Raw genomic sequence first — 208,985 nt, 5'->3', positions numbered from 1 at the left:
CCAGCGCCGTGCCGAGGGAAAGGCACGCCGCTGCCCTCGCCAGGCCAGCCAGAACTCCCGGAAGGACGCCACGAAGCCCGCATCCTCCAGCAAGCTGTTGTTGAAGTGCCAGTAGGCCGGCCCCGGTCTCTCCGCACTGAGGGAGGCCGTCACGGTGACGAGGTGGTGGTCAGAAAAAGGGGCCGGCCGGACGCTGGAGGACAGGGCCCGTGAAAGGTGGAATCGCGACATGTAGATGCGGTCCAACCGGGAGTGGCACGACCGATGGGCTCCTACCCGGACATAGGTGAACGTGGTGACATCGTCCGGGTGGTGGTCGCGCCAGACGTCCACCAGGGAGTGATGGTTGACGATCTCCCGGAGGACGTCCGCGGCGGCCGGGCTCTGCTCGGTCCCCGAGCGGTCCCGCTCCTCCAGGATGATGTTGAAGTCCCCACCCAGGACCAGGCACTCACGAGGATCCAGGGAGCCGAGGAAGGCGGACGCCTGCTGATAGAACGGCAACCGCTCTGGGGCCGATGTCGGGGCATAGACGTTCACGAGGTTCACCACGAGCCCCTCCAAGCGGACCCGGAGGTGCAGCAGGCGGCCCGGCACAGCCTCGGCAACCCCCAGCACCTCCGGCCGTAGGTCGGGGGAGAACAGGGTAGCCACTCCAGCACTACGGGTGGAAAGGTGGCTGAAGTAGACCCCGTCCCCCCACTCCAGCCGCCAGCTGGCTTCGGCGGCCGGATCCGTGTGGGTCTCCTGCAGGAAAATCACAGAGTACCCCCCCTCCCGAAGGAAGGAGAGCACCTGGCTCCTGCGGAAACCCACCCTACAGCTCCGGGTGTTCAATGAGGCAAAGATGATGGGCGCCATGAGGAGGGCTGGGGGGGATCCTCGCCGGCAGGGACGCCCACGGCCCCCAGTGGGCCGCGCAGCAAACCGTGACCCACCCCGAAGGTGAGCAAGGAGTCACGGAAGCCGCGGACCCGCTGGTAAGTCGCGGCACCCTGCTTCCCGGTCCTCTTGCCCTCCCCCATGAGGGCCCTCGCGGCCCGGAGGATCTGATGGAAATCCCCCCAGCGCTGGAGAGCAAGCGCCACCTTGTTGCGGGAGCCCCTGACGTCTTCCAGGAACTCCCGCAGCTCCTCTCGCAGCGCGTGGGGGGGTGGGGTCCCTGGCCCCTGGTGACCCACTAGTGGGGCTTCTGGGACAACCCCGTGGCCCGTGGGGACGGGAAGGCAAGGGGCGGACCCCCGACGTGGCGCCCGATGGGCCGGCGCCACAAGGTCCGCCACAGAGCCCGGCTCGACGGGGGGCGGCGGAGGGAAGAGTGCAGCCCCTAGGGGATCGGGACAGTGAAATGTAAAGCCCGCCCTCTGGGGGTCACCCCCCGGAAAAGGGAAGGCGACAGCCCCAGGGGCGGCAACAACAGCAGGGGCAGTGGAGGGGACAGGGTCGGGGTCAAGGGCAAGGGCGGGCCCGAGGGCAGGGATAGGGACAGAGGTGGGATCCGGGACCGCAGGAGCTGAACCGTCGGGAGCATGCTCCCCACGGCCAGGCGCGGAGATCAGAGGGGCAGGGAGGGGGTCCCCAGCGGTGCCGGGCTCAGGCTCGGTGGTGGGCGCGCTAGCCACGGCATCGGGAGATGGAACACCGTCGGTGGGGCCCCCGCCCGGGAAGGGATGTGGGTGCTCCGCACCACCGAGGGATATCCCCGTGAGCCCGTCTCTCGGCCGTGGGGCACCGGCCGTCGCCTCAACGGGCTTGGCGGCCATCAGCGGGGCGCCAACCACGGCCAGGCAGGGCAGGGAGTCCAGGGGTCCCCCGGAGGCGGGAGCGGATGCAGCGGCTAGGAGGAGGGAACACGGGGAGAGGGGAGCTGGGGTGAGGACGGCTAGGTCGAGGCCCGCTGGCGGAGGGTCATCCTCCCCCTGGGTAACCGGGGTCAGACCCAGGGCCTCGATATCCTCAAATATGGAGGGGTGCTCACCTCCCACCACCCCGGGGTCCCCCCCGCTGGAGCCGGAGGCAATAAGCGCCCCGACCGGTGCAGGGGGCGCAGGCGGCAATGGAGCAGGGGGGACCAAATCCGAGGCCGCCACAGAGGGGGGTGGCAGAGGAGGGACGGTGGAACCCTCTGGTGCCGCCACGACTTCCCTGGCCGGAACTGGCGGACGGGCCGACCCCGAGGGCACGGCGGAAGGCTCGGCATCCGTGGCCCCCTTTCTGGTCTTACAGGGGGCTCCCGCATCAGGTGGTAAGAGCGGAGCTCGAGCCTTCCGCTTGCCCCGCCTACCCTGGACCAGGGTCCAGCCCTCCATGGCATCGCTCACGGGCTGGGTGTCAGGGGTCGGGTCAGAGGGCAGGGTGGGTGGGTCGCGGACCTGGAGGGGCACTGGTGGGACAGCGGGAGGAAGGGAAGATACCCCTTGGGGAGGGCCCTCTCCCACGCCCGGCAATACCCCCGCCACACCCTCCTCCACAGGCCCCGCCAGAGTGCAGGCAGCGGAGGCAGGGCCCTCCCGCTCGTCTGGGCATGCCGAGGGAGGTACCCCTGCAGCCCGAGCGGGAGCAGTGATGGATAGAGGAGGAGGAGGGGCGGCCCTGGGTACCGGGCGGTCAGGGGTGCCGGCGATGACGGGGCCGGCACCCTGCCGGGGCTCGGGGGTCCCGGGCGCTCCTCCGAGCCGAGCCAAGGGGCAGTCCCTCCGGACGTGCCCCGTCGCCCGGCAGAGGTAGCACCGGGCCTCCCCCGTGGAGTAGTGCACCCGGTAATGGGCCCCCTGATAGGGGACCAGGAAGGACCCCTCGAGCGCCTCTCCGCCACGTGCCGCCGGCGGCAGTTGAAGCTGCACCTGCCGGCGGAACGAGAGGACGTGACGGAGGGCGGGGTCCTTGCAGCCCAAGGGGAGAGGGCTCACCACTGAAATGGGCTTCCCCAGGGTAGAGAGGACAGGCAATAGGGCGGCATTGGGGAGGAAGGGGGGGACAGAGGTCAGGGTGATACGGACCCCCAGGTCCTCCAGCGGCTCCAGGGGGACGAACACACCCCCCACCGCCAGGCCCTTCTCCACCGCCTCCTGGGCGGCGGCCTCCGAGGCAAGGAAGAAGACGACCTTGCCATACATCTTGGAGGCCGCCACGATGGCCGTGGGCCCCACCACCCTCGCCAACGCCCGCACGTATGTCTCCACGTGGGGCGAGGCGGGCACCAGGAGGCAACGGACGCCGTGCTTCCTGGTCAAGGTGGGGAAGGGGCCCCGGCCGCTATAGATGGTAGCGGAGGCGGCAGCCTGGGGAGATGACGAAGCGGCAGGCGGGGGGGCCGCCGCCACCTGGGCGTATGCCCTGGGGGCCGGGGGAGGGGCACCCGCAGAGCTGGTGGAGGGAACAGCGGGGAGGGGCGCCGCGGCCGGTGGTGGGGCCGCGGCAGAGGTGACAGGCTCCGCCATGGAGGGCTTAGGTTTCCTAGCGGGGCCCTTTCCCTTCTTCTTGCCCTGGCCCTTCCTGCCAGCCGGAGGGGGTCCCCCAGAAGCAGAGGAGGCGAGGGACATGGCGGCAGCAGAGGTCACCCCTGCACCCGCCGCCGCCGGCGCCGCAGCGAGAGTGGTGGCAGGCGGTCCGGCAGCAGCGGCAGTGGTAGAGAGTAGGGGGGTCGTTGAGGGAGCAGGGTGGGCGGGGGGGACAGGGGTCGTCCCAGGGGTCCCAGCCGCTGCATCCCCCGCCATGGCAAGTGGGGAGGGAGGGGAAACACCGGAGAAAGGGAGAGGAGGGCAAGAAGGGCAACCACTCCTCTCCGCTAGGCTGCAGGCAGGAGAGGAGGGTGCCAAAATGGGGGGGGGCAGATAAGGGGCCAAGCAAGGACTCGGGGGCGGGGATCAGGCACCGGACACGGGAGGGAAAACCGGCTCCTCTAGCCGCACTAGGGGAGGGAAGGGATACTAAAGCAATTGGGGGGTGCAGTGCCGGAGGGAAAACTCAAATGGGGGGCACAAGCGCACGAGAAGGGTACAGGCGCACGAGGGGGGGCCGAACAGGGCAAAGGGGCAGTAGGGAAGGGGCTCAACAAGGCTGGGAGTGGGGCAGAGGGACCAAAGGGCCGGGTGCGGGGCTGAGGCAGGAGAAACAAGGCTACAAAGGGGGACGGGCGGGGCAGGCAAACAAACTGAAGCTGGGAGTGGATGGGCAAAAGGCTACAAGGGGCAATGGGGTAGGCAACAAGGGGAAAGGCTGGGGGGCCTGTCACGGAGGGGAAGGGGTCAGGTTGGGGACGGGGTGGGGGGGTGCGTGCACCCACGAGCACTTGTGCAGGGGCTAAAGGTGTGGCTGGCTGCTGCTGGAGGCCCAAACGGTGGAAAAAGGGCGTGGCTGGCCAGGCAAGCAGCTGAGTCCCAGAGGTGGGGACCGAGGCAGATGGTAAGCAGTCCGTGGGGGTGGTGGAGGGGGCAACGGTGGTGGTGGGGGTTGGGGGGGCACAGATGGACCAGGGGGCAGGCTCCACGCCACGCCCCTTGTGCCCCCGCAAACACAGTCTACACCCCCACCACTAGAGCACAGTCAAAAGGTCACTCAGTTTCTGAGGGCCCCCTCCACAGTGGTCTTCAGGGTCTACCTGTGCGCTCCCCCAGCAGCCGGTGGTCCTCTCAGGCCTCAGGCGCCTCCAGGCTCCAGCAGCTCCCCAGGCAGACACAGCTCCAGCAGCAGCGGCTCCTCCTCCAACAACCTAGGTGGCCAGGCAGGAAGGACCCCACGCAGGTGGTAGCAGCGGTGGTGGTGGCGGTGGTGGGGTCCTGGCTTCTCCCTCCGGAGGTGGAGGAGTGGGGGCTGGCCCACAGGGCCCCCCCACCCCTCGCTCAGCAGTAGTAGCAGCAGTCCAGGAGGGGAGCACTCCAGCTAGCAGCAACAGCAGCAGCAGCCCAGGAAGAGAGAAGGAGCTCCAGCCAGCAGGGCAGCCAGAGAAGGGAGGGGGGAACGCTCCAGCCAGCAAGGCAGCCCAAGCAGAGAGAGCGCTCCCAGTAGCAGAATGCTGACCCAGCTCCTGCCCTGAAACAGCCCAGGAGAGGGCTGTGGCAAGAAGCCTGGGCTGATTGGGGAAAGGAGGCTCAGCTGGGGCCATGCCCCAATCAGGCTCAGCTGGCCCCTATAAGAGGCAGAAGCTTCTGGCTGCAGGGAGCTAGACAAGGTACATGAGTGAAGCAGGGCTGGGGAAAAGCAGAGGAGATGGAGAGCTCCAGCCTGGAAAGATGCAGGCTGCAACCTAGCAATGGGCTAAAAGATACGGGGGGTTGCAGAGGGCACCCCAGGGGTAGGCCAAGGCAGCAGGTCCAAACTCTTCTTGCCAGTGATGAGTGGCTGATACTTCAGTCTGCCCCAGTGTGTGGGGCTAGATGATGACTGGCAGTAGCCTTATACTAAGGCAAGATGGGAATAGTGGGTGAGGGTTTCCTGGAGAAGGGAGACCCTGAGAGAAAGGGGCTACTGCTAGGGGTCAGCACCCTATGTAAAAGGGCAATGGGTCCAGGGAGGGACATGGGAGCCAAAGGACAGGTGGATCACTGGCCTGCAGAAGGCATCGTGCCAAAGCTGGAATGAGCTAATTTCCAGGAGTCATCAGCAGGAGGTGCCGCAGGGGTGAGTCCCCCACATCTACAAGCTCTAAAGTAATTGAATAGGAGTCTGTTTCTTGCAGATACAACCTGTTTTCTGTTCCCAGAGGATCAGAAAATTTCATGTTGCAGTGGACAAATGCATTAATTCTAGGAGGAGGTCCTGTTTCATAACAGACACTACAAACAAAAAAAGACATCCAACAAAGCAGTGTTATGTTTATCCAGTATGACCACAATGGGTAAGAGAACTAACAGCCTATAAATCTAATCCTATAAATTCTGTATTGGGTCCATAACTTGTGGTTGAACTAGAGCACAAATTTTAGAAAGATTTCCAATTCTGATGTAAAGACCAAGTGATGAGTTTACTCCATCCCTTGTGTTTCAATGGTTAATTATCCCCATTGTTAAAAATATGTATCTTATTTCCAGTTTGAATTTTTCTGACTTCAACTTCCAGCCAGTGGATATTGTTATGCCTTTATCTGCTAAATTAAATAGCCCTTTAATATCAGATCTTATATCTGTGTAGGAACTTGTGTAGAATGTGTTCAAGCCACCTAAGTCTCTTCTTTTGATAAACTAGATAGGAGTTCCTTAAGTCTCCTGTTGCAAGGCATGTTTTCTAGACCACAAATCATTATTGTAACTCTTCTCCAGTTTTTCAACAATCTTTTATAAAATGCTCACAACAGAATGGGATATATTATTATAGTCTCATATGGCCTCATCAATGTTGTATAGACAGGTAATATCTCCCTACTTCTTCTCAATATTCCTGTTTACACATCCAAGAATTGAGTTAGCCCTTTTCATCAGCCAGTATCCCTGGCACATCGTGTCCAGTGGGTTATTTACAATAACCCCTCTCTCCTTTTCAGAATCATTGCTTTCCAGGATACATTAAGTACCACCTATCACCTTTCTGCTAGATGTATGATCTACAAGCATTTCCTGACAGTCATGAACAATTTATCTAGAGATAAGGGAAAAGGATACATAGTATGTTCTCATGGACTAAACATAAGACTGGACAAAAACTATAGACAGAAGCAGCCATGGAAGTGAAGGATGCATACCATTTATGAATTCCTCCAGAACTGTTTCAAGCAGTGGAAATCATGGTGAATCTGGGCTGCTGATGCCTAAAAACTGATCTGAATATTTCTCTCTGTGAGGAGTTTCTATGTTTATGTATAAGTCCGATTATATTTGAACTGGACTGTCTGCCTCCACAGAAGCAGAAACACGTATGGAGGGGAGAAATGTCACATGTTAGGTTAGGAATCAATATTTTATTTCTTATGTCAAAATGTAACTGATTAAACTGAAAATTGTTAGCGACAGAACTTTAATGAACACAAAATAATGTGAGATTCACAATCAGACATAGTGATCTGTTGGTGAGACCTGGATGCTATGCACAAATCCAGAACTTCAACAATATCGGCAAAGGCATCTTCTGTTAAGCGCTATCTTTAAAGCCCAAGACAGCATTGTTTTTATTAATGGTGTCTTTCTCAGCAAAAATGGCCAATAACAGATTATCAAGTGCAGCCTCACCATGTGGCCCTGCTTCCCTACTTCTCCACTATAGATTAAGAATACTTGTAAAAATGCATTTCTGTCTCATTCTTGGAAGTCTGGACTAATTTTGCTGAAGGGCAATGCTAAGGCAACTCTATTACTATGTTCCATTAATGACCTGCCAGATTTCTGATTTTACTGTACTGCATGCTGAATCTTAATGTTGATATTCTCCTGCAAACACTATACCAGATAATAAATACATTCTATAGCTCAGTCTAATCGCATTTTTATTCCCAGTTTCTAGTAGGAAACCTTTTATCCATTGATCCCGCCTCTTACTACTTTGATCTTAGAGCTTCAGATCAAAGTATTATATATGCAATTAAAAAATCAACTCTTACCAACAATTACCACAAACCAATAGCCAAGCAGTTACATCCTATTCTACAGATAAGTATAGAGAAACACAGTGTCTTAATATAGTAGCTGCTGGCAAATACTGATTCTTTTCACTGTATGGCTTCAATCCCACTGTATTACTTAAAAAAATATTTATAGAAAAGCCTAGAAACAGTTGATTAGATAGATCTATAGAGAGAAAGAAAGTTGTCACTATAATATTTAGTTCCATATGCTCTCTCTAATATATAACCAATTACATAAGGTTAAAAAAAATCAGTTTGGCTATATAATGCTTTGGTAAAATAAAAATTATGCAAATTAACTGTGACAATGTGCACAAATATATTAATCCTCCTAAGCATTCACTTGGTTGGCAAATTTCGGTGTCCTGAGCACAGAAGCAAGTATGACATGCTGAATCCTCAATAAAGCATTATGCAAAGCTCAGTTCAACAAAAGGTTTAGTAGATATTATTACAGTACTACTGGACAGATAGACTAAATGCTGGTGACAGAAATTCACAACTGTACATTGGTTACTCTTTCTACTTATTTATTCCCTTTAAAGTTTTTGAAGTATTATTTTTCTATTCTGTACCCCTAGCTCTCTTCTGTGAATGCATCTCTTAGAATCTACCACCTTACAATAAACTGCACTTCATAGTTCTCAATCTTACAAGGCATTAGTGTGTGTGGTGTGTATACACACAAGTGGTACTTACCAAGAAGGCAATAAGCATAGTTTGAAATGATCTGAGATTTGACAGTGAGCCAAATCCTCCTTGTTTTATGCATGTGAATGGACTTGCTAAGTCAAAGGAACTATGTGTGAGAAAAGTGAGCAACATTTAGTTCAGTATCTGATATGTGAATATTGCAATAAACTGGAGGAGATGCAAATCTGTACTCACGTCGGCATATTTAAAAAATAGAAAAATAATTTTTGAATAATTCCTAAAATAGATAAGGTTTTCTACTACACTTACCAGAAGGCAAACAGCTTATAACATATGCTTTCTACTAATATCGCTGCTGAGTACAAATGCATACTCTTTACAGAGCTGTTCTTTAGCAGCTCAAAGGGAAGAATATCCTCAAAACAGTACATCTGAGGCAGCACATAAGATGTGCATTACCTGTCTAACACACTAGCCACCCTCAAGATATTAATGTAGTGAAGGTGGAAAACCTTAGTTAAACTTCCAGCTTTTAGTTAAACTTACAACTTGAAAACTGTTGCAGCCTCCACAACGAAAAAGCCCAACCCCATGGCTAGCAGGCAGATTCTGATGAAGGGAGAGTGATGTGCTCAGCAGTAGGATCGGATGTAGGAGAGGAAATTGGTAGAACATAAGAGAAAAAGGCAAAAGAACAGCTGGAAAAGAAGGAAAAAAGCAGCAGAGCAGAAGGTGAAGCAGAGAAGAGAGGCAGAGAAGCAGATGAGAAGAGAGGAGCAAAGTAACAAAATCTCAATAAGGAGCAATCATTTGTTCATTTTTCTCTCTCCCCCAAAACACACACACACCATATAAGGCTTTACGCTCAACCAAATAGCTCAATGATTATTTATTCAACATGCTTGCTCTGATGCCTGATACTGTGCTCTGATGATGGGAGCCTTAGAAATTTAGTATCACCAACCTCCTGTTTCAAAATCTCCAGGGTCAAATGTACGGTGGCAGGTGCGAGAGCATCAGGTCTGTGTAGAATGAAATTCAATGTTGGGCTGCAATGAGACACAGTTGAGAGGCACATTGTCCATACTGATCCCAAATTCCTCTGCACAGACAGAACTGACAGGAAAGAAGAGAGAACTTGTGAAAACATTGGCAATGAAGAAGCTGTCTGTCACAGAACAGGGTTAGCACAGACAGCAGTCATGTATGTTTCTGTACATAGCCCCACCCAGATGCCTTAAAGCTCATTTGGAGATAATCACCTTTAAGAGTGAAGAGTTGTTCAGAGTAAAGAATCATTCGTTCAGTGATCTTTCTACTGTCCATTAGGAACAGCACCAAGAGCACCAATTCATTTTACACAGGCCACCAAAGACCTGTCAGACTACGGTGCCCAGATAGCAAATATGAAAAATAAGGACAGTGTCAGGGGCGGGAGGGGGGGTAATAGGCACCTGTATGAGAAAGCGCCCCAAATATCAGGACTGTCCTTATAAAATCAGGAATTTGGTCACCCTATGTCAGACACTAACAACCTTTACTCACTACCTTCTTGGTCTCAATTCAGACCTTGCAATAAACTAAGCTGAACAGTAACTGGCACAGCATACATAGGCCAGCAGAGACCTGGGGCAGGCTGGATGCATTTTAATCCCAGCTCTGCTCTCTATATAAGGCTCTGTATTCTATTACTAATAATCCCCTGAGCCATCCAGTACCTATTGATATGTTTATTTATAACAAATGTCATTTTTTGACACTGGAGTTTAAAATAACTTTTCTGAGTCAAGGAAAAAAAGCAGATCAGAAAAGATTCTGCAGCAAAAAGACAAGGACAAGCCCAAATGCTCCCACCTCCCATGCTTATCCTAGTAAATGGTCTTTGGGCAGGACATCTTAATGGCCTGGAAGAGGTCCTGTGTTGAGCAGGGGGTTGGACTAGATGACCTCCTGAGGTCCCTTCCAACCCTGATAGTCTATGACTGCCAAAATTCACTGTGTGGATGCACAGTGGTTGTTGAGCCACTCCCTTGCCATTACAGCCAAAGAGAGGGGAGAAATTGCATATGAATTTTGGGGCTTGTGTGCCAGTTAGGAGAATGGGCCTGAGTGGATTAATGACTGTTTGATAAATCAGAGCGGCAGGACGATCCAGAGATTAGAACACTAACCCAGGACTTGTGAGACCTTGATTCAATTCCTGGTCCTGCCACTGACTCCCTGTAGTGACCTTGGGCAAATAACTTAGTAGCTCTGTCCCTCAATTTCCCATCTGTAAAAAGGGCATTAATAGGAGTTCACATGGCTACTGTGAGAATAAATACATTTAAGATTGTGCTACTGGGCTGATGGGAGCCAAATATGTGCCTAAGATACAGGGCTGGTGCAACCATTTAGGCAACCTAGGCGGTCACCTAGGGTGCTAGGATTTGGGGGGCTGTCCTAGTATAATTCCCAATTCTGAACCTTAGCGTCCAAAGTATGGGTACTAGCATGAATTCCCCTAAGCTTAATTACCAGCTTAGATCCTGTAGTGCTGCCACCAATCAGGACTTAGAGTAGAGTGCCTGATAAACTCTGGTCTCCCCCAAAACCTTCTCTGGGGACCCCCAAGACCCAAATTCCTTGAGTCTCACAACAAAGGGGAATAAACCATTTTCCTTCCCTCTCCTCCCTTCCTCCCAGCTCCTTTCCGCCCTGGGTACATTAGGAGATCACCGTGATTCAAACTCCTTGAATCACCACACAGCGAGGAATGATACCTTCCCCCCCACCTCCTCTTTTCGCTTCACCCAGAGGCAATACAGATTCAAACTCCGTGAATCTAAAACAAAGAGGAAATTTACCTTTCCCTTCTCCCCACCAGTTCCCTGGTGAGTACAGACTCAGTTCCCTTGAGCCTCAACAAGGGGAAAAAATCAGACAGGTCTTAAAGCAAAAACTTTTAATAAAAAGAAAGAAAAAAGGTAAAAGTTATTTCTGTAATTTAGATGGTAAAAGTTACAGGGTCTGTCAGCTTCTAGAAATTGGAGAAACAGCCTCCTCCAGCAGAAATACAATTTAAAATACTTTCAGCCAAATACATATTTGCAAATAAAGAAAAAACAAATAAAAAGACTATACTGCCTTTCTACCTTTGTACTTACAAAATTGGAATAGAAGATTTGAGAGCCTGTAGGTACGTGTGGTCACTCTCAGAGCCCAGAGAGAACAAAGCAAAACCCAAAAAACACAAACAAAGCCTTCCCTCCACCGAGATTTGAAAGTATCTTGTCTCCTGGTCAGGTGTTTGGTTCCCTGTTTGTTAACCCTTTACAGGTAAAAGAGACATTAACCCTTAACTATCTGTTTATGACAGGGGCACCATTTTCTTTGGCAGCGACCATGGCTACCGGATCTTCAGCCACCCTGGTCACCACCGGCATTTAGGCAGAGGTAGCTGGGGCAGGGGAGCATGGGGAGGGCCGCCTGCAGCAAGTAAGAGGGGGGGTGGCATGCAGGGAAACTCCCCGCCCCAGCTCACCCCTGTCCCGCCTCCTCCCCGAGCATGCTGTGGCTGCTTCACTTCTCCCCCCTCCCAGGCTTGTGGCGCCTAAGCTGATTGGCACCGCAAGCCTGGGAGGCAGGAGAAGAGAAGCAGCCATGGCGTGCTGGGGAAGGAGGCGGGGCAGGGGTGAGCTGCTTCACTTCTCCCAGCTCCTAGGCTTGCGGCACCAATCAGCTTAGGCGCCACAAGCCTGGGAGGAGGGAGAAGTGAAGCAGCAACGTCGTGCTCGGGGTGCTCGTGCACGGAGCAGGGATGAGCTGGGGCGGGAGGGTGCCTCAGGGTGGAGGATGGGGGGATAAGGAGCTGCCGCAGGGGGGTGCATCAAGGCGGAGGGGGGGGAGCTGCTGCGGGGGGAGCGCCTCAGGGCGGGGTCTCAGGGACGGGGAAGGGCTCAAGGTAGAAGTTTCGCCTAGGGCGCGAAACATCCTTGCACCAGCCCTGCTAAGATAGAAAGCGAGGCTCATGCATACACAGGCCAATACATAAAAGCCCAATGAGAATGAAGTAACAATCAATCTGCTTTTCCTCATTAAAGATGGGCCTGAGCTTTAGGGAAATTTTTATCTGAATCTAAACTTTGCACCTGGCCTCTATCACTCTAAAGCGCTGGACCACAACTCTGGAGCTGAATTTTGTAGCTCTGATCTATGTCTAATCTCCATGCATAAAGCAACTGTTCTCTAGCTTTTCTCTTTCCATAGCTGCCTAAGGAATACATTGGTGACAATAAGCTAATGAATACCAACAGATGGTGGCCACAGACACCGACATCCCCTGTGAGTAATGAATTGTACCAGCCTGCCAAACTATAAAGTTAAACGTCAACATGCGGCTCTTGGGACTACATTAAAGAAAGCACAGGTTTTTATAGGACCACCTTCTGGTTTCAGGATTTTGGGTTTGCAGCCAGAGCTGAGATTGAATTGCATCCAGCTTGCCCCAGGTCTCTGCTGGCCTACGTAGTCTGTACCAGTTACTGTTCAGCTTAGTTAAACTAAATGTTCTGTTTCTTTCAATCAAAGCAAAGAAAAGTAAGATACCAAAGCATGACAAGGAGGGATCCCTCACCCTCCTAGATAAACCTTCAGACTTGGACAAGAATGACAAGACAATGAAAAAAAGCTTAGTGACTCGAATATACTGTCCGTACACAAACAACTAGGAGTGATGGAAATTGGGACATTGCAACTCAAGATGTGAAAACCATGGCAGCTTCAGTGGGAAAGAGATTTGTAGTGGGATTTTCAAAGGCACCTAAGCAGGTTAGGCACCTGACTCCTGTTAGAATCATAGAATATCAGGGTTGGAAGGGACCTCAGGAGGTCATCTAGTCCAACCCCTGCTCAAAGCAGGACCAATCCCCATCTAAATCATCCTAGCCAGGGCTTTGTCAAGACGGGCCTTAAAAACCTCTAACGAAGGAGATTCCACCACCTCCCTAGATAACCCATTCCAGTGCTTCACCACCCTCCTATGCCTGGTCTACATGGGGGGTGGAGGGTGGTGTGGGGAATCGACCTAAGATACGCAACTTCAGCTACAAGAATAGAGTAGCTAAAGTCCACGTATCTTAGGTCAACTTACTTCGCATCCTCATGGTGCGGAGTCGACTGCCACCGCTCCAACGACAACTCCACTTCCACCTCTCGCTGCGATGGAGTACAAGAGTCGATGGCAGAGTGATCTGGCGGGTAGTGTAGATGTACCCCTAGTGAAAAAGTTTTCCTAATATCCAACCTAAACCTCCCCCACTGTAACTTGAGACCATTATTCCTTGTTCTGTCATCTGATACCACTGAGAACAGTCTAGATCAGGGGTCGGCAACCTTTCAGAAGTGCTGTGCCGAATCTTCATTTATTCACTCTAATTTAAGGTTTTGTGTGCCAGTAATACATTTTAATGTTTTTAGGTCTCTTTCTATGAATCTATAATATATAACTAAACTATTGTTATATGTAAAGCAAATATGGTTTTTAAAATGTTTAAGAAGCTTCATTTAAAATTAAATTAAAATGCAGAGCCCCCCGTACTGGTGGCCAGGACCTTGGCAGTGTGAGTGCCACTGAAAATCAGCTTGTGTGCTGCCTTCGGCACATGTGCCATAGGTTGCCTACCCCTGGTCTAGATCCATCCTTTTTGGAACACCGTTTCAGGTAGTTGAAAGCAGCTATCAAATCCCCTCCATTCTTCTCTTCTGCAGACTAAATAATCCCAGTTCCCTCAGCCTTTCCTCATAAGTCATGTGCTCCAGCCCCTTATTCATTTTTGTTGCTCTCCACTGGAGTCTTTCCAATTTTTCAACATCCTTGTAATGTGGGGCCAGATGAGGGTTCACCAATGCCGAATAGAGGGGAATGATCTGCTGGCAATATTCCTACTTATACAGCCCCAAATGCCATTAGCCTTCTTGGCAACAAAGGCACACTGTCGACTCATATCCAGCTTCTCATCCACTGTAACCTCTAGGTCCTTTTCTGCAGAACTAGCCATTCGGTCCCTAGTCTGTAGCAGTGCATGGGATTCTTCCGTCCTAAGTGCAGGACTCTGCACTTGTCCTTGTTTAACCTCGTCAGATTTCTTTTGGGCCAATCCTCTAATTTGTTTAGGTACCTCTGTATCCTCTCTCTACCCTCCAGCGTATCTACCACTTCTCCCAGTTTAGCATCATCTGCAAACTTGCTGAGGGTGCAGTCCACACCATCCTCCAGATCATTAATGAAGATATTGAACAAAACCGGCTCCAGGACCGACCCTTGGGGCACTCTGCTGCCAACTAGACATGGAGCCATTGATCACTACCCATTGAGCCCAATGATCTAGCCAGCTTTCTATCCACCTTCTTTAACTTGCTGGCAAGAATACTGTCAGAAACAGTATCAAAAACTTTGCTAAAGTCAAAAAATAACATGTCCACTGCTTTCTCCCCATCCACAGAGCCAGTTATCTCATCGTAGAAGGCAATTAGGTTAGTCAGACATGACTTGCCCTTGGTGAATCCATGCTGACTGTTCCTGATCACTTTCCTCTCCTCGAAGTGCTTCAATATTGATTCCTTGAGGACCTACTCCATGATTTTTCCAGGGACTGAGGTGAGGCTGACTGGCCTGTAGTTCCCTGGATCCTCCTTCTTCCCTTTTTTAAAAATGGGCACTACATTAGCCTTTTTCCAGTCATTTGGGACCTCTCCTGAACACCATGAGTTTTCAAAGATAATGGCCAGTGGCTCTGCAATCATGTCTGCCAACTCCTTTAGCACCCTTGAATGCAGTGTATCCGGCCCCATGGACTTGTGCTCGTCCAGCTTTTCTAAATAGTGCTGAACCACTTCTTTCTCCACAGATTGCTGGTCACCTCCTCCCCATACTGTGCTACCTGTGCAGTAGTCTGGGAGCTGGCCTTGTTTGCAAAGACCAAGGCAAAAAAAAATTGAATACATTAGCTATTTCCAAATCCTCTGTCACTAGGTTGCCTCCCCATTCAATATGGGGCCCATACTTTCCCTGACCACCTTCTTGTTGCTAACATACCTGAAGAAACCCTTCTTGTTACTCTGAACATCTCTTGCTAGCTGCAACTCCAAGTGTGATTTGGCCTTCCTGATTTCACTCCTGCATGCCTGAACAATATCTTTATACTCCTCCCTGGCCATTTGTCCAATCTTCCACTTCTTGTAAGCTTCTTTTTTGTGTTTAAGAAAACAAGGATTTCACTGTTAAGCCAAGCCTGCCACATTTATTATTCTTTCTACACATTGGGATGGTTTGTTCCTGCAACCTCAATAAGGATTCTTTAAAATACAGCCAGCTCTCCTGGACTCCTTTCCCCCTCTTGTTGTTATCCCAGGGATCTTGCCCATCAGTTCCCTGAGGGAGTCAAAGTCTGCTTTTCTGAAATCCAGGGTCCATTTTCTGCTGCTCTTTTGTTCCTTGTGTCAGGATCCTGAACTCGACCAGGTCACTGCCTCCTATCCACTTTTGCTTCCCCTACTCATATTTCCCTGTTTGTGAGCAGCAGGTCAAGAAGAACTCTGCCCCTAGTTGGTTACTCCAGCACTTGCACCAGGAAATTGTCCCCTACACTTTCCAAAACTTCCTGGATTGTCTATGCACTGCTGTATTGCTCTCCCAGCAGATGTCAGGGTGACTGAAGTCCTCCATGAGAACCAAGGCCTGTGATCTAGTAACTTCTGTTAGTTGCCTAAAGAAAGCCTGGTTCAACTCACACCCCTGATCTGGTGGTCTATAGCAGACTCCCACCACAACATCACCCTTGTTGCTCACACTTCTAGACTTAATACAGAGACTCCAGATTTTTGTTGAAGTCAATGAGAGTTATGTGCCCAACCTGCTTTGGTAAATCCCATTCTTGGTAAAACTTTAATAGTTTTCCATTCAGGTTTGCACTCAGAAACTCAGCCAAAAACACACATTTTTGCCTGATTAAGGGTCACAACCATGTGACCACACTACCTTTTGCATAGCTTTGCTTCCTCCTTGCAGCATCTGTGATGAGGGAGGTGGGATTACCAGAACTTGGCATAAATTCATGAGCTTTTTAAGACCCTGGGCCATAGGTGCCAATTCCATGGATGGCCCTGGGCTGGAGCACCCACAGGGACAAAATTAGTGGGTGCTCTGCACCCACTAGCAGCCAATCTCCCCACATCGCCCTGCCTCATCTTCTCCCCTGCCTCCTTCCCTGAGCGTGCCATGTCCCTGCTCCTCCACCTACCTCCCAGTACTTGCTGCCACCAAACAGCTGTAGCAAGCTCTGGGATGGAGGGGGGAGGAGTGAGAATATGGTGTGCTCAGGGGAGGAGGCAGGGAAGAGGTGGGACTGGGGAGGAGATTTGGAGGAGGAGTCGGAATAGGAGCAGGAAGGGGGTGGAGTTGGAGAGGGGACTTGGAAGGGGTTAGAATGGGGATGGGAGGGGGTGGGGGTGGAGTCAGGGTGGGGCCGGAGGCAGAGGGGAGGGGTCGAGCACCTACCAGTACCAGTCGGTGCCCATACCCTAGGCTAAATTTAAAGGTTATGATGTTTTTCCTGGTTGCACGTTTCATTACAAAATGTTGGCAAGCTTTATTTACTCTCTCTAAAAATTTCAGAAGACCCTACATCAATTAGGAGCCTAAGTCCTATTCCCAAAAGTGAGTTAGACATTCAGAAGTCAAAGTTCTGTTAACTTGCAATAAGATTTAGGTTCCTAAGTGCCAACATCACTTTTGAAATTGGAATTTAGGCTCCTAAATCAGGTAGGTGCTGCTGAAAATTTTACCCAATATCAATATTCCTAGTTTCTACGGTAATACAAATAAATAATAGTACATGCCAAATTCATCCTTGGTGCAACTCCCTGGAAATCAGTTGAATTACGTCAAGCATGAATTTGGCCCTTACTTGCTTGCCTTCTCTCAAAACAAAGCTATTTTTGTGTACACGCCCCTTCCCTGCCAATAATTTCTATGTTCAAATTCCCCATTCAGCAAAGACGTCAGTTAAAAAATGTGAAAGATCTGGAGAAGGATGATAAAACAACAGCCACAGAGCTAGTTCTAGATTGTTTGGAGGACTACTCAGGATTACCTAGTGGCTCTGGGAAGAGAAACCGGGAAGCACAGTAAGAAGGGAAGAGGCGGGGGAGCTGTTAGCCTGCATGCTTTCACACTAAAGTATTTATCCCCCAGTTCCCTGCCGCTGGGCTGCTCACATTCAGGAAGGAAGTGGCCTTAGTTCATCCTCCTTCACTCTTGAATGAGAGTAGCCACAGGGTGAGTTAACACACTTTAATTTATGAATATTGACTTCACACCTATAGTTGATTCACCTTAAAGTTTCCTGAGTGTCCCAGGATATGAGAGAGAAAAGGCGGTTGAGCTAATCTCTTTTGTGGGATCAATTTCTGTTGGTGAGAGTCCAGTTTACACAGAACTCTTCTTCAGGTTTGGGAAATTTACTCAAGAGTAAGTTTCCCAGACCTGAAGAAGAGCTCTGTGTAAACTCAGAAGATTGACTCTCTCACCAACAGAAATTAATCCCATAAAAGAGATTACTTGGCTCACATACCTTGTCTCTCTCATATCCTGGGACAAATACAACACTGGGGCCTGGTCTACACTACGCGTTTAAACCGATTTTAGCAGCGTTAAACCGATTTAACGCTGTACCGGTCCACACTACGAGGCACTTTATATAGATATAGAGGGCTCTTTATATCGGTTTCTGTACTCCTCCCCAATGAGAGGAGTAGCGCTAAAATCGGTATTACCATATTGGATTAGGGTTAGTGTGGCCGCAAAGCGACGGTATTGGCCTCCGGGCGGTATCCCACAGTGCACCACAGTGACCACTCTGGACAGCAATCTCAGCTCGGATGCAGTGGCCAGGTAAACAGGAAAAGCCCCGTGAAATTTTGATTTTCATTTCCTGTTTGCCCAGCGTGGAGCTCTGATCAGCACGGGTGGCAATGCAGTCCCAAATCAAAAAAGAGCTCCAGCATGGACCGTATGGGAGATACTGAATCTGATTGCTGTATGGGGAAACAAATCTGTTCTATCAGAGCTCCATTACAGAAGACGAAATGCCAAAGCGTTTGAAAAAAAAATCTACAGGCTACACAGTGCTGCATGACAAGCGTAACGGGAAGCCAGAGACTCAAACGGACGCTCATGGAGGGAGGGACGGGGTACTGAGGACTCCAGCTATCCCACAGTCCCCAGCAGTCTCCAAAAAGTATTTGCATTCTTGGGTGAGCTCCCAATGCCTATAGGGTCAAACACATGGTCCGGAGTGGTTCAGGGAACAGCTAGTCAATTTACTCCCTCCCCACCACACGTGAAAGAAAAGGGAAAGAAATCGTTTCTTGACTTTTTTCAATGTCACCCTATGTCTACTGAATGCTGCTGGTAGACGTGATGCTGCAGCAGTGAAGAGCAGTATCCGCTCCTCTCCCCTCTCTGGTGGCAGACGGTAAAATATGACTGATATCCGTCATCACCATCAGCCCATGAGTGCTCCTGGCTTGCCTCCGGTGAGGTCGGCTGGGGGTGCCTGTGTAAAAATAGGAATGATTCCTGGTCATTCCCAGTAGATGGGACAGAATGGCTGGTAACCGTCCTCATCATAGCAACTAGGGGCTGAGCTCCATCAGTCCCCTCTCTTTCCTGTGTAAAGAAAAGATTCTGTACTGCCTGGACTATCATAGCAGCAGGATGCTGGGCGCCTCTCCTCCGCACCGCTTAATGTCCTGCCTGGACTGTCATAGCAGCGGCAGGCTGCCTCCCCCTCATTTTATCTCACTAACAAGTCACTGTTTCTTATTCTTGCATTCTTTATAACTTCATGACACAAATTGGGGGGGACACTGCCACGGTAGCCCAGGAAGGTTGGGAGAGGAGGGAAGCAACGGGTGGGGTTGTTGCAGGGGCACCCCCCATGAATGGCATGTAGCTCATCATTTCTGCGGGATCTGACACAGACCAGCTGTACTCTCTGATACACTGCTTCTCTAGTACACTTGCCCCAAATTCTAGGCAGGACTGACTCTATTTTTAGAAACCATAAAGGAGGGATTGACTCAAGGAGTCGTTCCCAGTTTTGCTTTTGCGCCCCCGGCCGACCTCAGCCAGGGGCACCCATGATAGCAGCAGACAGCACAGAAGGACAGATAACCGTCATCTCATTGCCAAATTACACTGGCAGCAGATGGTACAGAACGACTGTTAACTATCTCTGCTATCATGCAAAAGCAAATGAATGCTGCTTGTAGCGCTGGAGTATCGCCTCCGTCCGCGGCATCCAATACACATACGGTGACTGTAAAAAAAAAAGGTGAACGGGCTCGATGGTTGCCGTGCTCTAGCATCTGCCAGGGCAATCCAGGGAAAAAAGGCGCGAAATGATTGTCTGCCGTTGCTTTCCCGGAGGAAAGAATGACTGACGACATTTACCCAGAACCACCCGCGACAATGATTTTTGCCCCATCAGCCACTGGGCTCTCAACCCAGAATTCTAAGGGGTGGGGGAGACTGCGGGAACTATGGGATAGCTATGGAATAGCTACCCACAGTGCAACGCTCCAGAAATCGACGCTAGCCTCAGACCATGGATGCACACCACCGAATTAATGTGCTTAGTGTGGCCACATGCACTCGACTTTATACAATCTGTTTTATAAAACCGGTTTATGTAAAATAGGAATAATCCCGTAGTGTAGACGTACCCTGGGACATGCAGAGTTGTGTTTGTCCCAGGATATGTAGACATGCCACCAGACAGCGGATCCTATGCTGCAACTATAGAGCAATCAGTGAGGACAATCTATCCTCAGTCTTCTAAGGTGTGCCTGCCTTGCAGTGAGTGCTGGAGGTGGGATTCTTCCCAGTTTACCTGGCTACCTAGTCATTTCCTGACCTCAGCTGCCTGACACGAGTCAGAGTTACAAAAGCTTATACTCCTCTCTCTTTAAGATGTTTGTGTCCTTTAGTAACTGAGTCATGGAAAATTCTCCCAGTTTCTGGATACACACAGCTTGTACTTATTATATGCCTTAAGGCCCTGTCTTTTTAGAGTACCCTCTAAATTCTGAAAGAATCTTCTTCAGATAATTTGCCTTCTCTTTAAGTGGAAAGAAACTTGTTCACTGTTATGACATCTTCTTTTATTTTGTCTGTTTCATCCCAGTTCTATGGTCTGCCCTACCACTAATTCTCTTTGAGATAAACTATTACACCAGAGACTTCCTAAATTATAAATCCACCACAGAGCTGCATTTGCTAGAGTGGACCAAACTTATCTTGAAACCAGTTCCATCACAGTGGACTGCATGATGAATAGTTAAGGACAGTAGCAAATAAATGAATTCTAAACATAAATGGGAAAATATAACAGCTAGATTCATGCAGTAGTTTTCATTAGTGATTAAATCAGACATCACGCATTGTTACTCCTTGTGACAAGAACCATTTAGTTGATGACTACAACACTGTCAGGTTCAGGTATTGGCCAAATTCCCCTGGGATACTTTCAGCTCACTTAATGCTTTCTGCATACTGCATTAGTATTCAGCATATGCTGTATAGGGTTATAACTGCATCCTTCCCATCTGACACTCCACTGCATTGTATGCTGTGGTCTGTGTTATAGTTTTGTGTTTGCAAGATTTCCTCTAGGCTTGCTTCTTTTCGTGATGTAAGAATTGGGATATATGGTACCACACGATTGCTTTTCAAGAGATTTCTCTTGTGTAAACTGAGTATCTTGTAAAAAAGGTTACAACTAACCATAAACTCCACTGAACAGAGGAAATAGCTGTCTACAACCTCATCTAAAACCTGGAAACTATCATCCTAAACTTGAGAGAGAACTTTACAATTTATTTTCACAGCCAGTTGGAAGGCTTCCCAACCATGAAAACAAAAACACTGAATAAAATCTATCCCATATCTACGCTTCACGACAAATTCACTTTCACATATTTCAGAAAGCGACTGGGAGAGAAAAGTTCTGTCTAGAATTATCACACACACTTTTTTATCAAAACACATATCCCCTGCAAGGTACATGCCCTGGACAGGTCACTGAAGTTCTCCAGGCCTCAATTTCTCCATCTGTAACCTGAGGATAACAACATAAGCTCTCTTTAGAAGAATATTTTGAGATCCTGGTTAAAAAGCACTGTACAAGTTCTAAATGCTGTTATTGACTCAGAATGTCGGGGCATCAAGATTTCTGAAGATGTTGTAATCAATAAGGAATTCATTTGTGAAGACCTCTATTCTTCCCTTTATGTTTTAACTGCAGGTTTCTAGTTACAACTTTACACCCAGGGCTGCTAGAGATGACTTCCTAAAATATATTCTTTATAATAAGTTCCTTTAAATACCTCTAAAGGATTTGATTTGAACCCATTATGGACCTGGACACCTAAAGGACTATCACGATTCTGTGGCTGAGTGGAATGAAGAATAAAGTGATTTTTATACATTGTTTAAAAAATAACTACTTTATTTAAAAAATTTAAATAAAACATTTGCTGATCTGTCTCTCCTGACACTTCTCCAATATAGCATACATTTTAAAAAAGGGCAAAATCTATAAGTAGCACTCATTTTATAGGCTCATACTTTAGTCCTGGCTTCTTAACCTAGCAGCATGTATATCCTCAGGTAATGACCTAGACAAGATTGCACAGAAGCTCTTTTAACAACTATTTTGATTTTATGTTCCTAAAATGCAAGCAATTCATTGAAATCTGATACCGTGTTCTTATACAGACAAGCTAAACTTGCCTCTTTCTCATCTGTAATACAGTATAATTTAGTTGAAGGATCCCTTGCAAGAGCCATGCAATGGAGTTTTTCTGAACTCTAGATAACAAATTGTACACATACTGGGGTCAACTGGGGGGCTGAATTAGACTCAAAAGCTTTGATTCTTCTCTCCTTTTAGCTTGTTTTTACATGTTTACACTTCCACTTCTTGGTGTTGCTCCGAACTTACACCTGTAAACGTGGAAGGAGAACCTGACTCAGTGTCTTATTGGATGGCTTAATAATCTTTCCTACTGGTCACACCTTGTCTGTCAATCTTAGATCTTTATATTTAGGAGGGAACCATCTCAAATTACAGAAATGAGACAACTGATTAAATGTAATGTATTTTTATTTGGACCTGGCATACATTTAAACAACACGGCAATCCCTTTTATAGACACATCAGTACATGAGTGTTTACTAATAGCTGTGCAACTCCTATGGATAGTAATGTGAGTCAAATGGTTAATTTCCAAAGCACTACTTTAATAATGCATTCTCTAGTCTCAGGATCATAGCTGAGTGTCATGATTCATTACTGACTCTGCCTCTAACACCAACGGTCAGTCAAATCAACATAAACAGCAGCCCTCTCAGATAATACTAATATTTTGGTTTCTATTTACAGTAAAGATTTTAAATGCTCCCACCTTGACGATATAGTCCAGATAAAAGCACTGAAGACACTCCTTAACGCATTTTGGTACAAAATTCCGTTTTAAAATTAATTTCTCTAACCCAGGTCTTTCCTTGAACTGCTGATTCAGTCCCCAGTGGTTAATGCTATTTCCATTAAGTTTGCCACAGATTAATGTCAATACCTTGGTGTTATTCTGTCACATTCCATAAATGTTCTTTCTTAAACACTCCCTGCTTATTCCAGTGATTTCAGTGACCTTGGGCAAACTGAAACAACTAATCGAGCTTTATGAAACAACTGTCTATGCTCAAAGTGCAGTTTTCTTGGGAATCTCTGCATAGAGATTCTAGTTCCACTCTTAGTATATGTCTCTACTTGATCTTTTCCCCATTAGCAATATTTTACTGCAACCAGCCATTTCTCCCTCCAGATAAAGATTGGCAAAAAATGATGCAGCCATTTTCTCTGCAATTTATCTACATATTTTACGACTGCTGTCTAAGTAAGTTGGCAGTTTTTTAAAGAGCCATCATTAAGAGCAATGACTTAAGAGTAAACTTATGAAGAAACATTAAATAAGCTATTAAAATATGAACAGCTTGCTGAAACACTACCCAAGGTGATGTATCAACAGTTTTGAAGAGTGTGAACATCATGGAAGGGGAGGAATACAAGTAGTATGATAGTAGTATGATAAAATTAAGAAACTGGGCTGAATATCAGGGAAAAAATCCCGATGATGAGATACATTAGCTTGTGAAAAAAACCTCCCAAGGCTCGGGATGGAAGCCCCATGAGTTAGACATTTACAGAGAGATTAAACTGAACACTTGTGAATGTTTAATAGAAAACACTTCCTGCACAAGCAAGCTGATGGGCTGGATGACTTATGTCTGTCGCTTCTCTGGTATGTGATTGATATTCCCAGGGAGAAAAGGGACTCCTCTATCTGAACTCCTAGAATTAAGGAACCTACTTTGATACACACACACACCCCAGGGCTCGGCAATCTCTGGCACGTCGCTTGCCAGGGTAAGCATCCTGGTGGGCCGGGCCAGTTTGTTTACCTGCTGCGTCAGCAGTTTCAGCTGATTGCGGCTCCCACTGGAAGCGGTTCGCCGTCCCAGGCTAATGGGGGTGACGGGAAGCCGCAGCCAGCACATCCCTTGCCCGCGCCGCTTCCTCACACCCTCATTGGCCTGGGACGGCGAACCATGGCCAGTGGGAGCCACGGTCCACCAGACCTACTGATGCAGCAGGTAAACAAAATGGCCTGGCCTGCCAGGATGCTTAGCCTGGCAAGCCGCGTGTCAGAGGTTGCCGACCCCTGATATATACACATAGACACACCCTGATGGTGTGGCTAATGTGATTAGGTCCTATGATGGCATCCCTTGACACCATCAGAGGCTCGTTCACCTGCACATCTACCAATGTGATATGCCATCATGTGCCAGCAATGCCCCTCTGCCATGTACACTGGCCAAACCGGACAGTTTCTATGCAAAAGAATAAATGGACACAAATCAGATATTAAGAATTATAACATTAATAAACCAGTCGGAGAACACTTCAACCTGCCTAGACACTCAATTACAGACCTAAAAGTCGCATTTCTTCAACAAAAACTCTTCAAAAACAGACTCCAATATGAAACTGCAGAACTGGAATAAATTTGCAAACTGGACACCATTAAATTAGGCTTGAATAAAGACTGGGAGTGGATGAGTCATTACACAAACTAAAAACTATTTCCCCATGCTAACTTTCCCCCTGCTGTTACTCACATTTTCTTGTCAACTGGTTGAAATGGGCAATCCTGATTATCACTACAAAAGTTTTTTTTTCTCTTGCTGATAATAGCCCACCTTAATTGATTAGTCTCCTTAGAGTTGGTATGGCAACCCTCATTTTTTCATGTTCGCTGTGTATATTTTCCAACTGTATTTTCCACTGCATGCATCTGATGAAGTGGGTTTTAGCTCATGAAAGCTTATGCCCAAATAAATGTGTTAGTCTCTAAGGTGCCACAAGTACTCCTGTTCTTTTTAGTGGATACAATGGTGATTTGTGTACACAATGGAAGGACTTCTTTCCACTTCATTACCATACATCAAAGCATAGGGGAAAAAAAGAAGTGCACAAGAATTTGGGAACTCATTATGAGCATCAGTGATGAGATTCTTGAGGATTAACTCACTATGCTTTACTCACCCCTCGCTCCCATATTAGCCTCACTTCTTAGGTTCCTCCTTTCCTGTCAGAATGACTGAACTACACGTCCTCTGAAACACCTAGCTAGTAGGAATTTCAAGTCCAGAAGATGGGTTTTTAATAGCAATGTCAAGATATTAGCAAAGAAATAGCTCCACTTTTATGCTAGGATGTTCTCTGTCTTCATTGGTATGTTGAGATCAAGAAGATTTTGTGGAAATAGTCATGGTATTGATACTATTATAAGTTATTATTACTATTAATATTATAGTAATGCTTGCAGGGTCCAACCAGGCACCAGGATCCCATTGTGCTAGGCACTAGACACACAGATAGTGAAAAGATGGTTCCTTTCCTGTGGTGCTTAGCTTGGGTGATTCAGTCATCTGGTTAAATAACGACTTCTGGCTGTGATCTTGTCAAATGTCACAAGCTAATCAGTATTGGGCTTAGTACATACTTAGCTAGGAGACCTCTAATGAAAGTACAAGTGAAGCAGGTAGTAGCGGTGTTGAATCGACAGCTTGTACTCCTTCATCTGAATTAACACTGATCCAATATGCACTGTGCCATTCAAGAGCCTGACCTTTGGGCTCCAGCCAATTTGTGGCCAGGGGCATGCTTATCTGGAGTACAGTGGACGATGAGTGAATCATCTGCATAGAGTTGATAGCTGAATATTGTTTGTGGATGAGTTCATCTGGAGATAAGATGTAGAGGGAGAAGAGAAGGAGACCGAGGACAGAGCCATACATTTATCCTGACCCTTAAATTAAGGATCACCTTTATAGGTTTGTGAGCCAATGCTCAAAATGTAGGTGTATTTCGGCAGCCAGTATATTGTATGTCAGCAGGTCTTCAAAAACACAGAAGTACTCCCTTAAGAAAGATATCACTGACTGAAAAAAAATTCACTAATCAGTGTACAAACCTAGGGCCAAATCCCTGCTAACCTTTTCTCACTTTGCTCCATGGACATCAAAGACCTACTCATGTGAGTAAATATTCAGATTCCCACCCTTATTTCATTCTGTAAATCAATATATATTTACTTTCCAACGTAGGGGTTGTTGTTGCTGCATATAACACCAAAGAGAATGTTACTTTTTTCCACTGAAAATCATGCTTTGACAGTCACAACTATATTTTTGTCATCTTGGAGTTTATTTTCTACTCTAAGGATCTTAATAGCGGTTCAACTTTTCAGAGTGGGAGCTCTTTTCTTGGAAAGAGTACAGAAAGTCCTACCCTACAGTTATCTTTTTGTTGTTCCCTGAAAGAAAGGCATTCAATGGTTTGTAGTGCTTGTTATGTGCTTTTGTGCCAAAGGGATCCCTATGCACACTGGTACATTTCATTTCTTGACAGAGAGCAAGCCACTTAAATACCACTTAAACCCCTATTTTGAGGATTTACCTGTAAGCAGCTCTTAAGTGATATATACCTTTCCCGGGTATAGATTTCACTCACTGAGATATTTTGCCATATTTTGAATTCTCTTAACTGATCTTAACAGATGTAAGTTCATTGAAGTCAATGGATTTACACAAGTGTAAAAGTAGTGTAAGATCAGAATCAGGTTCTGTTTTTGTTTTAAATTTGGTGCATACAGTGTCTTGATTAGCAGCAAAGAGTCCTGTGACACCTTACAGACTAACAGACGTTTTAGAGCATGAGCTTTCATGAGTGAATACCCACTTCGTTGGATGCATGTAGTGGAAATCTCCAGGGGCAGGTATATATATATGCAAGCAAGAAGCAGGCTAGAGATAACGAGGTTTGTCCAATCAGGGAGGATGAGGCCCTCTTCTAGCAGCTGAGGTGTGAAAACCAAGGGAGGAGAAACTGGTTTTGTAGTTGGCAAGCCATTCACAGTCTTTGTTTAATTCTGAGCTGATGGTGTCAAATTTGCAGATGAACTGAAGCTCAGCACTTTTGCTCTAAAGTTTGGTCCTGACGTTTTTTTGCTGCAGGATGGCCACCTTAAGATCTGCTGTGGTGTGGCCAGGGAGGTTGAAGTGTTCTCCTACAGGTTTTTGTATATTGCCATTCCTAATATCTGATTTGTGTCCATTTATCCTTTTCCATAGAGACTGTCCAGTTTGTCCGATATACATAGCAGAGGGGCATTGCTGGCATATGATGGTGTATATTACATTGGTGGACGTGCAGGTGAATGAACCGGTGATGGTGTGGTTGATCTGGTTAGGTCATGTGATGGTGTCGCTGGTGTAGATATGTGGGCAGAGTTGACATCGAGGTTTGAGCTTCAGTTCATCTGCAAATTTGACACTAATCCACGAAAACTCATGCTCCAAAATGTCTGTTAGTCTATAAGGTGCCACAGGATTCTTTGCTGCTTTTACAGATCCAGACTAACATGGCTGCTACCCTGATAGTGTCTTGATTCTCCATTTGATTTTGGTATTCGGACATGGCATGTTGTTTTCAAAAAAAAAATTTAAACCAACCCTTTCACTCTCCCACTTTTTTTCTTTCGCTTGAGCTTCCTGAAAACAAAATTATTAAGTCACTAGTCAGGGTCTCCCTCCCTAGAGTAATGTGACACACTCCAGATCTAGAAGATCTGCTGCTATTTATGACTGAGCCTCTGTGTCTCAAGATCCATACGATGGTTAATCACAAACTGGGTAACCCTATCGTTGATTGCTGCTCACCAGGTGATCCATTTGTTGCTGATGATTTCCAGTTGTCTGCATCAACATTGTACTGTTTCAAGTTATGCTTCAGTGTGTCCTTGAAGCATTTCTTCTGGACATCTCGTAAGTGGTTGCCCACATTCAGTTCGCCATACAGCAACTGGTTTGGTATTCCTGTAAGGTCCATCCTCTACGTATGACCAGCCCAGTGTGACTGATGAGATAAGCCTGGCCTCAGTTCCTAAGGAGTGACTATGTTCCAGAACCTCATTATTGGTAACCTTATCCTGCCATTTGTGGCAGAGTAAGGCATGCAGATCTATCTAGAATGGAATGGAAGTTATCTGGAAGCTTAATGTGATGCTTATAGCGGACCCAGGTCTCACACCCTACAACAGGTTGGACAGCACAACCACCTTATGGATGTTTAGCTTTATTTGAATGTTAGTACCATGTTGCTCCCAGATGCTACCTGATAGTCTGCCAAATGATGAACTGGCTTTGTTGACACAACTTGTCAGTTTCTTGTCTATAACAACATCATTTGACAATACATTGCCAAAATAGCAGAAAGTCCATAGCAGCATTCATCTGTGTGTTGCCAACGGTGACTTTTGGTTCCATATGTCGGGGGTAGTCGTGTTCGTCTGTATTCACAAAAACAACAAGGAGTCTGGTGGCACCTTAAAGACTAACAGATTTATTTGGGCACAAGTTTTCGTGGGTAAAAAACCTCACTTCTTCAGATGCATGGAGTGAAAGTTACAGATGCAGGCATTATATTACTGACACGTGAAGAGAGTTACCTCACGAGTGGAGAACCAGTGTTGACAGGCCAATTCGATCATGATGGATGTAGTCCACTCCCAATAACAGATGAGGTGGTGTTAATTCCAGGAGAGGCAAAGCTGCTTTTGTAATGAGCCAGCCACTTCCAGTCCCTATTCAAGCCCAAATTAATGGTGTTAAATTTGCAAATGAATTTTAGTTCTGCTGTTTCTCTTTTAAGTCTGTTTCCAAAAACTTTTTGTTCAAGAATAGTGACTTTTAAACCTGTTCTAGAATGTCCGGGGAGATTGAAGTGTTCACCTACTGGCTTTTGTATGTTACCATTCCTGATGTTTGATTTGTGTCCATTTATTCTTTTACGTAGGGACTGTCCGGTTTGGCCAATGTACATGGCAAAAGGGCATTGCTGGCACAGGATGGCATATATAACGTTAGTAGATGTGCAGGTGAAGGAGCCCTTGATGGTGTGGCTGGGTCCTCTGATGGTGTCACCAGAGCAGATATGGGGACAGAGTAGGCAAAGAGGTTTGCTACAGGGATTGGTTCCTGGGTTGGTGTTTCTGTGGTGCGCTGTGTAGTTGCTGGTATTTGCTTCAGGTTCGGGGGTTGTCTGTAAGTGAGGACTGGCCTGCCTCCCAAGGTCTGTGAGAATGAGGGATCATTTTCCAGGACAGGTCGTAGATCATTGATAATGCGCTGGAGAGGTTTTAGCTGGGGGGCTGTATGTGACGGCCAGTGGTGTCCTGTTATTTTCCTTGTTGGGTCTGTCCTGTAGTAGGTGATTTCTGGGTACCTGACAACATTGGTTCTCCACTTGTGAGGTACTCCCTTCTCTTCATGTGTCATCATATAATGCCTGCATCTGTAACTTTCACTCTGTGCATCTGAAGAAGTGACTTTTTTTTACCCACGAAAGCTTATGCCCAAATAAATGTTAGTCTTTAAGGTGCCACCGGACTCCTTGCTGTTTTTTTGGTTTCGTGTAGTGTTTCCCCAGTGCAGGTCAATATATGGCCTCTGTCTTTTTCAGATTGACTGTCAGCCGGTCCATTTCCGAAGATGCTGTGAATCCATCTGTAATCAATTCTCTCTCTTCTAGAGTATGTGCTTCTAAACAAGTCATCAGCCTACAGCAGCTCATGAACAATTGCCTCGAAGATCTTTGTGGAAGAGTACAGCCTACTCAGATTAAATTGTTTTCTAGAGGATCAGAAACACATCCTGATACCCACATTCAGGTCTCTTGTAACATCACTGAGCATTGTTACACAGAAGAGATTAAACAAGCGTGGGCCAGTTACACAGCCCTGCTTAATACCATTAGCAACGAGTTTTTTTAAGTCACTATGCAACTTTTCCCCCCTCATCTTTGGCATTTGTCATGATAGAAGCATAAGCACTGATACTGGCAGCAAACCATTTATGTTTCAATGGCAACCACAGAAGCATAAGATGTTCACTTATGCTTTTAGGTACACCTTCAAGCAGAATGCAATGGAGTCGCTAATGGCAAAGCCAGCACCCCATTGTTGTGACTCTGAGGACATGTACCCTGCACCGATCTCTGTGAATTGCCCTTCAACAGTGAGTCTGGCTTCTCTGAGTGAGGCACTATTGACTCTATACATGGCTAGATCCCTAGCCACAAGTGTTGTGCCTCTTTCAAGTCAGCTGGTACTAGGGTTGCTGCATAAAGTCCTAACATTCCACAAAGCTGTATAACTGGGGTCATGAGTCACCTACATGCAGATGTGCAACTATGACCGCAAGCATCTCCAACCCTGTTCCTACACCACTCACCTACCACCATAAGACCTTCCTTTGTCATCAGAACACGTGGTGGAGATGATGGCTTGTGTCACACCATCCATACTCTCTCACCTGTTCACCTGTGCTCCAGGGGCATACGTTCAAAAGACGACTGGCTGGGGTTAGGTTGCAGCCTACAACCGTTGATGTGGAATCATCTATTACAATAGAGGGTGCATGGAACAATGGCTATACCTGCGTCTGCTTGCTATGCCATTCTAGTGTGTAACACTCATGTCCACCATAGAAACATGACGTCTTCTCTACGAACCCAATAGGTGGGGGCATGAGTTAGTGAGTGTCAGGGCATGTTACTCATACTGGTGGGTCTGTTCACTTTACTTCTGAGGTCCCATGTTGCTCTGAGATCCCTTGCAGATTTTTCCTGGGCACACAAGGATCCAGTTATTGGCTGGTACCACTCAGAGGATACTTCAAGGCTCTTAGGCTCTACACAGGCTATGTACCAGCAAGGAGGACTTATACACTCAGCCTCCTTTTCACCTAAAAGAGGCTAGCTAGTGGCCAGCGATGGCAACAATAAAGGCACTATGTTGATCACCAGCCCTAGACATGTCACACAGGCCTATGCCCTAACTGTGCTGGGGCACTAACCAACCATATTTTCCTATTTAGAACTGTATGTAAGATCATTTCACAACCAGCTTTCAGGATGCTAAGCATATGAGCTGAAATTCAGATTGACTTTAATCACATGTTTAAATGCATCCGTATTCAGGGTAGCACACGCTGAAGTCCCATGGACTTCAGTGGGCATTAAGACATGGTTAAAGTGCTCTCCTGAACAGAGATGCTTTCCTGAAATGGAGTCCTATATACCAAAATACCAGTTTTAATTATTTTTCCTGTCAGCATATAGGGAGCCTGGCAGAGGCAAACTCTGAAAACAAAAAAAGAACAAAGACACACACACACACACACACAGAGTAACCTTTTTCCAGGAAAAGGTCTTTGCTGAAAATACACCTGTGTGTCCTGGCAGCGTTTAGGCTAGACAGTTTAGGAGTTGGGATTGAAAAGAGGTACTCATTATCATTATTATTATTTGTTAAGCACTGACTGTCTTAACACATATTAAAAGAAAATGGACAAAACATAAATGCTAAGAAAATGTGTAAAAATTTCAGCATGTTAAGAGCAAACACTGGAGATTTCTGCGTAAGGCCCTGATTCAGCATAGTACTAAAGCATGCGTTTAACTGTAAGTGTGTTCCTTGAATTCAGTGACTAATCACATGCTTAAAGTTAGCCACATGCATCAGTAACTTGCTAATCAGGACTAAAGTAATCAGCATTTATTAATTAGTCATTGGGAAAAATATTGAGAAAAAATAAACAAATAAACCTTATCTGCTCTTGTTATTTTGGTTCATCTACATCCAGATCAGTTTAGCTCCCTGTTAAGAAAATTATACAACAGTGCAACATACATTGATGTGAACAGAAACAAGGCTTGAGTCATATCTTTTTTTTTTCAGCCGAGGAATATGGGCATGGATCATCCCTACACTAAACTATTATTATTATTAGACAGACAGGGTGGGTGATGCAATATCTTTTATTGCACCAACTTCTATTGGTGAAAGTGACAAGCTTTCACCAACAGAAGCTGGTCCAATAAAAGATGTTACTTCACCCACTCTGTCTCGGTAATATTCTGGGACTAACATGGCTACAGCACTGCAAACAACAATGGCAGATTATATTAATGATTATTAATGGTGTTTAGAGGAAAAATGTTAAATTGATGTTATTACTGTCAAACTTAGCACCGATATTTTATATTTATTGTTGACGCATTTGACAGACTAACCATATTAAAGGTTTGCTAGGTTTTTCACTATAAATCCTTGTAAGTTTTACTAAGCACTGCGTTGAAATTTTGCACACAGATTGTGTGTGTGTGTGTGTGTGTGTGTGTGTGTGTGTGTGTGTGTGTGTGTGTGTGTGTGTGTGTGTGTGTGTGTGTGTGTGTGTGAGAGAGAGAGAGAGAGAGAGAGAGAAAATGGTATAAAATGGTTATGCTGATTTTTCAGTTGCTTAGCATTAAAAATATATGGCTTATCTGGGTTCAGAAAAAAATGTATCCCACTTAAGCTAACAGGCTCCCTGAATGCTTCAGTGGGGCCAAAATAACCAGAAATCTCACCATGTCATGGCATTCCATTTCTTGAGTGCCAGAAATACAGGACTCAATCCCACAGTCTGAACACAGGCAAAACTGCTGCATCAATCACCATGAAAAAGATGAGTATTCTTGCTACTTTGGCCCATAAAGAGATTCCAGAAGAATGGGACTGGACGTCAGTGAAAAACAAATACATACATATGGGGGTTTGTTCTGGGCCTGGCACAGCCCTGGTAGGTAATATCATTCCTTAGTACAGATTACACTCACTGTATGGATAATGCAAAAAACATTAATGTCATGGTCCTCTGCTAGTTTTAGAAACAACCATCACCTGAGGTTGCCACTTGGAACAGCAACCATTATCTTCCTAAAATACACACAAAAACTACTCAATACAGGGGGTGGGGGGGAGACAATTACTAGAAAGATACATAATATTCCATTTCCAAAGTTCTGCAATTCTTGTGAGCCCCGAAGCTTAGCTTAGTGCAGTAGAATGGCAGGCCCTGTGTGTGTTACGTGTATATTGGTGGTGTAAGACTCCAGATGCACTGGTGATCTAAGATAAAAGGAAACAGAGCTAAAAGAAACCTACTGCTGGCTAAGCCAAGAGTATCACTTCTCTGAAAGTGGTAATGTCCATCACATATACTATGCCCATATTAACTGGATTAAATCTTTGAAAACTCCGTCCAGGCTGAATTGAACAATTCTATTCATATCAGCAGAAATACTAGAGTAAGTTCATGTCAGTTTTCAGGGAAAAGCATTAAGTGTTCAACTAATATACAATGCAAGCTTCACCTTGTCTCCAGTTAATGTACTATTTGCTCCTATCTCATCAGTTTCCGTTTTGGAATCTGATGTGCTTCTGTGGCTCTCTCCTGTAGTGCTTCATAGAAGAATTTTCTGAGTTCTCTAAACTTCTCTGTGCGATTTCATCCATTTTACTGGCTTATTTTCAATTAATGGGAGGAAAAATGCATTAGTCTATTTATATGTTCTGTCCACCTATGCAGCCATCTGCCTTTCAGACTTCTAGCACTGACTTGGAAATTTCACAAGCTTGTGACCATAGATTCCCCCAGCCTCTCCAGTTCTGATGATGAAGAATAAAAAGCCTGATTCTCATTTCACTTACATCCCAGCCATGTAAATTAGGAAGTACCCCATTAAAGTCTATGTTAAGACTAATGTGAGAGGCAAATCAAGCCGTGTTGCAGCTTTTTGTTTCTATTAGCCACAAGGGGGCAGCATGCATCTACCTCAGATATATTTGAAGCCAGCTCTGCATGCTGTCAAGTGGATAATCAGTGCCTTTAACAAACAACCTTGAAAGGTATGAACGTGAAATGAAAACTCTATCTTATTACCTTTCTGTGCCTAGATTTCTCATTCTTCATATTTACTGACATGCCCCAGATCCTTGGCTCCTGGCGTCAGCTGGCGTACTCAGGTGTCTTCTGAAGCATGATAATTGTATAAAATGTGAAGACTAGATGAAGTAATTAAAATGTGAGATAGAGGGATTTTAGACTTGCTTTAAATGCCAATCTCAAAGAAATCTCAACTATGGACTTGCAGCAATGCCACTACAACATACAGGAATCATTTTACCTATTACAGAATGGCAGCCTCCTCTGAAGTGAAAAGCAACTGTTTAAAAGCTACACTACGCAACAGTTTATAAGAAGTTAAAAATACTGGATCCATTCAAAACTAAACAGGGCATCTGAGGAGGAGGAAGAATGTAATTACAAACAGGGATTTGGGCAGGACACTTACGCTGGAAACAAGAATTCCTAGATGAAATTCTGTGCCCTGTGTTATGTGGAGGTCAGACTAGGTTTAAGATGATCAGAATGGTCCCTTCTGGCCTTAATGTATGAAGCTAGGAAACCAGAGCTAGATTTCACTTTGTGAAAAGTGACTTTGGATCTTTAATTGGCCACTGATGGTCAGGACTTCAGTGTTATATCTCATCTGAAAGATGATACCTGCCGAAGCATGTTGCCTCATAACACTATACCGTGGCATTGGTTTGACCAGAGCCAGTGCTAGGCATAAGCAGACTACGGAGTTGCTCAGGGACCTAAGCAGCTCAAAGGGGCTTCTATTTGCTTTTTATTATGTGTTGTGGGAGGATGGGGGAATATTCCTGCTTAAGATTCCCAATGGGCTAGCACTGCCACTGGGGTCAATTGAGAAACAAGAATGCTCCCTCCTTGAATCAACATTACCTACCTAGGTTTCATAAAATTTACTTTTACACTTAATCCGGCAAATTTTTGCAGGACTAAGATGCTTAAATTTCTCAAAAAAGGAGCAGATTTGATTCCAGAGATGGATCAGCCAACTCTTGGCCAGGAGGAGCAAGGAGAGGTGAGGAAAGGAGAAGATAAGCTACTTCAGGAGAGCATGTTCGAGAGGTGGGTCCCAGCAGGTTCTGAAGAGGAGGAGTTCCTGTTTTGCAGAAGGCACGATAGATGCTGGAAGTAGGGGTGCTGTTGCATCCCCTGACTTAAAGTGGATTCCATTATATACAGAGTTTACAGTTTGGTTCAATGGCTCTCAGCACCACCACTATAAAAATTGTTCCAGCCCCCCAGGAAGGCACTGCATTCCCCAGGTGGCTGTTCATGCTGCCATTACAGCACTGAGCTTTTACTTAGAACCCCTCAGTATTGCTGTAGCCGCAGGGCAATTCCTCAGGGGCTAGCGACAGTGGGAGCACAAAGTGTAGACCAGCCACAGGTATTTTTATCATTGCGTTGGCTAGAACTGCTCAGACTGAAACTTGATGCTTTAAGGTCAAATGGAGAATCATCATTCTCCCCAAGCTTGAAAAGTGTTAGCGCATTTTCTCTTATCAACCTGACAGATGCAGGAACTGCTGTTGGGACAAGTTGAATGGAGGGGACTGAGAGTCTTTGAAATACACACAGCACAATCTAACAGAAAAAGAACAGGGACAGCAAAAACTGTGGACATTAAAACCAAACAAACAGGAGATCTCACAGTTTTAGGTTCTCTCCACAGATTTTGCTGCTTTCGCTAATAGTCAGTGTACTCTACACTTTCCTTTAGAATTCAAATATCAAAGGTTTCTATTTTTTCCATTGCAAAGATACAGTCAGCCTAATGACAGGTTTCAAAGTAGCAGCTGTGTTAGTCTGTACCAGCAAACTGAAAAAGGAGTACTTGTAGCACCTTAGAGACTAACAAATTTATTTGGGCACAAGCTTTCATGGACTAAAAAAACCCACTTCATTGGATGTATACAGTGGGAAATACAGTAGGAAGATATATATACACAGAGAATATGAAAAAATGGGTGCTGCCATACCAACTCTAACAAGACTAATCAATTAAGGTGGGTTACTATCAGCAGGAGAAAAAAACTTTTGTAGTGTTAAATCAGGATGGCCCATTTCCAACAGTTGACAAGAAGGTGTGAGTAACAGTAGGGGGCAAAATTAGCATGGGGAAATAGTTTTACTTTGTGTAATGACCCATCCACTCCCAGCCTTTATTCAAGCCTAATTTAATGGTGTACAGTTTGCAAATTAATTCCAATTCAGCAGTTTCTCTTCGGAGTCTGTTTTCAAAAAATTTTTGTTCAAGTATTGCAACTTTTAGGTCTGTAATTGAGTGACCAGGGAGGTTGAAGTGTTCTCCGATTGGCTTTTGAATGTTATAATTCTTGACATCTGATTTGTGTCCATTTATTCTTTTGCGTAGAGACTGTCCAGTTTGGCCAATGTACACAGCAAAGGGGCATTGTTGGCACATGATGGCATATATCACATTGGTAGATGTGCAGGTGAATGAGCCTCTGATGGTGTGGCTGATGTGATTAGGTCCTATGATAGTGTCCCTTGAATAGATATGTGGACAGAGTTGGCAATGGGCTTTGTTGCAAGGATAGGTTCCTGGGTTAGTGTTTTTGTGTGATGCGTGGTTGCTGGTGAATATTTGCTTCAAGTTGGGGGGCTGTCTGTAGGCAAGGACTGGCCTGTCTCCCAAGATCTGTGAGAGTGAGGGATTGTCTTTCAGGATAGGTTGTAGACCCTTGATGCATTGGAGAGGTTTTAGTTGGGGGCTGAAGGTGATGGCTAGTGGCGTTCTGTTACTTTCTTTGTTGTGCCTGTCCTGGAGTAGGTGACTTCTGGATATTCTTCTGGCTCTGTCAATCTGTTTCTTCACATCAGCAGGTGGGTACTGTAGTTTTAAGACTACTTGATAGAGATCTTATAGGTGTTTGTCTCCATCTGAGGGACTGGTGCAAATGTGGTTGTATCTTAGAGTTTGGCTGTAGACAATGGATTGTGTGATGTGGTCTGGATGAAAGCTGGAGACATCTAGGTAAGTATAGTGGTCAGTAGGTTTCCGGTATAGGAACAGACCTAAAAGTTGCAATACTCCAACAAAAAACTTCAAAAACAGACTCCAATGAGAAACTGCTGAAATTGAATTAATTTGCAAACTGGACACCATTAAATTAGGCTTGAATAAAAACTGGGAGTGGATGGGTCATTACACAAGTAAAATTATTTCCCCATGCTAATCTTTTCCCCTACTGTTACTCACACTTTCTTGTCAACTGTTGAAAATGGGTCATCCTTATTATCACTACAAAAGTTTTTCTTTCTCCTGTTGATAACAGCCCACCTTAAATGATTAGTCTCTTGGTATGGCAACCCCCATTTTTTCATGTTCTCTGTGTATATATATCTTCCTACTGTATTTTCCACTGCATGCATCCGATGAAGTGGGTTTTAGCCCATGAAAGCTTATGCCCAAATAAATTCGTTAGTCTCTAAGGTGTCACAAGTACTCCTGTTCTTTTAGCCAGCCTAATGTAACCTACTAGGCTGCTGCCTTTTTAACCCAGCCTTGAGAAAATGGTCCTTTGCCAAACAAAAGAAACTGCAAACTCCTCTTTATTCCAATCAGGGGTCAACTCCAAAGCTTATCTGGGGTCATTTCATTGATAACAGATGATCCCACTGATGACTCCAAGGTCCATATGGAGAGGGCCCTCCATTACTCTTGAGAGACTTCTGCAACAAAAAAATAAAAATTCTAGGCACATTTTAAAATTCTGCATATTTTGTCAAAACAACAATATAAATCACACCATTTTCAATTATTTGCTGACAAATATTTTGAAATAAATTACCAAAATAATTGAAAATGGTGTGATAATATTGTTATTGTGTTTCTGGATTATTTTGACAATTAAAATATGCAGCACTTCGCAGAATTTTAAAAATGTTAATGTTTTGGCACAGAATTCCCACAAGAGTACCAGGGCTCTGTGTGGCACAATCTGGGTGTGGGCAGCTTGTGGGGGGTCTGGGTGCAGGGGGGAATCTGGATGCACTGGGGCTCAGTGTGGGGTTCTGGGTGCAGGGAGAATGGGACTGTACAGGGGAGTCTATGTGAAGGTAGTTAGGGCTCAGTGGAGGTGGACTGTGGACGTGGGGCTGAGGGGCGTCAAGGTGCAGCTGGTTGGGGCTCAGTATGATAGGGCTCTGGGTCTGGTGGGCTCCTGATGCAGGGAGTGAAGCTCAGCGGGACAGGAGGCTCCCAATGCAGGGGGTTAAGCTTGGGGGGACAGGCGGATGGTGTGTGTGGAGGCTCAGTGGGGGTTTGTGGGTGTGGGAAGGTCTGGATGCAGGGGGTGAGGCTTGGGGGGGGTAGGGTGACCAGATGTCTTGATTTTATAGGGACAGTCTCAATTTTTGGGTCTTTTTCTTCTATAGGCTCTTATTATCCTCCATCCCAATTTTTCACACTTGCTGTCTGGTCACCCTAGGTGGGGTTATGAATTTGGGTATGGGTTTGGGTGGGGAGAAGGGTCACTGTATGGGGAGCTGCTCCCCGTCTGCCCAGCCCATGTGCATCCGGCCTCCCTACCCCGCTCCGCTAAGCCTCACCCCCCAGAGCCAGACCACCCTTCTGACAGCCCCCCTTTCGTCTCCCCCAATGGTGCAGAGCTTCCTGCAGCCAGGGGAAGCTTCTGGGAGTTTCTCTGACCCAGCCCCGGTTGCTCTGTGCAGGGAAGGGAAGGAGGAGGGGGAGAGGGAACTCCATCTCCATCCTCCTCCTTCCACCCCACCCAGCCAGGACTAACATCCCTGAGCAGCCTGGGCATCCCCAGACTTCCCTTCGCCCAGTGATTAACCTCTCTCCAGCTTCCAGAACAGACAGGTCTGAGCTGCTGGGGAGGAGTGAGTGAGCACTGGTGCAGCTTCTCTTTTCTGCCTCACAGAAACCATTTTATGTGGAAAATAAAAAATCTGTGGGGGGCATTTTCCTGGTGTGCCGCAGTGGTGTAGAATTCCCCCAGGAATACTCCATGCACAGATCTCTTCCACGTCAGCGTTGCCTCTCCTCCCAGACACTGCAACGTGCACTCTGTGGTATGGGTGTGCATGCAGGGGAAGCAGAACAACAGCATGTACTGGGTTTCCAGGAGTAAAGTGAGACAGTTCAAGGGAGGACTTTTATTACCTCCATTTGCCCTGTGGTGTTCAAGGCAAAAAGGTATCACAGCAGAGGCTGTATGACTTTCCCATGCGCACCCCCCGCCCCCGGTGAGTATCCATGGCCCTTTAAGGGGAGCCTCCCTGGGGCAAATGCAAGTAGGAGAGCCCCTGGCAGTGCTCACTATTGATACCACGCTTGTGAGGAGCAAAGCTAGAGCCACAGAAGGCAGGGGACCTCCATGTGGAAGATTCCCCCTTACCTGTGTGAATGCCTGGATCTATAGGGTTTTCATGGGCTGATCCAAGATCATATTATTCGAGGCTGGGGGAAAACCTTGCCCCTTCCAACAGTATGACTGTGGAGAAATCTCTCCTTCCTTCCCTTTAGTGCCCATTATCTTTAATGAATAATAGTAATAATTATTATTAATACTTAGCCCCTGTATAGCACTATTCAATTATGAAGTATTGCTTGCTGAGAAAATATGCTGACATTTTATAATGGATTATTTATAAAGTATATTTAAGTGATCCAGCAATACTCAGCTATTCAGTGTATTTAAAAATGCATCATCATTAATTTATGCAGAGTATTATCATCCTACAGGAATAATTTGACAACATGTCATATGGGATCAGAGCTTTGATACATCAAGTCTGGTGGCCTGCTGGTGGTCAATACCTGATGCCTCAGGGAAGGTGTAAACCACCCCAATGCACCTTGCCAGTTGTGCAAAACTGGACAAGGAGATGGGAAGCGGGGGGGGGGGCGACATTTACCTCCCTCTTTGATTATAGACGCGTAGGTACATTTAGTCACATTATCCAGTCCTTTCCAAATACAGCTTCACTATCTGACTCCATACAGTGGGGATCCCCAGTACTATAAATAATAATAAAACTTTGAGGCCAGATTGCACCTGGCCCATGTATGTATATGCAAGACAGAGAGAATGACATGAAGCCTCTCCCAGCCCCCGGCACCACTACAGGGAGCAGGGCACTGTTGCAGTCCTTGCATGCCCCTGAGGATTGGTCCTAACAGTGCTAACTGCCCCATAGTGGATGATGGAAAGGGAGGAGACAGAGCCATGCTCTGACCCACCCTCTGCACAGGAGAAGAGAAGTGGCTCAAAGGGGAGTGAACACTGAACCCTCTGAAAGGCGGAACAATGTGTTCTGAGGGGCATTGCTACATCTGCTGCTGGCTGCCTTCTCCCAGGCCCCACATACCCTGAAAAAAGTACCAAGAATTCCTGCATAACCTTTATGTTTGGTTTGGCCGTCCTTCAGCTCCATGGCCAGCCCAAGGTCAGAAAGACAGACATTGAATATAGACCGAACAGTAAACATCTTAAATAGCTGTGAGTACAACAAAGGAGTATGACGTGCAAAATACCTCTCTGGTGCCCTGACACACACAATACATGCCCTGGCCCAGCACCAGGAACCACAGGAGCAGCTGAGGTTGTAGAGCAGCAAATGGCTCAGAAATGGTTATGAGGAAGGAGCAACACTGACTGAGCAAGGCCAGGGAATCTGTGCAAGGCCTTTTATGCTGAAAATCACCTATGATAACTCTGCACAAGGAGGCAGGGAAAACTGGGACTCTGCTATGGAGCTGGGCACCACACTGGCCCCAAATACGCTAAAGCAAAATACCAGAATCAGGGAGATCTCAATGATCAGAAAAACTCTGCATAGAAAACGTAACCCAACAATCAATAACAAATAACCCTGCACATTTACCACCACCACCAGCAAGGGTACAAGCTTACTCGGTCTCGCAGTTCATCAATACATACCCTCCCCAAACACCCAAGTAAAGAAAGTGGCAAATTTCACCACAATTCAGCATACCCTCAGGCAAAATCTGTAACATAGATCCATTTTATTCAAATCTTCTCTCCAGCATTCTGGAAGAGAAAAAAAAAGACAACGATGAGGCAGTTCATTTACAGAAAACTGGAAAATCCCCAGATTCCCAATGGAAGTTTTATAAAACTCCTTAAACACTGACTCCATTAATAATGGATGTCTTCACTGCAGCTTTATCTTCTTGCATGCTCATAGAATCCTGTAATCTTCCTCCAATATTATTTTTAGAAGACCAAAGTATATAGTACATAGTTTTAGGACAAATGAATAAATATAGATTTGAAAATATTATCCGAAGAACTAGTTTGCATTTTGGAGATTATATTCTCCCGTGGACAAGATGTGTTTTATTGCCACTCACGCACAATCTGTACAGTCTTCAAATCTTGGACAGTATCTGCAAATGAAAGTAGTAAAAAAGTTTTATCAAAACAGCACTACACTTCAGGAAAGTTAATTCAAAACATATTTACACTCACCTGAACTCTCCCTTGAGAGTAGGGTGACCAGACGTTCTGATAAAATCGGGACCATCCTGATATTTAGGTGTTTGTCCCGCGTCCTGACTGATGTTAGGTCGGGACACAATTTGTCCCGTTATTTCGCTCCGCTAGCAGCACTCGCCTTTTTTTTTCTCCGCCAGCAGCACCCCCCCATGTGTTTTCTCCGTCTCATCTGGTCACCCTACTTTAGAGTTACCTGATTTCCCCATTCACTGAGTCACAATAAACATGGACACCTACAAGTCCATCTTTGCAGTGTCTTTTCAGTATACAACTGCATTTTAAAAATAAACACATTTAACTCAAACAATTATTCTTACTAGTGAGGTTTAAAGCGATGATAATTCCTGAGAAACCAAGAGAAGCCAGGGGTGAGTGGAATAGGGTTGAAAGGGGTTGGGAAGGCTGGCAGGAAAAGGCAGAGCACATTTCACTCTAAAGCAGTGGTTCCCAAACTTTAACAGACTGTGAACTCCTTTCACTAAAATGTCAAGTCTTGTGAACCCCCGCCTAAAAATGAATATTTCCAGGGATTTTCTCCTTTACCTGAGTATAAATTATAAAAGCAGTGATCTTGGAAATATAAAATTTGTTTTGACCTGCTTATTATACACTATTTACTATTATTATTTATCATTACAGTATTTTGATTACATTATGAAAACGGCAACACTCTTTCAAGATCTCACTTTTGTAGCTTCAATCACTTTGAATAAGCCTGTTATAAGACAAGGCTCCTATGTTTCATCAAGGAGTATCAGATGTGAAACAGCATGAAGGTATTTAAGAAGCCAGCTCAAAGAGTTCCTCCTACACAGGCATTCAGGTCTTGAGCAGTCCAGGCAAACAATGCATGTTACAACAAAGCTTAAACTTGTTCTTCATAATCATTTTAAAAACCAATACTAGGTGCCTATTTAATTTTAAAAACAACAAAAAATATCCACCTCTCTTTCCATTTCTTATAAGAAGTCTTGAAGTTTAAATCTCCTCAGTGTGATAGTTATGCTTGCTTTGATCTGCTTAGTTCTTGTAAGTCCAGGGGCTCCGGGCTGCTGCCCCCGTGCTGTCCGGGGTCCCTAGGAACAGCTCTGTTCACCATTAGGGAATTTTTTCCCAAGAACCCCTTGTAACATTTTGTTAACTCCAGTTTGGGAACCACTGCTCTATTGCATTCACAATAAATAGAGATAGGTTACACCGGAGCTGAGGGAAAAACCTGGATGAAAAGTCAAAATATTGAAATGTTTCAAAGGAGGAAAATTTCTGAAACATTTTGATTACATAAAAGTCAAAAAGTTTCATTTCAAGTCAGCTCAACAGTGCACTATGTCTGCATGAACTGCCACAATGTCTCGTGGGAGCTGTTGCTCAGAGGCTTCATATCTAGCGCTAATCACAAATTTTCGAACAATACAGGTTTATGTCAGAAAATGCTGATTTGACAAAACTAAATTGTTTTGCAGAAATGTATTGGTTGCAACAAACTTCCAACAACACACAGGGAAAATCTTAATGGAACCCTGCCTGGTTTCCTGCCAGCTCACTTGGTTAGCTGCTGGGGACTTGGGGTTCCAGGGTTTGCAGGCTAGAAGCCCTGGGAGCCTGGCCTCTAACAGGGGCTTGAATTCTGGCTAGATGGCAGGAAGCCTGGAAACTGTGAGAACCTTGGTTCAGCCTGGGGCTCTCGCAGGTTCCAGAGCTGGGAGCCCCACTGCCCAGCCTCTGAGGCTCCCAGCTCAGCCATGGCTCCCTGTCAGGTCACCCCTTTGGCTGAGCCACCGTGGTTCGTCGCAGGAGATGTAGCCTGGCAGGAAGCCCTGCTCATACAATGGAATGGGGACATGAGGCACCTGAATAGCAACTCAGACAGATGAGGATTAATATCAAAATGACCTGAAATGAAACACTTTAGTTTGGTTTGACAAATGGAAAATTTTTGATTTCGGTCAACCCAACCCAAAAGCAGAAGTTTCTTTTCAATTTTGCAAACCAAAAAAATTAACAAAAATCCACATTTTCCTATGGATATTAGGTTGTTATTATTATTATTATATCATCATCAATAGGAAATACCCCCGATTAATATCTAAGTAATCTGCCAGTCAGCATAAATTGGAATGAAGAAAGAATGGCACCTCATATGCATAAAAGTTTTTAAATAAATCTATTTATTCAGTGTGTTGAAGTTCAATGAATGTGTTACAGAACAGATGCCAGTGGCTCGAAGATGGTTACTAACTTTAAATAGTGCAATTCAGAGGTCTTGGAAAGACAGAAGTTGTACTCAACACATTTCAAGGTCTCTCACTCTATTTCTTTATCAGCCAAGAATGTGCCCACTAGAAGCTAGGTCATCTGGATAACACTGAAGAATGTGCAAAATGTACTTACCTCTAGAAATTTTCACCATGGTCTAGGAGTTAGTTAAAAATAAAGCGACAAAGTGGAGGAAGGTCACAGCAATATTCTGGTGTCTCTGTGTCATGCTTGTTTCAGTACAATATATTAGTTTATAAAGACTAGTTTATATAGTCTCCCTCACACCCTGCCTCGCTTGCCCCTTTCCCCACATCCCCTGCCTCCTTCTCCCCCCATGCCCGCCCTCCCTCCACCTCCCTACTTCTTCAATCTCTTTCCCCTTGTTGCCCCATCTTTCTTGCCTTGAAACCGCCCCCAACTTCTTTAGCCCAACCCCCCACCGTAACACCTTCTATAAGCTCAAACGCCAAGTACATAAACATGAAGTATAAAGTTAATATAAGAGAGACACTTAGAGTCATCGAAATGTAGGACAGGAAGGGACCTCAGTAGGTCATCTAGCCCAGTCCCCTGCACTGAGGCAGAGCTAAATATCTGCTTAATGTCTTCTAGATGCACCTGAATGTCTGATATTAGATATGGACAAAACTGAAATGTTTTTTAGACCTGCTAATTTCCTTTCCCTAGAAAGTGCTTTCTCCTATAAGTTCATTTCACCTTATCGCTGAAATTGGAATTTTGCAAGAACCTTGGCATTCATTTTAGGCTCTCGGTAGCTATTTGATTTTCCTCACAGTAAATCCATTCCCAGATCTCCTTGTCTTATTTTCCGTAACATTTCAAAAACCCATAATTCACCAATTATTCAGTTGAAGGTTTTGTAGTTAAACTATGTGATTATTGGAATGAGCTTCTTGTTTGTCTTCCCCCTCTTTCTATGGAAAATAAATAGAAACTTGTCAAAAGTCTGATTTTCTTGTTGTTCTATTTTGCCCTACTCATACTTGATCACTGTAAAACAAGTAATAAAATATTAGGTTATTAAAGTACTCTTCTGGCACATCAAATCCAATAGAAATGCACAACATTTCACAAGCTGTATCCAGGAACTCAGCATTATTTAGTTGAAAAATACTAACTGTTTTGTTACTCTAAAGATCAGTAGCAACTGTCTCAACTATGTGAATACTCAAAAGAAAATATCAGCTGTTCTTTTAAAAGTTTTTTCCTATACAATATCCTTTGAAATGAATGCAAATCAAGACATACCAGATACAGCTATGCATTAGGAGTGAAAAAGGACAGTTACCTGTTCTGTAACTGGCGTTCTTCGAGATGTGTTGCTCCTGTCTATTCCACAGTAAGTGTGCATGCTCACCACATGCATCAGTGCCGGAAGTTTTTCCCGTAGCAGTACCCATAGGAGGAGTGCTGCTGCAACCCCTAGAGTGGCGCCTCTATAGCACGCTATAAGGGGAGCCGCGTGCTCCCCCCACCCTCATTTCCTGGACCAACTCTGACAGAGGGGAAGGAGGCTGGGATGTGGAATAGACATGAGCAACACATCTCGAAGAATGCCAGTTATGGAACAGGTAACTGTCCTTTCTTCGAGTGCTTGCTCATGTGCATTCCACGGTAGGGGATTGCAAGCTATGCCTGATGGAGGTGGGTAGTTCACAGATTCCCTGGAGCACAGCTCTGCCGAAACCAGCGTCATCCCTGGCATGTGAGAAAATCGTGTAGTGCAAGGTGAACGTGTGCACTGAGGACCAGGTAGTGGCTCTACAGATGTCCTGGATAGGGACATGGGCCACAAAGGCAGCCGACAAGGCCTGAGTCCTTGTCAAGTGAGCCCTCACGATAGGTAGTGAGGGAACCCCTGCTAGGTCGTAGCATGTGTGGATGCACAATGTAATCCACCAGGAAAGCCTCTGGGTGAAGATTGGATGACCTCATGTGCTCAGCTGAAGCAACAAATCGTTGCGAAAACCTGTGGGACGGCTTAGTCTGGTCCAGATAAAAATCCAGTGCCCTGTGCACATTGAGCATTTGGAGGCAGCGTTCCTAGCTAGAGGCATAAGGTTTGGGGCAGAAAACAGGCAGGAAGATGTCCTGGCCCATGTGAAAAGCGGAGACCACCTTAGGGAGGAATGCAGGGTGTAAGCGGAGCTGTATCTTGTCCTCGTGAAAGACCGTGTGCGCGGGGTGGGGCGCAGGTCAGGGCCTCGAGCTCCGAAACCTGCTGGGCTGATGTGATAGCCATGAGGAAGACTACCTTCCATGAAAGGTGAGACCATGAGCCTGTGGCTAGGAGCTCAAACAGGGGCCCTGTGAGGTGGGATAATACCAAATTTAGATCCCACTGAGGAACAGGGGGTCTAACATATGGCAAAGACCAGTCTAGCCCTTTGAGGAAATGCCTGGTCTTAGTATGGGAGAAAACCAAGCAGCCCTGGACTGGTGGATGGAATGCTGATATAGCCGCCAGGTGCACCTGACAGAGGAAGGCACCAGGCCCTGAGTTCTAAGGTGAAGGAGGTACTCAAGGATACGTTGGAGTGAGGCAGACTTTGGGGAAGTAACCCGCTCACCCGCCCACCTGGAGAACCTGGACTACTTCGCCAGGTAGGCTCACCGTGTGGATGGCTTCCTACTTTGTAGGACACGCCTGACTCCCTCTGAACACCTTCTCTCCTCTGCATCTAGCCATTGAGCAGCCATGCTGTCAAATGGAGGGTGTCCAGGTTGGGGTAGAGGAGGCAGCCCTGGTCCTGGGACAGTAGGTCCAGGTAGAGCGGCAATGGCCAGGGAGGGGCCACCAGCAAGCCCAAGAGGGTCCCATACCAATGTTGCCGGGACCAAGCTGGGGCAATCAGGAAAACATGTGCCTTGTCCATTTTCATTTTCTCTAAGACTTTGCCGATGAGAGGGAACAGGGGAAAAGTGTAGAGGAACTGACCCGACCATGACAGGAGGAAGGCATCCGAGATCGCATTCCTCCCCGTCCACCCTCTGAAAGAGAACCGGTGGCAATGCCAGTTCTGTTGCGTCACAAATAGGTCTACCTGGGGAGTGCCCCACGCTTGGAAGAGCTGGTGAGTGACCTCCAAGTAGAGCGACCACTCATGTTGGGAGCAGAAAACCCTGCTCAAGCGATCGGCCTGTGTGTTGACGACGCCTGGCAGGTGAAAAGCCTTCAGGGAGATGTCGTGGGCTTCACAGATCTCCCAGAGGCTGAGGGCTTCCTGGCAGAGGGCCAAGGACCTCGTCCTGCCTTGCCTGTTGATGTAAAACATTGCAGCGGTGTTATTCGCGAGTACCCTGACCACCTTGCCACACAGTTGTGTGCTGAATGCCACACAGGCTAGTCATATTGCCCTGAGCTCCTTGACATTTATGTGAAGGGACAACTCCACGGTCGACCACATCCCCTGGGTCTGTGAGTTCCTTATGTGGGCCCCCCAGCTCAAGTCCGATGCATCAGACACAAGGTCTGGTGACTGGGTCAGGTCCCGGAAGGGAATGCCCTGGAGCATATTGGCTGGGCAGGCCCACCATTGGAGCGAGGCGATCACCGGTGCTGGTACTGTGAGGACTTTGTGCAGCCTGTCCCAGGCCTGGAGAACTCTGAGGCCAGCCAGAGTTGGAGGGGCCTCATCCAAAGTCTGGCGTGGCAGACCATACATGTGCATGCTGCCATGTGGCCCAGGAGATGCAGGCATACCCTGGCTGTGGTCACGGGGAACTCCATAACCAAGGCTATGAGTCCCTTCAGGGTCTGGAACCTGCCCAGAGGAAGGAATGCTGTGGCCATGGAGGCACCCACAAGAGCGTCCATGAAATCTATGTGCTGCACCAGAATTAGTGTCGACATAGCCTTGTTTACTAGGAGGCCTAGGTTGGCACATGTAGCCAAGAACAGCTCCACATGGTCCAGTACCTGAGACCGCGAGCTGCCCTTGAGCAGCCAGTCATTGAGGTAGGGAAATATCTGGACTCCCCGGCATCTGACGTAGGCCATCACTACCGCCATACGCTGTGTGAAAACTCTGGGCATGGTGGATAGGCCAAACAGGAAGACCGTAAACTGGTAGTCATCCTGTCCCACCAGGAAACAAAGGAAGTGACTGTGCCCCTCGAATATATGGATATAGAAGTATGCATCCTGAAGGCCCAGGGCCACATACCAATCGCCAGGGTCTAGAGCGAGTTATGATACATGCCAGAAAGACCAGGTGGAACTGGCATTTGGCCATGAACCGACTGAGGTCTCGTAAATCCAGGATAGGCCTGACGCCCCCCATTTCGCCTTCAGGATCAGGAAGTAACAGGAGTAAAACCCTTTTCCCCAGAACTCCCTAGGAACTCTTTCCACAGCTCCCAAGCTGAGGAGCCGACCCACTTCCTGCTCTAGCAGGGGTAAATGTGACAGGTCTCCCCTGCTGTCTGGGGGAATGGGGGCAGGGTGAGAAACTGTAGAGTGTAGCCCTGGGAAATGGTGTTGAGGACCCAACGGTCTGATGTTATTCGAGACCATTCCACAAGGAATGCACACAAGCGGTTGTTGAAGGCAAACTTTATTGGTAGGAGGGTCCTCCCAGGGGACACCCTCCTGTAACCAGTCAAAAGCGCCTCTTGCCCTGCTGCTTGCCCCTCGAGAGCCCAGGTTGTGGGGCAGAGTGAGACTGCCTTTGGAGGTCGCCTCCTTTGGGTCTTGGACTCTTGTAGGCGGGCTCATATTTCGACTGGGGAGCCGAGGTGAGAGTATGCGCCTTAGGCTTTTCCTTGGGCAGAACGTAAAGCCCGAGGGTTTGAAGGGTCATACGTGAGTATTTCATGCCATGAAGTTTCACATCTGTTTGTTTCGTGAACAGGTCCTTGCCATCAAAGGGAAGATCCTGCATCACAGACTATGCTTCCGTGGAAAGCCTGGACAGCAGTAGCCATGACGAGCTGCGCATGGACACCGCCGAGGCCATGGATCGAGCAGCTGTGTCAGCTTCATCTGATGCTGCCTGCAGAGCAGCTTTTGCAGCAGCGGCACCCTCCTCTATGAGTGTCTTAAATTCTTCCTTTCACAGTCCAGAAGGGAGAGTATGAATTTAGGCAGTGACCCCCACAGGTTAAACTCATAATGGCTGAGGAGAGTTTGGTGGTTGACCACCAGGAGCTGGAAACTGGACAATGGATAAAGTTTCCTACCAAACGCATCCAGCCTTCTAGAGTCCTTATTCTTGGGTGTGGGTCCTGGTTGGCCCTGTCTCTCCCTATGATTTACAGACTCCACCACTACGGAGCTGGGGACCGGGTGAGTATAGAGATAGTCGTGCCCTTTTGTGGGCACAAAATATTTGCCCTCTGCCTTGTTCGATATTGGCATAAGAGAGTCTGGCATTTGCCAGAGGGCTCTGGAAATGTTAGCCACCCCTTCATGCAGTGGCAGGGCCACTCTGCCCGGTGCCGAAGGTGAGAGGACATTGAAGAGCGAGTCTTAGGGTCCCTCCATCCCCTCAGCTTGGAGACTGAGGCTCAGTGCTACTCGCTTCAGTAGCTCTTGGTAAGCCTTGAAGTCCTCCTGTGGTGCGGATGGCGGTGAGGCCGCAAACTTGTCATCCAGCATGGGGGAGGAGACCAGTACAGTACTCTGCACGTCGGTCGGCACTGCAGGATCTATCCCTTGGTCGGACTCCGCGTGCGGTGCCGAGGATCCACGACCAGCCGATCTATCCCTTGGAGGCCTGGATAGTAAGGTGGAGGGAGCCTCCGAAGCCCCTGCTACCAAACGAGTCCCTGGCTGGGCCAACTGGAACCACTGGCCCTGCCATGGGGGCCCCTGCCATTGACTATGCTGCGGCACTGCCGCACCAGCGGGTCAGGTTGTCCGGGATGAGGTGTAGTGGGTCTCGTGTGGGTCAAGGTCGAGGTTACCAATGACCTGTCAGTACCATGGGAGTGGTACAATCGATGGTGCTGAGAACGCCTGCCACAAGACCAGGACTCCGATGTTGAGGAATGGTGCCGTCTTGAGCTACTACTTCTTAAGATGCTACAATGCTGAGATCCACGATGGCATGGAGATGGAGACCCCCTTCGGGAGTTGTGGGCACAGTGCCTCAAGGAGAGAGAGTTGGAGCGCGAATGGCGATGGCACCCACGTCGGGAGTGGCTACAGTAGCTCCGACAAGAAGGGGAGAGCCTAAGGCACCTATGCCTGTCTTGTCAATACTCTCTGCTCGGTGGGGAATGGTGCCAGAACTCCGACCCGATGGCACACGACCAGACAACCTGGCGGGTGAGAAAAGCAGAGGCCGGAGACTGTGTCCTGACAGGACACTGAGTGGCAAGCGGTCCCTAGAGTGGTCCCCTGACCGGAATCTGTGTCGAGTCAGAGTCGACTGTCTAGAGCCTAGTGATGGCTTGCCTCTAGAGTGGGACCCGGGTGCCAGTGCTGCCCCGGGTACCTGCAGAATCATAATGTCTTAGGCCACCTGCAGGACCTCCGGCATCAAAGGCATCCGGACATCCGGAGAGGCTTGAGTTGACACCACCAGGCTGCTCCGCTTGACATGAGTTGGAGCTCTGAAGCCCAGGGGGGAACTGGAGCTGCCCAATACAGGTCTAGCCTCTTCCCCTGCTTTCTCTCGATGCCACTGAGCGGATGGGGCCTCTCTCTCTTTCTTAGAGAGCAGTGCTGGCCACCGGAAGGTGCCAGAGGATCACTGCACACCGAAGACAAGGTGCCTGGTGCCGAATCTGCTCAGTGCACCGGAGTTGGGGTCAGTGCTGACTCCATGAGAAGGGCTCGAAGTCTAATGTCTCTTTCTTTTTTAGTTCTAGGTTTAAAGACCTGCAGATCTCAGAGTGGCCACTAATATGGGATTCACCCAAGCAGTGGAGACAGTCAGCATGAGGGTCACTTCTGGGCACTGAATGCCTGCAAGAGTTGCATGATTGAAACCTTGGGGCCCATAGCATGCCCTGGCCCAAATGTTAACTAACTGAACTGAAACTTGTTGAACTAGGTAACAGGTACCACTCACAACGAACAACGAGTTCTGGGACGAGCTGCAGTGAAGCGAAGCTGGAGCAGTAGTTCTGACGCACCCTCACTGGTGACAAGAAGGAACTGAGGGTGGGGGGGAGCACAAGCACTACCTACAGGTACTGCTAGGGGAAAAACTTCTGGCACCGGTGCATGTGGCTAGCACGCACACCTATTGTGGAATACACATGAGCAAGCACTTGAAGAAGAACTTGGTGTCACTGAATTCTCAGAAAATTTTGCTATTAACTTCAGTGGGACCCAAATTTAACCCTACATATTTCTGACAGTAGGTTAACACAGATAGTTTACATCAGTTAAAAAGGCTGAAGGATGGCAGTGTGATTACAAGCAGTGAGTGAAGAGCTCTAGGATCTTAATCTAAATTCTGAACCACTATTTCTTTGTGAGTTCGTAGAACTTATCATAACCCACTTTTTTAAAAATGGATTGAGTCCAAAGTGTACATCCTTTCTTTTTTTCTGAGAAAAACCTAGGCAAAAGCACATTATGGTGCTGATCCTACAGAGACTTACACAACTAATGATTTCAGCTGGACTACCCATGGTGCATAAAGAGAAGCAAATATCTTTGAGGGATCAGCGCCACAGGTTGTGAAGTGAAACAATCAAAAGACAGGAATGCTAAAGTTAAGGTTGCCCACACAATCTTACTTCTGTTTCATTGTACACATGCATTATAAAACTGTCCTTTATTACACAATACTTTTTCCTGTAGGACCCTTGCTTCATTTGTTATGGTGGTGCATAGTGAATGAAACAGGGATATGAAGTGAATGAGACTAGTGTTCTGCATGTGGCCAAAGTTAATATAATCAGAGAGTGCACTATAATAACTCTTCCAGTATAAAGCAGGGAGAAATTCCCCTTCTACTTGTGAAAGGTAGCAAACTGGATGAATAATTTACCAAACTTTGTGACAACTTATTCCCCATGCAATCCCATGGACCTGATTGAGCTTTCATCTGATGCAAGGATAGAATTTGATCCAATCTTTGTAGATTATTTAAAAAAGAAAAAATGCAGGGAAACAGTTCTCCTTAACTTTATCTGCTTTGATAACAGCTATCAAGCTGAATGTATCACAAGCTCTAAAGGTGCTGTACAAAATGTGTAACACTGGAGAGCTACTAAGGTATTAAAGAGAAAGTAGAAGGACATGTGATAGCAACTAATTTTTCTTTCTTTGCCAACCTGAACATTGTACTTTATCAGCAATGTTTATACAGGACAACATTTTGCCATTAGGTGGTTTCAGTGATATCGAGTGTAATCTCTTTGACCTTCAGGGAAGAAAAGTATAAAAGGCAGAGTATTCTTCTTGACCAGCTGTTTGGGCATCAGTTGAATTTCTTGGTTTCTCGTGTTCTTTGGGTTTCAGGGGGTTGTCTGTGTGTTTGGGATTTTTTTTTAATTTAAATTTTTTTTTGAGAAAATGGCAGCTTTAAATGAAAAGAAGACCTGCAGCCAACGGATGGAAAATTTCAACCGTTTCGTATGGAATCCAGATACAGGGCAGTTGATGGGAAGGACCTTGATTAATTGGGGTATGTGGTCTACATATGTCTTTCTAGTGTTGTTAGAAAGCCACATGACTTTTGTTTTTTTGTTTGTCCCTCATTAATTTGCTAGGATGAGGTGATAAATATTGCATGTTCATGGAGATCTCTTGTTTTCATAGCATGCTTGTGAGTCATCCCAGGGATTGATGAGATATTTTGTTAAAGCACAAGTTCATTTCCTGAAATGTTTCTGAGTGAGAAGTTATTGAATGAAGAGATTTGGAATCTCTTAATTGTTTCACATATTCAAGGATTTTTTTTTGCCATAACTAAAATTCCTGAACCACCTTTAGGAGGAATGTATCACTTTAAGCATGACTTAAAACAAGACAAAGAAAGAATCACTTGGAAAAATGGAGTAAGCACAGAAAAGAGCAACCAAAATGATTAAGGTGCTGGCAGGGTTGATTTATATGGAAAGATTAAAAGACTTAAGGTCTTTAATGCTGCTCCCACTGACTTCCATATCTAATGTACATGATATCATGATTTGTGAAACTGAGAAATAATTATTAAAATAAACTATGGCAATTCAGTATTTTTCAGAATTTCTACGAAAGCCAGACTGCAAACAGCTGAGCTGTCTTTAGCCAGGACTTTTAACATTTCTGACCAGTTTAGAGACACCATATCAAAGGCAATGAGACTACGGATAAATATTAACAATTGGCTATATAACCAGATAGGCCATTTTAATAAAAGAAAAATTGATCCAAGTATTTTCCTCAAGTATGAGAAAAGGTTTAAACCATGCTGGTTCAAATTATTGTCAAGGATGCAAATTAAGATAATCATTAATTATCAATACCTATGTGTTATAGTTATGACATGATTCTGACAGCAGGATTAACTATAGGGAACCTGACCTTGCAGTTCTTATGTATGCAAAACTCCTTTTAACTTTAATTGGTTGTTTTGGATGCTCAGAACTACAGGAACTGGACCTAATATCTATAAAAATGTCAGGATAACACAGGAAGCAGGGTCTGTTTTTTTCTCTTCAGACCCATCTGGGAAGCAAGTGAAGATAAAATTCAGATCCAAATAACTGGAAATACAGTTTGCCTTTCCAAAATGATTTTTCTGATTTCATTTCTGTTTAGTAAATCTGCCGTTTTATACCAGCACACTGATGCACATTTGAGCTCAACCCATCCATCCATCCATCCATAACCAACCCTGCCTTTGCAACAACATGTTTCCTGGTCTACGTTCAAAGAAGGCATGATCTGATTGATTTTAAAAGGTTTCTTGTCCCACAGATACTAATGGCAGTTGCAGGTTACTCTCTCCCTCCCTGCTCCTTTTCTGAGATAACAGATTGGCCTGTAAGATGTTTTTTTGAGCTGAAATTTGATATAATGGATCTTAGCAGCAATTTTTAAATTAAAAAGAAAATTTACTTAAAATTAACCTTTTCCTAATGTTGGTGGGTGCAGGGGTTATATGATAAAAAAATCGTGTTTTTTTAACTTATTCCATGTGGATTGTTGTATTAATTATTTATGTAGAACTAACAGTGTGCTAAGTATTTTACAGACGTATGAAGAAACAGAGCCTGGTTCTAATCTCACACCATTGTAAATCAGGTGGCAGTGAGAAGCGATTTATCAGAGAAGGATTCAATGATAAAGTGTGAAATAAGTCTAAATGGGATCTGTGACCAAATCATATTTTTAGCAAACTAGTGTTGTCAGTGAAATTCATCAGAACTGTTTTATATCCTTCATATAGAATGAGCAGATAAGTATGGTGAACATACAAACATGGTCATGCCAAAAAGCGGCACGGATTTTTCAATTTATAATCTGTGCTGATCACCAGTTACATAAAAAAACAAACAAACAAACAAACAAAAAAAAACTTTCATGTAATGGGTAGCCTTCAGTCCCTTCTTTCAAGCTATCCAAATTTACGTATGAGCTGAAAGAAACTATCAGTCAATAAATAATATCCAGTGGTATGTCACTCCACACCTTCACTATGTTCCTTATAAAATGGAACAATTTTACATTTTCCAGAAAAAAAGTTTTTTTTTAATTAACAGATAAGACTTAAAACACCAAATTTAGTGCATAATTCTGGAAGATGCTGAGTACCTTGAACTCCCACTGAAGTCAAGTTCAAACAAAGATTCTGTCCACTGGATTACTTTGCCTCTCCATTTTTCTACTCCTTTCAAGCTTTTTAGTCATGACAGCATCTACTAAAAACAAAAACATAGCAGGGAGGGACTTACTCAAACTATTCACTTTAACCTGATATTGTTAATCATACGTTTTCCCTACAGTGTGGATCAGTCTGTACTACGTTGCTTTCTACATAGTGATGACTGGGCTGTTTTCACTCGCCATATATTCCTTAATGAGGACAATCAATCCATATACACCGGACTATCAAGATCGATTAAAATCACCAGGTATAGTCACAAATTCTGTCCATTTCATACCATATGGCTAATGTATCAAAATCACTCTAATTTCTCACAACACGAGTTCCTGTGTAGAGGAATGGTCAGGGTGCTGAGGACACAAAGCAGGGGCACAGGATCAGGGTCCTGACATTCTCTGGCTCTCAGGGGATCTGATAGGTTTATGAGCAGGTCCTGTCACCTATTTAAACCTGCCCTCTCAGTGAATAAATCAGGGGAAATTGCAAGAGGAACTTCAGGGAAATCTCCTCCCTTTCTATGGGTTTTCCCACAGAAGAATTGTAAATGGGCTCTTATTTCCTAAACAAGACAGAACAAATCTCTCCACTCCTTGACAGCAGCACCTTCAAGTCTCTTCAGATACTGCACACTCAGAGAGGAAAAAAAGACTGTAGTAATGTGAGATTTATAGAAAGAGAACCATGGAAGTGAAGTGATATAGAAAGGGAGAGAACAAAGATGATGAAAGAAAAATGCCAAAAAGAAATAAATCAGGCGTAAAGTAAAGGTAAAAACAAGGTGGACAAAGAAACATGGAGTTAGCAGTAAAGATTAGGACTTGAAAATGTGAATAGATGGGAAAGGGGACAGTAAAAAATCTGTTAAGCCAATCACTAGACAATTTATGTAGGTATAGAACTGCTCTTAATTAGGATTTTTAAACTGGGGAAGAGAAAACAACACTTAAGTTTACTGGAAAAATAATTACTGTCAAACATTAAATTTGCACTTAAATTTGGAAAGTAATTTCACAGAGAAATATACTTGGCTTTTAGAATTCATATGATAATTATACCCATTACTTTTAACAAGTGCTGGGGAAAATACAGTATAAATGAAATAGGACATCAGTCGCACTTGCATTTTAGGGCATTCTGAAAATAAGGGAGACATACTTGAATCGAAGAGAAAAGAAAGCATTTCACAAGTAGCATAGATTTTTGCATATGCCCTCTGAAGATTTCCTATCATTCCTGTGCAGGATGATTAAATCACTTCCAACAGCGACTAGGGGCTCAGTGGAGTTCCACTGATAGTTTTTATTTCAGTGTCACATCTGCAGTTAGTTTAAATAAATTGATCAATACCTGAAACATTTCTCTTTTCTTCATTTTTTCTTTTTTAAATAAAGGAGTGACATTACGTCCGGATGTCTATGGTGAAGAAGGATTAGAAATTTATTATAACGTCTCTGACAAAAACTCCTGGGAGAAATATGTAATAACTCTTCACAAATTTCTTTCAGGTATGAAAAGAAATAAGATTTATTTCAATATAAACATAACATTATAGAAGGACAGATCACTGCTCCCTAGTAAACAGAGAGTTGAGTTTTGCACTTAAAGTAGAGATTCAGTCTCTTTGCTTTGTAAGGAAAATACAGCATATCTTCTCACAACTACAGTGAGTATAAAATAGTACATTTTTTCAGTATAGAATAAATATTCTGAAAATTTACAAGTAAATCTGTTAATGAGTTTACAAATCAAATTAATGCAAAATGGATGATTCAAGAAATGCAGCACCATGGTAGACCTATTTGCTGCTCCATCCACTCCCCCGAATAATCTTAATATTGTGATACCATGAGGAAAAAAAAAAGAAAAAAAAAAGTTTAAATCTCATATGTGACCACAAACACATATGCTTTAATTGTAATCATGTGATTATTGCCTGATGTCACTACAGAACATACTTAAAATTGTTTTGGTGCCCTAATACTTTCATATATGTTGGGATTTATTTTAAGTTAAACCCAACTTTAAATTTCCTGAATTTCTAATGATTGTTTTGAGGATAATTTTAACATCCCCATAATGGATTTTATTCTAGATTATTGATATGTACTGTCAACCTTCACTCCATTTTAACATAGTTACTGTCTGTGAATTATAGAAAGTACCATTTGCCCTTATTAATACTATTTGATTCTATTATCTCTAGAAATACAACTAGGTCTCCTACAAAAAAAACCTGGAGTATGGTATTAACAATTACAATTTGTGAGGGAAATAGCTCAGTGCCACAAACCAGGATATGGAGGAATTAATTTTTGTTTGTTTGTTTCACACTGATATAGCATATAATACAACTGCACAACATGCCAACATCAACTGCACAAGTGAGAAATACTTCTTTCAAAAATCATTCCTTGGTCCAAACAAAACAAAATACTCCTGCAAGTTCACATCAGATATGCTTGAAAACTGCTCTGGCCTGGCAAATTCCACTTTTGGATTTCCAGAAGGAAAACCATGTTTAATTATAAAAATGAACAGAGTAAGTACCAATCCTAAAGTACCAAAAAAGAAATGTTTGATAGAATAATCAGAATAATTTTCCATGCTAGGGGTTTCTAGATCACCCATTGCTGTTGAATCTAATTCAATTTTGCATTAGAAATTCAAGTATAGTCTTTTTCCTGGACAATCCTATGGATTACTGGATAATTAGTAATATTATAACATCACAAGTACTAAGTAAATGAAACCTGAGCAACATAGGGGAAAACTAATGTCTGCAAGAGCTAGTTCTGGGAGGAAAGCTTGTGTACTTGTTTTTTTTTCAGGTGAAGAACAGGCTCCTTTAAAAAAAAGCTGCCACTTTCTACAGTAGTGCCTTGTTTAGAGGGCTTACCAGCTCAAAATTCAGCAGAGAGGAAGGGGAGGTCCTGCCTCACACGCCTCAGTGGTGCTTCTTACTTCTGTCTTTGCTACTAGTGATGGGGATCCTGCCAGTTTGCACCTGACAAGGATGTGCCTGTTCACTCAACCCAAGCCAGTGCTGATGTGTCAGGTCATGGAGGGCAGCAAAACTTTTAAAAACTGTAATTTTACTAATGCATTAAATAATTTCTTCTTGCTGAACACTAGTCTCCAAAAGAATGTCTGCAATTAAATTAGTTAGCCTAAGGAAAAACAAAAGCCAGGAAGTGATGGTGTTCCACATTGCAAATACGATACTTTGTGTTAAGGTGTTTTTTATTATTGCATACAATAAAAATGATCTAAGCTTCACAATTTTTACCAAGATCCAGAAAAAGGCAGCCAAAGCAATATGCAAATTTAAACACATCATTTTTGCCAATGCTTTTACATTATAAATAATTCTGAAGTGACTAATGTGAACATTTATTATGTTTCAGATTATCAATTTTCTCCCTGGCAATGGCACTGCACCAAGGGTGAACTGTACAGCTCAAGTAAGTATGGAGCGCTCACATTTCAAAGGTTCCAAGCACTGCAACTATCATTGATTTCAACAAGATTTATGGATGCTCTTGCATTTTTGAAAATCAACATTTCCCTAAGCAAACACTTCTCAATTTACAATTCACTTTAATGTGCAATTGTTCCTTCTGTAGAAGTATTCTTACCTGCATATACCTTTCAGATCTAGAAAACTGTAAGAAAATGGAAAGTTAAATTTATTCTAACTCATCTGAAAACATAGTTCAGATATTGCTAACCAAATCAGACATTATCCTAACCAAACATACTTGTCACAAGAAGTTTGAATGTTATCAGTTCCCCACCAGTACCACTTTACCTCCACAGTTTATTACTCATCTATAATTTACTATGGGCAGTTAGTATACAAGACTTCAAGCTAAGAAAAAGGTTTATTTAATTATAATTTAAAGGGGGGGAAATCCCTTTTCTCATGTCATATCTATACTGGCTTCATTTGTTTGCTTGGTTTTTGTTTTTTAACTGGTGCAAATTACCTGGTAAGTGACCTGGGCAAGTCACACCAGCACCAGCTCTGGTTAACACTGATGCAGTGTGCTTCTACTCTAGGTTTGCACCAGTGTAACTATATAAAAGTAGTTACATTGCTGCAAATTTCTCTAACATTCAGTGATGCGGGGCTTGATCCACAACAGATTGATGACAATGAGCTTTGGGTCAGGCTTTATGGAAGAATGTATAAAAATAAAATGTGTCCAGAACAGAAAAAAAGTTATTTACAAAATTGGCATTCAGCTATCAGAGTAGTTAATTGCTTCACATAAAGGGTGGGAACTATGTATTTTGTAATATAGAATATACAACATGCTGAAAGAATCTATTGGACACGTCTCCCTCAGATATCACATAGCAGCATTTCCCAGACACTTGAAAGCTGAGGCTCCCTTCAGGAAAATGAAACCAATCACATATCCCTTTTAATCCTATTATGTGTGGTTTAAGGTCTTCCCATATTTTAGAATTTTAAATAGATGAAATTAAATTGGGTTTTTAAAATGGGCTTGTAATGCTTTTTATCCTTTAGACCAGGGATCAGCAACCTTTGGCACGTGGCCTGTCAGGGAAATCAATTGGTGGGCAGGGACAGTCTGACTACCTGCTGTGTCCACAGGTTCGGCCGATCGCAGCTCCCACTGGCTGTGGTTTGCCGTTATGGGTCAATGGGGGCTGCAGGAAGTGACATGGGCCGAGGGATGTGCTGGCTACCGCTTCCCGCAGCCCCCATTGGCCTGGAATGGCAAACCACAGCCAGTGGGAGCTGCGATCGGCTGAACCTGCAGACGCTGGCAGTATACAAATCGTCCCAGCCCGCCAGCAGATTTCCCTGACAGGCCACATGCCAAAGGTTGCCAATCCCTACTTTAGGCTAAGAAATGACTTATTTTCAATATTGGAGATCAAAGATATTTATAATATGATATTCCTCTCCTTTCTTCCATATTTTGAAAACAGTGAACTAATTAAACTAAGTATCCTGAGTATCTGAAATAGTTGACCTTTAAAGTATCATCAGTGGTTTCTGAAATGAAATGGGGAGTTCACAACTTGGAGCAATTGTTTCAAGTTCTCTGAAAATTCAGGCAGATACCGTTGAATTGGTTAGCTCTTGTCACACTTTGGAGGTTTCTCTTGACAACCATAACAGCTAGAGATTAACTTTTTTTCAAAAGAAAGCTGAGACTGTAGAATTCATTTCAGTGGACAAAGTTAGCCATGTTCTCAAGTGCTGCGCTGATAAAGTATGGATTGCTGAACTGGGGTCTGTGCATATTATTTAGGTTTTAATAGCTATAAAATACTTAGGTGACTGTATGATTCTAAGTGTAGGACTAAACGGGACCTTGAGAGGTCATCTAGTCCACCTCCCAGCCCTGAGACAGGACCAAGTATATCTAGACCATCCCTGACCACTGTTTATCTAATGTTCTTAAAAACCTCCAATTGTGGGGATTCTACAACCTCCCTTGAAGCCTATCCCAGTACTTAACTATCCGTACAGTTAGAAAGCTTTTTCTAATATCTAACCTAACTCTTCCTTGCTGCAGATTAAGCTCATCACTTCTTGTCTTACCTTCAGTGGATGCGGAAAACAATTGATCACTGTCTTCGTTCTAACAGCTCTTGACATACTTGAAGACTGTTAACAGGTCCCCCCTCAGCCTTCTTTGCTCACAGCTAAACATACCTAGTTTTTTTAACCTTTCAGGTCAGGTTTGCTAAATCTTATTTTTGTTGCTCTCCTCTCAGCTCTAATTTGCCCATGTCTTTCCTAATGGGTGGCATCTAGAACTGGACACTGTACTCCAGCTGATGCCTCACCAGTGCTGAATAGACAATTCTGTTAATACATCCCAGAATACTAGCCTTTTTTGCAACGTTGCCATATTGTTGGCTCATATTCAGTGTATGGTTCACTATAACTCCCAGATCCTTTTCACCCGTACTATTGTTTAGTCAGTTATTTACCATTTGTATTTGTGCATTTGGTTTTTCTTTTTTTAAAGTGCAGTATTCAGTACTTGTCTTTGCTGAATTTCATGTTATTGAAAACTGAGTGATGGTTAATAGTTTGAGTGCTAACATATCTGATTTCCTACCTTCAAAAATAGCATGATGATTTCAGCCCACTTGAACTACAATATTACCCAGTCAATGGCACCTTTAACCTTCACTACTTCCCATACTATGGAAAGAAAGCACAGGTATGTGTTTCTGAACTCAGATTTGTGGTTTTGTTCCCCTATGTTTTTATGAGATCAGCAGTTTGAAATATCTCTGTGAAAATATGTGAATTAAATTTTGATCAAATTCACAAGTTGCATTTCTAAATTGATAGTTCAAGCTTTCAAAAGAAGGTTAAAAGATCTTTCTTTCATCCCAGCCCACCTACAGCAATCCTTTGGTAGCAGTGAAATTTCTCAACATTACAAGGAATGCAGAAGTTACTGTTGTGTGCAGAGTCATTGGAACTGGAATTACCTCAGATAACCCTCATGATCCATATGAAGGAAAAGTGGAGTTCAAAATGAAAATACAAGATTAGGTATTACTGGCACAAACGAAGACATTTCAGAAAAGTGGGTGTGGTATGAAAAGTGACTTAAATGTCACCACATTCTTTTATATTTATTTTTTTCCATGATTTGCATAAAAAATTTGCTCAGATTTCAGTTTAACAAAAGACATTTTGTAAATACCAGTACTGAAATATCTTCCGGCCATCTAAAAATCAAGATATAATTTACAATATATGAAGCAAGGTAGTAATTTTTCTTGATGTATACACAGAATTTGCTCTTCCATGGCTACTGTATGTTGGTGCTTTAGCACAAATACTATTACGAAATGGCTTTCCTCTAAATTGAGCATATATGATTCACGAAAAGCATGGACAGAGTACCCAGATGTCGATTTTAGTCACTTTTCTGGTCACAACTAATAATTATTCTTTACTAGGCCATTGTAGAAGCAATTCAATTGCTGCAAAAACGCATTAATACCCTGATGTTTTGAAATACTAGCTTGCAATGTAATTTCATTACACATTAGTTTTATCCACTTAGTATAAAATGTATAAATCAAAAAGTATATTCAAATCTAACTGTATCATGCATTAACACATTATATTCTGAGCTGTTAATTATTTGTTTTATGATGCAATAAATCAATGACTATAAAGGAAGTGACTTGAAAATTAGCCCGTGTAGTTTATAGCAGTATTTAGTATTACACCTTTTACAATTGCTATATGTGTACCATTTAATAAAAAGTAATCAATGAAAATGTAGCATCTAACTACATCCATCAGAGTTGGGATAAAAGCACAAGTGAGCAAAGAGTATATTACTTCTGTAAACTAGTTACAACCATAGAGTTTTGGCTAGCTAGAATGATTCTGAAAAATTAAGCATGTTTGACCATGTTAAAAGTAATTCATGTACAGAATTACTTACAAATATTAAAAATCAACCTAACAACTGATGTGAAAAATAGTAAGATTTCTAAAAGGTACAGTACGATATGCTTTAAAATGATTTGGGGTAAAATCCAGGATATTTTAAACAGATAAGAGGCACTTTGGAGAGTAGATGATTCCAAAAAGATATTTTTGAATCCCCAACTTAACTGAATTGGACATTCCAGAAACCGTGAAAACACACAGAAGGAAAAACTTAAACTGACACGGTAAAAGCTAGACAAATAGTCTGTCACTTGGAAAGACCAGCCTACTGAAAAATCCTGGGGATGAAGACTCCTTTCCTTCCATAGCCACCAAGAGACTTTCAGTGATCCTCATTAAACTTAAATTAAGGAATATTTGAATATCTCTGCATTTCAGGGAGATGAAATAAAATCTTACTTATGATTTTCCTCTCCTGAACCTTTAATGTGTCAATATTAACAGTGAGCTTTTGCCTCTCTTCTAGGTGATTGGACATATACCAACCTTTTGTTCTGGCTGTGGCACTGGACTGCCTCCTCTGCACCTTTCCCAAAATAACATTCAAAGCTACAAAATACTGAACCTTCTTCTTAGCCAAAATACTTACTCATGCTCTAAAGTAAACTAATACTATCAGTAAAACAGAGCATTCAGCCATTAGCAACAAGCATACAAATCTTTCTCTGTCTTGAAAGAGAAGGACTGTGTGTGGCTGTATCTAGCACAGCCCAAGCTGCTACAACCTTTACAGTTGAACCAGGCAATGCTTCATCACAAATCCATACTCTCTTGACAAAACTGCATTGTTGCTATAGCTTGGATGCTTGTTTTGCCCCTAATAATAATAAAATGAACAAGTTTCCCAATGACCGGGTAGATGCAGATTCACATTCCCAGATTTGTAGCCAGGACCATTAGGATCATAGAATCATAGGACTGGAAAACTACTTTGAGAGGTCATCAAGTTCAGTCCCCTGCAATCATGGCAGGACTAAATATTATCTAGACTATTCCTGATAGGTGTTTGTTTAACCTGCTCTTTAAAAATCTCCCATGATGGAGTTCCACAACTTCCCTAGGCAATTTATTCCAGGGCTTGTGACAGCCCTATGACAGTTAGGAAGTTTTTCCTCATGTCCAACCTAAACTTCCCTTGCTGCAATTTAAGCCCATTGCTTCTTGTCCTATCCTCAGAGATTAAGAACACTTTTTTCTCCCTCCTCCTTGTAACAACTTTTTATGTACTTGAAAACTTTTTCAAACTTCCCTCATAGGTTATGTTCTCTAGACCTTTAGTCATTTTTGTTGCTCTTCTCTGGACTTTCTCCAATTTGTCCATATCTTTCCTGAAATGCGTCCCACAGAACTGGACACAATACTCCAGTTGAGGCCTATCAGTGCAAAGCAGAGCAGAATTACTTCTTGTGTCTTGCTTACAAACACTCCTAATACATCCCTGAATGACTGCTTTTTTTTAGCAACAGTGTTACACTGTTGACTCATATTTAGCTTGTGGTCCACTACAGTACTCCTTTCTAGGCAGTCATTTCCCATTTTGTATGTGTGTAACTGATTGTTCCTTCCTAAGTGGAGTACTTTGCATTTGTCCTTATTGAATTTCATCCTATTTACTTCAGACTATTTCTCCAGTTTGTCCAGATCATTTTGAATTATAATCCTATCCTCCAACGCACTTGCAATCCCTCCCATCTTGGTATTATCCGCAAACTTCCTCCATCCAGGGTGGCCTGGAGGTATGAGCATGGACTACTGCAGACAGGAATCTCCAGGGACAAAGGATTCTGGGGTATGCATATGGAAATACAAAGGAAGGAGCACTGAGCTATTTGGAAACCAAGCATCCATTTTTAAAAAAGAAATCCATTTAATTTTTTCAAGCAGAACCATATGGGTTTACAACATCTGAAGATTTTTTTATCAAATAGCAATACTGTGAACATAACACCATCTGAGCACTATATTTGGTGTCACTGTAAATAAGGCAATCTGACAAGACCCAAACAGTTGGGAAAACACTTTCACGCGCTTCCTCAGATGTTGGGATCTGCTGCTTGCAGTCAAAACAAAGCAATTCTCTCCAATGATGCAGTCAGCAGACTAATTCATAATATGGCTGCAGGTGTTTAGAAACAGTTATTTTAGAAGGATTCAGGAGAACCAGCACTTCTCAATACAACTGGATGAACTACAGTTAAATCTTCGTTTGTCCAACTTTCAGTATCAGTTTGGTAAGGGGATCCATAGATTCACAGTTTAAGGCCAAAAGGCACCAGTAGATCATCTAGTCTGACCTCCTGTATATCACAGACCATTACATTTTACTCCGTTATGCCTGTATTGAGCCTAATAACTTGTGCTTCACTAAAGCATAACTTGGGTTTAACTAAACAATATCTTTATGCTTGGCATACTTCTATTTTTATTTTTTTATAGTTTCAGTAGATACTGTTTTAAAACCTGTTTCTAAGATTATCAATTTAAATTTTTACAGTTGTGAGACATTATGGGTGATAAGAATTATTTAACAGTCGATGTAGATATTCAAAAAACTAAAGCTTTATAACTGTTAACACAAGCTATCAACATCACATCAAAATATTCTAAATATCTTTGAAGCCAAATGAGTTCCTACAAAGCATTTGGAAATATTTTTTATTGGTTTGTGTGCATCCAGTGAAATCAACGTTTAAATCACATTTACCAATAAAATCCTCCCAAGCCTATATATCTTTCAAAAAGACATGCAGTCGTTCTTTGAAGACCAGAAGAAAGAGAGAATCCACCACTTCCCTTGGTAGCTTTTCCCACTAGTGTGGCTAATCACCCTAACAGTTAAAAGTTTTGTGCCTAATTTCTAATTTAAACTTGTCTAGTTTCAGCTTCCATCCCTAAATTTTGGTAAGCCTTTCTCCTCTGGATTAAACAGCCCATGGAAGCAGTCATACACTGTAATCAAGCCATCTTTTGATCATCTTTTTGACAAGCAAAACAGTTTGTTCTTTAAGTCTCTCACACCAAGACATTTTTTCCAGCCCCTGAATAATTTGTTTTTTTCCCCCTGTGCCCTCTCCAAATTTTCAACATCCTTTTTAAGATGTGAACACTAGAACTGAACACAGTATTGGTCTCACCAATACTGGGTACAAAAGTAAAATAATTTCCCTATTACTCACTACTCCCTTTTACACATCTAAAGCATACAATCAGCCTTTTTTGCCACGTTACACTGGGAACTCACACTGAATTGCTTGTCCTTTTCAGTCATTGCATTACTTGTTCCTAGATGTATAACTTTGCATTTATTCCTAGTTTTTTATAAATATTTTATTTTCATAAAATAATCAAAAATACAAAAAGGTAAAATGACTTACAGCTTTTATAGGTTACCAAACACCACAAATTTCACAGAATAGCCAATAAAAATATGCAATTACACAACTTTACAATTTTTCAAAGCTGCAAGATCAGACAATACAAAAATCAGACAATATCATGCAGACATAACATGTTAGGCTGTGGATTAAAAAAAAGAGGAATAGGCAAAAAAGGGAATGAGGGATTAAGGGAGGGAGGCTCAAGAAGAGGAGAAAAAGTAGAGAGAGCAGGTAGACCGGAAGTCTGGCATTATTTGAGCCATCTCAGTATTCTTTATTCAAATGTGTCAAGAAATGTGGTCCAAATGTCTTTGAATTAATATAATTTTGCCTTGTACATTGAAAAGCTATTCTTTATTTTGTTCTTAACTCAGTTCCAAATAGCACTACTACTCCATTTTTATAAAATCATGTGCTTGGTAATCATTGTAGCCCTGAAGAATCAAAGTCTTTGTGGTGTAACAGTGTAGTAGGTCCGTAACCTAGGATGTAATTTTCAGCTAAAGTTTGGCTGCTGAAGTGAAGAACTAATTTTCCACTGGTGTCTACCTCTTTCCACAGCTGCCAAAGTCCTATAGCATATGCATTAGAGCTCCTTCTGTTCTATTACAGCACCAAAAAATATCATAGTACAAGCCTGCTCCCACCAAATCTTGCAAAAACTGTGACATCCAATACATTTTGAATAACATCTTTTGCTGTATCAGATCCACAGAAGCATTGTTACCTCAGATCCACAGAAACATTTTTAACATTTCTCTTCCTATGCTTTTACAAAGAACTTCAGACTAATGGAGTTCCTCTTCATTAGTAAAGCATACATAGCAGATATGGGCCTTGGAAGTTTATGAAGCATGTCCAAGGTTCCTAGTACATCTATTGCCATTTCCAGAGCATCTGTTACAAAAGAGACAAAGCTCTCATTGTTTATTCTTCTTTAGTTACTAATGGACTTGAAAGTACTTCATCTTCCTTCACAAGGACTTCCAGTTTTGCTGTCCACTGACATGGTGTGTGCTACAGCAGAAAATTTAACGTTGAAGCTTCCTAACAATCCATTCTTACCACTGAGTTGGATTGGCATCGCTGTTGAAGTTGACATTACTGCTTCCTCTTTCTTAAAAGTCTTCTCTAGAGGGAGATGATTTCACTGCTACTTGCTCAATTTAGTGAGGCCTTTGATCATGCACCAGGTGGGAGTGGGATAATTTCCTGTGGAGCTGCTGGGAACTAATCTCCCCTCACTCCTCATCCCCAACCTGATTCTGCTGAGGTTTCTGGCAAGGTAGAAAAGCCAGGATTTCTGTGCCAGGTTGTAATCATGCTGAGTAATTTCCTGGCTTTTAGCTTTCTCCTTCTCTGCAATCTTTGGCCCAGCAGGAAGACCGGGGAGAGAGAGCATGTCAAACTTAAAAAAAAAGTTGACATTCCTTTTATAATTTTCCAAACAAGAAATGAGATGAATCTGAAAAAGCTGTCACAGATGTGTATAGCCTACTATCTGTACTTTCTTGGGGCAGAGAAATCTGGAAAAGGCTTAGAGGAAGTAGTACTATGCAACAGCCAGGACAAAAGGTCTACTCTGCTTCCAATAATCTAGGAAATTATAATAATAAGGAAAACCCACTGAAGATTGTGGGCCATCAAAATAGAAAGGCAATATACAGCACCTCCTTCCATCAAGAAGTTGTTTCTAATTGTGTGACTTGCGTGCAGGTCCCTTTTTCAACAAGAAGGCTGCATTAACACATGGTGGCAGAAAGGTCCACTAAAAAAAATAAATCCATCCAAATTTCACAGTAAGATTTTCTATTGGGGTGAAGGTTTCATAACTCAGATGAAAGTTACTTGTATTCATCTATAGCAGAAATTCAAAGATTTTTCTTTCTTGCACTTATCTCCTCATCTAAACTATTTGCCAGACAATCAGCTTCAAGGTCCAATGCACCACATATCTTCACTTATTTACCTTCCTCTGAAGAAATTATCCTGGGCTGCAGAGGACCAAAGTGTTCTTTTAAAAAAAAGAAAATCACTTTTCTTTTCAAAACAGCGGCAAAATTCTATAGAGGAAACCAAATAATTTATGATTCCAGAATTGGTAAACACTTAATTTGCAAAGGCCTTCTGAACTTCTATTACCATAAAGGGATAGGTGTTACCTTCTTCAGAAAATGAGTCATTTTAGAAAATCAACAAGGATGATAACAATTTGTGTATGCCTCACAAAGCACACTTCAGAAGTAGAAACTTTCCAGATACGCACACTGCAACTTGTACAAAATATTATCCTCTCCTTCAATAGTAATCAACAGGACATATTACAAAAATAAGCAGGCAAATGAGGGGAGACACAGTATGTTACTTCCCTATCATTGTCTTCTCCCAATGCCAGATACTATTTTCTAATCTATTCTTTACTCCTGAGGGCATTCTGTGCCAAAAATTAAAAATTTTGCACCAAAAAATTAAAAATCCCGTGCACGGTATTTTAAAATTCTGCGCACGGTATTTTAAAATTCTGCAACTTTTTGTCAATAAATGAATGTATAGGGTCCAGCATGGCAGTGGGGAACAAAGGACACTGGCTGCATGAAGGTGGGAGATCACCCTGCAGCCTCTCTACCCCCCGCATTCTGGGGACAGTGACTCAGTGGTCAGTCTGCATCGAACCCTGACACAGCACAAGGCCTGCCCCAGGAACACCCTGGGGTCCTGCTCATCTGTGCCAGGCTCAACCAGGCAGGATCCAAGTGTGGGGGGATCCAGGAGGGGTGAGACAATCTGGGTGCAGGGAACTCAAGTGGGGAGTCTAGGTGTGGGGGGGTTCTGGATGCACAGAGGCTTGTTGGGGGAGGCGGGAGGGTTCCAGATGCAGGGGAACTGGGACTCTGCAGGGGCTTTGAGGTGAAGGTAGTTGGGGCTCAGTGGAAGGGTCTGGGTGTGGGGGTATGAATGGAAGAGTCTGGGTGCTAGGGGAGTGGGCTTTGGTGGGTGGGGGTCTGTTTATTTTGCTTTCCATTTTTTTTCTCCTCACTACCTCTCATTAATTCTTTCCTCTGTCTCTTTGTGAAGTTCTCCGCTTTCAAGTATCTTTTTCCTTTTCTAGTTCTTTACTTCCCCGCTTCCACTCTGCCAGTTCCTTTCCTCTTCCCAAAATCCATTCTCTTCCATGCTTTTGCTCTCCCTTTTTCTTTCCTTCCCCCATATACCAAAGGGATCCATTCTGAGCAGGTGACTACCTGAAGAGCACATTAAGTGAATTCCGACAAGCCATTTAAAAGAAACCAGTGGATGGATATTCTTGACTTCCTGGTTTCTGCCTTTGCTAGTAAGGATTTCTGAAGTGGGAGCAGTGTAAATAGATTAGTTTCCTCATCCCCGGCTCCAATCTTGCTTCTATTTCAGACCCCCTCCCTTCAGTTTTGTGGAAGTAATCAGAGACAGGAAATGAGGAAAAGGGGGCAAGTTTTGAGACTCAGGTACTTCATTAATTTTTTAACTACCAGAGCCTCAGCTAAATGCAGTTGGAAAAAGCGGCTGGGAACTGCTTTATACCCTCTCTTTTTATCTTCTTCGTCCCCAACTTTCAGCCTTCCTCTTCCCCCATCTGTCCTCCCTTCCTCAACATGTTGTCTTCTAGTCCAATCCTAACTGATGAGTTTTAGAACTCAGGAGACCCACCAGTCTTTGTGCTGCCATTCAAATATTGTGATAGGCTGTGCAGATACAGATGTGGCTTCTGCTCTTCCTTGCAAAAGTGGATCGGGCTGCCTCAGCTGCTAAGGACGGATTGTTGCTCACATCAGTGATGCAAAGGAACACATGCATCCTGGGATATGATGAAGCGGGACATCTGTTTTGTTACCTATTTAAAACCAATGGGTTCTTCTAGATACTCACGCCTCCACTTGACCATGGGGACATCTGCTAAGCCCCTGAATAAGATTAAAAGTTCTAGATAGAATAATCCTAAATTAGAAAAACACAGAGTTTGTTAAAAATGCCCATGCGCGTTTTATTAATAAAAACTAACAGTGCCAAGGTTAAACATGTCAAACAATTAAAGTCTCTTTATATTCCATAAAATATTACAGAAAAGTTTATTTGTGTTTCAATAAAAAGACTACTGTCTTAGATAGGCAGCTGACAGTATTTGTGCAGTTAAATGTTTTGTGAATAAATTTTAAAAGACTACCACCTGCCCTGAAATTCCTTTTATAAAAAATGAACTATTAAAAATGATTGACAATTTTGAGTTAAAAAACTTAAAACATTCTCTATATTTAATTTCAACTTTATAATAGATTACAGGAAGATGCTTATGAAACAAATACAAACATTTGTTTCAGTACATGTCTTTATATGATAGACTTATAAGTATGTAAACAACTATATAATAAAAAGTTTCCAAAGTCTGCCTGTAAGAAATCAGGCAATTTTACCATAAGCAATAACTCATTCCAAACCTTCAAGACATTTTATATAGCTGCATCAGCTGGCAGTAAACATTTGCCAAAAACTTTGTAATTCATATGTCCCAACATTCAGTGAAAACAGCATATAAACTTGATGGAATTGTGTTAGATATTATTTAAGGGAAAATAAATTCACAACATTTATGGAATTTCACATGTAAAAAAGTAAAATGGATCTCGTTTGGTTCTTTGGACACTGCATGATTAACAAAAAAATAAAATAAAATAAAATAAAAATAAAAATATCCCCACAACTACTACATGAGCTTGCCATCCCTCAACAAAGGCTGCCATCAAAATACACTCCAAACTTATAGCCATTCAGTGTACCCATTTCTCACTGAAAGTTAGCATTTTATTTCTTCATTGATGCGGCTACATTTTCTTTAGCAAACTTAGCAATAACATTTGGGGGAAAATGCATTTTCCTTCAAGTGTTAAAAAAAAAAAAAAAGGAGCAAATAATAAAGGCTCTGCATTAACACACTGGTATCAAAACACACATCCACACCACATTTAAAAATATCCTACATAAAACAATCCTTATTTGCTTATCTGAGGTGCAATTTCTAAACTCAGAACTGCTTACCAATATTTTCCTTGTGGGACGGGGCAAAATATATATATCTATATCTAGATATAGATATATATGTATATTTTGAGAGAGAGAGAAAAAGAGAGAGAGAGAGACAGACAGACAGAGTGCGCGTGTGAGTGCGCTCTCCCTAGCATAATTTTATTCCTGAAAAGTATATAATCAAAAAGGATCAGTCATCATCGTCATTTTCATTAAAGTCATCATCCTCGTCGTCATCATCCCCAACATAAGAGACTGGTGTTTCAACTCTGGAGCCACTGTACTGCGATCCATTGGAACTTGTTGCTAACATCCCATCTCCACCATTGGTAAAGTCACTGAAGTAAGAAAATTAAGTTTTTTTAAAAAGTGAGAAATGTTAAACAAACTAACTGTTACTTGTAACTGAAGTGTAACTGAGGTGTAACACTTAATGAAACTTTGAACATTTCCAGGAAAAGATTCATCGGGTTTTTATCTACTCCCCTTCACCACTCCAAACATCTACTTTTGTAACTGGTGTGATATTTCATTATTAATCACATTTTTAAAATTGTTTCATTCCCAAGATTGCAAATCCATATTCAAAGGCAAATTGCAACAGTGAAAAACAGCTAAACAAATCAGAGAGAGAAGACACTTGCACCTTCTCCTATAGTTTAATGTACCACTGAAAAATAGTCCAAAGAACATTTTAGACATTCAAATGTCCGTTTACCAGATTTCACTCCAAATAAGTTTAGTGTTTTAAGGCCAGAAGGAAGCATCAAATCATCATCTCATACCCTTGATTATAAAGGCCATAGAATATCATCAAAACTAAGGCATATTTTCCAGAAGGCACCCAGTCTTGATTCAAAGGGTATGTCTATACTACCTGCCAGATCGATGGGCAGCCATCGATCCAGCAGGAGTCGATTTATCACATCTAGTCTAGTGTAGACCAGGTGAAAGACTTCAAGTAGAGAATTCATGACTTCCTTTGATAGTTTGTTACAATGGTTAATCATTCTGTTACAAATCTGTGCCTTATTTCTCACTTGAATTTGTCTGGCTTTAACTTTCAGCCATTGGTTCTTTTTATGCCTTTCTTCCCTAGACTAAAGAGCTCTTTAGTACCTAGTATTTTCTTCCTGTGAAGGTACTTATTCACAATTAAGTCATCTCAATCTTCTTTTTGATTAACTTAACAGAGCTCCAAGGCATTTGCCCCCATTATGCAGGTACAGTCTGCATTATTTACTTCAAGATATATAACCTTGCATTCAGCTGTATTAAAAAAAAAAGTTTGAATGAGCCCAGTTTATCAAATAATCGAACTAGCGTGAACAACAGGGGAATGAACTGTAGAGTGCACTAATATGTTACACTCTCACTGCCCCAAAGAGATCCTACTGGTACAAACAAAAAGATACTCAGTGTACATTAACATTACTTTTTGGTTCGTGCCAGCAAGGCCTACACAGGGCAGTTAAGGCACTCTACAATTCACACCCCTCTAATTTGCACTGTTTGCACAGTATAGAATACACCCCCGATTGCTCTGTATGACTTCCCTTGTCCTTGTTATTTCCCACTCTGACTAATGTTTAATGATTCCCCACAGACAGCCATTCAGTCTTCTTAATTTACCAGCTAATTCGTTTAAGATGTGCTTGATATTGTACAGTGCTACTTTAAAAAAAAAAAAATCAATGTTCTGTGGTACTAAGTGAAACACCTTACCAAAGCCTAAGAATATTAAATCTAGTTACCTTTATTAATTAAACTTTTTATAGCTCATCAAAAAAATGGAAACAAGTTTACTAGATAAGACCTATTTTCAATAAAACCATGTTGACTACCATTAATTATATTCCTAGCCTTTACTTCTCTATTTATTGAGTACCATATCAGCTTTTCCCTTATTTTGTCTGGGAATTATGTCACACTAACTGGCCTGAAATTACCAAAGGTCATGTTACTTTTCCTTCATGAATATTGATACATTAGCACATTTCCAGCCTTCTGTGATTGCAGCCTAACTGCATTCCAACACATTAAAATCTAACATCAACAAGACAAATCTCCTCAGTCAATTCTTCTAGGACTCTTGGGTGAAAATTATCAAGACCTGCTAATTTAAAAGTATTTATCCCTCACAAATGTTGTTTAACATTCTCCTTCATTACTAGTTATGAACTACTTACCAACTGTCCCTCAAAATATAAATAAAATATATATTAATACACACTTGTAAGGCTAATGTATCATTGTTAAGGAGAGAGTGATAAGTATTTCAATGTTTAAGAATATAAAAGAGTAAAACATAAAAGAGTGATGCAAATCTAAATGGTATAAATAAGAGACTGGAAATATGGAACACTGCACTGTTCACCTTACTTACAATGTCTATGACAAATAATAATGGTACAGAAACATTTCACAAAAGAAATGTTGCTTTACTTTATTTTGTGTGCTATACTTTAAGTAGCAGTTAAATTTTAAATATATAAATTGTGAAATACTGAAGTTACACCACTCACTAATATTACTAAAATTGTATTAATAACACAAACATATAAGAATTAAAATACCAGTGGCTCAATGAACAAGGGATTAGGAGCCAGTTCTAACCCCAGCTCTGCCACTAGCTCAATGAATAGTTGAGGGCGAGTCATTAACTTTTCAGTTTTTCAGTAATATAGGCAATACTTATCTGACGCAGTGGCATTTTAAGAAGATTGCTTGAAAAACACATACAAACAATTTAGTAGTATAGTTTCCAAACTTGACGGAAACAAAATATCAGCTGAGAAATTCTGTGCAAAAAAAAAAAAGACTGTTACTCACCTTTGTAACTGTTGTTCTTCAAGACGTGTTGCTTATATCCATTCCAATTAGGCGTGCGCGCGCCGTGTGCACATTCGTTGGAAGATATTTACCCTAGCAACACTCGGTGGGTCGGCTCGGTCGCCCCCTGGAGTGGCGCCGGATATATACCCCTGCCAACCCAACGGCCCTTCAGTTCCTTCTTGCCAGCTACTCCGACAGAGGGGAAGGAGGGCGGGGTTGGAATAGATATGAGCAACACATCTCGAAGAACAACAGTTACAAAGGTGAGTAACTGTCTTTTCTTCTTCGAGTGCTTGCTCATATCGATTCCAATTAGGTGATTCCCAAGCCTTACCTAGGCGGTGGGGTCAGAGTGAGATGTTGCAGAATGCAAAACTGCTGAGCCAAATGCTGCATCATCTCTGGACTGTTGAACCAATGCGTAAAGTGAGGTAAAGGTGTGAATTGATGACCAGGTAGCTGCCCGACATATTTCCTGGATGGGAACATGGGCCAGGAAGGCAGCAGATGAAGCTTGAGCCCGAGTAGAATGGGCGGTGAGGTGGCTAGCCGGAACGTGAGCCAAACCATAGCATGTGCGGATTCAGAATGTTACCCAAGACAAAATTCATTGGTATGAGACCGGAAGACCTTTCATCCGATCTAGCACAGCTACAAAGAGCTGAGGTGACCTTCCCGAGGGTTTTGTTCTCTCGACATAAAAGGCAAGAGCCCTGCAAACGTCTAGCGTGTGCAGCTGTTGTTCCCAACGCAATGGGTGCGGCTTCGGGAAAAAGACTGGGAGGAAGATGTCTTGTCCGCCTTTCATGTCAATCACCACCTTAGGGAGGAAGGAGGGGTGTGGTCACAGCTGTACCTTGTCCTTATGGAATACCGTATACGTGGGGTCCGCTGTCAAGGCCCGAAGCTCAGATACTCGTCTTGCCGAAGTAATAGCGACAAGGAAGGCTGTCTTCCAGGAAAGGTACAGCAGCGAGCAGGTGGCCAGTGGTTCGAAAGGAGCACCCATAAGCTTGGCTAGCACCAAGTTGAGATCCCAGGTAGGGGTCGGGCGTCTGACTTGAGGGTACAAACATTCCAATTCCTTGAGGAACCTTGAAACTATGGGGTGAGAGAAGATTGATCGGCCATTTTCCCCTGGGTGGAAGGCGGAGGTGACTGCCAGATGCACCTTTATGGAAGAGACCGCTAGGCCCTGTTCTTTCAGGGACCAGAGGTAGTCCCAGACAGTAGGAGCGGACACCTGCCTGAGGACTGAGCTACGCTGAGTGCACCAGTAGGAGAAACGCTTCCACTTAGCCAGATGTGTCATCCTAGTGGAAGGCTTCCTACTGCCCAAGAGCACCTGTTGGACCGAGGCAGAGCAATGCAACTCAGACTGGCTCAACCATGCAGTGAGATGAAGAGACTGCAGGTCCAGATGGTGAAGCCTGCCGAAGTCCTGTGTTATGAGATCCAGCCAGAGTAGCAGGGGTCTGCCACTGAGAGGTCGAACAACATGGTGTACCAGTGCTGCCTCAGCCACGCTGGAGCAATCAGGATCAGGTGGGCGCTGTCCCTGGGGAGCTTGAGTAGGACTCTGTGGGCGAGAGGAAACAGTGGAAAGGCATAGAGTAGGTGCCTCTTCCACGGGATCAGGAATCCGTCTGAGAGGGAGCCCGGGGAGCGTCCCTGGAAGGAGCAGAACACCTGGCATTTCCTGTTCTCTCGGGAGGCAAAGAGGTCTATGTGGGGAAACTCTCACTTCCAGAAAACAGAATGGATGATGCCTGGATGAATCGACCACTCATGAGACAGGAAGGATCTGCTGAGGTGATCTGCCAGAGCGTTCTGGACTCCTGGGAGAAAAGACGTTAACAAATCGATCAAGTGGGCTGTACAGAAGTCCCAGAGATGGACAGGCTTCTTGACAAAAGAGGGAGGAGCGTGTTCCACCCTGCTTGTTTATGTAAAACATGGCCATTATGTTGTCCGTGAACACTGATACACAACGGCCTTGGAGATGGTCTCGAAACACCTGGCATGCTAGACGGACCGCTCTCAGCTCCCGCACACTGATGTGTAAGGCCAGCTCTTGAGGTGATCAGAGGCCTTGAATGCAAAAGCCCTCAAGGTGGGCACCCCAACCCAGAGATGACACGTCCGTGGTTAGAGCCATTGAGGGTTGCGGCAGGTGGAATGCCATCCCTGCACAGACTAGAGTGGGGTTTAGTCACCAGGTTAGGGAGCCCGGAACCTTCCGGGGAATAGTAAGCACCGAGTCCAGACTGTCTCTACGTGGTTGGTATATTGAAGCAAGCTAGGTTTGAAAGGGACGGAGGCATAGCCTCGCATGCTCGGTCACAAAGGTGCAGGAGGCCATGTGACCTACTAGGCTGAGGCAGGTGCGCACCCATGTTGTCGGGAAGGTTTGAAGACCTCGAATAATTGAAGCCATTGCTTGAAAACGCGACTGTGGGAGGCAGGCTCTGGCCAGACTGGAGTCCGGAACTGCTCCAATGAAGTCTATTCTCTGCATGGGTGTCAGAGTAGACTTCTCTGTGTTGAACATCAGGCCTAGGCTCTTGAAGAGGTCTTTGACGATGCGCAGGTACTGCGACAGTTGTAACTGGGAAGTCCCTCGAATGAGCCAATCGTCGAGATATGGGTAGACGTGTACCCGACGACACCGGAAGAAGGCAGCGACTACAGCCATGCATTTTGTGAACACACACGGAACTACAGAAAGGCCAAATGGAAGTACAATGAACTGAAAGTGTTGATGGCTGACCACAAAACGGAGGTACCGTCTGCGTGGTTGGTAAATTGCCATGTGGAAATACACATCTTTCATATCGAGGCCGGCATACCAGTCTCCCGGATCCAGGGAGGGATAATGGTCCCCAAGATTACCATGCGGAATTTCAGCTTTATCATGAATTTGTTGAGTCCTCGCAGGTCTACGATCGGTCATAGACCTCCCTTTGCCTTGGGGATTAGGAAGTACCGAGAATAAAACCCCTTGCCCCTCATGTCTTTTGGCACCTCCTCTATGGCTCCCATGGCTAAGAGCGACTGGACCTCTTGTAAGAGGAATTGCTCGTGAGAGGGGTCCCTGAAGATGGATGGGGAGGGAGGGTGGAAAGGTGGGGTTGAAACAAACTGGAGGTGGAATCCCCCTTCCACCGTGTGCAGGACCCAACGATCTGAAGTTAGCTGGGTCCAGGCAGGGAGGAATTGGGAGACGCAGCTGAAAAAGGGAGGAGAAGAATCCCGTAGAGCAACTGATGGGCCACCCTCGGGCGTCCAATCAAAAGTTCTGCTTGGGCCCCGCTGGTGGTTTACGGGGTGCCTGATTTTGAGCTCCCTGAGGGCCAGACTGCCTCCGACGATTCCCTCTACCACGCCTTCTGCTAAAGTCCTGACGCGGCCTAGGCAGGGCGTAAGGGCGGTGTGGCTGGGGCCGGAAGGTCATGCATTGGGACACTGGCATGTGCATACCCAGCGAGCACATTATAACGCGATTGTCCTTCAGACTTTGCAGTCTGGGATTAGTCTTATCTGAGAACAAGCCCTGGCCTTCGAAGGGCAAATCCTGAATAGTTTGTTGCAATTCAGGGGGAAGGCCTGATACTTGGAGCCAGGAGATACACCTCATCGTCACTCCTGACGCCAGAGTTCTGGCTGCAGAGTCCGCTGCATACAGAGAGGCTTGGAGGGATGTTCTTGCTACCTTTTTACCCTCCTCAGGTAGGGCCGTTAATTCTTGACAGGACTCCTGGGGAAGAAGCTCCGTAAACTTCCCCAAGGACACCCATGTGTTAAAGTTATATCTACTTAGGAGGGCTTGTTGGTTCGCCACCCTAAGTTGGAGGCCCCCACTCAAGGATATTTTGCAGCCTAGGAGGTCTATGCGCCTAGCCTCCTTTGACTTAGGAGCCGGGGCTTGCTGGCCATGACACTCCCTTTTGTTCATCGATTGCAACACTAAAGAGCAAGGAGGTGGGTGAATGTAGAGATATTCATACCCCTTTGAGGAGACCATATATTTTCTCTCTACTCCCCTTGCTGTAGGTGGAATCGAGACTGGGGATTGCGAAATGGTGTCCGCATTAGCCTGTATGGTGCGGATAAACGGAAAGGCCACTTTAGTAGGTGCATCAGCTGATAGAGGACCCTGTCGTGGACATCCTATTTCAGGGACCTCCTCCACCTGTAAGTTCATATTCTTAGCCACTCGTCTCAAAAGGTCTTGATGGGCCCTGAGATCAATTGGTGGAGGGCCTGAGGAGGACGTTCCTGCCACCACCTCATCAGGTGAGGAGGAGGATGAGAGGCCCGGGACCAGGGGATCCTGTGGGAGCTCCTGTACTTGAGGAGTGTCATCTGCATCAGGTGGAACCTGGGTGTCTGCAGATGGTATCAGAGCCTCATCCGTTCCCGTAGGAGGGGGATGGCTTATTGTCGCCTCTGGTACCCAGTTGTCTGACAGGGCCGACTGTGGGGCCACTGATGGAGCATAGTGGGCTTGGTGGTATGCCCCCAGTGTCGAGAAGGACCAGTGATGAGGCCCTTGCTCGTAGCTCTGGCTCTCTGGAAATATATGGCTGAGGATGTCAGAGTCACGCTCCTGAGGACAGGATGCGCTACCAGCCTGCGATGACACCAATGTGTGTCTCGATGACCATGGAGGTGCCAACAGACCCTGGAAGGGTGCCACTGTTCTGGAAGCTCGATCCCGATGTGGTACCGGGGAGTGGTACCGGGAGCTATAACGGTACCGTAGGCAAGATCGGGACCTTCTACCGTAGCAGTGCTGGGAGATTGACTGGGATCTTGAGTCGCTTCATCTGGAGCGACTATGGGACACACGGTGCCGAGATCAGTGCCGTGAGTCGGATCAGTACCGGGAGTATCTGGCCGGCCAACGAGATGTCGAATGGTGCCGCAAGTGCGACCGGTACCGCAATGGAAAGTGGTGCCGAGACCGCGAGCAGCGCCGGGAGTGGGAATGGCGTGATCGAGAACATCTGTGAGACCGTGATCTTGAACCACGTCTCTCTGTTGGACCAACGGAAGGTGGCCTTGCTAGGGCCGGTTTCCCGATGGATTGTATGGCCCGCGCCGGCAGTGCCGGGGGTTGCGGTCTTGTTGACTCCGTCATGGCGATGAGCTCCCTTGCCGTGGAGAAGGTCTCCGGCGTAGAAGGGAGGGCAAGCTCAACCACAGCATGAGCCGGGGAGCTGTCAGGCACTGGACTCAATGGCCCTTGTGGGACCGGAATCGGCAGTGCCACGCTTGGTGGAGCCGCAATCGGTGGTGCCACAGTCGACGGTGCCGCGGCAGATGACGGTGTCGGACGAACGGTCTTCGAAGAGCGCTCCTTCTGTGGAGCTGAAGCAACTGGAGCGCTATGTTGCTTCCTGGGTCTCGGGGACAGGGAGTGGTGCCAAGCACGTCGGTGCCGGTAAGGGTCGGTGCCAGGGCTCCTTCTCGGTACCGGAGCGGTCCGGGGCCGAAGGAGCGCTCCTTATAGAAGTAGTCTGTTGGGCGCTCAGTACCGATGCTGCGGAACTAAGTGCCGACTCCATGAGGAGCTGTTTCAATCAAAAGTCCCACTCCTTCTTCGTCCTTCGTTTAAACGATTTGCAGATGCGGCACTTATCGGTAAGGTGGGATTCCCCAAGGCACTTGAGGTAGGAGTCGTGGGGATCCCCTATTGGCATCGGTTTTTGGCACGCCGAGCACGGTTTGAATCCTGGTGCCTTGGTCATGGGCCCGTACCGGGGTGGAGGAAAGGGGCTAATCCCTGATCCCCCCATAAACTATATACACTAACTATAACTACAAGAACTCAAACTATACACACAACAAACAGCAAAGAACTATAGACTCATAGATTCTAAGGTCAGAAGGGACCAATGTGATCATCTAGTCCAACCCCCTGCACAAAGCAGGCCACAGAACCCTACCCATCCACTTCTATAACAAACCCCTAACCTATGTCTGAGTTATTAACGTCTTCAAATTGTGATTTGAAGACCTCAAGCTGCAGAGAATCCACCAGCAAGTGACCCATGCCCCACGCTGTAGAGGAAGGCGAAAAACCTCCAGGGCCTCTGTCAATCTGCCCCGGAGGAAAATTCCTTCCCGACCCCAAATATGGTGATCAGCTAAACCCTGAGCATGTGGGCAAGGCTCACCTGCCAGGACTCAGAAAAGAATTCTCTGCAGTAACTCAGATCCCATCCCATCCAACATCCCATCACCGACCACTGGGCATACTTATCTGCTGATAGTCAAAGATCAATTGCCAAAATTAGGCTATCCCATCATACCATCCCTTCCATAAACTTATCAAGCTTAATCTTAAAGCCAGATATGTCTTTTGCCCCCATTACTCCCCTTGGAAGGCTGTTCCAGAACTTCACTCCTCTAATGGTTAGAAACCTTCGTCTAATTTCAAATCTAAATTTCCTAGTGTCCAGTTTACACCCATTTGTTCTTGTATCTACATTGGTACTAAGCTTAAATAATTCCTCTCCCTCCCTAATATTAATCCCTCTGATATATTTATAAAGAGCAAGCATATCCCCCCTCAGCCTTCTTTTGGCTAGACTAAACAAGCCAAGCTCTTTAAGTCTCCTTTCATATGACATGTTTTCCATTCCTCGGATCATCCTAGTAGCCCGTCTCTGAACCTGTTCCAGTTTGAATTCATCCTTCTTAAACATGGGAGACCAGAACTGCACACAGTATTCCAGGTGGGGTCTCACCAGCGCCTTATATAACGGTACTAACACCTCCTTATCTTTGCTGGAAATACCTCGCCTGATGCATCTTAAAACCGCATTAGCTTTTTTAATGGCCATATCACATTGGCGGCTCATAGTCATCCTGTGATCTACCAATACTCCAAGGTCCTTTTCCTCCTCTGTTGCTTCCAACTGATGTGTCCCCAATGTATATCTAAAGTTCTTATTATTAATCCCTAAGTACATGACCTTGCACTTTTCACTATTAAATTTCATCCTATTACTATTACTCCAGTTTACAAGGTCATCCAGATCTTCCTGTATGATATCCCGGTCCTTCTCCGTGTTAGCAATACCCCCCAGCTTCGTGTCATCTGCAAACTTTATTAGCACATTCCTGCTTTTTGTGCCAAGGTCAGTAATAAAAAGGTTAAATAAGATTGGTCCCAAAACCGATCCTTGAGGAACTCCACTAGTAACCTCCTTCCAGCCTGACAGTTCACCCTTCAGTACGACCCGTTGTAGTCTCCACTTATCCACCTTTCAGTTTTCATATTGATCCCCATCTTTTCCAATTTGAGTAATAATTCCACATGTGGAACCGTGTCAAATGCCTTACTGAAATCGAGGTAATTTAGGTCTACCGCATTTCCTTTGTCTAAATAATCTGTCACTTTCTCAAAGAAGGAGATCAGGTTGGTTTGGCAAGATCTACCTTTAGTAAAACCATGTTGTAATTTGTCTCAATTACCATTGACCTCAATGTCCTTAACTACTTTCTCCTTCAAAATTTTTTCCAAGACCTTACATACCACAGACTATGAGTAGCTAGGGATGTGGAGATCAGCAAAGCCGTGCTCCACAGCTCCAACGACCGTCACGCGCGGTAAGACAGAACTGAAGGGCCGTTGGGTCGGCAGGGGTATATATTCGGTGCCGTAACGGCGCCACTCCAGGGGGCGACCCAGCCAACCCAGTGAGTGTTGCTAGGGTAAAAATCTTCCGACGAACATGAACGCAGTGCGCGCACATCTAATTGGAATTGATATGAGCAAGCACTCGAAGAAGAAATGACAAATTCACATATGATTAGCCAAATCATAAGTAGGGATGAGCAAAGCCATAAAGGAAGAACTGACTGCAACTCTGGATCATCCTTTGAACATAATCGCAGGTTCAATGATTTGATACAATAGTGTGTACTTTAATTTTCATACCATTCACATGCATTTTTGCATGTGTGGAATATGTCTGAAATATCTTATTTGTAGTATTTTTTTGACAAGAAAAGTAATTCTGATTAAAAAAAATCTAAGATTTTTTGTTGAATGCCCTGCAGTCTTTTTCAGAAAAGGCCTAGGAAAAGGGAGGAAGCCACAATGGCATGTGGTTGCAGTTGGAACACAAGTACCCTAAAAAGAAGGAACGCAACTGTAGAAGTTAAAAACAAGCAAGCAAACAAAAAAAGAACCAAAAGCAGTTGCTTCAGGATCCATAGGGCAACAAAACAAAACAAAACAATTAAAAAAAAAAACACAACGTGTTCCCCCTCCTTCAATACATGGATTTCAGCCAGGAGATTTTTTGTTTGTTTTTTTTAAAAATCACATGTGTCAGCATTAGTGTAGAAAGTGCAGTCTGTGCCAGAAATGGCTTCACTGCAACACACCAAGACTGGACATGTGATCGCTGTTTTTGTTTTTAAATGTAGTAATACTAAAAGTTTCAATTTGCTTGTGAAAGAAGTGAACTTAGAAACTGGTAAGTATAGAATGATGATAAAGCAATTTCCCATGATAAAGCAATCTCTCCCCAGTGCCGAGAGAATGGAGTACATTTGACTGTGAGTCAGATATTTTGTTGAAGGACTTGAAATAGTGGACAGATTCTTTTCTAGCTAATTGGCAGGGCATCCACGCTGACTCCTGTCCTCTGTGGAGCATTCCAGTGTGGTTGGTGGGTTAGGAAGTGCTCAGCTGAACCCTAAAATCCAGTCAGTTGTTTAGGATTGGTTCTGGGCAACCACATGGCATATGGAAAGGTTATGCCTCTGTGTAGTACAACTTGTGACTCCCCCTCATCTTATCTTTCCTACCTTTGGTGCGCAGGAAGAGAGGGAGTCAGGACTCTTACACCCCATCAGGGTCCCTTGGAAGACCTGAGGGTGCAGATGTGGCATGATCTTCACTCACCCTCAGGTTTTTGGTACATCAGGGGCCATGGGTAGTAGTTGAAGATCCACACTAGAACTACCCTGTCATGTAGTTTTGGGTTGTTTATTTGTGAAAGTTGCTGCTTCTGCAATTAAGTCATATTATAGCATCTTCAACTGATTGCTTTTGTGTCTACATCAGTTGACTTTGTCTACATTTCCCAAAGCCAGATCCTGCTCAGGCAGTGATTTAATACCAGACAACCTAGGCTCCAACTTCATTAATTTTCTGGCTTTTCAAGAGCATTGAGCACACACTAAACTTCCTGCAAGAGAGAACAGGGCTCCCCCTTCCCCAAGACACCTGATTCCTTCCTCCCCTCACAACTTAACGGTACAGAAAAATCAGATTTGTTTAGCTCCTGCCAGGATAACTAACAGCAGCAACAGTCAGACACTACATTTTTGCAAAAATATTTCTGGGAAACTGAGCTCCTGAGAATGAAGATTATTGGATGGAGTGAGAAAGGGTAATGTGTGGTGACCCAAATTCTCCCATGCATGAGGGTATAAGAAACTCCCTATCTCAGCAGGTAGGGTTGAAGGGATTCTAAAAACTTATCCAACATAACAAGCTAAGGCGGTACAATGTTGAGGGGTGCCAGCACACTGCAAGAATAGTGTGCATATTAGAAGTCCAGTGAAAAGAAAAGAGCAAGGTAATTGGTTTTCTCACCAATCCAATGATCCACAGCCTCCACCTTAGTATAAACCCCTGGCTAGTAGATTCCTGGTAAAATTTCAAGACCTATAGTATACAAGGTTTCCCATTCACTTTGGCCCCAATCATTACACAAGAAACTTGGTGAAAACTTGAAGGTGAAAAGAGAGAAATTTACTGATTTTGTAATTCTGCTTCTCTGAAGATATTCTGGCAGTATTCTCAGTATCCTGAGCTTCTGCTCCCTAGCACAAGATAGGAAGAATTCCTCACCCTTCCCACACTGGTAGTTCTCATGGAATCAGAGTATCAGGGTTGGAAGGGACCTCAGGAGGTCGTCTAGTCCAACCCTCTGCTCAAAGCAGGACCAATCCCCAACTAAATCATCTCAGCCAGGGCTTTGTCAAGCCTGACCTTAAAAACCTCTAAGGAAGGAGATTCCACCACCTCTCTAATTAACCCATTCCAGTGCTTTGCCACCCTTCTAGTGAAAAAGTTTTTCCTAATATCCAACCTAAACCTCCTCCACTGCAACTTGAGACCATCCTCTTTGGAATCCCCCTTCAGGTAACTGAAAGCAGCTACCAAATCCCCCCTCATTCTTCTCTCCTGCAGACTAAACAATCCCAGTTCCCTCAGCCCCTCCTCATAAGTCATGTGCTCCAGACTCCTAATCATTTTTGTTGCTGTCCGCTGGATTCTTTCCAATTTTTCCACATCCTTCTTGTAACGTGGGGCCCAAAATTGGATACAGTACTCCAGATGAGGCCTCACCAATGTTGAATAGAGGGGAACGATCATGTTCCTCGATCTGCTGGCAATGCCCCAACTTATACAGCCCAAAATGCCATTAGCCTTCTTGGCAACAAGGACACACTGTTGACTCATATCCAGCTTCTTGTCCACTGTAACCCCTAGGTCCTTTTCTGCAGAACTGCTGCCTAGCCATTCGGTCCCTAGTCTGTAGCAGTGCATGGGATTCTTCTGTCCTAAGTGCAGGATTCTGCACTTGTTCTTGTTTAACCTCGTTAGATTTCTTTTGGGCCAATCATCTTATTTGTCTAGGTACCTCTGTATCCTATCTCTACCCTCCAGTGTATCTACCACTTCTCCCAGGTTAGTGTCATCTGCAAACTTGCTGAGGGTGTAGACCACGCCATCCTCCAGATCATTAATGAAGATATTGAACAAAACCGGCCCCAGGAGCAACCCTAGGGGCACTCCGCTTGATACCGGCTGCCAACTAGTTATGGAGCCAATGATCACTACCCGTTGAGCCCAACGATCTAGTCAGCTTTTTATCGACCTTATAGTCCATTCATCCAATCCATACTACTTTAACTTGCCAGCAAGAATACTATGGGAGACCATATAAAAAGGTTTGCTAAAGTAAAGGAATGACACATCCACTGCTTTCCCCTCATCCACAGAGCCACTTAGCTGGTCATAGAAGGCAATTACGTTAGTCAGACATGACTTGCCCTTGGTGAATCCATGCTGACTGTTCCTGATCACTTTCCTCTCCTCGAAGTGCTTCAAAATTGATTCCTTGAGGACCTGCTCCATGATTTTTCCAGGGACTGAGGTGAGGCTGACTGGCCTGTAGTTCCCTCGATCCTCTTCCTTCCCTTTTTTAAAAATAGGCACTACATTAGCCTTTTTCCAGTCATCCGGGACCTGCCCCGATCACCATGTGTTTTCAAAAATAATGCCAATGGCTCTGCAATCACATCCGCCAACTTCTTTAGCACCCTCAGATGCATGCTTTTTCCACATCCTCTGTCTCTTGGTTGTCTCCCTCATTCAAGGGGCCCACACTTCCCTTGAACTTCTTGTTGCTAACATACCTGAAGAAACCCTTCGTGTTACTCTGAACATCTCTTGCTAGCTGCAACTCCAAGTGTGATTTGGCCTTCCTGATTTCACTGCTGCATCCCTGAGCAATATTTTTATAGACCTCCCTGGTCATTTGTCCAATCTTCCACTTCTTGTAAGCTTCTTTTTTGTGTTTAAGATCAGCAAGGATTTCACTGTTAAGCCAAGCTGATTGCCTGCCATATTTACTATTTTTTCTACACATTGGGATGGTTTGTTCCTGCAACTTCAATAAAGATTCTTTAAAATACAGCCATTTCTCCTGGACTGCTTCCCCCACACCATGTTATTCTCCCAGGGGATCCTGCTCATCAGTTCCCTGAGGGAGTCCAAGTCTGCTTTTCTGAAGTCCAGGGTCCATATTCTGCTGCTCTCTTTTCTTCTTTATGTCAGGATCCTGAACTCGCCCAACTCATGGTCACTGCCTCCCAGGTTCCCATCCATTTTTGCTTCCCCTACTAATTCTTCCCTGTTTTTGAGCAGCAGGTCAAGAAGAGCTTTGCCCCTAGTTGGTTCCTCCAGCACTTGCATCAGAAAATTGTCCCCTACACTTTCCAAAAACTTCCTGGATTATCTGAATCATCCCAAAGTTTAATAATTTCTATTGGAACTGTCCAGTCCTGACTTCAACATGCAGTAAAAGAAAAATAAGCCCATCCACTAACAAAACTACTTCAAAACTTAGTGCTTTAATGTGACAGAGCAATAAAGCCAGGTACCATGCCCACAAACAGTTCCCCTTTCAAACTCTGAAGTTGACAGAGACGGAAAGCTGCCAGAATGGTATCTTCAGAGAAAAAGAATCACGGATTTAAATTTTCCCCTGTCGAAAGGTATCCCATCAACACAAGATTTTCAGCTAGTAGGAAGCAAGTGAATTAAGACATGTCCTGAAAGAAAGATTCACAACCTGGGGATTGCAATGATGCTGGTCCATCCCATACCGTAAGAGAGGGAGGGAGAGAGTTATAGGGTATGCGTGTTGGTGAGGGGGTGCCATGGGCAGTTCAGGTTGGTCCCTGTAGGCAGAAGGACATCAAGGTACGAAAATAGTCAAGGAACTCTGGAACTTGCTCCCCTCACCCTCCTTCATCCAAAACAACTCGGGTCTGGTGACCTTTTGTGCGTGCAACAAAAGCCATTTATAGTATTTGATACAGTTTTTGGAGAAGGCTGAACAGATGATCTTCGAGACAATGGGGGTTAGAAATGACACTTTTGTAGCTAATTCACTGGCTGGTTATGTTGAGTTAATTTGTCCCTTTTCAATATTTGCTTTTTAAATACTGCTATTATAAGATTAAATGTAAGGCCACCTAGAGCTCTTGCACAGGTGTCTTAAATATAGCATGTCTGCAGCAAGAGGCAGCAAAAACTAAGCTAATATTCATAAAATGAGCAAGAAGGAGAAGGGGAAATGGGCAAGCTCAGAGTGGATAAATGGTTACAGTGGTGCATATAGAGGGTAACTGACCACTACTGTTGCTGTCAATGAGCAAAGAAATTAAGTTCTTCCTACCTCATGCTAGGAAGCCATGATCAAACAAGAATCCTGCCCAGATAGTATCTTTGTGACGCTAAAAAAGTCCTTCCCTAAACTTAAAACCTAAACTATTCTATACTAATCCTAGTCTAGCTAATTTATTTCCCCATGTTTTCTGACAGGTTACTGCTTAGCTCATCACATATTAACCATAATTCACTTATATGAAGATGTCAAAAGGAGGTAGTTGCCGTACTACTTTAAGTGATGGTCCATTTGCTCACCAAGAGGTAGATGGGCACTGGTAAGAAATACCAGTAATTACAGCAAAAACAACAACTCAGAACTACCTTAAAAAAAAAAAATCTGATACACCTGGTTTACCATGTGGCTGAAGCCAAACTAGTGACACAAAAGCTCATGGAATACAGGCTAAAGCTAATTTATGTATTAACTTACCTGGCAGAAAATCTAGTGACATCTGAAGTGGAACCTGATGATGCTGTTACATATACACTGCTGATTGATCCCTGAGCCATTTCTGTAAAACAAAAAAGTATATACTTTAAAATACATTCAACAATACCACATACAGACAACCTGACTCAAACTCAGTGGGACCTGACAACAAGTGTTGGGTTCAGGTTGAACTGAAGACAGCTTGACACTTTTTGGCTCAGGTCTGGTAGTCTCTGATAACCTCCTCTGCTTGTGGCTTTGGTGCAGCGATGGTTGTGTACCCCGCTCCTGCCCAACACTGACACCTTCCTGCATTTGTACACCGCAGAATGAGAAATGTTGAGACTTTTCAGCACACTCACTCCACAGCACAGACCTAGCAGTGAAGTGATGGTGGCTGGCTGGAATGGGGCATTCAGCTGTCACCACACCAGCCCCAAGCGCAGAAGATGGCTGGAGACAGACGACAGATACAGGATGTGGGGAGCAGCCAGGCCAAAACCTAAGGATGAAGCAGTGGCCCAAAGGAGTGGGGAACTGACTCACTGAGCTGGAGCAGGGTGGGTAGTTTGTCCCCCCCCCCCCCCCAGTTCCACTGAAGGAAATAAAGTTAAGAAAATGGAGTCTGGGTTGGTGAACAGACCTTTGCAATCTGACACAAACCTGACAGAACCAACTATTTGTATTTGGATCAGGTATGAAAACAACTCAACACATTTGGGCTAGGGTTCAGATTGGCGATGGTCTAGTCAAATTCAGGCAGGCTTTAAAATTATGCCCAAGCAGATGTCTAAAATGAATATAATTGCATAAACAATCAAAATATTCCCCCTGATTGCAGCCTGGGGGTGGGGAGAGGAGAGAGAGAGAGAAAGTGGAAAAAGAGGTCTTCCAACTCTGAAAAATATATTCACTCACACAGACATTTCCTCAAGCACCACACCCAAAATGCCACTATTGGAGGGGATAAGGAAATCAGAGAGCTGCAGAGAACTATCAGACTCCAAAATGCAACAACATACTTCCTATCTGGATGCTACAAATTGAGACTTTCTTCTCAGGTGGTGGAAGTAACAATCATGGCAACAAAAAATAATCAACCAGTAATGACATTTGCAGTTACCAGATGTTTCACATTTGTAATTGAATCAACGCAATATTGCCTTAAGTTTTCCTCCACAACAAAAATTATTATTAATAAAACTAAAAGGATGAGTTACTCATGTTGTGGTAACTTTAATTCCTCGAGATGTGTTGTTCCTCTACGTGGTGCACTTCAGGTTGCGCATGCGCTCCATAAGCCCAGGACCGGAGATTTTGCCCAAGCCATGTCTGTCTGGTGTGTGCATGTACCCTCGCTCTCCTCATACAGTGGCTAAAGGGCGGTGCTGGACCACTGCCCTCTTAGTTCCTTCTGTACTGCTATTCACACTGGGGGAAACCAGGCAGTGAAGGCGAAGGTTGAGTAGTACACTACACATAGGGACTACACATGTTGAAGAACTCAAGTTACTACAAGATGACTAACCCATATTCTTTGAGCGATTGTCCCTATGTATAGGGTACTCCACATGATTCACAAGAAGTGTCTCTTTCAATTAGGAGGGCGCATGGGGCACTATAATGCAACAGATTGCACAACCGGCTGCCCAAAGCAGAACCACGGGCAGCTACTTGCACCAGTGCATAGCGTCTAGAACTATGCGTATAGAACTCCAAGTTGCTGCTCAGCAGACATCAGTAATAGGATGTCTCAAGGGAAGCTACCAATGCTTTCTGAGCATTAGTCAAATGTGCTCTTACACTGCCTTCAAGAGGGACACTGTTCATCATGTAGCAAAGTATGATGCATCCTAAAATCTATTTTGACAGCCCCTGGGAGGAAATGGCCTCTCCTTTCATTCATTCTGCAAGTGATATAAAGAGCCTAAGAGACTTTCAAAGTGATGTAGTCCTTTACAGCTAAAAGGCAAGAGTCCTATGTACATCCAGTGAGTGACACACCAGTTCCCTGCTAGACTGATGTTTAGGGCAGCAGACCAGTAAGTCGACACTTTGGTTAATGTCTATTAATTGCCATAGAATACACCTTTGGGACAACCTTTGGATGAAGTTTCATAGTTACCATATCTTTTGTGGAAAATTGTATAAAGGAGATCTGCCATGAGCACCCTTAACTCCCCAATTTTTCTGGCCGACATGATAGTGACCAAAAATGCTACTTTCGTAGAGAGATTACTCCTGAGGGCATTCCATGTCAAAAAAATAAAAATTCTGAGCACAATATTTTAAAACTCTGCAAATTTTATTTGCCAATAAATGCAGAGGTTCCAGCATAGCAGTCGAGAACACAGGTCACTGGCTGCACAAAGATGTGAGATCACCCTGCAGCCTCCCCACCCCTCACTCTAAAGACAAGGACTCAGTGATGAGGCTGCACCCTACCCTGACAGCACAATGCGTTGGCCTGCCCCAGAAACCACCTAGGGCCCTTGTCTTCTGCGCCAGGCACACCAGGTGTGGGGCAGGCAGGCTCAACCAAACAGGATCCAAGTGTGGATCAGTGTGGCAGGATCCAGGTATGAGGTGAGAGGATTCTGTAAGCAGCTCAGTGGGGGATCTAGGTGCGTGGGGGGAATCTGAATGCACAGAGGCTCTCATGGGTGGGAGAGGTTCAAAGTGCAGGAGCAATGAGACTCTGCAGGGCCTTCCAGGTGAAAAAGTGGTTGGGGCTCAGGGTGGTGCAGCGGGTGGGGAGTTAAGTGCAGGGAGCTGAGTGGGGGTCATCTGGATGCAGGGTTGGGAGTCTGGAGGCAGAGGGTCTGGGTGCGGGGGGCTTCAATTGGAGGTGTTAAGGTTCAGTGGGGTGGGGTTCGGGTATAGAGGGCTAGGGGGTTTCTGGGTATAGGAGGTCCAGATGCACGGGGGTTGGATGGATGGGAGAGCAACTCCCCGTACAGTGATCCCAATATCATTCTGTGGAGAAATGTTTGCTTTAAGAGTAGTTCAGAGTGTTCTGGATGCCAGATAAATGGACATCAGTCAGGGTAATCTGCATGAGATTGCACCAGTTCCAAAGGGCTACAGTCTCTGTGCAGAGCTGCTCCTATCTGCTTGTTGATATAATAAACTGCCATTATGCTGTCCAACAACCGTGGACTGACTTGCCACAAATGTGAGGGAGGAATTGCTTGCAGGCCAGTCCGACTCCTCTCAGTTTCAACAGGATGTGAAGCATAGACTCCTGATACTTCCCTTAAACAACCTGCTCTTCCACAAGTGCTCCCCAAACTAAGTGGGATGCACCCATGATCAAAACGTTCGGTGGAAGTGGAGAAACTGAATGGCACCCAGAACCGGATGGTATATCCTGAAGAGATGACTTCTAGCATCCATCTGTCCATTGTGATTTGCGTCCAGGCAGACAGGAAATTGGCAAGTTGGCCTGCAAAAGGAGGAGAAATACCAGAAGGGTTTATCAGGTGTGCTGAGACAGTTGATGCACAGCTCTCAAGAGATCCCATCGAAGTGCTGGATGGAATGTAAAGGTTGCCCCTGGGCAGCCTTCTGTGCATCCTTTGATGCTTGCATGGCAGTTCATGCTGTTGCTGGTGAGAAAAAGCTGGCGGGACTGGTCACTTAAACTTCAGCTTACTGGGTTTTCCTTTAATTGCCCATGATCAAAGTGTAGCTTGGGAGTCTTTCAATGAGTGAAGAGACTCATCCAACTTCACACTGAACAGCTGATCATGCTCAAATGGAAGGTCCTCCACCTGTTTGTACTTCGGGGGAGGGATAACTCAGTGGTTTGAGCACTGGCCTGCTAAACCCAGGGTTGTGAATTCAATCCTTGAGGGGGCCATTTAGGGAACTGGGGTAAAAATCTGGCTGGGGATTAGTCCTGCTTTGAGAAGGGGGTTGGACTAGATGATCTCCTGAGGTCTCTTCCAACCCTGATATTCTATTCTGATTCCTTCAGTATTCTCAAGGAGGTGAGCCATGATGAGCGTTTTCATTACCATAGTAATCGCACAGATCTAGCTGCCATGACTTAGGTTATCTGAAGGGCCGATCTTGTCACCTGCTTTTCCTTGTCAGTCTGGGCCTGGAACAGGCCTCAACAGCCTGAGGCACCTTATCAGCGAAGACAGCTAATTTGCCAAACATGGAAAAATTGTACTTGGCCATCAACCTTTGACAGTTTCAAATGCAAAACTGCAGAGGCGCCAAGGAATACACCTGTCTCCCAGAGGTCAAGTCTCTTTCCCATTCTGAGTAGACCTGACTTATTTCTGTCTGCTACACTCAGTGGCTGCTGAACACCACCAATGAGTTGGGAGGTGGGAGATGTAATAGGTACTCCCAACCTTTTCACAGGTATGAAATATACTTTTGAACCTACTTACTAGTGGAACCAGAGCACACACCTACCAAAGTATTTTGGTGGATTCAAGGACGGTCTCCTTAATAGGAGGCACCACACTACTTAGACCTATGAAGGATGTCCAGTAGTCTGGACTGGGCTTCCTGAATCTCTTTTAGTGGGGTTTCTAGTGAGTCTGGAACCTTCTTACATAACTCCTGGAATTAAATAGTTGCATATCTTTAAGAAGCTGATGCTCTTCCTCCCTGGAGCTCCCCAATATTATTATTGTAGAATATCATACCTCCCTGGTGCAAGACCATGGTGCTGGGTAACAGGAGAAGCAGGGAGAGTACTCTCTCAAATGGGAGTGGTGAGATACCCTGGAGACTCCCAATATTCCATTTAGGCTCAAATCATGCAAGGACCCCTTGGGGTATATAGCCCAGGGATGGGTGTCTGCCATAATGCTCTTTCAACACCAAGAATTTGAGGCCTGGATTCAGTAGGTGAAGCCTCAGTGCTGAAGAACACGGTGATAATCTGCATCCACTCCTTGGTACCAGCAACAGTCTGTCTCTGTCTTCGAGTGGGGACCAGAGAGAGGTACCACAGGGAGTTCAGTACTGGCTGAAGTCTCAATACTGGGCACTGGGGTCGGAAAGTAATGATGAATCCAGTTCTTGGAGCACAAAGATGTCATTTGGAGTCGAGAAACAAGGTGGAGTCAAATGGAGTTGTTTCTGTAAGCCGAGTCACCAACGGGGTGCCAGACCTGGCAGCGCTGACATGACAGATTTTGGTGTTGAGTACCAATCTCAGCACTGGAAGTACAGTTCTCTTGTCCTAGTTCCACTCCAGAGTATGACGTTCCCAATGATTCAGTATAGTATGGGGATTTCTGCCTCCTCTTAGAGGGCCTGAAGCTGGAAACTTCCCTCTTGTCCTTGTGGGAACACTTATCTCCCTTCTCCCATCTGTCCTGGCTTTATTTTACAAAGTCTCTTAGCACTGAAGATCATAGAACCTGGGACCAAAAAGAGGTGCCACTCCTATCTTCTTCAGGATGATGTACAGGTGTTCCTGCCTTTGTGGACTTCTCCATGAGGAACCTCAGTTGAAACTCCTCTCGACCGTTTGGTCCTATTCAGGAATATCCTGCACACTGCACCTGGAAGGGATGTGGGTTTCCTCCAGGCAGTAGATAAGTGTGGTAATCTGAGCAGGAAGAGTTTGTGGCACTTGATGCAGCTTTTAAAGCTGGGGATCCTTGGCTACACTCCCACAACTGTAGCAAGAACAAAGGGTTTTTTCGTTCGTTCGTTTGTTATCTGGGTGAGTGGGGGGGTTTGTACAAAGATCACTTCTTGCCCATGAAGAGGTATGGGTCTGAAATGGAAGTGTACCCCTAAAACTCTCTCTTACCTAACTAAATGGCAAAAGGCATTTAGCTGGCAATAGTCACTCGGAATCATCTGTGCATGCACTCCAGCTGCATTCACTATGTTATAGCTGCATCAAACGGTAAAGGAGTAAGTTGGAGCAGCTTGGAAGAGCTGTGATTATGATAGGAGGAGATCTGGGTCTGTCTCCCATTTATGTTATCAAAAAAGAGAATTGCAAGTGTACCTTGAGCTTCCAATCTACATCATTTCAACAGAGAATTGTGTAGATTGTGTCAGTAGCAGGGCAGCAGGGTCTTCTTGCCTTGGATGCCAGCGTTGAGGTGGGTGAGACAGCAATCTGTGGATTTAATAGTGAGTAGTGGAAATTATAGGTTTAGGTAATATTATGCGTGCAAGTGTGAAGGGACTGTAAATGGGTATGAAATGGTTATTAAATGTTACAAGTGTGGTATTTTGTTGGGGTAGTGAGCTCCATGCTTGAGCAAAGGACAAGGACCAGAAGCACCTGTCCAATACAATGAAAAGGCAGAATGGAAGTTGTCGTCAGTTGGCTTGTGTGTGTTTTCTTTTAGTGCACTGTCCACCGCTGCACAGCAGCTTCAATAGTGTCACCCGGTGTTGTTAAATACTGAAGACCAGAACATCATTGCCTTAATAACACTGTTCAATCTGTCCAGAGCCTCTGTCCTTGACTATTATTAGCAGCAGATGTTTGTTCAGCAAACTTCCATGTTACTTATAATGAAAGAACGTAGGCACGATTTAATGGCAATGGCCAGATTTACTGTCATCAAGGCACAGTCCTAGCCCCCTTGGATCTGTGATTACAGGTATGCTAACACGAGTGCCCTATTGCAAGAAAAAGCTCAGTCAGTAGTGAGAATTTCTGCTGTCCTCCAGGCCACACAAAGAATTAAGGTGAAGAGCCCATCATTTATAGATTAAGACATAGGTACATAAACAACTAACACACCACCTTAGGTATTTCATGATATGTTTATTACTGCCCTTTATTCCTGGTATCTTGGACAAAACATTCATATTCATTATTTTGTCAGGCCATCTTATCTTGTACTAGATTGGGATGCATCTGTATTAGCTGAACTCTGCATTAACAAAGTAATTTCTTAGTTTTTTGAACAAAAATGTTTGTTGGCAGAGATAGGGGTCACTTAGACAACTGTAGTTCTCACCTAGGTTTGCAGTTGATATGCTACTGGGGATAGTTAATAAAAAACTTAGCTTTTATATAGTGCTTTTAATAGATAAAGAACTTTCCATCATTATCCCCATGTTACAGATTGGAAACTGAGGCACAGAGAGGTGAAGTGACTTACCCAAGGTCACTCAGCATACCAGTGGCAGAGCTGAGAACAGTTTCAGTTCAGTGGTCTTTCCACTAGTCCACTCAGCTCCTGTGCGATTCCTCAGTGCTCCTCTACCCCTCCAGCAGAGTAGGGATAATGGTCATACTTTGAAATGTTTGCAAATATGTAGCTACTAACAAGGCTGGTGAGAGAAATCTTATCTGTGGTGTACGTGACAAAACCTTGACTGTTGTAGTATATGGTTGTTACAGTAACCTTAAGTGTGTGAGAGAAAAGTGGTGTCTCTCTCCCCTACCCAATGTTCCCCACAACATGTATCCCCCCCTGCCAACATTTCCAGCTCTCCCTGCCCTTCATTTCCCATTAAGACTTTAGACGGCAATGCAGAAGCCATTCACATGTAAAATGCTGATCCCTGCAGTCTTTCTGCCCTATGCTGCTAGGTATATGTATTACAGGCAGCAGAATCCTGGAAGGTTGCACACTATCTTGGTTATGTAGCCTGAGCTACACACTGAGTTGGGCACCTAGCTCCCTGCTTCAGCCAGGCTTCCCCAGCCATGATCCAAGGCATCCAGACTGCCCCTCCTCCAAATGGGGCTCCCTCCCTCCCATACACTGGCCAGCCTCCCGTCCCACACAGGGGCAATACGCATCTTCACTGTTCATTTTCTAAATTTCAGATATTTAAATTTGTGTTACCTTCATTCTCTCCATCTCAGATGCCAGCTCACATGAAAGGATAGGAAAAAGGGGTTTAGATACTCCAAGAAGAACAGGGTCACCCCAGATTCCAGAACACACAATAAGCAGGAGAGGGACTCAGACCCCTGCAGAGGGGTAGGGCTCCACCAGATCCCAGCACGCACATGGGAATTGGAAAATGTAGGGCTGACAGGGCCTTCTTACTCCTAAATAGCCAAATTCTTCAGATATCCCTCATGTTCTTCAACCTCTCCAGTTCTTCCTAATCCCTATCACCTTCCCTCTTACCTGAGTTCCCCAACCCCCCTCTTCCCTTCCCAGCACACATTTTCCATTTACTCCCCTTCCCATAATACCCCCATCCTTCACTGCAGACCCAAAACCCTTCATCCCCTATTACCAAATACTCTTGCACCCCAATCACCCCTGCCTTCATCCTCCCAGTGAGCATTCACATAAGGTTACTCACCTTGTGCACTAACTGAGGTTCTTTGAGATGGTTGTCCTTATGGGTGCTCCACTTTAGGTGTTTTGGCGCCCTGCGCTTGTAATTGGAGATTTGTAGTAGCAGTGCCACGGTTGGTCTTGTACCATTCTGAGTGGCTACTTGGCATGTACAGCCAACTGTCCCTCAGTTCATTCTCTACCCCAGAACATCAACGTGGAACTCTGAAGTAGAGGGGAGGAAAGGGGTGTGAGGTAGTGGAGCACCCACAGGGACCACCATCTCGAAGAACCTCAGTTACTGCATAAGGTGAGTAACTTTCTCTTCTTCGAGGAGTGTGGGTGCTCCAAGTTAGGTGACTGTTGAGCAATGCCCTTCAGCGGAGGGGAGGGGCTTCAGAGTTGGTTTATTTAAGGTGGATAACACCATGAAACCAAACTGAGCGTCTGTAGCTGACTGTTGTTCTAAAGCACAGTGTTTAGTAAAGCTGTGGCCAGATGCCCAGGTAGCAGCTTTGCAAATGTCCATGATGGACACATTATTGAGAAAGGCCACAAATGCAGATAACGCTCTGGTGGAGTGTGTGTAGACTCGCGATGGAGCTGACAGATTGCTGTTTTGGTAACACAAATGGATACAGTCAGATATCCTTTTGGATAGTCTCCGTTTCAAGACTGTTTGACCCTTTGAATGTTCAGTTGTAGACACGAAGAAGTGGGATGATTTTCTGAATGCTTTTGCTCTTTCTAGGTAGAAAGCTAGCACTCCGAAGATGTCTAGCATGTGAAAGGCGGTCTCCCTGTTGTCAGCATGTGGCTTCAGGAAAAATACAGGTAAGCACATGGATTGATTTCAATGAAATGGGCAGGCAACTTTAGGTAGGAACTTAGAGTGTGGCCTTAGGACCACTTTGTCCGTAAAGAAAGTAGCATAAGGTGGGTGTGCCATTAGGGCACCTACTTCTCCCACTCGTCTTGCTGACGTGATAGAAATGAGGAAGGCCATCTTCACAGACAAGTGCAACAAGGAACAAATTGCAAGGGGTTCAAACAATTTGCCCATGAGACTGTAAAGCACAAATCTGAGATTCCACAGCGGGGGTCAAGGGATGAGTGAAGATAGTGATTCTGTCCACTTTGTCATGGAAGAAGATGACGGCAGAGAGATGCATTCTGAGTGAGCTGGTGGATAGACCCAATTTCTTAAGTGTTAATATGCAGTCAAGGATTCTGGGTAACGGGGATGACTGTGGAACAATTTGTTTGTCCTGACACCAAGTGCAGAATCGTTTCCACTTATGTATGTGTCTTTCTTGTGCTCAGTCTATGGCTGTTCAATAGTATGTCTTTCACTTCCTTGGAACAGTCCTTCTCAGCCCCCATTAGCCACGTAGTAGCAGGCCCCGAGACGAAGGACTGCAAGGTGAGGATGGCAGACACGTCCAGCATCCTATGTCAGCAGGTGAGGTACTAAAGGAAGAATTCAGGGTGGTTCCACTGCCATCTGTCTCAGGCATGGGAATCATGTTTGCCTGGGCCATGTGGGTGCAATGTAAGCGACCCTGGATTTGTCCTGTTTGATCTTGTGAATGACCTGACCCAGTAGTGGGATCAGAGGGAATGCATACAACAGTGGGGCTTCCCACTTTACAAGGAGAGTGTCTCCCAGGGAGTGGTCTCCCAGCCAGGCTTGGGAGCAGTACTGTGGGCATTTGGTATTTTGAACTGTTGCAAATAGGTCTATAGTGGGGAACCCCTATAGCTGGAATATGGTTGTTAGGGTTCCAGTATCTATCACCCACTCATATGTTGGAGAGAAGTCCCTGCTTAATTGGTCCGCTGTTGTGTTCTGACATCTTGGTACACAGGATGCCAAAATGTCTATGTTATTGGTGATGCACCAGTTTCAGAGATGTTTTGCCTCTGAACAGAGGGGGTATGACTGAGCTCCCCCTTGGCAGTTTATATAGAACATGCATGCTGTATTGTCTGTGACAATCTTGATGGCTTTGTTCTGAATCAAGGGAAGAAAAAATGCTGACGTGCATTTTCGACTGTCCTTAGCTCCAGTATATTGATGTCGAGATTGGACTCTGCTGGGGACCAGCGACCCTGGATGGTATTGTCGCATAAGTGTGCCCCCCAACCCACAAGGGAAGCATCTGTCGTGATCGTTATGGTTAGATCTTTCTGTTGAAAGGGGACACTTTAACAAATGTTCTCTGATTGTGCCCACCATGTGAGTGAGTCCTTTGCCCTGCAGGGAGTCATGACCAGTGAGTTGAGAGAATGTCTGTGTGGTATATAAGACAGTTTGGAGCCAGGCTTGTAGGTTTCTCATGTGAAGCCGGTCATATTTTAAAACAAACGTTGCTGCAGCCATGTGCTCCAAGAGTTGTAAGCATGTTCTGGAGGATATTTGTGGACTGTCCATCACTGTTGCGATTAGACAGATTACGGTGAGGAAACTGCGTTGGGGTAACCTTGCTATTGCTGCAAGACAGCTCAGGTGAGCTCCTATAAATTCTAACTGTTGGGCAAGAACTATTGTGGATATCTGATGATTTATTTGTAACCCAAGGTGCGTGAACCAGGTTATCGTGGTGTGAGTGGCATTCAGTGCTGTCTGTTCTGCTGTTGCTTGTAGAAAAGTTGTCTATGTATGGAAAAAATCACTGTCTGCAAAGGTGAACTGCGACGATAGCTAGAACTTTGGAAAAGACCCTTGGGGCGGTTAACAGGCCAAAGGTTAACACTCTGTATTGGAAATGCTGCTTACCATTCACCTGACACACAGAAGATTCCTGAGATTCACCCTAGGGAATGTGAAAATAAGCATCTTAAAGGTAGAAGGCCAGAATTATTGTAGATAGTCACCATTTTGAAACATTCTGTTCTCATGAATTTGTTGAGCTTTCATAAGTCCAGCATAGGTTTCCACCTGCCAATCTTATTCTAAGTAAGATAGTAATGGGAGTAAAACCCTTTCCCTATGTGTTGAGCTGGTACGGGTTCAATGGCACCTAATTGAACAAAATGATTTACTTCCTGCTGTAAGGGGTGAGGGGTCCTTTAAGAGGGACGGGGAAGTGTGGTGGATAGGTGGAATAGAAATAAAGGAGATGGAGAAACCCTTCTGGATGATTTCCAGCACCCATTTGTCCATAGTGATGTTGTTCGAGGCTGGGTAATAGGGTGACAGGTGGTCTCTGAATGGTTTGGAGACAGGATCTAGCTCCCAAAGTAAAAGAGGTCTCATGCTCTCAACCACACCTTCAAAATGATTGTCTGGAGGTGGATGGGTGAGACGTGGAAGACTGATCTTGATTCTGCCGGCATCTTGTCTGTCTCTGCTTTCACCTTGGTCGTAGTGTCTTTGAGGCAAGAAGTATGGGGCAGCTGGAATCTTTGGTTGTAAAACCTGTCTTGTTTCTTTTTGTTTGTAGGTACATAGATGCCCAGAATTTTCAAGGTGGCTCAGGAGTCTTTTAAAAAGTGTATAAGGACACGTTGTTGCTTTGTGCAAACAATTTTTGGCCCTCAAAGGGCAGGTCCCTCGACGGTGGATTGAACCTCCCTTGGGAACTCGGAGAAATGGAGCCAGGATGCCCGGCACATGACTACAGATATTGAGATAGATCATGCTGCCATGTCTACAGAGCCGAGGGAGGACTGGAGGGCTATCCTGGCAACGAGAGACCCTTCAGAAATGTTTGCTTGTCATCTGGTAGATGCTCAATAAAGGTTGACATTTTAGAAAAGAGGTTGTGTGCGTTTTTGGCCAGCAGGGCCGAGTAGTTTGCTATGTGGAATTGTAATGTAGCAGAAGAATAGGCTTTCCGCCGGAAAAGGTCCAGTCTTTTCCTCTCCTTATCCTAAGGAGTGGTTTTGGACTGATGTTGTTTTCCCCTTTGATTGACCATCTCGACCACAAGTGAATTTGGTGTGGGGTAGGTAAATAGAAACTCAGCCCCTTTAGCTGGAACATAATATTTTTTGTCCTGCAAGAGGGAGGGGCTATTGCGCTGGTGGGTGTCTGCCAGATTGTCTTTGCAGAGTCCATTAGAGCTGCCTATTAATGCTGCCATATTTTTGCTGTTGAGGACGCCTGAAGTACATCTGTGACTATGTTGGGTTTCTGGTAGTTCTGATAATGAAATATCCAGGGATTTGGCTACCCTTTTAAAGAGATCCTGGAAAATAATCTCTCACCATGGGGAGTGAGGGCGTTATTGTTTCGTCCAGTGATGAAGATAAAATGTGTGGGTGGCAGCGTATCACCTTCAGGTGCATCCTGAGGCTCTTCAGCCTCTTAATACTGTGCCTCAGAGAGTGCTTGGCACATTGGCAAAGGAGACTGTGTTGTTCTGGATCTTGGTGGGTTGAAGGCCTGAGGTTCTGGGCCCTATAAATAGCCCATGGGTACCAATAAGGCCAATTTGGTGGAAGAGAAATAGGAGGCGGTAGTCAGTGTTGAGTCTGCCAGCCACACAGTTCCGCAGGTGGTTGGTGATGAGAGGGTCCCAGTTTAAGGGAGGAGTGGCGATAGGTATATATGCCTCCCTCATCCTCTTCCTCCTCATTACTGGAGAGGAGAGGTGCTGAGCCACAGAGAGTTGTCATTCTGATTGGTCCCGGCCTCGCTGAGGTACCATTGGTACTGAATAGAGGAGTTCCTGGTGTCAGCAGTGTGCTCTGACTATGAATTACAGCACGAGCCGTCAGTGCCGATCATTTGCTGTGTGGTGCAGGTGCAGCAGGTGGTGCCACTGCACTACTCAGTGACGAGGTTTGCTTCAGCTCCATCAGTGCTGAGATGGGAGGTTTTGCTTTAGGGTGCATACCTTGCCTGCACCGGGTCCATAGCTCATCGGGAAATCTTGGTACTGGACATTCCTGATGCCTCGTGGTTTGATACACTCGGTACTGTGGCAGACTTTCCACTGGAAGATCACTTTCTTTTTGGCTAATCTTGTTGGGGGGAAGAGTGAGACTGTTTTTTATTAGACTTTTTGGGAGCAGGCTCACTAGCAGCAGTTTTAGAGGTAGAACCCAGTCAGACACTGACACTGGCGACCATTGGCCAGGAGTCATCCTGAAATCCCTCAACGGAGGCTGGCTTGAGGGATTTCTCCATAATCAGGACTTTCCACTGAAGATCCCTGGCCTTCTTTGTCCCAGCAGTTAATTTCTTGCCATGTGGACACTTTTGAGCAATGTGTGTCTCACCAAGGCAGAGGACATACCGTGCGTGGCCATCAGAAATAGGTATAGAAAGTCTGCAGGTCAGGCACAATTTAAAGCCAGGAGAGCTGGGCACGCCTGAGAGAGTACTTGTTTTGGAGAGTGAAACAGGATAAGCCCGTTATTTTTCTCTTGTGTTGTTTTTCAAGCCAGGAACTGCCGACGCAGCAGGGTGAGGGAAAGGTAAACACAATAAAAATAAAACATAGGGTCTATAAAGAACAAAATGGATAGGCTACTGCTATTAGCTTAATATTTTCTGTTTTTCCTATCTGAAGTTAGAGAGGAGCTGCTGTTGCTCCGATAAGCTAAAGGCAGTAAAGAAGAAACTGGGGGATGGTTGGCTGTGCACACCAAGTAGCCACTTGGAGATGGCTGCTGAGCATGTGTGGACAACGAGGACACTGCTACTACAAATCTAAGATTACAAGTGCAGGGTGCCAAGACACCCAAAGTGGAGCACCCACAGGGACACACCTCAAAGAAGTATAATTTATTTTTTTTTAAATAGTTTCAGAGAGTCTTCTGAGTACTCTTCTGTACACTCAGATTACATTTCTCCAAAATAAAATCTTAACAATTAATGCCCAGATCTCTGCATACAGTGGGTTTCAAACTTCAAAGTTGCTAAAACCTGTGAGCTTTATGGAATGCTAGGGGTTGGGGGAGAGGCTGTATCTCAGGAACCACTTGCTCAAATGACCCCACATTTGGATCACAAACTCTACTCTCCTAAACTCCCATGAGCATAAGTACTGACTCCGTGGGTACTCTGGGGCTGAAGCTCCCAAGGGGACAAATTAGTGGGTGCTCTGCACCCACTGGCAGCCAAGCTCCCCTCATCCCCACCCCACCTCCTCCATCCCTGAGCACACCATGTCCTGCTCCTCTGCCTACCTCCCAGACACCGCCAAACAGCTGTTTGGCAGCGTTAGCATGGTCCAGGAGGGGGAGGAGCAGAAATGTGAGGAGCAGGGAAGGAGGCAAGGAAGAGGCGGAGTTGGGATTTGGAGAAGGAACTGCAATAGAGGCAGGGAGGGGACAGAGTTGGGACAGTGACTTTGGGGAAGAGGTTGGAATGGGGGTGGGGGGGCTCAAGCACCCACAGGAAAGAAGGGAAGTCAGCACCTATGCCCATGAAGCATGAGCAATTTAAGACATGTCATGTTTGCACATATATTTTAGTGCTCTAAAAACAGTCACTCTTGACAGGAAGGAATTCTCTATCTTATGGTATGTCTTCATTAGCAACATTAAAGCGCTGCCATGGCAGCACTTTAACGTGGCTATGTAGTTGCAGCACCAGTGCTGGGAGAGAGCTCTCCCAGTGCTGTAAAAAAACACACCTGTGATGGGAGTGATTCCCAGCACTGGTGCACTATCTACACTGCCACTTTACAGCGCTGAAACTTGCAGTACTCAGGGGGGTGTCTTTTCACACCCCAAGCGAGAAAATTGCAGTGCTGTAAAGTGGCAGTGTAGACAAGGCCTTAGGTAGAGCAGAGCTGCCTTCCATTATAAAATTAAAGGGAGAATGGGAGGGTCTCTACACATTCATCATCAGCATAAAGGGCTCAGAGAGATGTTTAAGTAGCCTATTCAGCTTAACAAGATGTTCTCAGATGAAAGAGAACACACCTGATACAACTCTGACACCTGTGAACTGGCATATTCATGTGGCATGGGAGTTCTGTTTCCCCGCTACCCAGAGCTGGAGAGTTTCTGATACATGTCAAGCATACCCATTCTCAGCACTTCACACCAATCTCAGCAGTGTGTTTTTGGTGCCTGCTCCAAACATGCCTATTGTAAGCTCACCACCCAGAAGGGAAGGGCTTTCCCAGATTCTGGCTCATATGTGGGGGAGGGGCTTGGAAGCTACTAGAAAGGCACGCCCCCTTGGAACCTGGCTCACGTGGAGTGGGGGGGGGGGGGGAAGGGGTGTGAGAGGTCACAATACATGTCAGGGCCCACCCAGAGCCTGGCACACACAGTGGGGCAGGGAACAGGACTGAGACATTCCCAGGGACCAGGAACCTCAGATTTCAGCTCAGATAGCGGGAAGAAGAAGGGCTCAGACTCACATCCCAATAGGTGAGCCCCTTCTAAAATCTGGCTCACATAAAGGGGCAGGAAAGGGGGAGCGGGAGTCATAACAATCCTGTAGATGGCCTGGGGGCTCCCAGATTGTGGTACCCAGCTGGGAGGGGACTGTGGGGCTAACAGGCACCTCACTCACCCTCCATTATCAATGTCCTACCACTTCCCTCCCCTGTCCCCCCCCATCCCTCTTCTCCTCCTATTCCCACATACTTTTCCACTGTTAGTTACCCTCTCCTCCCTCAGCAAGCATTTGCTCATTGTAGTTTATTTTGTTTTTAAAAAATTGCTTCATTGCCTTCAAATATTCTGCTGTACTGAGATTTCATTTCCCCAAAACAAAATCCCCCCTTTGACAAAGAAAGACTAGAGCAGTATGCCTGGGGCTTTTTAAATTTCAAATGTCTGTCCTGAGTTGGATTTGAACTCTCAGTGCCTGATACAATGTTCAGATTCAATAACATCATCATACCCTTGGAGCCACACAAATCCTATGATCCTATGATGTGAGGGGAAATAAGCAGGAAGAACTAGAAATATTAAGTGAATAATCAGTTACAACATAATTAGCATCAGAGATTTGGTGGGATAATTCACATAACTGGAAAATTGGTATAAAAGGGTACAGCTTGTTCAGTAAAGACAAGCATGGGGAAAAAAGGGTGGTATTGTTTTGTATATAAAAATGTATACACTTGCACTGAGGTCAAGATAGAAGTGGGAGGCAAACCTACTGAAAGTCTCTGGTAAGGATAAAAGGGATAAAAAACAAGAGTGATGTCCTGGCAGGAGTCCACTGTAGACCACCTAACCAGAAAAAAAGAGGTGTATAAGTCCTTTTAAACAACCAACAAAATAATCCAAAGCACAGGACTTGATGACGAGGGGACTTCAACTACCCACACACCTGTTGGGGAAACAATACAACAGGACACAGATTATCCGATGTGTTCTTGGAATACACTAGAGATAACTTTTTATTACAGAAGGTGGAGAAAGCAATCAAGGGAGAGGCTATCATAGATCTGATCCTGACCAACAGGGAGTAACTGATTGCAGATTTGAAGGTGGAAGGTAGCTTTGGTGAAAGTGATCAAGAAATGATGAGTTCATGATTCTAAGAAATGGTACAAGGGAAAACAGCAGAATAAAAACAACAGACTTCAAAAAACAGATTTTAGCAAACTCAGAATTGGTAGGTAAGATCCTGTTGGAAGTAAGTCTAATGGGAAAAAACAGTTCAGGAGAATTAGCAGTTTTTTTTTTTGTTTTTTTTTAACAGAGACATCATTAAGGGAACAAACTATCTCAGCATGTAGGAAAGATGAAGTATAGTAAGAGACAATTTTGGCTTAAACCAGGAGATCTTCAATAATCTGAAACTCAAAAGAGTCATACAAAAAACTGGAAAATAGGTCAAATTATTAAGGATGAATACAAAAAAAGACAACTAAGCATGTAGCACAAAATGACATTAAACTAGCTGCTAGGGACAAAGGGTAACAAGAAAACATTTTACAAATACATTAGAAGAGGAATACCAAGGCCCTTTACTCTATGAAGAGGCAAAGACAGTCACAGAAGAACACAGCAATGGCTGGGAAAAAAAAAAAAAAAAAAAAAAAAAAAAGTCTTTTTTGTTTCAGTTTTCAACAAAAAGTTTAGCAGTGATTGGACGACTACCATAATGAACATCAATGTAAATCGGGTAGGATCTGAGGTTAAAATAAGAAAGAACAAGTAAAGAATTACTTAGACAAGTTAGATGTCTTCAAGTCAGCAGGGCCTGCTGAAATACATCCTAGAATACTTAACGGATGGTTGGAAAAAGATCTCTAAGCTGCTAGTGATTATCTTTGAGAACTGGTGGAGGACAAGAGAGGTTCCAGAGGACTGAAAAGGGGCAAATATAATACCTATCTATAAAAGGGAAAAAAGAACAACCCATGGAACTACAGACTAAACAGCTTAACTTTGGTACCCAGAAAGATAATGAAGAAAACAAGCTATCAATTTATAAGCACTTATAAGATAATAAGATGAGAAGAAACAGTAAATATGGATTTGTCAAGAAAAATCATGTCAAACCAATTTAACATCCTTCTTTGACAGGGTAACAAGCCTTGTGGACAAGCAGTATATGGGACATCTCTCTACTTTAGTAAGGCTTCTGATACAGTTTCAAATGACCTTCTCATAAGCAAACTAGGGAAATACAGCCTAGACAAACCTACCATAAGATGGGTGCACAGCTGGATGGAAATTGTACTCAAGAGTAGCTATCAATGGTACTCAATCAAGCTGGAAGGTATATTCAGTGTTGTCCCACAGGGATCTGTCCAATACAAAATCTTTATAAATGATTTGAATACTACCATAGAGAGTACACTTATAAGTTTGGCGATGATACCAAGCTGGGAGGGGTTGGAGGACAGGATTAGAATCCAAAATGATCTGGACAAACTGGAGAAATGGTCTGAAATAAATAAGATGAAATTCAGTACGGACAAATGCAAGGTACTACACTTATGAAGGAATAATTAACTGCACAAATACAAAATGGGAAATGACTGCCTGTGAAGGAGTACTGCAGAAAAGGATCTGGGGTTTATTGCGGATCACAAACTAAATGAGTCAGCAATATAATACTGTTCCCAAAAAAGTAAACATTCTAGGCTGTATTAGCAGGAGTCTTGGAAGCAAAATAAAAGAAGCAATTATTTTACTCTACTCAGCACTGATAAGGTCTCAACTGGAGTATTGTGTCCAGTTCTGGGCACCACACTTCAGAAAAGATGTAGACAAATTGGAGGAAGCTGAGAGTAGAGCAAAAAAAAAAATAAATAAAAATAAAAATGATTAAAGGTTTAGAAAATGAGACCTATGAGGAAAGATTGAGGGGAAAAAAAAGGTTTGTTTAGCCTGGAGACGAGAAGACTGAGTGGTGACATAACAGTCTTCAAGTAGGTAATAGGTTGTTATAAAGATGAGGGTAATAAATTGTTCTCCTTATACACTGAGCACAGGACCAGAGGTAATGGGCTCAAATTGCAGCAAGGAAGATTTAGGTTAGACATTACAAAAAACTTCTTAACAGTAAGGGTAGTTAAACATTGGAACAAATTACCTATGGAGATTCCACAATCTCCCTAACTGAAGGTTTTTAAGAACAGGTTAGAAAAACACTTGTCAGGGTCGGTCTAGACCAGTGATGGGCAACCTGCGGCCCAAGCCGCTTCCCACAGCTCTCATTGGTCAGGAACCGCGAACTGCGGCCACTGGAAGCTGCAGGCGGCCATGCAAATGTAAACAAACAGTCTGGTCGCCTTTCAGCAGATTACCCTGATGGGCCACAGGTTGCCCATCACTGGTCTAGATAATTCTTAGTCTTGCCTCAGTGCAGGGGACTGGACTAGATGACCTAATGAGATCCCTTCCACTCATACATTTCTGTGATTCTATGTAGAGATAGTTTTCCAGATAGCCTCTCTCTCTGTACTTGTTCAGCATAAACCATTAGGCATGTGAGCCTTAGCATGTCTAACTGGAGAAGCAACCTTTTTCAAGTAACATGTTAATTTGATTTCCCCCAGAAGGATGGTGAGTACCATGCATTCTGTTGGGGTAACCTTTGAGCATCTGAGTAACCGGTGCAATGATCTGAGCCCTGGTTCAATCTCAGTTTTTAGAATGTGTCAATTTTTAAACAAGCTGTTTTTTTTCCTTAATGCTATATCTCTGGAACCCACTGGTCAGGTGACCCCAAATTTCATTCACTGATTGTACCCCTATCTTTATGAAGCATAACAAATTTCAAGGCAATCTCATTAACTATGGCTTTTATAACCCCTAGAATAAATAGACTTTAAACAGAAAGCTGATCTTAACCTTAACTATATATCAGAGCTGTCACTAAATTTTTTTTTTTAACTATTTACGAAGAGAAGCTGAAGAAGTTGGCACAAACTGTGAAGCCCTATCCACAATCCTTAATGAAAGAAAGAACTAAGACAGCGGCAGTCCAGCAGCTCCCTTTTTCTTTTCGAGTGACGCGCAGGAGAGTGAGGGCACACACGATGACCAGACAGACCCTGCTAGAGAAAAATCTTCAGACCTGGGTGCACGTGCATCCTGAAGTGTAGTACACATAAGGACAACCACTTGAAAAAGGAAAAAAAAAATCAGTCTTGTTCTTACCATTTACATCCTACTACAACATACACACACATTTAAGAACAAGTTAAATATCTACACTGTTGGCTAATGAAAAGTTAGACAACTAAACATTTTATAGATGGGTCAAGTCAGAGTTCTAGTTCAACCAGTTTTTCCTCAAGTCCTATTTCAAAGAGAAAAACAGCAGAAGTATCTTACTTTGAGTAACTAACCTGTCACATATGGTTCCAGAGCTTTAGGAACCAAACTCCTTGCAATTTTTAGGTCCTCTGCTGAACAGCTTCCAGATTCTAGCCCACAAGCCATTCCCATTCTCTTTAGTACTTCTATGTCATCATGAATTTCAAAAGTATTGTCAAAATTAAATAGATATTCAAACCTGGAGGCGAGAAATTCAATCAGCTTGAATTACTTGCACTAGTTTTTCCAAAACATTTCCAACAGAGTGTGGTACTTCAAGAAAATGAAAACATGGCCATTACAACATATGTAGCCTTCATATTTTGTTCTAGTGAACAATTCCAATGTTTCAAAATTCATACCTCTGTTAACTATATGAGACAAATAATGAAAAGGTTGCATGTTGCCCAAACCATTAACAGATTTAGCTGCAGACCCATAAGAACACAAGAATGATCATATTGGATCAGACCAATGGTCCATCTAGCTCAGTATCCCATTTTTCAACAATGGCCAATGCCAGATGCTTCAAACGGGAATAAACAGAACAGGGCAATTATCAAGTGACGCAACCCATCATCCACTCCCAGCATCTGAAAATGAGAGGTTTATGGACACCCAGAGAATGGGGTTGCACCCCTGATCATCTTGGCTAATAGCCATTGATGGACCTATGATTAAAGTTGCGCGTTTATCATGGAGATGACTTTCTGTAACCTCTGGGACTTTTGCACTGGCCACTGCTCGGACAGTCTTGGGCCACTGCACTCCCCTCCCACAGCAGCAGCAGGAGTTTGGGTGTGGGAGGGGACTCATAGCAGGGGCATGGGAGAGGGCTCTGGGCGGCACTTACCTGGGGGGTACTTCCTGGCAGCGGTGACATCCTTCAACTCCTAGGTGGAGGCTCAGCCGGGGGCTTTGTGTGCTGCCTCTTCCTGCAAGCACTGCCCCCGCAGCTCCCACTAGCCATGGCTCCCTGACCAATAGAAACTGGTGCTTGGGGCAGAGACAGCGCACAGAGCTGTCTGGCTGCACCTCCATCTAGGAGCTGAGGGATGTTGCCCATGTTTATTGTCCATGACCTATCCATGACTTTTATTAAAAATACCCATGACTAAAATGTAGCCTTACCTATCATACATGAATTTATCTAATTCTTTTTTTAATCCAGTTATAGTTTTGGCCTTTAAAACATCCCCTGGCAACAAGTTCCACAGGTTGGCTGCGTTATACGAAGAAGTACTTTCATTTGTTCGTTTTACACCTCCTGCCTATTAACTGCATCAGGAACTCTGGTTTTTGCATTATGTGAAGGGGCAAATAACACTTCCTCATTCACTTTCTCCACACCATTTATGAATGTCTGGACCTTTATCATCTCCCCTCATTAGTCTCTTTCCCAAGTTGAATAGTCCCAGCCTTTTGAATCTCTTTTCATACGGAAGCTGTTCCATACCCCTAATCATTTTTGTACATTTCCAGTTTCTAATATATCTTATTTGAGATGGGGGGAACAAGATCTGCACACAGTATTCTAGATGTGGGCATAGCAGAGATTTTTATAGAGGGGTTACATTTACTGTCTTATTTTCGCTCTCTTTTCTAATGGTTCCTAACACTGTTCGCTTTTTTGACTGCCACTTCAGACTGAGCTGATGTTTTCAGAGATCCATAAGGACTCCAAGATCTCTTTCTTGTGTGGTAACAACTAATTTCAACCCCATCATTTTGTATGTACAGTTGGGATTGTGTTTTCCACTATGCATTACTTTGTATTTATCAACACTGCATTTCATCTGCCACTTTGTTGTCCAGTCACTATTTTCTGAGATCCCTTTGTAACTCCTTGTCGTCTGGTTTGGACTTAGCTATCTTGAGTAATTTTTTATCATCTGCAAATTCTGCCACCACAATGTTTACCCTTTTTTCCAGATCATTTATGAATATGTTGAACAGCACTAGTCGCAGTACAGCTCCTCTCTGCACCATGAAAACTGACCATTTATTCCCACCCTTTGTCTCCTGTCTTTTAACCAGCTACTGGTCCACAAGATGACCATATCCTATGACTGCTAAGTTTCCTTAAGAGCCTTTGGTGAGGGACCTTGTCACAGGTTTTCTGAAAGCCTAAGTACACCATTCCCTCTGGATCACCCTTGTCCACATGTTTGTTAACCTCCTCAAAGAATTCTAATATATTGGTGAGGCATGATTTCCCTTTATAAAAGCTGTGTTGACTCTTCCCCAGAAAATTGTGTTAATCTATCTGATAGATATGTTCTTTACCATAGTTTCAACCAATTTGCCTGGTACTGAGGTTAGGCTTACTGTAGCGCAAATGCCAGATTCACCTCTGGTGCCTTTTTTAAAAATTGGTATCACATTAGCTATCCTCCAGTTATCTGGTACAGAAGCTGATTTTAATAAGTTACATACCACAGGTAGTAGTCCTGCAATTTCATATCTGAGTTCCTTCAGAACTCTTGGGTGAATACCATCTGATCCCTGTGACTTATTACTCTTTAATGTATCAATTTGTTCCAAAACCTCCTCTACTGACACCTCAATCTGGGACAGTTCCTCAGAGCTGTCACCTAAAAAGAATGGCTCAGTTATGGGAATCTCCCTCACATCCTCTGCAGTGAAGACTAATGCAAAGAATTCACTTAGTGTCTCCACAACAACCCTGTCTTCTGTGAGTGTTCCTTTAGCACCCCGATAGTCCAGTGGCCCCACTAATTGTTTAGCAGGCTTCCTGCTTCTGATGAGGTACTTAAAAAATTCATGAACAACCTACTTATCATTTGAAATACTACAATCGATCACGGTCTTCTTGCTGGTGTTCACAATGATAAATGGCAGATGTATGACAGAATTGGAAGGCGGTGGTCGATTTGCCTGTTGTTCTGTTTGACGATTTCGTTGAACGAGGTTCTTGAAGGCAATTTGCTGCAAAAAGTAATAGTGGCTTACAAAAAGTAATAGTGGCTTACAAAAAAAATTCAACAATTATTCCTTCTTTGTTATTCTCTTATTTAAAATGTATATATATTTGTGGTGTCTCTGAAGAAACTAAAGCAGAACTAGGAATCTCAGTATTTAAAAGAAATACTCAAGTTCTATCAACTTGACACTGTCAACTTTTTCCCCAACTTGTAAATTACTGAAATATACAAAATACAAAAATACATTTGGAATTAACCAGTTTATTTTAATGAAAATATTTTGAAACTTAAGCAGACATTTATCAGTAAATGTTCCTCCACTTCTTTAATGTTACTAAACATTGAACACAAGTCAAGGATACCATAATCCAGCAGATCTCAAACTGTAGGTCAGGACCCTAAAGTGTGTTACAGCCCCATTGTAATGGGGTTGCCAGGGCTGGCATTAGACTTGTTGGGGCCCAGGACCAAAGCTTGAGCCCCAATGCCTGGGGCCGAAGCCAAAGGGCTTCAGCTCTGAGTGACGGGGCTCAGGTTTTGGCTTTAGTCCACCTGCCCGGTATGGTGGGGCTTCGGCAGGCTCAGGCTTCTATCTCCCCTCCTGGGGTCATGTAGTCATTTTTGTTGTCAGAAGGGGGTTGCGGTGCAATGAATTTGAGAAACTCTGCCATAACCCAACACTAGGGCTGGCTGAAAAATCTTCCAATAGAAAATTAGACTTTTGACTGAACTAAATTTTCCACAAAAAGCTGCCATTTTCCAACCAGCCCACACCAGCATTTGTGGCAATATGATCAGTTTTCTCTCTCAACCTTTAGCCTAAAGTTATGTCTACACTACAAACCTGATCATGCCTACTAACAATATTTTCAACTGTAAGTGGACACAAAAACAAACCACGTTCAGAATACCCTCAGATTTTAATTTGTAAAGGTGTCACAGAATTATGCCCTGAAAATCCATAAAAGTGTGGGGAAAACTGGAGGTTTTAACCACTACTGAGGGGCAGCTGTGGCTTCTGACAATGTAGGAGGCGTGGTGATAAAACTTCAAGAAAAATTAGTTTGAACTCCCAATTCCTGACACACCAGACTCCATACTAACTTCTCCTTCCTGCCACCTACAACAGTAAATAGAAGCAGTAGTTATTCACCTTGTGAAGTAATGACGGTTCTTTGAGATGTATGTCCCTATGGGTGCTCCACTGTAGGTGTGCTTGTGCCCCCTGTGCTGCTGATTGGAAAACTTCGGTAGCAGCGTCCATTAGGCCTGCACATGTGGTGGAGCACCGATAGGAACACTACTCGAAGAAGAACATTAGCTAGATCTTTCTGCTAAAGTGATCAGCAATGAAAGAATTTAAATTTGGCTTTTAAATTCACCTAATTACATTTCAGAGTTACCCCACTGAGATGAACAGGGATGTATCTCACATCTTTTAGAGCTAGTGTTTCAATATGGAACTGGTTCACGTATCGAAAGTTATTTTTCCAAACATGAGGACTCAAAACTTAATTTTTTAGTGTAATATATTCGGCAAATTTGGTGGTGCGGCTGTATTCTCAGGTCACGAATCACAGAAAATAAAATGCCAGTACTCATTAAAAATAAAATATACACATCTGCGAACAGCTGTAAAATAAAGAAACATTTCAAATCTGAGATCTGAACTGAATATCAAAATTCAAGGAATAAAAGTACAGGTTATACTGTCATTGTCAACAAAACCTTAGTTTAAATGCACTTGAAGCTGCCATGGAATTTAACATGGAACACTGGGTTCTTGTCAACTTCTCCTACAGCACAACAGTCTTGCCTACAGTGCTAAATTCACATTGTGTGTGTATTCTTCAATCTCCTGCTAGATCTTTTGTTTTTAATATGTGTAAGAAAAACTGGTATACAAGTTACCTTGCCCTACAGACAAGAGTACCTTGACTGTACCTGTAGAATAAGTTCTTGTAGCTGAGACTGTTTTTGCTTTATTCTTTCAAGTCTTCTCTGTCTCTCCACCTTCAGAAAGAAAAGGGGTTTTATTTTAACTGTATTTCATATTCAAATGTATTTTATGATGCAAACATTTGGCATTAAAATGCCATCCACTGAATTTTAATAAATTTTTATACTGTTTTTTAGTGCGTGGTCTCAAAAAACAAAAGTTTTTATATCAACTGGAAAACTAGGGAGTTGACATTATATTAAATCACACACAAAAAGGCTCAAAAATGTATGGAATTTACTATCTAAGCTAGTGAAAGTAAAATCTCATATGTGGTGTGATTTGGCAGTTTAATTCAGATATTTCCATACTAACACAATTAAACTAAAACTATTTGCAAGATTATTTCAAGCCGAAGATCTTACTTATTACAGCAAATTGTGTGTTATGAAACCACAGGTGACAAAACAACTGAACCTCCAGTGAGTACATACACTACAGATAATTTCAAAAGTGCCTACCAGTCAAGAGGATTTAGCTTAAGGCCCAGATTTTTAAAGGTATTCAGGAATGGCTGAACTCAGCATTGCAATGCCTAACTGATTCAGAAGCCTAAATCTCACCTTCAAAAGGAATGCACTTACAAGCCACAAACCCACTGATGGGGATGAGGGCCTAAATGAGTAAGATGCTTTAGAAAATGGGGTTTAGGGTAAAATTTGCACAAAAACTCATATCCACGTATAATACTTGGCCTGTTTTGGAAATATTTATTTCAAGAGTGAAGATACACATTTTCCATTGATACAGGAAAGTATTGTTTGTGCGTTAGGCAGTGCACAGTTTATAAAAGTTTATAAAAAACCCACATCTATTATAAAAGGTACCTGGGTAAATTCAGTTATAACTAAAATTACAACAGAATTCACATTATAATCCCTATTTCCAAATATTGAAAAACTCCTGGAAAAGCTACTCTCCCGGGCTGAATTTTTCCATGGTTAGGCTCAGTCTAGAGGCAATTTTGTGTTTTGTTTGGAAGTGAAATAAATTTCTTTACCCATTTTCACATTACAAAACAACCAGAATACAGACTTTTTCTCCAATTAAAAAGAAAATGAAATCATTTTTTCTTATGTAAGAATCAAATGTCTGAGAACTTGAAAGTTTTAAATTCAGATTGAGTCTTAATTTGCACAGAAAGAAGTACAGTAATAACTTTTGCTAATTTTGGCTGTTACAATATTAACTGCAATACCAATTATGATGAGTATCCACATAGGAACTCTTCAACATAAACTCTCTCTCCAGACAGATTTCAATACAGACAACTTGAAAATCTTCTGTTCCTATACATTTTACAGGTTCTGCAGGAGGGAGCTTATAATCACCCCAAGAACAAACAGGAGGACTTTCACGTTCTTCTATGTCAGAAGAAGTTATATACAAAGAGAGAGGTTACTCACCCTGTGCACTGACAGTAGTTTGAGAAGTATGTCCCTATAGGTAGTGCCCTATCAAATTCACGGTCTATTTTGGTCAATTTCATGGCCATCAGATTTTAAAAATCGTAAATTTAATTATTTCAGTTACTTAAACCTAAAATTTCACAGTGGTGTAATTGGAGGGGTCTAGACCCATAAAAGAGTTGTGGGAGGTCGCACAGTTATTGTAGGGAAGGTTGCGGTACTGCTGCTACCGGCAGCGGCGCTGTCTTCAGAGCTGGGAAGCTAGAGAGCAGCGGCTGAAGGCAGAGCCAACGCCAACATTAGAGCAGAAGTAAGGATGGCATGGTATGGTATTGCCAACCTTACCTCTGCACTGCTGCCTACAGAGTTGGGCCATCAGTCAGCAGCTGCCACTCTCCACCTGTCCAGCTCTGAATACAGTAGCATAGAAATAAGGGTGGCATGGTTTACTATTGCCACCCTTACTTCTGCGCTGCTGCTGGTGGGGCGCTGCCTTCAGAGCTAGGTGCCCAGCTAACAGCCGCGGGTCTCCAGACCCCCAGATCTGAAGACAATGCAGAAGCGAGGGTGGCAATACTGCGACCTCCCTAAAATAACCTTGAGACTCCCCTGCAACTCCCTTTTGAGTCAGAGCCCCAATCTGAGAAATGCTGGTCTCCTCTGTGAAATCTGTACAGTATAGGGTAAACGCACCCAGAAGACCAGATTTCACAGGGGGAGACCAGATTTCAGTCTGTGACACATTTTTCCTGGCTGTAAATTTGGTAGGGCCCTATCTATAGGTGCTCCTCTTCAGAAGACTACATCTTGGATTGGACATTTTCAGTAGCAATGCCTGTTCAGCCTGCACATGCCCTCTACTTGGCCTCTTGACTTTCACTGAGATCATATGGCGCTGTGCAGGTGAACTGCACTCAGTTCCTTCTCGACTGCAAGGTCTCATAAAAGAAACCCCAAAGCAAAGATAGAGCACTCATAAGGACACACATTATCTTGGAGAACTACAGTTATGCACAAGGTGAGTAACCTTTCCTTCTTCGAGCAGTATTCCTATGGGTTCTCCACTTCAGGTGACTACCAAGCAGTATCCTCATGAAAAGGGGGCTTTGGAGTCAAGTCCAATACTGAAATAATATTGCAGAGTCAGACACAACATACAAAGCTGAATTACAGATTACTACAGAGTGCTTTGAAAAAAGTGTGTATAAAGGTTCAAGTTGCAGCTCTTCAGATCTCAGTGATGGAAACATTCTTGAGAAAAACTACTAAAGGTAGAGACACACCTCACTGAATGGGCTAATGTCCTAGGAAGAGGTTGAATATCATTATACTGATAAGAAATGATGCATCCAGATATCCACCTAGAGAGTCTCTGTCTGGAAACTGTAGATTCCTAACATCTGTTAGCACATTGATACAAACAATCTGGGAACTTTCCTAAATGATTTAGTTCTGGCCATGTAAAGGACTAACGCTCTCTTTCGCAATGCAGCATCCCCCAGGCCGATATGGTTTGGGGAAGAAAACTGGGATATGAATAACCTAGTTAATATAGAATTCAGCTGACAAATTCGTTAAGAATTTTGGGTATGGCTATAGTAAAAACTTACCTTTGACAAATACAGCAAAGCCAGGGATTGCCTGTAGGGACCTTCTATCTCTCCAACTCTTTGAGCAGACATAATGGCTACCAACAAGGCCATCTTCATACACAGGGAGAGAACCACAGAATCAAAGGGAGGTCTTACGCACCTGAGCACTAAGGTCCCAAACTAGAGTAGGATGTTTGATTTGAGGGAAGAGTTTCCCCCAACTTTTTGCTCTCCCAATTATGGTGAGAATTGTCAACACTAAGAAACCTTCTGCCAGAGAATGGAGGAAGTCATGCTAGCTGCCAAGTGAACTCTAACAGAGCTCAGAGATAACCCCAAGTTCTTCAGTTCCAAAATGTAGACCAATAGCAAAGATGAAAGGTGAAAGATGTCGCAGAACACACCAATGGCTAAATATATTACACTTTTGCAAGTTGGTATTGCGTGTAGACTCCTTCCTGCTGTTTAACGTACCCTTTTTAACTGCAAAGAGCAGGTTGATTCTATCCCTATGAGCCACTGATGAGCTATCCTTTGAGGAAAAGAATGCAGAGGTTCAGATGAAGGACTCGACAAGCATCCAGAGAGAGGAGATGGGGAATGACTCGGAGACTAATTGCCTGATGATCTGCCAGCTGCATGAGGTAAGGAAGCCATGTCTGTCTTGGCCACATCGGGACTATCAGCATGAACTTGGCCCTTCTTCTGTCTTGTTCTCTATTTTCAATATTAGAGGCTCTGGGAGAAAAGCAAATAACCGTCACAGTGGCCAAAGCAGGAGAAAGCATCCCCCAGGGAGTGGCAACTCAATCCTCCTCTTGAACAGAACTGAGTGCACTCCTTGTTCACGGTAATGATGAAGAGGTCTCCCTACAGAAGACCCAAATCTAAAATAAGCAATTGAGAATCCAAGGGTCTAGCTCCAATTCATAATCCTGTGCAAAACTTCTGTTTAGAGAGTCTATTGTGATATTCTGAATGCCAGAAAAGTATCCTGCAGACACGTAAATATGACTAAGTATGTACCAATTCCATAGTCTTATAGCTTCAGAGTAAATGGAAGGCAATCTCGCTCCTCTTTGCTCATCAACATAAAACACACAGGCCACATTGTCTGTCATGCTCTTAATGCACCTGACTCTGATCAATGGCAAAAAATGGAGACAGGCATTTCTGACTGCTGAGTTTCAGCAAGCTAATGTGTAGCGTAGTCTTGTGGGGATGAGTATATAGCAATACAAGTATCTAGGTGTACTCCCTATCCCAAAAGAGATGCATCTGTTATTACAACAGTTGAAGGTGGTAAGGTAAAGAAAAATCCTGCACAGACATTGTAGGGGGTGGGAGTATCTTTCCACAAATTAAGGGAGTCCTTTATGAATTGTGGAACTGAGACCTGTTCGTCCAGACTGTTTGTTTGGAAAGTAGATGGTTGAGTCACTGTTGGAGGCATTGAAAATGCAATTTTGCATGGCTTACTATGAAGGTACATGCTGAGATATGCCCCAAATGTTGAAGGCAGTTCCTGGCTGATGTTCGCAGGCTGACCTACATTGTGGGAATAAGATTTGATAGTGTCATAAACCTGGGTGTTGGAAGGTAGGCTTTGGCAGTTACTGTATCTGCAGATGCCCCTATGAATTCTAGTAATTACACAGGTTAAAGTAGACTATTGGATACTTAACTGAAGTCCTAGCTTGAGGAACAGTGCTATGGCCTTCTGAGTGGCTAACGAAGTCTCATCATAAGATCGACCTTTCAGCAGACAATCATCAAGATATAGAAATATTACTATTGCTTCTCTGCAGATAGGCATGACCACTGCCAGAACTTTTGAGAACACTCTGGGTGTAGAGACGAGACTGAATGGGAGAAAATATTCTTGGCCTAAGGCAAAATGAAGACATGTACTACGGGAAGGACAGAACACTATATGGAAATAAATATCTTGGATGCCAAGGGCAGAAAAGCCTTTGAATTTTTTACACCTTCAAAATTTGTTGAGGATCCTTAGATCTAGGATGGGTCTCAACCCTCCATTATTTCTTGGGACCAGGAAGTACAGTAACTCTTCATTTAATGTTGTAGTTACATTCCTGAAAAATGCTACTTTAAGTGAAACAATGTTAAGCGAATCCAATTTCCCCATAAGAATTAATGTAAATAGTGTGGGTTAGGTTCCAGGGAAATTTTTTTCGACAGACAAAAGACTTACACACACACGCAATTTTAACAATTTAATACTGTACACAGCAATAATGATTGAGAAGCTTGGTTGAGGTGGTGGAGTCAGAGGGTGGGATATTTCCCAGGAAATGCCTTGCTGCTAAATGTGGAACTAGCACTCGGCTGAGCCCTCAAGGGTTAACACACTGTTGTTAATGTAGCCTCACACTCTAAAACGCAGCAGGAATGGAGGAGGGGGAGACAGCATGGCAGAGAGAGACAGAGACACACACTGTGTGCGTGTGTGTGTGAGAGAGAGCGCGAGCGCGTGTGCACTGTCCTGAGCCCTTGTGTGTGTCCTCCCCCTTCCCCCCCTCCCCGTGGACACAGAGTAAAGCAGCATGGGGCAGGAGGACACATGCAAAGTTTCAAAAATTTCAATGAATAGAAGATTGTTGGGGGCATAACAGATCTGGACAAGGAGAAGTCTGGAGATAAATGTGAGAAGGGAGGGACAGGCAGTAGAAACAAAACTGAAACTGTTTGAGCAGCATATTCCAGAAGTCCTGAGGTCTTTCTGAGTGTAGCCTTCATTGATTTGAGATCTACCATACTATTCTCTTAGTAGAAGGGAAAATCTATAATGGCAGCAGGCAGTAAAAGAAAACCAGTTTGGAAATATTTTAATGAAGTTCCTCTACCTGTTGGTAAGACAGGCACGTATGCAAAATGCAAACAGTGCAACAAAGAAATGCAAGGCCTGGTTACCTGAATGAAACAACATCATGAGTCATGAGAAGTGTTCCTTCTCAGGAGGAAGTTGCTTTGAAGATGATGAAAGGAACATGACTGAACATGCAGGATCTTCAGGTTTGTAAACTTTTTTATTTCATACTTCTTTCTTAAAGGATTGTCTGTCGTCCTTCTAGACTATTCTTGAATTCCCATGTTGGAGAAAAATGTAGTACCATACAGTAACAATTATCAGTTTAGATGCAGTTGTGATAAAAATAGACAGCTGAAATAAGCAGATCTTCCTTTTACAGTTTTACCTTTAAAATACAGTAGTACTGAGTGTCGGTGAATGCACTGAGTAATACTAAAGCAGCAATATGGTAATAATAATTAAATAACTGCATTGACTTATTTTGTTTAGGAGAATCCATCCTCAACATACAGGATTCTGAAGACTATCTACCTTCAAGATCACCATCATTTTCTATAGTTTCAGAGTAATATGCCAATGATAGTGTTTCAGTCACATCATGTATGTCACATAGCCACAGTATATCACCTGTAGCAAAAAGAAAAAAAAATCCCCATCATCCAGAAAGCACCATAGATGAGTTTGTGATAAGACAAAGCCAATTACAAAAAGAGGTAACTGATGAAAAAATTGCCTGGTTTCTTTATGCAACAAACTCACCTTTCCATATGACTGGGAACCCACACTTCATTAGCATGGTTCAGCCAGTCATTAAGACCAGGATACAGTCCACCCAACAGAGCAGATGTCGCAGGGAAATTGCTGGATAAAGTGTATGAAAGAGAAATTGAGTAGCGTGCAAAAGGTCTAAAGGGTAAAATTGTTAATCTGAGTCTTGATGGGTGGAGTAATGTTCGCAATGATCCTGTTGTATGTGCTTGTGTGACAACAGAAGAAAGGAATGTCTTCCTTACAGAAACAACTGATTTATCAGGAAATGCACACACAGCAGAATACTTACAAGAAGTAGCAGTAAAAGCTATAACAAATCGTGAAAAAAATTCAAATGTCCAGTACGCAGCTTGATCACAGACAATGATGCAAATGTATCCAAGATGAGAAGAAATTATTGAGAAGAGAGTCCCATGCTAATAATATACTGTTGCAGTGATCATTTGATGCATCTCCTAGCCAAAGACTTCAGTGTTCCAGAAATAAAGGCTAATGTTACTGAAATTGCAAAATACTTCCATAACAACCACTTTGCAGCAGCTGCTCTGAAAAAAGTGAGAAGAACCAAGCTAACTATCCTACAAGACGCGTGATGGAACTCAGTAGTGGACTGTTTTGAACACTATATCAAGAACTGGCCTAAACCAATGACCATTTGTGAACAAATTTGTGAAAAAAAATAGATGGCACTGTCACAGCCAAAGTTCTCAACGTTGGGCTTAAGAGAAATGTTGAACACATGCTTAGTACTCTGAAACCTTGAACAAAATGCAGGGAAAGAGCTGTTTTATTGCTGATGCTGTTGACATTTGGAAGGAATTGAGTGAGATCTTAAAAAGAGAAAATATGCAATGACAGAATTAAATTACAAGCATTTAAAAAAACAAATGGGACAAGCACCATCTCCAGCTCATTTTCTTGTACATATTCTTAATACTCGGTATCAGGGTCAAGCCTTAACTGCTGAAGAAGAGGAACTGGCTATGACATGGACATCCAGCAATCATCCCTCTAGTGGTCTGTGATGGCATGTTAGATGGGATGGGATCTGAGTTACTGCAGAGAATCTTTCCTGAGTGCTGGCTGGTAAGTCTTGCCCATATGCTCAGAGTTTAGCTGATCGCCATATTTGGGGTCAGGAAGGAATTTTCCTCCGGGGCAGATTGGCAGAGGCCCTGGAGGTTTTTCACCTTCCTCTGTAGCGTGGGGCATGGGTCACTTGCTGGTGGATTCTCTGCAGCTTGAGGTCTTCGAACCACAATTTGAAGACTTCAATAACTCAGACATAGGTTAGGGGGTTGTTATAGAAGTGGATGGGTAGGGTTCTGTGGCCTGCTTTGTGCAGGTCAGACTAGATGATCATACTGGTTCCTTCTGACCCTACAGTCTATGAGTCTATAATGCCAACTATAATAAACTTCAGAGCTAAGGGTGAACCATTCAAGAAATATATGTTTGCCAATGATGTTTTAAAGAAAGTCACACCAGTGAACTCGTGGAAGTCACTTAAGCTTGTGGATTCAGAGACTGTTGAAGTGATGATCTCACTTTTAATAGCAGTAGCTTCTTCTGCCAAAAGAATATTTTCTTCCTTTGGACTAATTCATTCCAAATTGAGAAATCATTTGGGACGTGAAAAAGCAGGAAAGCTTCTTTTTCTTTTCCAGATTATGAACAAACAGGAAAATGAAGGTGAAGACAACTGAGTTAGCTGCAGAAGCCAATATTTTAAGTTTCTCATGTTGACCTGGCTGCCAGATGATTAATTTTTTTTTTTAATATTTCATTTAACTATTTTAAACAATTTTAACAAAACCAAACCTGATTTTTAAAAACATGAATGTTTAACTAAACTCAAAAATTTATATTTGTATTTTGTTAAAATATTATGTGGTGTTGTTGAAGAAAAAAATCCAGAATACATAACGTTGTTGTTTTAATTAAATAAAGCAATTAAAATGTCTGTCTGGTGATGTTTCCTCCTAATACAGGACGGCAAGAAAATCCTCTAAATATTAATGATTAGCCTCTGTTGAACTGGAGATCACCTCCCATTGACTTCTAAATATCTGCTTCAATTACCTTTGATAAATGAAATAAGCCAACAATCATTCATTTTCTGATACAGCTGTAAAACTAATCTGAAAAGTTTTCAAAATAAATCACTTTAAAAAATGGATAGCGTGTACCTTCTAAAAATGAAATCTACATCTATCTCTGAGTTGTGAAGAATGTGTGTTAAGGTTATAACAACCAACAAGAAAGCACTTTTATGTAGAAATGTATGATTAAATTGAGTCTTCCTGACTAGTGATTTAAATAGATTTGATTTAAATCAAATCCACCCTGATAGCCTGCTTGGCAGTTGCCACACAGAGAATATAGGGGAGCGGTGAGCTGATGCGGGGCTGTCGGACCACCCTGGTTCGAAGCCCTCACCAGTTAGCTCCAATGGGCTGCTCTTTCTCCAAGCAGTGGACAAAGCAGGCGGCTGCCAAACAATGCTGTAAGGGAGAACTACGCAACTTTGAATGAGCATGTTCTCTAATTGATCAGCAACGTGACAATGAAACAACGTTAACTGGTACGACATTAAGTGAGGAGTTACTGTACCTTACTAGAACCCCTTCCCTCTGTGCTTAACAGGAACTGGTTCTATAGCTCCTATTGTTCAGAAGAGAGTCACCATATTGCCTTAGCAGGTGCTTGTGAGGAGAGTCTCAGAAGAGCAATGGGAAAGGGGGATGGTGTAGAGGGAAGGACATAAAGTGGATTGAACATCCTGATATTGCCATCTCCAAGCCACACTTGTCCAAAAGGACTCAGACACCCAATGATTCTGTATTGCTAGTTCAGAAGACCATATTCAGGTAGGATTAGATAACATTAAAAATCTTTTAGATTTATCCAAACAAAAATACCAACTATTGAATTTCCCACATGTATACCTCTAAATTCTGACATTCCTGAGCTGAGTTAGTAGGTAGACCAATCCATTTGATTTCCTTCTTCTCCTTAGAGATAATATTCATAGCCATAAGGACATTTAAGGCATCGTAGACACGTCGTCTAATATTCTTCTGGTCATAAGCCTGCTGTAGACATAATGAATTAATCAAAAAAATGCCTGTGACAAAAACTTTGAAAATGTATTATAGTAGATGAGTAAACTCAGCTAGTACCTCAACTGTTTCATTTAGCAACATAACTTACTGATTCATTTGGTGAAATATGATTATCCGTGGTACTAAACTCTGCAACCAACTCATCCGCCACCTCATTGTATGAGGTGGTTCCTTTTCTCTGCACCTTCTCACAAACCTTCATAGAGAAGTGTCGCAAACCCTTGCCATTCTTCTCTCCTTTTTTATTGCGCTTCCTAGAAAAATACATTTTAAATAACTGATCAATATTCCAAAGTTTTCTAGTTTGCCAGATAAACACACATTGTTCTGAAATATAACCTTTACAATTTTTAAACAGCAAAGAGGGCACTGTACAACTAAAACAGATCAAAGTTATTTTCCTGAATCATGGATTTGATTAAATTTACAAGTAATTCTTTGTATTATCTTGAATATGAAATACATCGAGCTAAATTAATCCCTGCTTTAACTCTGCTAGTTTCAATACCAGAGATGAATTTGGATGATTATATTTAGAAGATGTCAAAATTAGTGGTAAAGAAGTTTCTTCAGAAAAGGAGGACAGTAAAGAAAAAACATTTCTATTAACATCTTCAAGTTGGGGGAAAAAAAGGAAGGACTAAAACTAAAAACCTCGTGAACTGCAGGAGATAAAATTAATTTTTCTAGAGCATATATAATTTGACATTTAGGAAAGTTAAAATAGTCAAGTATGTTAGACTCAAAATCTGATATTGTATTCAACATTACAGAATAACCAAAATATGGATTTGAACGGTCATGGAATACAGCTTTACTATGAACGCTTCAGATCTAGGCTAGATTGCTTCCTACAATACTTTCAGTATTATTGCATAAGCATTTAGAAGAAGTTCTCAGCATACATTTCAAATGAAAAATTGTCCGGGTAACTAAGACAAATATTTTGTTACAATAAAATGTAAATATGAAAATCATCAAATGGAATACCTTTCAATGTCTGCATATATGGGTGCTTAAATATTTTAGGAACAATACAACTCCATAATCCCCTAATATAAATATTTCCTAGCCAAAAAACAACAACAGACACACCAATAAATATTAAACTTTAAAGCAAATACATTCATCAATGGGTCCTTCAAAACAATTTTGTGCATAATAAACCCTCAAAGCACGTTTATGGTAAATCTGGAAGTGACGCTTTCTTCAAGTTGAGCAATGATCTTATTCTTCTCATTTAAAATTGTCTGCAGAATTATGCTTGTTTGGTTTGAAACAATATATTGCATTTATATTTTATCTGACAGCACAAGAGGATGAAAAATCTCAGTTGATTTAACTTGTTCTTTTAAGAGCCACCATCTTAGCGTAAATATGACATCAGAACACTACGTGTCCATTTGTTTCCTCAGAAATGTGACTTTTGTTACACTGAAGTGAAAAGGTGTTCTTATTTCTCTCTCTACTCTAGGTATTAAACAAACTTAGAGACCTCAAATTAAATCTAAGCTGAACCCCTGCTTCATATCAGTGTACTTACAGAGCACATCAATTAAAAAGAAAAAAAAAAAAGAACTTTAGGACAAAATTTCCGAACAATTCTATTAAACCCTTGTAACTTAACAGAATTTTGCTCACCCAGCAGACCAAGGCGAAGAGTCTGCAGTCTGGTTCTGTGATACAAAGTGTGAACTGGGTGTATGTGGACTTCCTACCAGGATAGTATTTGGCGCTGAAGGTCTCTGAGGTGTACCAATAACCTACAGTTAAAACAAAATAATTTGGAATACAGTCAGAAGACTCCCACATTATTCAGATGCATTTCCCCCACCTTTCTGGAGTCATTTCTTTATTTCCACCTATCTCTAGGAGATAAATAAAATACCACCATACTACTAAAAAAACCCTAGCAGTTGTACATGGGTTTTGTACAAACTGGCCTAGACAACTGTATGTGCAGGTGACAAGTTTTTATTTTTCCTTCCTTTGATCAATGTCATTTGCTTTCTTGATTTATGATCAAAATTTGGCAGAAATCTCAAATAGTCAAAGAAGCCTCAACAGCTTAACACTAGAAAGTCAGCAAAATTTAAAGAGAAAAGGATAAACTAAGCTTCTAATAGAAAACAAACAAAAAGGAACTCTAAAGCCACTAACTTCTCTGGTAAGTAGGCATAAAAATTAGAGTCTATTGCAATGAACAGCCACATCATCTCTTCTGATTCTCTCTCTTTCTTGCTACTGCATCAAAACGAAAACCATCATAGACCGCTTTGGGCTTGGGTAAAAGTAAGTGTCACTCTTCCAGTCCACTTCAGATTAATCAGGTTTACCATGAACAGAGCCAATTTTCGCAGTATACACAGAACCCTGTTTTCTCTACAGTTGTAGAACTGGATGATGCAGTAACCCTCACCTCTGCTGTAGGACAGTGTTTCACATCTAATCCTGCATAACAATATAACTTTCTAAAGCTTATAGTTATGAAGAAAAACCTTTAAAACAAACTGATGCAGAACAGACTTTGCAGAAAAAATCTGATTTTGCAGAAAAAAACCTGCCTATTCATCTAAATTGCATCTACCTCCCCAAAAGTGGCAATAAATTGAACCTGAAAGCTAAAACCTCAAAACATCCCGCGCCCCCCCCTCCATATTTTTTCTGGGTGTCAAATGCCTCAGTATCCTTCTACCCAGTTGCCTCGAGCTTCTTCCCCAGTCCAATTTCAATAGATTAGCGTCAATACAAAATTCTATAGCACAATGAAAATTGAAAGTTTAAGAGCAGCTGAAGATGAAACACATTCCAGATTTGAAATTCATATTCAATTCATTATTCAAATACACAATACAAGGAATATTTTAAAGACTATTATTCTGTTTCATATTTAATTTAATAAGCACCTCTCACGTTACTTGAAATCAGACCAAGACTTTCAACATGACACAGAATTAAGTGCTAATAAGCTGAAGTCAGATGTTGCCACAAAATTTAGGTCCATTGTGCCACAGTACAGAGCCCTAGCTATATTATCCCGGAGGGAATTCTGTGCAAAAAAAAGATGGTTACTCATCTTTGTAACTGTTGTTCAAGATGTGTTGCTCATATCCATTCCAATTAGGTGTGCGCATGCTGCGTGCATGTTCTTCAGAAGATTTTTACCCTAGCAACACTCGGTGGGCCGGCTGGGTCGCCTCCTGGAGTGGTGCCGTTATGGCGCCGGATATATACCCCTGCAAACCCAAAGGCCCTTCAGTTCCTTCTTGCCAGCTACTCCGACAGAGGGGAAGGAGGGCGGGGTTGGAATGGATATGAGCAACACATCTCGAAGAACAACAGTTACAAAGGTAACTGTTTTTTCTTCTTCGAGTGCTTGCTCATAATCGATTCTAATTCGGTGATTCCCAAGCCTTACCTCGGCGGTGGGGTCAGAGTGAGATGTTGCAGAAAGCAGAACTGCTGAGCCAAATGCTGCATCATCTCTGGACTGTTGAACCAATGCGTTATGTGAGGCAAAGGTGTGAATCAATGACCAGGTAGCTGCCCGATATATTTCCTGGATGGGAACATGGGCCAGGAAGGCGGTAGATGAAGCTTGAGCCCGGGTGGAATGGGTGGTGAGGTGGCTAGCCGGAATATGAGCCAAACCATAGAATGTGCGGATGCAGGATGTTACCTAAGATGAAATTTATTGGGATGAGACCGGAAGGCCTTTCATCTGGTCTACTACAGCTACAAAGAGCTGAGTTGACCTTCGGAAGGGTTTTGTTCTCTCAACATAAAAGGCGAGAGCCCTGCAAACGTCTAGGGTATGCAGCTGTTGTTCCTGACGCGATGGGTGCGGCTTCGGGAAAAAGACTGGGAGGAAGATGTCTTGACATGAAAAGCGGACATCACCTTAGGGAGGAAGGAGGGGTGTGGCTGCAGCTGTACCTTGTCCTTATGGAATACCATATACGAGGGGTCAGCTGTCAAAGCCCAAAGCTCAGATACTCGTCTTGCCGAAGTAATAGTGACAAGGAAGGCTGTCTTCCAGGAAAGGTACAGCAGCGAGCAGGTGGCCAGTGGTTCGAAAGGAGAACCTATAAGCTTGGCTAGCACCAGGTTGAGATCCCAGGTAGGAGTCGGGTGTCTGACTTGAGGGTACAAACGTTCCAATCCCTTGAGGAACCTTGAAACTATGGGGTGAGAGAAGATTGATCGGTCACTTTCCCCTGGGTGGAAGGCGGAGATGACTGCCAGATGCACCTTTATGGAAGAGACCGCTAGGCCCTGTTCTTTCAGGGACCAGAGGTAGTCCCGGACAGTAGGAATGCACATCTGCCTGAGGACTGAGCTACGCTGAGCGCACCAGCAGGAAAAACGCTTCCACTTGGCCAGATATGTCATCCTAGTGGAAGGCTTCCTACTGCTCAAGAGCACCTACTGGACCAAGGCAGAGCAACGCAACTCAGACTGGCTCAACCATGCAGCAACCATGCTGTGAGATGAAGAGACTGCAGGTCCAGATGGCGAAGCCTGCCGAAGTCCTGTGTTATGAGATCCAGCCAGAGTGGTAGGGGAATCGTGTCTGCCACTGAGAGGTCGAACAACATGGTATACCAGTGCTGCCTCGGCCACGATGGAGCAATCAGAATCAGGTGGGTGCAGGTAGGACTCTGTGGACGAGCAGAAACGTTGGGAAGGCATAGAGTAGGTGCCTCTTCCACGGGATCAGGAATGCGTCTGAGAGGGAGCCCGGGGAGCATCCCTGGAAGGAGCAGAACACCTGGCATTTCCTGTTCTATCGGGAGGCAAAGAGGTCTATGTGGGGAAACTCCCACTTCCGGAAAACAGAATGGATGATGTCCGGACGAATCAACCACTTGTGAGACAGGAAGGATCTACTGAGGCGATCCGCCCGAGCATTCTGGACTCCTGGGAGAAAAGACGCTAACAAATCGATCGAGTGGGCTGTGCAAGAGTCCCAGAGATGGACGGCTTCTTGACAAAGGAGGAGAAGCATGCTCCACCCAGCTTGTTTATGTAAAACATGGTCGCTGTGTCGTCCGTGAACACTGATACACAAAGGCCTCTGAGATGGTCTCGAAACACCTGGCATGCTAGACGGACTGCTCTCAGCTCCCGCACATTGATGGGTAAGGCCAGGCCTTGAGGCGACCAGAGGCCTTAAGTGCGAAGGCACTTGAGGTGGGCACTCCAACCCAGAGATGACGCATCCGTGGTTAGGGCCATCGAGGGTTGCGGTGGGTGGAATGGCATCCCTGCACAGGTTTAGGGATGGCCACCAGGTTACGGAGCCCAGAACCTTCCGGGGAATAGTGAGCACCGAGTCCAGACTGTCTCTGAGTAGTTGGTATATGGAAGCAAGCCAGGTTTGAAAGGGACGGAGGCGTAGCCTCGCATGCTTGGTCAAGAAGGTGCAGGAGGCCATGTGACCTACTAGGTTGAGGCAGGTGCGCACCCATGTTGTCGGGAAGGTTTGAAGACCTCGAATAATTGAAGCCATTGCTTGAAAACGCAACTGCGGGAGGCAGGCTCTGGCCAGATTGGAGTCCGAAACCGCTCCAGTGAAGTCTATTCGCTGTGCGGGTGTCAGAGTAGACTTCTCTGTGTTGAACATCAGGCCTAAGCTCTCGAAGAGGTCTTTAATGATGCGCAGGTGCTGCGACACTTATAGCTGGGAAGTCCCTCGAATAAGCCAATCGTCGAGATACGGGTAGACATGTACCTGACAACCTCGGAGGGAGGCAGTGACTACAGCCATGCATTTTGTGAACACACGCGGAGCCGCAGAAAGGCCAAACAGAAGTACAATGAACTGAAAGTGTTGATGGCTGACCACAAAAAGGAGGTACCATCTGTGTGATGAGTAAACTGCGATGTGGAAATACGCGTCCTTCATATCGAGGGTGGCACACCAGTCTCCCGGATCCAGGGAGGGAGAATGGTCCCCAGGGTTACCATGCAGAATTTCAGCTTTATCATGAATTTGTTGAGTTCTCGCAGGTGTACGATCGGTCGTAGACCTCCCTTTGCCTTGGGGACTAAGAGGTACCGGGAATAAAACCCCTTTCCCCTCGTGTCTTTTGGCACCTCCTCTATGGCTCCCCTGGCTAAGAGTGACTGGACCTCTTGTAAGAGGAACTGCTTGTGAGAGAGGTCCCTGAAGAGCGACGGGAAGGGAGGGTGGAAAGGCGGGGTTGAAACAAATTGGAGGTGGTATCCCCCTTCCACCGTGCGCAGGACCCAACGATCTGAAATTAGCTGGCAGGAATTGGGAGAAACAGTTGAAAAAGGGAGGAGAAGAATCTGGTAGAGCAACTGGTGGGACACCCTCGGGCATCCCATCAAAAGTTCTGCTTGGGCCCCGCTGGTGGTTTAGGGAGTGCCTGATTTTGACCTCCTTCAGGGCCAGACTGCCTCCGACGATTCCCTCTACCATGCCTTTTGTTAAAGTCCTGTCACGGCCTAGGCGGGGCGTAAGGGCGGTGTGGCTGGGGCCGGAAGGTCCTGCGTTGGGTCACTGGCATGTGCATCCCCAGTGAGCGCATTATAACGCGATTATCCTTCAGACTTTGCAATCTGAGATTAGTCTTATCTGAGAACAAGCCCTGGCCTTCGAAGGGCAAATCCTGAATAGTTTGTTGCAATTCAGGGGGAAGGCCTGATACCTGGAGCCAGGAGATACACCTCATCGTCACTCCTGACACCAGAGTTCTGGCTGCAGAGTCCGCTGCATCCAGAGAGGCTTGCAGGGAGGTTCTTGCTACCTTTTTACCCTCCTCAAGTAGGGCCGTAAATTCCTGACGGGACTCCTGGGGAAGAAGCTCCATAAACTTCCCCAAGGACACCCACGTGTTAAAGTTATATCTACTTAGGAGTGCTTGTTGGTTTGCCACCTTAAGTTGGAGGCTCCCGGCCGAGTATATTTTGCAGCCTAGGAGGTCCACGCGCCTAGCCTCCTTTTACTTAGGAGCCGGGGGCTTGCTGGCCATGACGCTCCCATTTGTTCACCAATTGCACCATTAAAGAGTAAGGATGTGGGTGAATGCAGAGATATTCATATCCCTTTGAGGGGACCATATATTTTCTCTCTACTCCCCTTGCTGTAGGTGGAATCGAGACTGGGGATTGCGAAATGGTGTCCGCATTAGCCTGTATGGTGCGGATAAACGGAAGGGCCACTTTAGTAGGTGCATCAGCTGATAGGATGTCCACGAGGGGGTCCTCTATTTCAGGGACCTCCTCCACCTGTAAGTTCGTATTCTTAGCCACTTGTCTTAAAAGGTCTTGATGGGGCCTGCGATCAATTGGTGGAGGGCCTGAAAAGACGGTTACTCACCTTTGTAACTATTGTTCTTCGAGATGTGTTGCTCATATCCATTCCAGTTAGGAGTGCGCGCCACGCGTGCACATCTGCCAGAAACTTTTTACCCTAGCAACTCCAGTGGGCCGGCAGGTCACCCCCTAGAGTGGTGCCGCCATGGCGCTTGATATATACCCCTGCCGGCCCGCCCGCTCCTCAGTTCCTTCTTGCCGGCTACTCCGACAGTGGGGAAGGAGGGTGGGAGTGGAATGGATATGAGCAACACATCTCGAAGAACAGTTACAAAGGTGAGTAACCGTCTTTTCTTCTTCGAGTGATTGCTCATATCCATTCCAGTTAGGTGAATCCCAAGCCTTACCTAGGCGGTGGGGTCAGAGTGAGAAGTCGTGGCATGGAGCACTGCTGAGCCGAAGGCCGCGTCATCTCTGGACTGCTAGACCAGGGCGTAATGGGAAGCGAAAGTGTGGACCGATGACCAGTTCGCCGCCCTACAGATCTCTTGGATCGGCACTCGGGCAAGGAAAGCCAGCAATGACGCCTGCGCCCTGGTAGAGTGCGCAGTCACACGGCCCGTAGAGAGGTGAGCCAAGTCATAACAGGTCCTGATACAGGACGTTACCCACGAGGATATCCTCTGCGAGGAAACAGGAAGGCCCTTGACACGGTCCGCTATCGCCACGACGAGCTGGGGGGACTTGCGGAACGGTTTGGTCCTCTCCACATAAAACGCTAGTGCTCGACGGACATCCAGCGAGTGGAGCTGGTGCTCCCTGCGGGACGAATGGGGCTTTGGGAAAAAGACGGGAAGGAAGATCTCCTGGTTAATGTGAAAGGCTGAGACCACGTTGGGGAGAAAGGCAGGGTGCGGTCTCAGCTGCACTTTGTCCTTATGGAACACCGTATACGGGGGGTCTACCGTGAGGGCCCAGAGTTCCGACACCCGTTTAGCTGAGGTGATGGCCACTAGAAAGGCGGTCTTCCAGGAGAGGTAGAGCAGGGAGCAAGTCGCTAACGGCTCAAATGGAGGGCCCATGAGCCGAGACAGAACGAGGCTGAGATCCCATGAAGGGGCAGGAGGACGGACCTGTGGGTAGACACGTTCCAGCCCCTTCAGGAATCTTGCCACCATAGGGTGGGAGAAGACAGAACGGCCATCTCCTCCCGGATGAAAGGTGGAGATGGCCACTAGGTGAACCCGAAGGGACAATATCGCCAGACCCTGGTCCTTGAGGGACCAGATGTAGTCCAGAATATTGGCGATGGAAACCTCCATAGGGAGAAAACCCTTCTCTGAGCACCAACAGGAAAAACGCTTCCACTTGGCTGAATACGTAGCTCTAGTGGAAGGCTTCCTACTGCCCAGGAGAACCTCCCGAACCGGGGTAGAGCAGCGTAACTCGGAGCTGGTCAGCCACGCAGGAGCCATGCCGTGAGATGCAGAGACCGAAGGTCCAGGTGACAGAGTCTGCCGTGGTCCTGGGTGATCAGATCCAGGTGAAGGGGCAGGGGAACTGGGTTGGTTATTGAGAGGTCCAGCAACATGGGGTACCAATGTTGCCTGGGCCATGCTGGGGCTATCAGAATCACACGAGCTCTGTCCCTGCACACCTTGAGGTGGACCAGCGGAAACGGAGGGAACGCATAAAACAGATGGATCGCCCATGGGATAAGGAAGGCGCCCGCTAATGACCCGGGCTCCCGACCCTGAAAGGAGCAGAATGCCTGGCATTTCCTGTTCCCCCTGGATGCAAAGAGGTCCATCCGGGGACGACCCCAACTCTGGAAGAGTGAGAGGGCGACATCCAGGCGAAGGGACCACTCGTGTGAGCGGAAGGATCTGCTCAGGCGATCCGCCAGTGTGTTTCGTACTCCAGGGAGGTAGGAGGCCGTGAGGTGAATGGCATGGGCTATACAAAATTCCCAGAGCCGCGTCGCCTCCTGACATAGGGGAGAGGATCTGGTGCCGCCCTGCTTGTTGATATAGTACATGGTCGTCGTGTTGTCGGTGAACACCGCGACACAGCGACCTTGAAGGTGATGGACGAACGCTTGACAAGCAAGACGGACCGCTCTCAACTCCCGTATGTTGATGTGGAGGTCCAGTTCCTGGGGGGACCACAGGCCCTGAGTCCTCAGGGTTCCGCTGTGCGCCCCCCAGCCCAGATTTGAGGCATCAATCGTCAGGGATGCGGAGGGTTGGGGCGGATGGAACAGGAGCCCTGCACACACGATGGACTGGTCTAGCCACCACCGGAGGGAGTCCAGTACCCCCTGGGGGACGGTGACAACTGTGCCTAGCGAATGTCTGGCCGGCCGGTACTGCGCGATGAGCCAAGATTGGAGGGGCCTCATGCGGAGTTGAGCATACGCTGTCACGAACGTACAGGGCGCCATATGGCCAGGAGGGTCAGACATGTTCTTATGGGGGCCGGGAGGGGCCGCCTGCAAGCGCAGAATGATGGCCGATAGCGACTGGAACCTGGGCAATGGTAGCAAGGCCCTGGCCAAGGTGGAATCCAGAACGGCCCCAATGAACTCTATCCTCTGCGTGGGGAGCAGAGTGGACTTGTCCACATTGACAATGAGGCCTAGGGCAGCAAAGAGGTTGCTGATCCTGCAGACATGGTCGCGGACCTGCAGCTCTGATGTGCCTCGGACCAACCAGTCGTCGAGGTAGGGGAACATGTGAATGCGGCTGCGCCAAAGATGTGCGACGAATGCCATGCATTTCGTGAATACCCTCGGAGCTGTAAAAAGGCCAAATGGGAGGACCGCAAATTGATAATGCTGGCGGTCGACCACAAAGCGAAGGAAACACCTGTGCTGTGGAAATATGGTGATATGAAAGTAAGCGTCCTGCATGTCGAGGGCGGCGTACCAGTCTCCAGGATCCAGCAATGGGATGATGGTCCCCAGGGATACCATGTGGAACTTCAACCTCACCATATGCTTGTTGAGTTCTCGCAGGTCGAGGATAGGCCTGAGGCCTCCATTGGCCTTGGGGATCAGAAAGTATCGGGAATAAAACCCCTTGCCCTTCTCGCTCTCTGGAACCTCTTCTATGGCTCCCTTGTCAAGGAGCGTCTGTACTGCCTGACAGAGGAACTGCTCGTGAGAGGGGTCCCTGAAGAGGGACGAGGGTGTGGGGTGGGAGAGGGGGGCGATGAAAACTGCAGGCGGTAACCGGCCTGTACAGTGCGTAAGACCCAAACGGTCTGACGTTATTCGGGTCCACGCCTGGAGGAAAAACGAAAGACGGTTGGAAAACTGTGGGGAAGGATCCGAAGGGGAAACTGGTACTGCGCCCTCGGGCGCACCTTCAAAATGAAAGCTTGGGTCCGGGTGGGGCCTTGGAGGAACCCTGGTTCTGCCCCCCCTGGCCACCCGACTGTCTGCGCCTACTGTTCCTGCCCCGGCACCTATTAAGGTCCTGCCGTGGGCAGAACTGGGGATATGGCCGGCGTCATTGCTGCTGGTTCTGCGGCCGGAAGGGTCTGCGCTGCGTCACGGGCGCGTGCATCCCCAAAGAGTGCATGATGACCCGATTGTCTTTAAGGCTCTTTAGCCTGGGGTCTGTCTTGTCTAAAAACAGGCCCTGGCCTTCGAAGTGGAGGTCCTGGATGGTATACTGGAGCTCCGGTGGAAGGCCAGAGACCTGAAGCCAAGATATGCGGCGCATCGTAAGCCCTGAGGCAAGGGTTCGAGCGGCCGAGTCTGCAGCGTCCAATGAGGCCTGCAGCGAGGTCCTTGCGACTTTCTTGCCCTCGTCAAGAATAGCCGCAAATTCTTGACGTGCCTCCTGCGGCAACAGCTCCTTAAACTTGTCCGCCGCTACCCAGGAGTTAAAAGGAGTACCAGCTAAGGAGGGCCTGTTGGTTGGAGACCCTGAGCTGTAGCGCCCCCTCCGAATAGACTTTACGGCCTAGGAGGTCCATCCGCCTTGCCTCCTTAGATTTGGGAGCCGGGGCCTCTTGTCCATGGCGCTCCCTCTCGTTCACAGACTGTACCACGAGGGAGCACAGTGTCGGGTGGACATGTAGGAATTCATAGCCCTTGGAGGGGGCCATGTACTTTCTCTCCACACCTCGTGCGGTAGGAGGGATGGAGGCTGGTGACTGCCAGATAGTGGTGGCATTGGCCTGAATGGTCCTAATGAAAGGCAGGGCAACCCTGGTGGGAGCATCTGCGGAGAGGATGCTGACCACCGGATCCTCGATCTCAGCGACCTCCTCCGCTTGTAAATTCAAGTTTTGTGCCACGCGCCTGAGGAGGTCCTGATGTGCCCTGAGGTCGAGAGGGGGAGGGCTGGAGGACGAGGTGCCGGCCACTGCCTCGTCAGGGGAAGATGACGAGGAGACCCCTGGCAGCAGAGCGTCCACAGGGGGTTCCGTCTGGGCCCGGCCCTCCAGCTCCAGAGGAAGCTCTGGGTCCTGGTGGCTGGACCTGTCCTCTCCTTCCGGAGAGGGAGGGGTACGAGACAGCATTGACTCTGGTGGTCTTCGGTCCGCCACAGGCAGGGGAGAAGTATGTTGCGGACCCTGGGCTTGATGGTATGCCCAGGAAGTCCAAAACCCCCACTGCTGTGGCCCTTGGTCTTGAGGCGGAGGGTCCTGAAAGAGGGCCGAGTGTCTGTCCGGGCCCAGCGTATAAACGCTGTCCGCCTGAGAGGAGACCGATGGCTGCCTCGAAGGCCATGGAGATGCCGAACTTGGCTGATAGCAATCTCTCAGTCCCGACGCCGACGATCCTCTCGCTGCCGAGGATCGGTACCGGGAGCCATACCGGTGCCGGGACTGGGACCGGGATCGGTCTGGTACTCGGTGCCGGGATCCGGACCGGGACCTGCCTCCAGCTCGGTGCCGGGATTGGGACCGCGATCTATGTCCGATGCGGTGCCGAGATGGCGCTGGGGACCGGGACCTGCCACCGACGCAGTGCCGGGAGGTCGACCGGGGAGCTGATTGCCAACGCGAACGGCTCCTAGAGTCCCGGTGTCGGTATCGAGAAGAGCCAGACCGGGACCGTACCGACGTTGACCTGCGCCGCGAGTGCGACCGGTACCACCTAGGAGAGCGGTGCCGGGACTGCGAGCGGCGCCAAGAGCACGAGCGTTCACGTCATGGGGGCCTCGAAGGCGATCGATGCCTGGATTCTAGAGACGGCGCTCTCAACGTTGGTTTGCCTCTGGAGATGACCCGCACCGGGGGTCCCGGGGGTTGAGGCTGGGATGGCTCAGTCAGAGCTTTCAAGTCCCGCGCCGAAGCAAAGGTCTTCGGCGTGGATGGGACTAATGGCTCGACCCTAGATCTTAAGGTGGAGCTAGGAGGGGCCAGACTCGACGGACCTTCCGGGCCCGGAGTCGACGGCAACCCTGCAGGCAGTGCCGCAGCAGAGATAGGTGCCGGGCGCTCCACTCGAGTCTGCCGAGATGATGTCGCAGACGTCAAGGGTCTTTGATCGGATCCCGGTGCCGGGGATGGGCGGTGCCGGGGTGTCTTTCCGGTGCCGGCGCGGTCAGGTGCCGGTGTAGAGGTGGCCGGCTGCGCTGACTGTATCGGATTCAGTGCCGCTTCCATCAAGAGAGTCCGCAGTCTTTGATTTCTCTCTTTCTTTGTTCGAGGCTTAAAGGCCTTGCAGATGCGAAACTTATCGGCAATATGCGATTCCCCGAGGCACTTCAGGCACGCGTCATGGGGATCGCTACTTGGCATCGGCCTCTTGCAGGCCGAGTACTGCTTGGAGCCCGGCAAACCAGGCATGGGCCCGGTGCCGGGTGCCGGGAAGGGCAAGGGCCCAACCCGCGAATAAGTTCTATAAACTATATAGAATGACTACTAATTACTATACAACTCTAAACTGTGTTTTTAAACTATTTACAACTACAACTACTGACAGTAACGAAGGAGAGCTAGGGACATGGAGGACAGCAAGCCGCACTCCACAGTTCCAGCAACCAACACAGCGGTAAGAAGGAACTGAGGAGCGGGCGGGCCAGCAGGGGTATATATCAAGCGCCATGGCGGCGCCACTCTAGGGGGCGACCTGCCGGCCCACTGGAGTTGCTAGGGTAAAAAGTTTCCGGCAGACGTGCACACGCGGCACACACACCTAACTGGAATGGATATGAGCAATCACTCGAAGAAGAAGAGGATGTTCCCGCCACCACCTAGTCAGGTGAGGAGGAGGAGAGGCCCGGGACCAGGGGGTCCTGTGGGGGCTTCTGTACCTGAGGAGCATCATCTGGGTCAGGTGGAACCTGGGTGTCTACATATGGTATCAGAGCCTCATCCGTTCCCGTTGGAGGGGGGCTGGTACCCGGTGTTCTGAGAGGGCCGACCGCGGAGCCACTGATGGAGCACCATGGGCTTGGTGGTATGACCACAAGGACCAGTGATGAGGCCCTTGCTCATGGCTCTGGCTCTCTGGAAATATATGGCTAAGGACATCAGAGTTACACTCCTGAGAACAGGATGTGCTACCAGCCTGCGATGACACCGATGTGTGTCTCAATGGCCATGGCGGTGCCAAAAGACCTTGGGAGGGTGCCACTGTTCTGGATGCTCAATCCCGGGGCGGTACCGAGGAATGGTACTGGGAGCTATAACGGTACTGCAAGTGAGACCGGGACCTTCTACCGTAGCAGTGACGGAAGGTCAATCGGGATCTTGAGCCCCTTCGTCTGGAGCGACTGTGGGATACGGCACCGCTCTCGGCACTGTGTGAGTCGCATCGGTACTGGGAGTATCTCTTCGGCGAACGAGATGTCAAACGGTGCTGCGAGTGCGACTGGTACCGCAATGGAGAGCGGTGCCGGGACTGCGAGCAGCACCAGGAGTGGGAACGGCGCGATCGAGAGCGTCCGTGAGACCGTGATCTTGAACCACGTCTCTCTGTTGGACCAATGGAAGGTGGCCTTACTAGGGCCAGTCTCCCGATGGATTGTATGACCCGCACCAGGTGTGCTAGGGGTTGAGGCTGTGTCGACTCTGTCATGGCGATGAGCTCCCTTGCCATGGAGAAGGTCTCCGGTGTAGAAGGGAGGGCAAGCTCAACCACAGCATGAGCCGGGGAGCTGTCAGGCACCGGACTCAATGGCCCTTGTGGGACCGGAATCAACGGTGCCATGCTCGGTGGAGCCGCAAATCAGTGGTGCTACAGTCGACGGTGCCGCAGCAGATGATGGTGCCGGACGAACAGTCTTCGAAGAGCGCTCCTTCTGTGGAGCTGAAGCAGCTGGAGCGCTATGTTGCTTCCTGGGTCTCAGGGACAGGGAGCGGTGTCAAGCACATGTCGGTGCCGGTAAGGGTCGATGCCAGGGCTCCTTCTCAGTACCGGAGCAGTTCGGGGCCGAAGGGGCACTCCTTATAGAAGCAGTCAGTTGGACGGTTGGTACCGAAACTGCAGGACTAAGTGCTGACTCCATGAGGAGCTGTTTCAATCGAAAGTCCCGCTCCTTCTTCGTTCTTGGTTTAAACGACTTGCAGATGTGGCACTTATCGGTAAGGTAGGATTCCCCTAGGCACTTGAGGCAGGAGTCGTGGGGATCCCCTACTGGCATCGGCTTTTGGCACGCTGAGCACGGTTTGAATCCTGGTGCCTTGGGCATGGGCCCATACTGGGGTGGAGGAAAGGGGCTAATCCCCAATCCCCCCATAAACTAAACTATAAATACTAACTATAACTACAAGAACTCGAACTATACACACAACAAACAGCAAAGAATTATGAGTAGCTAGGGACGGAGATCAACAAAGCCGCGCTCCACACTTCCAACGACCATCACCGAGCAGTAAGAAGGAAATGAAGGGCCGTTGGGTCGGCAGGGGTATATATTCGGCGCCATAACGGCGCCACTCCAGGGGGCGACCCAGCCGACCCACCAAGTGTTGCTAGGGTAAAAATCTTCGGACGAACGTGCACACAGTGCACACACACCTAATTGGAATAGATATGAGCAAACACTCAAAAGAATAAGAATTCTCTGCACAACATTTTGAAATTCTTCAAATTTTATTTGTCAATAAATAAATGTGGTAGCTTCAGTACGGCGGTGGGGAGCACAGGCCACTGGCTGCATGAAGGTGGGAGATCACCTTGCAGCCCTCAGCCCCTGGGACAGTCAGCAGCAAGACTGTACCCAACTCTGACACAGTGCAAGGGCTAGGCCTGCCCCAGGAACACACCAGGGCCCTGCCCCTCTGTGCTAGACACACCAGGCATGAGCAGGCAGGCTCAGTCCAGCAGGATCCAAGTGTAGAGGGGCTTGGTGTGGGTGGATGCAGGTGTGAGATAAGAGTTCTGTGTTGACAATCTGGGTATGGGTGGCTCAGTGGGAGATCTGGATGCACAGGGTCTTGTTGGGAGGTTTCAGGTGCAGGGGCAATGGGACTCTGCAGAGGGTCCAGGTGAAGATGGTTGGGGCTCAGCAGGGGGGAATCTGGGTGTATAGGCCTCAGCAGGGTGGTCCATATGAAGGGGAGGTGGGGCTCATGGGGGTGGAGGTTTGATGGGCCTGCTTAACGGGGGAGTTCCAACTGCAGCTGCTGCAGAGAGGATGCTGCAAGCTAGACTCCTGCTCCCTCCCTCACCCCCAATTCCCCTATCCCCTTCTCTTTCCCATCCTATCCCCCTTCCCCACAACCCCAACCTCTCTCCTATCCCACCCCACCTTCCTTCCCCATTGCCTCTCTCCTCCCCCATTTACCCTGCCCCACTCTTGTACAGAAAATAGGATGGCTCCCAGCTTACTGAAGGGGTGCAAAACTAGCACTAGGACCCAGGAGGAGACATCCAGCTGCAGAGCAGAGCAGCACACTCTTTGAGCCAAGCAGCTCTGCATGCGCAGAAATGGGGGGGTTGGGGAAGGGGGCAGGAGAAGTGGCATATGAACCCATATATGTCCGCCTCCTCCTAGCTCCTCCACAGTCTGCCTCTGTTTGGTGGACAGTGCTTCTCTCCCCACTATGCCCACAGGCATCCCCAGCCTCTTCTTCCACCTTCCCCAGCTTTCATAGAGTATCAGGGTTGGAAGGGACCTCAGGAGCCTGACTTTAAAATCTTCTAAGGAAAGAGATTCACCACATCCCTAGGTAACCCATTCCAGTGCTTCACCACCGTTCTAGTGAAAAAGTTTTTCCTAATATCCAACCTAAACCTCCCCCACTGCAACTTGAGACCATTACTCCTTGTTCTGCAATCTGGTACCACTAAGAACAGTCTAGATCCATTCTCTTTGGAACTCTCTTTCAGGTAGTTGAAAGCAGCTATCAAATCCTCCCTCATTCTTCTCTTCTGCCAACTAAACAATCCCAGTTCCCTCAGCCTCTCCTCATAAGTCATATGCTCCAGCCCCCTAATCATTTTTGTTGCCCTTTGCTGGACTCTTTCCAATTTTTCCACATCCTTCTTGTAGTGTGAGGCTCAAAACTGGACATAGTATTCCAGATGAAGCCTCACTGATGTTGAATAGAGGGGAATGATCACGTCCCTCGATCTGCTGGCAATGGCCCCCTACTTACACAGCCCAAAATGCCATTAGCCTTCTTGGCAACAAGGATACACTGTTGACTCACACTTTCCTTTACTTCCCTGTCATGTTCTGCAGGGAAGCAAAGAAATCTGTGGGGGGCACATTTTCTGCACGTGCGCCTTGGCACAGAATTCCCCCAGGAGTAAGCTATACCTTACATCATTGTTTCTGAATTAAGTTTGAATAGCCACGTAAAGCAATATTTAAGTGGAGTTAGCCTGATGTGAGGTTTTGGCAGAACAAGTGTTAATAACTAAGGTCACAGATCTTGAAAGATTTTCCCCATCACCTACTGGGCAGGACTAAACTTACTAACTATATGTCCATATGAACAATTATCAAGGAGCCTACTAGCAAAAGCCCTGGTGAAAAGCCAAGCCTATTTTTTCTGCAGCTCCTAAAGGCTTAGAAGGGGGAAGTTGCTGGGATTCCTACCAGGGTGCTGTCCCTATACCTTAAACAGGGACTCTATCTCTCCTATCAGCTGTGCTCCCTTTCAACTGCTGGAAAGCTTTGAATTCTCTCCTCCCACCCCCCCATTACCTTCTCCACATACTCCAGAAATTTCTATCTGTTGTGGAAGGTTACCTGTTCTTCACTCCACACCCCCTGCCCACAGTCCTGCTAGTTGTTGCTGAGAGAAGAAGGGGCATAAAAAGGTTGCATGTCAGCTAATACATCTTTCCTCCTCAAATAGCCCCAGCACTTCTGTTGCATTTCATACCTTCGTCAGATAATGGCAGCAGCAGGGATAATGGAAGAGTCTGAAAGTTCAAAAGCTTGATCCACACTGGGAAAGTGAGTAGTGTTTAATCCCCTCCCCACCAAACTGTCCCATTTTCACACTCTTGGGTCTTGCAACATTCCTATTTCATTAGTTCTCCAGTCACCACAGACTCTTCCTTCCTAGTTGCTACCTTATATTCTAGTGTAAAAGACAGCCTGGAGATAAATGTGAGGAGGGACAGGCAATAGAAACAAAAGTGAAACCGTTAAGCAGCATATTCCAGAAGTCCTGAGGTCTTTCCGAGTGTAGCCTTCATTGATTTGAGATCTACCATACTATTCTCTTACTAGAAGGGAAAATCTATAATGGCAGCAGGCCGTAACAGAGACCCAGGTTAGGAATATTTTAATGAAGTTCCTCTACCTGTCGGTAAGACAGGCATGTGTGCAAAATGCAAACAGCGCAACAAAGAAATGCAAGGTCTGGTTGCCAAAATGAAACAACATCATGAGAAGTGTTCCTTTTCAGGAGTAAGCTGCGTTGAAGATGATGAAAGGAATATGTCTGAACATGCAGGATCTTCAGGTTGGTAAACTTTTTTTTATTTCATACTTCTTTCTTAAGGACTGCCTATCTTCCTTCTGGACTATTCTTGAATTACCATGTTGGAGAAAAAAAATAGTTGTTACTCTATGGTACTATCATTTTAGCTGACAGTTGTGATAAAAAATAAATAGCTGAAATAGGCAGATCTTCCTTTTACAGTTTTACCTTTAAAATACAGTAGTACTGAGTGTCAGTGAATGCACTGAGTAATACTAAAGCAGCAATATGGTAATAATAATTAAACAACTGCATTGACTTATTTTGTTTAAGAGAATCCATCCTCAACATACAGGATTCTGAAGACTATCCACCTTCAACAGGGGCGGCTCCAGGCCCCAGCACACCAAGTGCGTGCCTGAGGAGGCAAGCCGGGGCGGGGCGCGCTCTGCCGGCACAGCGAGGGAGGCAGGCAAGCTGCCTTTGGCGGCTTGCCTGCGGAGGGTCCGGTGGACCCGTGGCTTCAGAAGGCAGCCGAAGGTAGCCTGCCTGCTGTGCTTGGGGCGGCAAAATGCCTAGAGCCACATCATGTATGTCACATAGCCACAGTATATCACCTGTCGCAAAAAGAAAAAAATCTCCATCATCCAGAAACAACCATAGATAAGTTTGTGATAAGAACAAACCAATTACAAAAAGAGGTAACTGATGAAAAAATTGCCCAGTTTGTTTATGCAACAAACTCTCCTTTCCGTATAATTGAGAATCTACATTTCATTAACATGGGTCAGTCATTAAGACCAGGATACAGTCCACCCAACAGGGCAGATGTCGCAGGGAAACTGCTGGATAAAGTGTATTAAAGTGTAGAAGTAGAGAAAGAACTGATAGGGATTTGTAGGGGATCTTAATGCATGACCGTCTCTGTTAGCAAGAGTCAAGGTAGCTGTAACCCTAATCACACGAGATTTGTAGAAGCGAGGACTGTGCGAGACAAATAGGAAAGAACAGTGTGAGAAGTTGTTGCGACCTTGTGTCGATAATGAGGAATGTAGATTGGTGTCTAAATAGAAGCGAGAAAAATAAGATATCAAGATGGCCTATGTATAAACAAAATGCAGCTGTTGCTTATTATTGTATGTAACAAAAATATATGCTTGCTGTAATTGTTTACCTGTAGAGAGACCTGCATAGGAGGGGGAAACCCTGGGTCCTAGCACACACTCTCCCTCTATGCAACTGTTAAGAGAAAATAAAGTGTCTGACTCTGCTGCACACAACCAAAAAGTGAGACCTAAGTTTTTCTCTGACAAAAGAGAAACTGAGCAGCGTGCAAAAGGTTTAAAGGGTAAAATTGTTAACCTGAGTCTTGATGGGTGGAGTAATGTCCACAATGTCCTATTCTGTGTGCCTCTGTGACAACAGAAGAAAGGAATGTCTTCCTTACAGAAACAATTGATACATCAGGAAATGCGCACACAGCAGAATACTTACAAGAAGTAGCAGTAAAAGCTATAACAAACTGTTAAAGAAATTCAAATGTCCAGTACGCAGCTTGGTCACAGACAATAATGCAAATGTATCCAAAATGAGAAGAAATTATTGAGAAGAGAGTCCCAAGCTAATAACATACTGTTGCAGTGCTCATTTGATCCATCTCCTAGCCAAAGACTTCAGTGTTCCAAAAATAAAGGCTAATGTTATTGAAATTGCAAAATACTTCCATAACAACCACTTTGCAGCAACTGCTCTGAAAAAAGTGGGAGGAACCAAGGTAACTCTCCCACAAGACATGCGATGGAACTCAGTAGTGGACTGTTTTGAGCACTATATCAAGAACTGGCCTAACCCAATGATCATTTGTGAACAAAATTGTGAAAAAATAGATGGCAGTGTCACAGCCAAAGTTCTCAACGTTGGGCTTAAGAGAAATGTTGAACACACACTGAGTCCCCTGAAGCCTTGAACAATGCAGTGAAATAGCTGTTTTATTGCTGATGCTGTTGACATTTGGAAGGAATTGAGTGAGATCTTAAAAAGAGAAATATACAATGACAGTTAAATTATAAGCATTAAAAAAAATGAGTGGGACAAGCACCACCTCCAGTTTATTTACTTGTAAATATTCTCAATACTCGGTACCAGGGTCAAACCTTAACTGCTGAAAAAGAGGAGTTGGCTATGACATGGACAGCCAGCAATCATCCCTCCATAATGCCAACTATAATAAACTTCAGAGCTAAGGGTGAACCATTCAAGAAATATATGTTTGCCGATGATGTTTTAAAGAAAGTCACACCAGTGAACTCGTGGAAGTCACTTAAGCATTTGGATTCAGAGGCTGCTGAAGTGATAATCTCACTTTTAACAGCAGTAACTTCTTCTGCCAATATAGAAAGAATATTTTCTTCCTTTGGACTAATTCATTCCAAATTGAGAAATCATTTGGGACTTGAAAAAGCAGGAAAGCTTGTTTTTCTTTTCGATGTTATGAAGAAACAGGAAAATGAAGGTAAAGACAACTGAGTTAGCTGCAGAAGCCAATATTTTTTTTAAGTTTCTCATGCTGACCTGGTTGACACAGTCAATAGTTAATTTAATTTGTTTTTTTCTCTCTTAAATATTAGGTAACAAAAACAAACCTGATTTTAAAAAACTTGAATAATTTAACTAAATTCAAAAATTCTTATGCTTGTTTTATTAAAGTAGTATGTTTGCTGTTGAAGGAAAAAATCTAGAATATATAACGTTGTTTTAATTAAATAAAAATTTAAGTGTCTGGTGATGTTCTCCTCCTAATACAGCAGGGCAAATAAAATCCTTCAAGTTTTAATGATTAACTTGTTGAACTGGAGACAGTTCACCTCCCAATGACTTCATAAATATCTGCTTCAACACTTGTCCTCTACAAAGGACCTATTTTACTCAGTTACTACTTCATATGACTACATTGTGACATCAAATCAATAGCTGATTTAATTCATAACAGGAACTGCAATGTAATAAAATAGTCTGCAGTCATGTAAACATTTCATTAGGTAGTAGTCCACAGTCTCAGAGGGGACTCTTGAGAACTGTCTGAAGCTGAACTGTCTTAGGATTGGTCTACACAAAGACTTTGTATCTATAACTAGTTCAGTTAAAAAAATAATCATACCTCTAACGGAAATAGTTAAACAAATGCAACATCTGTGGATTACCACATCCCTACTGTGGATGCAGTCAAATCTGTTTAGCCTATTAGCTATATTGGTATAACTGTACAGTCTAAACTGGGGGGAGTGGGGCGATTGTTGAACTGTCTTAACTATACAAGTATAGTTAAAGAAGTGCAGTGTGTGCGTGTAAAACTGTAGCTTCTTGAATTCTCTCAGCAATACCACCACCTCTTACTCAGTTCCCCTCCCCACCAATTCTCTTGGCTCTGTTTATATACTGAAAATCAATCCACATTAAACCATGTGCGCACACACAAAATCAACTGTTTTTATACTATGGAACCTATTTTAACTTTTATAAAATGAAATGCTTATGAAAGATGCTGTGTTGAAGTCCTGCTTTCCCCCAGAGAACAGTACAGTAAAGGCAGCAGCTGTGCCATCACTGTCTTGCAAATGTAACAACTTGACCATTTTTACAGATAAGACTATAATTCAGTTTCTATGCAAATTAAAATCCTTGCCAAAAGGTAGTCTCTACAAAGAAGCCAACTATAACATCTCTCCCTAGGTAACAGAATAAGAATATCAGTTGATGTCATATGGGTCATCAAATGAATAGTTTTGTTTGCTATGCAGTAATATGGATTGCACTTGGAACTTGCATTCTAGAGACAACCATTTTTATCTCATCACTAGCTCAGGGACTGGCAACCTTTCAGAAGTGGTGTGCCGAGTCTTCATTTATTCACTCCAATTTAAGGTTTTGAGTCCCAGAAACACATTTTAACATTTTTAGAAGGTCTCTTTCTATAAGATCATAATATATAACTAAACTATTGTTGTATGCAAAGTAAATAAGGTTTTCAAAATGTTTAAGCAGCTTCATTTAAAATTAAATTAAAATGCAGAGCCCCCTGGACCAGTGGCCAGGACCAGGGCAGTGTGAGTGCCACTGAAAAACAGCTTGCAGACCACAGGTAGCCTACCCCTGCACTAGCTCCGTAAGTTATCCAGTCTATACACATTTTTCTTTTTTTAAAATCACAATATGCTTTTCAGCAGAAACGTCTGATATAACCATTTTTTAAAATATGGCCAAAAAATCCTATAAAAATCCCATTGATTTTCCAATTTTGATCTCGATAACATATTTGCAAATGGGCTTTTAGATAAAGTTTCAGGTTGGTGTGTTTTGAAAGTATCACGGATTTATCACAAAACGACTGACAGACAGTAGAGGAATGTGAATATTCAGTGGTCTGAAGCGTTGAGGATTGATGTAGTTTTTGATCAATAACCTGCACAATTAGCCCAACACGTGCTCCCTCTCCCCACAAAAACAACGTTATCAAGACTCAAGTTCAGAGTACAATTTAAAGTCATATTAAATAGCCCTTACTATATAGAAAAGTGAGATGGTACATTCTACATAGAAATAATAACAATTGATACTTTATATGATGCATTTACACTGAACCACAGTTAGGTTCATAATATGTACAACAAAAGGTAAAAAACAAAAATTTAAAGTCTCCTTACCACTTGCTGTGCAATGTTGACATTAGACTGTCCAAATGTTTTTGGCAGGAGCTGTTTTCCAAGTGTATTTACTGTAGAAGGATGAACAGCCACCAATGAAACAACCCCTAAAACAAATATGAATACATATTTTCTGGTCAGCTTTGTTTCTTTCAGTAAATCTAAATTCATACTAATATCAAAGCACATAAAATTTAGTGAAAACAAGTTTTCAATAGGCATCTAAACAAGCATCAAAAACAAATTTCTGAAGATGTATATGAAGACACCCTACGTATGAAAGTATATATAAGCATACTAGTGCAATATGCTTTTCCTTCCTGCCTTCAAACACACAGAAAAATTAAGATTCCCAGTATGCCCTCCCAGTCTTCCTCTGCTGTGGACAATTGATGCTCCATGATCCATAAAATCTTCCAAGCTTTTAAAAAACAAATACCCCCAAATCCACTCTCTCCTAGACTCACAATGTAGTACCAACAGGTGGAATTGTTCATAGAACGGACTGCCTCAACACTGCAGTGTCTCATCTCTGCTCAGAGAAGCAAAAGGTTCTTCTAAGACTCTCTCCAGGCAGAAGCTTTTCCCATTTTTCATTATCCTTGATATGTCCCTTTCTCCCCATCCCCTCCCCAGCAGGAAGGGGATTTTTAAAAACAGGAGCCCGCAGGAAACTGGTATTTGAAAAGAAAAAGCTCAGCAGTGTAGCAGGCCCAGCTAAAATTAAAGGGGTTCCTTCCTGCTCAGCTGTGCAATTTTGTAGTACCTCACCCCACTCAACAGCAAGGTACTAGCCAAGCCATTAGCTATTTAGGGCAGAAATTCAGCAGCAGAAACTGGCTTTGCATAATCTCCAAGCCATATATTCCTAGCTAGTCAATGCTTCAGGCTAAGGTGAAACATTGGAGTCAGCCCCTGCTGCAACAGCAACAACATGGCAGGCAATCCTTTAAGAGCTTAAGGCAGTTAGGTACTTGATACCTGGCATTTTGGAAGCAACAAGACAGAGGTCCTTGGCTGTTTATTTATTTATTTCAGCTGACTGGGGTGAAATATGGTGTCCTTGTCTTCAAGAGTAAGTCAGAAGGACAAGAAAAATCTATGGGGCAGGACACTCTCCTCATCCCAACCCTTTCCGACCATGTATAGGCTACAGGAACTATTACACACAGAGTGACATAGCTACAGTACTGTAGCGATGCTTGACTAATCCTGTTATGTAAATGCAGCCTACAGTGACAGAAGGGGAGTTTCTGTCACTGTAGGAACACCACCTCTCCAAGTGTTTTATATTTAACACTGTTCCCCATCTTCCCCATAGTGATTCAGCAGCCTGGTCTCATCCATGTTGCAGATGGCTGGTGCACACCATTTTTTTGTTGAGAACCACTTCAGCAAGGCTTTAAAACCTCTTAAAACATTAGGGCTTCAAGCATCATTACTCATGCCATACTCTGCTTTTCTCCCCTTATCATTATCCCCTGCTTCCATAAATATTAAAAAGGGCAGGTCTGAGACTGAGGCAACAGCTGTAGCTTAAGAAGCAGTAGAAATTTTACAACTGTGAGACTGGATAATTCACTGCTCTACCATATCTGATGTGACCAGTTCAAGCATTCATTAAGATGTCTTTTTGTACCATGACTAAAGCAGCACTCCAAAAGGGTAAAAAAGGAAGAGAAAAAGAAGGGGGAGGGTACTGTGCCATTCTCTCCCATCACAAACCCTCCCCACTTTGAAATAAAAGTGTTCTAAGTATGGCTTCTGAATAAAAATATTAAAAAATTAACATTAGTCAAATGGACTTTCAAAACTGAGAAAGTCTCCACATAAATTTTCAAGTTCCCTTCCTTCATCCATCACAGCATCACCCCACCTGAGCTCCATGGACTTGTAAACAAGCAGTGAAGCAATTACTCCTTTTCCTGAAGATTTTTTGGGTGTTTATTCAAGACCAATCCTGGTAGGAAAGAGAACATATAGGTTTCACCCAATGCTGGTTCTACCTACAATTGACGGTACTATCTCATTTCAGCATGGAGTCCAAGCCTTTCTGATAGGACAATGAAAATCCTAAGGAGAAATTCTACAAGGAAACCTGTGCCCATGTGCAATTCTGCCTGTATCCACAGTGTAACCTATATTGTGTAGCACTGAACACTTGACATTAGCAGGAATTTAGTGGCCCAGAAACTCAGTCTTTTGGATGCATACACATGCCAGTTCAGCATCCCTGAATCTCCAGGACAGAGGAAAACTTCTATTCCACATACCTTCAAACTCCCAGATCTACAGCATGAGGCTATTGCCCTGCAATCTCAGTGGTTTTGCCTTCTAGAACACGAATATTCTGGTTAGCTCATGGACTTCCCACTCAAATCTAGAAACTACCCAAGAGTCTGGGAATGTCAAGGGATTCTGCTAACTTGATCCTTATGTTGCTTCTGAAAGGAAAAGAATCCCTTTTCCCTTTATAGAGCACTCCTGCAGAGAGACTGAAAAATATTGATGTCTCCTTGGAATCTGGCTTTGCTGTAAGTCTTCATTTCCATTTTTTGTATAATAGATGCACAAGTAGATAAAAGAAAAAAATATTCTGTATGGAAATGATTCATCTGCCATAAAGGCTTATTAATCAGAATGTAATGTTTGTTTTCTGAACTTGGGCTGGGGAGTGAGAGAAGCAATCAGTTCTCTGAACAGCTTCACCTGCGACTGCTACGTTGTGGAGCTAGAGAGGTTGTTCGTTTGTTTAAAAAGAGAGGAGCCTCTGTGCTGTGAAGATGAAGAAGGAATATACCACTTGTAATGGACCAGAGGGAACCACCAGGTGCTCACTTTAGAGAAGAAAAAGTTAGATAGTTAGCAGTGGGAAGAGAGGTAAGTAAACACTACTTATCACGCACTACTATTTTATCATGTCTATTACTAGGAATATTTTGAAAATAGCTCTTCCCCATTCTCACCAAAACCCAGGTCAAACTGTAAAGGCTGGCACTCTATCTGGAGAAAACGAATATTAGCACAACATATTCATATGGGCATCAGAAAGAGAGAAAGTTCACTCTTCAATTTGGCTCTCCCATGTGAAGCATAAGACAATGTCACTATGGTTAACCCACGTACTCCACACTCAAAACTTCTTTCTACTTCCAAATAGTTTCATTAGTATGAGCTAGCTGTATATGCGCCAATTGCATAAGATTTTTCAACAACAGATGTATGGAGCAGAAATAATTTTTTCCTAAGTCAACTTTGCCGGAAAAAACCAAGAACATTATATATTTCAAGTTTAAAAAGGAATTCTACTTATTACTAATTTGGTTTCTCAAACCCTCCACTACATCAGTCTGGTAACTGGGCATCAGACCTTTTACCAATGAAAATCTATAAAGAGGCATATTTGTCTCCGGTCACTTCATTACTACTAAAAAATTATGAATCTATTATAAAAGACTCCAAACAGTAGGGAAGGAGGACTGAGTAAATGGATCCATGCAAATCATCATATCGAAATGTTACAATTACTATGTAAACTCCCATCACCAAGAGCAAGTGGATCCCCATTTTTGTAAATTAGCAAGCTGTCCCTAAACCACAAGGTGATGGGGTTCTGAGAAGACTTGATTGAATGATTGCCAGAATCCCTCTAAATAGGCTATATAACATTGAAGAGATCTAGGGAGTAATGTGCAAAACTGTGGATAAGTCTAGGCAGCAGCCTTGCATAACTCAACAACAGGTAACAGTTACACTGCACAATCTGCACCTGGAAAGTGCCCTTTTTACATATAAGCCATGTGGTCTAGCCTCCCTAGTCATGAACGGGGCTTGGGAAAGAATATCAATAGACTAGAAATTGGAGACCTCTTCTGACAAGAACTTGATGTGGGTGCAGCACTACCTTATCGTTGCAGAACACTGGACATGGATCAGCCATTAATATCTGAACCAGCTGAACACTTCCAATTGAGGAAGAACCCAGAGAGAGGTAGAGGGGTGTGTGTGTGTGTGTGTGTGTGTGTGTGTGTGTTTAAACAAACTAGAGAAAAAAAAAGACTGACAAAAAGGTCTGAATCTTCCAGTCTTGATGAGAGGGAATCATCCCTTCCAGTTCATAGACAATTAGATTTATTGTTTTCAGATTTCTAACAGTAATCCCACTCCAAGCTGCTCGACCAGCGGCATCCAGGCTGTCAAATTCATGGAACTTGGACTGAGACCTGGCCTGCATCTGGAACAGATCCACTAGACCAGGAGTTCTCAAACTGGGGGTCAGGACCCGTCAGAGAGTTGTGAGGTTATTACATGGGAAATCACAAGCCGTCAGTCTCCAACCTAAACCCTGCTTTGCCTCCAGCATTTATAATGGTGTTAAATATATTAAAAAGTGTTTTTAATTTATAAGAGGGGGGAGTTGCATTCAGAGGCTTGCTATGTGAAAGGGGTCACCAGTACAAAAGTTTGACAACCACGGCACTAGACTTGGCAGAGGGAATGGACAATCCACTACCAGGTCCACCAGGACACAGTAACAAAAAAACACCCGACAAGTCCAAATAATGTCTATGAGCAGTGCTTGATACAGGGTCTGCCTACACTACAAAATTATGTTGACTTAAGTTACGTCAAAGTGCACCCACCTCAATAATTAAATTACTTTTGTATGTCCACACTATGCTCCTTGTGTCCAGGGTGCATCTCCTCACCAGGAGCGCTTTCACCACTTTAACTCAGTGTGGGGCTTTGTAAGGCAGCTTCTGAAAGGCAGCAACAATCAATGTAAGCAACACAGTGTCTACACTGACACTGTGTCGAATCTACTTTAACCTAAGCGCTACACCTCTCACAGAGGTGAAGTTATTAAATCAGCATAGGGGCAAGTTACATCAGCAGAAGTTAGACGCTTGCAGAGTTAGGTCAAAGTAAGCTGTCTTGCACCAACTTAACTCTGCAGTGTAGACCGGGACAGGGTCTGATATTCTACAAAATCGTAAGGATGTGATATATCTGAGAGAATACATAAAGGAAAGCCTGGCTCCATTCCAAAGGAATGTGTCTGAAATCTGACTCCTCCAGACTCTGCAGCAGAACTGATCCACAAGTGATCCTGTGTTTCAAGGCAAGAAAGTTCATCTGAGCTGTTCTTCATCTGGAGGAACTCTGTCCTGCCAGTTGCTATGAACACACAATTATCTTCCAACTGTGTTGGCCATTAAAATCTGAATAGGAGTCCTTTAGGAGAAGTAGGAACATCTGTGACAATCCAGACACCTCAAGGGGAGAACAGGGGATTTGAGGTTCAAAGAATAAGCAGCTGAATTAACTGATTGTATGCAACATTATTATGCTATAACTATGTGGAGTAAGGTCTTTCACAAAAGTCTAATGTTCTAAACTTAATAATAATTAGATACATAAATCCATAACTATACCCTGTATGTGTGTGTGTATATAGAGAACTCTGCTCGTAAACTTCAGCTCCATCTCACAGCAAGACAGTGAGCAGCATCTCCCAAGCCAGGTTTTACACAAAACCAGACTCCATTAACAATCCATTGTACAACCCAGGAAAAGACAACAATGGGACATTTAAGTTAATGAAAAGATAGAAACAACTGGGGATTACCCCACTTTCAATATCTATAGTGATTGAAGAAAAAGAAAAAAACAAAACTGCAAATCCCTTTAAAATGGATGGGAAATTCTCACAATTTTATCTTTGAATCTGAGGTTTTTCTATTAAATAAACCTCTTGTTTATTTTTACCCCAGGTAGGCCTCTGTTGTGCAAACTGTCTCAAGTATGTATGCCAAAATGAACTGATAACTGGGGAGTTAGTTTCACACGTTCGGGGCAACAACCCAGAAGGGGAAAGGCCAAGTGTTTAGTACTTAAGAACTTGGGAAGAATAGATTTGGGGGAGACTTGGGACTGGAAGTGCTGTTGGGGTAACCCTGCAAGGAGTAACTCGGGCTGGTGGAAGCCAAAGTGAGACTTTGTGCTTGTGGTCAGGGATCTGAGCCATAGCAGCAGAGCAGTAAGACACCTCATGCTTACACGGTGTGGGTGATCCCCAAAACGTAACAACTTCTTACAATATGGGACAGACCATTTTCAGTTCTAAAATAGATTGCATAGTTTGGTCGCCTCCTGTGTTCAGAGGCCTGGGATTGCTAGTTCACTGAGGTAACTGCCCATCCTAGCCCAGTGGCAGCATTGCAGATGGTGGAATTAGGTTTTACACAGATTACTAAAGCAGAGTATACTTGCAAAGTTTATTGCAACAAGGAAAGCACAAGCGCAGAAGATACAGCAATATAGCGGAGGCCTATGAGCTATTGTCAGTCACCTCTGCAACAATCTAAACAAGACTCTGGCCACAGGACTGATATATAAAGCCCTGCACGGATATAAAATTTGTTTCCACATCTGATCCACAGAAATGGTCCACAGATATCTGTGACTATAAAATGGGTATCTGTGGATTTGCAGGGCTCTACTGATATGTGCAAGAAGTCTCATAGGTTGGAGTATATCACTGAAGCTGAAGTCATTTTGAGTAAGGTCTGAAATCTGTCTTGCAGGAAAGATACTACAGCAAATCTGGAGTCTAGAACTACCCCTATGCACCACAATTTCTGTCTGTGGGAAAACAGACTGAGGTTGACATCAAGACACAATGACTGAAGCAGCTGACAATCTGTCTTAATGATAAGGTGCAGAACCTCTGAGAGGAGAAGTCTTTACCTTCTTAGTAAAGAATCTACTTAGACAATCAGTCTTAGTATTGGCATACATGAATACTCAAGTATTTTCATATGGGCTGCCATTACTGTCAAGCATCTGGGGAAAACAAGGGTTACGGAGAAACCAAATGGCAGGATCCAATAATATGCAGTGTAGTTGTTGCTTAGAAAGTCAAGGTGGATGAGGTAATATATCTTTTATTGGGCCAACTTCTGTTGTCTCTCTCACAATCAGAAATTGGTCCAGTAAGAGAGATTACCTTACCCACCTTGTCTTTCTAGGATCCAATAAATAGTAACATTTGGGAAACCAACAAACAAACCAATGAGACTTTCCAATAAATCGGGTGAATTGCAGTAAAGAACTACAAAAGCCGATTTTGCAGACACAAGAAAGAAATGATTACCAATACCCCTATGTGGAACTTCTACCACACCATTAAAATGTCCAAGTTACATTATTGGCCATTACTGCTTTCTTTTGACAGTATTAACAAGAGTGTAATGCATAACCCCTGTATTGCTGACAGATCTATACTTTATCTTCCCTCCAAATGGGAGCCACAAACTTGTAGACAGATCCCTGAAAGAGGAATTTTTGGGGAGAGTGACGGTGTGGAGGAGAGATATGAAGGAATTCCAGCACATATCACAAGGAAAAAAGGAATCCCTTTACCCTTTTGGGAAAGTAATCACAAACTAAGCCAGTTCAAGATTCTCAACCTGTCCATCAAAACTGATGCTTAGACAAAGAAGTGGGCAAAGACTGTTGGAATCTGTGCTTCTGTTTTAAAGATATCAGCGGTTTCCAAGCAGGACTCTGGGAGCAGAACTCTTGGAAAGATCTTGGTCTCTGCGACTGAAAGATGGCAGTAAGTCTCTTCAAGTAAACGGCCTGGAGATTTCAAAGAAGGTCTTCAGTTTCTGCAGAACCACATGTGCCTTCCTACTAAAGAAATCTGGCCTATCAAATGACAGACCTTTCCAAAGGCCAAATACTTTCAATCACGCAAATCTCTGTGCAATAATGGGTGCTGTCACAATCTTTCTGCAATATTTAAGTGGCCTGACATTAGATGTATTGATACCTAGTTATGACCTCAGACTCCCTTCATAGCATCTTCAAATAGCTGACATTTATAAAGAGCCACTCTATCCAAGTTCAGGAAGTTATATTTGGCTAGCATGTCTCGCACATGACTCTGCATTTGTAGAGTAATTGATGAATACAACCTCCGGTCCATACGCAGTGGCACAGGACTTAGCCAAAAGAACTGAAAATGGGAATTATGGGGAGGGTTTTTGTAGTGTTCTCATTCCCTCCCCTTGTTGACAGGGGCTTAAGTAGGGAAGACTGACAGCTAAAGAGAGTCAGCAGCAAGAGTGTGACAAAGCACATTTGTTGTAATATTTTTATGAATTCTACATGTACCTCAGTTTCCTCTGTATTTCACATGGCTACCCAGTGGGGGGGCAAGGGAAGGGAGGACAGTTTGTTCTCAGGGCAGGCGAATGCCTGCTCTATACTACAAAGTTAGATTGATATAAACCACCTTAGGTCGACATAGATGTGCATGTCTACACTTAAATTTATCTCCCACCAATGCAAGCATCCTGTTGCACATACATAGTAACACCAGCTCCCCAAACAGCGTTGAGCCATGGTCAACATATGGAGGTCAACACAGTAAATGTAGACACTGCATTAACTTAGTTTGACCCTAACAGTCCTGCAGCGGCTGTCCGACAATGTCTGACACCTACCACTCTAGTCACAATTGTTAACTCCACTGTCCAGGGGTCACGCAGACCTGATTCACCCCTCACATTCACTCTAAAAACCCCACAAATTTTTTAAAAGACTTTTCCTGATTGTCCAACTTGGTGAGCACACCTCTATCTGTTCTCCATTGTTGTAACTGTCCAGCTGACCATGCTGATAATATGCTCTAGAAACATTCCAGCATGGAGACAGGAGATACTGGATCTCCAGGGCTTTGGGGAGATGAGGTAGTGCTGGAACAGCTCCAAGACAGCTACAGAAACATCAACATCTACGAATAGATTGCTTGGGGGATGCAAGAGAAGGGGTACCACAGAGATCAGCAGCAGTGCTGCGTGAAAGCCAAGGAACTGTGAATGCCAGAGAGGCCAACAATTGATCTGATGCTGAGCTCCAGGCCTGCCAGTTTTACAAAGAGCTGTATGCCATACTTGGCAGAGACCCCACTACCACCATGGGTACCTCCGAGGAGGCCAAGTAACAGGTCCATGCCGTGAACAGCGAAAAGCAGCAGTAGCATGGGGAACAGGCAATTAGGGTATCCAGCTGTGCTGCAAGTCAGAACTTGTTTTTGACTCCACTGCAGTCCAGCCAGTCCCTGCAGTTGAGCAAGGGCTAGTCTGATGCAGGGGAAAGAAACTTGGTAAGTGTGTAAATAAGTTTCCAATTACAGTGATGGCACCCCCAACTTGGTCAGACATTCATCAACTTTTCATTAATTTACCCGTGCTACAAGAGGTACAATGAACCAGAGGTAGAGTTATCTGCTTTTCAATCACCTATACAGTTAGGCGGGGGAGGGACATGCAGAGCAGTTTGTTTGCATACACAGCAATAAGGTGACCATACGTCCCCCTTTGGCTGGGATAGTCCCTTTTTTAAGCCATCCCACCTGTCCTGACTTTTTTGGCAAAAGTGATCATCAGCTGGCAAGAGCAAATGGCAAAATGCCTACTTGACAAAAAACTGGGGCATGTACCCCTAGGGGGCACAGAGGAACGTGCAGGGGGAGAGTGGCAACTCCAGACCTGCAGGGCACAGAGCGCCAGAGATCAGTGACACCAGCCACATGGAGGGGCAGGGGGAGGAGAAGGATTCGGGTGAGCAATGATCCCAGATGCACGGGGGGGGGGGGGTTCAGGCAGGACTCAGTTGACACAGTGATGCCAGCCCCGCATTGGGAGGGGCAACAGGGCTCATGCAAGAAGCAATGCCAGCCCCATGCAGGGAGGGGCAGCAGGGCTCAGATGAGAGCCCTGTGTGGGGGAAGAGCCTACACTGGGATGCCCCTTGAATCTTCTTGAGGGATCATGGTGAAACTTCCATGGAAGTACACCACAATCCTCTCCTGAAAGTATCTAGTAGGGATGGCAGCCTTATTGTTTCCTCCATGGTAGGAAAACACTCTCCCACGCCAGGTGGCAATAATTTTAGCGGGCACCAATGCAGTAAACAGCAGCATATAGGGCCTGACTGACTCAGGAGCCCAGCAGCAGCCGTGTGCTCTCTCTCTGTTCCTTTGTTACCTCAGGAGTGAGCCATCAGCAACCACCACCACCTACAGAAAACAGTGCCAGTATTCAGTGATTTTGCCCTACACACATTTTCATGCAACCAAGCAGTTCCCTCCTCTACTCCTGAGGGAATTCTCTGCCCAAAATTAAAAATTATGCACCTATTTTAAAATTCTGCAAATAAATAAATGTGGCTTGAAATTAGGCAAAGGTTTCAAGCCATCCGAGGAGCAAAGGCGTAAATCTACTCAAGGTATGGCAGTGAGACATGTATAATGGGAGAGTGGTGAGCATTCCCTTCTAGAAACTACAGAAAAAGACGACAATGACACAGCCATAGAAATGGCAGATGCTGCAAAGCGGAACACAAAAACAAGTGGCATCAAGGAATATCCTCAGAAGCATGATGTTTCTAGGCACTTAAAACTAAGGAATAGGATGACAGATGACTTGAAGTTTCGATACAACCACATAACTGCAAAACCATCCATTACATCCTGCACACTGCCAAGAGTCTCAGTTCTGCAAAGCAGGAGATAGATTAGTGGCCCTGCACACTTGCATGACAATGGCCCCCACACTGGATTTTCCCACTCCAAAATGACTTGCCCCCACTATTAAGCTGCTCTTCCATCAGTGTCAAGATTTTCACTGGGACTTGTCTAAGGTGAGAGTACACTATTGCAGGGGGAAATAATGCAGATAAGTACTGTTTGCACCATCAATCCTTACAAACAGCACAACATATCCAAAAATACTTGAATCATGTAGCACTCACTTGAGCTACTGAGGTACCAGTATACACTGTGGGACCCACATACCATCTGTATCAAAATTCTTGGTACGGATCAAGGGAGGGGGGGACACATGCAGTTAGGTAAAATACTACACTATATGGTACAGTATACGTTTTTATATAATTTATGCAGCAAGCAACGGTGTAGTTAGGGGGCCATAGGATAATGGGAGGAGTGCACGTATCTATTTTGTTTCTAAGGTAAACTCCCTGAGTCTACTTCAGCTATTGTTTTGGTCATTCTGTCTGACAGAAGGAGAGGGAAAGAGATGATAAGAGTCAGCCCCACAAACCTGACAAAGTAAAACCAAGAATACCAACAATATCAATAAATCAGAGGTCAGACATACCTCATGGTTTAGGGCATGGATTAGGGCATTACCAAAAAACCACAACTCTCACCTGAAATTCCAGCACAGATGGTGGGTGAAGCTGGGAGAATTAGCTGAAGGAAAGTGGGTGCTGGAACAGCAGATGGGAGGCTCTATGTGGACACTGGATTAAGTGAGATTTTGTGGGAGGTAAGGGCCAGTCTAGATAGGTAAAGAGCAGTAAGAAGAGGTGGCCCAAATGAGGGAACTGCAGAAACAAAAGCAGAAAGGTGGCTGAGAAGAGAGACAAATTACACCTCTCAGAGCTGAGTTGGGCTGACTGCCTTACATATGGCCAATCAATGTGGCTACTTATCTAAGGCAAGAAGGATTCAGCGCAGACAGGACATGAGGGTTTGATTTTTTTTTTTCTATGAAGCACAACATGCTATGTATCTAACAGAATCAACTATGCTCTATACACATGTACTAATACATCAGCTGATCTCCCAAAGGAGACTGCTGGTATATAAAAGCAGATAGGCTACAATGACACATGAAACTATAAGCCCAGAACCAGTTTAGACAGTGCAAAAGAGAATTTTCTACAATATCCAGTATGAACTTAATTTAATAAAGTTAAACTTGACTGAACTAAGTGTATTACCTTTTGGGTCCACTGTATTAAAAATGCAATTGATAAAAAGGAAGAGGTTACTCACCTTGTGCAGTAAGGATGGTTCTTCGAGATGTGTCCCTCTATGGGTGTTCCACTGCAGGTATGCCTGCATCCCTGCACTGATCGGAGAACTTTGGTAGCAGTGTCTGTTCAGACCAAGCATATGCCACTCCTCATATGCCACGAGGCTATCCAGCTTGTGTAGTCAAACCTTCCTCAGTTCCTTTTCTACCACACAGTCCAGGATTCTTGTAAGTAGAAGGGTGGGCTATGGAACACCCATCAGGACACACATCTCGAAGAACCATCATTACTGCACGGGGCAAATAACTTCTTTGAGTAGCATTCACTGTAGGTGACTCCCAAGCAGCATCCATCATGGGAGGGTGAGACTTCAGTCTCGGGTGTGTTATAGATGATAGTACTGTGGTACCGAATCAGCAGAGTCCCCCAGGATAGCACAATGTACTGCAAAGGTGTGTGCAGATGCCCAGGAAGCCGCTCTACAGACTTGATATATGGATACCCCTGGAGAAGGCGATGGAAGAGGAGATCACTCTCATAGTGTGTGTGATATTGAAGATGTAGATAGCAAATCATCGAGCTGTTACCAGATGCATATAGTTCGAGACCCATTTGGAGAGTCTTTGAGCTGAAATCGCAGCACCTTCTGACCTATCTGCAACAGAGAGGAAGAGGCTCACAATTTTCTTAAAAAAAAAACAAAAAAAAAAAAACCACTGCTGTCCTGTCCAAACAGAAGACCAATACTCTCCTCATGTCACTCATATGCAGGATGGCTTCTCTATTATCCTAATGAGGTTTACAATGAGAAGATGGAAACTGGTCCATAAGAAATGTGAATTTCACCTTGGGCGTAAACTTCAGATGTGGCCTGAGTGTAACTTTGTCAGGAAAGAACACTGTGAAGGAGAAGCGTGGCATCAGAGCAGCTAGCTCCCCATACCATCTCGCCGAGGTCATGGCAATCAAGAACACGGTCTTTATGGAAAAGTGAGTTAAGAAACAAGTGGCCATGGGTTCAAACAGTGGTCTAGTTAGTCCTTTTAACACTAGTCTGAGATCCCACCGTGAGATGGAAAGTCTGGGTTGGAGAAAGAGGTTTGCTGTGCCCTTGAGAAACCTCTTGTAGTCAGGTGAGAAAATTGAGTATCCTTCTAGCTGCGGGTGGAAGGCTGCACTGCTGTTAAGTGGACTTTTAGTGAGCTAATAGAGAGCCCCAACTTCTTGAGATATAAGAGACAGTCCAGGATTTCTGGTAGGGTGGCTGTATTCAGGGCGATGCCTGTGGGCTGGCACCAGATTTGAAATCTTTTTCCATTTTTAATAGGTAAGTACAAGAAGTAGCTCCTTTCCTACTGTGCAATAACACCTCCTGTACCTCTTGAAAGCAAGGTGTCTATGTGTTGTAACCATAGAGCCAGGCTTTGGGCTGCCACTACTGAGAGGATCTTGGAGAATACTTTGAGGGACGATGGGAGGCTGAAAGGGAGTACTTTGTACTGGTAGTGGCCTTGGCCTAGTGTGAACCTGAGGTAATCTCTGGCTCAGTAAAATCGAAATGTGGAAGTACACTTCTTATTGGCTCTCGGCCCTTGACCTCTCTCTTTTCTCTTATGCTGGAATACTAGTTGATAAAGACACCATCTTGACCTTCTGAACCTTGATAAATTTGTAGAGAGCTCTGAAGTCTAGTTTGGGTCTCCAATCCCCCTTTTTCTTCAGTATCAGGAAGTAGCCAGTGTAGAAAATGTTGCCTCTTACATGTATAGGCACTGGCTCTATGCTGAGCAGATGGGTATATGTCAGGGGTCTCAAACTCAAATGACCATGAGGGCCACATGAGGACTAGTGCATTGGCCCGAGGGCCGCATCACTGACACCCACCCTTCGCTGCCTCTGGCCCCGCCCCACCCCACTCCTCCCATGAGGCCCTGCCCCTGCCCCATCTCTTCTCCACCTCCTCCCAAGCGCGCAGCTCCCCGCTCCTCCCCCCTCTCTCTCCTGGAAAGTGCTAAGCACCACCAACAGCTGTTTGGCAGCTTGGTGGTGGGAAGCGCCTGGAGGTAGGCAGAAAAAAAAGCAGAGTAATGTAGTAGTAGAGCATTAAAATACAGTACGCTTTTAAAAGTCAATTCATTAATTTTTTTAACAAATTCTTTAACTGTAATGTGAAAAGTCAGTGCTAATTGTGACAGTCATTTCATTTTTGGCTTAGCTAGCAGTGTTCTGCATCAACCAGAGCATCAATATTAGGTTTCAAGTATCAGAGGGGTAGCCGTGTTAGTCTGGATCTGTAAAAGCAGCAAAGAATCCTGTGGCACCTTATAGACTAACAGACATTTTGGAGCATGAGCTTTCGTGGGTGAATACCCACTTTGTCAGATGCATGTAGTGGAAATTTCCAGGGACAGGTATATATATGCAAGCAAGCTAGAGATAATGAGGTTAGTTCAATCAGGGAGCATGAGGCCCTGTTCTAGCAGTTGAGGTGTGATATCCTGAGACGAAACCAATCTCAGTGTTGCTTTCAAATGTTCATCAGTGAGCCTTGACCTTAACACAGATTTGTTAATCTTCATGGAAGAGAAAAACTGTTCACATATATATGTACTTCCAAACATTGTCAATATCCTTGCGGACACAGAGAAAACATGGAAAATCTTTCTTGTGAAAAAAACCTGTAGAATCCTGGAATTCCAACATCTGTAGACTTCTGCTTCAAAATGGTGTCACACTGAAGCTCCACTAACTCCATCTGCATTTCCTCTGCAACACAGTCAATTTCAACAGCAAAAGGTGTGGAAAAAAAGTTGAAAATTTGTTCAAGAGTCTTGAAATCTTCAAACCGCACATCAAACTGTTTGGAATGATCTCTGCATATTCTTTCAAGGATTTGGGTTCAACTTTTCCTGAGGAATTCAGAGTGGAGAAATGAACTAAATTGCCAGCAGACAGTTGTTTCCCCCACAAAGTAAGCTTGACTTTGAATGACTTAACACTGTCATACATCTGTGTTATCACCTGTTTTCTATGCTGAAGTTTCAAGTTCAGTGCATTCAGTTACATCTGTTAGAAAAGCAAGGCTGCAGATAAAAGTGGAATCAGCAAGCTGTGGAACCTCCTTGTTTTTCATTTTCATGAAGGAATCAATCTCCTCTCTAAGTGCAAAAAAACACTTCAAAACATTTCCACGACTCAGCCATCTAACTTCAGTGTGATACAGAAGTTCCCCATATTTGCTGTCCATACTTGCTAGAAAAGAAGTGAACTGTGATTCAGCCCTCATGCACTAATACAATTAACCGTTTTAACAACTACATCCATAATTTCCTTCATTTGTAGACTTTTACTACAAAGGGCTTCTTGGTGCAAAATACAATGTATACTGGTGAAGCTACTTCCTGGTACACCTCTACCTCAAGGTAATGTGACCCAATATAACACGCATTCGGATATAAAGCGGTAAAGCAGTGCTCCAGGGGGGCAGGTTTGCGCACTCCGGTGGATCAAAGCAAGTTCAATACAACATGATTTCACCTATAACAAGGTAAGATTTTTTTGGCTCCCGAGGATAGCGTTACATCGAGGTAGAGGTGTATATTGAGACTGTTCAGTTTGGTCTTCAATAATTCAAACACACCAATGTTTTCAGAGCACACTGATGGCGCACCGTCCATAGCCAAAAATACGAGTTTGTTCCATGGCCGCACAGCTTTTTCAATGCACTCTTCCAGTCCTTGAAATAAGTCACATCCCATTGTGGTACCCTTCAGTGGCATTAAGTCTAGCAATTCTTCAGTTATATTCGAATTGCAATCCACACCTCTAATGAACACTGCACACTCTGCGGTATCTGATACATCTATACTCTCATCAAGAGCAATTGAAAATGCTTCAAAGTCTTTTGCCATTTGAACAATTGTATTTGCACATTATCAGCTAAATTCGTTATTCTGCAGGCAACTGTATTGGCAGACAAGCTTATGCCTTCAAAAACTTTCTTCCTATCAAGACATAAAATTTCGCTGGCCTTCATAAGAGATTCTTTTATGAATAGCCTTCTGTAAAAGGTCACGATGATTTAGCTATCATTTCGCTTATCACAAAACTTGCTCTTAGTGAATCTTTGCTAGACTTGTTAATCCCCGAAAAGAAATTTCTTTGCTTGGCAAATGCTGCTTTAAGTTGCTGAACATCTTTCTCTCAAGTTTTTCCAGTGAACGCATATTTTTCACGGTGCATCATGTCGTAGTGCCGACACACTTTATACTCCTTGGGAACAGCAATCATTTGCTGACAAATAAGGCATTGAATTTTATCCTTTACTTCTGTGAAAAAAATATAAATTCTCTCATTTATCTTGAAAAACTCTTTTCTTCTATGAGTGGTTTTTTTTTTTTTTATTTTTTTTGTTTTTTTTCCAACAAAGTCATTTCCAAGCGGTTTTAATAAAATATATACACTCAGTAAAGCCCCCCTACTGCACCGGGCTGCACCACCACTCCACTCCTGCTCTGCCTCTTCCAGGGGTGGCAGGTTTGTAGAAATTTTGGTGGTGCCCAGAACCTGCCCTCCCCCAAAGTCCATCCCCACCTGCCTAAGGCTCTGGGAGGGAGTTTGGGTGGGGAGGGCGTCTAGGGTGCAGTCTCTGGGATGGAGTTTGGCTGCTGGGTGCAGGCTCCGCGATGGTGCAGGGGGTAGGGGTGCAGGCCCTGGGATGGAGTTCGGGCATAGGAAGGGATGCAAGGGTGAGGGCTGTGGACGAGGGATTTGGGGCATTAGAGGGGCTCGGGGCATTAGAGAGGTTCAGGAATAGGGCAGGGGAAGGGCAGCCTGCCCTGGCCCTAGTGGAGGGGGGCACTAGGACCCTGCGGCAGCAGGTGATGCCGGTAGCCGTCAGAGCCAAGCGGAGTCCGTATGAGCTGCAGGCTCCTGAGTGGTGAGGGGGCAGCAAGTGGGGGCCGAGGGACACTTGGGGGAGGTGCATGGGGGCAGCAGATGGGGTTGGGGGAGAGACCCAGCCCCAAACATTGGGGAGCAGTATGTGGGGAGCTCAGCTGCCATATAAAATAACCTCGAGGAGGGGGGTGAGGAGAGTTTGGCAGCAACAGGAAGTAACTGAGGGGAGGCCGCATAGGGAGCTTGGCAGGCTGCAGGGAAGAGCTCCGCGGGTCGCGTGTTGAGACCCCTGGTTTATGTCTTGACGAAGCAGGCTCTTCTGAGAAGGGTCCCTGAAGAAGGATGGGGAAGGGGGTTTGGGAGGTGAAACAGATGTGGAGTACCCATCTCAGATGATCTCCAGCAACCAATTTGTCAGAGATTCTCCGTTCCTAGGTGCTGTGTATGAGGTGAAAGTCTCCAAAAGGATAGGTAAGGTTTTCCGGTATGAGATAACAATGAAGAGAATGTTCAGTGGCTCAAGATTTTACTGGTGACCCCTTTTACATAGCAAGCCTCTGAGTACGACACACCCCCCCTTATAAATTAAGAACACTTTTTTACATATTTAACACCATTATAAATACTGGAGGTAAAGTGGGGTTTGGGGTGGAGGCTGACAGCTCACAAACCCCATGTAATAACCTTGTGACCACTTGAGGGGTCCCAACCCCCAGTTTAAGAATCTCTGTTCTACAGGCACCTTGACCAACCCATGAAAATTGCTGCTTTGAGATGGAAGGTTCAGAGGAAATCGGCTGAGATCCTGATGTTTTCAGTCTGGGGAACTTGGACTTCTTCCTCTGGGGTTCATATGATGTCTGAGAATAATACTGAGACATATATTGGGATGAGAGAGGCTTGAACAGTGGCTGTGAGCTGTACTTTCCTTTGTACCCAGGTGCACAGATCCCGAGAGACTGAAAAATGGCCCTGGAATCTTTTAATGTGTGAAGGGAGGCATTGGGTCTTATCAGAAAATAGCTTTGTCTCTTCAAAAAGTAGGTCCTCCACACTCATTTGGACCTCATTTGGGAAGCTGGACAGATGAAGCCACAAGACCCGTCTCATTAAAATGGCAGTTGAAATTGAATGTTGCCACCATGTGATGCCACAGCTGCATCAATTGCAGATTTGGAAAAATGTCTTCACCAACAACTGGCCTTCGTTGACTGTAGCCTTGAATTGCTCCTTATCTGAATCAGGAAGCTGCTCAATAAAAAATTGAGTTTCACATAGTTCTGATACTTGTATTTTGCCATTAAAGCTTTATAGTTTGCAATGCAGAACTGGAGGGTGGCCAAAGAAGATGATTTCCTGCCAAAACAATCCAAGTGCTTCTAGTTCCACTCATAAAGGGATGGATTTAAACTGGTGGCCCCATGAATTGACTGCATCCACAATAAATGAATTGAGAAGCAAATGGAAGAGGAGGAATTCCGTGTCTTTAGCTCGCGTGTAATATTTCTTGTCAGTCTGCTTGCATGTTGATCTTTCCAACACAGAGTCTGCTAGGAGTGCCTCATTTATGGGGTCCTAACAAATTCACAGCTGTGAAAAATGCATTCTGTTGGCGCTGGTGTTGCTGTCTATACCAACAGAATCTTCCCTGGGGTGGATCTTTGTTACTCATGCCTCAACAGTACAAATGCTTCCTTGACTGTGCCCATTGGGTTCTTATGCAACCTAACTAGTTCTGTGTGTTAATACGGTGCGTGCCCTGGGTACCAGATTCAGACAGCTTTGGTGCCATTGGTACCAATGATATTGATCGAGCCGGAGATCATTTTTGGCTTAATTGGGGCTCGGTATAGGACTCATGGACCTTTTCTTAGAAGCCTTATGTGACTGGCTCATGGGCATCTCCTTGGGCTCGCCTCCTTTTGAAGTGGAGGGCTGTGGTGAGGGGTCCCGCCAGGTCTCCAGAAGATGAAGGGCTGACTCCAGGATTAGAAGATGGAGGCTCAGTTCTTTTACCTTAAGAATAAAATAGGTTTGTATAGAAAAAGCTGAGGGCAGTCACACTATAAACCACCTCTGAAGAGAAAGCAAGCAGGTATGCTCGGACAACCTGTCTCTGCTGGGAATAACTGTGAAGCCTAGAAATACCCAGAGAGAAGGGAGTGAGATGTAGGTCTCCACTCAAGACTGTGGAGCTGGTTGGGTGACCAGACATCTCAATTTTATCGGGACCGTCCCGCTATTTACTTGTCTGCCCGCGTCCCAACCAATGTTTGGTCAGGACGCAAATTGTCCTGATATTTTGCCTCCAGCACACAGGAGGAGGGGGCTCGCGCCCCCCACCCCCACTCCACCCTGGCCCTACCCCTCCCTCCCCCATTGGATCCCTCCCCAAATCCCCGCCCTGGCCCCACCCCATCACTGCCCTATTGGATCACTCCCCAAATCCCTGCCCTGGCCCCGCCTCTTCCCCAAGCATGCCACATTCCTCCTCCTCCTCACCCCTCCCTCCCAGGCATGCGCTAATCAGCTGCATAGCAGCGCAAGTGCTCGAGGGAGAGGGGAGAAGCAGGACATGGCAGCCAGCTCAGGGGAGGTGGAGGCAGAGTGAAAGCGACCTGGTGCGAGGGGGAGAAGGCGTGGAGCTAACAGAGGGGTGCTCCGCACCCACCAATTTTTCCTGTGCTCCAATGGCTCTTGGGGTTCTCCCCCGCTCCCTGTCAGCACCTCCCCCCACCCACGTCCCAATATTTCATGTCTCTCAGCTAGTCACCCTAGGAGCTGGAAGCCTGACAGTAGGTACCCTTGTTAGACCAGTGAGGGAAAGTACAAGTGAGAGCCAGAGATCATAATGTACATAACCCAAAACAAGGTAGGCAGAATCAATGAAGATTTAACTGATTTTATGAAATGTGGTGTTAGGGCTCCCTCTCCACTGTGAACTCTGGGGTACAGATGTGGGGACCTGCATGAAACCCCCCCTAAACTTAAACTTATTTCTAGCAGCTTAGGTTTAAAACTTCCTCAATGCACAAATTTGTTTCTTGTCCTTGGTATTGCTGCCACCACCAACTGATTTAAACAAACATTCAGGGAGGGCCACGTGGAACCCTACCTCACCCAAAACATCCCCTCAAACTCCTACACCCCCTTTCCTGCAGGCTTGAGACTAAGATCCTAACCAATTGGCTAAAAAGCAAGCACAGATCAAACCCCTGGGTCTTTAGGACACTGAAAGACAATTAGGTTTTTAAAATAAGTTATTTAAAAAAAAAAGATAAAAGAATTACCTTTATAAAATGAGAATGGAAGATAACTTTACAGGGTAACAAAAAAGATTCAAAACACAGATGATTTCCCCTCTAGGCAAAACTTTAAAGTTACAAAAAAAGGGATAAACCTCCCTCGTAGCACAGGAAAAGTTCACAAGCTAAAACAGAAGATACTTTAACGCATTTCCTTGCTATTACTTACTATTTCTGTAATATTAGATGTATTATTTCAGTAGGAGCTGGATTACTTGCTTGGTCTCTCTCTCTGTCTCCCAAGAGAACACTCACAGAGCACAAAACAAAGCCTTCACTCCCCTCGATTTGAAAATATTTTCTTTCCCTATTGGTCCTTATAGTCAGGTGCCAACCAGGTTATCTGAGCTTTTTAACCCTTTACAGGCAAAGAAGGGATTTTATGCTACCCTTTTACATGCTACACTAATAGAAATTAATAATGTACATTCCACAATTCCTCTTCTCCAAATACATTGTCTCCACAAAACTATACTGTAGGAGAACCCTGTGCCTGGAGCAGCAGTCAGACATTTTTGAATATCAGTTGGGGCTACATGTATGCTCCTTAAAACCCTAGGTCCAGTTGGGAACATGGACTCAAAAGCACCATGTCCATGTCTCCAATTCCTCTCTATTACAAGATATCCAGAACATAACTGGGCTCTGGAAAATATCACTGAGGTTCTGTAGAGGGAGCACCTTCAGAGAACAGGAATTTCTCCTTCATGATGTTGCCTACATAGAATCCCATTGTAGAAGATCAGCTAACAGAGGATGTGGTTCAGGAGCCATGCTAATCATCAATTTAAGCACCACTCTCCCAAAGCCAGAATCTATTCTCTAATCCAACATAAAAAGCAAGGTCTTGAAAAACTTGACTGAGCTTCACATAGCAGCCCTACAGATCTCCTATAAAGGCACAATACAGAGAGATGCCATGGATATTGCCATTCCACCTCAACAATAAGGTATGGAGCTCTACAGTGTTCTGGCAAAAGGGCTTTGCAAACACTTGCACAGCCTAATTCACTTGTGCTAATGAGGTGAAGTGCCCTGGCTCTTGTTTTTTCCCCCCTAAAACAAGGGTCTTTTAGATTTCCTGAAGGCTTTGATCCTATCTAAATAGCTACAATGGCTTTATATCCAAAAACCATGTAGCCTGCTTGCCCTAGTGAACATCAACTCAAATGAAATTAAGAGCTTTTGTGACATCCTTACCTCCTCCTCTTTTTGGAAGACAGCACAAGGTGCACTGACCATCAGGGTCTGTACTTTGGACCCCCTCCTGGCAGAGGTGAGGGCTACCAAGAAACTTTCAATGAGAGATGGTAGAGAGTGCAATATCTCATAGTAAGGGTATGTCTACACTGGCAGAGTTACAGTGCCAGGAGTTACAGCACTGCTCAGAGAGCGTTGAAGGGAAACCGCTGTTGTGTGTTCACATTGTCAGCTGCCTGTTCAATAGCGTGTTCACACTTGTGACACTTGCAGCGGTATTCAGAGCGGGGCACTCTAGGCAGCGACCCCACAGACCACCACCTCCTTCCCTTCTACTGCTAAGAGTAGTGGGAAGGTGGAGGGAGTTGCATGGCATCCTGAGTCCTGTCCCAATGACCCATGATGCAGTGCTTCGCATCCCAGAAATCCCTGTGCTTCTGTCCACATCTAGAGCCATCTTTCAATGGTTTGTGTACTGCATGTCCTGCCTCTTCTGGCTGCAGAAATGGATCCCGAACTGTTGACCAGTATGCTGCTTGCTCTCACTAACACATCACGAGTGGCAGTGAAGTTATTTCTTAAACTACAAAGGCAAGAGGAGTGCGACATTGATCTACGACACGAGATTGCTTGTGGCATTCCTGGAGGTGCTGACGACAGTGGAATACCGCTTTTGGGCTTGGGAAACAAGCACTGAGCGGTGGGAATCACATTGTGATGCACATCTGGGATGATGAGCAGTGGCTGCAGAACTTTCGGATGAGGAAAGCCACATTCATGGGACTGTGTGATGAGCTCTCCCCAACCCTGTGGCACAAGGATGTGAGAATGAGAGCTGCTCTGCCGCTGGAGAAGCACATGGCAATTGCACTGTGGAAGCTGGCTACTCCAGAGTGCTACCCATCAGTCGCTAATCAGTTTGGAGTGGGGAAGTCGACAGTTGAACTCATGTTGATGGAAGTCTGCAGGGCCATTAATCGCATCCTGCTCCGAAAGTCTGTAACTCTGGGCAGTGTGACACTGTAGATGGCTTTGCACAAATGGGGTTCCCTAATTGCGGAGGAACAACAGATGGCATGCATATTCCAATTCTGGCACCAGACCACCTAGCCACCAAGCACATTAATCCCACGGGGTATTTCTCATTGGTTCTCCAGGTGCTTGCGGATCACTGTGGGCGTTTCACAGACATTAACACAGGCTGGTCCAGAGAGGTGCATGACATACGCATCTTTCAGAACACTGGCCTGTTCAGGAAGCTGCAAGCAAGGACTTTCTTCTCTGACCAGATCACCGTAGGGGAAGTTGAAATGCCCACTGGGATCTTGGGAGACCCCGCTTACCCCTTAATGCTGTGGCTTATGAAGCCATACAGAGGGCAACTTGATAACAGCAAGGAGCGATTCAACAATAGGCTGAGCAACTGCAGAATGACTGTTGAATGTGCTTTTGGCTGTTTAAAAGCCCACTGGCGCTGCCTCTGTGGGAAGCTGGACCTGATTGATGACAATATTCCTATGCTTATACCCGTGTGCTGTATGCTCCATAATATTTGTGAAAGGAAGGGTGAAAGCTTTGCTCCGGGCTGGACTGCAGAGACTCAGCACCTGGAGGCTGAGTTTGAACAGCCAGAGATCAGGTGCAGCACAGGGCCACAAGGATCATGGATGTCTTGAGGTAGCAATTTGAAGCTGAAAGGCACTAATATTTGTTGCTATGTCAGGAATGCAGTGCTTGTAATGCTAGGAGGTGACTGGTGCAGACAATGCAGTATGTGGGTTTAACATAATTGTATGTTGCTTTGCAAGGCTCTTTTTACTTTTAATAATAAAGATTACTTTCAAACCAACACAATTCTTTTATTAAACAACCGGAGGAGAGAGTCAAACCAAAAACAAAATAAAAACAAAAACAAAAGCCATCAGCAGTGAAGGGGAAGGGATGACCCCTGAGACAGCTAAATATTTCTGTATGTCCCGGGGTTAATATCCAACCTTCTCCTTTGGAGTAAAATGCAGTAGGCACTGTACTTCAGCAAGGCCAAACTGCAGAGGGATGTTGAGTACAGCGGGTAATAGGAATCTGCATTATTGGACTATGGGGGGGGTGGGGAAGGTATAATGCTGCAGGTGTAAACTAGAGCCAGGAGCTTGATAAGAGTGTGTTGGTGGCATCTGGAGGGGAGCATGGGAAAGAGGTTTGTGACAGCAGTTGTAAGGGGGGGAGGGGCCACGGAGCTGCTCAGTTTGAAGCGTTAGTATCGCCTGGAGCTTGTCTGCTTGGTGCTCCATAAGCTTTAATAGCTGCTCTGTGGCTTCATTCTGGCATGCTGCGTTCTCCTTTTGGTCCGTCTTCTCGCTGTCCCACCACTCTTACAATTCCTGTTTCTCTGTGGCAGAGTGCATCATAACATCACGCAGAAAGTACACCTTAGTTCTTCTTGGCCGCTTTCTAATTCTGCGCAGCCATTCAGCTGCCAATAACGAAGAGGGAGGCTGGGCTCCCAAGGTCATCTCTTGAAATTTAAAGGCAACATTTTACAGAAGCAGTATTGTTTGCAACACAGAGCACACTGCTTCAGTGATTTGAAACACCACCAGTACTCACACTAACTGGCTGACCTCAGGCAAGCACACATAAGCCACAAGACCCCCAAAACAGTGAGTAGTCACAGGGGCAGGGTAAATCACTGTTCCCGGACCCTGCTGTACACTGGGCACGTGGCTAGAGCCAGCACTGCGGAGGAGGGAGGGGGCTGATAATCATTCCTGTCCCCACACTTTCCACAGGCTGTGTTCATTATGGAAGGTATCTCACTGCTGAGGGTGAGCAGGGAATGAAGGCACAGTCTTTTCCAAGACTGCGGCTTCTGCCCTGGCCCCTATGTAGCTTGCCTGTGTGCAGCAATGGTGTCCCCCGCCACCCCCGATGGCACAGTGGCATGGGAAAGTTACCATTAATGGGACAAGTAACAAAGCAGCTCTGCCAAAGAACCTGTGGCAGTGGATTGCCCAGTATCTCCACAAGACTTACCTGGAGATCTGAGGGTGATTCCTGTGAAGTGAGTCAATCAACAGCCTGTTCCACCACTCAGGATCAGGCATGTGGTGGGAGACCAGCCTGCTTTCTGCAACCCTCTTGCGACTCCCAAAATCAAAGCCACTTACCAGGGGCCTCCTCTCCTGTTCGTACTTTGCCAACATCCGACAGCTGTAACTAGCTAGCCTCCTCCGGGGTAGAAAAGAGCTCCTGGCTGCATGCATCTCTGACCTCTGAAACACCCTCTGCCCCTGGGTCCCCCTACCTCTCCACATCCTCACCCAAGATTTCCTCCTCCTGGCTCGGTTCACTTTCGACTAGCACGCAAGCCACTGAAGTATCCGCAGTAGTCTTTGCAGTGGAGGTGGGGTCACTGCCAAGTATCGCGTCCAGCAGCTCATGGGCACAGCACCAAAGCGGCGGTTTGCCTCCCATGGGTAGGCGTTCTGCAGCTCCTTTACTTTGATCCTGCACTGCAATGTGTCCTGGTCACATCCCCTTTCTGTCATATATTGTGAAATCTGTCCATAGGTATTATAATTCCTACAGCTGGAATGCAACCAGGACTCAACAGCTTCCTCTCCCCAAACACTGATGAGGTCTAGCAGCTCGGCATTGCTCCAAACTGGGGATCATCTAGTGCGTGGAGCAGGCCCGGCCATCTGGAAAGAGGCATTGAGACCACTGCATGCATCACCAAACAAACAGGAAGGGGACTTTCAAAATTCCAAAGGAATTTATGGGGTAGGAATGACTGTTGGTCACCTGAAAGCAGGGCAGTAGAGTTCAAACCGATAACCAGAGAGGCGAGAACAGGCATTGTGGGACACCTCCCAGAAGCCAATCGCAGCGCTGTAATTGACTATGGTGTTTACACTGACACCACAGGACTGCAGTCCCAGCGCAGAAAGTGGTCTCTCTCTCGTTGGGGTGGGTTTTTTTTAAAAGCGCTACAACCAGGCAGTTTCTGTTCATTAAGTGGCTTGACAGTGTGTGGACCTCAGGAGTTATAGTGCAGAAAGCCGCTTTACTGCACAGAAACTTGCCAATGCAGACAAGGCCTAAGTATAAGGGTCAGCAGGCTCTTTGATCAGAGGGTACAAGTTCTAAAAGGTCTTATCAACTGCTTCACCAGAGGGTGGGGCAAAACAGTTTCCTCTAAAAGAAACAAGGTAAGTAGAAAGGCCACTAGATGCCACAACAGTTGCTAAAGAGAGCTTCAACATTAAAGAGCAGAAATTCCAGAAGAGTTGGAACCAGATGAGAGAAGGGATCTAGCCCATTTGAACAAATCTTTTGAATTCATTCTACTTGGCAACAGTGCTTTCTTGTTGAGGGCTTATTGGATACCAACAGGAGTTTCTTGATCTCTTCCAAGAAGTGTCAGTCACTACCATAGAAATCCATGAGACCAGTCTCTGTGGTAGAGATCTTAACACTCCATAGGCTACTTTGCCACACTACTGTAACAGGTCCTGACAAAAGATAAGAGAGCCAGCAGATGTGAGCACTAGGTATATAGCGTCCAAGCTAGTGTGATCAATCATGCTGTCAGTCTTGATAAATATTCCCAAGGACACTGGGGATCAGAGAGAAGACTTCATCCCAGTTCAAGACAGATGTTTGTCACAGACTGTGTCCCCGTTGATGCTCTCAAGCAGAATAGCAGATAAAGCATTCTGACTTATAGTTGACCCCCAATAAGCAAAACTTAAATGTGCCACCTAGGTTTTTAAATGACCATATGTACTGGTTAGCACCTTTCCACTGAGGTGTGGTCTGTGTTTGTTCGGGTTTTTTTTGGGGGGGGGGGGCGGAGGAGGAGGGGGTAAATTTACCCTCCATTAGGTGAATAGCCATAAGGAAACCAGTTCTGGAGGCTCCACTTCTACCAATGGATTACCAAGGGAGGCTGGGCTTCCTCCTACCTGTTCATTTAGTACATAGTAACCATTTTGTCTGTAAGAATTTGACCCAATTTCTCATCGACCTGAGGGAAAAACATTTTGAGGGCCAATTTTATGGCCCTCAGTTCAAGATACTTATAAAGAGATTTGTCTTCTGAGGAAAAGATAATTTTTTTTCTCCATTTGAATAATGTGGGAGCACCTTCCCTTAGTATAAAAATAAAGATACATTTTCTAACTAGTCAGTGCTTCAAAGGAGCCTCGCCATCCTAAATTTAAAGCATCCTTTCCTAGGGAACCAAGGGAACAAATGGGATCCCCTCTCAGCATGTTTTCGGGACAAGTCAATAGCAAAAGAATCTTTCATATGTTGTAGGATGGGGGAAGAGACACTTATCTCCCTAAAAGGCATATATGGCAAGTAAGTCTGATTTATCCATTTTTGCAAGAGTCTGATCCTCTCCCAAATGCTAAAGATGACATTCTCTTCTTTACAGGCATTACTACCTAGTAAGGGCTGAACCATTTTCGTCACATTGGCAAGACAAACTTCTGCTATGTGATTTATCAATTCTGTTATAGAGAGGAACTTTAGCATTCATGAATGGTGTGTGTTTGACAGTTATTGAGACTAAAGAAAAAATAAAATACTCCCCCCCAAAAAACATATTTAAAAGCTTCTGGATATTAGCAGAGTATCTTGTTTTGATTAAATGAAGGTTTCAACCTTCTGTTATTGCATGTTTTCCCTCTCCTCTGCATGAAATAGTTGCAACAGAAGGAGTATTTAGGAAAAAAAACTTGAAGTACTTTCTCCCCTCTTCTTCCAGAGAATGTGCATATTCACTAGGGTGGGAGCTGAAGGGAGCTTGCAGTTAAATAATTCCATACATGAAAAAGTGTTACTTTATTTAGTAATTGACATTTTCTATTCAAAGTCCACACACTAAAATTTACTAAAATTAAGCAAAATGATATTTTGCAGCTCACAAATAGGATTTATATACCAGGAACCATACCTGGTTATAGTGTAGCTAGAAATATAGTTTTTGTTCCATTTAAAATAGGTTTTAAGGACCTTCTTGTTTATAAAATATTTTCTAGTTGTATACCAATACTGCCACCTACTGGTATAGCAGCTGCAAGTGCCTGTCTCAAATCTTAAGAGACACATTGCTTGAATTAATCTATAGGCTAACCAGGTAATTTCACGTTACCACAATGAAACAGGGTGATTAGTTCTCTTCCTTTTCACCCATGTGAAACAAACTGATTTTATGGTCATCTCAAACTCGGGCGGGGGAGGGGTGATTACAATTAAACAGGATCTCACCAAGCATTTAAATATGCCTCCAGAATTAATTTTTTCTGAATGTAATAATGAACACAAAAATAAAGCAACTTGCTTCAAAGTTAAACACTTCCAAACAGCAAAGCTGTGTGAAACTATTTGCCAATTCTCTTCTGATGGGATGGCTCCTCTTACACCAGTGCAACAGGTTGGATACACTTGAGAAAGTTCAGTATTTTTCACTATCATTTTCTAGTAGACTCTTTCCCTTTCCCTTGGCATAGTGAAATATTGCCAAAGCTGAAAACTGGACTCTGATTATTATTCAACCCCCTCCCCCTCACACACACACACTGTTAAGATTAAGAAGTAGGGAGATAAGAAACTTCAAGGTTTTACATACACACACATACACAGGCATGTTGCAGTTATTCCCAAGCCAAGCATTATAAATCCATGAAATTCAGAGTTAAGTTTACTTTAAAGAAATCCAAACAAGTTAAAGAAAGAATACAACTAAGCCACCCAAACATGTTTAGCTCTGCCCTGTAGTGACATCATACAATGTAGTCAAACAATTATGAGTATGGCAGTTTAGTGTTTGTGGTCCAAGATAAAAATCTGTCTAGTTTGCCCCCTCAACACATTACTACAGTGCAAAGTTAGAGTACGTTTCTTACCTTAACATGTTTGGATTTCTTTTAAATGCAAACTTAAATCTCAATGTTTGGTTTTGGAAGAATTACAGTATTCTTCTGTTTTATTCTTAAACTGATACATATTCTCAACCTTAATTCCATTTTAACTGTTTGAGTGTCTAGGAACTTTACTTTTTAATTACAATTTCAAACATGAACACTAACCAATAAACCCAATGAATTATACCATGCAATGTTTCTGACTGATTAAAAAAAGCTGATACAAAGTTTTAACTTTTAAGGGCAGATTCACCATACAGTAAAGCAGTAAATTTAAATTTATGGAGATATCCTATCTCCTAGAACTGGAAGGGAGGTCAGAGTCCAGCCCTCTACCTTCACTAGCAGGACCAAGCACTGATTTTGCCCCAAAGCCCTAAGTGGCCCCCTCAAGGACTGAATTCACAATGCTGGGTTTAGCAGGCCAATGCTCAAACCACTGAGCTATCCCTCCCCCCTAGTATAAAGCTGTAAGAACATACCAGCCAGTTAAGCTGAGTTCACAGATGCTTTGCATTGCCAACACAACACAAAGCAGGTGAAAACCCACTGATGAAACTACCCTTTTACTCACAATTGAATTATTTGTTTAGACAGTGTTAGTGAGCCCTGTGGTAGGTGAAAGGGGAACACAGAAAGCCTGTTCTCTGAGTCCCAATGTCTCTGTGCTGCAAGGACTCCCCTGCACTCTTGCCCAAGTTACCCTGGTAGCGCTGTCTCAATGCACAGTGAAACCAAGGCCTAAGTGTCATGGGAAATCTTTCTGCCACCAATGCTTAAGATAGCATGCAGTCCCAGAATCTTTAGAGCAGTTACAGTTGGGCTAAATAATCTACCAGTGGATATAGCTACACTTGACATTTCAAAGCGCTTTGAAGTGTGAGTGTGGTCAGAGAGCCAGCGCTGGGAGAGAGCTCACCCAGCGCTGCACGTAAACCACATCCCTTATAGGTGCAGCTTGCAGCGCTGATTACACTGAGGCTTTACAGCGCTGTATCTTGCAGCGCTCAGGGGGGTGTTTTTTCACACCCCTGAGCGCGAAAGTTGCAGCGCTGTAAAGCGCCACTGTAGCCATGGCCAGTGAGAACTTTTGACACATTTCCCAATCTCCCTCCTACAAGAGTTGTTACAAATCAACAGAACTGTTGCATTCAACTTAGCTTTAAAGGAAGCCCGGTGAATGGTTGCTTTACCTCTAATGTCACAATGGCCCAACTTGTTGATCAAAGACCACCTCTAGCCTGCATAACCGTAACAACTGGATAAAACAATCATTAATAAAAAAAGGACTTTGTTACTATTAACTGTTGTTCTTCAAGAGTTGTGTCTATGCAGTCACATTAAAAGGATATGGTGCCTGTCTATGAGCTGTGGAATCATGTAGAAGAGCAGTGTCCAATACAGGGGAAAGGGAGCTCAAGAACATTTTTGTGCTAAGATGACACCATCAGATCAGTCTATAAGAAAGAGTGCTCCCCCATCTCAGTTTCTTTTCCCTAGCCTATAGCATCTGGAAATAGAAAACCCCAAGGTAGAGGTGAAGATTTGGGGGAGGGGGAAAAGAGGGGGTAGCAAGTAGGGATGTAAGAGTTTAACGGATAACTGATAAGCTTGATGCTTATTGGTTTCTGTTAATGGTTAAACTCCACCCGGCTGCCACCCAGTTGCCTCCCAGCAGCCAGGGATCCTGGTGGACATGGGACCAGCCGCCAGGGAACCTAGGCGCCTCAGGATGCCGGTTCACAGCAGAGCCCCAGGTGCTCTATGCCAACAGAAGACCACCTCCAATTAAACCACCCCCAACAGGCAGAGTAGCTACATCTAAGAGTGTTAAGGGTTGTGGGAGAAGGCAGGGAATAGACAAATGCCCTTCATTTAGTTTTAAAAAAAAATTCTGAAATGATGCGGAATGTGACGTTGACATGAAATGAGAAATAAAGAAGGAAATGGCTGAAATGAAATTACTATAACAGTGACTGCAGAACTGGTTGAAAGACCATACTCAGGAGTAGCTATTAATTGTCCACTCTCAAACTGTGAGGGTGTATCTAAATGGTAAGTGCTAGATCCAGTATCACTCAATATTTTCATTAGTGGCTTGGATAATGGAGTGGAGAGTACGTTTATAAAATTGGCAGATAACACCAAGCTGGGAAGGGTTGCTAGCATTTTGCAGGATAAGATTAGAATTCAAACAGACATTAGAGTCTTGGTCTGAAATCAAAAGATGAAATTCAATAAAGACAAGTGAAAAGTACTTTACATAGGAAAGAAAAATCAAATGCACAACTACAAAATTGGGAATAACTGGCTAAATGGTAATACCGCAGAAAATGATATGGGAGTTACAGTGGATCATAAATTGAACACAAACAAACAATATGACACAGTTGCAAAAGAGGCTAGTATTCTGAGATGTATTAAAAGGACTGTCATATGTAAAATAAGACAGGTGACTGTCCCGATCTACTCAGCACTGGTGGGGCTTCAGTAGGCATACTGTGTCCAATTCTGGGTGCCATACTTTAAGAAAGATATGGACAAACTGGAGAGAGACCAGAGGAGAGCAACAAAAATTATAAAAGGTTTAGAAAACCAGACCTACAAGGAAAGGTTAGAAAACTGGACAGGTTTCTTGAGAAAAGAAGACTGAGTGGAGACCTGATAGTTTTCAAACAAGTTAAGGGCTATTATAAAGAAGACTGGTCAATTGTTCATGCTCACCAAAGGTAGGGCAAGAAGTACTGGGCTTAATCTGCAGCAAGGAACATTTAGGTTAGAGATTAGGAAAACATTCTAATTATAAAAGGTAGTTAAACTCTGGAATAGGGAGGCTATGGAGTCTCCATCATTGCAGGTTTTAAGAACAGGTTACATAAACTCCTGTCAGTCATGGTCTAGGTTAACTTGGTCCTGCCTCAGTGCAGGGCATTGGACTCAAGATCCCTTCCAGCCCTACATTTCTATGATTCTTGGTCAGATGCATCAGTTTCTGAAAGACCAGTTTGTAGTTGGATAGTTTTCACCATCTTCCCAGTCAGCGCTCTGAATTGTTTTTGTTCATCCAGAGACTAGAAAGGAAACCCTCATCTGGTTCTCAGGTAAGGTACCACTGGTCTCCACAATCAGTGGAGGGAGTATCCATCTAATCAACATATACCTGGCCTCTCTTTCTGCAGAGGCAGAGCCTCTGGTACTGGTATTAATGACTCCACTGACAGTGCTGGGCATACAGAACACACATGCACTCTCAACAAAAATGGCACCGGGGTAGGATTGGCACCAGGCAAATTCTCCATGCTGGCATCTCTGGTGCCAAGAAGGGTATCAATGCTGATGTTAACACTGGTGTTGTGCTGCGTTTGGTGGCATTTAAGAGATTTGTCATGGACTTCTCTATGTAGGACCACACGAGAAACTGAAGAGGGCTCTGCATGTCTTTCCATGCCAAAGGATTCTTTGGCAAAGGCAAACAACTGAGCACTCTGCAGTAGGCTGGCAGAACATGCATAGCTGGTGTTATGGGAGAATTCAACTTGACATTATTGCAGTCAGTCATTTTGTGTGTCCAGCCACTACTAACTTAAAACCAAATACCACCTAGCCAGGAATCATCATTAGGGCTCTGAGAGGCAAGCCCAAATAACCGCATGATTGCAGTTTTGCTAAAAAGACTAGGAGGATGGAACAGAGTTAATGTACCATGAGAGTGGAAGGAATGTTTGGACAGCTGACCTTGGTTTTAAGTGCCCCAACATACAAGTTTTACTGTTATGACTAGAAATACTAGAAATGCTTTGATAAGAGATAATAAGTAAGTTGCTGAAACTAAAAGAATTGGTGACCTACTAGGTGTTACTATATTGACACACTGGGAGTTATGTGCTTTGTTTAAGGTAGCGATAAAAGGTTAAGCAAAAGACTTTGGAGCAGTCTGAGGGAGCTATTATTAGTGCAAAGAGCCACCACCTGAACTCCCCATCAGCTGGATGAAAGAAGGGGCCCCTGGAAGCCCGGCTGGTGATCACTTGAAACCATCACCTATAATGTTTGGGATGCTCAACCTATTGCTATAGCATATAGGGGTGTGTGTGTGTGTGTGTGTGTGTGTGTGTGTGTGTGTGTGTGTGTGTGTGTGTGTGTGTGTGTGTGTGTGTGTGTGTGTGTGTGTGAGAGAGAGACATAATTAAAAAGTAGTTTTACGTAAAAGAACTCTAGCTTGTATCAAAGGGCTTGTCTACATCAGAAAGCTGCAGCGCTGGTGAGGGAGTTACAGCGCTGCAACTTTGAAGGTGTACACATCTGCAGGGCATCACCAGCGCTGCAACTCCCTGTTTGCAGCGCTGGCCGTACTCCCGTTTTGTCTCGGGTGTAGAGGATCCAGCGCTGGTGATCCAGCGCTGGTAATCCAATGTAGACACTTACCAGCGCTTTTCTTGACCTCCGTGGAAGGAGGAAGCCTCTGGTAATCAAGCTGGTCTCCTTTCCCGGTTTGCTGGGTGGCTCCGGGAAGGCGAGAACAAACCGCGGCGAAGCTGGTCTCCTTTCCCGGTTTGCTCTCTCGTTCCCTGAACCCCGAGCAAGCAGGTCTCCTTCCCTGCGGTTTGCTGGGTGGCTCCGGGAACGCGAGAGCAAACCGCGGCGAAGCTGGTCTCCTTTCCCGGTTTGCTCTCGCGTTCCCGGAACCCCCCTTGAAGCCGCCCAACAGCGCTGCAATGTGGCCACATCTAACACCACTTGCAGCGCTGGTTGCTGTAAGTGTGGCCACTCTGCAGCGCTGGCCCTATACAGCTGTACTAATACAGCTGTAACAACCAGCGCTGCAAAATTTTAGATGTAGACATGGCCTAAGACAGAAGAGCTGTGTCCCACTGATTTATTCCTGACACCGTCTGCAGAGATACAATTAAGTTACCAGTGCTTTGGGTTCAGAAAGCTCAGAGTAACACTGGTACTGAAGGAATTCAGTGTTCCTTCAGGATGTTCCTGACTGAAGTTGGTGACAAATACCAATATGCACAGTCAAGCAGCTGAGACACAGCTGACAGCTTCAATAGGAATTCTTCAAAGGGGAAAGTGGATTGTCACATTCCAGGGTGCAATCTAGATCAGTGAAAAGTTGTCACCGCCTGGCCTGCAACCTTGCTTACCTTGCTATGCTTTGCTGTTGTAGCTCCCCACCTGGGCTACTCAAATGGTCCACCAGCATGTAAGTCACACCTTGAGTGTCTGCATAGCTGTAGTCCTGGTCCAGTAGCTCTGATCCCAGCAGCCTGTCAGCAACGCTCTAGTCACACCTTAGCTTCCATCAGCTTTGGCTGCTACTTGCAGGGTGACCCCAACACACTCCCAGTTCCAAATTTTCCTAAAACATGTGATCTGCACTGATCAGCCCTCTTCTGGGAAGTGTCTCTAAAGGAAACATGTCAGTGGCAGAGAAGGAAAACAATGCTGCCTCCTCCTCGGACTCGAGTTTGAATACTTTCTTCTCATTTTCCTCAGAGCAGGGTCAGAGAGAGATATGGAAAACTTTTTTTGGTCAGCAAGTTGACTAATGGCACCAAAGGAGTCTTCAATGCAGATATAGGCTTTGGTGCCAGTGCACGCTGCCCAGGTGAAGCCTGCAGCTCCAGACAGTACAGGATAGGAAGCTTGGCCACTGTAGGCATTGGCCTTCAGGAGCTGGACCTCAGGCTCAACAATGAGGGAGACAAGTCAAGAGCAGCTCGATGTGTCTGAAGTGGCTTTACAGAAGACCTTGGCAAAGAACCAGAAGTCAAATCTCCCACAGGAGTATCAACTGGAAGCTTACTAAAGTAAAATGAACTTGCACCCTCAGATGTCCCTCATTCCTCAGTCAAGGAATAAAAGCATAGCAAAATTGTGCACTGAGATACTATGTGCAATTCTTCCAGGCACAGAAGACACCAAACACGTCTCTGTCTCAGAGAAGATAACTGAGTGGGTTGCATCTCTTTTGAACCCTCTATGGGGTTCAGGACCTGCCATGATTTTGCGGATAACCCAAGGTTAATTGTCCCAAGTAACCTAACACTAACAATAGCTTGTTTTCTTTGAATAGTTCCTAACTAGTCTCATGAACAGGAAAGGTATTTCCATTAGCTCTCTGTGGCAACAAAGAAGGAACTGAGGGGTGGGTGGGTGCGGTGGGGGGGGGGAGGAGGAGTGAGCACTCCCATATACAGGTGGAGCTAATGACATCATCCTAGCACAAAAGTGCTCCTGCCCTTGGCACTCAGCAGACACTGCTTTTCTATACAGCTGCACAGCATAACACCAGAGGCATATCTCATGAGTGTGAATGCACAGAGGCCTTCAAAGAATAAGCCATTTTATGGAGCCAAAATACTGAAGCCACATGAATATTGCTCGTTGTAACATGATGAATCTGAATCTGCTATTGAACACAAATGCCAAACATATAGATCTTATATTTTGACAACTGTGCCTCTGAAGATCCAGATCTTCAAATCTGTCAGCTCTAAGGAGAACTTTTTGGACATAAACAGCAATATTGCCTTCCACTGCTGCAAGCTCCATCAAGCATCTTCTAGCCTCTGCAAAGCCTTAAACTCGAGATTTTTTTGTGTCTCAAGGAGAGGCTCAGAGTCTTCGGCTGCAATGGTGATTACAATCATATTTCCGTGATAGACTTACTCATAAATTATCCTTAAAAATGCTTATAACTTGAGCTACATCACTCCCTCATTCACTTTTTTGCAATACAATTCAAACTGGTGACAGGCAAAATATAATTTTTGATCATTTTTTCTATGCTTTGGCCTGACTAGTAACTCAGTTTATACAGAAGATATTCCAAAATAGCTCACTGTTGCAACAAAGGCAACATCAACTGAAGGGGTCCTCTGGGACTTAAATAATAAGATCTGAAAAGGTCTTTCAAAATACATTTCAACTGTTTACATAATCTCGAGATCCTGAATATCAAGTTTCAAATTTATTGTTGATGCAGTGCACAAACACGAATTGTTTCTTGTTTAAAGTTGGCCTTCATACCACTTAAACAGTTCATATTCACTGTCACACAATCTAAATTCAGAGCAACTAGTTTTGACTTGAGTTATTCAATCTTGTTACCTGCCACTCCTAAAGCAGTGGCGGGTACAATATGATCAGCTGTAGCAGAATCTGATGTGTACCAATTCTTGTTCAGCTACAGACTTGTCACTGGATCAGCCATCAAAATTCCAATGATAGTTTGATGTATTCCAGTCATTTTTCAATTTTTTTTTTTAAAGTCAGCTATAACAAAATACTAGAAAAAGCCCAAAATCAAATCAAACTGTAGCCAATTTTACCCACTCAGTTTCAGCTGCCAAGCAAGACTATCACTTGTGGTCTGGCAAAGACAACTACCTTTGAACTATCTAACCGTGATCTATAGTTTAGAAGATTCTATTGCTCTGCTCTATCTTCTCTCTTCCTTATCATTAAGTCATCTCAGTCCTCTGAACCCTCCAGCTACCCTCCCCATCTGACTGGCAGATGTATGGCTGCACCTTAGAACTGAGGAAATTGGTCACTTTTTCCATGAGGAGGTAGCATTCCTGCTTGTCCTAGACTTCTGAACAACAGAACTTTTCCCAGCCTGGGTAGTGTCCACAATTTATACAACACAGAGCCCATGCCCAAAGTCTCACTGTCATAGGTTCACGTTTTCTTAAAGACATCCTTCATGAACTTCATGGTAGCTACAATAAATTTTGCATGCTAAAATGTAACAAATTTGAGGGATCAGGAGATAAAGCTTTCAACAACAGACTCTGGGTACACCTTTTCATCATCATCACATTCCTCATGGAACCAGAATGGAGGAAAATCTGATAACACACTCAAGAGTAACAACTCTTAATAAACACAAACAAGGATAGAGATATTACAGCCCAATAGGCATCTCTCAACATTTTCAAGCTAACACTGAGGACGGATTCCTGCTCACTGCAATCCATGGGAGTCTTTCCATCATCTTTAATGGGAGCTGGATGGGGCTCTTATATAATGATACAGTTTATAGATTAGATAGTCAGTGAAAACAAACTCTTCTTCAGTACGATATACAGTTTGATTTGAAATGCCCGTTTTAAAAAATACCTACCAAACCATAAGGTACAGATATCATCAAAAATACAGCCCTGTAAAATTGACACCTCCTTTGTCAATAGATCTTAAGATGTACCTGGATATTTTAGTGACAAAAATATTTACTTCTTTAAACTCCTGTTAACACTGTAGAGCAGGGGTAGGCAACCTGTGGCATGCAAGCCGATTTTCAGTGGCACTCACACTGCCCGAGTCCTGGTCACCGGTCCGGGGGGCTCTGCATTTTGTTTTAATTTTAAATGAAGCGTCAAACATTTTAAAAACCTTATTTCTTTTACATATAACAATAGTTTAGTTACATATTATAGACTTACAGAAAAAGACCTTCTAAAAATGTATTACTGGCCCTCGAAACCTTACAGTGAATAAATGAATACTCAGCACATCATTTCTGAAAGGTTGCCAACCCTTGCTGTAGAGTGTATATAACAATGATCAAGTTTGCTGGATTCTATTCTAGCTCCTCTATAAAAAGAGCTATTAAACAAGTTCCAATAAACAGGGAAAGTTTTGCCTTCAATACACCCGTAACCCCACTGAGGATAATGCACAGGATAACTAAGGGCACAATTTGGACTGCCGAATCTTATTGGTGGTGACACACAAGCCAGAAAGAACAAAGCTTGATTTTCAGACAGCAGGCAGAGTCTGCAGGGCTAGCACAAAACTTGATTTAAAACTACTTAAACAGAGAAAATTTTATACAGAATTACATTTAAGGTACTGAAGTGAAGCCCTACTTATTTTCCAGTCACTTTTCAGTTGCCCTTGAAACTCAAAATAAACTTCTCCTTATTCTACTTTTTAAAAATACGATTCACAAATATCAAGAAAAATATACCAGCTCTGGGTGCTTTGTGCTACATGAACTAAAAAGTAAATGAAGAATTCAATGTATTATTCACTTCAATTTTAGGGATGGAGGGTCATGGCAGAAGAAAGTCTCACCTACCTAGATACAGACTGCTAACTCTTTTTGCTTCATCTAAACAGCCCAGAGTACACTCTGCTGGCAATATCACATCTACCATGAAAAGCCACTAGGACCACTAGAATGATAGGAGTATATAGAGATATTTTTAAAAATAAATATTTAATTCAAAGAAAAGCCCTTGTTTTGTTTTCCAGGGTATAAAAGTACAAAAAACCTATGAACTCATATTACAATTAATACTCTACACCTACATTCACCAGTTTAGCTTTATACTCCTACTGACAAGTACAAGTACAAACGGAAGGGTTACAGAGAGAATCTACCTCAGAGAATCGGGGAGGGGAGGGGGAAGGCGGGAGGAAATAAGGGAATCAAATTTCCTTTTCCCTTTGCTAGTTGAAGCATTCAGCACATAACATTGAATCAGTTTTGGTGTTTAATATCCGAGATCACGTGTCACACAGAAATAGAATTCTACAGCCTATGAGAGTACAAAAATGTTTAGATCACTGCAGTAGTGAAGATTTAGACAATGCAGCTATTACCTAACTGAATTACCTAGTCAGGAAGATTTATATTAAGAACACTATCTCAGGCCTTAGCTGTACCTTAGACAAATCCCCATGGTAGATATTGGCAGTCAGCTACTACTGAGTGGCAAGGGCTTAACCTAGACAGCCAGAGACCATTTAAATAGCGATTTGCACTAATCTATTTTCTCCAACTGATAAAATGCACTGGTGCAAATCATGGCTTACAGCACCTTTGCCTGTCTCGGCTAGATGTCTGTACCAGTTGTGACAAAGTTCCTCCGCTACCTTGGTGGGTCCTGCGCTTATTTGGCAGATTTGCTCACCTCAGTGATTTTCCCACAGTCTGGGTCAACTCCTGTGTCTGATCAGGAGTTGGGAGGTTCGGGGGGGAATTTGGGTCCACCCTCTACTCCGGGTTCCAGCCCAGGGCCCTGTGTATTGCAGCTGTCTATAGTGCCTCTTGTAACAGCTGCAGGACAGCTACAATTTCCTGGGTTACTTCCCCATGGCCTCCTCCAAACACCGTCTTTATCCTCACCACAGGACCTTCCTCTTGGTGTCTGATAACACTTGTACTCCTTAGTCCTCCAGCAGCACACCCTCTCACTCTCAGCTCCTTGCGCCTCTTGCTCCCAGCTCCTCACACGCACTTCCTCTCCTCTGGCTCCCTCTAGCCTGACTGACGTGAGCTCCTTTTTAACCCAAGTGCCCTGATTAGCCTGCCTTGATTGGCTGCAGGTGTTCTAATCAGCCTGTCTGCCTTAATTGGTTCTAGCAGGTTCCTATTACTCTAATGCAGCCCCTGCTCTGGTCACTCAGGGAACAGAAAACTACTCATCCAGTGACCAGTATATTTGCCCTCTACCAGACTCCTGTACCCCACTGGCCTGGGTCTGTCACACAGTGCAGCTACACTAATGACTGGCCACCTATGGAATGCCAGCTGAACCACCAATGAACTTTACACAGTTGCAGCCATAGTAAATCTTCAGAACTGATTAGAGTATAAAAATGAGCTATAAGAAAAGCTTTATAAAAAAACTGTGCTAAGGAAGCAGTTGTTAAGGTCTTCTACTGCCCATAACACCCTTAAGAACACCTCTACCTCGACATAACACGACCCGATATAACACAAATTCGGATATAACGCGGTAAAGCAGTGCTCCGGGGGGGGGGGGGCAGCAGAGCTGCGCAATCCAGTGGATCAAAGTTCTATATAACGCAGTTTCACCTATAATGCGGTAACATTTTTTGGCTCCCGAGGACAGCATTATATCAAGGTAGAGGTGTATATCCAAGGCCAAACCTGAAAGTATCTTTCTGATAAAGTATTTTCTTACCTTTTCCAGGACTAAGGTTTTGGTCTATAAAAACCTTAAGCTCTCCATTGGCTTCGATTAGTCCAGCCTAGTAGAGAAAAAGAATAATGATTTACATTTACAGTATCTGCAGAAGGCTGTAAGTTCTTTACTATTAATTTTAAAAGGTCTAATGTAATTTGTTAAGACTTCCCCAACCCAAGTTTCCAAATTACAATTGCAACTAAATAACTATCGTATCTCCACCTCAAAATGGCTAACAAAGTATGTAGTAAATAAAGAACAAATGTTTTCCACAAAATTTTAAAATACTGAAATAGCATACTAACAACTATACTGGTGACATATTTCACAGAAAAAAAATCACTAAGGCCATCCCACAAGAAAACAAAGCAGGGAGACAGAAAAACAGATTTCTACATCATTATTCAGAATGCTTATAAAATTGTCAGTAAAATTAAAATAAGCCTTGAATTAAGAATAAATGTCATAAGTATACATATATGTGCTTCTTCTTAATGATCAATAAACCTCAACTTCCTGAACTGAGTAACTATTAAACAGGTTAGTAGCCAGGCCCCACCTGGCAACAGCTGGTAGAAAAGGACAAAAACGAGGAGTTCGGTGGCACCTTAAAAACTAACAGATTTATTTGGGCATAAACTTTCATGGGTAAAAACCCCGCTTCTTCAGATGCAAGGAGTGAAAATTACAGATACAGGCATAAATATATATTATTGGCACATAAAGAAAAGGGAATTACCTTACAAGTGGAGAACCAATGTAAAAGGCCAATTCAGTCAGGGGGGATGTGGTCCACTCCCAATAATTGATGAAGAGGTGTCAATATCAAGAGGGGAAATTGCTTTTCTAGTGAGCCAGCCACACTCAGTCCCTATTCGAGCCCAAATTGATGGTGTTAAGTTTGCAAATTAATTGTAGTTCTGCAGTTTCTCTTTTAAGACTGTTTTTGAAGGTTTTTTTGGTTGAAGAACGGCAACTGGGAGGGGGGGGGCAGGGAGCAGTGCCAGGGAGCTACAGGTGGGGAGGTGGCACCCATAGCATCTGGGCAGGGGGGGGGCACTTGTCACCTGCAGCAGCCAGGATTTGCTGGGGGGCACCCCCTGTGGGGGCTCAGAGTTCCAGTCACTGCAATGACTAGGAGCTCCAGGGTCTCCTGGTGCACACAGCAGCTGGGAGTGAGCTGCAAGGGACTCCACCCCTTGAGGCAGTTGGGAACTCCAGGGCCTCTGCTGGTTGACAGCTCCAGCCCCGCCACCCTGGGGCTGAAGTGGAAAATGTCATGGAAGCCACATATTCCATGATGTAAACTTAGACTTACTGAATAGTTTCGGACCCAGGACTCACCCCCTAGAGGACCGCATTAGACACGCCTTGCCAATTTGACACAAACCATTGGTAACTACTTTTTGACTATGGTCTTTCAACCAGTTGTGCCTCCATCTTACAGTAATTTCATCTAGACCACAAGGTATATCATGTCTACTGCTTCCCCTCCTCCACTAGATCACTCATTCTATCAAAGAAGGAAATCAAGTTAGTTTGGGGTAATTTGTTCTTGACAAATCAACACTGACTATCCCTTATAATCTTATTTACTCCTGGGGGAATTCTGCACCACTGTATGAATGAATAATTAATGAGCTGTCCATATTTTTAGTTTTCGCACAGAAAAAAAGCTTCTGCTGAAAAGCTGCTACAGTTCCACCTTTTTCCCCCCAAACATAGGGTGCTGCGGTGACAGAACACAGCAGCAGCTCCCAGACAGCTAGGGAAGAGAGAAAAACTGCAGAGCCTTCTTTGCAGCGGGCCTTTGAGTCTTCAGCTGAATGGAGTGCTTCATCCTTTCTGCTGCTAAAAACCTCCATCCCTTCAAAGGCTAGGTCCTCTAAAGTAATTTGGTATGCCAGATGCTGGCAGCTATGAGGCCAGTCTCATCTTGACAAGAGATGGCTAACTGATTTCATGGCCATGTTGGATGCAGCCATGGCCATCTATAACAGTTCTCACCTCCATCTGGCCCTCTTATGTCCTGTAGCTTGCATCTTCAACAGGAAAGTAGTGTCTTTGGAGGAACTTCATAACTCTTCCTCCCACATCCAACCAAGTAGGAAAAAGAGTGGCAGTATCTGCAAAAGTCCCTTTGCCAGCTCCAGATAACATTGTTGATAGGGATGGTGCTCCTGTCGGAGGTTGTGGAGCTCAGTATGTCATAGAACTTTTGGACTTTTCCTGGATCACTATGTTTCAACATCCAATGTCTCTGATCTGCAACATGAGATCTTGGAATGCCCTGACGTCAACAACTGCCCTTGTAGGGGATGGTGTGTCTACCTGATCTGGCTAGAATGTTCACTTTAGATTGAGTCACAGGTTGCTGCTATCTCCTCACTGTTACAGCAGAATTGAGGCTACTAGCCCCTGATGGCAGAAAGTTTGTATGAGGAAGGGAAAGATGCATGCTGGATGTACACCACCCTCTGACCTAAAGGGTCTGAACTCACCATTCAGAAGTCCAAACAGTGGACTGAGGAGACCAGTAGGGTGGCTTGGTAACAGCACACAAAATACTTATCTCTTCTACCACACAGCCTTTGGCAGCAACAGGGTGAAAAAAATATTTTAAATTAATGATTTTTTTTATTTAAATCTGATTGTTTTGATAAAATGCTTCTTGAGGAAAAAAAACCTATCTAAAGATAGTTGTAATTAAGATACATTATAGCTCAAAGATATCTCATCATGGAATAGGGATTATAAATTCTAATTCTACAGTATGAGACAATATATTCATGGAATGCGTAAGAAGAGTTTTGTAAATGAGTTACAAAAGTTTATGGATTAAGGACCCAATCTTATGGAGTTCCAGAGGCTTCTGTATACATTATTTAGGTTAAACTTTCTATCTACCGAATAAGACTCAGTGCTCAGTCTAGAAGATACCATCAGAGATGCTTAGTTTTACAGTTCTCAAAACTGTGGATTTGTGTCTCCAGAGATAACACGCTTGTTAAAAGAAAAAACGTTTAGTTAGTTATCTAACTAACCTACCACAACCCTCTTGCCCCTCTGCAAATTTGTGTGCACAGAGTCAATCCCTTATCTCTCTCTAAAAGTGCAAAGTTTCAAAAAGTTCACTTAATAGAAGATTGTTGGGGGCACAATAGATCTGGACAAGAAGAAATCTGGAGATAAATGTGAGAAGGGAGGAACAGGCAGTGGAAACAAAAGTGAAACTGTTTGAGCAGCATATTCCAGAAGTCTTGAGGTCTGAGTGTAGCCTTTGCTGATTTGAGATCTAGCATATCATTCTCTTACTAGAAGGGAAAACCTAGAATGGCAGGAGGCCATAAAGAGAGACCCAGTTTGGGAATATTTTAATGAAGGTCCTCTACCTGTGGCTAAGACAGGCATGCATGCAAAAATGCGAACAGTGAAACAAAGAAATGAAAGGCCCAGTTGCTCGAATGAAACATAATCATGAGAAGCGTTCCTTCTCATGAGGAAGCTGCGTTGAGGAGGACGATGAAAGGAACAGGTCTGAACATACAGGACCTTCAGGTTGGTACATATTTTTATTTCATACTTTTTTCTTAAGGACTGCCTGTCTTCCTTCTGGACCATTCTTGAATTCTCATGTTTGAGATACAAATATAGTTGTTACTCTACGGTACTATCATTTTAGATGCAGTTGTGATAGCAGTTCTTCCATTTACAATTTAAAGTAGTACTGAGTGTAAGTGAATGCAATGAGTAATACTAAAGCAGCAGTATGGTGGTAATAATTAAAAAACTGCATTGACTTATTTTGTTTAGGAGAATCGATCCTCAACATACAGGATTCTGAAGACTGCCACCTTCAAGAGCACCATCATTTTCTATAGTTTCAGAGTTATCTGCCTAGGATAGTGTTTCAGTCACATCATGTATGTCACATAGCCACAGTGTATCATTTTTTGCAAAAAGAAAAAAAAAAAATCTCCTTCATCCAGAAACAACCATAGATAAATTTGTAATCTGCTCTTACTTATCACAGAGGAGAGGCCACTGATGAAAAAATTGCCCCGTTGTTTATGCAACAAACTCTCCTTTCCGTATGATTGGGAACCCACACTTCATTAACATGATTCAGTCATTAAGACCAGGATACAGCCCACCCAACAGAGCAGATATCACAGACAAATTGCTGGATAAAGTGTATGAAAGAGAAATTGAGCAGTGTGCAAAAGGTCCAGAGGGTAAAATTGTTAACTTGAGTCTTGATGGGTGGAGCAATATCCACAATGATCCTGTTGTATGTGCTTGTGTGACAGCAGAAGAAATATCTTCCTTACAGAAACTACTGATACATCAGGAAATTCACACACAGGAGAATACTTACAAGTAGCAGCAGTAAAAGCTGTAACAAACTGAAAAAAAATTCAGAAGTCTAGTACACAGCTTGGTCACAGACAATGCTGCAAATGTGTCCAAGACAAGAAGAAATTGTTTAGAAGAGTCCCAAGCTGATAACATACAGTTGCAGTGCTCATTTGATGCAACTTCTAGCCAAAGAATTCAGTGTTCCAGAAATAAAAGGCTAAATGTTGTTGAAATTGAAAAGTACAGCCATAACAACCACTTTGCAGCAGCTGCTCTGAAAAAAAGTGAGAGGAACCAAGCTAACTCTCCCACAAGATGTGCGATGGAACTCACTAGTGGACTGTTTTGAGCACTATATCAAGAACTTGCCTAATTCGATGATCATTTGTGAACAAAATCGTGAAAAAATAGATGGCACTATCACAGCCAAAGCTCTCAACCCTTGGGCTAAAGAGAAATGTTGAACAGACGCTGAGTACTCTGAAGCCTATTTCTGTAGCTTTGAACAAAATGCAGGAAAATGACTGTTTTATTGCTGACGCTGTTGAAATTTGGAAGGAACTGAGTGAGATCTTAAAAAGAGAAATATACGACAGAGTTAAATTACAAGCATTAAAAAAAAAAATGAATAGGACGAACACTATCTCCAGGTCATTTTCTTGCAAATATTCTCAATACTCAGTACCAGGGTCAAACCTTAACTGCTGAAGAAGAGGAGTTGCCTGTGATGGACATCCAGCAATCATCCCTCCATAATGCCAACTATAATAAACTTCAGAGCTAAGGGTGAACCATTCAAGAAATATATGTTTGCCAATGATGTTTTAAAGAAAGTCACACCAGTGAACTGGTGGAAGTCAATTAAGCACTTGGATTCAGAGGCTGTTGAAGTGATAATCTCACTTTTAACAGCACTAGCTTCTTCTGCTGATGTAGAAAAAATATTTTCTTCCTTTGGACTAACTCATTCGAAACTGAGAAATTGTTTGGGACTTGAAAAAGCCACCCCCTGTGCCTATGTGGCCCTGCACCTCCCTCCCTCATCACCACATGGCCCTTTACCTCCACTCCCATTCAACCTCTGCCCCAGTCTGTCCTCCCACACTAGCCCTTATGAGTTCCTGTCCGACCCCCTAGCAGCCTCATGCCATCTGCCTTCCCATAGCCCATCTCCTGACCCGGCCTGATGGGACCTGTGAAGAAGACAGACAGGTTTTTCTCTCTTCCCTAGCCGGCTGGGAGCTGCTGCTGTGTTCTATCACCACAATGCCCTCTGGTGTGAAAAAGGCAGAACTGCAGTAACATTTCAGCAGAAGCTTTCTTTTGTGCAAAAAAATTAGAAGTATGCCTAGCTAATTAATTATGCACATGCTCAGAATTCCCCCAGAAGTATTTGGAGCTGACAGTTGATAGTCTCAGGCCTTGTTGCTCGAACAGACGGCATCCTCCAAAAGTAACTGCAACCTGCTTTTCAAAAAGAGAGCAACTCAAGTCACGGTCATCCCAGATACTTTACATGCACAGAACACTGGGAAAGGGTACTAAAGGTGCCCTCAGGTGGGGAAGAGGACTGTGCAGCTGACACTCCGGGCAGGATGCACAGTACCTCAGCACTTCATTCACTCCAGGCCAGAAAAACCGTCGTAGGACTCATGCCAGGGTCTTCTCTACCCCCAAATGCCCTCAAGAAAATGACTATGAGCAAGACTTAATACAGCATTCTGGTGTTGTTGACGTACTGTACCTTCTGCCCCTGTACTGGTGCAACCCGGTATAAGAGATTCTTCTTCATTATGAAGTAGGGTGCTGGTCTCTGGGTCTTCCCTTCCACGGGGACCCCACCTATTTCAGTCACCTCCTTTCTAATGTTGTCGTACCTTGGGTCTTCAATCTGGTCCCGTCCAAAATTTCCTCTCCCGGGGCTAATCTGCCCAAGATCTAGGGGCCCAGTCTCTGTTGCCTCTACTGGTTCAGAAGTGCTAGGGTGGGGGTCAGACTCGGGTGCTTCTCCCTCCTGGGTGGCCTCCTTTTCAGCTGCTTGGGTCCGCCTACCTACGAGAGCGACCCTCTGGCTTTGAGTCAGTATTCGGGTTTCCAAGGCTTTAGCTGCCCTCCTTTCCCTTTTTGACTTTCTACCCTGTCTGGGAATGGAAAATAAATCTGGGGATATTTCAGAGAAGACTGGGGGTTGACAGTCTACTGTGGATGCCTCACTAACTTCAGGGTTCTCATCTGCCTCCAATCCTCCTACTGGGAGTAAGTTTCCAAACCCTGGGTAGTCCCTCCCTATGAGCACCAGGTATGGGAGTTTAGGGACTACACCTGCAGCTACCTCAGTAGCGTTCCCCTGAATCTCAAGTTTTACTGGGATGGTGGGGTAATAACCAACTGTCCCATGGACGCATGTTATCCCTGTACGCTTAGCCTGCAGCAGCTGACTACACTTGGTGAGCTTCCCCGAGACAAGCGTGATAGCATCCGCCGAATCAACCAGTGCCATGGTCTCTACCTCATTTAGTTTCACTTGTCTGGTGTACATATGTGGGGTTAGTGAGACTCCCACAAGGTGGATTAGGAAGCATGGGTCTGTCCAGTTCCCCAGGTTACACTGCATCGGCTCCTCAGCACTGGGATACTGTGAGTTACATGTCCCAACTCCCCGCAGGCTTAACATCTGTATGGAACCCTAGGCATTCCCCGGTCTCTTGGTTTGGGCAATCTAACATCATGATCCTCTTCTCCCTCCATACTCCAACTCTTTGTGGCCTTTGGTGGGCCTTCAGCCCCTCTCTTTTTCCACCTGGGCCCTCCTGGTGGCCCAGTCACCTGAGCTCTAGGGTTTGATGCTGCTAGTTTAACCCGGGGTGCCTCTTCCTTAACTTGTCAGGTCAGCTCCCTCACCGTCCTTTGCCTCTCTACCAGTGCAACCACCTCATCATAGGTGGAGGTTTCATTCTGGCTTACCTAGGCACGAAGGTCTGGCGGTAGTCCCTTCATGTATCGGTCGATGACCAGAACCTCTAGTATCTCTTCGTCTGGACTCCGTTAGCAACCACTTTTGTGCGAGATGGATGAGGTCATACAATTGGGACCATGGGGTTTTGTTTTCCTGGTACCTCCACTCGTGATATCGTTGGGCCCACACTGTGGTCATTACCCCAGATCTGGCCAGGATCTCTGCTTCCAGCTGGGAGTAGTCTGCTGCACCCTCTTCAGACAGATCATAGTACGCCTTCTGGACCTCCCCACACAGGAATGGGGCAAGGATGCCAGACCACTGATCTCGAGGCCAGGCCTCCCGTAGGGCTGTCCTCTCAAAGACCAGAAGGAATGCTTCTACATCATCCTCCTGCATCATTTTCTGCAGCCAATGGCTGGCCCGTATGATCTGCGTCCCAACATGGCCGCTGTAAGGGTCTTTACCTAGTTTACCAGTTCCCGCAACATAGCCCGGTCTTGAGAAGCCTGGTCCATCAACAGGCGATTAGTCTCTTGCTGCAACCGCACTGCCTCCTGTTGGGCAGTTGCCAGGACACAGGTAGGCTCCTGCTGGGCCACCATAGCTTGTATCAATGCCCGCACTAAGTCATCCATTGTGGTGAAAAAAAATAAAATAAACCCTCTATGTTTTGTTTTGTTTTTCAAATCACCCTCCTTCTGACGCGCTGTGCACACCAAATCCCACCACTGACACCAGTTGTGACAAAGTTCCTCCGCTACCTTGGTGGGTCCTGCACTTATTGGCAGATTTGCTCACCTCAGTGATCTTCTCCACAGTCTGGATCAACTCCTCCTGTGTCTGATCAGGAGCTGGGAGGTTTGGGGGGGCCCTCTACTTTGGGTTCCAGCCCAGGGCCCTGTGGATTGCAGCTGTCTATAGTGCCTCTTGTAACAGCTGCAGGACAGCTACAACTCCCTGGGCTACTTCCCCATGGCCTACTCCAAACACTTTCTTTATCTTCAGACGTTCCTCCTGGTGTCTGATAACGCTTGTACTCCTTAGTCCTCCAGCAGCACACCCTCTCGCTCCCAGCTCCTTGTGCCTCTTGCTCCCAGCTCCTCACATGCACTTCCTCTCCTCTGGCTTCTCCCCACCTGACTGGAGTGAGCTCCTTTTTAAACCCAGGTGCCCTGATTAGCAGGCCTTAATTAGCTGCAGGTGATCTAATCAGCCTGTCTGCCTTAATTGGTTCTAGCAGGTTCCTGATTATTGTAGTGCAGTCCCTGCTCTGGTCACTCAGGGAACAGAAACTACTCATCCAGTGACCAGTATATTTGTCCTCTATCAGACCTCACTGGTCTGGGTCTGTCACAATGGATGGAGTTTTACTAAAGACTGTCTGGAAAGAGTTGGTCCATCTGAGAGTTGCAGAGTATCCCTGTGACAACTACAGCACATGGAAATTGATATGAAGAAAGCAATTATGCATATTTGACTGTTTAATGCAGTAACTGTTTTGTCACCATACATGAATTCCTTCTACCTGGTCCTCTTCTCCCCTGGGCACATTGCATAGCTGTATTACTCCTCCTCTCCTTTGAACATTCTTCGTCAACTAATGGTTCTAATTCTTGAGAGCAGCTCCAGTTTCTTCTTTTCTTCCTCCTAGGTAGCAGTGACTCCCAACAGAGCCAGACACAAACCACCTCTGTTTTCCAACTGCTTTTGCAAACCTCCAGAGTTTTCTCTGCAATTAATGAAACTGAAAATGGGGAGCATTAGCACCATTCTGCCAGTTGGCTCTCCACCAAACTGTTTAAGAACTGCTACACTATTATATTTTGAACCATTTATGATTAATAGTGTTTCCTCCTCTATTTTCAGACATCAGTTCCAATATACAAGAGACAAACACCTTTTCCTGGTATCGGATTAGAGATAGTAGATGGCTATTCATTTACTAATTATCTTCCCACCAATGCACAATTATTCCTGACTCCCTATATTAGTGTCACGTCCAGTCTAGCTTTAAGTGTCCCAAAAGATGCAAATTTCACCACTTCCCTTAGGAGAATATTGGACAGCTTGATAATGCTCACAGTAAGTATATTCAAGGACAAAGATTCCTAAGTATTCCCCTTTCTTAATTGCACCCTATTAATCTTGCTAGACCTCACTATATTGTGATGAATCTGCTGAGTGTTAATAGATCAGAGGATAGAGTGTTATATCCACTAAGGGAGAATCTGCTGCAGCTCTTATGGCTCCTGAATGAAAGGTGATAGGTCAATCTAGAGAAGATGATCCCATGGCAGTTGGGAGGACAGCTGGAAACCTTTAAAAAGCCAACTCCTAAGCGACAAGAGGAGCTAGTGAACAGGAGCAGCTAACAGGGGAGTTTTGTGGGAGAATGAGAGGGGGGAAAGAGGGGCTAGAATAGCTATACTTAACCTTCTTTAAAAACTTAATGCCAAAAACACCCATTGATAAAAACAAAACTTCAACAAAGCAATGAGCTGCAGAAGTAAAAAGAGAATGCAGGCAAAAGTCCAGCAACAGAGTGGGTGCTATCCAGTTTATTGCACCAGTGTAGCGTGTATGATTACCTGCCGTATGGGCAGGTGGCATACGTGTGCATTCAGTGTAGGAAGCTCCGGACCCTCACAGACCGTGTACGGGCTTTGGAGATTGGAGTGGCTGAAACAGAGGAACTAAGGGAGACAGAGGTACATAGATGAGACTTTCCAGACACAGAAGAATGTTTCTATCCCCAGTCTGACATCCTCTGTGCTGTTGAGGAGGAAGAAAGTCTCAGGGAAAAAGAACATCCAACTGGAGCAGAGGGAAACAATCCTATAGTTGGGACTCTCCTTCCAGATGAAGTTGTGGTATCCTCTCGCACTGAGGATACCTCTCCAGGGGAGTGAAATCCAGTTATCGGGAAGAGATAGGTAATAGTCTTTGAGGGAATTTGATCATTAGCAACATAGATAGCTGGGTGTGCAAAGACCAGGAGAACTGCATGGTGACTTGCCTGCCTGGCGCAAAGGTTGCGATTCTCTTGAAACATCTAGACTTATGTGTACTGCTGGAGAGGAGCCGATGGTTGCGGTACATGTAGGTGCCAATGACATAAGGAAGGATAGGAGAAAGGTCCAAGCGGCCAAATTTAGGCTGCTAGGTAAGAGACGGAAGTCCAGAGCCTCCATGATAGCATTCTCTGAAATACTTCCAGTTCCACATGCAGGGCCAGTTAGATAGATAGAACAGCAGGGTCTCAATGCATGGATGAAACAATGGTGTAGGGAAAAGGGGTTTAGATTTATTAGGAACTGGGGAAACTTGAGCCTATACAGGAAGGATGGGCTCCATCTAAACCAAAATGAAACTAGATTGCTGACACCTAAAGTTTAAAAGGTCACAGCAGTTTTTAAACTAAGAGCTGGAGGAAATCGAACAGGTATGGAGGAGCACATGGTTCAGACAGAGACATCTCTTAGGGGAGGATGTATTAATGGAGATTCTCTATGTCCTAGTAAGGAGGAGAGAATGGACAATGATAAAATACAGGTAGGAACTGATGAGAAACAGTCAAATGAAAAAGAGGCCTATTCAATTACTTCATGTAATGGCAGACAGCTAAAAAGTTTTTAAAGTGCTTATATACAAATGCTAGAAGTCTACATAACAAGATGTGTGAACTACAGTGCCACATATTAATGAGGATATTGATAAAACAGGCATCACAGAAGCTTGGTGGAATGAGGATAATCAGTGGGACACAGTAGTGCCAGGGTACAAAATATATCACAAGGTCAGAACAAGTTGTGCTGGTGGGGGACTGACACTATATGTACAAAAAAAAAAAAAAATCATAGAATCATATGAAGTAAAAATCTTAAATGAACCCAACTATACCATAGAATCTTTATGGATAGTAATTCCATACTCTAATAAGAAGAATATAGCAGTAAGGATGTATTACCAACCACCTGCACAGGATGGGGATAGCGACTGTGAAATGCGCAGGGAAATTAGAGAAGCTATAAAAATAAAAAAACTCAATAATAATGGGGGATTTCAACGATCCCCACATTGACTGGGTACATGTCACCTCAGGACAGGATGCAGAGATTAAGGTTCTTGACATCTTAAATGACTGCTTTTTGGAGCAGCTAGTCCTGGAACCCACGAGAGGAAAGGATCTGGTCCAAGAAGTGATTATAGCTGGACCACTTGGTAATAACAACCATAATACAATTAAATTTAACATCCATGTGGTAGGGAAACCACCACAACAGTCCAACACTGTAGCATTTAATTTCAGAAAGGGGGACTACACAAAAATGAGGAAGTTAAACAAATTTAAAAGGCACAGTGTCATAAGAACGGCCGTACTGGGTCAGACCAAAGGCCCATCTAGCCCAGTATCTGTCTACCGACAGTGGCCAATGCCAGGTGCCCCAGAGGGAGTGAACCTAACAGGCAATGATCAAGTGATCTCTCTCCTGCCATCCATCACCACCCTCTGATGAACCGAGGCTAGGGACACCATTCTTTACCTTTCCTGGCTAATAGCCACCATGAATTTATCCAGTTCCCTTTTAAACAATGTTATAGTCCCAGGCTTCACAACCTCCTCAGGTAAGGAGTTCCACAAATTGACTGTGCACTGTGTGAAGAACTTCCTTTTATTTTTTTTAAACCTGCTACCTATTAATTTCATTTGGTGACCCCTAACTCTTGTATTATGGGAATAAGTAAATAACTTTTCCTTATCCACTTTCTCAACATCACTCATGATTTTATATACCTCTATCATATCCCTCCTTAGTCTCCTCTTTTCCAAGCAGAAGAGGCCTAGCCTCTTTAATCTTTCCTCGTATGGGACCCTCTCCAAAACCCTAATCATTTTAGTTGCCCTTCTCTGAACCTTTTCTAGTGCTAGAATATCTTTTTTGAGGTGAGGAGACCACATCTGTACACAGTATTCGAGATGTGGGCGTACCATCGATTTATATAAGGGCAATAAGATATTCCCAGTCTTATTCTCTATCCCCTTTTTAATGATTCCTAACATCTTGTTTGCTTTTTTGACCGCCTCTGCACACTGCGTGGACATCTTCAGAGAACTATCTACGATGACGCCAAGATCTTTTTCCTAACTCGTTGTAGCTAAATTAGCCCCCATCATATTGTATGTATAGTTGGGGTTATTTTTTCCAATGTGCATTACTTTACATTTATCCACATTAAACTTCATTTGCCATTTTGTTGCACAATCACTTAGTTTTGTGAGATCTTTCGGAAGTTCTTCACAATCTGCTTTGGTCTTAATTATCTTGAGTAGTTTAGTATCATCTGCAAACTTTGCCACCTCACTATTTACCCATTTCTCTAGATCATTTATGAATAAATTGAATAGGATTGGTCCTAGGACTGACCCTTAGGGAACACCACTAGTTACCCCTCTCCATTCTGAGAATTTACCATTAATTCCTACCCTTTGTTCCCTGTCTTTTAGTCAGTTCTCAACCCATGAAAAGACCTTCCCTTTTATCCCATGACAGCTTAATTTACGTAAGAGCCTTTGGTGAGGGACCTTGTCAAAGGCATTCTGGAAATCTAAGTACACTTTGCCCACTGGATCCCCTTTGTCCACATGTTTGTTGACCCCTTCAAAGAACTCTAACAGATTAGTAAGACACGATTTCCCTTTACAGAAACCATGACGACTACTGCTCAACAGTTTATGTTTTTCTATGTGTCTGACAATTTTATTCTTAACTACTATTTTGACTAATTTGCCCGGTACCAACGTTAGACTTACGGGTCTGTAATTGCTGGGACCACCTCTAGAGCCCTTTTTAAATATTGGCGTTACATTAGCTAACTTCCAGTCATTGGGTACCGAAGCCGATTTAAAGGACAGGTTATAAACCTTAGTTAATAGTTCCGCAACTTCATATTTGTCAAAAAGTGAAATCCTTACAAGCTGCATGGAAACTTTTTAAAGACACCATAATAGATGTTCAACTTAAATGTATACCCCAAATTAAAAAAAACATAGTAAGAAAACTGAAAAAGTGCCACCATGGCTAAACAACAAAGTAAAAGAAGCCGTGAGAGATAAAATGGCATCCTTTAAAAAGTGGAAGTTAAATCCTAGAGAGGAAAATAGAAAGGAGCATAAACTCTGACAAATGAATTTTAAAAAAATGTAATTAGATAGGCCAAAAAAGAATTTGAAGAACAGTAAGCCAAAGACTCAAAAGGTAATAAAAGTACATCAGAAGCAGGAAGCCTGTTAAACATCCATTGGGGCCACTGGACAATCAGGATGCTAAAGGAGCTCTCAAGAACAATAAGGCAGTTGCTGAGAAATTGAGGGCTTGGCTGCACTGGAGAGTTGCAGCGCTGGTGGTGGCTTTACAGCACTGCAACTCACTCACCGTCCACACTTGCAAGGCACATACAGCTCTGTATCTCCCTGGCTACAGCGCTGGCTGTACTCCACCTCGGCCTGGGGAATAATGACTGCAGCGCTGGTGATGCAGCGCTGCTCTGCCAGTGTGGCCACCAAAAGCGCTGTTATTGGCCTCCAGAGGTATTCAGAAGTATCCCAGAATGCCTGTTCAGCCACTCTGCTCATCAGTTCGAACTCTACTGCCCTGGCCTCAGGTGACCCGCCCTTTAAATGTCCCAGGAATTTTAAAAATCCCCTTCCTGTTTGCTCAGACAGGTGTGGAGTGCAATCAGTGAATCTTTCCAGGTGACCATGCCTCCACGCGCCAAACGAGCCGCAGCATGGGGCAATGGCGAGTTGCTGGACCTCATCAGTGTTTGCGGGGAGGAAGCTGCACAGTCCCAGCTGTGCTCCAGCCGTAGGAATTACGATACCTATGGGCAGATATCAAGGTCCATGCTGGAAAGGGGCCATGACTGGGACGAGCTGCAGTGCAGGGTTAGAGTGAAGGAGATGCGGACTGCCTATTGCAAAGCCTGCGAGGGAAACCGCTGCTCCAGCGCTGCCCCCACGACTTGCCGTTTTTACGAAAAGCTGGATGCAATACTTGGGGGTGACCCCACCGCCAATCCAAGGACCACGATGGACACTTCAGAGTGGGGGGAGGAGGAAACCGAGAGTGAGGGTACTGGGGTGGGGGGGAGACACCCCGGAGTCCCAGGAGGCATGCAGCCAGGAGCTCTTCTCAAGCTAGGAGGAAGGTAGCCAGTCGCAGCAGCCGGTACTTGGTGGAGAACAAACAGAGAAGCGGATTCCCAGTAAGGTGCTTTTATTTTCAGGATGGACATTTTTCAGGAGAGGAAGGAGGGTTCTGCAAGCATGCCTAGATGTGGAATAGCGCACTGATGTGGTCTATCACGTCACGGTAATCAGCCTCGGTAATCTCTTCAAAAGTTTCAGCCAGAGTGTGGGCAATGCGCTTGCGCAAGTTTATTGGGAGAGCCATTGTGGTCCTTGTCCCAGTCAGGCTAACATGTCCACACCACTGTGCCGTGAGGGGTTGGGAGACCATTGCAAGAAACAGGCAAGCAGCATAGGGGCCAGGGTGGAATCCACATTGCTGTAGAAGACCCTCCCGCTCTTCCCAGGTGACCCGCAGCAGCAAGATATCTTCCAGGATCAACTCCTGTGGAAAATGTTGGGAGAGTGTTCAGTGTAGGTGCCCCCTGCAGCTGTTTGCTTTCCCCAACACACAGAAACCCCGAGGACAGTACAGCCCTGAAGCAATCAGTCCCCCTAACTCACCATTTCAGGGCTCCTGTGGGTTATGTGCGCTCTCTTTGGTATGGGAAAATTATGCTAAAGTGAAAACTGTAAACTCCTTTATTGTGTGGAAATAACTGTCTGATATAAACAATGCTGCCTCTGTTAAGTGTTGCCTTTTTCGCCTTTCCACAAGCAACCTTGAGACTCGACTGCCCATGTTATCAACAGCTCAAAGACTCCAAAACCTCCAGAAGAAGCCGCGAAAAAGCAAAGACGACATGCTGCAAGCAGTTATGGATCACTCTGTCACAGAGAATCAAAACTGCAGGACTGGAGGGAAAGGGAAAGCAGGATCCGCCAGAGAAATGCAGCGGCCAGGAAGAAAAGCACAAAGCAGCTGACAAGCATCCTGACACGTCAAGCGGACTTTATCCAGGCGCTCGTAGCCATGTAGGTAGAGCACTACCGTGCCGTGCCGTGCCCCCCCCGCCCCATCCCAAAGCTCTTTCCCTTGTGCCCCAATGTCAGCTCAAAACCCCCTTCCCCAGCATCCAGGTTCTTACCACCACTAGCTGCCTTCAACATCTGTACGTTCACCAACCAGTCCTGAGAACTACGACCCTTATCCTCTGCACTCAACCCCCATCACCATGCAGTACAGGCATCCTGAAGTGCAGCAGTCATTGCACAGCACTCCAGACAGGACATATTCAAACCTGTGACTGTACAGTTCCCCACTCCACCCCCCTGCCCTTTTAGGTTCCCAAAATGTGGTGTGTCTGTCAATAAAGTTATTTTCTTTTCAATAAATGAATTCTTGGCTTTGAAAACAGTCTTTATTATTGCAGAAAGTCAAAGATACTGTAGCCCAGGAAAGAAACAGGCACTGCAAATCAGCTTAGGGAACACAGATTCCTACTAACACTGTAACCACTGCACTTCACTCCCGTGCAAGACACCAAACATTACTGTTGGTTTTCAGCCTCAAAATTCCACCCTCAAGGCATCCCTAATCCTTGCAGCCCTGTGCTGGGCCTCTCTAGTAGCCCTGCTCTCTGGCTGTACAAATTCAGCCTCCAGGTACTGAACCTCAGAGGTCCATGCCTGACTGATTCTTTCACCCTTCCCTTCACAAATATTATGGAGGGTACAGCACGCGGATATAACCGCAGGGATGCTGCTTTCCCCCAAGTCTAGCTTCCCATACAGAGATCGCCAGTGTAACTTTAAACGGCCAAAAGCACACTCCACAGTCATTCGGCACCGGCTCAGCCTGCAGTTGAACCGGTCCTTGCTCCTGTCAAGCTTCCCTGTATACCGTTTCATGAGCCAAGGCATTAACGGGTAAGTGAGGTCTCCAAGGATCACAATGGGCATTTCGATGTTCCCTACTGTGATCTTCCGGTCTGGGAAAAAAGTCCCTGCCTGCAGCTTCCTGAACAGAATAGTGTTCCGAAAGATGCGTGCATCATGCACCTTTCCAGGCCAGCCTGCGTTAATGTCAATGAAATGCCCACGGTGCATGGAGAACCACAGAGAAATACCCCTTCCAATTAATGTACTCGGATGGTAGGTGGGGTGGTGCCAGAATAGGAATATGTGTCCCATCTATCGCCCCTCCACAGTTAGGGAAACCCATTTGTGCAAAGCCATCCACAATGTCCTGCACGTTCCCCAGAGTCATGATTCTTCTTAGCAGGATACGATTAATGGCCCTGCAAACTTGCATCAAAACGATTCCAACGGTAGACTTTCCCACTCCAAACTGGTTCCCGACCAATCGGTAGTGTTCTGGAGTTGCCAGCTTCCAGATTGCAATAGCCATCCGCTTCTCCACAGGCAGGGCAGCTCTCAATCTCGTGTCCTTGCGCTGCAGGGTGGGGGTGAGCTCCTCACACAGTCCCATGAAAGTGGCTTTTCTCATCTGAAAGTTCTGCAGCTACTGCTCGTCATCCCAGACTTCCATGACGATATGATCCCATCACTCAGTGCTTGTTTCCCGACCCTAAAAGCGGTGTTCCACTGTGCTGAGCATTTCCGTGAATGCCAGAAGCAATTTAGAAGCATATGCGTCAGGCACTCACTATCATCGTTGGACTCATCACCACTTTGGATCTTAAGGAATAGCTCAACTGCCAAACGTGATGTGCTGGCAAGACTCGTCAGCATACTCCTCAGCAGTTCGGGCTCCATTTCCCACAGAAATCGCACTGCACATAAACTGTTGAGAGAGTCAAGATGGCGCCAAATGTGGACGGAAAAACAGGGGTTGCTGGGATGTGAAGCGATGCATCACGGACCGCTGGGACAGGAAGCAGAATGACCCGCACCCTCCGCCCCCTTCCCACAACCCACAGCGCCAAAATGGGACGAGGTGCTCTGTGGGATAGCTGTCCATAATGCACCAAGCCCAACAGGCTGTAAATGCTGCAAATGTGGCCACACTGCAGCGCTGGTAGCTGTCAGTGTGGCCACACTCCAGCGCTTTCCCTACACAGCTGTACGAAGACAGCTGTAACTCCCAGCGCTGCACACCTGCAAGTGTAGCCAAACCCTAAATTAATTATGTGCAGCGGCCTTCACAGCTGAGGATGTGAGAAAATTCCCAAACCTGAGCCAATCTTTTTAGGTGACAAATCTGAGAAACTGTCACAGATTGAAGTGTCACGAGAGAAGGTTTAGGAACAAACTGATAAACTAAAAAGTAATAAGTGATCAGGACTGGATAGTATTTACCAAAGAGTTCTGAAGGAACTCAACTGTAGTTTGTAACCTATCATTTAAATCAGCTTCTGTACCAAATGACTGGAGGATACCTAATATGACGCCAATTTTTAAAAAAGGCTTCCGAGGCGATCCCAACAATTACAGGCCGGTAAACCTGACTTCAGTACCAGGCAAACTGGTTGGAACTATAGTAAAGAACAGAATCGTCAAGACACATAGATGAACATAATTTGGTGGGGAAGAGTCAACATGGTTTTTGTAACGGGAAATCATGCCTCAACAATTTACTAGAATTCTTGAGCGGGGGTCAGCAAGCATGTGGACAAGGGGGAGCCAGTGGATATAGAATACTTAGATTTTCCAAAAGCCTCTGACAAGGTCCCTCACCAAAGGCTCTTAAGATAGGAGGGAAGGTCCTCTCATGGATTGGTAACTGGTTAAAAGATAGGAAACAAAAGGTAGGAATGAATGGTCAGTTTTCAGAATGGAGAGAGGTAAATAGTGGTATCCCCCAGTGGTCTGTACTGGGACCAGTCCTATTTAATATTTATTTCATAAACCATCTGGAGAAAGGGGTAAACAGTAAGGTGGCAAAATTTGCAGATGATACAAAGCTATTCAAGATAGATACTCAAGCACATTGCAAAGAGCTACAAAAGGATCTCACAAAACTGGGTCACTTGGCAACAAAATGACAGATGAAATTCAATGTTGATAAATGCAAAGTAATACATATTGGAAAACAATCCCAACTATCATATAAAATTATGTACATCTAAATTAGCTGTTACCACTCAAGAAAGATTTTGAATTAATTGTGGATAGATCTCTGAAAACACACATTCAATGTGCAGCGGCAGTAAAAAAAAGCAAACAGAATGCTGGGAATTCTTAAACAGAAAATATCACATTGCCTCTATATAAATCCATGATATGTTCACATTTCAAACACTGTGTGCAGACACCGACCGTTGCCCTATCTCAAAAAAAAAAACAAAAACCATATTGACTTGGAAAAGGGCAACAAAAATTATTAGGAGTATGGAACGGCTTCCATATGAGGAGAAATAAATAAAATTGGGACTTTTCAGCTTGGAAAAGAGACGACAAGGGAGGATATGACAGAGGTCTATAAAACCATGACTGGCATGGAGAAAGTAAACAAGGAATTGTTATTTACTCCCTCTCATAACACACGGACTAGGCAGCAGGTTTAAAACAAACAACACTAAGTATTTTTTCCACACAACGCAGAGTGAACTTGTGGAACTCCTTACCAGAGGATGTTGTGAAGCCAAGACTATAACTGGGTTCACAAAGAACTAGGTAAGTTCATGGAGGATAGGTCCATCAATGGCTAATAGCCACGATGGGCAGGGACAGAGTCCCTAGCCTCCGTTTTGCCAGAAGCTGGGACTGGACAACAGGGGATGCATCACTTGACGATTACCTGTTCTGTTCTTCCCTCTGGGGCACCTGGCACAGGCCGCTGTCAGAAGACAGGATACTGAGCTAGATGGACCTTTGGTCTGACCCAATATGGCTGTTCTTATGTTCTAAAGTGACAGTAACAAAGACAGTCAGCCATTAAAAACAGAAGTGGTGACTGAGCTGAGGTTTCTGGGATTCCCCAAGCATGGCTGGGTCTAATTTGGTTTAAGATCAAAAGGACTCATGGGAGTAAGGTAGATGAGAACATGTACACATTGTTTAAAAAAAAAAAAAAGTTACACCATATGCAACTCTGGAACCTCAATTCCTCTCATCAGAAACTGACCTGCTGCAAGACCCTCAGAACTGATCACTGTTAAAGTAAAGGGAAATCATACTATCCTATCTCCAAGCTACAAACACACCTCAAACATCATGGTCTTTGCTCCCTCTCTATTGTCAATGAGCCAGGCTACACATTTTTAATCTCTTAACCTTCCCTAGCAAGTTTTTCCTTCCACCCCTTAAACAACTTTCAATTCAAAGAAGAGATGACAACCAATCAATTTCAAGTCTTTAAGTACTGAGTATGTCCTTTGGTCTTTCAGTAAATGAGTCCAGTTACTCTCTGTATAGCTCTGTTGATTACCTTTCCAATCTATGTGATACCTCTGCTTCTTTAGCCAAAAATGACACTGGTCATTTTCACTGTCAGATCGTTCTGGAATTTCCTAACTGAGCTGTTCTCTATCTTCACTCCTACATCTCTTTGAGCATTACAGATTTCAAGGTTTCTCCCTCCTATTGAATATTTGTGTTCTGATTATTTTCCTCATAAATATTAGCCTGTATTTTTTTTTTATTAATTTGGATTCGCCCACCTATGTTTTTAACTCGCTCTACACCCCTTTGCATTATTTCTCTCTCTTCACTGGTGTTTTCAACTCTTCTATATTTAAATATTAATTATGATGTCCTCTGTACTCCCTCTTCTTCAGAGAAGAGGTTATTTATGACTGGAGCTACCACAGACTTTGCAATAGCTTTTGAACATTACCCATTAGAAAAAAATCCATTAGTACTTTCCCCAAACTCAATACTGTGCCATTTATCATTACTAGTTGTTCACAATCCTCTGGCCAATTTTCAGTCTACATGACACTACATCCATGTCACTAAAATTTTCAAATAAAGATTTTGGAAGATTTACCAAATGTTTTAGTAAAATCCAAATATTATTTCTTTAATCCCTCTGTTTAGCTATTAATTTTGAAATTTTTTAAGAAAAGGAATAGATTTTGTTTGGAAAGAAATATTCTTTATACATTTATACTGCTTACTGTTCAGTGTAAATTATCCAGTAAGGTCCCACTCCTTCAGAATAATGCACATACTTAATTTTTTACACACATGAACAGTTCTACTCAAGTCTACAGGATTATGCACACACTTAAAGTTAAGCATGTTCAAGTCTTTGTAGGATCAAGGCCTAAAAAAATAAGGCATTTTTTTTCCCTCCTGTAATTTGTTCCATTATTTCACTAAGGACAGAAGTAAGGCTTTGAATGGTAATTACCAGGTTCACTCTTCTTTCCCTTTTTGAAAATTGGCAAAAAGCAATTAGTACCACACCAGTTGTCTACCACTAAACCAGGGATTCTGAAACTGGTGGTTGGGACTCCTCAAGGGGTCACAAGATTATTACCTGGGGAGTCGCAAGCTGTCAGCCTCCACCCTACACCCCATTTTGCCTCCAGCATTTATAATGGTGTTAAATATTTAAACTAAAAACACTTTTTTATATGGGGGGTTGCACTCAGGGGCTTGCTACAGGTAAAGGATCACCAATACAAAAGTTTGAGAACCACTACACAGAACTATACATTAAGTTTGCACGGTATCCTAATATTTTATGGTCCATATCAGCTGAACTGGATGACTGGCATACACTTTTATTCCCCAAGTACTCTCCTTACATGACTTTCATCAATATTCATTAAGTTCTTCCTCATTTCCTAGTTTTCTAAATTCTCCCTCACACACTTTTGTTTTTGGTCAGCAAAACTTGTCGGTCAGGGACGTGAAAAAACCTACACCCCTGACCGACACACATTTTGCCAATAAAAGCACCAGTGTGAACAGTGCTATGTTGGCAGAAGATGCTCTCCTGCTAGCGTAGAGCACCTACACAGGAAACCTTGCAGCAGTACAGCTGTAAGGTCCGTAGTGTAGACATAGCCTAGGAGGGATTTAAACAAAAGGACTTTAGTATCAGTCATTTTTAACCATCTTTTATTTCAAACTCTCAACGGGTCTACTTTCTTTTCTCCCACCACCCATAAGACCTTTAGGTATCTTTAATATAATTCATTTCCTTTGTCTTTTCCTGGTAAGACTTGACTGACTGTTTTTCTATCTGGTTGCTGCCCTACTCATTGTGGGGGAGGGGGTAGTGGTTTTTAAACCACCTTGGAGCTCTACAATATTAATTCTTTAAACCAAGGATTACTTAAGTTCTGTCTGTCTCTCACTGTTTGGAAGGTTGCAATACCTTCTCATATCAAATATGCCATAATCTAAAACCTTTTCTTAAAATGCTGTTTTTCTTAGTGGTTTTTTTTGGAAAATATGCAAAAAACATATCAATATGCAAATCAGAATATCAGAGTACCTTACTAGCAATGTAACATGAAACTATGAAAGCCTAATGATATTAAATGAGGACTATTAGTGAACGAACAGAAGTTCATTTACATTTAAATATAAAGAATTTTTCTGATAGTTACAGAGGTATTAAAAAGGGAACTGTAAGAATAGATAGCTCAAGAGATAGACCCCCTTTTATTAACCTAGAGGTGAGTGGCAGTGGCTTGAATTTGATGGATTATGTGGAAAAATCATAGTTGCCCTAGGCCAGTTCCTGTGGGCATTAACTAGGTTTATTTTGTCTGTCTCAGAAGAGAAGGGGGAAAAAAGAAGGACCCTCTCACCCTTAAACAGGGCTGAACTGTAGGACAACATTGACAGTGGTGTTCCTGGTGCACCTGTTTTATCAACAAACAGAACTTAATGAAAGGTACTTGACTGACAAAACTTAGATTGAACAATAATTTCATTATTTGGGTTTTTTTTTAAAGCCCAGCACAACAGTGAAAAGCAGTTTTCATAATCTCTACAAGTAACACAAAATGCCTGCATCACAAATGCTTTTCAGCAAAATGGTGGCTTTTTGTTTTGTTGCACAGAACAAATGTCTGCAGATTCTCTCAAATCTTAAGCCTTTTTACAGTACAAGAGCTAATAATTCTATTCTAAACTTCTTATGTAAAAACAGTGACAGATGTACTGCAAACTCTATTTTAAATAAGATACAAAAAGCAGGTCTTCATATCCCCTAATGCCATCTGTGGGATGTATGGCCTGCTTTATTTTTATTAGCAAGAACATGGAAGTCTTCTATTACTCATACTTCCACATAATATGAAACAAATATACTTACATCTTTTGCCATGTTACCAATGCCTAGAAATCAAGGTGGTTAAATGCTTGATGCCCACTGAAGGAAACGGGAACAGTGATGTTATTTTCTAAAAAGAAAGTCAAGACAACACCAGCTATAATACTGAATTTCAGAAGACTGTACAATGTAATTTATTAACTACAAGCAGAAATTCCTCTACTTTAGAACGTGTCTTGCAATATTTAAAAAGTTTCCTGGCATCATCAACTTACTCTCGGTGATCAGCCTCACAACCCCCACCAGGGGAACGACGTCCCTGCAGCTCGGGGAAGCTGTCACAATTCGCACCCTAGCTCCAGGGGCCTCCCCACCCCAAACATACACGGGGGAGCCCAGCAGGCGGCCTGCGCAGGCAGCCTAAGCCCACACTGGGCCGGTCACGGTCCAGCTGCGCCCTCTGCAACATTACCCGCCACCCCCTCTTCCCCCCAAGGCCAGGCCTCTGCATGGGAGTGGGGGCGTCCCTCCGTGCCGGACCTGTCAGCTTCACCAGATGCTAGGCCTCTGGGGCCAGCCCCCGCCAGATCCCCGCACCCAGCAGCGGGCGCAGGCAGACGGGCCGCAGCCGCGACCGGAGGCGAGGGAGGACGCGGCGCCTCTGCGGCTCCTCGCAGACTGGCAGCCCCAACAGCGCCTCAGACCCCCGGGGCCCGCCAGCCCGCCCAAGCCGGCGCGGGGCCGCGCGAGGCACCGGGCTCGGCCGATTCAGGGGTCGGAGGCGCTATCTTCCCCCCTCCCCCATTGGGGTACCCCCACCCCCCAGGCAGATCCCGCGCCCCCTCCCCACGTCCCGCCCAACGCATCCTCCGGCGCAGCAGCACCTCCCACATGCCGAACGGTGCCTGCACCTGAGCGGCCGCCGGCGGACAGCAGCCTCCCTCCGTCTCCCGCCCGCCCCCACAGCGCCGCTCTGCGGAGACACGGCGGGGGGCGCCGACTGCACATGTGCAGCTCACGGGCCTCCAATGCGGGGGGAAGGGGGCTCCTGGGCTGTCACTGGCCCCAGCCCCCATCGGGGGGTCTCGCTCCCGCCCCCCCCCGCACGTGTCAGTCTCACTCTTCCCTGTCCCCGCGTCCCTCCCTTCCAGCCCTCCCCAGTGTGTCCCTCCTGCCCCGCTCGCCGCACACCTGCGCAGGTTCCCCCCTCCCCTAGGAGGGCTCCCTGTGTGGGGGCGGGGGCGCAGCCGCCCCTCCCCGGCTCCGGCGCGCGGACGCGGCCCTAGAAATTTTTTTCCGTTGGTAGGAAAAAAAAAATTGAAACTTACACTTTTGTACGTCCCACCCGCGTGACGCTGCGCGCTGACGTCACAAGGTGTAACGTGCCTCGCACGGGACACACTCGGAGAGACCAGTGGTCCCTCCACCCGCCGTCCGTGAAAAGCGCATGCGCGGCTTTTTCGCGCCTATGGACTCCCCGCCCTCCTCTAGGAACAAGTGCGCGGGAAGCATGGGCGCGAGAGCGGGCGGTTAGTCAGTGATATTGAGCAGTTGCGCTGTGGCACGTGGCGTTACTCGAGGGGTTGGCTCGGCCTGTGTAAACGCGGAGCTGCCTACCTTCCACCTCTGGGCCTCAAGCAAGGGAAGACAAGATCAAAACTGTACCATAACTCGGCTCTGCTGATTATGGCTGGGTTGGGGCACTCAGCCCATGTCCCCTTCACCCCTTGCTGCAGGCCATGGGCACCTTTCCCAGGTGCTTGATTTTCAGTGACTTAGCAGGGCCTAGCCTCAGATTCACTAGCAGAACATTTCCCTTCTGTTGTCAGAAGGATATTGCTGAGCACACTAATGGCAGCGCTCACTGTCAAAACAAATCATGAGGGTGTTGGCTCATGTACAGGCTCTGCACCCAGTGCAACAGCATTTTAGTAACCAGCCCTAGCCAACCTCTGAATAATGCTTCCTCCTCACTCACTGCCTCACCATTATTAGGGCAGGGGCACTTAGAATGCCACATTTAAACATGTAATATTAAAGAGTTTAATTAGAGGGCAAATTTATTCCTCTGCAAGCTCTACTGGTTGAAGCAGACACATTGAGATACTGCACTTATGACAGAATTGTACAGCATAGTAAATTTTATAGCATGGTGTGTGGTCTTTTAAAATTCCATTTTGTTCTCCACCATGCTAGGTTTTTTAAATTTAGAGAATCATAATTTCATCAGGATACACTATTATGATATTTTTGCAAAATGGAACATCATTTGAATCTTCAAATCTAGAAGGATGAAACAGTGACTGTAGAAAAGTAAGCTTGTACACAAAACTGCTTTCAGAAATGTAAAAATAAGGCATTAGGTGCAAAGGCTTTTATTTGAAAAGTGTTTTAGGTTTTTGTGCAAGAGGAAGACAGCTATTATTTAAGCAGCAAGTGACAGCTTAAAAGCAAAGAGGAAAAAATATGCTAGAGATTATTTTTGGAATGAGAATAATTGGTGACTGATTTATTCCCTTACAAAGAAAGAATAGGTAAGGACAAAAATATTTTGTGATAACATCTGTGCAGACCAGGAAAAGAGACCTAGCTCTAGAGGCTTTTAGACCACTGAGAGCAGCAGTAGTAGGATGGAGCACGAAACAGGTCTACTACCAGCTATGGCATGCCAGCCTGCTTCTCTCCAAATGTTTGATTCAGTTCTTTCTTGATCACAGTCAGCAAAGCAGCACCATTTGGAGAAAAGATTTCTTTGTTGCTCAAATTCTTCTGTTGCAGGGATTCTCAAACTTCATTGCACCACGACCCCCTTCTGACAACAAAAATTATTACACAACCACAGAAGGGGGGGACCGAAGCCTGAGCCCCACCACCCCTGGCGGTGGGAGGGGTTGGGGGGCAAAGCCCAAGGGCTTCAGCCCTAGGCAGGGGTCCTGCAAACTAGCCCTGACACCCAGGGTTGAAGCCTGAGGTTCAGACCGGGCTTTGGGTTTGGCTCCAGGCCTCAGCAACTCTAAGCCAGCCCTGGCAACCCCATTGAAATGAGATCCCGATCCACTTTGGAGTCCCGACCCACAGTCTGAGAACTGCTGTTCTGTTGACACTTGTTATGTAACCTTACCATATTAGTCATACCTTCGAGGCAGTCCAATGCAGTTGCATAAAGTACTTGTGAGGTAATTGGATGAACTATTCTAGTGTGCACTGAGGAGGTTTGGCACTTGTTTTTCTGTTGTGCTTTATGTCTGCTGCGGTGTTTAGGCAATGCTTTTTTTTTTCCTCTGAATTCTCCAGCTCCCATGCTTTGGTATGTCCG

General features: G+C 44.6%; 2 protein-coding genes across 4 annotated transcripts; one reads left to right on the top strand and one right to left on the bottom strand.

Moving 5' to 3' along the window:
- The first annotated feature begins 51,962 nt into the window (after positions 1 to 51,962).
- Positions 51,963 to 60,814, top strand: ATP4B (ATPase H+/K+ transporting subunit beta). Its single transcript, XM_030551649.1, has 7 exons — positions 51,963 to 52,074; positions 54,380 to 54,508; positions 55,653 to 55,766; positions 56,601 to 56,800; positions 57,666 to 57,722; positions 60,381 to 60,473; positions 60,653 to 60,814. Exons 1-7 carry the CDS (start codon positions 51,963 to 51,965, stop codon positions 60,812 to 60,814), a joined length of 867 nt encoding a protein of 288 aa, XP_030407509.1.
- Positions 60,815 to 69,102: 8,288 nt separating this feature from the next.
- TFDP1 (transcription factor Dp-1) lies at positions 69,103 to 206,957 on the bottom strand. Of its 3 annotated transcripts, none has more exons than XM_030569085.1 (12): positions 206,861 to 206,957; positions 205,712 to 205,799; positions 183,020 to 183,086; positions 143,876 to 143,982; positions 122,685 to 122,806; positions 121,132 to 121,297; positions 120,867 to 121,013; positions 111,259 to 111,327; positions 109,167 to 109,318; positions 106,402 to 106,568; positions 86,424 to 86,505; positions 69,103 to 70,502 (listed from the first exon to the last, which is right to left on the bottom strand). In XM_030569085.1, the coding sequence occupies exons 2-12, from the start codon at positions 205,721 to 205,723 to the stop codon at positions 70,355 to 70,357; spliced, it is 1,239 nt and encodes a 412-aa protein (XP_030424945.1). In that variant the 5' UTR covers positions 205,724 to 205,799; positions 206,861 to 206,957; the 3' UTR covers positions 69,103 to 70,354. The 3 variants fall into 3 exon arrangements, with proteins under 3 accessions (XP_030424945.1, XP_030424957.1, XP_030424967.1); XM_030569097.1 differs by having other exon boundaries at positions 120,867 to 121,010; XM_030569107.1 differs by lacking the exons at positions 69,103 to 70,502; positions 86,424 to 86,505 and adding an exon at positions 105,417 to 106,173.
- Positions 206,958 to 208,985: the final 2,028 nt, after the last annotated feature.

The sequence above is a fragment of the Gopherus evgoodei genome, chromosome 1 (assembly GCF_007399415.2).
Source record: "Gopherus evgoodei ecotype Sinaloan lineage chromosome 1, rGopEvg1_v1.p, whole genome shotgun sequence".
Taxonomy (NCBI): Eukaryota; Metazoa; Chordata; order Testudines; family Testudinidae; genus Gopherus; species Gopherus evgoodei.
This window is presented reverse-complemented; position numbering and strand designations above follow the sequence as displayed.

Excerpts from the sequence above, each read along its gene's own strand:
- ATP4B (XM_030551649.1), top strand. The coding sequence starts at position 51,963 with ATGGCAGCTTTAAATGAAAAGAAGACCTGCAGCCAACGGATGGAAAAT. Across the intron at positions 52,075-54,379 it reads AAGGACCTTGATTAATTGGG|TGTGGATCAGTCTGTACTAC; the intron begins GTATGTGGTCTA and ends TTTTCCCTACAG. Across the intron at positions 55,767-56,600 it reads TCTTCACAAATTTCTTTCAG|CATATAATACAACTGCACAA; the intron begins GTATGAAAAGAA and ends ACACTGATATAG.
- TFDP1 (XM_030569085.1), bottom strand. Across the intron at positions 122,807-143,875 it reads TCAACATTGCACAGCAAGTG|GTTATTGGTACACCTCAGAG; the intron begins GTAAGGAGACTT and ends TTTTAACTGTAG. Across the intron at positions 86,506-106,401 it reads TCTGGAACCATATGTGACAG|AAATGGCTCAGGGATCAATC; the intron begins GTTAGTTACTCA and ends TTTGTTTTACAG.